Source organism: Megalobrama amblycephala, linkage group LG2 (genome assembly GCF_018812025.1).
Source record: "Megalobrama amblycephala isolate DHTTF-2021 linkage group LG2, ASM1881202v1, whole genome shotgun sequence".
Lineage (NCBI taxonomy): Eukaryota > Metazoa > Chordata > Actinopteri > Cypriniformes > Xenocyprididae > Megalobrama > Megalobrama amblycephala.
In genome coordinates, this window is record NC_063045.1 from 36,688,500 (window position 1) to 36,976,857 (window position 288,358).

A 288,358-nucleotide genomic window follows, 5' to 3' on the forward strand; every position below is an offset into this window, starting at 1 on the left:
ACAAATTGCAAACAACAGTGTGACGGCGGGAGGAAGGAAAAAATTTTGGCATACACAGAATTCCATTAAGAAAGTTCACACAGATCCATGCCAAGCCAACAAAGTTGCACAAAAACAAGCAGGAGTGAAACTGGGGTGAAAAGCACTTTGGATCTTCATTAATGATCTGTATCACTTTGTCCAACAAATTTCCTGAATTTCTACAGAATTATTACTTTGTCAAACAACAAGTGCTTGTTAATGCAGTGATACAGTGATTTTCCAATTAACTGTCATTAAATGAAATAGAACTTCACTGCTCAGTTTTAAAAGAACATCTGACTGTGTTTAAGTATTCACATACTGTTTACCAAAATAAAGTGCTACTGATGTTGCCTAATAACCGAGTGGGTGTGTATGGGGTAAGCCACAGAGACACCCAACTCCTGATCCCATACACAGTTCTACATTTTGAGAATTCTATAGAAAATGGTTGTTAAAAGAAAAGAACAGAACACAGTCTTTAAAAACAGATATCTGACTGCCCTGGACATGACAAATCAGATTATGTTGTTTTAAGAGGACTCATTGTGCTCCATCAAACATCTTTTCCCCCACATTAAGACATTTTATTATTTTAAACCAATCTGACAGGTATCTTCTGTAATAATGGCTCTTGTACGGCTGTCTGCTGAAAAGCAAATGACATCTTAAAAGCTTTTCTTTGGTACCAGGATAACTAATCAAGGTCATGCTGTGTCCAGAATAAACAGACTGGCCACAAAAGAAATTCTATTATTTTTTATTTATTTATTTATTTATTTATTTATTTTGCAGCCATAATCCCATTATGGCTGCAAATAAATTAATCCTTTTGTCAATAATGCATGCAAAATGACACACAGGCATATTTTTATTTGAGTCAAGTAATGATGTCCAAGATGATAAAAAGCAAAAATCTTTTTTTTTTTATTTTTTTTTTTATATTGTTTCAGAAGATGCTCTTTTAAATGCTCCCTTCAATGAGGAAGAAATTTGGTAAGCTATCCAATCAATGCCATCAGGTAAAACTCCAGACCCAGATGGGTTTCCGTTAGAATTTTATAAGCAGTTCTTGCCCAATTTTAATGCCAGCAATACAAAGTCTTTTAGAAACAAATTCAGTGGCATTGGCTGTTATTAGTCTGCTCCTGCAAAAAGACAAAGGCCCAGTAAAATGTTTCCCCTAATGTCCAATCAGCTTACTCAATGTAGACTATAAAATGAATGCAAATCTTTAGCCTGGCAGCTTGAAACCATTCTGCCTTACATTATTAACCTGGATCAGACTGGATTTGTGAAACCCAGATATGGCATTGACAATATTTGTAGAGTATTGATTATTATAGATCATTTACATGTGACTATAGGACCCTGCCATAGGGAATACATCTCTCGAAAAAAGGTGTTTGATAGGGTGGAATGGTCTATTCTGAAAGCAGAGCTGGGATTTGGTCAGTCTTCTATATTCTGAACCTATGGCCCTCGTTAATACCAGCGGGGTGTTGTGTAATAGATTCTTAGGAAGTAGAGGTTGCTGTTATCTCTTTGGTTATTGAACCACTGCCTGTAGCTGTGAGAACTAATGCTAACATTAAACTAATGCAGCATTATTATAAGTCTAGAGGAACATTGTTTCCCTATATGTCAGTCACTTCGACGTTGTGTTGAGACTGACACTAGCGGTTGTACTTGTGAGCCCCAAACACCTATGATACTTAATACGCAATAACGCAATAAGAATTGGCAAGTGGAATTTGCATGCGTCATTCCCCTGAACATACGGGTATAAAATGAGATGCCATGCATCCACTCATTCAGAGCCGAGCAGTGGCATTATTCGCTGCATAGTCATTTAACCTTTACTGAAGAAGCGATTATTGCTAAAGACATACAGTGCATCACAACAGTCTCGTGACCCTGTACGCCTGTATGTGGGTTTTAAAAATAATTAACCAATGAAAAAGATTTAAAAGAGCTTTTGACAAAACCTTGTAACTCCACTGGATTCTCAAACTGTCAGTCAAACCTCATAACCCCGCCATTCCCAGGTGGTCCAGCTGATTTGGAGTCAATTTGGTGAAATACATGTAGACAAGTTCGCTTCCCAAGAATCCTCCCACTGTCTGGTAGGGAGTCAGGTCCTGTTGGTTGTGCCATTCTGGCCCACATTAGGACTTTGTTCTCTGAGCTCATGCTCCTTGCGACAGCCCCTCCCTGGTGAATCCACCTGAGGAAGGGCCTCCTTTCTCAGGGATGGGGTACAATCTGGCACCCATGCTCAGACCTCTGGAACCTCCATGTCTGGCCCCTGGACGGGATGCCGAAGACTTAAGTGGACTATTACCAGTGGTGACAGACATTATCACTCAGGCTAGATCCCCTTCCATGAGGTGGGCCTAGGCTTTGAACTGGAGTCTGTTCTCTAACTGGTGTGCTTCCTGAGGAGAAGACCCACAGAGATAAGCAGTCAGGTCAGTGCTTTCCTTCCTGCAGGAGTGGTTGGAGCATCGGCTGTCCCCTTACACCTTGAAAGTGTATGCGGCTACCATAGCAACACATCATGACGCAGTGGATGGTAAGTCTTTAGTGAAGCACAACCGGATCCAGGTTCCTCAGAGGCGCCAGGAGGTTGAATCCCCCTAGGCCACAGAGTTGGGGACTTGCAGTTGTTCTCTGTCAGTGAAATGTGCCTTGAGTTTGGTCTGGCAGTTTGGTACTCTCACGTAATCCTGAGATCCCTGCTGGGCTATGTACCCATAGTTCCCACCACCCCTTTTTGGGATCATGTGGTGAACTTGCAGGTACTGCCTTGAGATGAGCCAGACCCAGCCTTATCATTGCTGTGTCCAGTATGCACCTTGCGCATTTACTTGGACCACACGCAGAGCTTTAGAAGCTCTGAGCAACTCTTTGTCTGTTTTGGGAGACAGCAGAAGGTGAAGGCTGTATTCAAACAGAGGTTGGACTGCTGGATCATGGATGCTATTGCCTTGGCATATCAGGCACAGGGGATAGAGTTATATAAATAAAGGTGACTTGACTTGACGTGCGCTTTTTTGTCCACATGAGTTCCCCAGACCAGCGAACCCTGGACGTGTCTTAACTTCAGCACCCTGGTCCAGTAATCATGATGCATGCCCTTTCAGGTCAGCCCATTTACTGGGGCTAGGCACTCCATATGTAGTGATTCTTTGATGGTATGATGTATTGTCTATGGTATGGTTTCCTGGGCGATACACCAGTATCTTCCCCTATAGGCAGAGCTTGTAGTAGTTCCTCCCTTTTTATGTAGGACCTACCGCAGGGACTTTTTTCCACTTGTGGTACTTCCTGGGAGCTAAGTTCATGTGATGCATTCTCCACATATGAACCTCCCCTAGGGCATGATGCGGTCTCCGTAGTATTCTTTCTCCCATCTAGGAGAGCGCTTCTTCAGTGCTCTGATTGTTTTCCTAAAAAAAGAGAAAAGGAAAAAGGAAGTCCTATTCCCGTTGTAAGTACTGTCCCTTCAGTCCTTGAGTGGGACGAAGAACTACACGGCATGCGTGGGTGCTGGGTAGGTTAGGATGTTGGCAGTGCACTTGTTACCCAACACACAGTAGCTTGCTAACATCTGCATCGCTAGAACCTTGAAACTCAGTTCAGCTGTTGTGGCACTTTTCATAGGGACCACTAGTTCCAGTCTTGATACAACGTTGAAGTGACTGAGCGATAGGGAACATCTTGGTTACCATCATAACCTTCTTTCCCTGAGAGTAGGAACAAGACATTGTGTCCCTCCTACCTGTTGGATGGCTGGGACATGCTCCCGGCTTCTCAAAACAAACCTGAATGAGTAGATGCACACTATCACCTTTTATACCTGTATGTCCAGGGGAATGTTGCAAGCGAATTCCACTTGCCAATTCTCATTGTTTTTTTCTGAGGGTGTTTGGGACTCCAGTATGACCTCTAGTGTCAGTATCGACACAACGTCTCATTCCCTCCTTCAGGCAATGGAGGTTACGATAGTAACCAAGACAATATCACTCTATACAATGATTTTCTGCTATATTTTAAAAATCTTGAGACTTCAACTGACATGATTCACACAGTAACTGAAAAATATAGATTTTTTTTAGGATATAAAACTAATTTGTGGCATGATCCTCTAAAGCCACTTTAAAACCCCTTTTTCATTTAGCACCCTCCGGATTTCAATATCTTGGAAGTAATGTTACACCTAATTTGGAAGATCTGTTTAAAGCCAATTTTCCCCATTTAATTACCAAAATTAAACAGAATCAGACTGGTCGAATCTGCAAACTTCTGGCAGAATTAATGTAATAAGAGTGTAATAAGTTCTTCCCAGGTTTTACTTTTTTATTTACAGGTTAAACACTAGTTCGCCTCCACAAAAATATTCCCCAATAATTTACAATTATGTTTCAAATGTAAAAATAAAATAAAATAAATAATGCTTTACTTCTTATTCAACAAATAAAAAAAATATAATTAATAAATAATAATAATAATATAAATAATGAATACAATGTATTATTATTATTATTATTATTATTATTTCTTTTGGGCCATTTTTCTCCCCAAGAATTTCAGGCTTTTTTGGTTTCAGTTCCGAGTTATATCATCACAGAACAGGTGTACTGAAGTCACGGTCTGCATTGAATTTTTAATAATAACTCAATAGATCTGTACAAACATTACTGCATTTACTAATTAGTAATTGAATGTATTTTCTTTACAAATCATTAGATATGTTTTGATCTGAAATGCCCCATACAAAACATTGTTTTATTATTATTTGACCTTTTGGCAAAATATTTGTCAGTCAAAACTACCTCATTTCCTTCAGTCTGGGGGATTTGTTTGGGATATACATATCTATAAACTGTTCATGGAATATGTCTTACACTCAAAAAAATAACTTGTTGGTCTAACTTAATTCAATTATGACACCTATTTCCACACAGTTGAACTGATTTATTTGAACTTAAGATAGGTTAATTGTACTGATGAGTAAAATTCATGCTAATTGAATGAGATCACACCAGTTTCATTTGACATATTCTGTGAATGTTTCCTGAACATAATTCATTCTTGTTGATCCAACCAGTGCTATTGCAATTCAGACTGGTGCCCTTGTGCAGTGTTGCTCAAGTTTTCTGCACTTTTAAGGAAATGGAAAGACCTGTTAGTGTTTAAGTGTTTAATGTTTAGTTATTTTGAACATTTAAAAGAGTTTGTAGCGTATATATATAAAACATTTTTTGTTACCATCATGGTGAAGATGTGCGCTTGTGCTTAGGTTGTGAATAGCTGTTGTACACAGACATACATGTTTCATGACCATTGAGAGGGATAAAGCTGATGACCATATGTAGACTGTGTAAATTATGTGCTGGTCCTCAAACTAATTTATTTATATTTCTATAAAAACTAAACTAAAATATCACTTTTTCATATGCTAAGTAACATTTATAGCATGCAAGTAATGATCAGGTAAAGAACTTCTCATCACTGGCTTTAGCACAGTTAAAGCTTGTTGAGAACAACATAGATTTATTTCATGCAGCCACCCATAGCCTAACCACAAGGTCTACACTTCAGCATAATGGTAACCTCAAAAAAATCGACATAACAAACTCTTTTAAATGTCAAATATAACTGAACATCAAACTTTAAAAGGTATTTCCCTTTACTAAAAACACATTAAACAGCACTTAAGTTCATCATTTACTGTCCTGATCTTTCCCTACGCAAAGCATGCTGGGAACTAGAAATCCACTGCCCAGTTTCAATCAATGCAACATAAATGATTCATGTCGTCCCAACACAAATGGTTTAGGTTAACCTAACATTTTGCAAATTTAATTTCATTTAACATAATACAATTGAGTGCAAATGCCAATTAAGTAAAAAACTAAAGATTTGTGTTGGTTCAGCTTATTTTATTTAAATAAACTGAACAAGCAGCTAGAATCATTTTTTTGAGTGTACATGCATAGGATATGTAAGGTTGCCTTCCAGACGGGTGTGTAGGAAATTGATTAAAGAAAGACAGACAAAAAAAACAAAAAAAAACACTAATCAGTGTTTTCCTGAAATGTGATTCTGGGAGGATCTAGTGAACAGAGGAAGCTGGAATAATGTAAACTGCCTGTTTCTCTAGAGATTCTTGAGATTCAATTTTTGATTAGTTTTTGTGTCAGAAATACACAGGGCACAAAGGAACTATGCACTTTGTATACTTTGAACTTTTAATTTTGTATGTGACCGCTTGCCATCTGAAAGTGTCATTATTGGAGGAAGAATTCTTCAGAATCCCTTTGGTGCTACTTCAGTCTTTGATGAAGAGCAGGTAGTGTATATGAAGCAGAATTATGGCCACACTTGTGTCAGAATAACTAATAACTATAGTGAGTTGTGCTTTGATAGTATCTAGCACAGATGACATTGTAGCAAGATAAAAACAGCATTTCTGAGAACAGAAGTGACTAAGCAAGATAAGGAACAGACACAACAACAGCAGAGTTTACTTTACACGCAAACAATGTACTAAAAACCAAAAAGTTTTTCCTTTGTGTTATATCTATAAAAGATCCTTTGTACCTACTGCAACTGGACTCCTTAATCGAAAAACGATGTGATCTAGTATCTAGAATGGTGTTTTTTTTTTCTTTTCATTTCTCCCTTGCTGATATGTGTGTGACGTGTTTGTACATGGTATTGCTGGTGTGGTCAAAGACAAATTTCAAACACTTTTTCTGCTAAAAACAAGAGCCAGATGGAAAAAAAATTGTACAAGGTTAAACAGGGTTTTTCATCAAAGACAAAACATAGGAATCATAGTCTACAAGAAAAATTTACAGTAGCGGGTTCTTAACCAAAAAATTGCATTTGTGAATAAAAAATTTGCCAAATAGACTATAATAAAAAAGATTAACAATATAGACGACTGAATACTAGAATTTGAGTTGTGATAAAGAAAAATAATACAAAAAGTATTAATTAATTTTCTGACATTGATAGGTAGGCCTACATAACACATTCGCTAATTTCAGCTACTTGAATCTGAATAAGGAAGAATCCTCCCCTTAAATGCCCAGCGAAGCCCTCCCTCATCGTCACCCCTCATGCTTTCAAATGTAAACTCAGTCAAGGAGTAAGTTTAGACATAAGGTGTGTGAGATCTGTAGACTTGCACTTGGACATTGACTTTGCTGAGGAAATGCCCTCTAGCTAACTCTGAGAGTAATTGAATCGAGTCTTTGCCCCCAGAGAGTCTGTCTGCTGCTCAGTTGAGGGTCCGCGCTTCCAAGGGAAGGAGCCTCGTATCCAGCCTCTGACAGGGAACGGGAAAGATGCTTTCTGGAGGCTATCATTTCACACTAGCGGCGCTTCTGGGTACGTTTTTTTATTTGGTCTGGTTTCGGTTACATGTGTACATGTCAAAAACCCGAGAGCGAAACTGTGCGTATTATTTATAAATGTCACTGTATATTCCGAAGACCATACATATACATTATAATGTATATAATGTATTATTGATGATCTGATGTTAGGCTATCCACTTTGCCCGAATGCGGTCTGTTAAGCAAGCTATTCTGAACATAAGTCATTGTTATTTATTTTGTTGACGTACAGAACATTACTTAACCGCTTATTTACGCGGGGATTTTTCGCACACTATGTCCATGCATGTAGCCTTTATAAAATGTTTCCCTGACAACGCACTTTTAGTCTTACGTTAAGAGCAAATAGATATTATATATCTCTTGATTACTGACATTTTGAGACTGCTTGATTATTACCATTACATTGACATTCTGCATTCTGAATTATAGCGAATTTTAAAGGTGCACTATAAAAGGTATAATTTTTTCCTAAAAAATTGTATACACTAAGAAATGAATATCATTTTTGAGCAAAATAACTGAAATAATATACACTTAGATAAAAACGGCTACAAGAAAGTCTACTAGAAAAAAACTGTTTTATTCTAGAGTGGGTCGCCCCATTATGGCAGCTGCCTTGTTGGGATCACATGACCAATTAAAGTTATTAGTTATTATAATAACAACAACAACAACAACAACAATATTATTATGTTTAATTTATATAGCAACTTTCATCCAGAGTGTAAACAAACTTCTTACATGCAAGCCAATAGGTGTCAGTATAAAATCCAAAACCACCTCTTTTGGGATGAATTATGCTGCCTACACATGCTCTTGGAATTATCGTAAATCCTAGGTAAAAATTGCACATGAACGCCCTCCCATTTCGAAACTTGAATGCGATGAGCTTGTAATCACTACTTCAGAAATGGGAATTATTACATTTCCGATAGCATGTGAAGGCAGCATTAGAGCCATATAAAACAAAAAATAAAAACTTACTGAGGGCACCTTTAACTATAAATCAACATTTTGGCTGTTGTCCGTGAAGCTGCATATTGACACATTTTTAATAACCTTTCATGTAAACATTTAATTCATGTTATTAAATGGGGCATAGGAAGAGCACTTTTAATGAGGAATAGCAATCAGTGTTCCCTCCCTGTTTAACCTAATGAAGAGAGCTCAGATGTCTCCTTGGGTTCAGAGTCTTAGGAATGCATGTGATACAGGCTCGTGACCTGCGTTAAGGAATTAAGTTGGATGCAGCTGCAGATAAAAGTTCACATTGACTTGCATTAGGTGCAGGGTCATCACACTGTTGCTTCATTCATGCACTTAACTCTGGTCCAGTACCAATTGGCTAGCACACTTGGTGGTCATTACCTGTATAAATATCATTAAATTTAGCAAGATACTGGATGAAATGCATATTCATGCTTATGTGGTACTGTGAAGCATTCCTTAATCAGCCATGATTCCTTTTGGTGGTTTTATGTTAGTGTAGGTCTTATCATTCACCTGCTTTTAGATCCTGATTTACAGATCAGCACCCTTATGGACAACAGAGAAAATCCTTGTTTGGCTATGAGAGTGTCTCCTTCACAGCCCCAAAGACTCAGATGTGGTTATTGTAGTGGTGACATTTAAGCTGAATTCCTAATGGAGATGAGCGTGCAAGAGTTTTTGGTTAGAGACTCAAAAGAAATGCATCTGTTTTCAGTCAGCTTGTGTCTATGGATGTGTGGGACATCACAGACATACATATTGACGTAAGGGTGTGGAACATGTTATAAAAAGCTCTGTTATATATATAGATTGGGTCATTTGGAGTCTTTGGAGATGTGGAATTATGATTATAATTGTTATAATCAGCTTGCTAACAGTACTGTTTTCTTAATTGAACAAGTACGTATTGAAACCAGGTTTCTGTTTGTATTTTTTGATGATGACATTTCTGAATCTGTATTATTGTGTTAATAAATGGTGCACACTCGCAAATTACTTAAAACTCCCACACTGTAAAACCGATCAGCTGAGAATACCCAAAATTTTTGTAGACACCAATTACCTCAAAAAATTTAAAGGGTTAGTTCACAAAATGAAAATTGTGTAATTTATTACTCACCCTCATGTCGTTCTATACCCCTAAGACTTTCGTTCATCTTTGGAACACAAATTAAGATATTTTTGATTAAATCTGATGGCTCAGCAAGGCCTGCATAGACAACAATGGTACTTCCTCTCTCAAGATCCATAAAGGTTTAAAAAATTGTATACACTAAGAAAAGAATATCATTTTTGAGCAAAATAACTGATTATAATATACACTTAGATAAAGACGACAGTTTTTATCTACAAGAAAGTCTACTAGAAAAAACTGTTTTATTCTACATAGAGCGGGTCGCCCCATTATGGTACTAAAAACATATTTAAAGGTGATCTTTTCGTCGACTGAGAAACCAAAGACTGTTACTGAGTTTTTGAAATGAGCGCATGCGTAAGAACAACCCCCCTCCTTCACAGCTCATTTCAAGGGAACGCCTCCCAAAACTCGTGCACGAGTATTGGAACACGAGTGTTTACCACCGGCATTCGCTGTGTCGTGTTAGTGGATTCATTATGTCGGACTCACCGCAGGTAACTCATAATCTGCAGTTGTTACTCCTGTCTCCTGACAAAAACATTGCATGCGGCGCCTGTGGAGTGTGGAAAGTTACTTGAGAGCGCAGCCGCGCACGTCTCTCACAAGGAACGTCACGGCAGTGATTGACAAGCCAGAGGGCCAATCGTTTACGTGATGATCGCGTAAACGATTGGCTGATGTTTTTAAGGCCCTTCCTCGTGCACAGATGATGTATATTAATATTATTCCTTTCACTGCACCTAATAAATAGTCTTTTATCAGTTAGTAAAGACAGTTTCAAGTAATATTGCAAAAATGTATAAAACAAAACATCCTCTTTAGCACCTTTAAATCAGTTCATGTGAGTTCAGTGGTTCTTCCTTAATATTATAAAGCGATGAGAATATTTTTTGTTTGCCAAAAAACCAAAATAACGATTTTTTAACAATATCTAATGATGGCTGATTTCTAAACACGTGAGTCACGTGATTTCAGCAGTTTGGCGGTTTGACACGCGATCCGAATCACTGATTCGTCTCAAAAGATTCATAACGCTCCAAAGCAGTGTTTTGAAATCGCCCGTCACTAGATATTGTTAAAAAGTCGTTATTTTGATTTTTTGGCGCACATAAAATATTCTTGTCACTTTATAATATTAAGGTAGAACCACTGTTCTCACATGAACATGATTTTTAGTACCTTTATGGATCTTGAGAGAGGAAGTACCATTGCTGTCTATGCAGGCCTCACTGAGCCATCAGATTTAATCAAAAATATCTTAATTTGTGTTTCAAAGATGAACGAAGGTCTTAGGTGTGTAGAACGACATGAGGGTGAGTAAAAAATAACATTGTTTTCATTTTTGGGTGAACTAACACTTTAAGTAAAACAACTAAATTTTTTAAAGTAAACAATAATTATAAATAACAATTAAGTCAAACTGAATTTTTAAAATTTTATTTAATGTTTAAATCCACTGTACTTAAAACTATTGTTTACCATACATAATGTTTCTCTTTTTTCACTTATTTTGATGCAGTGTTTGTAAAACACGATAAGTTCACAATACTCAAAACGTTTAAGTAAACAACTCAAAAATTATTTTAGTAGAACTTAAAAAATGTATTTTGTACTACACAAACTTGCTAATTACAATTTAATTGAAACATCAAATAAACTAATATTTACACTTAATATTTATGCTTAAGTGTTCGTTAGCAACAGCAACATGCATTATATAGTCTTTTGTTATATAAAGTTTTGCAGCCCATTTGCAGACCTAACCACAGACACTACTCTGCACCACTATGGTAACATCACAGAAACAAATTTAAATACCAAATAAATACACAAAATAACACTCAAATTCAACATTTTTTCTACTTACACAGTGTGACGCAAAGCATGCTGGAAACTTGAAATCTGCTGCAACTCATTTTAATTTTGAATGGATTCTTCAGATAATGTCGGTTAGAGAAAGGATGTCACACTGATGACGTCACTTTATGTCACTCAGTAAACTTAAAAATAATTATTTAAGTATAAGGGTTTGCTCAAAAATGTTGAGCTACACAAAATAAAACTAAACTCCTCATTCAGAAAATGTAATTGTTTTAAGTTGCATCAATGATTTAACAGACTTTAATTGCAGCATACTCAATCTTTATAAGTTAGTAGTACTGTTCGGGTTTACGGTGCATATAATTTTTTTTTCCATAAAATACTTTTTTTTTCTAATATTCATTACAATACTGTGTAATACTTTTATTTTACAATTATACTAATGTTTTCATATTTAACTAATATTACTAATATTTTACTATTTTGCACACTAATGCGTACATTAAAGTTAATTCTGTGAATGTTGAGAGTTTTTTTCCCTGGATAAACAGCGTGTCCGGTTTATCTCCAGGCTTTGATAGGAATGCATTCCTTCTGCGTGTGCTTTATGTACAAAACGCCTGCACTGTCTCCGATAAATAATAAATTCATCGAATGCTTAACAGATTCATAACAGCGGAACAGTTTGTGTACTTTGAATTCAAAGGCATAGTTCAACCCAAAATGAAAATGTCAACATTTACTCACCCTCTTTCCTTTCTTCTGTGGAACACAAAAACAAGTTTTTTTGAGGGTGAGGGTGAGTAAATCATAGCAGAATTTTAATTTTTGGGTCAGCTATCCCAGAAAGGCATCTTCAGAGTAGACTCATTAACCTTGTTTTACTTCATGGAGTGATTTGTTTTTATCCTGCGCATCTAAAATGGCTTACTGTAGATTAATTTCAACCCTTTCCGTCTAATTTAATAATGTGCACCAAAAATAGAGACATTAGGAGATGAATGGTCAAGTGCAGAGTGAGACGGGCTGAAGTTAGCCATCTGCCACTCCCCTCTCGCTGGCATGAAGATCTCCACAGTTATAAATCTAGAGCACTTACTGGCAAGGGTTTCAAATCTCCTAATAGACCTTGCTTTGAACCGTCTTCTTCCATACTTGGAAACTTCAAAATGGCATTCCATTACATGCAGACAAGCCCCAGTCCTCTCAAAGGAAACACTCTGACTCATAATTATAGCAGAAGATGGTTGTAGACAGTAGACATGGTTCATGTACTGTACTGCTCCTGAGAGAAACAATCTCCAGACCTGGCAAATTTGGAGTTGATGGTACTCAAAAGAGGTGTTCAAGTGCAGGTTGATCATGGAAAATGTCATAGTGGCATCAATTCAGTTTGACAAACCACTTATTTTTTCTGAGAATTGGCACAGAATGTGCAGTTCAGTTTAAATTATCATAATAGATATAATTACTGCATTGGTGAGCCTCCAACTTAAACAACTCTTCAACAAGCTACTGTGAAAACATTCACATTGAATATGATACATGACTACCATGCGATCTGGAATGTTTCTCATTAATTGTTGTGATAAGGCTAGTTTTCTTGCTATTATGCCATGATCACAGGAAGTATTCTGGGTTCCAGGCTATTTTAAACATTCTTGCTTGCTGGAAAACTGCTCCTGCAATCCGCTTTGTGCCAGGCTGTCAAGTTCTGGAAAAGTACTGTTTGAGCGAGTGAACCGGAGGCTGGCACATCTCTTGCTGCTGCTCCGTTCCTATGATCCATCAGATACACCATTGACTTAAGTTTCCATCCCATCTGCACATACTTAGCTTCCTGATGTTCAGAAACATCTCCAACTTTGATCTGCAAGTGACTTTGTAAGGAAAATCATGTCTTTTGTTTCCAGTCGCTCAAAAAAACTAATGCACTTATAGAATGACATTAGGTTTGTTATCCAGAATTAAGGGCAGTTTACATAAAAATACAAAGTCATGAAACTCTAGATGGCACAGGCTGATAGGTCCTTAACTCAATCTGCTTGCAATCACATCATTCTCTATAGGGCACAGCTGATTGGTTCCTGTTGTATCAGTAGCCAACCTTCAAATACTTGGTCAGCATTGGCTGTAGCAGTGCAGTGTGCTTGCAGTAACCCTCACCTTACCCAGCTCCACCTGTATAGTTACGCTATGGGTAATTCATATATGCTATTTTGTACAGCAGCAGCATATCTTGCTCACAGCAGTGTGTTGTGTATGTATTGGCAGTAGCAAGTCCCGTATATGGTATTGCAGCAGTAGCAGCAATAACAGCAGCAGCATAGCAGATCTATTCTGCCAAGACCAAACATATCGATATTGTCAAATCCATTTCCATGCTAAACACTCTGAGAGTTGTCATGACAGAAATAAAAATTTACTCACCCTTATGTCGTTTCAAAATTGTATGACTTTCTTTTTTTCTGTGGAACAGAAACAGATGTATTTTGAAGAATGTTTTAAGTGATTTTGTCTGTACAATGAAAGTCTCCAATTGACTTTTATTGTATGGACAAAAAATATTTTTCTTTTTTTTTTTCACTGAAGAAAGTAAGTAAATCTGAACTTTTGGTATGAATAGCACATCTAGCTTATCTTAGAATTTTTTTAAGATGGTCTCAGTTTCTTATCTAACAGTTTCTTGCACATTTGAAACAACCGTTAACTTACTTTGACTTCAAAAAAGATGCACAGGAAGTAACACCTCTGAAATCGGAAGCCTGACATTGTTAGTTTTAGCATTCAGATCTGTTGTATTCTTTGCACTTCTTTGAACTATACAGGGAAGCTCTGCAGTAAATCTCATTTTCCTGTCCTGCTTTCTGCTAGTGCAAAATTAGTGTATTTTACAGTTTTTCCTCAATTGCTTAGACACTGAAATCTATATAGTTTCTCTAACAACAAAATCATAAAAGTACATACCTCAAATGTTTATGACAAAAAACAGACAGTTCAAAACTTAGTTATCTTTAATATAAGTCAGACTTTGCCTTCAAAAACATAAAGCTGTCATAGATGCAGGGAACATTGCACGCTGTCAGATTTAATAAAAATAATATGACTATGGCCTCTTACTACAGTAAAAGAGATTTTACAGAGCAGCCTCTAAATATGTTAAACCTTGCAACATAATACTACAGTAATCTACATAAATTATAGTGATTGTGCTGTTAAATAAAAGAGATTAGATTTTAAACAATTCCTTAAAACACAGTTGTTGTTTTTTTGAGCTTACAGTACTGGGTAAAGTAAGCATCATTCAAGGACGTTTGTATAAGTTTGTATGTGCATGAACATCACAACTTCCTGAAAGTTACATTTACGTGATGAAAACTGTAGAAAAGCACATTTTAGAAACAAAATACTGTAAATTATATTTCTTAAATATTCAACCATAATATGAGACACAGTTGATATGGCAAATGTGCAATCACATTTATTCTGAATCAGCATATTGTCTCCTGCCAGGAGACAAGTTACTGTACTGTATCTCTCTTATTTCTGTCAGCTTTCCATAGAAAAGGTCAACTACAGAAGCACAGATCACATTAGAGACAAATGTTTTGGTGTTACATACCAGGAAGGAGCCAGGCAGTTAGAGGGTAGGGGTGAAAAGTGAGAGAGATTTGTGATGTCAGACGAAAAGCAAAAGCCGTTTCAGAAGTGCTTGTTCTTTTTAGCAGCATCCCTCAAAATGAGCACCGTAGAACTGAAACTTTACAGGGTAAATCCATTCTCCCATAAAATGTTCAACATAACCAGCTAGACATTTTGAAGCATCTAAAAAACATGACCCCAGGGGCACGACCTGGTGACCTCTCTCTCAAAGGCCATAAACCTCACAGCACAAAAATAATGAGAGCGAACAGATTCTTTACAGGTGCTATTTCACCCATGTGTCACTGTTAATGAGCTTGCTGGGACACTGGGAACAGTTGACAGAACTGTCAAATACCAAATCGTGTTTTTATGCAAATGTAAACTTTTGGTTTTCTGTTATGTTTTGAACATTATTTTTGCTGTAATGTAAAAAAATTCTGATGTAAATGTAACAAGGGAATCATTATTTAGCTGATATATGATTTTTCAGGGTCTCTTTCTGCAGGTTACATCGTTACACCAGTAGGTGGTGACAAGTCACTATGAGTGAGTCATTGAATCATTCATTCAACCGATTTGTTAAAAACTGCTGAGTCATTCAGGAATGAAACAAGTGGTTGGCTGCATCCGAATGTGCATACTTCTTTACTCTATGAAAGGCAGTTATTCATAGAATTCATAAAACAGTAGGTGAAAAGTAAATAACCTATTACTTCTATCCTATGAGGCCATGGGAGAGGACTTGCATGAATGGCAGTGAAGCAATGCAACTGACTTTGGAAGGTCAGATGACAATGACAACATTCATACTACATTCATACTACATACATTTATACCATATAGAATGTACTTTTTTAATGGTCATGAAGGAATCACTTTTACTGCTTATTTAAAAGAAGTACCTACTGAAAAGATACGGGATTTCGAACGGAGCCTCTGTTTTTAAGAATGAGCCATTGAAGCATTCATTCAACCGATTTGTTTAAAACTGCTGATTCATTTAGTAATGAATGAAGTGACTGTTTTTTAAGAAAAAGTCATTGAATCATTCATTCAACCAGTTTGTTCAAAACCACTGATTCATTCTGGATTCATTCGTTTGGAATTGTTTTCGTTGGCAGACAAAGACCGCTTTTCCACCGCAGGATCTTTTCCCAGGAACTAGGGAGTTTGGGGTGGTACTCTGTGTGTTTCGACCGCAGGGACCAGGGTCTTAATGAAGTTCTGGGTAAAAATTTCCCCCTCAGAAAGTCCCTGCTCACTAGGTAGTACTTTTTCAAAGTTCAGGAACTTTCGGGGGTGGGACTTGGGCGTTGAACATGCTGACTGAGTTTATGCAGCATTATGATTGGTTGACTCCAAGCATTTTATTTCCACCACCTTTTTTAAAAGTCTGTTGCGATGCGTGCAGTAAGAGTTGTTTGCTATATGAATCAACAATGGAAGTTAAAAATTACAATCAATGGAATGACGACAAGGTTCAGGCTTTGTTGCAGAGGAAGAAATCCAGTACTGGAAAGTTGCACGCAGTCCTATGTCACCGGACTAATCTTCACGGTTCTTTAGACCTCGATGGAAATGCAGACAGCAACAGGTCAGAAACAAGGCTCAAGTAACTCTCAATATTGTGTCTAAAATGTAACTCAATATAAACTTCTTGTTTATTGAACTATTGAATAAAAGACTGAATCCACCTACTTATTCCCTAATTACTTATTGTCACATGTACTTCCCTTTAAAAAAATATGACAACGTGTTCGATTTATATGTTCTTATTTATCTTTTTATATAAACATATGTTACTAAAATAAAATATAAAGGACTGTATTTAGGAGGACAGTGCAAGAGAAAGCTAAACAATGTTCGTCTTCATGAGCCTTTTTTTTATCTGTCATGTGATTGAACTTCACAGGGTATTTGCGAAGAAAAGGCAAGAAAGCCCCTAACATGATCGCATTATCTTCACTTAGGCGCAACAACAAATAACATTTCTTCCAGACACAGAAAAGTACATCTTTCAGCCTATTAATAATGCTGATGTGCTGTACAACACAGAGCTCTTGTTTTATCAAGCCTCTGAGGCACACTACATAGAAACATCATCATTTCTCTTGCCATATCAATAGTTTTTGCTACTGTATCTGTAGAATGATATCTGAAATGTGCGCGTATACCATATATTTGCATTTGCTGCCAGTCTATAAAATACTGCAGCTTTTTTCGTATCTCACCATAATATTTAGCTTGAACTTTGCCCTTTACAGAGACTTCATCCCCAAACTCACATGAATCAAGTACCATCCGGGACAACTAGGCAAGCTTTGACTTAAACTCCAGCTGAGAGACATAAGTCAGTCCATGTACATGATGTAGGAGTGTTAATTCCAGCAGCATGTAAAACGGCAGTCTCAGAGAATGTTGGCATTCAGCACAGCTCCAGGAAGTGAGCTGGATAATGTCTGCTGCAGAGAATCGAACTCCCCTCCAGCGGGACAGGCAGAACAGGCTAACTGTTTCCAGAGCCGCACTATACATGTGACATTCTGTGATTAGCTACGGGGGATGTTTCATTTTATTCTCATGATGCAGATAGACAGCATAACCTTTTCCATTTGGATGGAGGGCAGCAGTATTTATTTTACCTAATTTGCAATAATTGCTAAAACATCTAATTTATAGCTAATTTTTCTTTCTGACTGCGGAGATCACAGGATTTGAATATGTCAGTGTTCTGGATGATTGGCCTCTGCAGATCCTGAATATATATATATATATATATATATATATATATATATACATATATATCCCATTATTTGTATAATATATATTTTTTGTCAAATGGGATGTCATAACATCAATAGTTTACCCTCAGTTGTCTCCTTACTCTATGTGGTAGTGATTCTCTGGCCATTATTTTTCGGTTGAGATGTCGGAAGTGACCCGCTTTGCCCCGCGCTGTGTATTTTTAGTCTCAAAACATTTCTGTGTGATGTTTGAGCAAGCCTGGGTTCCTGGCCCATCTGTGCACCGTGTGGCTGGACACTTACAGAACTGCGTGGGAACCGCCGTTTTTGGGGAGTGTCTGGGTGTGTTTTTGTGTGAGTGTTTGTACAAGGTGGGCGTTTGACAGAACATGATCAGGGGTCTCTCTCCCTCTAGTGCGGAGGAAGCTGGAATAAAAGCTTCTGTAACCAGCAGGGAGCATTATGTCATTCTGTGGGCGTACTTTTCCATGGCCAATAAAATGCTGGTCCTCCAGAGGACACATCTGAAGGCAGCATATTCAGGAACAGGATATTGGGGATGTGTGGTGATTTCACTATAGAGTTTTGCCACTTTCACATGTGGCATTTCATGCTTATTTACTAATCACCCACAATACAACTTAATAAGGTGCTACATGTGTTCAAATAAAAATACTTTAATGTCATTATTTCCAAAGCAAATGCACCTCCTTTCTATGTGCAAATTGCAAATTGCGTTCAGCACTACATTTGTGGGAATGGTTGCATTTGAATACAATTTTTATGAATTGGGTGTAGGGCCTCAAGTAATGTTTATTTAATAACCAATTAATCTGTTGTTTTGTTTATTAGTTAATTGGGTAAAAAAAAAAACATTTTTATAGCATTTATAGCTACACCCTAACAACCACCCTGAGTAACCTAGCAACCCCATAGCAACACCCTAGCAACTAGCCTGAGTACCCCAGCAACCACATAGCAACACCCTAGCAACCACCCCAAATACGCTAACAGCCACATATCAAACAATTTGTCTGAGAGACTTAAAACCTTCAAACTTTGAGGGCCCTATAATACACCTGGCGCAATGCGACGCAAGGCGCAGCGCAAGTGTGTTTGCTAGTTTGCGTCCGGCGGCGTTCGCGTTTTCCCGTTCAGCGCCACGTCCTTAAATTAGTAAATGCATTTGCGCCAGTTAGTGCGCCCATGGGCGTGCTGGTCTAAAAAAGAGGTGTGTTCAGGCGCATTGCCGGCGCATTGCTATTTTAAGGAGCTGAAAATAGACTGCGCCATAGACCAACTCAAACCTGGTCTAAGGTCTAAAGTCAATGGCGCAATATTTTTTTGTTAGAGCGCGTTGGTAGAAACTGCGCCTCTGGGCGCGTCCACAGTGCGCGTTGACTTTGCTTATTACACACAGGGATGCGCATCACACAAACATGCCAAATATTAAAAACAAAAGGATTACAGTGTAAAAGAATATTATTGTGTTATTCCGCCAACAAATTCCGCCATGTAAATAGCAATCCGCCATGGCGCGAGCGCATCTCGCTCTTAAAGGGAATGGGAGATGACACTCTGATTGGTTTATTGAACGTTATGCCCATTACTCATTAAGAGAATAGGGACAACCCATTTCAAAACGGACCGTTTTTTCCGTCGTTAAAATAGCAAAAGTGGATTTGGACACGCCCTGAGTGCACCTGCGCCTTGCGCTTTACACTTTGCGTTTAGATCGTTAAAATAGGGCCCTATGTTTTTAAAACCGATTCAAACTCAAAACCTTCAAGCTTTAAAAACTCTCTCCCACTCTAAACTATTTCACACATTTCAAGTTTTTACAATCACTTCAAACTTTCAGACAAGGCATTCTCAGGCCAGCATCAAAGTTTGTTCACAAACTTTACTCCTGTAGTTACTATTATTATCATATTATTGATGAACTCTAATATAATATATCTAATATATTATTGTTGTAAATTATCTGTTGTAAATTGTCCTGTAAAATAAAAAAATCATTCAATAATTATAGGTCTAATAATTATTTTATTTTATGTTACAATACTAATATTTATGTCTTAAATTCTTCACAGGTGTTCACAAACACACATTTGGGAAACCCTGATTTGAACAAAATAGTATAAAATTGTAATATTAGCTCATTAATTAGCACATTTGTATTGGAAAGATTTTTTAATCTTGGTAGTACATACAACAATACAATTGGCTTATAATGTATTATTATATCTTCTTATTCTATCTTGTTATTTTAGTGCACCTATTAACCCAAAGAAGTGTATCCGACATTGTGTGCATGTCAGTACTCAAATTCATTCAGATATATCAGCCTCTTTGGCCAGGAAAGAAAGCGACAAGGAGAGTGTGTGCACAAGGACACATTTACGTGATTATCTTGAGATCTGCTTTGTCATGAAAGAGCATGTGTGAGCCAGACAAGGCCTCGACCCAGGCTTCGTTTCTCATAATCACGCAGCTCTCCCGTTGCCAAATGGGCTGATTTAAAAGTCTTAGCACAGATAAATCCAACACATTGCCGGCATCTACAGCTTCATACAATTAATCACATTTTGGCACTAACATATGACACATGATCAAACCTGAAGGGGGAAGACAGCGTCATTTAACACGTTTTGACCTTGACTGCAATATAAGCTTGGAGCTTTACCACTTTAAAGAGCTTGTAGAGATCCAAAACGTGTTCCCAGTTTTCTTTTCACATCTCCACGGATACCAAGGTTTGCACCATAAACATTTGGGCGTGATGATAATGTTTGATGATGTCACTATGATGTCATTGTGAGGTGTCATCCAGCTATGTTAGTTATTATAGTTTGGCAAAGATGTCAGAAATGAAAGCATTAAAGGTCATGCATGCTTTCTGAAAACTTTGGAACAAATAGAAAGATCAAAACATGCCTACAATTCTTTAGTATTGTCCGCATATTGTTTTTGTCCATTTTTGGATGGGAAATAGAAAATCTGCTGTGTGTAGGCTAATTTTATTTTTACACTTTAGTCCTGCATGTATTTGGAAATGATGTCCTGTTACACAGAAATGAACATGTAAACCGCACGTTTTACATTTGAGACATTTAGCAGATGCTCAGTTCTGACTGGCAGGAAGTGCTTTTGATAGTGCAAGACTAGAAAAGGAAGTGTGTTTCTACTGAGTTGTCCTCACAAGCGGCATGCAAAACATACAATACATTTACAAACAAATGACTTTTCTTAGCAAGTTATTTTTAATGGCATCAAAAATTTACAGTGCAACAAGTGGCAATTTGTAATTTTTTAAATTTATTTTATTTTTTTTTGGGCAAATTGGTGGTTTTGTACAATATGATGTTGCCCCTTTGAAGGTTTTAGTGGACCTTTTTTCTAAAAAATTTTACATTTTTGCATGAATCAAAATGTAAAATAGTTACATTTTCTCATGAGATTGCAAATAGTTAATCAGTCTGAAAAACCGCTCTGTATCTCTTACAGAAAATTTGGTTGAGTGGAAACTTCTTTTATATAAGCAATATATATATATATACCCAAATTAATTGGAATTGATATTGTGATATTGTGGAATTGATATTTATTCTGAGATATTTAATTCAGTTCAATTCATTGGTTAGGAGGGATTCTGCCATTCTTTTCAATCAGTCCATATTATGCACTTTTACAAAGTCTTGATTTTGTGTTTTTGGCTCTACTATTACTATTAGTTTTTCATACTTGAATGTTCAAAAACACCCAGTCTGTCAGTAACACTCTGTTTAGTTTCTATCTCCATGAAGTCCCTCCTTCTGAAAAGCTCACTGTGCTCTGATTGGTCGGCTGAACCAGTGTGTTGTGATTGGTCAACCACTTTGAGCGTGTTTGAGAAATGTCACACACCTAACCATAACCGCAAGTTTCAACACACTACTAACTCAACCATGCCATGTCCCTTTTTTGCCTATACCTTGGGTGGGAATTTAAATGAGGGATACTGTGACACGTTCATTCCCGGAAGAAAACTCAAGACTACAAACAAGACAATTCAGAGAGTTCAGAAACTGCTTACTGATAGAGAATAACTCACTTTGAATTGAATTTGTGCTTTGTAACTTGGCCGATCTTTTCCATGGTCAAACAGCAACATTACTTTACTAAAGAAAGCTGAACATGTAAAAAAGCATAACAGGCCCTCTTTAAGAGTTAGAAACCCCCTCTACGCCTGAATCTTGACTGTAAATAATACTCTTGTAGAGCTATGATCCACCGTCTAAGCATCTCTTCCCCATTTGTGATCAATGCAAAGGGCCTCTTTGGCTGGTGGCCATCTTGAATCACCTAATTGACTCAATACTGTTGAAATCAATCAAGTCTATTAAGAGAATGGACGATTTTTTTCCATTCTTCATTATCATGAATCCAGCAAAAATGACTGAAATCTAATGCAAGGGTGTTTTCCTGAGGTTTCAGAGTTATGTGTGTGTCATTGTGATTGCATAAGCGCTGTGTGTGTATGATTAGTAGCGTGTTTGCAAAGCACTAGCTCACTGTGTGCTGCGAGCGCGTCCTGCATTAAACCTTAGCAGGAAGTCTTGCCTTTTCCTCTCGCTACACATTACAAACACCCACTTCGTTAAGAGAGGAGACCGTTTAGAGGATGGTGTGTGTTTTTGTCTGTGAGGAGATAGACATGGTCGAGGAGGAAACCAGCTGTCCAGTTGCCTTTGGCTCTCTATGTCTTTGTTTACAGAGTCAGTAGATTGCAGAGGAAATTCATTTTGTTTATCTAACTTGCATATCCGACCCAAAACAAAACAGCTGCCCCTCAGGATGAGAAAGGCCCATGTGTTGGCACATCTCTTCTTCTTCTTCCTCTTCTGCTTCTTCTTCTTCAGTGTCATCTTTGTCTGTCTTCTTCTTCAGTCTCTTTGTCTTAAGTTGGCTTGAAAAAGCCAACTTACTGTTATGCTATTTTCTTCTGAGACTAAAATTTCCAACTCTAACTCCTCCTAGAGCTTTAACTCTACATACTCCAAACTCGGGTCAGACCTTCAGACTGTTCTGACTTAGTGTGCTATATCTTTTCTAACTGATCCGACTTACAGTTTTCCTAAAAATGACTATTAAAGCTCGGAAAAATCATTGACGGAATGTTCAAATGAGCCAAGACTTTCGAATTCCAACGGTCAAAATTCAAATTTAAACTACGGAAGCCCATTAGACTCAAACTCAATTAGACTCAAGTGCCATTCTATGTACTATTTCTAATCCATTGAAACTCATAAACCTATCTATCTATCTCTCTGTCTCTCTAATATGATCTATCTATCTCATAGCAACCACCCAAAACAACTTAGCAACTGCATAGCAACACCTTAGCAACCACTCAGAATACCCTAGAAACCACATAGCAACACCCTAGAAACCACCCCGAGTACCCTAGCAACTGCATAGCAACACCTTAGCAACCACCCGAGTTCTCTAGCAACCGCATAGCAACACCCTAGCAACGACCCTGCGTACCCTAGCAACCGTATAGCAACACCCTAGCAACCACCCTGAGTACCCTAGCCTTGAGACTCTCTATCTATCTATCTATCTATCTATCTATCTATCTATCTATCTATCTATCTATCTATCTATCTATCTATCTATCTATCTATCTATCTATCAAAACTACTAAACTAAAACTTTCAAACTTCAAACTTTTAAAACTACTTCAAACTTTCTAGCTTAAAAAAAGTTTCTAACTTAAAGTTTGTCTTCAAACTTTTTAATTTATTGCTTTTCCCAAACATTAAAACATGTTTTTTTATTGTGTGTTTGAATAAGATGGCAGAGGACATTTGTTTTTTATCTAAGTTTCAAATGTTCTACTTCATGTTCTTCATTGTGTTTTTTATCAGCTTGTCCATTGAGGATTCATCATCGTCATCATCATCATCATCATCATCTTCCAACTTCTTTTTCTTCTTCATTCAACTTCTTCCTCTTATTATTCTTTGTCTTCATGTTAATTGATTTTCTTTAGCATCTCCTTTGATAATTTTACAGCTTATCCTTTAAAATCATCTTCTTCTTCTTCTTCTTCTTTATTCAACTTCTTCCTCTTATTATTCTTTGTTGTCATCATCTTTTTCATTTTTCATTGTCTTCATCTACTTCAGCTTCTCTCTTCTTCTTTCTGTTCTTGTTTTTCCAAATGACTATTGTGCAAATGAAATTTGTTCTGTCGCACATGTTCTTAAGCATCTTCTTCAGATTCGTCATCTTCATCTTCATCAGTGTCTTTTTAATGTTCTTCTTCATTATCCACTTTGTCATTATCTTCATTTTCTCCAGATTCTTCTTGGCCTTCTTGAGCTTCAACAGCTTTTTTTAAGACTTCCATTTCAGATTCTACAGATTTTTTCATTTTCCATTATTTTTATCAGCTTTTATCAGCTCTATCTTCTTCATATTCAGATTTTTCTTAGTCTTCAGCTTCATCATGTTCATGCTTTAGTCTTCTTCTTCACCTTCATATTCTTTAGCATCTTCATGTTTATGTTCAGCTTTTACAAGACACATTGGTTAAATCTAGATTACAGAGGAAATTCGTTCTGCTTATCTAACTTGCAAATCTCACTAAAAACAAAGCAGCAGTTCCTCAGGCCAAGAAAGGCTCACGGGTCAGCATGTCTCAAATGAACATGTTTCTTCTTCTACAGCTTCTTTTACAGCTCTATTCATCCTATTTTATTCTGCTTGCTTTTCCAAAACACTTTGGTTGTGTGTCTTGCTCATCATAGTGGTGTGTGTATAAACAGTCTGGTTTTTCAGATGGTCACCCATCATGCACATCCTCCTCAGAAATAAGACTCAGTGGAAACCGGGTTTGGAGGCATAGCTGGAAATATTAATTACTGTTGAGTGGACATTTACATGAGGCCTGCCCAAGGACATACACTGCCTTTCTGTTTCCTCACGGAGCCATGACATTAGCAGTGAGCCCAAAGTGCCAAAGCCCTACATATTATTCTACATTCATTAGCTCAGAACATGACTGTTATCAACAACAGACATTAGGGAGTACAACTGGCTTTCTGTCTCTCTGTCTCTTCATGTTCTCACCCAGATTCAGAAACCTACTCAACACCACAGTGATTTGTTAATCTTCACAATTCCCTTCCAAATCCAGGAATTGAATAAATCATGACTGGAATGCCGTTGCACACAACATGTGAAAAGGCTCTCTGTGGCCTCTGCACAATGAAGCATTTAAACACTATATTTAGTTCTCCTTTTATATACAGTACTAAAAGACAGATTTTGGTGGTCTTCATGAAGAGGACATTGTCCAAGAGGTCAGGGCGGCTGCTCCACATTGCTCTGTGAAATTCCTCTGCCTACTATGCGTGTATTGCTCCCTGTAGAATTTGCATGTTTCATTCCCACACAACTGGGCATGCACAACTGGGACCATTTTCTCTCTCTCAAAACAAAAAAGGGAAATGGAAAGTTTTTTATTTATTGACGTAAATTATTATTCATTATAAATATTTAACAATTAATAAACAGCTAAAAAATTGCATTAACTTGTTCTGTTCATTCATCTTGTTTTGGCAACGGAACAAATTATGAATTGGAGTCAGACTTCCAAACAGTGATTGTGTTAGTTATCAAATATTAATCATTATTATGACCTTTATCTTCTCTTTGGAAACACCTCTTTAAATGGACAAATTGACCTTTGGTCTAGAAGATAAAGTGAGATACATTACTGTATGTTAAATGTTGTCTGTTTATTGCATCTTTTCTTGATAGTTCTGCTGCCATGGTTGTCATGTTTCAATGTGGATGAGAAGAACGGGATGTCATTCAGTGGACCAGTGGAGGACATGTTCGGATACACTGTCCAACAGTTTGAGAACAGTGAAGGAAAGTGGTAAGCTACATATTATTTCTATAAATACTTACACCATATCTACACAGGATGCGACCGTTGGCGTGCCGCATTGCGCTGCGCTGCAACAGCTAGAAGCTGTCTACACTGGACCATTGCAAATCCATTTGTCCTTCCTATGAGAAGTATCGCGAGTGCTTGGAGTATGTCATAAATAAAATGAGGCATCAGTTTACTGTCAGGGATTTGTTGTGTTGCATCGCGCCGCATCCAGTGTAGACAGCATCACTGATTATAAAAACAAAAACACATGCTTGAGTGTCATGACACTGGCAAATGGTTTTGATGCTAAATTTCATTTGCATCGTATTAAAAATATACTCAGAACAATTCCATAATAATGCTAGAATTGCATGGTAAACCTATGAGCACCACAGATGTAGTCTGCTTTTGTAATGGCTCTTGTTTTTTCTTATAAAGACATCAAGCTAATGTACTCAGGTCTGCTAACTCCATTAAGCATATAAATAAATGGAAAGGATTCCCTACTGTAGGAAACTGTTCCCCTCAGTGAAACCTTAGTGAATTCAGACATCTGTAGCCTCTTAAAAATTGGTCCAGCAGCACGTTTCAGGACTGCTTGTAAAGGTGAACCTTCTATCTCTAGAGAAACACCTCAGCTGGTGTGAAAACCCCAAGACCGCTTTATGTAAACCTCTCACAGGTGGCCTTGGCTGACGTGTAAACCTTGCCAGTGATCTGTTCAGGGTCGTTAGATGATTTAATAGACTTAGATAAGTTAATTTCTTTCTTTTTTTTTTGATGATCAAAATAACAGCAAAGTTAAAATTACAAAGTAAAATCACTGATTCTTGAATTTTTTGTGGCCACATGGATTCATGCACCATATTTTAATTCCACAAAAGATGTTTTGAAGTTACAGTGGAGAATTTTTTCTGTGAATATGACTTCGGAAGACATGTGGATAAACTCTATGGTGCTTTTTGGTGCCATTTTGGTTTGACAGCCTCTGTCCCCATTCACTTTCATTGTGTGGAATTAGAGCAGCCTGAACATTATGCAACATTTCTCCTTTTGTGTTCTATTTCATATATTCAAACGTACCACCACAGAACTTTTTTTTCTCTCACAATTGTGAGTTATATCTCACAATTCGGACTTTATAACTTTAAATAACAGGTTTATCTGTGTTGCAGTGACCTTTTTCATTTTTTCCCGTAGATTTGGAATAACATGATTTCTTTTGTGAAATATTTCTAAAAGATATTGTCTGTAGACTAGAAGATGACTGGTGCCTGTTGTAACCAGGGAAGATTGTGTTGTATCCACTGCTGTGTCAAGGCCCATTTGTGCACAGGAATGTTAATGACTTGGGTTGTTTACATGCTTACACAAGGATGTCTACTTTTAGCACTGTTGTCAAAAACCACCATTAGAAATCTGAGGAACACGGTGAATGTTCTTTATTAAGCTAAGTGCACTCAGATGTACCACAGAACATAACGAAACTTAAACAACCTTACGTTATCTCATTGTAAAGCACATAAATCACAGTGGGGTTCAAGGGTAAAACATCACATATCCCTCAATATCATAGTCAAACTTTCTAACTGTTATTGTGACGAAAAAAGAAACTCTTTGCTCCCCATCCTACTGACATTTCACATATGTTCCATTTTACTGTAATATTTAAAAATAAGCCTGTGCATATTTATGTTATGCTTTTCTTTCCCACTGGAAAACTGGCGAATCAATCAGCTGCACTTTGGCTCAGCGGGCTTCCACTTTCTCACAAATCCCAAAGGTTTTTTGTGGTCAAGGATTAATGACCCCACTCTCTACTTCCTGTTTTTTTTTCTGAAAGGGTTCTGATCGGTTCTCCTCTTACTGGACAGCCGGCTCACCGGACCGGAGATGTCTACAGGTGCCCTGTGGGACAAAAAAAAAACACTGGATGTGAAAAATTCAATTTGTCAGGTGAGAGGTGTCCTTCCTGTTAGTGTTTGTGTGCTCGGTTAGTGCCACTGTGTTTTCCACTGACTATTTTTGTTCATTGCTGTGTACCCTCTGTCTGTATTCACTGTGTTTACTGTGGTTATACAAGAAAACCTGTTACAGGAAGGGATAACAGACATTACCTCAGTTGCCCTGAAATAGTCATAGTTTCTAAATTGGTACTTTGACTGTCTCAAACATTTGCTGCATTACTCAAGGGTACTAGTGGATTTCAGATGAGAAGTATGCCATGCACCAACATGGCACTTTGGTACATGAATGTGTAATGGGGTGTGCAAAATCCTCTAGATTAGAAAAAGAGGTTGTGAAATCATCTTCAATCTTCTTCAATTTCCAAAATAACACCCCCAGGAAAGGAAAATGGTACACGCTTCCTCAATGCATTTTCTAAAGTCAACATGAAACACTGTTTATTTTCGTAATGCATATTCTTGGTCTTATTGCATCATTCATCATTACATCTTTTTGATCAACCCTGTAAATTTTATCATGTCATTGATTCATTTTAGTCAGTTTTACTTTTTATCAACCGTATGAACGCCAACTTTTTAGCATCCAATCAACTCCATGTGGATAAATTCTCAACCTGCCTTTTATTTTTCTCTTTGAATATTCTGTTTTACTTGGAAATACACTACTGTGTGAAAGTTTTACTGTGAAAATTTCATATTGTAGCAAGAGATGCCCTAAATTGATCAAAAAATCACAGTAAATATACAATTTATGACTTATTTTTCAAAAATAAATGCTGTGATTTTTCTATTAAGCAATGATCCTGAAAAGAAATTACTTGTTATGTGCCCCTTTTTTCAGTCTAGGGGTGAGAAGAGGAGTGTAACAAAAATAGTGTGGAGAGAATGAGAGAACTGCTGTCTCCAGGTCCCAGGACTGTTGTTTTTCTATGTTTTGTATATTACCTTGCCTGTAGTGTTCAGGTAAAGAGTTGTGAAGTGTCTCAGCTAACTCGTGTATATCTAATACTTTACAACAATTTGAGCTGTTAAGTGTGCTTCAGCTAACTTTGGCGTACCTGAGCTGTGTAGTGTTTCAGCTAACGTCTGTATTCCTGAGACTTTAGTTCAATCTGAGCAGTACAGAGTTTTCCACTTTAAATATTTTCTTTTTTGTTTTTGTTGGGAAGTGGGTGCCTTTGTTTTCTTAAGAACCATATATTTTCTCGTGTGTTTATGCAGAAAGGGAGTTAGGGAATTGTTTTTGTATTTTATTATGTTTTCTTTTGGTAGGCAAGTTATCCCTTAAAAACTTTATTAAGAATGCTCTTTTGTTTGTTGTTTTGGCCTCTCCCCTCCTAAAACCTTTTTAATTAACACAGTTTGTTTAATACATATTTTGTTATTTTGAAACTAGTTTTGTTGAGCATTTTGTATCTGCCCGGGGACCTGGAGAAGGCAGTTCTCTCATTCTCTCCACGCTATTTTTGTTGCACTCCTCTTCTCACCACTACACTTAAAAGAGGGGCACATAACAAGTGGGGGCTCGTCCGGGATGTATTGCAGTTTCCACAAAAATTTTAAGCAGCTCAAAACATTGATAATAATCAGAAATATTTCTTGAGCAGCAAATCAGCATATAAGAATGATTTCTGAAGGATCATGTGACACTGAAGACTGGAGTAATGAAGCTGAAAATTCAGCGTTAAATCAGAGGAATAAATTACATTTTAAAATATATTACTATAACAAACAGTTATTTTAAATTGTAATAATATTTCACAACATTACGGTTGTTACTGTATTTTTAATCCGTTAATGCAGCCTTGGTGAGCAGAAGAGACTTCCTACAAAAATATCAAAAATCTTACTGACCCCAAACTTTTGAACAGTTGTATACGTCACATTACAAAAGTACAATGGGTTGCAAATGAAATCTTATGTTGATAGTTTAGATAGTAGTTGCTTTGTCCTTGTTATCAGTCACCAAATTCAGAAAGCAATGAAAGTGCCATCCTTCTAATTGATGAACTAGTATGATAATTTAATTTAGGAAGCCATTACACACAGCTGAGTGATAATGACTTGACACTTAACACCACCTGACTGTAGCCTTTATCAGATGCACGGAGAAAACTCCACCTGAAACATCTGTGTACAGTTTCCCCTTTCTAGAGGTGTTATTCTGAGAATAGAAGAAGAGGAAAAGAAGAGTTCATACTGATACTGGCCAGAGAGGCATTTGACCTTCACTCATCGGTCATTTACATTTACATTTATTACATTTATTTAGCAGATGCTTTTATCTAAAGCTTCTTACAAATGAGCAATGATACAATTCAAATGATTCAATACAAGTGAAAAGAACTAGTACAGAGGACCTGAACAAAATTCCATTATTGAGTTGGTAAATAACAAAAATTAGTAAATGAGACTCAGTGTGCTCAACCCATTTTACTTCAGTAATGTGACATTTCGTAAAACACAATATTCATTGATGACAAAATGTCAGAATGGAATTAATTTTAGATGAAAGATTTGAAAACAATGCACAAATGTATTCAAAGAAAAATGTGGCTACATTCACACTGTCAGTTTTTGGGACTGACAACCGTATTTACTTACAGGTGTGAGTCTCAATGTCCTGTTCAAACAATATCTTACAGTAGCGTCTCAAATGCTGTCTGTATGAATGTGCAACGAGAGTCGAGCATGTATTCTCTTTTTAGTAAGCATAACGACAGTGACCAAAGTAATATCAAAGATTGCAACGTCACTTTTGATACGACAAGAGTCCAATCGAACTGCAAGTTCGTTGCGGTTCTGTTCACACAGCGCATGTTTTCAGAGAACGCTGTTGTGAGTCCTAAAAATGTACGGGCGTGAGTTTGTTTATAGAATACGGCTTTCACTCCCATAAATAACTGAACTGTGTGTGAACGTAACCGTATTAAGAACTCAAACAGAACTGACAGCCATATTCTGTTGCTGTGTGAACGTGGCCAAAAGACCAAGACTATACATTAAATATGATCTATTTTGATGAAAATGCTTATTTTAAGAGAGTATTTTGGTCAATGATAGAATTTTTGTATTGTTTGTAAGACTCATTAGTCTGTAGTGCTAGTTCTGTTTGTGCGCTTGAATGTTAACCTCTGCCTGAATGTCTGAGTCTCAGAGGAGGCCTAGACAGGAAGTGATCCAAAAAACATTTTAATGTCCAAACACATAATTACATAATCCTTCACCAGATAACTCAATGTTGCATGTCGACTTTCTTCAGGGATCTACCTTAATATGAGACACTTCCAAGAGGAACTTTGATGTCAGAACAGATATCACATGAATCTATGTCCTTAGTCATTTTACTATTTTATCTAAAATATGGAAAATGTTGATTTTATGGCTTGACAGTAAGGTTAATTTTCTTTTTAAGACAGACTCTGTGGCATTGTTTTCACATGATGTGTTTGTTAAGCACGATAGGACAAAAACACTGCAAAATGTGCCTTTTCCCCATATAAAGGACCCCAGCAATATCTTTTGTTTTTTAAAAGGCAAATAAAAGGACAAAAGCATCCGATCTGCCTATGGGAAAATGCAGTGGAATTTTTGTGTAGATATTCTTTTCATAGGATTTACACTGAGAGTGCACATTTGTCTATTTTTCTTACAGAAAACACAACAATTCCAAACATAAATGAAGTCAAGGAAAACATGACTATGGGGACGACGCTGGTGGTTAACCCAGACGGCAGTGGGTTTCTGGTAGGGAACATCTGCAGATGTGTGTTACTTTAGCCACTGCTAATTAAAAGTGTCTGATCACAGACTTTTTAAATCATTACAATAAAAAAGCTTTATGGAAACACTCTTTTTTCCAGTTAATGTTTATAATTATAGAACAGCCATGACATGCTGGCAATATGTCTGCATTTGGTTTTGTGACTGAACAAATTGTCAGCAATCTGTGATTGCAGTTCACAAAAACACTGCTTTTCCAGTAGTCAAACAATCCTCAAGAAATGAATAATTTTGACTCAAATGTAATGGGATCAAACAGGAATCCTCTACAAATCAAATGTTATCCAATTGGCTAAACTGACATGCTGGAAAAAAAGCAATAGAAAAGTAGGAATTTCAATTCATCCAGTAGGATTTTTTTTTATTCTATCAGGATTGGGTCCAAATTATGATAAACATTCCGGGAGCATTCCTTTAGGATTTTTGGACAAAATAGATACTAGAACTCTGTGTGAATCTCTTTATGAACTATTTGAGAAATAGTCATGGACTTCATGAACTTTATGTTTCTAAAGAAGAGTCATTTGAAAATGTTAAAAACTTTTTTTTTGAATACATTATATTTATATATAAAACTTTGCTGTACAGCTAAGTGAAAATATATATATATATAAAAAAAAAATAAGATAGTGATCCAAGATCAGTGGTCCAATCTCTCTCTCTCTCTCTCTCTCTCTCTCACTTCCCTCTGGACAGGCCTGTGGTCCTCAGTATGGCTACATGTGTGGAAAACAGCAGTACATCACTGGGATCTGCTCTAACGTCAGTTCCTCCTTCAAAGTCCTCAAGCCCATTGCTCCATCTGTACGAGGTACGACACACGTGTTGTGAGTGTACATTAGCGCATTCCAGCCGTGTAAACCACAGCCGGTCCCCCTTGCCCCGCATGTCCATGTTAGGACAGTGTTTAGGAGAGCTGACATCTACCAACGCAACATGGAGCCAGTGACTCATCATAAACACACACGCATTCATACTGTATGAAGTGTCATAGCAACAAGGAACTTCTCACTCATCTCCAAGCACACGAAAGACTGTTGCATCATTTCATTTGAATTATGCTTCATTAAATTCAAATTTGAATTCCCAATCTAATTCTGAATGGCAAACAGCTCTGGTTATCCTTAGGCTTTATTTGCATGGTATAAAGAGATGTACAAACTATATTGAGTTTCTGAGGAAAGGTCACATAAAATAAGCTGTAGTTAATCACCACTTTCCTATGTCACGATGAGGTCAATGTCACATCCAATTTCATTGCTCAATATGTTTCATAACATTTTTTTATGTAAGTATGCATAGTTTCAGTGAGCTATGTAATGTATTTCCTATGTAAACCTACTAGTGGCTGTTGGCATTCGGTTGGCTTTCTGTAATTTAAATGAAAGCAATATGAAGTTTATTTCTCTTTCTCGCTAGTATAATTGTAATGAAGGTGCTCATTAAGTTTATTTGCTTGTTTCAGAGTGCAAGCAAGATATGGACATTGTCATAGTGTTGGACGGTTCCAACAGCATCTACCCCTGGGATCCCATCACTGACTTTCTGAAAAAATTTCTCCAGAATATTGAAATCGGACCAGCCCGGGTGAGATTTTTTTGGATAATATTACTTTGTTGAACAGCCTTGTTGAAACACCAAAATAAAAATTAGATGTTTATCTGCTTACCCCCAGGGCATTCAAGATGTAGGTGACTTTGTTTCTTCAGTAGAACACAAATTATGATTTTTAACTCCAACCATTGCTGTCTGTCAGTCTTATAATGCAAGTGAATGGTAACACAATTTATAAGAGTCAAAAAAAATGCATAGACAAATCTAAATTAAACCCTGCGGTTCGTGACGACACATTGATGTCCTAAGACACGAAACGATCGGTTTGTGCAAGAAACCGAACAGTATTTATATAATTTTTTACCTCTAATACACCACTATGTCCAACTGCGTTCAGCATTCGCTTAGTGAGGTCTGATCATGATCTATAATTTCAAACCTTTATGACTGGCTTTCCTTCTTTGGAACACAAAAGAAAATAATTTTGTTTTTGTTCATATAATGAGTGTCAATGGGGTCCATAAAATAAATCACTGAGACATTTTTCGAAATATCTTCTTTTTGTTCCACGGGGATAAATAAATGCATACAGGTTTAGAGTAGTGTTATTCAAGTATTATTTATATACTATTATAGTAGTTTATATATATATATACATTTTACATTTTCAACTTTCATAAGTTTTAGAAATTTTGTGCTTTTGTCATTTTTTTATTAGTTTTTTTATATTTCTATTTAGCTTTTAGTAATTAATTTTGTTATCTTCCAATTAAACTTATTTGATTCCAGTTAGTTGCCAAAGCAACATTTCTCATTTTCATTTAGGTTTTTTTAAGTTTTTCATCTAATATTTATATTCTATTTCAGTTTTATTTCAATGATCAAAAACAATTTTTAATAGTTTAGTTTTAGTTAACAATAACAACATGTAACAAAATCAGGGTGAGTACATAATGGCAGATTTTCATTCTTGGGTGAACCCTACCATAGGATTTTAAATGTTTGGATTTGTTTTCTAAAGTGTGTACTTGATGAAAACTAAAGCAGTTTATTTAATCAAAGTTGTGTTCATCTAGTCGCACATAGGTGGAGCATCATCAGCTTATATTAACATCATTACAACAAGGAGTATTACATAAAGACTTTCCATGGAGAAGCTACTGGGTGGTTTAATTCTAGGGAAATAAAGGCTTTCTTGAGCACAGCGCTGGAAAATACGGCTCCAGAACTTTGAGCTGGGGGAAGACCACATATTCCATGGCAAAATAAATGTTTGTAGAGTTTTTTTGAGAGACTGACATCACATTTGAGTCAGCACAGACACAGACATTTAGCAGAGAGAGACGACCGTGTGTCTAGGGGCCACCCAAACTGTCCATGTTTGGTAGCGCCACCTGAACTTAAAGTGTGTGTTTTTTGTTTGGGCTTTTAATTTTCCAGGTGGGCATTGTGTCGTATGGTGATGATGTCGGTCATGTCTTCAATCTCAGCCAGTTCAGTAACACAGAAGAACTTGTTCGGGAAGCCGGCAAGATACCTCAAAAGACTGGCCACAAAACCATGACAGCTCTCGGCATTGATATAGCAAGGTGCTGTGCTTACCGTTCAGTCTGAGGCTACAATGAAAATATGATTTAAAATATACATTCAAAGTTGGAAGTAAACTAAAAATGTAAGACAGAAGTGTCCTGAATAACACGACCATCAAACTAGAGAACTAAGAAATAGAAATTCTGAAATTAATGTTCATTTTTAAAATATAGGTAATTACACTAATAATGTAATTTGTAATGAAAACAGTTGTATTAAATCATACTAATTAAACACATTTTCACTAGTTAGTCTCAGACTTTTGGACCCTGTTGTATTTCAGAAAAATCATCTAATAATAATAATCATTTTAAAAGTGTCTATTCAAACAAAGGAAGTCATAAACATTGTGCAGAATCTTGACCTGATGTTGTTTGTTTTCTAAAGGAAAGAGGCCTTTACAGTGGAGCGAGGAGCAAGACCAGGAGTCAAAAAAGTCATGGTGATTGTCACAGATGGGGAGTCACATGACCGCTACGATTTGAAACGTGTCATTGATCAGTGTGAAAAAGATGGTATTGAGAGGTTTGCCATTGCTGTAAGTAATAAAAAAAAAACAAATAATAAATAATGTGCTGCATGAATTCAGTGGTTTCAGTAGAGAAATTAGAACCAGATTGTTTCTTTTTAATGTGACACATGTAATTTGTCTTTCATAGGTCCTTGGCGACTATAATCGGCAGAATAAAACCAGTGAAGAGGTGAAGAAGTTTGTTGATGAAATTGAATCCATTGCCAGCGACCGCAAAAGCGATCATTTCTTCAATGTGTCGGATGAACTTGCTTTAGTGACCATCGTTGATGCCTTAGGAAGCAAGATCTTTGCCTTAGAGGGTAATGTACCTAATGCATCACAATAAAAATGTTTAGATCCCTAACCTTAAGTACTGGAATATATGACTGGACATACGATTTTCACATGGCAGACGATGAATCAGGCAAAAAAAAAAAAAATCCTCTAGACCGACATTAAAGGAAAGACCCGAGTCATATTTAACAGTTGCTTGTTGCATAAACTGCTGAGACTAGTCTTAAAAGTTAGTTATGTAATTTTTTCTTCTTAATCTTTTTAAAGTCAGTTACATAAAAAGGTAGACTGGTCTATTTTGAATCTGAAAAGTAAAAATGATTAGCCCTAACTAACTGCTAACTAACTAGCTAACTAGTTGTTCAGACAAGTTCTTAAGACACCGTCTTAAAGGGATAGTTCACCCAAAAATAAAAATTATCCAATAATTTACTCACCCTCAAGCTATCCAAGGTGTATATGACTTTCTTCTTTCAGCCAAACACAGTCGGAGTTAATATAAATTATCCTGGATCTTCCAAGCTTTATAATGGGAGTGAATGGTACCATTTTTTTTGAAGCCCAAAAAATCCATCATTACAAAGTAATCCATACAGCTCCAGGGGGTTAATATCTATAAATATTACTTTATAAACTGTAATCACTAGCTTCCGGTAATGGCCATCCGCATGTTCACGAGAGAGTCAAGTTCCGGTGAGGATGTAGGCGTAACGTAAGCTTAGGTGAGAGTAGACGCCTCTCACGGTTCAAACAAATAGGGCTGGGCAACAAACTCAAGCTCCTCTGATAGTTCTCTTTAAAAATTCTCATTTTAGACTTCTAAATCGTGACCAGTGTTTTGTTTTGCTCTATCCTCTGTGATTCCACATTCGTCAATACATCATGCGTCTAGTCAGAGGTCATGGGTCGGAACTCGACTTGTGTACAGTTGTTACCGGAAGCCAGTGATTACAGTTTATACAGCGCCCAGGAGGCTGATGTGGGGCTGGAGAAGGGGGTGGCCAAGGTGGATTAGGCAGGACAGGAAGCCTCCTGGGTGTTACCAGCAATGCAGTGTAAGGAACACACCCTAGGAAGTAAAATTAGCTCAAATGAAATAATTTATAGGGAATTATGAGTTGTTTACTTTACAACTGAGCAACTGAGTCATCCAGTGTTCATTTGCTCAAGCCGTAATAAGCTCTTGTAGCGGATATGAATATCCAACAATCGTGAAAACACTTATTAGAGCACGGTAACTTTAAGATCGACAGTTTAAGACATTACATTTTAGAAGCACATACTACAAGACACTTTCTTTTAAAAATCTACAAGAGACTTTATTTATTCTAACACAAACTAATCTAACACAAACACACACACATACATACATTCATTCATACGCGTTGCAGTAAGAAAGGAAATGAGAGAGAAAGAGTTTTAAGAGAGAGAGTGTGATATGATGAACATAATTGCTAGCAATGCACTTCAAGGACCTGAACGAACCATGAATCATTCATTTAAATGTACCAGTTCAGTTTTAATCTGGGGTACTTGCTTTAGTCGTCTTTAAATGTGAATTTCCCTCGTCGGCGTGGAGAGAGGGGTTTTCCAAGTCAATGATTTGTCACAGGATCTTAAAGATCCGTGTTGTGTTTGGTAGAACCCAATCACGTTTGAGCTTGCTGGAACAATGAAAGGAAGTCTCTTTGTCGCTGGAGTTAAAGTTGAAGCGGAAAAAGTCATTGGTTGAACTTTGCGGCGAAACTTAGAACATGAGACTTTCAGCGGAAAATAAATTAAGTAAAAGAAAAGAAAAGTGAGTGAAAGTTTGATGGACTGAATGAGCTGCTTGTCTGTTCTTCTTGTTACTCCATGGTTACGCGTTGTTCTGCTTACTCTGGTTATGGCTGACCGGTTCTTTCTTCTGTTTGTCTTGTCTACTCTTGTCTTGTCTATGACTTGACCAGTTCACTCTCTTGCGATATAACTATTTAAACTTAGTTGTTTGTCACACCTCAGAGGAGTTTTGGCCAATCAGATATCGTCCTGTTTCAAAATGGCTTTTCTCTGCCCCCAATCATGAATAGGTGTTACTTCCCATCTCTGCTTTAGCAGAGAGTACCATCTCAACCTCAATTTCTATTAAATGGAATATGATACATTTTTAAAAGATTTCATTCAAGCCAGGATTTAGGAAAGAGGAAAAGAATTAAATCAAGTCCAAATAAGGCATACTTTCAGTCAGTCATTCAAGAGTTATCACATTTACATGAATTGTGAGTGTTCTAAAGCAAAACTGTTTACAGGTAGTGTTTGTGGACACGATGTAAAATGTATGTAGTTAAAAGATGTTTGATAAGTCCATTTAAAATAGTTTGGAACAATGTTGATGCAGTTTTAGTTGCAGAACAGTCTTCATTGGGTTTTCTGTAAAGTTTTAGGTCCCTTAGAGAAACCAAAAGGGCCTGCATTGTTTCGCTTTTCTCTTTTGATCTGGTGATCAAAGACTCTTTATCTTCTATGTGACCATTTGGTGTCACAAATGGCTTAGTTCGTCACTTCTGCCAGGAAGGATGGGGTTATAAAAGTAATTAAGCAAGGATTTTCCTGTAGATGGCTGGAGCCGGAATTCCGATTCTGAATTAGAATTATGTTTTAAAAGAATCATCTGAATGATTAATTTTTCTGGTTCGTCCACGGTTCCTACAACAGGAAGCCTGGGAGGTGCCGGTAGCTCAGGGAGCCTGGGAGGTGCTGGTAGTTCAGGGAGCCTGGGAAATGGTGGTAGCTCAGGAAGCCTGAGAGGTGCTGGTAGTTCAGGGAGCCTGGGAGATGGTGGTAGCTCAGGGAGCCTGGGAGATGGTGGTAGCTCAGGGAGCCTGGGAGGTGCTGGTAGCTCAGGGAGCCAGGGAGGTGCTGGTAGTTCAGGGAGCCAGGGAGGTGCTGGCAGCTCAGGGAGCCTGGGAGGTGCTGGTAGTTCAGGGAGCCTGGGAAATGGTGGTAGCTCAGGAAGCCTGAGAGGTGCTGGTAGTTCAGGGAGCCTGGGAGATGGTGGTAGCTCAGGGAGCCTGGGAGATGGTGGTAGCTCAGGGAGCCTGGGAGGTGCTGGTAGCTCAGGGAGCCAGGGAGGTGCTGGTAGTTCAGGGAGCCAGGGAGGTGCTGGCAGCTCAGGGAGCCTTGGAGGTGCTGGTAGTTCAGGGAGCCAGAGAGGTGCCAGCAGTGCAGGAAGAGTGGGCGGCTCTGGGATGGCCTCCATGGCCGGATAGCCCTCCCTGGAGCTGACACTGGAGCAGACTCGGGCTGGAACTGACACTGGAGTGGACTCAGGGGCCTTCTCCTTTGGGCTGGGGTTAAAGCAAATCTGGGGCTGAGTGCTGAGGCTAGGGCAAACTCTGGACTGGACTTATAAATTGGAGCAGACTCTGGATGTGGGGACCAGAGAGGGGAACATTTCTTCAGAGCCACCCTGATGTTAAGGGATGTGGAGGGTTTGGTCGAAGGCTCTGGGTGAGCTGGAGTGCACAAATGATTCCGGAATGGGACTGGATGAAGGTTTATATTGTCCTCTTTGACTTCATCAACCACAAACTTGGAACCATTTAGCCAGAGGACGTAATTAATTAAATCACCTAAGGCCGGGTAAATAAATACAACCAGGATACAGGAACTGAAATAACTCATCATCCAGTCCCATCCAAAAGCAGGCATTGAGCATAGTATCGCTCCAACTCACCAGACGGGAATACTCCAAAAACTCCTCCACATAACGCTCCAGAGGACAACCATTTTGACAGATGGTATTCATGAGAAGATCCTCAGCCCTCTTTATTGTTGAGTCTTTGTTTGGGTCCTGCTTTCTGTCATGGGTAGTTGGCTGTAATGAAGCGCACAACGAAGGATATACCTCAAGCAGACTTTTAATTTAATACTCAACACACCAAACAGGAGAAAATCTAGGAGAATGTACAACCACATAACAACAATGCAGAGCAGGGAACTGACTGAAACAAAGGGCTTAAATACACAAAGCAAACAAAGGGAGAAACTAGCTAGACACATCTGAACAGAACACTTAATCAATTAGTAACCAAGGAAACAAACAGGGAACAGAGGAGAACTGAATTAACAAACTATAAAACTAACCAAGAAACTCAGGCATGAACAGAACAGTAAAACAGATAAAAAATAAAAAAAAAACTCAAAACGTGACACCACACTTATGAAGTTTGGAAGAGCCAGGATATTTTTGAATATAACTCTGATTATGTTTGGCTGAAAGAAGAAAGTCATACACACCTAGGATGGCTTGAGGGTGAGTACATTATGGGATAATTTAATTTTTTCCCCAAAACATATTAAAATCTAGTTATATTTTCGTATTGTGAATATTATTTTTTTTAAATGTTAAATGTTGTAGTTACCACAACATTCTTCATAAAATCTGTGTCAAAAATGTAAAATGGCCTTTATATCTAACAGCCACATCTGGGAACCACACCTCCTCCTTTGAGATGGAAATGTCTCAGTCGGGATTCAGCGCTCACATGTCTAAAGTAAGTGTTGAGTCGGTCTGCTCTCTTGAATATAGTGATATAGATCAGATCACATCAGATTCTGTTCTCTGATTTACCTCATTCTGACATCCTGCTGCTGGTGTCTCGTGCGTAATGACAGAGGAAACACGTACACGACTCAGTGTTTAGCTATGAATCAGAGAAGGAAGAGCTCTCTGAGTCTATCAGTGTGTCACATCCTTTCTCAATTTTACAGAGACAACACAGTGTTATTTTAGTAACAAATTTTCTAATGTATCCCTGGGGAATCTCTAAACACATTGCACCTCAGTCATAAAATGCGAACAGAACAAATTTTGTGTAAATTGTTTGAATGAACGTTTTATGTAAATTATCACATACAGTAAAAATGGCAATTTGAACAGTGTTGCATACTAAGGCCTACTGAATGATAAAGATTATTCCCAATGCAAAAATTAAAGTTTGGGGTGAGGCACTTACAATATGAATGGGGCAAAATGTTTAAGGATTTAAAAGCAGAAATGTGAAGCTGATCATTTTATAAAAGCACTCACATGAATAACCTCTACCGTTCTCATTATAACCAGATTTTTCTTTCTTTTTTTAAAGAAAAGGAAGAAATTTGGCTTAAAGGGATGTTCTGTCATTTACTCACCTCATATCGTTCCAAACCCATAAGACTTTCAACATCGTCAAATCACAAATAAAGATATTTTTAATAAAAGCTGAGAGATTTCTGTCCCTCCATTGAAAATCTATTAACAAAACTTTGATGCGGCAAACAGTTCATTGAGACACTGTAAAAAATAATCCACATGAATGGAGTGGTTTAATCCATGTTTTTTGTTGAGACATGATCACTTGAACACTTAAATGATGAACTGATTTAGCTTAGGTTTTTATTCGTATATAAACATTGATCAACACACATACGTAGAGCTGTTAAAATATGGTAAGCTGAAGCTCAAATGTGGTTGCTTGTCTCACATAGTGAACTTGTCATATTCCTTTAATATTATGACTCTTTCTGACAGGCAGGTATCATGCTGGGAGCCGTGGGTGCTTACGACTGGAATGGGACTGTATTGATGCAGGCTGGGAATGAGTTTGTCATTCCAAAAAAAAACAGCTTCCACAACCTTGAGGTGCAGAGATACGAAGGCATGGCAGGATACATAGGTAAGAAATCAACATTTAACCTATTCTTTTGGCTCTTTTGCCACTTTTATTGATAGTAAGAGAGTAGAGAGTGGACAGAAAATGATGCAGGGAGAGAGAACGGTAGCAGCAAATGTCACAATTGTCCATGCATGGGCGTAAATTTAATCTGTCAAAATAAATATTTGAAGGGGACACAAATAACACAGCCAAAATTGTACTTGTAAGGATATGTGTACAAAGAGGAAAGCCTTACTACTATTATTAGTGCTGCATGTAGACCGGGACTTTTAATTCGCTAATGTTTTATTTTCGCTTTCGAATTAGCGGCTGTTAGGGCCGGCAATTGCTTGAATGTGGGTTCATTGTTATTTAAAACTCTTATGAATGCCCATGCGGCTGTGCACAGTTTACATTCACTTTCGAATTAGTGGCTATTTAGGGCCGGCAATTGCTTGAATGGTGGGTTCATTATTATTCTCAATGAAAAACACAACAACAAAACAGTACAATGACAAACTCTCTTATATTAATACATACAACTTTTATTAACAGAACAAATAAGACTTATAAGGCTTGGAGGCACGGCAATCACTATGCTGATCTGTGCTGTGACTCGTTCGGCTCATGCTGAATTAAGCAATGCGTTGAGTTTTTAATTGTAGTGTCTGTTCTATAACCACTAAATTAATTTTATTTCTAAAACGGCGATGAGGGGCAGTGTGCAGCTGAACACTATGTATAACATTGGTAACATTGACTATCGCAGCAAGCTAGAGAGGGACTCAAAATGTTTCTAAACTTAAAACGCTTTTTTTTTTTGCCCCGTTTGCATTTGTATTGCTTTACTACTTACAGAGTTATTTAAGTGTGTTTTTTTAATGATATTTTTAGGGGGGAAAACCCTCAGATGGGGTAGGTCCTGACCCCTCCGACCCCATCTTGATTTCCGCCTATGCAATCATCACATTTTGAACTAATGTCACCTGCATGAGCACCACAGATCAGTGTGTTGGAGCTTGTGCCCCATCCCTGGAAACAACAGCTTAGACTTGGCTTTGTCACCAACAGCATTGTTAGATAAGGCCTAGAAGACTAGAAATGTGTTAAGCCAAGGCCATGAATGATTATACTTCTTCGGTACCAAACAATAAAAATGCTGTATATACAAATCAGGAATTTTATATCCTTCATGATATTCGCGTTAGAGAGACAGGGAGGCTTATTATAGAGGACAGTATTGTGGTAGTAGTCTAAACATATTGTCACAATCTTCTGCCATCCCATAAACATTCACACAGTAAGTGCAAATGCTCACACTCTCTGCTCATCCCCTTTTAAGGATGTTGCTTCAGAATGAAACAATGGGAGTGACTTGAAATGACTCTGCCTGATAAACGTGTTTGGAGAACGAGCTGCGCGGAAGCACCATTTCGCAAATGCTGGTTTGAGGAAAAAAAGATTTACAATCAGTCAAGTTGGTTTATTCTAACATTACTCCCAACGATGTCTGTGTCCTCGGTAATGAAACAGTTTATGATTTCAGCCCCAGCTGTTTCATATTAAACGTGCAGACTGTTAATGCTTTTTTGAGGTTGGGTTAGTTGTGTGGTAGTAAAGGTTGCAGTGTGGTTTTCCTTGCAGGTTATGATGTACAGTCAGCATACACACCCAATGGAGTGCTGTACATCACAGGAGCACCACGGTTTAACCACAGCGGACGTGTCATGGTGTACCGCTTCGATGGAGAAAATGTCACCATATCACAGACGTTGAAAGGAGAGCAGGTATATTCATAATCGCAACATCAAGCAATTTTGGGTGGTACTCACTAAAAACAGATGACATTTCACACCAAAATCAAAAGAAAATAATAAAATTATATGAAGAAATTAAATGTTATAAATAAATTTATGTAAAATGAATTTTAAAACATGTTCGGCTCACATATCACCCTATTACACTGGCTCTGGAAGATCCTCAAGTCATCTGGAGGAGAGGTAAAACAGCAAAGCAGTTGCGGTTTGCTGAAGGAGTGTAGATTCCTAAAGAGGAGGACTCAAAAAACATCCGCCTGTTTTTAATCATCATGTTGCTAAGTGTTGAAGGGAAGATTTTCTTCAGCATTTTAGCTAAGCGACTGGCTGACTTCTTCCTCAGGAATGGATATATTGACACTTCATTGCAGAAGGGTGGCATTTTGGGGGTAGCAAGCAACTTAGAACATACAGGCTTGGTCACACAGCTATTCAAAGAAGCTAAGGGGAACGGGATCTAATGGCATCGTGGTTAGACCAGGCTATCACTTATAGCTTGATTCCCCACAAGCTGGTGCGGGAAACACTGGAAAGGCACCATGTTCCAGCCTCAGTAAGAGACCTCATCCTGAATTACTACAGTGACTTCAGCCTGAATCTCTTCAGGATCCACAACATCAGAGTGGCACCGACTGGAGGTGGGAATCATCATGAGCTGTACCATCTCAGTGATACTGTTTGCTCTGGTGAAGGACATGCTAGTGAAATCTGCAGAACCAAAGTGCAAAGGCCCCAAGTCTTAGTCTGGGATCTGCCAACCACCAATTCGCACTTACGTGGATGACTTAACAGTGACCACTGAGTCAGTGCCTGGATGCAGAATGTCATTCAAGAAAAATCACAAACCATGGTGTTGAAGAAAGTTAGTGAATATATCTCATATCTCAGCATTATCAATCTCTAAACTCACAGAGAAGCCTGTGAGGAGTCTGAGGAAGATCTTTGACAGTAGCCATAAGGATACAGCATCCATTAAGAACACCTGTGAGGAGCTGGAGGGGTGGCTGAAAGAAGGTGATAAGTCAGGCCTTCCTGGAAAATTCAAAGTGTGGATTTAACAGCATCTACCAAGGATCCTGCTGCCATTGCCTCTCTATGAGTTCCTGATCTCCACCATTTCAGATCTGGAGAGGAGAATTAGTCGCTACATTAGGAGATGGCTAGGTCTGCCAAGGAGCTTGAGTAGCATTGCTCTCTACAGAAATACCTGCAAGCAAAGGCTCCCCATTAAATCCTTTGAGGAGGTCTTGCTTGCAAGGGAGGTGTTGCAGCTCCAAGAGTCAAGTGACTTAAAAGTCTCTAGGGAAGAGGTAGCAGTTAATACCGACAGGAAGTAGAGAGCAGAGGTGGCAATGGAGTAATCAAAGTCACAACTACGCCATGGAGCCATGGGAGCAGTGGTCAAAGGAAGGGCTGGGTTAATAACCGTTGCAACCCCCCTTTATGACAAGGCTCAGGGAAAAATCGGGGCAACTAGTCCGGAATAATTTGAGAACAGTTGCTGAGGAGTAGAGGTCCAGCAGAACAATGGGAATGAGACAGCAAGGTGCCTGGACTAGATGGGAGCAAGGTGTGGAGAGAAAGATATCATGGACAGACCTGTGGCGGTCGGAGCCACACCGCATCAGGTTCCTGGTTCAAGCGGTCTATGATGTTCTTCCCAGTCCATCCAACCTGCACTTCTGGGGCCTGGCCAACACACCAGCCAAGGGGATATTGGAGTATATCAGCATGTTGTCAAGACCACCTTTCAACCTGACATCATTCTGGTGTTAGTGGCAATGAAGAATTTTGTCATGCTGGAACTTACAGTGCCACATGGAGGAGGCCAGTGAGCGGAGAAATATGAGAGCCTGGTCAGTGACTGTCACACTCAAGGATGGCAGGCAAGATCCTTACTTGTGGAGGTAGGGTACAGAGGCTTTGCAGGACAGTCCCTCTTTAGGGCTTATACTGCACACGGCATCACAGGTGAAAGGAAGAGGAGGGCCATCAATAACAGCACAGAGGCCGCAAAGAAATCCTCCAGTTGCCTCTGGATTAAGAGAGCAGATCCATGAGAGTGCTGCTAGAGCACAATTTGCCCCAAAATCAAAAGAAAAAATAAAGTTGACATCACATTTCACCCCCAAATAGTTTCAATTTCAATGGTATTTTTTTCTTTCATGTTTTTCTTAGATTGGCTCCTATTTCGGCAGCGTCCTCCAGACGCATGACATCGACCGTGACAGTTACACTGACATCCTTCTGGTTGGCGCTCCCATGTATATGGGTCCAGAGAGAGACGAACAAGGTCAAGTCTACGTCTACAAACTCAATAAGGTGTGTATGTGTCTTTAATCTGTGTGTGATATGCCTCATTCCACATACTGAAAACATGTGTAGGGGAGTGTAGTACCTTCATTCCAACCCGAGAGCATGTGTGAGCAGTAAATCTGGATCTGTCTTCAGGGAGTGTGTGTTGTGTTGGTGTTCAGCCTGAGATAAGTGTTCCCAGAGCAGGGGAAGGGTTGGAATGAGAGCTTGGCATCATGGGAATGGAAATCTAATGAAACTGTAATATCTCCAGCAAAATACCAGCCTCTGTGGAGCATCTGCTGTCAAGAGCTTCCAAATAATGGCTTAAATTGAGCATTTTCTATCGGTTTTGAGGTTTTGCCTGTTGGTCAGTGTTTCTTTGTGAAGCATTTTAGTGTTTACAAGGCAGCACCGTATTGAGCCCAAATTTGTTTTGTTTGTTTTTTTCTCCAAAATTTTCAAATCAAATCACTTAACTTTTCAACTTTAGACATAAATGCAACACTTGAAACCTTTTAAAAACCTTTTACGTACATTCTTACATTTGCCATTCAAGAATACATGCCAACAATAAAAAAGGTCTAACCAACAACCAAAAAGGTATTTTTTCTTGTTTATTTGCATTTTGAATTGTGGTTTTTCTTTTCCTTACCGTTTGACTTAATCTTTTTAACCATCTTTAAAACAATTTTATATTTTCTCGAAAAAGGTCTCAGGGTTTTTGTTCATCATTAGTTGTTGTATTAATATGAGCTTTATTAATAAATAAATAAATATTGTATTTGTTTAATTCATAAAACGCAGAATTTATTGTTTACATAAACTATATTAAAATAAATATTGCATTTTGTCTAATATATGATGCAATATTTGTTCATGTAAACTTTATTAATATAATAAATGGTATAAATTTATTAATATAATAACTATATTTCTAAAAAGATTGTGTTTTTGTTAAATTCATATAATGCAGTGTTTATTATATTTATATTTATATTTATGATTTCTTTCCTGTTTAGCCATCTTTAAAACGGTTTCATCTTTTCTCCAAAAAGTCTAAAAAGTTTCAGGGCTTTTGTTCATTTTAAGAGCTTCATACGTTATCGCCCAATTCCAAGGAGCAACCTGGGGTAAAATTTCTTGTTCAGATGTCAAAAACACAATGACTGGCAGGATTCAAACCTACAATTTTTACCCATATCTTCAACCATGAGGTTGTAGGCCACACTGAGAGCTGCAGTATCTCAGGCATTTACTCTGTGTGTCTGACTGTTTCCCTCAGGATGGGCTGTTTGAACATGAGATGACGCTGAAGCCGGTCAATCAGACCTGTTGTACGGCTAACTCTCGGAGCAACTGTAAAAGCATCAGTAAGAACGAGCCCTGCGGCGCACGCTTCGGCACTGCAATCGCTGCTGTTCCTGACCTCAACCTGGATGGCTTCAATGACATAGTGATCGGATCACCTTTGGAGAACGACCACAGAGGGGCGGTGTATATTTACCACGGTTCTCAGAAATCAATAAAGGAGAAGTATGTACAGGTAAAGAATCTTGTAAGCAGAGCACCAAGTGGTCTTTAACATTTTTAAGGCCTTGGGGGTTAGAAAGATATGTAACATATTATTAATGTATTTAATGCTTACATTGTATTTGTGATACACTGCAAAGCTATTCATATATTCATTATTGATGTACAGAGTCACTTGTACATCCATTTATCCGTTCTTCAAACTACTTGTTTCATATGTAGGGTCGCATGGATGCTGGAGCCTATATACTTGTACATGTTTTAATTTTACATATAAAACGATTAGTTCCTGTCCTTGATTCTGATTCTGGTTTTATTCACAATAAAATGTGGCTATGACCGCTTCACCCAACCGTTCTGTGTATCACTACACAACATCCTTAGCAACATAAACTGTATGTTCTCAGTAGATATTGTTCATTGAAGCTTACAATACTCTTCTAGTTCTATATAATACAGTGAGAAAGAGATCAATTGAGCGAGTTTATTACCTGCGTTCAGATTTAGCATTTTCCTTCAGGTCAGTCCTATATTCATAAAAAAAATCTGTCCTATGTATCATCTTGTCCTTTTAACAGTTATGGGGTTTTCCCGTGACTGACAGCGCTAGTCAAAGCATTTGTCAGTTGTGTCTTGTTCTGAGTTCACACGCTCAAGACGGTCTTTGCCGCCATCTAATGGCGTAATAATGTAACTTCTGTTGCCGTTCACGGTCATGGACTAATTTTTCCGGGGGAAGGAAGGCTATTAGTGAAAGTTTACTTCATGAAAGTTGCATTGATACATATTTTATTCATATAATGGAGTATTATATTTATATAAACTTTAATAATATAATCAATATTGTGTTATTGTTTAATGCATATAATACCATATTTATATTAATATTTCACTTAACTTTACTTTCACTTATTTTGAATAAAATAAATGTTATTAATATATTAATATAACAACTATAATAATAAAGATATTTTTAATTCATAAAATGCCATATTTATTTTATTTATAATTCTTTATTAAACTTTATTAATATTATAAATATTGTGTTCTTTTTTTAATACATATAATTTAATATGTATTATAATAATAATACAAACTTTATTAATAAAATAAATGTTGAATTTCTTTTTAGTTCATATAATGTAATAATTATTATATTAATATATATTTTATTAATTAATAACTTATATTGATAAATTAATATAATGACTGTAATAATAAATATGGTATTTGTGTTTGTGTTTAGCGTATTGCTGCTGGAGGAGATGGAGTGAGCATGAAGTTCTTTGGCCAATCAATTCACGGCATCATGGATTTGAATGATGATGGCATCATTGACGTCACTATCGGAGGAATAGGAGGGGCCGCACTGTATTGGTGAGCGTGTTTGTATTAAAGCATCATTTTTATGTGAGTGGGTCAACAAAACTTTCATTTATTCTTTGTAATCTATTCTGTAGTGCAACATTTTAAATTTCCACTAATGTCTAGGGCTAAAAAAGCCATGGGTATGAAACTTGAACTCAGTACCCTCTGGATGTCTGTCTTCTTGGTTCCCACCCACAGCAGCTGTCTCAAATTTGGACCTGAGCCTAAACATCCCACATTGCAGAGGCTTGTCCGTCAGGGGTTATGTCCCTTCGCTACGACCCATTTCTGTTGGGCTCTGAAACTGTGTGAGAGTGCCTCCAACCACGAAATAAACTCTTGGCAGCATTTCCTTTCTTAGATCCCCCTGTAGAGATCACAGATTCCAGAACGGCCACACAATGACCCCTAATTCTGAGACTCTGCGACTGTAGAGCAAAGTCATGGAGTCTAGTGACCTCTGCCATCTCCACTCCCCAAGCTGCACCACCCAGCCTTTTAGGAGCTCTCCATTCGCCTGTAATTGACCACATATTAGGTTTTTGGAGACCATCTGACGTGTTTAGTTGGACTAAAAATCAGTCTATGATCTACGAACCAGCTGTTGTTGTACAGAATGAAATGAGACACCTATTAATCCTCCAAATGCTGCTCCGTTCCCATAAACATCTTGTTGAATTTGTTTAATCCAGGTCTCGGGATGTTGCAGAGCTTCTTGCCGAGATGACCTTCGACCCAAGCAAGATCAATCTGCAGCAGACCTGTCAGGTCCATGGGAGGACCACAGTATGTGTGAAGACCAAAGTGTGTTTCAAATATCGAATCAAGTCTGACAAAGACACAAACACAGGAACTGGTGAGTCACTGAAGCTCTTTCTTTATGTTTTGTCAATCAAGTCTTTCATTTCGGGTGTTTTTAAATGTCATTTCCCTCCAGTCATCAAGTACAGTTTAACTCTGGACTCACTGAGAGCGATTGCCAGAGGACGGTTTAACGAAACAGAGGACAGGACATTGCAAAAGAACGTGTCAATCGTTGACAAGCTTTGCAGAGAGCACATCTTCTACACGTCGGCAAGTAAATCAGTCTTCTCATACGCAAGTATAGACTTCAGTCTGGTTGGACGCCATATTGAATTTAACGCGGATGAAAATGAGGCTGTGAGGGATAAACTTACAGTCTTACAATTAGAAATGTACTGACTCTGGATTACATAATTTTCACAACTCACAATTTTAAAACTCATGGAGTTTTTGAATTTGTTTCGGAAAAACGTTTTGTCAGCTGAACAATGTACTGTATGTTGTTAAACAACAGTACAATCCATTGAACGCACTGTATTTTGTCCCTCACAGCCTCATTTTCATTCCTGTCATAGGACTGCACAAACTTCTGTCTTGTGATTTTTAGCTTGTCTTTGTGTCCAGTATATGGTGTTTGTGTGCATGTATTTATATAAAGAAGTGGCACTACTAACTTAAATACAGTTTCCAGTAGCATGACAGTAACTTAATAGTGTAGCTTTTCCAGTAGCAAGCTACTTTTTCGAACAATGTAGCGCATAAACAAGGCAATAATCAAAATACTCTCCTAGAATTAAAGGATTAGTCCACTTTCAAATAAAATTTTCATGACAATTTGAAGAGTTTGGTTCCAAAACACAATAACTCCATTTTGATTAATCTGAGTAAAAAGGTGTTCTTTACCAAGAAAGTGGCAAGATGAAAACCACCATTTTCTGTTTCAAACTTTCACATAGCATCTTTTGGTTATAAAAACATTAAAAATTCAAATCTACATTTTGATTTTAAAAAGTTTATTATAAAAACGTATTATTATTTTTTTCCAAAATGCAATAAATCCATGACACTTTTTTTTTTTTCAAAATGCAATTAATCCATCAATATAAAAGCTATTTTTTAGGGATGTCCAGATCCGATCACATGATCGGAAATCGGGCCCGATCACGTGATTTCAGACTCGATCGGAATCGGACGTTACCTCCCGATCAGGACTCGGATATATATGTATTAGGGGTGCAACGGTTCTCAGTAAAAAATCAAACCGTACGGTTCTCCACTTACGGTTCGGTACGCACTTGCACCGCGGTCCATCTCGAATGACGACGCATCTATTGGTTAATATGGTTTGTTTAAAATAGCAACGTGAAAAACAGACAGACAGAGTTCAAATAATGTATGTTTCAGTCGATGGATGCGCAAAACGTTACAACAACAATAATCAGAAAGCGTGGACAAAACAGTCACTCTTTGTAAACTGTTAACTGCGAGTGCCGTATGCTCTAATGTCCAGTCATTTACGCCGTCATCACCCGGGTGTTGATACAGGTGAGACCTGAACAGCACACGTTGCTGTCTGTGTTTAAACTAACTAATTTAAAACTTGCTGATTTAAACCTTCAAGAACAAGACGCGAAAGAGAACTCGCACGCGCTGTGAGAAGATTTGTGTGCGCTCATCCGAAGCGCGCACACGCTTATTTCAGTCAGCGCGCAAATACTGAGTTCTCTTTCAAGTCTTGCACTTCAGCGGACAAATTCATACAAAAATTATGTCAACATGCCCGTCTTAGCGAGTATCCTAGCAAACATAGTCGGTTATGTCTTAAGTGAACGTATATTAGTCGAGAAAGACAGCGCATGTGTAACAGTACTGGATCGTGCATGTCTTATAGGGAAAAAAATTATTCCTGCTGCCTGTTTTTAATGTTAAATCAAACAACAAATAACAAAGAAATCACTCACTGCTCTTGACTGAATAGTTTTTGTAACTTCAATAATGATTAATCTTTATTTATTTTATACAGTAAAGATAATATGCAGTGTTATTTTATATTTGATTACTTTATCCATTTTCTGTACTTGAAAACTACTGTTAGATACCTGAAAAACCTGAAAAGCACTGTTCCTGGATCCTGGATCTGTTTTTTCGCTCTTCTTTATTCTTTTTCATGTATTATAGAAGTATCGGATCGGGACTCGGTATCGGTAGATACTCAAAATCAAATGACTCGGACTCGGACTCGAGGGCAAAAAAACGTGATCGGGACATCCCTACTATTTTTCAAATTGAAAATACATAACAACATAAGTTGATTCACATAGAGTCTAAACTTTGCCAATATTTATCTAATATACAGGCATTTTAATAAAAATACATTCAGCCGTCGCTTCCAAAATGAATTCAACGGGTCATCTTGTTAATGTTATAAATTATTTGTCATTACCAATTAAAGAGTATCTGGCGCCACCGCAGGGTTAAATAAACACATTTGCCGAGTACATTGGTATTAAAAAACAGCTTTTTAAAAAGCCTTTAATGTTTACAGTGGGTGGAATGGTGCACTGTGATTGGTTGAGAGCGGATATATCGTGTTCTGCAGAAAAAGGAGACTGGCGTTTGTCGCGTTTTGGAAAGAAAGGAAGAAAACATGACAGAATAACACAACGGATAACGCATTTTGCGCAAAATTAATAAAGGACTTTTCAATACCGACCAGATACAATACTGATTTTGGCGGAAACTCGTGAAAATGCCATGTATGTAATCACCCCCATGTCATCCAAGATGTTCATGTCTTTCTTTCTTCAGTCAAAAAAAAAAGAAGGTTTTTGATGAAAATTTTTCTCCTTATAATGGACTTCAATGGCCTCCAAATGATTGAAGGTCAAAATTACAGTTTCAGTGCTGCTTCAAAGGGTTTTAAACGATACCAGACGAGGAATAAGGGTCTTATCTAGCGAAACGATCGGCCATTTTCTAAAAAAAAAAATGTAAATGTATATGCTTTACATTGTAAATGTAAATGTATATGCTTCTACTTACGTAAAAAATGTAACTGCCACTGCGTTCGTTCCGTAATTAGAATAGGGGAGGGCGTAGGACATGCAGCGTAAACTTTTTGAAGACTGCGAAAAATGTGGTTTTGGTGGAAGCACTTACAAAGGCGATCATTTGTTTATATAAAGCATATACATTAAAAAAATTTCGAAACGGCTGATGGTTTCGCTAGATAAGACCCTTATTCCTCACCTGGTATCAGTGCTTAAAGCCCTTTGAAGCTACACTGAAACTGTAATTTTGACCTTCAACCATTTGGAAAGACCATTGAAGTCCATTATAAGGAGAATAATTCTGGAATGTTTTCATTAAAAACTTTAATTTCTTTTCAACTGAAGAAAGAAAGACATGAACATCTTGGATGACATGGGGGTGAGTAAATTATCAAGAAAATTTTATTTAAGTGGACTAATCCTTTAAGATGTTTATAGTTATATTAGTTGTTCATTTACTTAAAATGATATTAATACATACAATTACTTGAATACACATATTCTGTGATGAATTTTGGAATTTTGGAATTAAAATGAATTTTGATATTTTTCAGGGGTGTGAAGTGAAAAATGTCAGGTTGGTACAACCGTCCTGATGTCATAATGAAGAAGAAAAAAAAAAAAAACTCATTAAAGGGTTAGTTCACCCCAAAAGGAAAATTCTGTCATTGATTACTCACCCTCATGTTGTTTTTTTATGAAATCTGACAGCATTCTGTCCCTCCATAGACTGCCTTTGCAACTTGATCTTTGACGCTTCAGAAAGTTCATAAAGAAAGTTTAGTCCAAATTTTCTGAAGGGACTTGATCGCTTTTTATGATGAACAGGTTTAATTTAGGCTTTTACTCACATATAAACCTTGATCAGTGAAGATAAATAGATGCTCAACCAAACATGAAGCACAAGAACAAACCTCTTCCTGAGGCTCAAACCTACTGCATAACTAATGAGGTTAATTCTCGTGTGTAATTAATTCAGCACGTTTGAGCCTCAGGAAGAGGTTTGTTTTTGTGTGTCATTCATGTTTGGATTAGTTTTCCGATCCCTTTATGAACTTTCTAAAGCGTCAAAGATCAAGTTGCAAAGGAGGGACAGAATGCTGTCAGATTTCATCAAAAAGATCTTCATTTGTGTTCCGAAGATGAACTAAAGTCGACATGAGGGTGAGAAATTAATGACAGAATTTTCATTTTGGGGTGAACAAATCCTTTAAGGGATGAAAATATTCAAAAGAAAATCTTATTAAGTTTGGCATAATCTTGAATTATTATTATTTCTTTGGAGAAAAAAAGCAATGAACCAGCATTGTTAAAATATTATACATGTTTGAAAAACTTTGTCCGCCATGTGGTGCCACCAACAGGGAAAAAAACACAAAACAGTATCAGATAATTTGTCATTTTCATGCGAAGGGGGCACAATTCATATGCACGTCATAGTTCAGAGTGTAAGATGTAATATGTTCAAATGACTTCTTGAATGTAATGTATGTTGCTTTGAAGATAGTGTCTGCCAAATCTGTAAAGCAGTACCTTCCAATGTAGACTGTAGACTCCCTCCTTGTGTGTGCAGACGGGCTTCTTATAAAACCAGCCCCCGCTCTTCTTTGAAACCATTAACTGTGTATCTTTTTGACTCTGATCTAGATTATGTTACATTTAACGTCTCTCAGTAGATAAAGAGCATCAAACTAAGCGTTTGAAAGTAGAGGACTTGAGTTTAATAAAAGCCAGAAGTTCTCTGATCAAAGGCCTGAGGCCAGTAAAGTCAGCCCCAGCCTCCATTGAGAGACCGCTGCATGTCCCGCTTCAGTGCATACTTGTCCTCTGAGCTCTTAGAGGAAGTATGCTGTCTGTGAACAAACAGAAAGTGCTGTAAAAGGCGACTCCCCCTTGTGGTAATGACAGACGCCTGCAATACTGCATGATCGATATAAGAATATGACCTTCAAATCAATAATACGTAGTTGCTAATAGCGACGGAATGAATTTGATACCATTTCTTAGGCTGTTTATAAGTTGTCTGACAGACATTAAGCTGGAAAAATTTGCAACATCCTATATTATCCCCCACAGGATAAACTGGATTTCAGAGACCCCATTATGGTCACGCTGGAATTCGGTTTAGCAGATGAAGACACGGGTCCAGTCCTAGACGGGGAATTACCGACGTCACTCAATAAGACCGTAAGATCTCATTCTCTCTCCTTCTGCCGAATCAGATCTGAGGTTTATATGTGTAGGTCATAGAGTGTAACATTCACTGCTCCAGTAACCGCTACTCTGGCTGCTGCAGTTATAACGCTCATTAAAAGAAGGAGTAAATGTGGGTGGCAGCGGTAAGTTAGTCCAATGAAGTCTCCCTAATTTTACAAGCGCTGAAAGACTTTCTCTCACACCAGGTTATAATGAGATTTTAATTAGCAGAAACGGGGATGGACTGACATACGGAATGCCAAGACATTTCCCAATGGGCTAGTTGATTAATTTAATTACAAAAACAAAAATACATTTTTTTCTCTCTTTTGAATAGTGAAGTACAGTCATTTGGATTTGAATGATTTGAATGAAAGCCAGATTTGTACTTTTCAACTAATTATACATTAGATGCTGTTGAAGTTTGTTTTATTTATTTTGTAATTTAGTTCTTCTGACTTATTTTGTGAGAAAAATGCCCAGTGTGATATTATAAAGACTTTTTTTTTTTCTTTTTTTTTTTTTTTTTACAAATTTTATATATAATGTATATATATATATATATATATATATATATATATATATATATATATATATATATATATATATAATGTATTTGAGATTCATTTAGAAATCAAAGAAATGAAGAACCGGCACATTGTTTTTTCTGCTCCCATGACGCTTTAATAAATTGCAATGTTTCGACCAAATAAAGACCATTTTTGGATTGAAAAGTTCAAGTTTATTAAAGTGTCATGGGAGCAAATAAAGCATTGTGCCTGTTTTTTTTTTTCTTTTCTTTATTTTAACTTTTTTTTTTAACCGAGCACCTGTCCGATTTTGGTTGTACATATACTTGTGATGGAAGAAACAAAGTTTTTTGAAGCTTTGAATCAGTTGAACCAGCTACTTAGCAAAATGCTACACGCTGGTTACCCCTGCTGGTCAGAACTGTGTAAATGCAGAGAAAGCTAATCTCTTTATATTAAGTGCTAATTATTTAATTATTTTTAAATTCACATGATAACTAACAGCTTTAAATATATATTAAATATATTTTGTGAAATTTTTATAAAAATTTTTTTGCAGAGCTCCTAGAGACTTCTTGTAGTCCACTAGTTTAAAAACCCTGCTTTAAACAATATGGCAAGCAACATTTGTAATATATGCCTAAGTGATAGAGTACATACAGTATAGTGGGGGATTAAACACGTTGGCATGTGATAGGCTGGAATAAGTTCTCTTTCTACTTCCAGTCCTCAAAAACTAGAGGTTTATTATATAATTATTTTTTCTTAATTTCAGTATCTCTTTGCATGCACTTGCACACACACGCACACATGCAAACACACACACACACACACACACACACACACACACACACACACACACACACATTAATACCCAAGGATTTTTTGCCAGCTCACAAGATAAGGTTATCAGGAGGAAGAGCCCCATTTCCTGGAGACATCACTGAGTAGTGAGCCAGTGCTACTCCCTGAAGCTTTGTTGTCCTCTCTTCAGTAAAAAAAAGGAAAACAATTCCTGACACAAATATTTGCGGATAACAGTTGACTTAATGCTTGTTGTAAATAAATGACATTGTTGGAAAAGTGTAAAACAAAAGCTGGCAGGGAAATGATTTACAGCAACATTTTTGGCAAACACTGTTTAGCAAACTCTAAGGGATGAAGATGTTTTGAAGTTTGTTTTTACGACCATTCAAGTGTGTCAGAATAAATCTTCCTTTATTACTTTTCTTTGTATTTTCTTTCACTTTAGATTGCATTAGTGGACTGCGGGAGTGACGACAAGTGTGTTGCTAATCTAGACCTTAAGGCCAAAGCAAACATCGCAAGGTATTAATAGTAACTTTTAAAATACGATCATTCTTCATGTTATTTTCCTAAAATGTCTTTCTGATTCTTCTGTCTTTGATATAATTATTGTTGTCGATTAACAATGCAGATAATTATGACAGGACTGTGTCATGGTGGCGGTATTATTCATATGGTAAATGTTTTCAGGTGTATTTCAATGTATTTTGTCAATTCCTGTTGTCTGCTGCCCCCTTCTGTTGACATTTGGAAAGAATAAATAGATTTGTCTACAAGGCATGAAACAGGATAACAGAAGCAAACTAGAACACTGGATGCAAACTGACTTTGTCCATCTCTTATTTCTGTATAATTATAGTCTTCTCATAAAAAACAACCAGGAGAAGTTCTTTGTCGAGATAGACATCCACAACAGTGGAGACAATGCCTACAATACCAGGGTTACACTGAGCCACACTGAAAATATCAACTATGTGAAAGTTGAGGTAAGTCATCTGTAATGGCATGTATACTAAAATGCACTTTATTTTTAGATAGATCTGTACATTTAAATGTATGTACAAATACATTTAAAAAAATTCTTTTGACAAAAACAGTTTGTTTTCATTTTTTTGCAGCCTAAAGAGAAGGACTGTGAAACTAATAATACCAGAATAGTATGTGCAGTTGGATATCCTTTCCTCAAAAATAATAAAATGGTGAGATTTGCCTCTGCTTTTAAATTTGCTTTATAATATTTCATGTCATTTATTTGTTTACATATATGTTTACACTCATATCGTGTCAATCCAACAGGAAAGCTTCAAAATCCAATTTGAGCCCAATCCCTCCCATATTCGTAAGGACATTGTGATTAATGTTACTGCAACAACGTAAGAATTACGTCAATGACTACTCTTCTTTTTACTGTTTGACTCACTTGATCGAATAGTGATATTTTGATGTATATAATTAACATTTTTACTACAGTGATAGTGAGGAGGTTGATTCAGCACTGAACTTTGTGAGCATCATCATCCCTGTGAAGCATGAAGCCAACCTGCGATTCTTTTTGTGAGTTCCTTATTTAAACCAACCAATCAGCTTTGCCAAAACCAGAAGAATTGAACTTAACTGAAGTTAAGAATTGATTTAAGATTTAACAAAAGTAATTTGCACTATTTGTATGGTGTTTTTTGTTTTTTATTAAATAGCATATTTTATACAAACTTTATACACCAGAACTACTGGTCAGATTGTCATTTCATGTTTTTATTGTAGAAACAAGTATATGAAGGAGGACCACATCATATTGAAAGAGAAGGCGACAATTCCCAGTGTTTTCAACCACACTAGTGTGATCGGCGACGAGGTGAAAATCAGCTACACGGTAAGACTTAAAATTTCAACCTGTAGTTTGAATCACTTCCTTTAGGCCCTCCAGACTATCATGTGGTCAACAGAGGGGAAAAACGAGGACCTGTGAAGGAGAACTATGTCTTTGTCATAGTAGCTAATAGAAAACATTGGAGTAAACTATGTCAGAACTAAAATACTGTGTGACCAATGAGTCATCTTGGAGTCAAATGGAGTCAATGTGAAATTGACTTGTTTTGGGTGTGCACATGATCCAGATTCATTTAAACTGGTTTGAGTGTGAATGCTCTGTTGATCCCAAAATTTAGTTCTGACTGATTTCTGATTATGTTCAACAGATTGAGAGAGATCTTGAAATGCCGAGTCCTCCACTGCAGCTCACGATAAAGTTCCCATATCAAACGTCTGCAAAAAACTTCCTGCTGTACCTTACAGATATCACCCATACACAAGTAGGTGCTCTGATTCCTCAAAGCTGTTGTGTGGCCTTATCTACGTGACTGGCAGAGAAATATCTCCACTGCCTCATTTTGTTCTTATAGAACATCAGCTGTGATGCCAGACAATGGATTAACCCTTTACGCATCAAGCCTGACAACCCTCATTCAGTGAATCCTAAAAAAGAGACCTTGAGCATCTATCTTTTGGTGAGTAAGCATAGCTTTTCTTATGAATATGTGAACGAACACATTTGAAATGGGTATCTGATCACATCTTTTTACTCTGTCTCCCAGAGTTGTAAAGAAGATCAAAATCCCTGTGTGTCATTTAGCTGCTCCATCCCTCCCGGAGACTTCAACCAGATCAACACCACTTTCAGAGTGTGGCGACCCACCTTCATAAAAGTACGCTCTTCTGCTTGATTGTTTACTTTCATGGTTCTGCTGTGTGTGACTGTCAGTATACATTGCTATCTGAAAAAATTAATCATCTATAGGGAGAATTTTCCAGCATTCACATGATTGTCGAAGCCAAACTGGAGAACAAGGACACGGACCTGTTCGTGTTGAATGAAAACGTCAAGACCAGAGAGGTATGAAAACAAACCAGTACTGGATTCTGCACTTATATCAATATGAGCAGCATTTTAAATTAAATTCATAACCACTAAGATTTAAAATTTCATCAGGTTCATCAGGTGTGCTATTTTTAAAAGTGCTGTAAGGGATTTACCACACATAAACTGTTCCTGGTACCAGCCTATTACTGTACCTGACCTGTAAATGTCATGTGAATAATCCCTCTGGAATCACCCTAAAATGATGTCATGACAGCACTGATAAACCCTTCACTAGTCACTATTCTAAACTGTAAGCAGCAGGCAGGGAAAAAAATAGGATTGCAGCTATATTTAAACCCTGTCAATAAGCTGATAGGTATTTTTATGTTATGGCTGATAACTTAAATCAAAACACTAAAAAAATCAATTGTTTTACATGCTACAAGTGAATTTATTACAAATAAAAATTTACAAGTGAATTTATTACAGATTTACTAAAAAATGTTGTGTAATTTATGTTTTTAAAGATTTACTTTAAGTGCACGTTAGATGAGAGTAAAAGTAATATAAATGGGGAAAAAATGAAATCAGCATGCACAATTAAATATACAATATCTGCTGATACAGATACATTTTTAAAAAAATCTATCAAATTTGGTACTAATGTATCTTGCATGCGTAAATAAGTTTATTTCCTTTTTTTACCTTGTAATTTCTCAATTTTTAATCAGAATGTAATAAGTCGATATTCAGGTAAAACAATAGACTTTTCTCAGGTGATGTACAGTACAGTCCAAAAGTTTGGAACCACTAAGATTTTTAATGTTTTTAAAAGAAGTTTCATCTACTCACCAAGGCTACATTTATTTACGTTTAAAATACAGTAAAAAACAGTAATATTGTGAAATATTATTACAATTTAAAATAACTGTGTACTATTTAAATATATTTGAAAAAGTAATTTATTCCTGTGATGCAAAGCTGAATTTTCAGCATCATTACTCCAGTCTTCAGTGTCACATGATCCTTCAGAAATCATTCTAATATGCTGATTTGCTGCTCAACAAACATTTATGATTATTTTCAATGTTGAAAACAGTTGTGTACTTTTTTTTCAGGATTCCTTGATGAATAGAAAGTTCAAAAGAACAGCATTTATCTGAAATACAAAGCTTCTGTAGCATTATACACTACTGTTCAAAAGTTTGGGGTCAGTAAGAATTTTTATTTTTATTTTTTTGAAAAGAAATTAAAGAAATGAATACTTTTATTCAGCAAGGATGCATTAAATCAATCAAGTTGATTGGCAGTAAAGACATTTATAATGTTACGAAAGATTAGATTTCAGATAAACACTGTTCTTTTGAACTTTCTATTCATCAAATAATCCTGAAAAAAAATATTGTACACAAATATTTTGTACAATTGTACACATTAAATGTTTCTTGAGCAGCAGATCAGCATATTAGAATGATTTCTGAAGGATCATGTGACACTGAAGACTGGAGTAATGATGCTGAAAATTCAGCTTTGCCATCACAGGAATAAATTACTTTGTGAAATATATTCAAATAGAAAACAGTTATTTTAAATTGTAATAATATTTCACAATATTACTGTTTTTTACTGTATTTTTAATTATAGAAATGTAGCCTTGGTGAGCAGACGAAACTTCTTTTAAAAACATTAAAAATCTTAGTGGTTCCAAACTTTTGGACTGTACTGTATACTGGACTTCTCCAATCATTTAGTATGCTTTAAACCCAGTCCCTTTCTTACAATAACTGAAAGCTCTTATTAAAGGTTCTCTAAGCGATCCTGGGTGGAGTAACTTCCTGTTGACGTTCGAAGTGTTGTCAAACAAAACAGAGGCTAGCTAGACCCTCCCTCCTCCTCCTCCTCCTCCCCTCCCCTCCATGCTTCCTGAAACAGTCATGAACGCGCATTTAAAATCATTCTTGTCGGTTATTGGCTGGAGCGTGTTTATTATGATTCGTGGTCTAGGCTGCACCAGTTTGTTTTTATTGCCGTTTTCGGAGCTTGTGGCGACTACAGAGACCGGGTTTTTTTACAGTGTGTTCAGGGGACAGGCAGCTAGCGGATAGTGAGGAGATGTTTGCTGTATGTGACAAAAAATTTTTTGGCCTAAAAATGCGTGACATCACTTAGAGCAACTTTAAGATATGCCTCATGGTTCTTTTGGACAGTTCGTTTCAATAAACTGGTTAAAAAAATGATTCACCTATTCATTTAAGTAATGTATGCGCAGTTCTTTTATTAAAGCACCCAGTAATCATGTGAAATGCAGAATTTTTACATGTCTGAAGCATATAAAGTCAGCAAACTAGTCTTTATTAACTCACCTTTTTACATTAGAAACCATTAAATCCTTTCATTTCGCCCCTTCATTCAAGTCAACTGCTCGGGTTACACATGCCCATATCAGCAGCTCACCGTTTGTTCATGGAGATGTCTCCTCAGTTCAATGTACTGGTGACTCGAGAACTGCTGTAACTATTAACCGACTCTTGACTCAAGAGAGAACTACTATCATTTTACTGCTGTTGACTCGAGAACTATCACCATTGGATCACTTTTATATTTCCAATATTTTTTATTTGCTATACTTTATGCTTTTCAGCAATAGACACCAGAAACATACATTTTGCCCCCTTTTATGAAACCCCCTGCAGATAGTTCTCACGTCAGACATGTCTGTACGGTTCTCAGTTCAGTGTGTACTGTTGGACTAACTGGATTGCTGAATGAGCAAACACCGCAATCATAGGATCATATACTCATGGATATTGGCTAAAAAGTACCGGTTAAAAAGAATGTTTCATTCGTGCACTGGACATCACTACATCCATTCAACAACCAATGGATTGAACCAAGTCCAGCCCTACATCGTTTTGTTTTATGATAATCAATTTCACTCAGATGTACTTAACAATATATGGAAGATCTGTCACTACTTCTGTTTCATTGCTACTTTAAGAGTCTTTAAAACAAATCAGACACTGATAAAACATCTATAATGGAAAAATTTAAATATTTACAATTGTCTTTTGTCAGGTAGTATGGTTATTTTTGAATGGCCATACTTTTAAAGGAGAAAGATTCACTTTGCCTCCAGAATGTAGTCACATCTACCATCAGGGGCTAACTAGCTGTTATCAAAATGGCTGAAATCACTTACAGCACCTTTAAGTTAGCACTTTACTCCATTTTAACTTTTAAAACGTTACTAGTGTCTACTATATTTACTGCAGGTGAAGATTCAAGTCACCAAAGACATACGAAGTGGAATCCCATATTGGATTATTATCCTCAGTATCCTCATCGGACTTTTAATACTGGCACTTGTTATCTTTGCTTTATGGAAGGTAAGCATCACTATTTTGCTTATTTTAGCAATCCAACGTTGCACATCTTTCAGTACAATCATGGTATGACTCAAAGTCGTGCAGTGATGTTGAATGTTGACTGTGTTGAATGTTCTCCTCCAGGCTGGATTCTTCAAGAGAAAATCCGTTGAAGATATGAAGGAAGATATGAAGGAATCTGATTGAAGCCTGCGGTTCTGTAGCCTCCACCCCTCAGGTCAACTCATACTACACCTCTAGCCAAGGTCATCGAGATCACATAGCAGAACCATCACTAGGAACATTCAGAAACATGAAGATCAGAGTCTGGTTTTACAAACAGTGTATTGTAGAGCATACCAAAGAGAACCCAGCGCTTTGCTTGACACTTTGATTTATCTTCATGTGCTCACTGCAAAATTCATCTGAATGTGAACTCAAATGAACCTCTGAGATGCCACAAGATTGGTAGACATTTTGCCAAACCATGAGAGTCAAGCTTTGAACAGCAAAGCATCAAAGGTTCATCTAGCCTGATCTCAACATCCCACCAGCCACGGACCCTCATCTGTAACCCCCCTACGCCATTCATCAACAGCATAGCAAGGCTCAGGAACCTGTCCTGGAAACATCTAGAGTTATCTACAGTCCTGTAATCAGAACCATACACTCTTATTGGCAACAGGTTAATATATGGAGGTCTATTCCAATAACTCACTTTTAGAGCTTGTTTCGATGGAGCACTGTACAGTGATGCTTTTCAGTTCAAAGCATTTGTTTTGATTCGTGTTATGAGCTATGAATATTGGCACATTCCTTTTTGTTCACAAAGCAACATTTTGGCACTGATGTTTTTCACACTTTTTGTCTTCAAGAATGAAGAGGAAAAGGCTTGTACTGTAAATGTAAAGCTCAAAGTGTATATAAAGTTATGTTTGCAATATTGCTTTAATGATGAAATAATGGCTTTATCAAAATAATCGCACCATCTTTATTCAGTGTGATACCTGTCTTGTTTTCTGAGGTAGAAAGCGTGTTGATGCCCGCAGCGTTTCTCAGGTATTCCAGATGGGTTGCAGACTCAGCCATAAAATTGGACTGCCATCAACTTTTCTTGTTCAGTTTTTGCCATATGTAAATATTAGAAAAACAATTACTTGACCAAAATAGAAATGTTAAAGCTAAAGTGTGTAATTTTAGCACCACCCAACTAAATAATGACTGTTTTCAAACAGGATTTCCAAACGCTCTCCTATTGGTCGACAGCCCTGCCTTAAACTCACACCATTGGTTGAGTCAATGTTGCTGTTGTCGGGCTGGTTGGGAAGATCCAAAAAACAGCAAAAAATTGGAGAATTTGTAATAAATGTATCAATGATGCATTAAGCCAATTCTGTTAAAGCAGGAAAAAAAATGTTAGCTACATTATTTCTGGTTCTGCAGTTATTGTTTTTTTCAGGGGTCTTTATGTTTTAGACATTTTAAATGTTTTGTTTTTGCAATATTATTCTTGCAACAACTAACTATAGTGTGCCACAACGTTCCTTCCCCTTTTCATTTTTCTTTGTAAAATCCATGTGCATGTTAATCTTACATTGCAAGCTTTTGTGCAGCACAAAACACCGCTATTTACATGTTCACAATTTACTGTTCGCATGTTCCTACTGAGTTCCATCAGTGAAAAGATGTTTTGTTTTCAATATACTTGATTTTTAAGTTTCCTGTTTTTGCCAAAAACATGAAAGCTCAGAATGTGGCAGAGATGCTAGAAATTTTGCTTGACCCTCAAGTGTGAATATCACATTCAGAGAGAAGGAGCAGTTTTCTCAACTCTGTTTTTTCTGTTTTTAGAATATGAGTGCTGAATATAATTAAATTATTTTTTATTTAATTTTGATTTAAATCGGTTGTTTAATTGAACACTCATTCATTGGCAAAGATGTGAATTGTGTTCTGCAGGAAGTTTTAGAAAAATCTTTCGTATTCATGTGGTACTGCCTTATGATCTGTAGTACGACTTATAATACAATTCTCATTTCAACACAATTTTTTTCTTTTAAGTCGGCATGAAAAGTTTTATTTCTATGTAGATTCAAAGGTGCTCACAGGCTCAATTTCATATTTGGCACTGCAACTTTAACATCCACTGTCATATCTTTGTATCATCCAGTCACATCATTTTTTTTTTTTCTTGTATGTTAAATGAGATGCCAACCATGATTCTATTGTATATAATATCACAATCAACAGTATTCATGTTTTAAACGTATAAAAAGTGTGTAAAAATAAGTTGTTTAAAACATGTAGGATAATCAAGCCTCACTCTCAGATGGAGACCATCGTCTTGGGCACATGTGAGACACTCTGCTGTGAAGTTTCTATGTAATGCACTGGTTTGTCATATTGTACATATTTTTTCAGCATGGATTTTAAAAGCCTTGCACTTATTGTTAAGAAAATGCGCAGCAAAAAAAATAAATGCTTATTTTGTAATTTAGACACTTAAAGAGACATTTGTGTTTTTATTTATACTGTAATGGCGCAACCTATTTCTGAAAAAAAGCATATGCATAATTACAAGTTACAACTAAAACTGTTTATTTTCTCTCCGCCAAGTGAAATAGTTCCAAACTAAGCAAAAGCAGAAACTTTCATCTCTGTGCAAACAAAGTTGTGTTTCGATCGTGAATGAATCTGTGTGTTTGAATGAATCACCTGAGATGATTCAGACTCACTCATAAAGACAGTCACCTGTCACCACCTACTGGCGCAAGGATGTAACGCTCAATCAAACAAATTGACTGGAACCTTGTTATTGTTGCGGTACACAGGAGGCAGACACAGATGTAAACAGGTAACTTGCGTTTATTGACACCAGTAGAGCATAGAGCATGAAACAGGTAAGCAGAGTAGAGTCAATGGATGATTTGATGATAATGATGGAGATAGTTACTGTCCTTTTCCTTTCTGATATGTACACGCTGGAGCTTGGAGATCGCTGGAGGTGACTGGAGCTGACTGGAGCACACCCACACGGAAGACGAGGCACACAGAGGGAAGGAGACACGCTGGAGACAGGTAGGTATGGAATGAGGAGTCCTTGAGGTAAGCATTTACAGAAGTATATGCGAACGAGACTGGACATGGAGTGCTGTGTGTGTGTGCTCTTTATAGTGCTGTTGATGAGTGCAATGATGAGGTGCAGGTGGCGGTGATCAGTACTCTGGGGATGGCGTGCGCTGTGATTGGTGGATGTTGGAACCTGACGTGTCTGTGACAGTACCCCCCCCCTCCACGGCCCGCTCCTGAGGGCCGAGGACCCCGACGCCGTGGTGGTCGTCCTCTTCCCCGCGGTGCCGGTCTGTCAGGGTGGTTGTCGTGGAAAGTTTGGAGTAAGTTGGGATCAAGGATGTCGTTTCTTGGGACCCATGAGCGTTCCTCTGGGCCGTATCCTTCCCAGTCGACTAAGTATTCCAGCTGACCACCACGTCGCCGGGAGTCCAAAATCTCATGAACCTCGTATGCTGCGCCGTCCTCCAGGATGAGTGGAAGGGGGGGTTCGGCGGGAGCCACGTCAGGTCCTGTGGAGAGAGCAGAAGGGTGGTAAGGTTTGAGGAGTGAGATGTGGAAAGTGGAGTGAATGCGGTACCCTTGTGGTAGCTGGAGTTGGTAAGTGACTGGGTTGACCTGCTTGATGATGGGAAATGGGCCAATGAACCTGGGACTCAGCTTTCTGCAGGGCAGACGCAGTCTGATGTCCCGGGTGGACAGCCAAACCTTCTGACCGGGCTGGAAGACAGGGGTGTCGGAACGTCGAAGGTCGGCTGTCATCCTGCGTCTGCGCAGGGCTCATTGCAGCTGATGGTGCACTGAGTCCCAGACCCTCTCGATCTCTCGGAACCAGTAATCCACTGCCGGAACGTTAGAGGGTTCCCCGGTCCAGGGGAACAGTGGGGGTTGGTAGCTGAGTACGCACTGGAATGGTGTGAGTCCTGTAGTCAACTGCCGGAGAGAGTTCTGTGTAGGTTCAATGAGTCCTGGTGGTCATGACAGAAGGTACGGAGGAAGCGGCCGATCTCCTGGACCTTCCTTTCCATCTGCCCGTTCGACTGCGGATGGTATCCCGAAGTTAGGCTGACGGCCACACCTAGGAGGGAATGGAATGCCTTCCACACTCTGGAGATGAACTGGGGTCCTCTGTCAGATACAATGTCCTCTGGTATTCCAAAATACCTGAACACGTGGTTGAAGAGCATTTCTGCGGTTTCCATGGCAGTGGGCAATCCTCGTAGTGGAATGAGACGACAAGATTTGGAGAACCGGTCTATGATGACTAGGATGCAGGTATTTCCATCTGAAACAGGGAGATCAGTTATGAAGTCCGCTCCTAGGTGTGACCATGGTCGGTTGGGGACGGGCAGAGGAAGGAGTTTCCCAGCTGGCAGATGACGAGGACTTTTGGAGATGGCGCACTCCCGACAGCCCTGCACATACCTTCTGACATCAGATGCCATCCCTGGCCACCAGAAGCGTTCTTTTATCAACGAGAGGGTTTCATTGACCCCCGGGTGACCAGTGCCTAGTGACGTGTGAGCTGAGTGGATGGTTGGAGTGCGTCGTGTCCGGGTGATGTAGAGCAAGCCAGGTGGACAGCCCAGCAGAGGGTTTGTGGAGGCATTGGAGGAGGGAATGGTCTCCTCTGACCAAGTAATGGGGCTTACAATGAGTGAGCTCGGGATGATAGGCTCGGGTTCTTCTGTCTTTTCTTCTGGAGCATGGAGATGGGAGAGAGCGTCGGCTTTGATGTTCTTTGAGCCTGGGCGATAGGAGATGGTGTAGTTGAATCGGGAGAAGAACATGGCCCAACGGGCTTGTCTTGGATTTAACCTTTTGGCAGAACGAAGATACTCTAGGTTTTTGTGGTCTGTTAGCACCAGGAACGCATGTTTGGCTCCCTCCAGCCAATGCCTCCACTCTTCCAAGGCAAGCTTAACAGCTAGGAGTTCCCTGTCACCGATGGAGTAGTTGACTTCCGCTGGGCTGAGCTTGCGGGAGAAGAAGGCGCATGGATGGAGTCTACTTGGCGTCCCCTGCTGCTGCGACAACACCGCTCCCACTCCAGTGGTAGAGGCGTCCACCTCTACGATGAAGGGTTGTTCTGGATCGGGGTGAACGAGTAAGGGAGCGGTGGTGAAGGCTTCCTTGAGGCGGTTAAAGGCGTTGGTGGCTGCTGGGTTCCAGGACAGAGACTTGGGCTTGTTTCGGAGAAGGATGGTGAGTGGATGGGTGATGGAGCTGTAGTCTTTGATGAATCGACGGTAGAAGTTTGAGAATCCAAGGAAGCGCTGTAACTCTTTGATGGTAGTGGGTTCTGGCCAGTTGGTGATGGACTCCACCTTCCTCTCGTCCATCCGGATGCCACTGTGGTCAATGATGTATCCGAGGAATGAGACGGTGGGTTGATGGAATGAACACTTTTCTGCTTTGAGGAATAGATGGAACTGGCGTAGACGGGTGAGGACCTCCGCAACGTGTCGGCGATGTTCGGCCTGGCTCCGGGAGTCGATGAGTATATCATCGATGTAGACTAGGACGAAGCGGTTGAGGAACTCCCGGAGCACCTCGTGTATGAAGTCCTGGAATACGGAGGGGGCGTTGACCAGGCCATACGGCATGACAAGGTACTCGTAGTGACCAGTAGGGGTGATGAAGGCGGTCTTCCACTCGTCCCCCTCACGTATCCGGATGAGGTTGTAAGCGCTGCGGAGGTCCAGCTTCGTGAACACAGTGGCACCACGGAGATGTTCCAGGGCCGCTGGGACGAGAGGAAGGGGATACCTGAATTTGACGGTGATTTTGTTGAGAGAGCAATAGTCAATACATGGCCGCAAGCCTCCGTCCTTTTTAGCCACAAAGAAGAAACTGGAAGCAGCAGGGGAAGTAGACAGCCTGATGTATCCTTGGGCTAGGGTCTCCTTGATGTAATCCTCCATGGCCTTCTTCTCCGGTATGGATAGTGGGTAAATCTTACCCTTCGGCACTGGTTCACCCGGAAGCAGGTCGATGGCACAGTCCCATGGCCGATGTGGAGGCAGCTTGGAAGCCCTCTGTGGGCAGAAGACATCGCTGAAGGGGGCGTAACACTTGGGGATGTCGATGGAGCGTTGTTCAACTGGACTCTCGATGAATGTAGCACAGAGGGAGAGATCAGAAGATGGAGAAGATGGCACAGGAAGTTCAGTTAGACAGCGAGAGAAACGGGTGTCGCCCCACTTCAGGATTTCGCCCGTCTTCCAAGAGATGGTCGGGTTGTGCTGCTCCAACCAGGGGCGCCCTAGAACAACGTCAGCGATGGAATCCTCCAGAACCAGCAGATGTAATTCCTCTTGATGGAGTAGACCGACTTGAAGCTTGAGGGGTCCTGCTACAGTGCGGACATGCTTACGGCTGAGAGGCTTGCCAGTTATGGAGTTGATCTGGTAGATCGTCGGAGACGGAGAGGTCTTGAGACGTAACTGCTGGCAGAGGGCGCCGGAGACGAAGTTGCCGGCTGACCCTGAGTCGAGGAGCGCGACCACTGTAAGGGAGATATCAGCGGCAGTAAGATTGACGACAGTGGTGAGTGGTTTCATCTTTTGAGTAGAAGGAATGATGGCACTCACCATGGGTCGAGGAGGTCGTGTGGGGCACGCTGTACACAGGAGGCAGACACAGATGTAAACAGGTAACTTGTGTTTATTGACACCAGTAGAGCATAGAGCATGAAACAGGTAAGCAGAGTAGAGTCAATGGATGATTTGATGATAATGATGGAGATAGTTACTGTCCTTTTCCTTTCTGATATGTACACGCTGGAGCTTGGAGATCGCTGGAGGTGACTGGAGCTGACTGGAGCACAACCACACGGAAGACGAGGCACACAGAGGGAAGGAGACACGCTGGAGACAGGTAGGTATGGAATGAGGAGTCCTTGAGGTAAGCATTTACAGAAGTATATGCGAACGAGACCGGACATGGAGTGCTGTGTGTGTGTGCTCTTTATAGTGCTGTTGATGAGTGCAATGATGAGGTGCATGTGGCGGTGATCAGTACTCTGGGGATGGCGTGCGCTGTGATTGGTGGATGTTGGAACCTGACGTGTCTGTGACAGTTATATAACTAAATATAGCTATAGTTCATTACATCTGAAACATATTTTTTTTAGCCATTATGTCAAGGTTGTGGCTACACATGGATCTTGACTAGGCCTACCTCAGTGGAACCGCAGACTTCAACAGAAATGGAGCCAGTGGTCTAGAATATTGCTTAAACATTTCCTGTTTGCCTGAGGTAAATTTTCTGTTTTTAGAATATGAGTGCTGAATATAATTAAATTATTTTTTATTTAATTTAGTTAAATCGGTGGTTTAATTGAACACTCATTCATTGGTAAAGATGTGAATTGTGTTCTGCAGGAAGTTTTAGAAAAAGGGCTTTCTTTTGTATTCATGTGGTACTGCCTTATGATCCGTAGTACTTCTTATAATACAATTGTCATTTCAACACAATTTTTTTCTTTTAAGTTGGCATGAAAAGATTTACTGCTGTGTAGGTTCAAAGGTGTTCACAGGCTCAATCATTGTCAAGAAAATGCGCAGGGAAAAAAATGCTTATTTTGTAATTTAGACACTTAAAGAGACATATTTGTGTTTTTATTTATACTGTAATAACGTAACCTATTTCTGAAGAAGAGCATATGCATAATTACAAGTTACAACTAAAACTGTTTATTTTCACTCAACCAAGTGAAATAGTTCCAAACGAGGCAAAACGAGAAAACTTTCATCTTTGTGCAAATAAAGTTGTGTTTCGATCATAAATGAATCTGTGTGTTTGAATGAATCGCCCGAGATGATTTAAAGACTCACTCACCTGTCGCCACCTACTGGCGCAAGGATGTAACGCTCAATCAAACAAATTGACTGGAACCAATTGTTATATAACTAAATATAGCTATAGTTCATTACATCTGAAACATACTAAGTTTTGAAAACATATTTTATTAGCCATTATGTCAAGGCTGTGGCTCACATGAATCTTGACTGCCTCAGTGGAACCACCGACTTCAACAGAAATGGAGCCAGTGGTCTAGAATATTGCTTAAACATTTCCTGTTTGCTTTGAAACTATGGCAGTGAGGTAAACTCCTCAATTACATCCCAGTCTGAGAGATAAAATCCCGTCAGGACTTTTGGGTTAATCATTGTTTGTATGTGTATGTGTGTGTGTGTGTGTGTCATGGTCTGCAGTAGGAACACTCATGAGAATGACTATGAGAATGCTGCGCTTCCCCTTCCTCAACTGTTTGACTCCGCCTCTCCTCCAACCTGTCCACACCCAGCCTAGTGGAGTTCAGCCAATAGGAATGCAAGAAAATAGCAGTGTAAAGGCACACCTGTGCCTAATGTTGTAAATCTATGACTCTTTAAGAACATAATTTCATGAGTAATTTGTGTTTTTGTCTTTATTGGCTTCTCCAGTTTATCCCTGTTATTTTTATCTTTCTTTTCTTCACTTTTCCATTTGGATTCTTATGAAGTGTGAAAAAATATGAATATGAACTGACTGCTCTTAAGACAGCCATGAGTTTCCTTATTTGGTCAATTTTTTGCATTTTGTCGGTTTATGTCAACATCAAAAGAAGATACAAATCTGTCTATGACATCATATCCTGCCATAGTAATTTTTATCCTGAGTCTGAGTTCAGGTTGTTTCATTATGACTGGAGACATTACTCTTGACTGGAGACATACTCTTTCTCCTTAACAACTTCTCCAGCAATGGACAGGATGGAAAATGTTGTGATACTACTGATATTATTGCAGAGTGAGTACTTGTGTTGGTTATTAAATTATGTTTAGTTATTATTATCCATAGTTTAACACTTTACAATAAGATTCATTATAGTTAAACATTAGTTAATGTATTATCTAACATGAACTAACCATGAGCAATACATTTATTACTGTATTTACTAATCTTTGTTAACGTTAGTTAATGAAAATACAGTTGTTCATTGTTTGTTCATGTTAGTTCACAGTGCATTAATGTTAACAAGATTTTAATAATGTATTAGTAAATGTTGAAATTAACATTAACAAAGATTAATAAATGCTGTATACGTGCAGTTCATTATTAGTTCATGTTAACTAATGTAGTTAACTATTGAACCTTATTGTAAAGTGTTACCAAATATCTAAACATCTTTAAAACAAGATCAACTTAAATTGTACAAGATAAGACTTTTTAGACAATAAACTGTATCTTGAAATAAGTTTATTTTCCTACCCCATGAAAAAAAAAAAAAGTTTTACTTAATTTAAGCATAAATCTAAATAAATTCAAAATATATATGTTCCAGTTGGGAAAGGAAAAAAAAAGATAAATTAAGATAATGTATTATATTAATTTAAGCAATTTTGCATCTCAGGTAAATTGATATATTTTAAGTATATTCAAATATTTTTACTGGAAAAGAAAATAAACTGATTTCATTTATTATTATTATTATTTGCGTCCCTACTCTTGGAAAAGAAATATACTTTTGTGCATGATAAATCAGAGTAAGTCCCATTATTTGTTTTGTGAGTGTGGGTTTGGTGTAAAGTCTATAAAAGGGTTGGGCTCTCACTTTGACTTATCAGTACTGTTTGAATTACCGACTGGTCAATAGAAAGGTTTACCAATGTAAGATGTCCTATATCATTGAGGTTATTATAGAACTAGAGCCATATTCAGTACTGTCTGACAGTTTATTAACAAGCAAAACATCCACAAATGGAATTAGTCTAAATTCACAGCTGAGAACTTTTCCTACAGGTTTCTGTATTGCTCGCATTCTGAGTTTTAATGTAGGAACTGCAGGTGCCAAAATCTTCTCATCTGGTCCTGGGGTACAAGAGTTTGGCTACACTGTACAACAGTTAAGCAATGATCAAGGAAAATGGTAAGACATGTCACTCACCATGTTTTTCTCCATAGCATGTTCAAACTGTATAAAAAATACACTGAAGTCTATTTGTGGAAGTGAAAAATGCATTGAGACACAGTCACAGATTATAGTGGGGAAAATGAGACAACAGGTTTGTTAATGAGTAATTCCTGGCAGAAACAGCATGAATTGTCATCTTTTTTTCTTCTTCTTATTTTGGAATGGAAATTTTGTGTTATTTTTTATTAGAAGAAAATCTCTGCCATTAATATCATAATCATTGGCAAAGTTCTATATGTGAAGTTTGTTTGCATTATTTCATTGATTGCATAGAGAAACTGTGTTATTTCTCCTCAGGCTGCTAGTAGGTTCTCCCTGGAGTGGATACCCTCAGAATAGAAAAGGAGACTTCTATAAGTGTGACACTGGTCTTCCCACAAACATCTGCCGGGAACTAAACCTTCAAGGTAAATTTCTCTTTATTTTAAATAATAATGAACTTACAAAAGGTATTGTGGTATTACCATGGGATTTGGACATGGTATGATGATAATACCATGGAGTACCATGTAAATGCATGGAATGTGAATTAGATGCACTGACATATCGGCCAATAATCGGTATCGGCCGACAAAAGCAATTATTTTCACTATCGATCATTGTCCGATTGTTTAAAAACAGCCGGTGATCAAGGGAGCGGAAAAAAATTGTTCAGACCACAAGTCATTCTGTGTGTGAAGAAAACGTCTCAGGTTACGCATGTAACCGTGGTTCCCTAAGAATAGTGAACGTAACGCTGTGTCCCCTAGGGGTCGCTATGGGAATGCCTCCAGCATGATTGGCAGCAGCCAATGACGTCATCACTAGTTACCGTGAGTATAAAAGGGCACCTGTGAAATGCTGTGTCCCCTAGGGGTCACTATGGGGAAAGGAATACCCACACCCATATTGGCTGAGCTAAGTCAAAGGACTCAAAGGAGTCCTCATCCCTGATGTGCACCAGCAACAATCATAGACCGAAGCTTCTCAGGAAAGGAGACCTCAACAGCATGACTATAATGAAAGAAGCCTAACTACGTTCCTATTCAGGCACAGGCCTAACAGGGAGCCTAACATTCAGAACTTCTGTTCAAGCAGCCCTGAAGAGTGAAGGCCTCAAACAAGAGGTCTAAGCAACAATCTAACCCAAGAGTAGTACAGAGAAAGTCTCAAAAAGAGCTAGGCTCAGTCTAACTGTCCCACAAAGCTCTGCAAAGTGGAGGCCTTTTTACTACGACTCTCATAATGAGAGTAGGCCTAGCAAAAAAATAATACCCTACCACCTAGCCAAGCGGAGGCCTCAGTATGACGACTGAGAGGAGACCTAACAATGGCCCACACTCAGAACATCTATCACCACTCACAATCGCTATCCCAGCAGAGCTCAAGGGAGCGGAGGCCTCAAGGGAGCGGAGGCCTCAATAATTATAACTCTCTTTAGTGAAAGGAGGCCTGACAATGCTCGCAATAGCCAAGGAGGCTCACAGAGGGCCTAACAACTTAACAAGCCTTAGCTAAGCTCTAGAAATGAAGGCCTCAGTATGACTACTCTCTAAATTGAGAGGAGACCTAACAACTCCCTATGCTCAGGTTATCTTGCTAGGAGGCTCACAGACAGCCTACCACTTGCAATCGTTACCCCAGAGGAGCTCTGGGGAGCGGTGGCCCCAATAAAGACAACTCTCTAAAGCGAGAGGAGGCTTAGCAATGTCCTAAGCAAAAATGCCACTCATAGCAAGAAGGAATAACATGCTCCATAAAAAGCAGTAATTAAGGAGGCCCACTGAGTGCGTACAATTTATATCTGGCATATCTGGTATATCTTTATATCTGAAAGCAGTGGCCAAGAAGGCTCACAAAGATCCCAAACTCTCGGGGAATGGGGGCCTGAATATGGTTATTGGCGTGCTACACTAAGAATAGCTTACCATGGAGGCTTTGCAAGGCCTAACTCGGACCTGCTATTCAGGCAGAGCTCTAAGGAGTGGAGGCCTGAAAGAGTGACTCTCTATAACGAGAGGAGGCCTAACAATGCTTTACTGCTGTAAAGACAGTAGTCAAGGAGGCTCACAGAGAGCCTAACATCCTAGCATACAGCCTAGCTGATCTCTGAGACAGCATGACGACTCTCTCTAGCGAGAGGCGGCTTACCAATGCCCTACGCTCAGAACAGCTTACCAAGGAGGCTTCTCAAAGCCTAAGAACTCAAAATCTCTGTCTAGGTGGAGCTCTAGGGAGCGGAAGCCTCAGAAGAATAACTTCTATAATGCCAGTATTGTAAAGGCAGTGGCCAAGGAGGCTCACAGAGAGCCTGACAACCTAGCATACTGCCTAGCTGAGCTCTGAGGATAGACCTCAGCATAACTCTCTAAAAAGAGATAGTCTAAAATGCCCAACGTTCAGGACAGCTTATGAAGGAGGCTTACAGAAAGCCTAATGACTTGATACTGCTCTCCAGGCAGAGCTCTGTTATTCACAGGAGCAGGGCAGTTGTGTCCAGACAAAAAAATGTTTTCCATAAAGTTTGTCTCATGCTGCCAAACCAGATCTAATCTGTCATTGGCACAGGCAAAACTTTCCAAAACTACTAATGGTTGTAATAATAACAACAATTACTACACTCTTCTCTCTGATTTGTAGGATTAGAAACATACATATTCATAATAGTAATATTTGAGCCAACAAGAGGAGCCAAAAAAGGAAACTTCCTGTTCAACAAGTCCCTGCTCTGCCAACAACCCCCGTGTTTAATCCTGCCTCACAGTAATGGCGGCCACGGGTCCCAAACCGCAGAGTGCAGGCGCTCAAATCTCATCCCTCAGGAGAGAGTCAAGCCCCAGTGGAACAATTACTGTGACCGCATCACGTAAAGCACATATTTATCCCCCTTGAGAGTCAAGCGCACTAGTCCACGTGTCAGATTCTGTCACTCTAAAATGAATACAAACAGACAGTTTCCTGAAGACAAGAAAGACGAGTACGTGTTTCACAGGTGCCCTTTTATACTTACAGCCTGCTTCTCAATGTGCACACTATCCATCCTAAATAGTATGTGACATTAGTAATATTCAATACTATTTAGGGCGAATAGGGTGAATAGCATGTACATTGGGATGCACCAGTGGTGACGTCATAGGCTGCCGTCTGCCAATGTAAAGTTCATTGTCATGTTTACACTCATGCTTCAGACACCAGTCATGCCAGAGGCATTCCCCATAGTGACTCCTAGGGGACTCAGCACGAGTTCCCTTTCGAAAATGGAATCTCACTTGTGTTTAATTTAGGGCAAGTTAACACATTAGCACTTTAAAAACAGCAACGTTAAAAGGTTAGTTCACCCAAGAATGAAATTTCTGTCATTAAGTAGTTACCCTCATGTCGTCCCAAACCTGTAAGACCTTCGTTCATCTTCAGAACACAAATTAAGATATTTTTGATGAAATCCAAGGGTTTCTGAACCACACATAGGCAGCAATGTCAATTGCACCTTTTGAGGTCCAGAAAGGTATTAAAGACATTGTCAAAAAAGTCCATGTGACTACAGTGGTTCAACCTTAATGAAGCAACAAGAATACTTTTTGTGCGCAAAAACAAAACAAAAATAACGACTTTATTTAACAATTTGAACTGTTGTCATAAGCAGCTGACGTAGTGAATGCAGTGCAGGTTTCTGTGTTTATGTCCCTATACCAAACTTTATTTGTAGCTCACTTCTCATCCAGTATTCACAAAGAGCTTTGTCATTTGTTACTTGTGATAAGAAACAAAGTCTCAGCTTTCAAATTCTGTCCATTTTATCACGAAATTCAAACAATAAATGGTGTTTGACACTCTTAAATATGGCGTGACAGATCGCTGTAGCGCCTCAGTTGCTGCAGCAGTGTGAGTGACCTCTTCCACTTTAATACAAGTTACAACACTTAACATCAGAAGGTCTTTCAACATAATCGGTTTCAACCATGGAAAGACAATATGTCACTTAACGTTGCATTTACCTCAGGAATGCACAGGTCGTATAAAAACTTTTTTCCCACTTGTCATGAAAACATGTCTGTGTGTTTGCAGACTCTATCAGCATAGATGGTGTGCAGAGCATCAATATGAACATGAGTCTGGGTCTGACTGTCACTCCAATAGCCAAACCTAACAGATTTATGGTATGTTGTAGTAGCCTTGTGTCACAGGGCGCAGTCACTAGAATCTTCTTTAACTCTTTCCCCACCAGCATTATTTATTTATTTATTTATTTAAAAGTTGCCAGCCAGCATTTTTGATCAATTAAAAAAAAATGTCATGGTACCCAGAATATTTTGTTGTATAAATATCTGAACATGCAATGTATCAAAAGAAAGAACAGAGCCTCCGCTTTTATTTTTACTCTAGTTTCATGCATTATTTTATTATCAATACTTGAATATGGGTAAGTTTCATAAAAAGAGCAATATTTTGAACAAAAAGCTGAAAAAAAAAGCATTTTTGTCAAAGATTATGTCTGGAACAGATTTAGAATGATGATCAAAACAAAGATGGAGTGGATCGAGTCCATCAACACCCCAAAAGCTTCACAGTCCTGTACCTCTTCATGGGTCGACATTTCATTCAGTAACTTTAGGCAATTTTTATTTAAATGCTGTTTAATTTTTAATGATTGGGGAAAGAGGGGAAAGAGTTAAAAACATTAATTCAGTCCTTGTCATACTGTAGACACTCTGTTATGGATTAAACTGTAGAAAGTTTATAGAATAAATGCTTGTGTTTCAGACATGTGGTCCTCTGTGGGCCCAGCGCTGTGGCAGTCAGTACTTCTACCCAGGAGTCTGTGCTGAATTGAGCCCACAGTTTACACTTGAGCCGGCCTTCTCTCCTGCCATTCAAAGTATGTCTTATTTTGTATTGTCAGAAAGTTACAAAATAAGTTTTTCAAAAATTAAGTCATTCTTAATCTGAATTTCTCATTCAGCTTGTGGTGGGCCAATGGATGTTGCCATTGTTTTGGATGGATCAAACAGTATATTTCCGTGGTCTGACGTTATAAACTTTCTCGTAAAGCTTTTGGAAAATCTTGATATCGGACCAGATCAAACTCGAGTAAGCACTGTTATGCAGCTTATCCTGATTCAATTTTGTCTTTGATTTATGTGATATGATTTAATTTGAATTTTGTTCATTTTTTTAGGTCAGTATTATGCAGTATTCAGAGGATTTGGCCTTTATTTATGATTTTAATTTTGACCAAAATAAAAAAAAAGTACTTTCAGCGGCTTCTGCTATTGGCCAAAAAACTGGAATAGAAACCAACACTTTTGCGGCACTTGATAATGCCAGGTACCTTGTCCCCTACACACTCTTACCTGTTATTTTATTTGCTTTATTGAAAAAAAAAAAAAAAAAATGTTATGTTTTTGTTTCAGACAAACAGCTTTCCTACCAGAAAATGGTGGCCGTCCAGGTGCCACTAAGGTGTTGGTAGTGGTGACGGATGGAGAATCTTCTGATGGTCATAGAGGTCAAGAGGTCATTGAGAGATTTGACAGAGAGGGCATCATTCGCTTTGGCATTGCTGTAAGTTAGAGATCTGCATTAAAAAAAAAGTAATAATATATATTTTATATATATATATATAAAACTTTATTTTAAGTATAAATATAACTATTTTAAGATAATATGTTAAGTGTAATTACACAAACAATTACTTAGTAATAATTATGTAACTACATGTAATTACTATAGAATTAAAATTAGGGTTTGGTTTAGGGTTAATTACTTGTAAATATGCATCATTCGTTTTGGCATTGCTGTAAGTTAGAGATCTGCATAAAAAAAGCATTGCATATATATACAGTATATATATATATATATATAACTTTATTTTAAGTATAACTATAATTATTTTAAGATAATATGTTAAGTGTAATTACACAAACAATTACTTAGTAATAATTATGCAACTACATGTAGTTACTATAGAATTAAAATTAGGGTTTGGTTTAGGGTTAATTACTTGTAAATATGCATCATTCATTGTTATTGCTATAGCAAGTACATGTAACGCCTTAAAATAAAGTGGTACTGAAACTTTTAATGCTGACAATTTCATTTTTATCTATATTTATAACATTAGGTAAAATGAAATGAGTAGTGAGATTCCTTACCAAAAATGAACAATTTTAGGAAATCATACTGAAATGGGCTCCAGCATGGTTTCAAATTTCATAATAAAGTACATAATTTTATACACTGCAGAAACAGTTTTTAATTTATAGAATATGTCTTGAATTAAATGAATTTCACATTGTTTTAAGGTTGTTTAGAGGAAAACAAGACAAAAGAAATATTTTCGAATTTGGTGTAAAAGTCTCATCAATGAATTCACACAGATTCTCAAGGAAAGTGCCAATATTCAAAAGTTCATCGAGGAGATTGAATTGATCGCTAGCACTCCAGCAGAGAACTACGTGTTCAATGTGTCATCAGAGGAAGCTCTAATCAATATCGCAGGAACTCTAGGGGACAGAATCTTTAACATTGAAGGTAAACTGTTCATCTTGCATTCACGTGTGCCAAATGCATAATGATTTTTTCATCCAGTGACAACAGAGGGCTGTTTCATAAAACAAGATTAGAATACATGCCAGGCTTATTTTAGTTAGTCAGACTTATTGTCAGTGAATTCTGTTTCATAAAGCAAACTTAAATTAGTTCAAACTCACCTGGTCCAGGGCAGGCTAACTGTCAGGCTAAGCTGAACACTTTTTAACCTAAAGTACAGCTGTAAATTAGGATAAGCATTTTGTCTTGTTTGATTTAAGGCACAAGTCAAGGTCAAGAATTCCAAATGGAGATGTCCCAAGTTGGATTCAGCGCACACCAGACCAATAAAAAGGTTGCAGTAATCTTTCAACAAATCTGATGAACTAGTCTAACTAATCTCTAATGTACTGATTCACAGAAAATTAAGGTCTGATGGGGTGCCATTTTATTCCACAGGATGAGATTATGCTGGGTGCTGTCGGAGCATATGGATGGACCGGGACCGTCGTCCATCAAACAGCTGGAAAATCACGCATTTTCCTCAAAAATGCTTTTGAGAAAACCCTTGATGACAGAAACCACAGCTCATTACTTGGTGAGCCAGCATTGTGTTAGAAACTGAATTGTAATGTATGTTTTCATTAGCAAAAGCTAATATAGATGTCATGTATGTTTATATTCACACCTAAGCTATTTTTTTTTACTTTTATTCAGCAAAAGCACATTAAATTGATTTCAGAAAATGACAGTATAGTAATAAGAAATGTTTCTTGAGCATCAAGTCATATTAGAATGAAATATATTCAAATAGAAAAAAAGTTAGTTTAAATGTAATAGTATTTCACAATATTACTGTCATTCTATTTTGATCAAATAAATGCAGTCTTTGTGGGCATAAGAGACTTATTTCAAAAATATTTTAAACTACCCCAAATGGTAGAATAGACATTTCAAACCCTGCAAAAATAAATTGATTCTTTCCCCCTGTCATATATTCAGGCTACTCTGTCAGCTCTGTGACTGATGGCTCGTCTGAGTTTTATGTGGCCGGAGCTCCTCGTGCCGTTCATAGAGGACAGGTTGTAGTTTACACTATTAACAGCCAGGGACAACCTGTCATCAAAGATTCGCAGAGAGGAGATCAGGTACATTCAACGCTTAATGATTTTGAGTTTCATTAGACAGTAAAGTCCTGTAATATGTAATTCTGGTGTCTGTGGTTTGCAGATCGGGTCTTACTTTGGCAGCGTTCTCTGTCCCGTTGATGTGGACGCTGATGGTGTGACTGATCTGCTGCTGGTTGGAGCTCCAATGTACATGAGCGAGGAGAAGTCTGAAACAGGACGAGTCTACCTGTTCACCATTACCAAGGTGACATAGATTTGCTCTCCATGCCCAGATAATCATCATTTTCATATAAAATGTATCTTCAGCATATCCTAAAAAGACTCTCCATTTCTTGCCTCATGTTATTCTTAGGGTATCTTGAGCAACCAGGGCAGCTTAGAGGGACCCTCCGCATTGGAGAATGCTCGGTTTGGGACGGCCATCACTGTTGTCCCAGATCTGAACCTGGACGGCTTCAGAGACGTGGTGGTTGGTGCCCCAATGGAAGGCAATGGCCAAGGTGCCATTTACATCTACTATGGAGACAGAAAAACCATCAGAAAGCAGAGCTCACAGGTAGAATGCACAATTTTTTATGTTAATATCCCTGATGAAAGCCAAGGCAAGGATATTTCAGATTACAAAATGTCAAAAATATGAATTAATTATTAATTTAGAACTTAAAATGTTCCTGTTATGCAATTTAAAGGTTCCTAATTTTATTGTTGAGGTCTCCTACAATAGATTTACATGCATCCGAGGTCAAAAACATTGCAGCATCAATTCTTTTCTAACAGTGTCTAAACGGTTCATTAAAGGATTTGGTCTCTCTAAACTCTCCTGTCTGCGAGCCCACTCTGCTCTGATTGGTCAGATGACCCAGACTGTTGTGATTTGTGGTTGTTTCTTATATATTTTTGTTGAGCCTTTGTCTGAAGACAATTTTCTACCCCTGTGGGGATAGACAATAAAACATTTTTAAATTTGAATTGAATTTTGGTCTCCTCTGCTCTTATTGGTCAGATGACCCAGTCTGTTGTGATTGGTCTACTCTGCTCTGATTGGTTGTTCAAGCTCAAACCGGTGCACAACATTTTGCTATGGATTCCAGGTTGAACGACATGTTTCCTGGAAATGATGTGCATTGGTGTGCAACAGGGTTTGAGATACTTTTTCTCTTGTTTAGTGGGTGTGTCAAAAATAGCAGCCCAATCAGCAACAACATGTATATAAACCACGCGGTATTAAAGAGACAGCTCGCACAATGGGTCCAAGTAAAGTCATTTACAAATGTGTCCTCTCAGTATATGCAACGATTCAAGATATTAGAAGACATGTTTTTTGTAAGAGTTTTATAGTAAAAATATAGCATATCAATTCTTCAAAAAGAACACAAAGAATGGCTTTCTCAGCTTCCATAGTTGCAACTCTTGCGTCATCAGAACAGGGTTTTCGATGCACCACCGTTTCCGTTTAAAAAATGTTTTGCAACGTTTTGTCAGGGCTGAATGCAGCCCAGTTGTGATTGCTCTACTCTGCTCTGATTGGTCAGATGACCAGGGGCACGTTCAAGCTCAAACCGGTGCACAACATTTTGCTATGGATTCCAGGTTGAACGGCATGTTTCCTGGAAATGATGTGCATTGGTGTGCAACGGGGTTTGAGATACTTTTTCTCTTGTTTAGTGGGTGTGTCAAAAATGTCAGCCCAATCAGCAACAAAATGTATATAAACCACGCGGTATTAAAGAGACAGCTCGCACAATGGGTCCAAGTAAAGTCGTTTACAAATGTGTCCTCTCAGTATACGCAACGATTCAAGATATTAGAAGACATGTTTTTTGTAAGAGTTTTTTAGTAAAAATATAGCATATCAATTCTTCAAAAAGAACACAAAGAATGGCTTTCTCAGCTTCCATAGTTGCAACTCTTGCGTCATCAGAACAGGGTTTTCGATGCACCACCGTTTCCGTTTAAAAAACGTGATGCAACATTTTGTCAGGGCTGAATGCAGCCCAGTTGTGATTGCTCTACTCTGCTCTGATTGGTAACATGACCCAGTCTGTTGTGATTGGTCTACTCTGCTCTGATTGGTCAGATGACCAGGAGAACGTTCAAGCTCAAACCGGTGCACAACATTTTGCTATGGATTCCAGGTTGAACGGCATGTTTCCTGGAAATGATGTGCATTGGTGTGCAACGGGGTTTGAGATACTTTTTCTCTTGTTTAGTGGGTGTGTCAAAAATGTCAGCCCAATCAGCAACAAAATGTATATAAACCACGCGGTATTAAAGAGACAGCTCGCACAATGGGTCCAAGTAAAGTCGTTTACAAATGTGTCCTCTCAGTATACACAATGATTCAAGATATTAGAAGACATGTTTTTGTAAGAGTTTTATAGTAAAAATATAGCATATCAATTCTTCAAAAAGAACACAAAGAATGGCTTTCTCAGCTTCCATATTTGCAACTCTTGCGTCATCAGAACAGGGTTTTCGTTGCACCACCGTTTCCGTTTAAAAAACGTTTTGCAACGTTTTGTCAGGGCTGAATGCAGCCCAGTTGTGATTGCTCTACTCTGCTCTGATTGGTAACATGATCCAGTATGATGTGATTGATCTACTGCTTACAGCATTTGATACACAGTTATACGAACCATAATGATGGTGTCAGTTTTACTAAATCAATCTCATCCTTTGGAAGTGCATGCAAAGAAGTATTCTTCCAGGCCTCAGCTACAACTACAGCCAAAGCAGATGTTGTTCAAGGGCAGCCAATAAAGGCGTAGGTTGGCATTATGCAAATACAAAGTTACGTAGGTTTGTGCGGGAAGTAAGACTGAAATTACTGACAGTTTGTTTCAGGCAGTTCAGAATTGCTTCTTTCTTTTGGAAGACAATAACTCCATATACCTTGCACTTTGATCTTTGAAACTTTGCTGATCTTTTTCATTCATAAACAGCTTTATTACACATAAAAGGTAATATCCAAAAAAAAAACATAATAGGGGCACTTTAATACTTTTTGAATAAAAAAATACAAAGATTACACTTCTAAGAACTAAGATACATTCAAAGATCCTCTTTTTTCCTTATTTTTTAAATCATGATTATTCTTATTTGTCATTTAACCTTTGTTGCGGCAAAAATTAGTTGGCTGACATCACTAGTAAGAGACAAACCTTGGAAAATTCTCTTTATAAAGATTTAATTTCTTGCAAGAAAGAGTCCACAGTCGACACAACCATACAATGTCTGCCCCGAGTGTGAACTGAGGACACAAAAGAACCCACAAACATTTATACCCCCAATGTTTGAGCAACTCTTGTCAGTACTTTTCCATACAAGGTAAAAGTAACAAGCACACACACACAAATGGCCTACACAAATGTCTGTCTTAGAACTAATTTAAATTAAAAGCAAGAAAACACAATGGTCCCCCTTCTGTCTTAGAACTTATTTAAATTATCCGACACCCTTTGTTCGGGAAAGCTCTCAGTTTGGGTGTCCCACCGTTACCCCCTGGGTTTCAGCTGAAACAGATATTGACTTCTGTGTGAACTCAAACATAAATCTTCTTCTGTGATTCAATTTTTCCCCAACACCTCATACTAAAAAATTGTATTTTTACAATTCTTATTTTGTTGTCTGTCTTCTTGTTTTCTGCAGAAAATACTTGGATCCAAACTGGACCCGGCGCTTCGATTCTTTGGACGCTCTTTAGATGGCCGTAGAGATATGAACGGTGACTCAATCCCTGATATTTCAGTCGGAGGAGACGGGAAAGTAGTGCAGCTCTGGTAAGGGTCTCAGTGTAGTTGTTGTAGATCTAGTAAATCATTTACTTAAATTGTGATGTTTAAAGAGTATTTCTGATCTCAGGTCAAGGGGAGTGTCCGCTGTCACAACAACAGTCTCCTTTAACCCGGAGAAGATCAGCATTCTAACTAAACCTTGTGAGTTGGGTGGAAGGATGGTGCCGTGTGTTACTGCCAAAGTCTGTTTCAGGTCAACATTCAAACCCATTACATTAGTGGGTAAAGTAGGTAAGGTCGTCTCATGTATTTTGTATCTCACCTACATTCATTGCTCTAAAAAATCTCCATGAAAGTGAATGGAAAACACTTTTCTTCAGATATCAAGTACAACCTGACCCTTGACGCTGACTTGCAGTCATCAAGAGCCACTTCCAGAGCCCAGTTTAAAATCTCAGATCGTGTTCTCCAGAATTCTGTTAGTGTCTCTGAAAAAGAAACCTGTGTAGATCATAAAGTGAATGTGCAGGTGAGTTTTTGGCAGTTAGCCATAAGCCTAATGCTGTTCATAATAACAGTTCTCACTGTACAACTTTGTTTTATTTATAAGTGCTTGAATGGTCATTTGACATGGTTGTTCTCATGGTGTAATAGGAGACTCCTGATTTTGTTAGTTCAGTTGCTCTGCGAGTTGACATCAGTCTCCAGAATCCAGAAACCGGCCCTGCCCTAGATGCATTTCAGCCCAAAGCATGGGAATTTTTTGTAAGATTCCCTCTGAATTTAATTAAGGGTGTCAGTAAGTCTAGTGTCAATTGTTTCAAAGTTATTAAACTTTGTCAAAAATGTATTTCTCTTTGCTCAGATCCCTTTTGTAAAGGATTGTGGCTCTGATGACAAATGTACTTGTGATCTGAAGCTGACTGTGAAAGCTGTTGATGTACCAAGGTAACCTTACATGTCCCGCTTAAAGGGACAGTTCACCTAAAAATGTGCATTCATTATAATATAACCTTTATTTTGTTCCAATCCGTTTATATAATATGTATATGGTGACTGGGTCTGTCAAATTCTTAAATGGGCCAGGGTTGTTATTGTTATAAAGCTAAAACTATTCAAAATCGTTTTTGTTAATTGGAACAAAATAAAATATAAATATTAACTCAAAAATTCAAACTTAAATGAAAATTAGAAATGGCGACTAACTGAAATAAGTTTAAGTTGAAGTACTAAAATAACTAACACCAAAACTTAAAAAAATAAAACCAAATTTTTTGTTAGGGTGAACTTTCCTTTTGGAGTAAATAATAAATTACTACCACCAGGGCTATGTGTAATGTGTTATTAAAGAACCAGAATCCTGAAATTCAGATTTTGTTTTGTTTTGCAGCTCATCTTCACTTCTAGTTAGCCCTGTCAGAAGAAGACTCTCCTTCATTGTTACAGTAACGAACATGAAAAATGCTGAAAATGCGTACAATACAAGAGTGTCTGCTAACTTCTCCAGTAACCTGTTCTACGCCTCCATTACACCCCCTGTATGGGCACCATTTTATGTTTTGACTTAAATCTTCTCTGCTTTGTGTATGAGAAATTGTATTTATGAACCTTCCTGCTTACGTTTGCAGGGAAATAACACTGAGGTGAAATGCACTTCAAAAACAGGCTCGCTCGACTGCCAAGTCGGATACCCAACCCTGACGCCTGGCCAGACGGTAAGAGAAAAGTGTGTGTGTGTGTGTGTGTGTGTGTGTTTGTGAGCATACACACTTTTTGTTTTCTTTAATAATTTCATTTTGTCTCATCAGGTAACATATGAGATCAACTTTGATTTCAACCAGAATCATCTAAAGAAAAATGCTGTTGTGAACTTTGAAGTGCAAAGGTAAAGATACTGTTTTAAGATACTTCTGTTTTAACTTTTGTGTATCTGTTTTGTTTTGCCTGTAAACAACCCTGCATAATGTTTTCCAGTGACAGTGAGGAGAAGGTGACATCTGATAACAAGGTCTCTCTAACCATCCCAGTCCAGTATGATGCCGAAATCATCCTCACCAGGTCAGGGGTCAGACTAATGCTAGTATAGTATATGTATGTATACATATTCTCCTTATGTAAAAAAAAAAAAACTTTTCAATTATTTTTCAAGAGACATAAGCTTGGATTATTGCGTCATTGGTGCTGAGGATAAAGTCAAACACACAGTCTCAGATTTCAATGACATCGGCCCAGAATTCAACATAATGTTAAGAGTGAGTCAAAATAAATAATAATAATAATATTCTTGTATCTCATTATGTCTTGAGTTTCCCCTAGTGTTTGCAATGTGAACTGTGCAATAGATATTTGAAGCATGTCTTTCTGCAGGTTTCGACTGGAACCTTCCCTATCAATCAGGCTCATCTGAACGTCTTGCTGCCCACTAACACCAAGGCTGGAAATCCTTTACTATATGTGACTTCAGTCAAAACAGTGCCTGTAAGTCTAAAGCTCAATTAAAAAGTATAGTTACTATAGTTTTGCTGAGCACTTCCTATACAAATAAAGTATTTCACTGCACATGTATTTATGTAATTATAGTGTAAATACCAGGCTGGGGTCAAAATGAACATCATTTAAAATCTGTTTCTGATGAGCAGGTTGTAAATGTGCAGTGTGACGACAACGCTCTGACTGACCCATTAAACATCAGAGAGAAAACCTACACTGCAAGCTTCACTAAACAGAGCTTTAGAGGCACAACAGAACTGGTCAGTATGTGTGTGTTTATGTGAAATTATACTGTAATGTGGGTGTTTTTGCACAATCAGCTCATACAGTACTAGTAATACAGTAATATTTTTATTAAGCAAGTATGCTTTTTTTATTCAAAAGAAACGTTCTATTCATCAAAAAATCCTGAAAAAAAAATTATCATGGCAGCACAACTGTTTAATACGGAAGAGGATAAGGGCCAAGCAATAATAAAAAATATAGCTGCAAGCAGCAATTCGGGGCCAAGCCCCAGAAGGGGCAGTAGCGCAATACGGAGCAGGAAGAGCAAAAACAGCAGAAATTGAATGTACATGCAAAACAGCTGGTTCAGAAGGACAGGTGGAAATGAAATGAAAATCAATAGAAGTTCAGAGAATGAACAGGGAATGAACTAAAAACACTTGTATCTCATTCAAGAGGAATAAAGATTAGTACAATGCTTATTTGGATAAAAAAGGTATCAAAATGACTCATTACACACAATTGTATAAAGGAACCCCACACGGGATTCGAACCCACGACCTCCGAATCCAGTGTCCATTTCTCATCTCATTGCACCACTGTGCAGGTGAATGTTGGCACACCTGCCGAAGTTCATTAGTTCATGTGAAAATGAACTCAAAATGAAGAATTTTTATAAAACTGCACTGAATGTTATATTTAATAACTACTTTAGATCATTCTGCAGCTCATCATGCTGTAGCGCAATACAGAGCAGGAAGAGGAAAAACAGCAGAAAATGAACAAACATGAAACAGCTGGTTCAGAATTACGGGCGAAAATGAACTCAGAATGTACATAAGCTTAGATGGAAATGAACACAGCATGAAACAAAAAGCATTTATTTCTAATCCAAGAGGCAGTAAAGGAATCAAAACACACTATTTCATAAAACCGCTCCACCTGGGATTCGAACCCACTATCTTGGGTGCAGAGCTCATCAGGTAACTGGCTTTACACATTGAGCTACTTGAGGATGCACATTCAACAATCTGTGGAAGAGAACTTTTAGTGTAAGAAAGAATTTACAAAAAAGCATTACTTAGCATGCTAACCATATTAGCATGCTAAGCTAACTTAATGCTAATGAAGCTCATGGTTAACTTGATAGCTGAAGAGCCACATTAAAGAGAATGACAACTGGTTAGCATGCTAAGCAATTAGCATGCTAAGCTAACTAGCATAAGACAACAAACACAAGCAAGGTCACATTCAGAGATGAATATCTTGGGAATGGTAGCGAATATCAAAAATCCATTCAGTCATTTCTGTGCGGCTCGGTCCAAAGATCACCTGAGCTGATTTTGGACAAAATTGGACAAAAATTGTAGGAGGAGTAGTGAAAAAATGGAATACTGTACTTTTCAAAATGGCCACTACTGTACTGGGTGGAGTCTTAATGTAAGATATTGAATGTGATCAGTATGAAGAGAGGAATCAGTTGTATTGACATTAATTTTTCTGGAACAAAGGGTTCAAAAGTTATAACCTTTACAAAAGTGAATATTTGAACTGGTGGTGGCGCTATAGACTTAGTCCTAGATACTCCAAAGTTGGTCAAATTACTTTTAATTACTATCACTACAAGCATGCCAAATTTGATAATTTTCCTTCTTATGGTTCATTGATTACCATACAGGGGGAAGAAGAATAACTACGAATTTGGACATAAAGGAATTGCATGTGATAGCTTCAGATTAGACCAGTTTTAGGCAGAATGCCTAGAACAGACACAAGTTCTGCATCTTTTCCTGCCACAGTACCTCATGCGGTCTGGGCATGTGTCACACTGAGTTTCGAACCCACGATGCAGAGCATTCGGGATCCGTGGCGTAACACATTGAGCTAATCAGCCATGCAAGTTCATCAGTATGCTAAGCAGAGGTTTCAGTGTGAGAAAGAGTTCACAAAAAAAAAGCTTCATAGCATGTTAACCATATTAGTATGCAAAGTTATTTAATGCCAACTAAGTTTTGGTTAACCTGTTGACTGAAGACCACATTAGAAAGAATAGCAATAGTTTAGCATGCTAAGCAATTACTGTGCTAAGCTAACTAGTATAAGACAACAAACACAAGCAAGGTCACATTCAGAGATGAATATCTTGGGAATGGTAGCGAATATCAAAAATCCGTTCAGTCATTTCTGTGCGGCTCGGTCCAAAGATCATCTGAGCTGATTTTGGACAAAATTGACCAAAATTTGTGGGAGGAGTAGCGAAAAAACTGTTTTTGATTTAATTCAATATGGCAGACAGGTACATTTAAGGAAAATGACAAATGACACATTGTCGGAATCGGCATAAGCCAGGGAATAAAATGACATAAAGCAGACAAATTTTGGATAATGTTTTCAAAAGTTATAAGCAATTTTGCAAAAATCATTATATCTGTGGAACACTAGGTGGCGCTGTGCTGAAACTTCTCATGTACCTTCAGGACACTCTGATGGTCATATGTACCAAATTTTGTGATGATATGTCAAATTGTTTAAAAGTTATTGCAATTTATGACAAAATTCAAAATGGCGGACACGTGGTTCATCCGATGTTGACGAATTCGATATCCTCGGATTCGGCATGGCACAGGGAATCCATAGACAGTTTTCTGACAAACTGTTCAAAAGTTATTGGCCAAAATAGCCATTTTTCATATCTCATGACCTGTAGGTGGCGCTGTTCCCAAATTTGGCATGGAACCTCAGCTCATGGTCTTGATCAATTGTACCAATTTTAGTTTTGATTGCTCAAAGTTTGGCCGAGATACAGCCTCTATAGCAATTTTGGGTCAACCTCGTTAACTTCGTGACATCATAACTTTTGAACAAAGATGAATAAAAAAAATCTGTTCAGTCATTTCTGTGCGGCTCAGACCAAAGATCACCTGATCAAAGTTTGGACAAAATTGGACAAATTTTGAAGGAGGAGTAGCGAAAAAACTGAATACTGTACTTTTCAAAATGGCCACTACTGTACTGGGTGGAGACTTAATGTAAGATATTGAATGTGATCAGTATGAAGAGAGGAATCAGTTGTATTGACATTCATTTTTCTGGAACAAAGGGTTCAAAAGTTATAACCTTTACAAAAGTGAATATTTGAACTGGTGGTGGCGCTATAGACTTAGTCCTAGATACTCCAAAGTTGGTCAAATTACTTTTAATTACTATCACTACAAGCATGCCAAATTTGATAATTTTCCTTCTTATGGTTCATTGATTACCATACAGGGGGAAGAAGAATAACTACGAATTTGGACATAAAGGAATTGCATGTGATAGCTTCAGATTAGACCAGTTTTAGGCAGAATGCCTAGAACAGACACAAGTTCTGCATCTTTTCCTGCCACAGTACCTCATGCGGTCTGGGCATGTGTCACACTGAGTTTCGAACCCACGATGCAGAGCATTCGGGATCCGTGGCGTAACACATTGAGCTAATCAGCCATGCAAGTTCATCAGTATGCTAAGCAGAGGTTTCAGTGTGAGAAAGAGTTCACAAAAAAAAAAGCTTCATAGCATGTTAACCATATTAGTATGCAAAGTTATTTAATGCCAACTAAGTTTTGGTTAACCTGTTGACTGAAGACCACATTAGAAAGAATAGCAATAGTTTATCATGCTAAGCAATTACTGTGCTAAGCTAACTAGCATAAGACAACAAACACAAGCAAGGTCACATTCAGAGATGAATATCTCGGAAATGGTAGTGAATATCAAAAATCTGTTCAGTCATTTCTGTGCGGCTCGGTCCAAAGATCATCTGAGCTGATTTTGGACAAAATTGACCAAAATTTGTAGGAGGAGTAGCGAAAAAACTGTTTTTCATTTACTTCAATATGGCAGACAGGTACATTTAAGGAAAATGACAAATGATACATTGTCGGAATCGGCATAAGCCAGGGAATAAAATGACATGAAGCATACACATTTTGGAAAGTGTTTTCAAAAGTTATAAGCGTTTTTGAAATAATCATTACATCTGTGGAACAGTAGGTGGCGCTGTGCTGAAACTTCTCAGGTACCTTCACGACCTTCTAAAGGTCATACATACCAATTTTTGTGAAGATATGTCAAATTGTTTAAAAGATATCGCAATTTATGACAAAATTCAAAATGGCGGACACGTGATTCATCCAATATTGACAGAATCGGTATCGTCGGATTCGGCATGATCCAAGGAATCCATAGACACCAAGATCTTGATTTTCTGACAAACTGTTCAAAAGTTATTGGCCAAAATAGCCATTTTTCATATCTCATGACCTGTAGGTGGCGCTGTTCCCAAGTTTGGCATAGACCCTCAGACCATGGTTCTGATGAAGCGTACCAATTTTTGTTTCGATTGCTCAAAGTTTGGCCGAGATACAGCCTCTATACTAATTTCGGGTCGACCTCGTTAACTTCGTGACATCATAACCTTTGAACAAAGATGAATAAAAAAAATCTGTTCAGTCATTTCTGTGCGGCTCAGTCCAAAGATAATCTGATCAAAGATTGGACAAAATTGGACAAATTTTGAAGGAGGAGAAGCGAAAAAAACAAATACTGTACTTTTCAAAATGGCCGCTACTGTAATGGGTGGAGACTTAATGTAAGAAGTTGAATAGCATCAGCATGAAGAGACGAATCAGATGAACTAAATTAAATTTTTCTATGACAAACAGTTCAAATGTTAAAACCGTTAGAATGTTGAAATTTTGAACTGGTGGTGGCGCTATAGAGTTGGTTCTAGAGACTCCAAATTTGGTCCAATCACTATTCATGAGCATCTCTACAACTGTGCCAAATTTCATCATTTTCTCATGTTCCGTTGATAGGGCTGCCATAGACTCCCATTCGGGAGGAAGAATAATAATAATAAAAGGGAAAACGTACAATTACAATAGGGGCTACAGCCCCTTCGGGGCTTGGCCCCTAAAAATAAAACCATCTCGAGATTAAAGTTGTTAAATTGCAAGAAAAAACTCGTTAAATTTCGAGAAAAAAGTCTAAATACAATGTTGAGAATAAACTCGTTAAATTACGAGAGAAAAATCATTAAATTTCGAGAAAAAGGTCGAGATAAAATGTTGATAATAAACTCATTAAATTACAAGAAAAAAACGACTTTTTTCTCTTAATTTAATGACTTTATTCTCAACATTTATCTCGACTTTTTTTCTCGAAATTTAACGACTTTTTTTCTCATAATTTAACGAATATGTTCTCATAATCTAACGACTTTTTTCTCATAATTTAATGATTTTATTCTCAACATTTTATCTCAACTTTTTTCTCGAAATTTAACTAGTTTTTTCTCGTAATTTAACAAGTTTATTCTCAACATTTTATCTCGACTTTTTTCTTGAAATTTAACGACTTTTTTCTCGTAATTTAATGATTTTATTCTCAACATTTTATCTCAACTTTTTTCTCGAAATTTAACGAGTTTTTTCTCGTAATTTAACTAATTTGTTCTCATAATCTAACGACTTTTTTCTCGTAATTTAATGACTTTATTCTCAACATTTTATCTCGACTTTTTTCTTGAAATTTAACGAGTTTTTTCTCGTAATTTAACAAGTTTATTCTCAACATTTTATCTCGACTTTTTTCTTGAAATTTAACGACTTTTTTCTCGTAATTTAATGATTTTATTCTCAACATTTTATCTCAACTTTTTTCTCGAAATTTAACACGTTTTTTCTCGTAATTTAACAAGTTTATTCTCAACATTTTATCTCGACTTTTTTCTTGAAATTTAACGACTTTTTTTTCGTAATTTAATGATTTTATTCTCAACATTTTATCTCAACTTTTTTCTCGAAATTTAACGAGTTTTTTCTCGTAATTTAACTAATTTGTTCTCATAATCTAACGACTTTTTTCTCGTAATTTAATGACTTTATTCTCAACATTTTATCTCGACTTTTTTCTTGAAATTTAACGAGTTTTTTCTCGTAATTTAATGAGTTTATTCTCAACATTTTATTTCGACTTTTTTCTCAAAATTTAACGCGTTTTTTCTCGTAATTTAATGAGTTTATTCTCAACATTATTTAGACTTTTTTCTCGAAAGTTAACAACTTTAATCTCGAGATGATTTTATTTTTTTATTATTGCTTGGCCCTAATCCTCTTCCGTAGTTTAAACATTAATAACAATCAGAAATATTTCTTTAAATCAGCATTTTAGAATGATTTCTGAAGGATCATGTGACACTAAAGACTGAAGTAATGATGCTGAAAATTCTGCTTTGACATCATAAGAATAAATTACATTTTAAAATATATTTAAATAGAAAACTGTTATTTTAAATTGTAATAAATTTTACATTGACAATAATACTGTTTTTACTATATTTTTGATCAAATAAATGCAGCATAAGATAACATAAGATAACATAAGAGACTTCTTTCAAAAACATTAAAATGTCTTACCGAACCCAAGCTTGTGTAACACATAATTGTTCATTTTCAGAATTGTAAGACAGCAAAATGTGAAGCCATGACTTGTGTCCTCAAAGATCTAGAGCTAAAGACCAGCTACTTTGTAAACATCACCACAAGGATCTGGAATGGGACTTTTGCCTTTGTAAGTGTCTCTTGAACTGTTTTCTCTGTATCTGCCATTTCTGATATCTGTCCTGAGCAGATGCTTCATTCCACACTCCATGTTTATCTCCTTCTAGGCAGATTTTCAGACCGTTTTAGTGGCTGGAAGCTCTGAAATAGAAACATCTCAGCCTGATCTCATAGTCGTCACACACAAACAACAACAGGTCAGTTCATGACCCTTTCTTTCAGTTGTGTATAATATTGCGAAAGCTATAATTTTGTCCTTAAATATTACTTTTAATATTTTTCACACTATTATATTTCTTGAAGAGGATTATTGTGTTTGGGGGTCTTTGACATCAAAAAGTTACAAAAAAAATTCTGTCTAGACTGTGCAGTGGCATTGCTTTATGTGTCATTGATATGCTTTATCTGATATATGACATGCTATATGTGTTTCCCGATTCTGCTGCAGATAAAAATTACAGTCAGTAAAGAAGGAGCGCTTGGAGATGTTCCTATTGGTGTTATCATAGGAAGTGTCATTGGCGGACTCCTCCTGTTTGTTCTAGCTACAGTGATTCTATGGAAGGTATGTGGTCTTTGTTTAAGCATGAACTACTCTACAACTACACTGTAATTTTACAAAGGAAAATTCTTTATTCTAATAATATAATATAATATATAATTAGGGCTGTCAAAATTATTTCAGTTTAACGCTTTAAAAATATTTAACGCAATTAATGCAGCATCCATTTTTTCTGTCATCCATTGGCTGTGCTATAGTATGTGATCACGCTATTATACATTAAAGTGCTTTTAAACCATGATAAGACAGCAAAAATAACTCAAATCTGTACTGGCGCGCTTCTGTGTAGCAGCTGTCTGTGAACAAACACCTGAAATAAGTGCACAGAATGGCGCTTCAGACAGCACACCAGTACCGCATTGAGTTCTCTTTCGAGGTTGAACGGACAAAAACACACAAAATTATGTCCAAATTCCAAATTTTGTCAAGTATTCTCAAAAGCATAGTCTTAAATGAGTTAAATAAAGTCTTAAATGACTGTAAAGAGTTGTGAGAAAATAGGATGTGTCAGATCCGTGTCATTTGTGTCAGGTCTTAAAGTGACAGCAGCCTAATAAACCTGCTGCTGTCTGTGTCAATGATGTTAATCAAAGAACAAAAGACAAAATGAAAATCACTCACTGCTCTTGACTGATTAACTTTTGTAGCTATCATTAATCTATATTCAATTTATAATTTATGAAGACTGTGCGGTGTTTGATTATTCAGTTTCTGTATATTTACATGTAAGGCCTAACTAAAAATCTTAAAGGGATAGTTCACCCAAAAATGAAAATTTGATGTTTATCTGCTTACCCCCAGCGCATCCAAGATGTAGGTGACTTTGTTTCTTCAGTAGAACACAAATGATGATTTTTAACTCCAACCGTTGCCGTCTGTCAGTCAAATAATGCTAGTGAAGTATATGCACGAGACATCACTGCCGCTGTCAGAGCGTGATCAGACCTCACTAAGCGAATGCTGAACGCGATTGGACATAGTGGTGTATTAAGAGTTAAAAAATGATATAAATACTGTTTGGTTTCTCGCACAAACCGATCGTTTCGTGTCTTAGGACATCAATGTGTCGTCACGAGCCGCAGTGTTTAATTTGGACTTGTCTATGCAAGTTTTATTTACTCTTATAGTAGAAGTTCCCATCCACTAGCATTATTTGACTGACAGACGGCAACGGTTGGAGTTAAAAATCATCATTTGTGTTCTACTGAAGAAACAAAGTCACCTACATCTTGGATGCACTGGGGGTAAACATCAAATTATCCCTTTAAAGCACTGTTACATGGGTCTAAAACAACGAAAACAATGACTTTTTTGTGCATTTTAGCAGGGCAAGTAAAAATCTGAACCGGTCTGACTTGACCAGCAGAAAAAAACTTGAGCATTATATATCAGCGTTGATCCCTGATAGCTAAATGGGACATTTATTACAATGGGTTTTATGTGAAGATTGTTTTGAGTTTGCTTAAATTAAAAGTTGTTTTTTTATAAAGTTATTTTTTTTTAAAGCCTATTAAATGTTAAAACTGGTAGCTCTCATTTATACTGCAATGTTGAATGGCTATAATTAATGGCTAAATTTGAGGGGGGGGGGAATTCATAGACACATCAGTATCAGTACTGATTCATTATGCTTCGTAAAAAGATGTCTTTAAACAAATATTTAAAATATACTTCCTTTATGTTGTTTCTACATTATTTTGAAGATTCAGTGTGAAAGTATTAAAAATATATATATTAAAAACTTTAATGTTAGGTGTGATTAATCACAATCAATTACAGAAAAAATGTGTGATTAATTAACTTTTTTAAATCGACTTACAGCACTAATACAATATAATATAATATTATACTGATTTCCCACCAGGTTGGCTTCTTCAAGAGAAAGTTGCCACAGAAGGGGAATGAACAGGACCAGGCAGAACAAGAGGGCCTGTGTGAGAATCCAGCATGAGCAGGACATACATGCTCTGCTCTGCTCTGTGACTAAAATGATTGATGTCACCTCGAAATGAAGAGATAAATAACTGATATTCAGTTTACAGTCATTCAGGTCCTGCTGGAGATCTTGGTTATGATATTACTGTATTTTAAATCATCTCACAACTGTTTAATCTAATGTACTTGATCTCTGTGTGCTCAGTTGTGTGCTGTTCTCAAGTATGGACAAATGAGTTTGTACATGTATGAGAGCTGTGATGTGTCAGACAGAGGGGGTGGGGTGAGATGCCTCTGTCAGTTCTTGCTTCAGGATTCTTGTTGCTTCAGTATGTACATGGTTCTCGGTTAAAGCATAACAGAAACAAATTTTGTAAATACATCATTTGAAGTTTGTCTATTGCAAGTTGTTAACGTCCTGCTGTTTTAGTTTCAGACTACTATAAGAGTAAAGTGTTTCTGAGACGTTTAACTCGCTCATGGCACAAACTCACAGTTCAGTGACACACTGTGGTTATAACTCCTTCTATGTGAAATACTTATTATGAATGACTCTTGCTGTTGTGATTGTTCAAGCCTCAGGGGCAGATTAAATTATGTTCTTTAAACCTTGTTTTTGTTGGCCAGATTTCCCCTTTTTTTCTCTTCCTTTGGGCTATTCTGGAATACTAAGCATATTTTAAAGTGTTTGATGGACATTTTTATGGTTTTATTAGGTTCGTGTTTACCAAAATACTTCTATAGTCTCTAATACTGTCTATGCACAACCTTACTTCACTTAATAAAACCGTAAAGTTGGGGTTAAACTTTAATGTGAAATTTGTCAAAAGCTTACTGATATCATCATATTATATTGCCATGCAATTCTGTTTCCAAACACCATGTCGCAATGGACAGGTTAACTTCTCACCTATTCAGTGTACTTTTACCTTAGATGGTTGCGTTTGAATGTGTGCACGTAGGTTTAGTTTGTGTGCCAACTGAGGTACGAGCATTCTCAAAAAGGGTGTGGTAGGCTAATTAAAAACAAAATTGCTATGGCTATTGTAACACATTGTGTGTAATGTTGTGTTGATTGTGTATTAAAATCAAAGATCAAAATTACTCAACAGCGTGTTAGGTTTTCCTTGACATTCTAGCTCACGTTACTCAGTATATACAGTACATAACAAATGAGTCTTTTTATTTGCTGTCGGTGACAGGTAGATAATGCATGAAGCTTACCTCATTTGTATGCACTAAAAAAAGTTAGAACTTAAGAATTTAGTGAATGTTAACTGTTTTTCTGTCAGGACCACTATCGTCAAATATGATAGATAATGCGTAGAGTTTGTATTGGCGGTATGGTTCTGCTCTGGGCAAGAACTCCCTGCACATCCATGCAGCCTAGCATGGATAAGAGCAGGGAGAGCAGCAATAAACCCCATAGGGTAAACAGAACAGGACCAACATGCAGATATCATTAAATGTCATGATTTAACGTACACATATTTCGAGAATTAGTCCGATTCAGGGGAAATAATAACAGCTGCATGGAGGAGGGTAATTTGCTCCTGAGAAATGCAATAGCTGCTGATAATACTGAGGAGCTTATATATAGATGCCGTAATAGGCGTCGTATTCCTATAGGTAGACATAAGTCACCTGGGAGTCAGCTGATGCAAGCTTGACTGACGTGACCTGCCAGAACTGACGCTAACATTAGATTAACATAAATCACAGTAACACTGAAGTTTTTAAAATAGCACATTACATTACTGACACAAATAGTGTGATTATAACACATAAGTGTGTCAAAGATCTAAACTCATTTGCAGTGTAACAGACTGGTGCACACACTCCACCCATTACACCCAAATTACAATTAGAGCGGGGGAGCAGATCACGCTCCACCCCTGGCTCTGCAGTGAGCAGCCTCTCATTCTAACACTGCTCCACTGTTACACATTCACGTTTACACTGAACTAAATGCAGAAACACTGGAGAGCTCATGTTGATGCTGGATTTCATTGTGGACTTAAAATGAATATCCTGCAGGTACTTCTCACTGTTCTGTGTAAGTAGCCAACGTATCCATGCTATACAGTTTCAAACAATTTGGCATTTCATCAAAGGTGTTAGTATGTTTTACACTTTGATAAACAAAAGGGTCATTTGGGTGACTTTTGTGTTTTAAATTAGTGATTTTTGAAGTGCATTTCTGTATGACTTTAAATTCTATTAGACAAAGAATGTCTTTTAAGTGTTAATAATTGAATCATGCCATCTCGGTCTAAATGTGTAATGCATATTGGGATACAGCTTTGCCTTAGGTAACAGGGTTGACAGTTTTATAATGAATTTAGACATGTTCTCCAGTTCTGGAAAGTACTAAATGTTAATTAGAAAGAAAATGAATGCAGTATTAATTATTCAGTTTTTTACAGAATAAATTTTAAAAATAGCAGAGTTGACTGTTTAAACCTTATCTTGTACATTCAAAAATGATTGAATGAAAAATGAAATGCTATTTGTTTAGTTTAGTTAAATATTTACTTTAGTATCTCTAGATGACACAGGATGATGGGTTCTTTACATGCAATCTGCAAGTTTTTCTGAAACCCTCCACCTCCCCCATATATCCACATTTGTGGTCTTTGCGTATGACCACTTGTCTTACATGACGTATTTCAATTGCCCAGTGTTCAATGAAGACTGCAAATGTGTGCAGAATTTTGGTTACCTAATGGGACACACTCATAGCCCCGGTTTCAAAGACAGGGCTTAGACTAAGCCAGGATTAGGCCATAGTTCAGTTAGGACATTTAAGTAGCTTTTACAAACATGCCTTAGATAAAAACATCACTGGTGTTCATCTTGAGAAAATCAATGACACTGACATATTTTAAGATATGTCTGTGCAAGTTGCTTTCAGTTAAAACAGCTCAAACATGCATTTTGGTCTAGGACTATCTTAAAGCGGAACTCAGTAAGATTTGCGAAGCTCCCCCTACAGTTTCCTTCAGTGAATCACACTGTCGTAAATACTCCAAGCGCAGCTCTGGACTACAACGACTACAATACTCACCAGCGCAGTAGTTTTGCAAATACAGTACAAGAAATCTCGACGGAGGTGGGTAATTTTAGAAATTGTCTTATAAAGTCATAATATATACATTGTTTTTGAATAGCCGTAAAGCATTTTGTCACTCTCGCGTGAACGTGAACATGAGGCGAGATTGTGTCGGGTCGGCGCAGCTCAACTTGCAAGTGCTGTTTTCTGGCGTAGACGTGCCAGAGGGGGTTAGTGCTCACCTCAAACACACCACTACAAGTCAATTAACCATCGTAAGGACTTAGAAAACTATTTATGAAGGTAAAAAAAGTTACTTAGTTCTGCTTTAAGCCTTGTCTGTGAAACCGGGGGATAGTGTTGAAAAAATGCAAGTGCTTAGAGCTTTATTTTGATTTTCAATACATTGCATTTTAAAATAAACTTCTAAATGTCTGTTCAGTAGTCCCATAACTGACAACACAATTTAGTATTTGTGGTGCTTCTAATTAAAGGTGCACTATGTAACTTTTTTGTTTGAAATTAATACAATTTATATAATGAGTCAATACACTATCAGTCCTTTTTCCAAAACATGTTTTTGTCTTACCCTGATTCAGTATGGTAAGCCAAAAAGTGTTTATATTTTAGACTGAGCGGGATGTTTTTCACAGGAAACTGCATACATATATCACTCTCCTGTGTGTCTCATCATACCCATAAATAATGAAAAGTTTGACACGTCGCGAATATAGTGTGGAAGTGGCATAGGCTAGTTATCACAATAAGTCAGAAAGTTGGACATGGAACAACTAAATCTCGAACCTTTTTAAAAAAAAACGGCGAACAGAGATTCTTCTGGCACAAAAAAAGAACAGACAGATCTCATAATCAACATTGGCTTGGCTTTTCGGAGATTGCGAGAACTGAGGGATTTGAATGAACCGAGGGATTTGTTGTAAAAGTGATGCGGATATGGCTTTTTATTACTCAACAGGTCAGTAAGGTATTATAAACAAATAAATTGCCATATATAGCTCTCTAAGAGAGTTCATTGTAAAGCATTATCTATTGTGAATGGTCATTTCAGTATAGATTGTTGTAGCACTGTGCTGGAATTTAAGGGGTAAAGCTACAGTAACGTCTTCAGCTAGTCTTCAGCTACAGATCCTTTCCATCTAAAATGGGTATATCTAATAGTAGTGAATGTTTTTTGAGCAGTAGGATAATCTTCTTTTGCTAAGTCACACAGAGCCACAGCACAACCAAAATAATGTTCTACTGCAAAGTGCATGTTTTTTAACTGCTAAAGAGGGCCAGAATTCACATGGTGTACCTTTAAGTGATTAAAAAGCACTTAAAAATGCTGTACAAAATACACACACATCTTTGCACCAATAAAATATGAAACACTTGGTTTTACTATACCAAATTATATGCAATATCTAATTAATTTAACTTACAGTGGAATATTTTCCTTGACATCTTTCAATTTTGGGGCACGTGAGTTCCTGAGCATGATGCATGATGGGATAAGCTTAGCCTTGAAAAGTGTTCCGAAGTGGTATTTGAGACGGTGTGGGTTAAAGGTTCGCCCAAAAATGAAAATTCTGTCATTAATTACACACCCTCATGTCGTTCAAAACCCGTAAGACCTTCGTTCATCTTCGGAAGACAAATTAATTATTATTTTTGATGAAATCTGAGAGCTCTCTGACTCCTCCATAGACAGCAATCTCTTCTCTTGCCTGTTTTTTTTTTTTGTTAAATTGTTTTGCGCACAAAAAAGAATTCTCGTTGCTTCATAAAATTAAAGTTGAAACACTGTAGTCACGTGGACTATTTTAACCATGTCTTTATTACCTTTCTGGCCTTTACTGTGGTAATGAAATTGCTGTCCATGGGCGAGTCAGGGAGCTCTTGGATTTCATCAAAAATAACTTAATTTGTGTTCCGAAGATGAACGAAGGTTACAGCTTTGGTACGACATGAGGGTGAGTAATTAATGACCGAATTTTCATTTTTGGGTGAACTAACCCTTTAAGGGCAATGGGCTTTGTGCCATGTCCAAATACCCACACTTGCGATCCTGGCCACTTGAGAGCTCGTGCACGCAACAGGAAGTGCACAGGACTGTCTCATGTCTTAAAAATGCCAAAGTGCAGTGCCCTTAATGCACACTAAACCCACGCTATCTTGAAAACTGCTTCCGAGGCTAAGCGTATCCCATTATGCATTATGTTCCAGAGCTCATGTTGAGGAAAACATTCCACTGTAAGTTAAATTAATTAGATATTACATATAATTTGGTAGTAAAACATAAAATGTTGCACATTTTATTGGTGCAAATATAGGGTATGTGTATTTTGTACAACATTTGCGACTGCTTTTTATCACGTAATTAGAAGAAACAAAAATTTTAAATTGTGTCTTCTGTTAGTTACATAGCGACTATTGAACAGACATTTAGAAGTTTATTTTAAAATACAATGTATTTAGCTCTGCAAACTTGCATTTTTTGCAAGACTATAAGTGTGTCCCATCAGGTAATCAAAAGTTCTATACACACTTGTGGTCTTTACACCTACTTGAACACTTGGGCCAAATACAGAAAATACGTCAAGTAGACAAGCAGTCAAGTGCAAAGACCGCATGTGTGGGTATCTGGACAGGGCATTTTTAAGGCCTGTGCAGTTACATCCTGTTGTGTTCACTTTCTCAAGCAGCAGAAACCACAAATTTGGGTATTTGGACAGGCCCTTTGTCTATTTCTCTGCTCACAATTTCCATATTCATTAAAGGTCCCATGGCATGAAAATTTCACTTTTTGAGGTTTTTTTAACATTAATATGAGTTCCCCTAGCCTGACTATGGTCCTCCAGTGGCTACCAAAAGCGATAGGTGTAAACCGAGCCCTGGGTATCCTGCTTCGCCTTTGAGAAAATGAAAGCTCTGACGGCCCAATCTGGAATCTTCCTTATATGTCATCATACGGGGAAAGGTTACCTCCCCTTTCTCTGCTTTGCCCGCCCATGAGAAAATGAGCTACTACAGTGTAAGGCGAGCACAATATTTTTTTTTCCTCGAGAGACATCATGGCTTCCAAACGAGCGAAGCATGGCAGTTGCTCAGTGTTTGCATATACAAAGCCTGAAAAGCACTGTTTATTTTATTAGAATATTTGCTCTATTGTATTTATTTGTGATGTTGCTTGTAGTTTTATTAATTGTTCTTATTTTCTTTCTTTTTTTTTGACAGTAGTCCTATTTTCCCTGAACATAGCACATACCGAACCGTACCGAAACCGTGACCCTAAAACCGTGATACGAACCAAACTGTGAGCAATTTGAACCATTGCACCCCTAGCTCGTAGTGGCTGAAATTCTGCACCAAGGCTGAATTTCGGGAAAGAGACTTCAGATACAGTACTAGGGACCACTTAGGCTTATATAAAAAGCATCCAAAAAGCAGCATGTCATGGGACCTTTAACATGCCAAAACTACTTTGAGAGTTGTCTTGATTGAAACAAAATGAGCTATAGCAACACAATTCATGAATATTATCAGAGGCCACTGTCACATGTCCCGAACGATGATATGATCTGGTTGGAGGCCCATATGGTCGGGATTGCTAGACCTTATATGATTTGGTGGAGGGTCACGCATTGGAAATCGATGGCGCGAAAGAAAAGTACCTCGGCGGAAAGAATAGACCGAATAACCAGGCACTTTAAAAACGGTCTGTTTCTGCACCTGTCACCGCGCTTCTGAAGCAATGAGCCTTCGTTCCAACACCTCCTGAGCTGCAGGTCCAAATATCTGACCTGGAACCAGAGGAAGGTAACGTAAAGTGGCTTTGCAAGATTCAGATAAAGGAGATTGCGCTATCTAAACTTGATGGCACACCTGGACCAACAACCCCATAAACTTACAACAGTGATCCTCTATTGAACCCACCAACTGAGCTACACTAACCAGTTCTGAGGCTGTAGTATCTGGCGAGCTGAACGAGGCATTAATTGCCAGCAGTAAGTGGGCAAGCATATTAACAGTTCTCCCTAAGCAGGCCAATGAATTATATATTTTGTCTATTAAGTTGTCTGTCTACATTCCATATTTGGCATCTTGGATCCTGTCTTAATGCTTCGTCGGGTGGCACAAACCTCCATTGCTGCTAACAGACGCAAAGCACGATCCAATCTGGTTGAATGAGCGGATTTAAATGCCTGCGAGAATATCTCTGTAAAATATGGAGATTGTGGAACAGCAAATACATTAGTGCATGGCAACCAATGGCAAAGGCAATTTGTATGCAGTTTCCACTGTTGGTCTGGGGTTCACTCCTAACTTTAAGCAGTATTTATTGTGTTCACTATATCGTCAGAGTCAGACATAAGTGAACCTTCACTATGATCATCCGCATTATGATCACTGTCAAACATTCCTGCTTCCTCTATCTGAAACGAATTGTTCTTCTGAGAACAGCGAGTCTGTGGCTGCAACTGAGACACAATCAATGTCATCTGCAAATAATGCAAGATCAGGCTGCGATAGAGACGGAATTCCAATCCCCTCGATGCCTGATTCCGAAATCTCAGAAGCAGGCTGGGGTTGCAGTTTTGCCAACAACTCCTGAATTATCCCTATTCCATCAGCCAATTCATCAACTTGGCAAGCAAGTTCTTTTTTTCCTTTCTTTTGTTCCGGGAGAGGAGGCCAATGCCTTTATTTTCATACCTCCTTCTATATTAATACTTAACCCTGCGAGGCGAGCTCATCGCATTGCTAGGGGCAACATGCTACAATGGATTCATGGATCTTCCAGAGCTTCCCGAAGATGCCCGATGCCCAGGCAGCTCGGACACTGGTCATGCTCATCATCAAGTCCCATCTGCACCTGGCAGGATGAACACTGTGCGGACATAATCTTTATAGAATCAGGTAGGTAAATGGAAATACCAGAACCCACACAATTTATTTTTTTATACAATTTACCTGATCCCTGTGGCCGGTTTGGAAAAACCACGCTCACCCGATAAGCCATGGCTGCCTCTAAAATCTTCAGAGGACGCATTCCAAGGTAGGAAGGCATCAAGGCACATCTGAATCCAATCACTTCCTGTCTCCTGAGATACCTTCACCTGATAGATTTTTGAAGGCAGCATAGATGTTTCCTTCGCTGCCTTTGATATCCCACAATCCTATGTGCTCCATTTGGTGACAGTTGAGCTAGAAAAAGAAAGATGGCATCTGAGAGTTGCGGTTTCAGGTCAGTTTGTGTGTAAATGTACATTCTGACCAACATTTTCCTCTTCTGATGACATTTCTAGCACGAAATTACTACTGTAGTAATTAAATATTTGTTTAGTTTTCAGCAAACCTTGCTATATTTTGCTGTAGATCATTAAACTGTTACTCTGCTTCAGAAGTCTGTCTGAAATGAATTTGGTGAGGTACCTGCAGAGTCACTACCTAAAAGAGAACGAGGCAACAAGTCAGCTGCCTTAAAGGTTCTCTAAGTGATCCTGAGCGGAGTAACTTCCTGTTGACGTTCGAAGTGTTGTTACTAGGCTAGCTAGACCCTCCCTCCGCCTCCTCCTCCCCTCCCATACGTGCTTCCTGAAACAGTCATGAACGCGCATTTAAAATCATTCTTGTCGGTTATTGGCTGGAGCGTGCTTATTATGATTCGTGGTCCAGGCTGCACCAGTTTGTTTTTGTTGCCGTTTTCGGAGCTTGTGGCGACTACAGAGAGCGTTTTTTTACAGTGTGTTCAGGGGACAGGCAGCTAGCGCATAGTGAGGAGATGTTTGCTGTATGTGACAAAAAATGTTTTGGCCTAAAAACGCGTGACATCACTTAGAGGACCTTTAAATTAGCTGCACTTCAAACCGCTGCATGTTCTCAATCTCTAGGTGAGAAAACAAAAGTGGAAGTGATGATGTGTAAGGAGGTATTTATAGATAGATATGTCATTAAGGCCATGAGGTGACCTTAGGAACCACAAACTGCCTGTAATTGGTATTGTTTTTTATTCAGATTATTATTAGTAATCATCCAACATAAACCCACACAATGGTCATGGTTAAAATGGTGCCGGATGCTTATCAAAGGTGTAGTAGTTATTGTCTGAATGGTGTCTAAACTACAGCTTACTCATCATAATGCAGGCACTGGACTGGAAAGACATTTCTCTCTCTCTCTCTCTCTCTCTCTCTCTCTCTCTCTTTTTAACCCCACAGTCTGACCTCTCCTTTTTTGTTTCCGCTCATGTTCACGCTTAATTCATCCTCTGTCTCATTTCATGTGTCTGCACATTACACTGTTTAAAGGCCCTCTTTGTGTGATGACTGTCTCTTTAAGTAATGAATGGAGAACTCTGTAAGAGGAGTTACTATATGTTCCTTTATTCATGGCTTTATGGATTGTGTTGCTCACACATATTTTTAGCACTTTATTACTTTTCTACTGAACTTTAAATTAAAATGAAGATGATGATAATATAAAGATAAGCAGAGAGACCAGATGGCCAGGATAGATTAAGTTGTGTAAAGATACACAGGGAGTTTTGAAGGCATAAATTGAGTCATCAGAGAGAAACCCTGCTCAGGCATGTTTCTTTCATGAGGCTCTAAATCAACTCAAAGTCTATATATATATATATATATATATATATATCCATGACCACAAACCCATCCTTTTATATATATATATATATATATATATACACTGTAAAAAATGAATGTGATTTTAACAGTAAAATATTGTAAAAACACTACGGAAAAAAATTGTAAATAGGTTAACAGTAAGTTCCCGTATTATATACAGTGAAAAACTGTAAAAGCTCTAACCAGACATTTATACAATTTTCACAGTAAAATGCTGTAAATTTTACAATTATTATAAGTAAAAAAGACAAAAATCAATGTATAATTTACAGTCAAAATCTGTAAACTGATGTTCCCACAATTCCCTGTGTGACACTCCACATTTGAAAGTATTTTGTTTAAATAATCATGTTTCTTAATAGTTTTTGTTATCAATCATGTACATTAGGGTTTTATGTTACATCTTCTGTTGTTTAGTGAATGTTTATTGCATTATTTAAGTGTTGTGGGTTACTATAATGGTGTTTTGCGTTTGCATGAATGACTCTTTGCACCTTCTTTATATTAGTATATATACTTCAGCTTGTGGAAAAGCTGCTTGTGATGAACTCTGATTCTTCATGTGGCTTTCTCTTTTACCATCTGCATTATTATGATGCTTGTCAGTATATGTTAAAGGTACAAAACATATTTTAGTAGTAATGTGCATTGTTGACTTTATTGGTTTACATTCAAATTTTCTTAAATTACAGATTTATACTGTAAAATTTACAGTTTGTTCTGTAAATGTTTACACAGTTTTTCTGTATTTTTTACAAAATTATTCTGGCAACCACAGCTGCCAAAATTATTTTGTAAAAACTACGGAATTATGTAATGTATGTATTCTATGTAAGCAATGACATCTCACAATATTTCTACAAAAGGACCTGCAATTAACATAAGATAACAATTGAAATGTTAATCAGAAATGGTATAAGGGTCAATGGCATGATGCTCTTTTCATCCTATCTGTAAAGTGCAATTCACACAATAAAAACATCCTCTTCTGAAAGGAACATGATTTAATTTCTGAATTAAAATTCATTTTGATATTTGTTTGGGGACAAAGTAAAATATTAAGCAAATAATGCCACATTAAAATAAATAAATTCTTATTATTATTTCCTATAATAATAATTATAAAATTATAAGATAATTTAAATGTTTTTATGCACAAAAATATAAAACAATATAATTTATTTTTATTTTTATTATTAACATACCAAGATAACAAAGACAACAAGAAGATAAGAGGACGAGTTATATTTCAGAATTATATTTGATTTAGAGGTGTATAATATTTAAAGATATTAATTGCTTTAGTATGTTTTTTCTCCTTTACTCCTCCTTCCCCACCCCCCTCCTCAAATTTCCCCGGTAACCACACTAATATCATTAATAGTTATGCTAATAATAAGAATATTATGGGGTTTGGCCCTTGACTAGGCTATCCACGATCATTCCTGAGAGCGGGAAGGGATCCTACCCACTCATGATCCGTCGCCCACCAGCAACCGCTCCCTCCTATTCCAGCATCCCAACCAGCCACACCAACCTCTAGAGGTTAAGATTCATTATAGTCATTATTCTGGGTCCTGCTTACCACCCACCCTGCAAGCCACAGAGTGCATGCTCAGCTCCTCAGTTTTCTTGTTCTTATTATTCCTTCCTTCCACCATTTTCCTGTCCTCTAGTCATCCTTTGTCACCAGTGGTGGCAATGAGATATGATGATGCTTTGGACAGTTTTGAGTTGTATACAGGAGAAATGTCTTGGTTAATATAAAGCGATTTATGCCAAGCGTGTTATTCCAACTATTTAAGGGGGTCTACTCATTGCAGGTACCCAGATATATAACAATAGAATTTTATAAATGACTAAGTAATTATATTTATAAAAAATACTTTGATTTAAACATTTTTAGAAAATAATAATTAACTTTTCTTGAAAAAAGTGTTTTTTTTTTTAAAGGTAACTTAAAAATGATAACATCTAAATTACAGTAACTGGTTTTGTTCATGTCAAAATTTTATTCAAGTTACCTCTTTTTACACTGTATATTTCTAAGAACTTGACACATAACAGATACACTCTTGTCACTGACTCATAAAGCTCTTGCAAAACACAGAGAGGAGGTTATCTCTGTTTTATGTTACTAAATATTGTTTACTCTCTCCAAGAATCCCCACATCAAAGTTTTACTGCACACAGTCACTCCATCCCTGGAGTCACATTCATGCTGTGGCTTGTCTACATATCACATACCTATTAAAAAATAACTCTGCCTATCAGACCATATATAGTTCTGCTTCCTTATTCTTGTGTTTCTGTCAGTGTTGTTGGTATAATATGTGTGTGCTGGTATATTTGTTAAGACAAAAGACTGATTTTTGCATATCTCAACAGGTTTAAGCATCGATAACTCTCAGGGTTTTAACGTGGGGACTTCTGGAGCTAGGATCTTCTCAGGGTCGGCAGAAGAACAGTTTGGTTACACTGTACAACAGTTTAGCAACAGTCAAGGAAAATGGTAAGATGTGTAAAATTAATGGAAATTGTGTGCTATTTATTTGTTTATTGTGACAATTGTGTTTGTCCCTATTATGAATTTAGTTTTATATGAGAATTGAGCAATACTCTTTATTCACCAAACACAATAAGGATCTTTTATCTACTAACATAACTTTTTTTTTTTACAACAATAGAGCCCTATGAATGAATATTTTATTAATTTTTATTAAACCCCCCCCAGAATTTTTTTTTTTTTTTTGTGTTTTAATTGTTCTGGATTTATGATTTAATTATCAACTGTGGTAATCAAATGAAGGCAAATGAAAATTAAACAATTCCTTTGGCAAGTAAAGTGCTGCCCAGGAGAGGTTTACTTCAAAAGCCCGACTTTTGATTATTCATCTAAAATTTGCCAAATTAATTCCGAGTTTTCTGCATTGCAGAAATGATAGGGCCCTTCATGCTGCCATGAGGCTTGCATGCACATTCTGATAGCTGATAGCTGTTTTCCCCCTGCACTGTCACTCCTCTCAATATACAGCACACACACACTTCCTGTGCTCATTAAATTTGCCTGCATCCGGGAGATCACAATAAAGGTTTCTTTAGAATCTATCCGCAGGAAAAAGAGGGTTTTCCCCTCATTCACATTATAGCTACGCTCATACATGTTTTAAAAGAACAGCAATAAGTCACACAGTTGTTGGTAATATACAACTTTTCCTCTAAAAGACAAAGAAAAGTTTAATCTACACTGTTCACAACTTCCCTAAACATCAGATATCGCTATAATTACTGCACAGAAGGAATGCTGGGGTCACTTCATTTAGCCTCATTTGTTGTGCCCATATAAAGCATGTTATTGTTCGCTTATGGACACCTTCACCGTCTAGACAAGCTTTATGTGAGTATTTCTTAACATTCTCCCTGTTGTGCAACAGGTCAGATGAGCCATTTCCTGCTCTAGCGTGGGCTGCACTGAATGGCTCTGGTGACATCATGTTTGTTGGTTCATGGTTTTGTGAATGTTGCTGATGTCATCATTCTCACTGTGAGTCCAGCATTAGCTCTGTCTCACTGATCTGGTTTGGCCTCCCACCACAAAACACATTAGAGACCCCCAAATAAAACATTTCCATAGACAATGAGTCATTATTACCCAAAATCCTTTCATCTTATTTACTCAGAAAAAAAATTATTTACATCATGTTTTCTAAAATCCCCAGAACTTTCCCTATGTACTTTAGTATCCTACTACTTCTCTTATTAGGATTTTTTGTTGTTGTGAGAACTGTTAAATATGGTAGATAAACTATCTACCAAATTATCTAACTAATTTTGACAACCAAAAATGAAATATTTAACATTACTGCATGATTTTCCCCATTACAACATTTTTTTTATTTTTTATTTTGCAACACACATTAAGTAACATGGCTTAAACAAAATTAAGTGTCATTCCATTTTCTTAATTTTTACACAAATTGTATTGAAGGTATTCGTCAAACTAAACCATTCAACTCTTTAATTTATGGTAAATTTTATCTTTAATTTATGGTAAACAAACATTTATCAATACCTAAAAAAACTCTCAAACTTCTCAAATTAGCTAACCCCTAGCTTAATTTAGTCTAAATTTGCAACCCTGTTGTCACGAAGGTTAAAGGGATAGTTCACCCAAAAATGAAAATTTGATGTTTATCTGCTTACCCCCAGAGCATCCAAGATGTATGTGACTTTGTTTCTTCAGTAGAACACAAATGATGATTTTTAACTGCAACCGTTGCCGTCTGTCAGTCGTATAATGCAAGTCAGCGGGAACTTGGACTATAAGAGTAAATAAAACACGACAGACAAATCCAAATTAAACCCCGCGGCTCGTGACGACACATTGATGTTTTAAGACACGAAACAATCGGTTTGTGCGAGAAACCGAACAGTATTTATATCATTTTTTACCTCTAATACACTATTATGTCCAATGGCATTCATCACTCGATTCGTGAGGTCTGATCGCGCTCTGACAACGGCAGTGATGTAACGCGCTCATTGAAGTCATATGCGCGGGATATGGCAGCATTATAATGCCATTAATAACCGAGCACACAACTGATGCTTGCGCGCAGTAAATCACTTCCGCGAGAGGAACAGATCTACACGCGAGGAAACGGGAGCCCGCGAGCTCATTTTAAACCCGCTCGCATGACATCTCCTCTGCGCGCAAATCAAGCCCTCGCGTGCTCGTACACGACTCGCAGCACGCGCGTCATCACTTCCCACACTCGCGCTCGACCTTCTATTTCGCTCGCTCGCTTTTAAACTGTATTTATTGACTGATTGATTGCATTATTATTATTATATGTCCTTACCAGATACTATATTAACTTGATTTATTATTATTTTTATGGAGCTGTAGCTGCTGGGGAAAAATGAGAACACACAGTTAATATTTGCTGTAATTCACCGCTATTACCACTTTACTTCCACTAAACAGTATCCATGTTTACCCAGCCAAAATTATTATCAGTTCTCAGAACTACAGAAATGTGAAAAGTGTGATTCTAAATCCAAAATTGCTTCATGTGGCTTTAGATGAAAGATAAATCACTTGTTCATATCAGTAAGCAAGAGTTGTTGTGTAAGCTTTTTGTTAACATTCTTTGTCAGTTTAGTTTTTTTTTTAAATAACATTGTTCAGATGTGGTCAGTTGTACTCATTTATACTGTGCACTGTACTTACTTTTAAAGGGTTAGTTCACTCAAAAATGAAAATAATGTCATTAATTACTCACCCTCATGCCATTCCACACCTGTAAGTCCTTCGTTAATCTTCAGAACACAAATTAAGATATTTTTGTTGAAATCCAATGGCTCAGTGAGGCCTCCATAGCCAGCAATGACATTTTCTCTCTCAAGATCCATTAATGTACTAAAAACATATTTAAATCAGTTCATGTGAGTTCAGTGGTTCAATATTAATATTATAAAGCCACGAGAATATTTTTGGTGCGCCACGTGACTTTGGCGCTCCGAACCGCTGATTCACACACAAGATTCATAACACTTCGAAGCTTCCTGAAGCAGTGTTTTGAAATCAGCCATCACTATATAAATCGCTGTTTTGTTTTTTTGGAGCACACAAAATATTCTCGAATATACTGTATTCTTCCTCTCGCGGAAGTGATTTACTGCACGCGCAAGTATCAGTTGTGTGCTCGGTTATTAATGGCATTATAATGCCGCCATAGGCGAGACATCACTGCCACTGTCAGAGCGCGATCAGACCAAACGAATCGAGCGATGATTGCCATTGGACATAGTGGTGTATTAGAGGTAAAAAATTATATAAATACTGTTCGGTTTCTCGCACAAACCGATCGTTTCGTGTCTTAAGACATCAATGTGTCGTCACGAGCCGCAGGGTTTAATTTGGATTTGTCTGTCGTGTTTTATTTACTCTTATAGTCCAAGTTCCCGCTGACTTGCATTATACGACTGACAGACGGCAGCGGTTGCAGTTAAAAATCATCAATTGTGTTCTACTGAAGAAACAAAGTCACTTACATCTTGGATGCGCTGGGGGTAAGTAAATAAACATCAAATTTTCATTTTTGGGTGAACTATCCCTTTAAACGTGGTGTAGGTAGAAGACAGACGATGATGAAGAGAAGAATTCACGAAATGACTTTATTAAAAGAAAGATAACCATAACCAAACCAGACAATGCATTAACGACAACCAGAACTGAAAACACAGGAACGAAAAACTCAGGCAGACAAGGTTAATTAATGACAAACAGCTGAAGAGAATGATTAATCATATCAGTTACCATAGAGACTAACAACTGGCAGGAACTAGAACAAAGGAGACAGGATACTGAATAGAAACAAACTAAAAGTCCATGAAAGTGGAATTAAGACAACAATGACAAAATATGTTATACCTATTACCCATTCTATAATACCCATTTAATTTAATTATTATTTCAAAACAACTAGCTTTTTATTTTATAAATACACTTAGGCTACATTTACACGATGTCATAAAAACTGAAAAGTTTTTCCTTTTGCATTTTTCACATACAGATGACAACGATGCCTAAATAATCCCTGTTCACACGGAACCTGCGAAAACGGCTAAAAAAAGCTGTATTATTTATGCCAGGCCAGTAGTTGGTGATGTCACTTTGTAAAGAAACACTATGCGCCTATAGACTGAACATGTATGCTCATGACATCACCTCTTTCACAAATTAGTGTTTTTGTAGTTTACATGTGTGTAAAAAATGTGTAAAAGGCCTCTTATATATTGTGCAATGTGTCTGTTTAACAAGGTTTGATTTTGTTTTGTTTTCTGTCACAGAATGGGAAGTGAGTGAGTTTGTGTGTTACTGTTTGAGGAGTGCCGTATTTAGTCTGTGCAAAGCACCTTATCACAGTGACCTAGTAGTGATATTCTGTGTAATTTAGTGGGTGTGTTTAGATTATATAATGGACGTTCAGTGCACCTACACACACGTAATGTTGGAAATGGTTTCAAATACACACTGCTCATTAAAATGTGTTTCTGCAATCCTGTCTTGTAGACTATCTTTAATAACTGCTATGTGCTCAGCAAACTCGCCTGAACCTGTACTTCAGGATAGCAGTACTGAACTAACACTACTGTTCCTCAGGCTCCTTGTGGGTTCTCCGTGGAAGGGATACAATCAAAATCGGAAGGGAGAAATCTATAAGTGTGAAGTTAACAAGCCTGGAACCAGCTGTCAGGCACTTAACCTTCAGAGTAAGCAAATATTTCCCATCATTCCCAGTAAGATACATCAAAAAGTGTTATCTGTTCATAGAGCAATGTCATAATCTCATGCTGTGAAGTTCAAAAGCAAATTCAAGAAGTATTATTTGGTAAAGCTGAAGCCTGAAGTGTTTAAACCATGTTTAATATGCCCTCAGATTCTGTCGATATGCCAAAAATCTCCAACAGCAACAACATCAACATGAGTCTAGGTCTTACTCTAACTCCAACAACCAAAAACAACGGGTTTATGGTAAGACTGTTGGGTGCCTCTACCTGTCCTACATTTCTGCAAAAATCCAAAAATGTACCTATACATACAATTCAATGCATTTTCCAGATGTAATGAACACTAGTAGCAGTAAAACACCAACAACTTTTATTCGTTCTCACACAAATTATGATTACAGCGGCAAATTATCAATTAATAAAGACTTGTTTTTTCTGCAGTTACTTGTACAATATTATATTATGACCTTAAAAACACTTTCACCGTAGTGCATGACTTGTAAAGTAATACATTTTGACATTTGCATCACATTAACAGGTCCATATGTGTGGCTTTTCTGATGTAGTAAACTTGCTTGGTAGCTCACCTGGTACATTACACTTGAGATATAGAGCACTCAGATGTAAATGGAATAGATGCTTCAACAAAATATGTTTTATAATCTCACGTCTGTTTTTGTTAACACTATCAATTAGGTTTGGAGTAGGGTTTAGTACAAACCCGATTCCAAAAAAGTTGGGACACTACAAATTGTGAATAAAAAGAGAATGCAATGATGTGGAAGTTTAGAATTTCAATATTTTATTCAGAATACAACATAGATGACATATCAAATGTTTAAACTGAGAAAATGTATCATTTTAAGGGAAAAATAAGTTGATTTTAAATTTCATGGCATCAACACATCTCAAAAAAGTTGTTACAAGGCCATGTTTACCACTGTGTGGCATCCCCTCTTCTTTTTATAACAGTCTGCAAACGTCTGAGGAGACAAGTTGCTCAAGTTTAGGAATAGGAATGTTCTTCTAGTTGCTCAACTGTCTTAGGTCTTCTTTGTCGCATCTTCCTCTTTATGATGCGCCAAATGTTTTCTATGGGTGAAAGATCTGGACTGAAGTCTGGCCATTTCAGTACCCAGATCCTTCTTCTACGCAGCCATGATGTTGTAATTGATGCAGTATGTGGAACTTGGATATACCTTTCAGCATTGATGGTGCCTTTCCAGATGTGTAAGCTGCCCGTGCCACACACACTCATGCAACCCCATACCATCAGAGATACAGGCTTCTGAACTGAGCGCTGATAACAACTTGAGTTGTCCATGTCCTCTTTAGTCCGGATGACATGGCGTCCCAGTTTTCCAAAAAGAACTTCGAATTTTGATTTGTCTGACCACAGAACAGTTTTCCACTTTGCCACAGTCCATTTTAAATGAGCCTTGGCCCAGAGAAAACGGCTGCGTTTCTGGATCATGTTTAGATATGGCTTCTTTTATGACCTATAGAGTTTTAGCCAGCAGCGGTGAATGGCACGGTGGATTGTGTTCACCGACAATGTTTTCTGGAAGTATTCCTGAGCCCATGTTGTGATTTCTATTACAGTAGCATTCCTGTATGTGATGCAGTGCCGTCTAAGGGCCCGAAGATCACGGGCATCCAGTATGGTTTTCCGGCCTTGACCCTTACGCACAGAGATTGCTCCAGATCCTCTGAATCTTTGGATGATATTATGCACTGTAGATGATGATAACTTCAAACTCCAATCACAATTCTTTTGTTAAAAACAGAGAGCACGATTCCCCCACGATTCTGAACAGACAACTAAACAAAATAACATCTAATTTTCTAGAGGTTGTGACAAAATCTTGATTGCTGCAGTCTATATTTAAAAAAATAAATAGGTTATATTTAATTAATCTGAATTAATTAAAAAACGTTTTGAATTAATAATTCAGTGACTTTCTCATAAAGACTTGTTTCATTACTGGAGGAATCAGTGTTTTTAAACTAATCTCTTGAATGAATGATTCAATGACAAATACATTTTTAACAGTCACTTGTCGCTACCTACTGGTGTAACGATATAGCTGATACAATCTTTATTTGAAGCTTCAAGTTACTCAAGTTGTCATTTAGGAATAAGATTGCATGGGTGTTGATTGAATCAAGATTGTGATCATTAATGATTAATTGTGCAACTAAGAAGTTCTACTTCTTCAAAAAGTAAGTTCTTCTACATGCGTTTATGTGGGATGTCATATGCTCAGTTATTACATTGTTATATTTGTGTTTCAGACATGTGGTCCTCTATGGGCTCAGCTCTGTGGAAGTCTGTACTTCTACCCAGGAATCTGTGCTGAAGTGAGCCCACAGTTTACGCTCCAGCCGCCCTTCTCCCCTGCCATTCAAAGTACAAACACACCTCCATGTTCTGTTTTTGAAAGTTTACTGTTCAGGTTAATCTTTATTGGGGATCTCCAGCAAAATATTAACATTTATGTTGTTTCATTTTTCTTCCAAACAGCTTGTGGTAGTTTTATGGACATTGCCATTGTTTTGGATGGATCCAACAGTATATACCCATGGGAACCGATCGTCGCTTTCCTCAAGAAACTTTTGGAAAACTTAGACATTGGACCTCAAAGCACTCAGGCCAGTCAAATCACTTGTGTACAGTTTGTTTAACCTGTTTTTCTTTTCTGTGTTGATTGTTTACATACATTTCTGATTTCGTTTGTAACAGGTCAGTGTGATGCAGTATGCTGTTGACACCTCGTTCGAGTTCTACCTGAATTCCTTTCAGACAAAACAGGCCATGATTAAAGCAGCTTCAAATATTCAGCAGAAACAAGGATTAGAGACTAATACTTTCAGAGCCATTGATTTTGCCAGGTATGCATGATTCTTTCTAAACAACTTCACATGAGTGAACTACTGTTATTGAAATATAGTAAAGAACATGGCCTCAAAGTCCAACAGTGGACATACGTACATCACATGAGATCGTTTTCGTCTCATTTTTCATTTTTTATGTCTCAAAAACGAACATTTCCTCCATGCCGCTTTCTCTACATCACAACTGTGATTCTAAAGTAGGTTTTACACTCTTGTTTTACAGAGTTTTTGCACTAAATGTTTTCTTTTCCCTTGGTGGGTTTGTGTGCATGTCTGTGGGTGATTGGATGTCACAGAAAGGAGGCGTTCCTAGCCAAAAATGGAGGTCGTCCTGGGGCCACTAAAGTGATGGTGGTGGTAACTGATGGAGAGTCGCATGATGCAAATCTAAGGAAAACAGTTATTACAGCATGCGAGAGCCAAAATATTACTCGCTTTGGCATTGCGGTTAGTGAAAATAAAAAGATATGCAGTCCTAAGTGAAGGCATATATGGATCTTAATATTTAGTATACATGAATGTTGTGAAGAGATGGATTTTTACACTTTTCTAGGTGCTTGGATATTATTTAAGGAATGACATTGACACAAGCAAACTCATCGCTGAGATTAAGTCAATAGCCAGTAATCCGAGCGAGAAATACTTTTTCAATGTGTCCGAGGAGGCGACGCTTATAGAGATTGTCGGAACTCTTGGAGATCGAATCTTCAACATTGAAGGTCCATGATTATGTCAGTTTGCAGTGTTTCATATAGATTAAAGCCTTTTAAAAGTAATGTAACGGACATGTGTTTCTTTACAAACATATATTACATGTATGTCAATAACAATTTTCTTTGTTTTTGTTTACTGATGTCTTTAGGTGTTGGAAAAGGTACTGCGGATAATTTCAAAATGGAAATGTCCCAAGTGGGGTTCAGTGCACACCAGACCAGAAATAAGGTGCCAGCTCTATATGTCTCTGTATTTCCATCAGTGGTTTTAGATGTTTTTTTTTTTCTCCTAGTGGTTTACATTGAGTCTTGGTTATAGGATTTGATCCTACTGGGAGCAGCTGGTGCATATAATTGGATCGGGACTGTTGTTCACCAAACTGCTCTGAAATCAGACATTTTGCCCAAAACTGCTTTTGAGAACGTCTTGGAAGATAGAAACCATAGTTCGTTACTTGGTAAGCACTGTACCAGCAGTATAGATAAGTTAGTTTTGTTGCATCTAATGAACTAAAATATTAAATATTTGTCATGCATTTTTACATTAACACTGTACTATTTCTCCAAAAGGTAGCATATTAGCTCATTTTTGTGTATAGATATTTTTTCTCAGTTTTTGATTCTTTCCCCCTGTCATATATTCAGGCTACTCTGTCAGCTCTGTGACTGATGGCTCGTCTGAGTTTTATGTGGCCGGAGCTCCTCGTGCCGTTCATAGAGGACAGGTTGTAGTTTATACTATTAACAGCCAGGGACAACCTGTCATCAAAGATTCACAGAGAGGAGATCAGGTACAATTAACACTTAAAGGATTAGTTCACTTTAAAATGAAAATGACCCCAAGCTTTACTCACCCTCAAGCCATCCTAGGTGTATATGACTTTCTTCTTTCTGATGAACACAATAGGAGTTATATTAATAAATATCCTGACGCATCCAAACTTTATAATGGTAGTAACGGGACCAACGAGTATAAAGCTCAAGAAAGTGCATCATCCATCATAAACGTACTCCACACGGCCCCAGGGGGTTAATAAAGGCCTCCTGAAGTGAAGCGATGCATTTGTGTAAAAATAAAATCCATACTTAACAAGTTATAAAGTAAAATATCTAGCTTCTGCCAGACTGCCTTCCATATTCAACTTACATAAAAAGCATAAACTGACATCACATTTTGAACTGCGAGAGGCATTACACTTATACGGAAGGTGATCTGGCTGAAGCTAGATATTTTACTTTCTAACTTGTTAAATATGGATATTTTTCTTCGCTTCAGAAGGCCTTTATTAACCCTCCACAGCCGTGTGGAGTATATTTATGATGGATGGATGCATTTTCTTTTCATTCACTCCCATTATAAAGCTTGGATGTGTCAGGATATTATAACTCTGGTTGTGTTCATTAGAAAGTCATATACACCTAGGATGGCTTGAGGGTGAGTAAAGCTTGGGGTCATTTTCATTTTAAAGTGAAATAATGCTTTAATGACCTTGAGTTTCATTAGACAGTAAAGTCCCGTAATATGTAATTCTGCTGTCTGTGGTTTGCAGATCGGGTCTTACTTTGGCAGCGTTCTCTGTCCCGTTGATGTGGACGCTGATGGTGTGACTGATCTGCTGCTGGTTGGAGCTCCAATGTACATGAGCGAGGAGAAGTCTGAAACAGGACGAGTCTACCTGTTCACCATTACCAAGGTGATTTTGTATACTGTGCTTTGTTTATTTTTCTTTCACTTCTTTTTCTGTTCCTTGTCCTTCTCTTTTTTCTGTAGCTAGCTACCCTACAACCTACTAATAAAGAGAAGGTTGTAAAAGAGATGTATATACATTAATGCTGCACACATACCAGAGTAGTACAACAACAGAGTAGTATGTCCGAATACATAGTCTTCGGAAAAACAGTAGGCAAAAAGTACCCGAATGGCCTACTATTTCTGAAGTGTGCATTCAGTGGACACTTTACTATCCCATGAGGCCACAGGAGAGAATTTGTGAATGGCGCTGAAGCAACACAACTGACACCACAGGTTACATGACAGTAGTGACAACATGGCGTCCAAATTTCATTATACACCCATTCATATTATATTGAACGTACTTTTTAATGGTCGTGAAGTAAGTTTCAAACCAAATGTGGCACCTACTATACAGTATGCGATTTCGGACACAGCATTGGAGTTGTTCACGTTTCTGTGGCAACACTGTCAACGGCAAAATGAATCTGCAGTGGTCAGGTGGTACAAGTTGGAGCTCTCAAAAAGAGTTTACAAGTTGTAATTATGAGTTCTACGAGGATGAGAGCGCTTTTTACAGGTTGGATAATACTGTCATATATCAGTTATTACACAGCTTTTTACTATATATTTTGAAGGGGACATGAAATATTGATTTGAGAAGAAACTATTTTAAAATTATCATATTATCCATTACAGTGGACAAAACAATCATTCTAGCAACAAGATGAACATTTCAACAATATTATCATAGGCCTACTATTTATACTGATTATCAGGGAAAAAACGACCTCGGAATGTTGCGACTGACCAATCAGAATCAAGCATTTCAGAGAGCCGTGTAATAAGACCCCTTTATTATTCATTTTATTTTTGAATAGGGTATCTTGAGTAACCAGGGTTTTTTGGAGGGTTCTCAAAAGAACGCTCGGTTTGGGACGGCCATCACTGTCATCCCAGATCTGAACATGGACGGCTTCAGAGACGTGGTGGTTGGTGCCCCAATGGAAGGCAATGGCCAAGGTGCCATTTACATCTACTATGGAGACGGAAAAACCATCAGAAAGCAGAGCTCACAGGTAGAACAAAACCCTTCATTGAGTTCTTAACACATATCAAATATAATTGCAAGTGTCAAAATTCAGAATATTCATTCAGAAAATTATTGGAACGAAACTGGACCCAGCGATGAAGTACTTCGGCCGTTCTCTAGACGGCAGAGGAGATATGAACGAAGACTCAATCCCAGATGTCACGGTGGGGGCTTTTGGGAAAGTCGTCCAACTCTGGTGAGAATTTGAACCAATTGATTTTCATACTTTGTGGGGGGTGTAAAACAGCTCGATTAGATCATCCCATGTAACGTGATACCATGCTAATTTGTACTACTTCATTAACGGCCTACCTTCAACAATTGAGTGAAGTGTGTAACAGCTGCATCGGCGGCCTCAGTCATGGTGGGATATTTAGATGTGTTTGTGGCCAGGGAAATGATCGCTCCAGCTGTCCTCTGGAATCCCATTTTTCACCTCAGCAATTCTCTAAGCATCAACTTTCTGTGGGACTCTTCTGTTTGTTCCAAAATGCATAAATCAATTGAACGGTTGAGTTTTAATTGATGCATTCTTGAACTTCCATTGTGGTTTTAGGAGTAGAGCAGTTGCAGTGGTCACAGCCAAGGTTTCCTTCACCCCTGATAAGATTAGTATCCTGAGTAAACCGTGTCGCTATAGTGGAAGGCAGGTGTCCTGCTTCAAGGCTAAAGTGTGTTTCAGTGCAACATTTAAACCAACAAATCCACTGGAGCCAGTGGGTAAGGATACTGATTCTGGTTTGGGTCATTTTTTTTAGGAGATGGACACATTTGGTCAGAGGAAGTAATGCATTTAAACATCTTTTTATAAAAACAGATATCAAGTACAGCCTGAACCTGGATGCTGACCTGCAGTCTTCTCGGGTCAGCCCTAGAGGTCATTTCAGCAACACGGATCGGGTCATCCAGAAAGACATTAGCGTCTCTGCACAGGACATATGTGAAGAGCATGATGTCTATGTGCAGGAGACTCCTGACCTCGTCAACTCAATTGCTTTGCGTGTGGATGTAGTTCTCAGCTATCCAGAAGCAAACCCTGTTCTAGACGTCTTCAGTCCTAATGCGTGGGAGTTTTTTGTGAGTGTTGCAAGAAGCAAATTCCGTGTTTTAAGTGCCTGTGGTTTACTGTGGTGGACATGTGTTAAGAACAAGGACAATCAACTAGGGGATTTCTAATCTTTTCATCTTAATGACCTCCAAATACGATTATCCTTTTTATGAGCATCCCCCTTCCTAGAGTATAAAGACTATGTTTATAAATTGTTGTTATCTATCAAATTTTCCATGTTTAAAAACCTCTGACTTAGGCTTTTCAGAATAGTAGAATTCATCATCTTTATTCAGGAAACTCTTCCTAAATTCTTGTGCTTATTCTGGGGTTTCTCTGGTCCAGATCCCATTCTCAAAGGACTGTGGCCAAGATGAACTTTGCTTCAGTGACTTGGTACTTAGTGTGGAGAGTGAACAGAAACTTGGGTAAGATTCCTTCAACCATATGACTTCATTGTAAACCCAAATAACTTGATCTAACTCAAAAAAAAATTAGGTAATCAGTTACATCAATTTTTTTTTAGTTATGATGTTCCCAATTTTAAGTAAGCAGAACTACCAAGTTTTGAGTTTGTAGTACTCATGCATGTTAATTGCTCCTAACTTTAAGTACTGAGTTAGCTAACTCATACATTTTTATTGTTCCTAACTTGAAATATTGAGTACACTAATTTATACATTTAACTTAAAATGATCAGGTTATCTCACTGTAAATATTTTGCTAGCTATATCAAACTAATTTAGAAAATGCCAATTTGCTAACATGTTAACAATAGCATGGTATAGCACTTACTGAATGAGTACAGCAACTTAAAACATTTAACTTACCTGCTCTCAAACCAAGCAGCATGCGCTACTTGTCAGCACGATGGTAACTCTCCAAAACAGAAACTCTTCTAAATTAGCATATCAAAACATTAATCACTACTTAATCTCCTTTAACATTAATCTTGCACAAAAAACACTTATTTTTTAGCATTTACTCTCCCTTTTGAGTGCCATGGGCAAAGCATTCTGGGAAATAGAAATCCCAGCCCAGTTCCAGTTAAATGCAAGTTAGTCTAAATTAAAAGAAATGAGTTCATACAACTCAAAACGATGAAACAGTTCAGTTTACATGAAATATGTCAGTGCAGTGAACTCAAAAAAGAAAGTTATAAATACTCATAACAGTTAATTTAAGTGAACTAATTTGTTTAATTTAAGTTTGTCTCAAACCAATTAAGTATTTTGAGCGTTAGGGTTACAGTGTTGAAAAGGACAGAAATGATAATAAATGATCTCTTATAAGGAAATTTGAAATTAGCACTTCATTTGCAAATATTTAATTAACTAGCACCCATTTTCTTATGTGAAACGTTTTGATAGCACATCCATATAAATCTCTTACACTCTCAGAAATATAGGTTCTTTATTAGCATTAATGGTTCCATAAAGAACCTTTAATATTTCATAGAAACTTTCCATTCCATTAAATGTTCTTTATAGTGAAAAAAAAGAATAAAGGTTCTTTAAATTATTAAAATGATCTTTTATACACAGAGAAAAAAAATGGTTATTTAAAGTTCTGTTCACTAAAAGGCTCTTTGGGGAATCCAAAATACAAAAGTTCTTCCATTGCATTGCTGTGGGGAAAAAAAAAAAAAAGTGTATGTAAATATACAAGTATGTATGTTTTTTTATTATTTCTAGCAAAACTCCACTGGTGGTCAGCCAGAACAAGAAAAGACTCTCCTTCACTGTGACAGTGATGAACAGGAAGGAAAATGCGTACAATGCACGTGTGTCAGTCAGCTACTCCAGAAACCTGTTCTACGCTTCTTTTACACAACTGGTACTTTACAACTAATCCGAACAATTCATCATATATTATATTCTACTTAACATCAGCAGTACAATATATGATTGTGAAAGTAATTTAAGTAAAACTGGGCAGGATTCGAGTGGTGCTGCGGTGGGCTACGGGCTCACCAAATTCCTGTTTCTCCCACAAATTTATCTCACCTACTTCCAGATACAAGATTCTAACCATAATTGAAGTATTTGTTTTACATACACAGCACACACATGTTCTTGAATTCAAAACAGCTGTTTTTGCTTTCTGATATTCCAGACTGATGGAACAGAGGTGAAGTGCACTCTGATAAAAGATTCAGACACACTCACCTGCCAAGTGAGTTATCCAGCCCTGAGGACAGACCAACTGGTGAGACAGACATCTGCAAGCATTCGTTTTTATATCTGACCGATATGATTTTAACGGTTTCGTTCTTTTTCCTCAGGTAACATTTGTGGTAAACTTTGACTTTAATATGAATCAGCTTCAAAAAGATGCCAATGTTGTCTTTGAAGCTTTAAGGTAAATATAAAAATTTAGAAAAGTGCAAATATGCGAGTCCCTCAGGTTGGTGCAAATAGGTGCCAATGAGACCACAGATCCACAGGTTTAGTAAAGCATATGGAGATTATCCTGTTAATCAATGTTTGATTGGTTTATTTCCACTGCAGTGACAGCACAGAGGAAACTCCAGCTGATAATATAATCTCTGTCTCCATTCCTGTCCAATACAACTCTGAGATCATCCTCAGCAGGTCAGACAACACACCCCTTTTACAACATTTCCTTTATTAAACATCAGAATGCCTGATTCTGATTGGTCAGTCATTGCATTATGCAGTCTACTTAGCTGTGCTAGTTTTATGCTTCTGGTACAGGGTTCCCTCATTTCTGGAAAACCTTAAATGATATCAGAGAACTTCAAATGTGTTGATTTCCACAAAAATTAGTACTATTAGTAGTTAAAATTAGTAGTAAATTATAGTAAAAAGTAACTTTTTTAGTTGATACGAGCATTACATTTACGTTCCGTGTAAGAAAGTTTCTAGTACATCACTTTTAAAACCACTTTTTAAATAATATATGTTGAGTAATTACACTATTTCTGCTTGATATCCAATTATTAAATAAAACATTTTAACCCTGTCATAATATTTGACTAAAAAATTCTCTCTTAATGCCTTTACTATATTTTAATTTCTTCAGAGAATCAAACTTAAATGTTTATTTACTGGAAAAAGAGGACAATTTTGCAACCACAGTGAAGGATTACAAGGACATCGGCCCAGATTTTAACTTTAATTTAAAGGTGAGTTCATGTCGTTGTGAAATAGATAAATACTTCAGGCTGTTCACTACCACCATCTGTTGGTTTACTTTGAAAAGGAAGTTCATGGCAGTGATTCAGCTTGCTAATGTGTATTTATTTCTACAGGTTTCTACAGGAACCGTCCCAGTCAGCCTCATTTACCTCACTGTCTCGCTGCCTAACAGCACTAGAGCAGGAAATCCCCTCCTGTATATAAACAGCATTAAACCTTCGCCTGTGAGGAACTATAATGAACAGTTTTTATTGCACACAACGTATTTAATCATCCATCATAAATATATGACCGAAAGCAGTGTGGATATTACTTGATGACAATATTTCCTGCAACAGGCTGAAAAAATCCATTGTGCAGACAGCCATCAGATTGACCCTTTTAAGAACGGGCAAAAAACTTATACAGCCCGATTCACAGAAGAGAGTTTTAGAGGAACAGAGGAACTGGTCAGTACTTGATTTTCCTGAAATCCAAGAATGAGAAAAAACATTCACTTTTGTCATTGTTATTGATTGTGACGCATAAGGAATAATGAATGAAGAGCGAAACCCAGTAATAGTTATTTGTGCAATAATGTTTTTAATTAGATCTAGATTAAGTTGTTGATTTGCGAGATGACTAATCCAGTCTCATGATTACAAATAACAGGATGTCTTGAAATTCCCATCCTCAAAGCCGTAACCGTCTTCATCATCTGTTCACCATCCACAGAACTGCAAAACGGCCACATGCTGGTCAATGAAATGCGTCCTGAAGGACCTGGAGGGGAAAAATGATTATTATGTGAATGTAACTACAAACATATGGAATGGCACCTTTGCAATGGTAAGTGAACTCATCTCATTGCTTTTCCCATTTCTTTGTTGCGGTTAAACGGTTAGTTTACCCAAAAATGAAAATTCTGTCATTAATTACTCACCCTCATGCCGTTCCACACCCGTAAGACCTTCGTTCATCTTCGGAACACAAATTAAGATATTTTTTATGAAAACCGAGAGGTATATGATCACCACTTTCAAGGTCCAGAAAGGTACAAAAGACATTGTTAAAATCGCCAACGTGGCTGCAGTGGTTCATCCTTAATTTTATGACGTGACGAGAATATTTTTTGTGCGCAAAAAACAAACAAAAATAACGACTTTATTCAACAATAACATACATCTATAATAAACATCTTCTCTTCTGTGTCATTTTCATACGTTGTTTACGTCCAGTGCTTCCAGGTTTTACGCCAGAACGCCGACTCATTATTGGCCGGCTCCTGCATCAGTGTCACACACATGCATCATACTGCTCACGTGATCAGCTTTGGCCAATACTGAGCCGGCATTCGGACATAAACACAGAAGCCTTCACTGTGCTTACTGCGTCAGCTGCGTAAGGATAATGACAGGGAAGAGAAGAGATTGTTGAATAAAGTCTTTTTTCTTTTTCTTTTTTAATTTGTGCACTGCAGTCACGTCAACTGTTTTAACGATGTCTTTAGTACCTTTCTGGACCTTGAAAGTGTTGATTATATTTCTGTCTATGGACGAGTCATATACCTCTCGGATTTCATCAAAAATATCTTAATTTGTGTTCCGAAGATGAACGAAGGTCTTACGGGTGTGGAACGACATGAGGGTGAGTAATTATTGACAGAATTTTCATTTTTGGGTGAACTAACCCTTTAACAATGTGTTTGTTTGCCCATTCAAGGCTGATTTCCTATACGTCGTGCTCTCTGTGAGAGCTGATATAGAGACGTCTCAACCAGACCTACTGTTCATCGAACAGAAAAACCTGAAGGTATGGTCAAAACATACAGCAGGATCATTTTGCTTCAAACATCTTCGACATACCGACAGTCATTACACATGTCGAGTAAATTTACATGAGTTCATTGCAGGTTGAAGTCAAAGTGAGCAAACCTGGAGCTAAAGGGGACGTTCCGGTGGGCGTAATTGCAGGGAGTGTTATCGGCGGTCTGTTATTATTGGCTCTAGCAGTCGCATTGCTTTGGAAGGTGCTTTATTTAGCTTTTTTTCCACAATGTCAGTTCAGTGTACATCTTGTGTCATTGTTTTCCTTCAAAAACCAATGTGTTTATGTTCAGCTTGGATTCTTCAAGAGGAAGTATCAACCGCTGATGAAGAACGACGAGAATGCAGCAGAACATCAGGAACTGCAGGAAAACAGTGAGGCGCCCTAAGAGATCTGCCGAGACTCATTTCGAGACTCACAGCTTTCTTCTCTGACACAAATGGCCAGAACAGGGCTAGAAAGAGTGAATGAGAGAACTGGAAATTGCCAGTTTGATTACAACGCATCAACTGACAACTGGCATTCCAATCCCATTCATTTCTCATGCTTTTTCTCTGCTAGCTGGTGTATCTTTTGGCACAGTCTTACCACTTCCACCCATTTCCTGGGTAGTTTACTAGATCTTTTTGACTATTGTGACATTTGATTATTGGTGTCATATGCTGGCATATGAGGAAACGGACCTTTGAGTTTTTATTTGAACACATCTGATCATTTATTTTTATAGTTGAGTACTAAAATTACCAATCGCACAAGGCCCCAATATAATTCAAACAAAATCAAAGAATGAACTGGTGTGACGTAATTTTGAACAAACTCAAAATTAAGTTCGTTTGGTGTTCATTTCGGGAGTTCGAAACAGCTTGCAATAGCAAACTTTTTGGAAAAATTAGTTCTGACTGGTAAACACCTTCGAAATACGATTATGCACTAGCTGTGGCTCCGTTACAATCTTCTCCTGATAATTTCTTCTGTTGTACAGTCCTTGGAGGTCAGACACGAATAAAAACATGAACACACCGGAGAGCTGCTGGAGAGTTGTAATCCTAATTAAAAAAGACATAACATTTTTCATGTTTAATACTGTAGCTGCTCTCTTTAAAGCAATTGTATAAAGTGCTATATAAATAAACGTGAATTGAAAAGTGCTGAATTGCAAACATCCACATCGCTATGATCAGATGCTTTCTTAACTGCTGTTTTCTCACCGCTGTCATTTTAGTCGTGTTTATTTCGTTGTTGAAAGGAAAGTGTGCAGCACACATTTACATATTCATCTACATGTGGGCAGTGTCGGATGTTTGCTAACAGTATAGCGCTCCAAACGTATTTCAATCTCCTTTTTACCCCTAAGCATAGAATAGGAAAATTTATTGGAGCCTTTATGTTATGTGCTATATTATATCAGTATTTTCAAAATCGTAGTGAATCCATTTCAGCAACAACATAAAATGAATACAACAGAGCTTAAATGTGTTATGCCCAAATCAACACACTGTCCATACTACGCAAGCACCATGAACAATTAATAAGTAATAAGCAGGGCTACTCTGCATAAAACATCAGGGAAACGTGCTAATACTGCATGAGAAAAAGATTGCACAAATGAATAAAGTTAGTAATAACAAACGATGCAGGCAACACTTTTAAAAACTTAACATTATATCTTATCTGCTTTTATTAATGTACACTGAAATACTTTGAAATGTCTTTAAACATTTTAATGTATAGGAATTACTGATAATGCTAACTTTTATATGTTTTGAAATGACAAAGTTAATATAAAGTGTTGCCAATAAATTGGTATGATTTTGTATTAATTCAGGGTTTAACTTCTACTGATAGTGTGACAGGAAAAGGGGCCTGTCTAAGATTTTCCTTAATGTTTACATAATGTTTTTGCACTGGTACCTTTGTAAGACTTTCTATTCTTTTACAAGAAGAGCAGAATATACTCTTTTGATTTGTATTTATGTTTCATCAGGTGTTACAGGAAAACTTTGGGCTTTGTATTTTTTCAATAAAAACATCTCAACACTTCATGAGATTTACTGAAGCTCATTTGCTCATTTAACAGCTCAACTTTCCTTGGAATCTTTTCCACCATCTGCCCACAAACACTCCTTGTTCTCTTTCCAGCAAGGCTCCCCAGACTCATATATTTCCTGAAAAGAACAAAATAATTACAAACATGTTGCAAACAATTGCACAATATAATATACAAAGAGAAATGATTACACTTCTATGGAAATAATTAACAAGTTACAAGTTATTATATAAATAAAATTTCTTATAAAGTCAGTGTTCCACAAACAGGGTAGACAGTGTTTTATAACTATTAACTATAACTATTACATTTTACTTTAATAATAAAGTTAATTATACTATAATTTTTTGTTGTGAGAACTATTTGATTACATACAATTAACCTATAGCATGAAAACTAGCTAGTTCTGTTTTCTGAGTTTGTTGCACCTTACAGATTTTGACCTTCTCAACTGTATCCAATAATTATAACCACAAGTCACAATGTCAATGTCATGATTTTGACAATATGCAGACTTTATATTCAAGTTGCTGTATCAAATTTTTCAATGAAATAATTCTAATGATTAAAATGTAATCTTTAATCAGTTAAAAATTCCTTTAAGTAACATTTCGTGTTGTAGTATCATTTAGAACTACAACATGGTGGAAAGACAAAACTCCAAAATTCCATTTTGTCATTATTTACACAAATTGTGTTGAGTGCATTTATCAACCCTATTTGCAAGGAAAAGTGATTAATTAAATATTATCCAAAATGTATTGTTAACCTAAAGGTGCTTTATGTTAGAATGACAGCTAGTGGTTGAAATTGGTACTGCAGTTCAAATTCAAAATATTGTTTGCCCCACCCCCTCCTCCTCAGACTCTATGCTCACGCGGGTTGCCAGTTTGAAGACACGCAACAGGAGCGAACTCAATTGACATTGGAAGGTGAGGAGACTTACACACTGTAAGATAATTAGTTGATTTATTGGTTTATGGTGAGTTGATATTGCATTTTAATATGCTCCCGTTCAAAGAGATTTTTAGATGGATGCTGAGGCTTTTTAGGTTGGATAGAATCTGCGATCTCTGACCCAATTTGTTCGCTGGCTTCCTTGGCTGCAATTCGCTGCATGTGTTTTCCATCAACTGCCAACCCGGGGAGGCGAAATACTGTTGGGTAAATTGGCAAAGTGCGGTCTTGCACAGACCAAAACAAAACCAGAAATTCCGACACGGAATGCAAATTTCAAAGTAAAATAACTGGCTGTAGCAATGGTTTTCAGAGAAATGAGTATGTGAACTCAGCATGTTTAATAAATATCTGCAAACATATTACGGTATTTTTATGCTTTAGTACAGTCAAAAACTTACATAGAGCACCTTTAAGTACCAAATAACTACCAAAATGCATTTGGCCTAAAACTAGCAAGTCTCTACTAAGAAACATTTGCCACCATGTTACCTATTCAGGCTTACTTTACTTCAATTTTATTTTATTTTAGTTATATCAGTTGTGTCTATTTAGTGTTTATTTAATGCTTATTATTAGAAAAAAATCATACAAATTGGTTTTATGTGCCACATTATGGTTTTTCATGAAATGTTTTATAGGGTTACACAGAAGTCACTACTAGGTACATTCATACCTTTTTCCAGATTGGTACAGTCGCTTTGAGTGTGTCGATGCAGTATCTCACCGCCTCCAGGGAATCATTTCTGTGTGGTGATGAGATCCCTATTATAACGCTTGCTTCTGTTATAGGAACCACACTGTGGACAGAGCGGGGAAGAACAAAAATAATCTTTAGATAGATAAGATAAGATAAGACTTTATTTATCTGCTGTTTAAATACAAGTAACATAATACATACATACAGTACATACACAGGCTGTCACCCATACACACGGTACAAAAAAGTGTGATAATAGAGTATCAAGTAATGAACTCTCATTATCTGAACAAACTCACCCAAGTCTATGTTGTATGCTAATATGTCTGACACTGGGCCACTTTGTCCTGATATCACTGCAGATCTTCCTCAGTTCTGACTCTGCCATTGGAATGTACGCCTCATATTCAAGCTGTATTACTTTTTTACCCTCAAAATTATCTCTGGTAGTACCTGAAAAAGGAGATTACATTTAAAATTTACAGACTTGTATGTTAGGTGCGATTAATCGTGATTGGTTGATTTGACAGCACTATTACAAATACAAGACTTATTTAGCAAATTTCAGTGTCATTCAGACCTAGGGATGAAGTATATCTCCAGGTTTTGGAATTTTATTGCCTTTGAAATCAGCACAATTCTTCATATAAAACTAAAAGGGATTCTTTTTCCTTTGGGGCTCCCCTCTAAAGCGCAAGCAGAGACACTGACGCTGCACTGTAAAAAATTAAAAGTTGAGAAAACTTGAAAGTTTAAGGCAACAAACAAAGATTTTTGAGTTTTCTCAACTTGTTTTTGTTGGAGATTTTTGAGTTTTCTCAACTTTTTGTTGTATAAACTGAATACAACAAGTTGAGAATACTCAAAAATCTACTGAAGTTTGTTGCCTTAAACTGTCAAATTTTCTCAACTTTTGATTTTTTACAGTGTGGATGCATCAGGTTATAAACAGTTCGACAAACTGTTGCTTGTGGCAAGGAAAAGCATTCTTATTAGATGGATAAAAGAGACACCACCTTCCGTGACTCAGTGGTATAAAGAGATTTTTGCTGTGCTTCCTCATGAGAGAATGGCTGCTGTGCTTAAGAGTAATGCTCAGAGTTTTCAGAGTGTATGGTCTCCGTTTATAGACCACTTGCCTCCAGAACTGAGAAAAATAGTTTTATGCATCGGTTAAGGTTTTCTGGGGTGCTATACCCTTCCTTTTGAAGTAGGACCTAGGAAAACTTGTAGAGAATGGTCTTTGTTCTTCTGGGGTCTATTGTTCAAAGCGACATGTGTCAGTATCCATAATAATATTTGTGTTAGTAGAGATAACCAAGTAATGGAAAGTATTTATTTATTTATATTTATTCCACTTGTGTGTACATACATGTGTTTGTATACATATATTTATATGTGTATGTATACAGTGCTCAGCGTAAATGAGTAACATTGAGAAGTAACATTTTAAACAATATCTCAATGAACTCAAAAACAATTTCCAAATTGTTGACAAGACTAAGTTTAATATAACATCTGTTTAACTTATATTATTAACCTTACTTTCATGTTATAACTTAGAGAACAAAAATTACTACATCAAGTACTTTGTATGGCCTCCATGATTTTTAATGACAGCACCAAGTCTTCTAGGCATGGAATGAACAAGTTGGCGACATTTTGCAACATCTATCTTTTTCCATTCTTCAAGAATGACCTCTTTTAGAGACTGGATGCTGGATGGAGAGTGATGCTCAACTAGTGATGTCTCTTCAGAATTCTCCATAGGTGTTCGATTGGGTTCAGATCAGGAGCCACTGAATCACTTTCACCCTGTTCTTCTTCAGAAATCCAACAGTGGCCTTAGATGTGTGTTTAGGATCATTGTCATGTTGGAAAAGTGCAAGACCAAGGGCACGGAGTGATGGTAGCATCTTCTCTTTCAGTATAGAGCAGTACATCTGTGAATTCATAATGCCATCAATGAAATGCAGCTCCCCGACACCAGCAGCACTCATGCAGCCCCACATAAGGACACTGCCACCACCATGTTTCACTGTTGGCACGATGCATTTTTCTTTGTATTCCTCACCTTTGCGACGCCATACAGTTTTGAAGCCATCAGTTCCAAAACCATTTATCTTGGTCTCATCACTCCAGAGTATAGAGTCCCTGTAGTCTTCATCTTTGTCAGCATGGGCCCTAGGCGGGCTTTTTTGTGCCTGGGCTTTAGGAAAGGCTTCTTTTGTGGACGGCACCCATGCATGCCATTCCTCTGCAGTGTATGCCGTATTGTGTCATAGGAAATAGTCACCCCAGTTCGGCTTTCTACTTCTTTAGATAACTGCAGTGAACTTGCATGCTGATTTTATTAAACCCTTCTCATCAGAAGACGCTCCTGTCGAGGTGTTAACTTCCATGGACGACCTGGACGTCTCTGTGAGATGGTTGCAGTTCCATCTTTTGAAAATTTTCGTACCACTTTTGCTACAGTATTCTGACTGATAAGTAAAGCTTTGCTGATCTTCTTGTAGCCTTCATCTTTCTGGTGTAAAGAAATTATTTTCTTTCTCAGATCGTGCCATTGCTGACAGTATGAAATAAGAAGGGGTTTTAACACCCTTTTATAGACACCTGTGTAATGAATAATTAGACTCACCTGGTTGAATTCTTGTTAAATTAGACATTTGAAGTCTAAAATTTAGCTTTGCTCCAGAGAATTTCAGTGGGGGGTACTCATTTTTGCATCACCCTAATTTGAGTAAAACTGAAAATTTATATTGAAAATATAAATAGAAAATATAAATTTTATATGAAAATTTAAATTTATATATTAAAAAGTTATATTATTAACCTTACTTTCATGTTATAAGTTAAACAGATGTTATATTAAACTTAGTCTTAGTCAACATTTTGGAAATTGTTTTTGTGTTCATTGAGATATTGTTTAAAGGTTTAATCCCTAGATTATGTTTTTAAAAGATGTAATATAAGTCTAAGGTGTCCCCTGAATGTGTCTGTGAAGTTTCAGATCAAAATACCCCATAGATTTTTTTTTATTAATTTTTTTAACTGCCTATTTTGGGGCATTATTATAAACGCGCCGATTTATGCTGCGGCCCCTTTAAATCCCGTGGTCCACGCCCACAGAGCTCGCGCTTGCCTTGAACAGTGCCTTAACAAAGTTTACACAGCTAATATAACCCTCAAAATGGATCTTTACAAAGTGTTCGTCATGCATGCGGCATGCATGCGTCGGATTATGTGAGTATTGTATACTGTTATATTGTTTACTTCTGATTTTGAATGAGTTTGTTAGTGCTCCATGGCTAACGGCTAATGCTACTCTGTTGGAGAGATTTATAAAGAATGGAGTTGTGTTTATGCATTATACAGACTGCACATGTTTAAAAATGAAAATAGCGACGGCTCTCTTGTCTCCGTGAATACAGTAATAACCGATGGTAACTTTAACCACATTTAACAGTACATCAACAACATGCTAACGAAACATTTAGAAAGACAGTTTACAAATATCACTAAAATATCATGTTATCATGGATCATGTCAGTTATTATTGCTCCATCTGCCTTTTTCGCTATTGTTCTTGCTTGCTTACCTAGTCTGATGATTCAGCTGTGCACATCCAGACGTTAATACTGGCTGCCCTTGTCTAATGCCTTTTATAATGTTGGAAACGTGGGCTGGCAATTGCAAATATTGGGGGTGTACACCCCGACTGTTACGTAACAGTCGGTGTTATGTTGAGATTCGCCTGTTCTTCGGAGGTCTTTTAAACAAATGAGATTTATATAAGAAGGAGGAAACAATGGAGTTTGAGACTCACTGTATGTCATTTCCATGTACTGAACTCTTGTTATTTAACAATGCCAAGATAAATTAAATTTTTCATTCGAGGGCACCTTTAAATGTTACTTTTCAAAGGGGGTGTACTCATTTACGCTGAGCACTGTATATAGTATTCTGATTTTGGTTTTTGAATTGATGTTCTTTGTTTTTTTTTAATTCATTTTATATCATCCTTGTTAAGAGACTTCAATTACTAAACCGGACAGAATGAGGGATTTATGTTTGTTATTAAGTGTTTTTAATCCCTCTAGAGGACAGAAAAGCCCTAGCAATATATATGCAACCCTATGCCTTGAAAAAAATGTTCTTTTAGCAAATTCCCCTAACGCTCAACCTTCTTCTCTGATTGATACAATCCTAGGTTTTGACCTTTTATGTTAAAGGCTTTGCCGTCTTTACCCTTTGATAATTTGTGTACCAGCTGAGCTTTAGATCTTAATATTGAAATAGACCAAGAATTATGGGAGGTAGTTCTGGACAGGGTTCTCTCCTCATCTGTTTGTGCACGTCTTGCTCTTATACACTGTAAGGTTGTATTGATCCAGAATATGATAGGCATAACTTGGGACCAGCCACACTAACTCATATGTTTGGACCTGCCCAGCTCTCTCCTCATTTTAGGGGTCAGTATTTGATTCTCTTCTAACTATTACCTCTGCAGATATTCCACCATCTCCTATTGTCAGCCTTTTTGGAGTGTTGCCCGTCGGTCCTTCGCTGCCCACTCACTTTACAAATGTTGTTGCTTTTGTAGTATTACTTGCAAGAAGTCTAATTTTACTGAACTGGAAGAGCCCTCACCCACCATCTCACCCACATTGGATAAAGAATGCCCTATATTTTATGAAATTACAGCAGCCTAACAATATTTTTATAAAAAATCTGGCAGTACTTTCTTGCACGTTAAAACTCCAGCTTGACCTAGAGTCTTTTGTTTGACTATTACCATTCCTCCCTCCCCCGCACCCATTAGAATGATTTTATGGATGCATATGTTTGTGAATATGTATGCATGTATATGTATATATATATATATATACAGTGGGTACGGAAAGTATTCAGACCCCCTTAAATTTTTCACTCTTTGTTATATTGCAGCCATTTGCTAAAATCATTTAAGTTCATTTTTTTTCCTCATTAATGTACACACAGCACCCCATATTGACAGAAAAACACAGAATTGTTGACATTTTTGCAGATTTATTAAAAAAGAAAAACTGAAATATCACATGGTCCTAAGTATTCAGACCCTTTGCTGTGACACTCATATATTTAACTCAGGTGCTGTCCATTTCTTCTGATCATCCGTGAGATGGTTCTACACCTTCATTTGAGTCCAGCTGTGTTTGATTATACTGATTGGACTTGATTAGGAAAGCCACACACCTTTCTATATAAGACCTTACAGCTCAGAGTGCATGTCAGAGCAAATGAGAATCATGAGGTCAAAGGAACTGCCTGAAGAGCTCAGAGACAGAATTGTGGCAAGGCACAGATCTGGCCAAGGTTACAAAAAATTTCTGCTGCACTTAAGGTTCCTAAGAGCACAGTGGCCTCCATAATCCTTAAATGGAAGACGTTTGGGATGACCAGAACCCTTCCTAGAGCTGGCCGTCCGGCCAAACTGAGCTATCGGGGGAGAAGAGCCTTGGTGAGAGAGGTAAAGAAGAACCCAAAGATCACTGTGGCTGAGCTCCAGAGATGCAGTCGGGAGATGGGAAAAAGTTGTAGAAAGTCAACCATCACTGCAGCCCTCCACCAGTCGGGGCTTTATGGCAGAGTGGCCCGACGGAAGCCTCTCCTCAGTGCAAGACACATGAAAGCCCGCATGGAGTTTGCTAAAAAACACTTGAAGGACTCCAAGATGGTGAGAAATAAGATTCTCTGGTCTGATGAGAACAAGATAGAACTTTTTGGCCTTAATTCTAAGCAGTATGTGTGGAGAAAACCAGGCGCTGCTCATCACCTGTCCAATACAGTCCCAACAGTGAAGCATGGTGGTGGCAGCATCATGCTGTGGGGGTGTTTTTCAGCTGCAGGGACAGGGCGACTGGTTGCAATCGAGGGAATGAATGCGGCCAAGTACAGGGATATCCTGGAAGAAAACCTTCTCCAGAGTGCTCAGGACCTCCAGACTGGGCCGAAGGTTTACCTTGCAACAGGACAATGACCCTAAGCACACAGCTAAAATAACGAAGGAGTGGCTTCACAACAACTCCGTGACTGTTCTTGAATGGCCCAGCCAGAGCCCTGACTTAAACCCAATTGAGCATCTTTGGAGAAACCTAAAAATGGCTGTCCACCAACGTTTACCATCCAACCTGACAGAACTGGAGAGGATCTGCAAGGAGGAATGGCAGAGGATCCCGAAATCCAGGTGTGAAAAACTTGTTGCATCTTTCCCAAAAAGACTCATGGCTGTATTAGATCAAAAGGGTGCTTTTACTAAATACTGAGCAAAGGGTCTGAATACTTAGGACCATGTGATATTTCAGTTTTTCTTTTTTAATAAATCTGCAAAAATGTCAACAATTCTGTATTTTTCTATCAATATGGGGTGCTGTGTGTACATTAATGAGGAAAAAAAATGAACTTAAATGAGATTAGCAAATGGCTGCAATATAACAAAGAGTAAAAAATTTAAGGGGGTCTGAATACTTTCCATACCCACTGTATATATATATATATATATATATATATATATATATATATATATATATATCACTAATATTATTATTATTAATATTATTTTGTTTTGTTTTATTTTATTTATTTTTTTCACTCTCTTACGCCTTTTTTTTAAATTTGTAATGATTTTGTGTTTCCAAAATGTTTAAATAAATCATAAACAAAAAAATAATAAAAATATGTATCTGTAAGAAGGCCAATGCTTAACAGAAGCAAAGATCCAACTAAGAAAGACTGACCAATAAATAGCGATATAGCACCACAGGAGGGACACGTCACAGATTCAGAGACGCCATCAGCAGAAAGTTTGTCAGTTGTGAGTGTAATTACATCTTGACCCTCATCTGCAGCCATACCTTTAAAAAAACAGAAAACATTATAAAACATTACCATTATATCATTTAAATATATTTTTTAATATAAATATAAAATATAAAACATGTATATATATATATATATATATATATATATATATATATATATATATATATATATATATATATATATATATAGACAGGTAGGCTGATTTGATGCCCACCTTGGTAATACCTTTACCCTCCACTAAGGGGTGGTATAATGGCCACCTCGTCTCCCTGTCTGAGGGTCAAGAGCTGCGCACCCAGAGGCACGTACTCCTGACGCACTGCAAGAATCACTTGATCTCGTAACACAGAGAGTCTGGCAAACAGGACAAACATTTTCAGAATAAAATGTGATCAGAACATATACAACGAATAGCAAATAAAATAAATATTTAGAGATGCTCAATCAGAAAATTATAGGCTGCAACAGATAATTTGTTATTCTAAGCATTATTTATATGATTTAGAGCATATATAGGACAATACAATTTAAATACGTTTTTAGAAGAAAAAAAAGAGAAATTGTTCTTATGCATGAAATATTTACACTGCAAATAATACCCAGCGTTATTGCATGGAATATATATCTTTTAATGACATGATTAAGTTAGTTAACAAAATATGCCAGAAAGTAATGTTCATACAAAGAACATTTTCAAAAAAATATTTATTACATTATTATTAATAATAATAATTATTATTATTATACTACACACATACATAAGCTACATACATAACAATTATTATGTCAAAATATGTCAAATATTTATTATTATAAGTAAAAGAATATTAATAATTATTATATGTAAATGTTAATAATGTGAAGTTGTACACTTCAAAAAAGCGCAACGCATAAACAAAGTCTCTGATTGGTGGACTGAATGGCAGCGTAGATCGCATCTGTTTGAATATAATGCGTCACTTGCAGTGTAAATATCACTGATTCAGAAAGGTCCTACAAAAGTATTAATGTAGTTATATAATGTAATAATAATTCACCTCGGATGTCTGTTCTCCAAATCCTGCCACAGCTGTAGAGATGTTATGTTTGACGGAACAGTAATGTTCTCCGCTTTAAGTCCCGTTAATTCGGCACTTTTTGCAAAGTACAGAACCGACACCTGCTTAAAACGTGTAGATATATAGGCTATTAGAACAATATGGACAATTTCGTGACAGTTACCAAAAGATTCAAGTTTATCGAATGCCATTAGTGATTACGTAAATGACATTCGTTTTGTATTTTTGCTCAGCATGTTATTGATCAGAAAATGTAACTGTATAAAAGGATTCAAAAGCAGACTTACCTCGGTATTCATGTATGTACACTGGCTGGACACGTAAAGTTCAGACACTCGCAGCGTGCTGCTTGTCTTCCTGAGAGCCGAAATCCAATTGGTTTTGCTTTAGGTCAGCTGACTCGTGGCCAGGAAACAGACCGATCATGCTTTGTTTATTCAGGAATTCAATCAAACTTATAACAGCTTAAAAATAAATTTTATAAATTCGCACTTTCCCTCCTCTATTATGTATTTTATAAGATTGTATCCTTGTATCTTTTCTTTTATCCTATTTAACCCGTTCCTGAAACTAGCTCGGCATTTCCATTATTCACCAGCAGATGTCTCCAAATTCAATGTCAAACTGAGCATTCACTAGCCTCAGAGAGTTAAATGTCCTTAAATATAATGTATAAAGCACTTTCTTTAATTGTTAATATATTTAGAGACTCGTGTAAAGCACTACACACATATATAGCCTATCATTTAGCTTCAAGTATACAAGAAAAAAATAAAAACAACGGATTAAACGCACGAGCCGATGGCTGTTTTTGTTCAGTAAAACGATTCTGTGTGGCATTCGATCAATCCAGTGACATCTCTAACCACAGACCACAGCTGTGCAACGTATGTCCCTGATAGTTATTAACAACGTGTAGCAATAGACACTTGCAGAGTCTTGCATTTCTCCCAATTTCCCGACAGAGGGACAGCAAGGCAGCGGCTTAACGTTACACCTCAGATAGGCTATATCTGGCAAGCCGATTTAACATTTATTTCTTAAAACTAGTATCTATTTTTAAGTTACCAGTAGGCCATATTCACCATGAAACCATTCTTATTTTTTATGGACTTCTTAATTCATATACCCTTATATTCTTTAATCAAAATAGCTTCCCCTTCCTCTTGCAATGATTTCTCTTCTCTGATGTTTACTAGTGTGAGGGCGGGACAACCTGTCACTCACATGAGATTCACCAATAGCAAACCACAACCATCCAATCGACTCCTCATGGTCAAAATCAAGTCCCACCCTACATTTTTTCATGTTCCAGAAGCTGTTTACATTCCTGAACCATAATCCTCTTTTTGAATTCAACGCCAAACATTTGCTAGGCTACTAATAGAAGTCACTTGTCAGTACTGTAATAGCCTAGTGACTAAGCAAATAAGGAATAAGTACTACACTTTTTTAAATAAAGGTTCCAAAAGAAGAAATGGGAGCTTTAGCCAAAGTTCTACCAGGAAGACTCTAATGTACGTCATTGCTCATTATCTAATCAATCGTTACACGTCACCTGAGTATATAAGTTCTGTTCCCACCCACTATTATGTTCTCAGATTCCGACGCTGGCATTCACCCCCATCCTCCCCACCACCACCAGGTCGGTCCCTGTCCTTTGCCTTCATCTTCAAGCAGGATCTGCAATCGTCTGCTACCCTCTAAATCGTACTATGGACGGGGACTACGCCAACGAATTTTATCATTCCATCTATTCAATATTTGCATACAAACTGTTAAATAAATCTTATTCAAATGTTTCCTTGCCTCCCGAGTCTTTCTGGTAGAACTATTTTTTTTTCTTCAAATAACCTTTCAGTTTTAAAAGAACCATTCTTAGTGTTTTGAACATTTTAATAATCTGAGGAGCCATTTGTGCAATGCAAGATTTCTAGGATGTTAAAGGTTCTTCATGGAACCACAGATGCCTATAGTGTGTATCTGATAAGAACTTATTTGTATTATGGATGTAACACCTCATCTACACTGCAAGTGCGCAACGTCAGCAACTTCACAGGAGTTTGCCGTGTCGCGTCACTAGTTGTGAAGATGGGGTGTAATGCAACACCCTGATTGCTTCCTTTTGAAGGAGGATTTGTTGTGCTATATTTACAGGTTTGACCCTGGGGAGAACCAAACAACTGTCTCAACTATTATTAGAATGACCGTATCCTTGAGTCTATTATTACCCATCAGAATTCACAGTAATAAACCACTTTAAAAGATTAACGCTCATTGTCCAACCTGAAATGGATGGAAAACTGTCTGGATCTATTCAAAGCAGAGGACTCATATGAATTCCCATGGCACAGAGATGCTGTTGCCTCTATTCATATTGTCTGATTTGCTGTACAGTAGCATTTATACAGCTATATTCACTGATAAAAAATTTACTGTTTTTTTTTTAAAGTGCCAGTTATAGTAATCCAACAGTTCATTACTGTTAGACAGGACAATATATATATATAAGACAATAGTGCCAGTCCATGAAAACGGTGCATTTTGTGTCCATCATTGACATGTGAAAAAACAGACTTTAACTTCTACTATATGTTGTTCTAGGCATTTTTTAACACATCAGCAAAATCCAGTAACTTTTAAAACATTTTTATGCATTCTTTCTTTACAAGTATGCTTTTGTGGCCAAGTATGCATTTTGAATGAACAAAAAACACATGAACACATGGCTATTTATTCTCTCATATGTAGACGTTTTTAATAAAAAGACATAAAATTACAAGTACAAGCCCTGTTAACCTTATAACTTTCCTTATATGTATAATAATGTAAAATTTCACAATTAAAAAAAAAAAATCTCATAACGACAGCATAATCCCCCTGTGAATTTTCTTTCATCATCTTGTATATTATTGTGTTTGTTGACTGGTACAATTCTAAATATTCAACCCTGTTACCAAGTTGCCACGATTTTGTCCAGTAAACTGGATATTTGCATAAATATCCACATAAATTTAAACATAAATTCGCTTTCTTATAGACCTTGAGCACAGGGCTAGTAATAGAAAGTATAAAACTGTCAGCCCTGTTACTTTGGGTACGGCTCTTGTCCAACATATATTACATTTTATTTAGCTTCAGATGGCACATCCCTATTTATTAACACTGAGCATTTGAATTTCCTGAGAATATTCACAATCCTATAACAATCAAATTAAAAAATAAATAAATAAATAAATAAATAAATGATCACATCAAAATAAACTATTTATTCAGCAATTTTGCAAAACCGGTTTCTGTTTCATACAGTTCAAACTCAAAGTTTGGCATATGTTGAAAGAAAAACAACTTATATCAAATATCTTTTGTAATAATCAGCCTTCTATCCACAATAAATGCAAACAGACCCCAAATCACTTTGCTGCTGTTATCCAACTCTTTGAACCCCCACAAACATAGCCCCAAATCATAATGTTCCTCTTGAGGGGAGAAAGTTTCTAGACTTAGGCTACAAATGTCACCTGATAAATGTCGGTGGGCAAACTATTGCTAATGCTCTCCCCACCCCCTATGAAGTATGAAGACCGCCCACCACATCCAACTCGAGACCCCATATAGATTTAAAAAGCGAGACGGATTCCGTGTGTATGACAGTCACTGAGTGCGAAGCATCGGGAGAACATCTGTCTGTCTGTAGTCAGTCTATCTCCAACACGCGTCTCCACTTTTTCTGAGGATGCTACAGTTACCGCAGCTCCGCCAGGGCGTGATCGCGCTTCTCATTTGGTTCGCGCACTTGATGGAACAGCAGAAAGTACAAGGTAAAGTGACATTTATGCTTTGCGTGCTTTCTTAAAGTCTGAAAGAGGAATATTATGCAGTGTTAAAGCCATTAATTCACTGACTTAGACTTGAGCAACTTGAATGGTGCGTTTGCGCCTCTCATGCGTAAAAACTAAAAAATGAACTTGTTTTCAAGACACCTAGCTATTAGAATTTACAGTAGCTATTCATTGCAAAGGAACCATATCTAGGCACCTTCCTGTCTGATCTTGAACTTTAAGTGATTCATATTTTCAGATGATATATTAAACTTTGTGCAGTAAGGGGGGAATGTATTAATTTATTATGTTTCTAATGGCATTATGTCTAAACGGTTGAGCATGTTTTCGTGCACTGAACAAAACGCTTACTCAACCACAATATAGTGTTTCTTAAGAGTTTGAGTGAATTCAGATGGCAGAAGGACTCTTTGAACATTTGGAATTTCAATCCAAGTTCCTTTAAAAATACCCCTAAAATCATTTTCAAATGTTTGTTTGATCCTTTACCTGGATCCAGCGAAATCTGTGGTTATTTTATCGTCATAAAGCAACTTGCCACTAAAGATGCAACCACTTATTTAATATCGAGGTGACCCATATTGACTGTTTTGAGTATCTGACATGCCCCCCTCAATGGCCGAGGTAGTTACGGCCCTGCTTGGCACTAATTGGCTGCAATTAGCTATATTCTATTACATGCCTGGTATGAGTGATAAAGGAGCAGAATAGTATTCAGCATGTATGAGGGGTAATAAAGTGACTTTTTCCAGCCGGCAACTGCTGGCTTCAGCAGGGCAAGAACGGGAGATGCCAGCTTCTGTACATGTCTGGGATGAGTCGAGAAGATTGTTGTAGAAGTGGTCGTCTAGGCACGGCGTGGACCGAGGAGGATGTACCCAATAACACGCTCTTCCGGTGGCTGATCTTCAATGGTGGCGCACCAAACTGCATACCTTGTAAAGGTACAGCATTAGAGTGTTTTCATCATTTGGATGTCTGGAAATAATCTGGAAGAGGTTAAACATTTTAAATTGAATTGTTAGTCTATATGAAGATTTCAGCTTGAATATGGTTTAAATGTCATGTCATTCAGAAATGACATGACATTTAAACCACAAACATTTATATATACAGAACTGATATTCAGCTCATTTGATCAGTTGTTCATAACTTTCTTTATTGATTCTACAGAGACTTGTGATAATGTGGACTGTGGTCCTGGGAAGAGGTGCAAAATGAACAAGCGGAATAAACCCCGCTGCGTGTGTGCCCCAGACTGCTCCAATGTCACCTTTAAAGGGCCTGTGTGTGGTTCCGATGGGAAAACGTACCGGAACGAGTGTGCGCTCCTTAGGGCCAAGTGCAAGAGACACCCTGACCTGACTGCGCAGTACCAGGGAAAATGCAAAAGTATGATCACTCGAGTCAAATCATAGGTGTACATTCTTCCAAAGAAAAAAGAACTTTTGTAATCTTTAATAAAAAAAAAATAATAATAACCTGCTCCGCCTTTTTTTCCTGGTGACATCACCTAGGCCGTGCAGTCTATTGGATAATTTAGGGAACTGTTTTAGCAAACTCGCATTTCAATTACAGTCTGTTATGTAACAACCACCCACTTTTAATGGTCCAATCAAGTTCCAATGGATATGGATATTTTAAGTCCCAACCTAAATTTTTCTCACAGAATATCCTGTACGTCACATTACAGAAATAAAATGTTGGCGAATGTCATTTCATGTTGACTTTTTAGAATCAAAACTATGCAAGGCTTAATTCTCAATCTCTAATTAAAATCTGCATTGATAGCTTGCTAGTAACAGACCAAACATGCATAACTTAATGTCTTTCTAATAAAAATATTATGCCCACCAAAATATATACAGTCAAACCAAAAATTAGACCTGACTACGTGTTATCTGACATAATTTTTTTTTTTCTGACACAGTTTAACTCTGAGATCTTATCATATTTTATTACCATTTTTTTTAAACTATAGTGAATAAACTGTATTAATGAATGAAATGTTCAAGGTGTCTGAATAAATTTTGCTTTGACTGTAGAGGAGAGGATAAATACGAAATACTTTTATGCATAAGCTAGTAATGGCATGTAACCAATTTTGACAGGCTATCATTTTTCTACAGAGTCATGCTATGACGTGCGTTGTCCTGGAAGCTCAACGTGTGTACTGGACCAGACCAACAACGCCTACTGCGTGACCTGCAACCGGTTTTGCCTCGAGGTGACATCACCGGAGCAGTACCTGTGCGGAAATGACGGGATCGTGTACGCCAGCGCCTGCCACCTCCGACGGGCCACGTGCATCATGGGACGGTCCATCGGAGTAGCCTACGAGGGGAAATGCATAGGTGAGAATAAGACAAAATCTTGTGCTTGCACAATCCTCCTTAAACATGTGGTTCTCATTACTCTGTTTTCTGTTGCAATAACACATTCATGTTTCACATGGGTAGCTTTGACTGTTGCTGCTTTTCTGCGTTATTTAATACCTCCTCAAACCACACTGAGTGAAACAAGGCTAAAATTAACATTCAATACGGCCGAATGTGGCTCAAAGAAGTGGTTTTACATTAAGTGAAATCATACTTTGGGAAAACTTCTCATTTCGTTTTTTCTTCAATCAGACGCCAGGTCCTGTGAAGACATCAACTGCCGGGAGGGACGAAAGTGTCTGTGGGATAAGCAGACGAAACGGGGACGCTGTGCGGTGTGTGAGGACACCTGTCCCGAGAGTCGTCCAGGCGACAGCATCTGCGCCAGCGACAACGTCACCTACCCGAGCGAGTGCGCCATGAAGCAGGCCGCCTGCTCCTTGGGTCTCGTCCTGGAAGTCAAACACTCAGGCTCCTGCAACTGTAAGTAGAGGATGCTAAGCCTTGTCCCGCATTCCCTCCCCCTGCCGAAAAACATCCATCTTTTTTTGCCCCTCCCATTGCCCCCAAAAGGAACACAAGGACTGTCGGTGAGCGTGTATCTGCCCTTGCCTTGGCTTCCTCTCGCAAAGACGTTGTGTTTTAATTCAGTGGCAATGAGATGTTCTGATGCATTAGAAGTGTCCAGGACAGTGCAGATGTTCTCTGCTCATCTATTGATGCCTTAAATGAGGTTAAGCCAAAATCTTTAAGGTCAAGCCAGGAAGGATTTCCGTTCGGGATTCGAGACAGTTCTGAAAATGCTGCTCCTCCGCATTGGTCTGCACGTCAGAGACAGAAACATGACTGACGGTGTTGACGAGTCATGTGGAAAGTATATAGGGACGTAAACTCACTTAGCGTGCTCTGTTTTTTGTTTTCTCTGCCTATGGCTGACCGGCTCAGTGATGATACATGATGATACAGATGAGCGTGTGTGTTATGGACAAAGAAAAGCAAACCTGTTGCCATTATGGTTGGGGCAAAAATACCATTGAAAGTGGAAAAAAAAAAAAAAAAAGCCCTAGAAATGTAAAATACGGGGGCAAAAAAGTTTTTTAACATGTATTTTAATATATAGATATATTTCTGACATATATTTTAATTGAAGTTTTTGAAATGGTTGGTATGCTGTGTGTTTTATATGGTTTAAAAAATATATGCCCAGAAAATCAATTCCAAGAGGCCAATGTTGTCTGCGGAATTTCATTTCTGACCCCAGCTAACATCTTTGTCTATCATCTTCATGTAATAAAGGGAAACTCAACCATTTTTTTCACTGTCGATTTGTTATGTCCATTTTGCGCAATGTGAAAATAATGCTGTTTCTCTTACCATATTCGAAGTATTTTTTTCATTAAAAATGCCACTTATTCCTCAAGAGAGGATGATTCTTCACGTAAAATGTTTCTAGACAATGTCACCTCTTTTGTTCTAACCCTATAATGGGTAAAATGTGGGACATAACAAATCTCATGTGGAAAAATGCGATTTTATGATTAGTATGAACATGTTTGGATGGTTCAGTGATAAGTTAGAACATTTGTTAATGCCTTAAAGTAGAACCATCTTTCACCAGCCTGAGTCTGTGTGTGGTATTGACAAATCATCTTCCACAAAGCGATATTTTTGTTTATAAGAAGGGATTACGTAATGTCTCTTTGCTTGATTTTATTTTGTACAATGACTTGACAAATACAAGAAATTGTCTCCGCTAATAAAAGACAGAGGTGAGGCGCCATTTCACGTAGAAATTCAATCCCACCCTCTCCCTCCACCCTGAGCTGTGATCCCACCACCTTGTGTGAATTGCAAAGCATCTTTAGAGATGCTTTGGGAGAAAGATGCAAGAAGTCATGCAGTAAGACTCTGTGCCAGAATGCTGGTGTGTTTTATACTAATGCAACAGCTACTATATTCCTCCGTAGCACTCTCAGAAGAGACGGATGAAGAGGAGGATGATGAAGATTACACGGATTATAGCCATGTATCTCTGTTACTGACTGGATAAACCACCTTCAACAGCAGGACTCCATTTAAGCACTGAGTCCTGTCATATTGTACATACATGTACTCTTATTTATTTTCCACAGACATGTGGAAGATGCTTATTGTTCTAGATGTTTATTTATACATTTTTGTCTTTTTATTTATACATTTATAGTCTGAATAAATGAACTGTCTACCGTCTTTACTTTGTCGTCTTTGGAAAAATATTATTTATTATAATGTGCAATGTAACTCTGTGTAATATAAAATGTTTTGAAAAGTGTATGTTACAGTGTAGTTTTCGTCATCCACCCAAATGCAATATCTGCAACAAAACTTGCATGTTTTTTATTTATTTGCAATCTAATGTTCACTAATAAATCTGCTTCAGTTTACAATCAAAGCTGACAAAAGCAGCTTTCTCAGTAAAATCTATGTATGAGTTTGACACATACACCAAAAAAGTGGTTTCATTTCACAGAAATAATGTTGGAATCAATGCATTGTGTTTTCTAAAATCAAAATTGATGCGGTTTTTTTTTTTTTTTTGCCAATATGTTTCCTGTTTTTATGTGTGTGCTTAGACAGAGGAATCTAGTTTACCATATATTGTATAAAATTAACAATATCAATCTTAGTATTGTTATATTGCCATATATTGTTTGTCTTTTTTATTTTAGAGATCCATCTATAAATTTATAGTTTTGTATTTGTTTGTAAATGTTTAATGTATATAAAGTTAATGATGCCATTCGAAAAGATGCAGTATAAAGAGAAAATCTTGGGGGGTACTGAGTATTATTCCAAAATCGTCACAGAAATGTAAACCATGTCATTTTAAATCTGTAATTCAATGTTGAGATTTTGATAAACCTTTAAGAACGTAATTGGCCTTGACCTTGAATCCTTTAAAGTGGGTATTTGTTATTTCTTGCTAGTCACAAACAGATTGCTTTGAACAGTCAGACACACACACACACACACACACACAAACCAATCCAAGTTCTGCAGAAGCCACCGGAACTGTCTGAGCTGCAGCGAGGAAACTAATTTGCCAGGAAGTTGCACAGACGGCTAATTGGAAAGGAGAGCGACACCACCTCTTTGCTTTGCAAGGCTTCATTAGACGCTTATCGTTAATTCAAACCCACAGAGATGTTTTTCAGACAGTGTGGGAACACTAATTTTTTTCTTCATCAGATATTGTGCACAAATGCCTTTGTATATCAGCATTTTTTTCTAGATTTTAAAGACCTGTTTACACCAAGGACGATAACATTAACGATAAAAATGTAGTTCTAAAAATCTTTCTAATTATAAAAGAATAGGAGAATCCACACCACAGCTATAAGGATAATGGATATCATTAAATATCAATTTCAGATATCATTGGAGTCAATTTCAGAATGATTTTTCCAGGTGATGAACAACAGCCAATGAGAATCCATCCTGCTTTAAGAACGTAAGGATTTAAAGCAGCAGTCTCAGACGACGATTTTGCAGTGCGCACTGGTGTTGACGTTAATATTACCATCATAATTATCGTTCTTGGTGTGAACGGGCCTTAAAGGGTTAGTTCACCCAAAAACTCATGACAAGCTCACCCTCATGTCATTCCAAACCAGTAAGACCTTCGTTCATCTTCGGAACACAAATTAAGATCGGCTATTTTTGATGAAATCCGAGGGTTTCTGAATAGGCAGTAACGTCGTTGGACCTTTTGTTAAGAAAAGGTACTAAAGACATCATTAAAATAGTCCATGTGACTACCGTGGTTCAACCTTAATGTTATGAAGCGACGAGAATATTTTTGTGAGCAAAAACAAAACAAAAATAATGACTTTATTCAACAATTTCTTCTCTTCCCTGTCAGTCTCCTATGCTGTTGACGTAGTGAACGCAGTGCAGCGCTTCCGTGTTCTACATTACTGCCTATGTGTGGTTCAGAAACTCTTGAATTTCATCAAAAAATATCTTAATTTGTGTTCAGAAGATGAATGAAGGTCTTACGGGTTTGGGACGACATGAGGGTGAGTACTTAATGACAGAAATTTCATTTTTGGGTGAACTAACCCTTTAAGTTGAGCTATTTACAAACATGCCCACTGGTAATTTTACTTTGGCTTCACTGAAACCGACGTGTTGGTGTGAGCCGAGGCTGTGTTCAGTAAGGTGAGGTCTGTCTGAGTGCTGGCAGGGATGATCTTTCTTCTTTCGTGGGGCAGCTGAATCAGCAGTGGGCACGGGTGAATACGGGCGCCCGGCCCCGCTGATGCCTGCTGGGCAGCATCTGTGATAGCGCAGATAGAGACAGGGAAGAGTAATCATATCTGAAATGAATGCATCGAGGAAGATCGTAAACAAGAATGAATACGGTGTCAGTGTCTCAAGCTTGTTTTGGAAAAAATATAGCAGGCAGCCACTATAACAATGTTAAGAAACAGCTGACATTACACAAGAGAGGAGAGGATTTTTCCCATGGTCATGCTGACAGAGTTAAAATCCCTTGACCTTCCTATGAGGTTCATATTTTAATTATTTTTTTGGAATATTACATCACTCTTGTATTTTTGTCATATTGGCTATTAAAAACATAAAATGTCAAAACTTGACTTGTTTTTATAAAATTTCTGCTTATTTGTTCCAAATTGTTATGCAACTCTTAAACGGCATAGGCTGTCAAGCTCCAAAAATTAGCATTTTAAAATTTTTTGAAGCATGCCAAGTGTAGTCACTATAATGAACTGTTGTTAAAAGACAAATGATTCTTCAAAAATTTCAACTTTTGTGTTCCACGAAAATAGAAAGGTATTTTGGTTTAAAATGTGTTTCATGCACAACAGCAGTGTTGAATCAAGCTTCTTCCGCTGCAGAATTTTTAGAAAAAGAAATCTTCATATCATATTTTACCAGTGTTGTGTGTTTGTATACTGAATTGATTGTGAAGACAAAAAGGGGAAGGAATTGTGGGAAGTATGTGTCAGTCTGCCTGTTTGCTTGTGTTTTCAAGAACTTTTAGCCTTTAGTTTGTATTTCTCTGTGTATTTAAAGGTTTAGTTCACCCAAAAAATTTAAATTCTGTCATTAATTACTCACCCTCATGTTGTTCCACACCCATAAGACCTTTGTTCATCTTTGGAACACAAATTTAGATATGCGCATGCGTCATGCTGCTCATGTGAACAGCGTCGGCCAATACTGAGCCAGAGTTCTGTCATGGAACATGAAAGCACTAGACGTAAACAGCATAGGAGAATGACACAGAAGAGAAGATATTGTTGAATAAAGTCATTATTTTTGTTTTGTTTTTGTGCACAAAAATTATTCTCGTCACTTCATAAAATTAAGTTTGAACCACTGCAGTCATCGATAAGGAGCAGGAGCCGACCACAGACCGAGAGACCCAGCTTACCTGACTTCATGCCGAGCTGTTGCCCATAACGGAGCCAGCATCCGTGTCCATCCTGGAACAAAAGCCTGACCAGGTGAGCAAGCCGGCCTTCACATCTGTGCCAATGGGAATTTTAGTGGAGCTGGACGAGGAGGAATGGCTAATAGACTGGAAGACAGAGGTAGCGCTTCTCACCCTAATTCCCACCTACGAACTTCTTCTGTCCCGTCTAGCACAGAGTTGTCTTCATCATCACTAGAAGCTCCATCCAGCACAATGTTGTCTTCGTCGCCACCATCCCTGTTTACCACCAAATCTGTCTCCGCACCCAACCTTTCTCACCTGCTTGCTCACCCAAAGCCAGCCATTTGTCAGCTCTGCTTCTGCTGGCTCCCTGCAACCCTTCGTCTCCACTATCAGCCCCACCATGCAGCCCTGATCTGCCTTGGGGCTTCCAGTCCCTAGATCTGGCCTGGCATGACGAGTCTCTGGCTCCACCTCATCCCTTGTGCCCTCAGTTCCACCTCGGCCCGACAACTAGTTGGCTCCACCTGGAACCATCGTTCTTCCAGCTCCACTGGGCTCCCTCATCCCACCAGCTCCGCCCTAGTCTGTCATCACTCCACCATAACCATGGACTTCCAGGCTGTCGGCTGTGCCTTATTCCTCCACCTCAGGCATCAATCACATCATCACCGCTTAAACATTACTTATATAAAGCTTGAATGATCGTTTTTTGATGAAAAAAAAATCGGTATAGGCTGCAAAATGCTGCAGAAGAATTGTTCATGTTAACTAATGAATTTAACAAATGAAACCTTATAAAGTGTTACAAAAAATAATAATGTAAAAAAAAATTAAGAATGATTTTTGCAGTGCAGTACAAACAGTCAACATTCATTTGTAAGGTCTATGATTTTCAGCCAAGTTCATGTGAGGACACCCTTTTTCTCTCTAGGTATAAACCAGTACCAAAAAAAGGACAGTGAGCAAAAAAAAAGCATAGTGTTGTGTGGCACAAACAAAATATTTGGAGAGAACAGAGCTCTGTGGGTCATTTCCTGAAAGTTCATTGGGGTCTCTCTAGCAACCAGTCCACCGGATCCCCGCTGGGTCTCTCATAGAAGTTCAATACAAGCGTGCGAGTCAGTCGATGTCTGCGAGACAGCCACTGGTCAGCTGAGGTTTAGCTCACTCTGTGTACAACTGATGCCTGGAAATAGCATGATAAATGTACTTGGGGGTGTAATCGAACAGTTCTGCTGCTCTGGACAGCAGTCAAAACAGTCTCTTCTGCCTGTCTCTGTCCACTTTTGATGAAGGCAAACTGGAGTGTTTCTGTTGCAGCTCATGCATGCCGTATACAGACCTGAATCTTGGTTTATACACTCAGTCTGTTGTCTTAAGTGTTTATAAAGCATTATTAAATCCAGAGATGCCTGTAGAGCCAGTGACTGATGGCCCTGTATGGAAAATCCACGCTTATTAATGTGCTGTTGACTGTTTTTGCCATTTCAGAAATGTTCTCTATTAACGGTCATATAAATTTGGTTTGAATTTTAACAAGGAAATGGAATGCACAGAGCCATCAAAACAAGCATACGCTTCCTCAAAGCTCAACTTCAATGAGCCGACAGCGAATCGTATTCGAATCAGAGGAAACCGAATCTGCCGTTAAAAACAATCAGCAATTAAAGTCTGGTATGAGGCTTTGAAACGAGATCACAGAGAGCCGCTATAAGAGACTATCATTGTTAGTCCTAACTTTACTAAGGAGAGTTTTTCTCACTCGCTGATGGAGAAAGTGTCCCAAATGAGCATGCATGCCTCGTTACCCCAGACGGGCCTGTTTTGATGTTCCAGTATTGTACAGAGGAGAATGTACATTTTGTCCTTACATTTGACCTTTGTGTTGCAAAACCATTCAAAATGGTATGTGCGCTACATTCACTAATGGAGGCAACACCAGTCGCAGCCCTAACTCATTATAATCATTCATGGGAACATGCTTGTGGAGGTACGGCGGAAGTAGGAATGGCACATTTCTCATGTGCATGAAGGAAAAAAGCAATGCAAAAGGGTCATTGCTTTTCAGATGCATGGTCCTTTTGCTTTGAGTAAATATGGTCTAGTTAAGTACATTTTCATTGGCAATTCTGGGATTCTTGAGTTTCATTGTGGCCGATTTGCTTCCCGCAGCAAGAACATAGTTAAGACAAAAACATAGTTTATTCATGCACTGGTCAATTTTGAGATTTTGGGCTTCAAAATGTATTTTTTCAGACTAGTGGAAAGAAAACACCCACAACATGCACTTGTGTTTACTTTAAAGCACTTTATTTCCACCTAAAAATTTCAATTATGATACATATCTTTAAAGATGTTTTCTCAAAACATGTTGATTTTTTCTTATGCACTCATCCTGCATTCACGTGCTATCGGAAATGTCCTACTTCCCACTGTAAGTTGTGATTATGAGCTTGTCACATTCAAGTGCTTTGTTGTCAGAAAGAACAGGAATCATGGAGGACACCAGGTTCATTTTTGCCTACTTTTTGGGAAAATCTTATTATAGCCAAAATGAGATTTAGCGTCCCATTCATTGACAATATAAAACATTCACTGTGCTATCTAGAGCGTCAGCTTGCTGACAATATACAATAAATATACAATACACTTCAAATGGTTATTCTTATATGTAAATATGCACTACTTTAATGACAAGACAAGGTGATAGCTGTTGTGGAAAAAACTAATAAACACTGCATGAAAAGAGGTGTATATGGACCAGTAAACTCCTGCATACAGTGCAGATTGGGCAAAACTGGGAGTATTGCTGACCAGATATGTGAAATTCCTCCGGTCCATACACTGCTGAAAATGTACCAATTTGGAAGTATGTTATTGCTGTATTCTTCCATGCAACAGCCTTTTGTTGCTATGGCATTTACACCTTTGGACCACTTTGCCCAGCACTTTGATCAATCATGTTAAACTGGATTGGTAGCTTTGAGGCTAAACCTGACCCCTAATTAGACAGCTATTGGGCCAGACTTGCCTCAAAAGTCATTTCATTGGTAAATTTATCTCACCCAACACTGTTACAGAAAAGTGACTTTATTGGTTACATTTAAAATACTGTATATCCCTTTCAAAACCCTTGCAGATGAATGAAAGTGCAGGTGGGGTCCAGTGCAGTTGTTTTGAATCCCATTGACTTTCATTGACATGAGTGGGCAAAAAACATTGAAATATTCCTCAGAATATCTTCTTTTGTGATCCGCAGAAGAAATTTAGTCTTACAGGTTTGAACTATTCTTTTAAGAGCTGCAAAACTCAAAATAACTTAAAAATAATAAGAAACTCTGAAACTCTCCCATTGCACCGGTGTGATAGAGAGCGAGAGACATTTTAAGAAGATTACTGTAAGGATGTCAGACAGATTGACACTGGGGAAAAGGAAGAAAATATTGAAAGTTTGTCTTGCAGACAGCTTTGTGAAGTTCTTCAGACATGGTTAAAGTTTAAAGATTAATCCCAAGTGTTCATCTGTCTGCATACTAATATTCGTCTGGGATAGCGTAAGCGAGCAACTTCAGGTTATGTTAGATTAAGTCTCTTCTCCAGACACAATACCATTACCAAAAGATGAAAGTTCTTTCTTTAACAACTTCATTTACATTTCATTCTGTCAAAACAGGTTTCGTCAAACAGATCTGAAAATTAGAGGAATAATTTTCTGTCTGCCCCCAGAAAGCAAAGTCACAGACAATTTTAATGTTGTACTTAGAGATTATTAACTGAGTTACAGTCAGAAGAACTGAGTGTCTGTGCTGCTTTGTACTGAAGTTGTCCTCTGGTCAAGGGGAAATGAGACAAAGGTAAAACTTTTTCTCTAAAAAAGGTCTTATTTCAGAATGTCTGCTGTCAGCTGAAACTAGAAGAAAGTTTCTTTAACATGCAGTCATTCGCTAAAAATATCCTGTTAAATTTATGGTAATAAAACAAAACAAAACAAAACAAAAACCTGGCAGCTGTGGTTGCCAGAAAAACACTGTAAAAAAAAATACAGAGACAATGTTTCCCATTTAACAGGATGCCTGTATATTTTACAACTTATAACCATATATTTTAAACATTTTTAACAATATTCATATAAATAACACTTTCTGCACTTGGAGGCAAAGTTGAGCCACAGCATACAATTCATTTTAGTTAATATTTGACATACATTTTAGAACAAAAAAACCCCACTAATTTTCCTCATTTACATCTCTCAAATACAGTCAGGTTTACAGTGGGGAATCGAAAGTTTGGGAACCCCTTTCAGAATCTGTGAAAATATGAAAATTTTTAACAAAACAAGAGAGATCATACAAAATACATGTTATTTTTTGTTTAGTACTGTCCTGAGTAAGATATTTTACATTACAGATTTATTAAAATAAGCCCGTTCAAAAGTTTAGGAACCCTTGGATCTTAATTCTGTGTGTGGTTACCTGATGATCCATGATTGTTTTTATGTTTTGTGATGGTTGTTCTTGAGTCTTGTTTCTTCTGAGCAGTTAAACTGAGCTCTGTTCTTCAGAAAAATCCTCCAGGTCCTGCAAATTCTTCAGTTTTCCAGCATCTTTTGCATATTTGAACCCTTTCCAGCAGTGACTGTATGATTTTGAGATCCATCTTTTCACACTGAGGACAATTGAGGGACTCAAACACAACTGTTAAAAAAAGGTTTAAACATTCACTGATGCTCCAGAAGGAAACACGATGCATTAAGAGCCGAGGGGTGAAAACTTTTGAATTCAAATATCAAGGTAAATTGTACTTAATTTTTCTTCTGGGAAACATGCAAGTATCTTCTGTTGTTTCCGATGGGTAGTACTAAATGAAAAAAAAATTATATTTCAACAAAATAAGAAAAATTGTGACATCTTCATCCTGTTCAAAAGTTTTCACCCCCCAGATCTTATTGCATCGTGTTTCCTTCTGGAGCATCAGTGAACGTTTAAACCTTTTTTTAACAGTTGTGTTTGAGTCCCTCAATTGTCCTCAGCGTGAAAAGATGAATCTCAAAATCATACAGTCACTGCTGGAAAGGGTTCAAATATGCAAAAGATGCTGGAAAACTGAAGAATTTGCAGGACCTGGAGGATTTTTCTGAAGAACAGAGCTCAGTTTAACTGCTCAGGACAAACAAGAGACTCATGAACAACCATCACAAAACATAAAAACAGTCATGGATCATCCAGGTAACCACACACAGTATTGAGAATCAATGGTTCACATACTTTTGAACGGGGTTTTTAATAAATTCAGCTATTTTTTTTTTTGTCTTGTGGACTATATGTAAACATCTTTTATGTAAAATATCTTACTCAGGACAGTACTAAACAAAAATAACATGCATTTTGTATGATCTCTCGTTTTGTTAAACATTTTCACATTTTCACAGATTCTGAAAGGGGTTCCCAAACTTTCGATCCCCACTGTACATAATGATACAATGTATGTATATTCTGTATATATATATATATATATATATATAAATGAATACATAATTTGATAGATGGAGCTGTAAAGGAACATTTACTCTTTCTCCATGATACCTGGGCCGAGAAATACACATTTTTTCTCACAAAAGTTCACACAAAGGTTTTTGTGTCAGACTTTTGACCAAGCACCAGGGCTTTCAAGAAAACTAAACTGTACTTCCGTGTTTTTCAATATCCCTGCACACAGACAGTTGGATCGACAGAGGGCTATTAATAAAACAGTATTGTAAGAGTAGGTTTATCACTGAAAATTGTATCATACTTTGTCTACTCTTTAAACAGCATTATTGTAAAAATACTATGGCAAAAGCTTTCTTACCTATATGTGATGACATTTTGCTTCGGGATTGGGTGGAACTGACAGAACAGTGGTTTACTTACAATAGTTTCCCCTCCTTTTGGGCTCAAAAACTGCATTCGTTGTCATCCCATTTGAAATGTTGACTACAAACAGAGAGTTTTTTCAGATTTTCCATCCCGGTGTTCTCTCAAAATTACAATTCTTTACAGCCTTATGCACTGGATCCTTTACTGGAAGCTGAAAATAACTCACTCCCGCTAAATGTTTACTCTTTAGGCCAGGACACACCAAGCTGACAGCCAGCCTGGGCCGTTTTTAAGCATCAGTCGGCTCTATTCTGACGCAGTCAGGGTTTTTTGGGCCAATTCAGCATGTTGAATCAGTGTGGGTGATAGAGAGAGATGGCTGTTCAGCTAAGGCCTGTGACACTTGATTTTCAAATCTTAACTGATTTTAAAACTGTGGGAGACCACAGACATAAGGGCAGTTTCAAGTGCAAATTGAGAATAAAAGTGAAAGTGATCAAAGCGAGCAAAGTCGTCAAGATGGTACAGACAGAGGGCTGTATTTTCATAATAATGTGAGCCAAATGGAATGAAGAAAGTTATCAGCATGATTGATATTCAAAATGCTTTGTTTACAGTTTGTATATCTGCAGTCCTAGTTTCGGTTGCACTTTTTGAATGACGAAAATGAAAATAGACTATTGACACCTGCTGATAAAGACTGATATTTAATTACATGCATGCACAGAACACACATGCTAGTTCACAGTCACCTGTAGTCCTTTTGGTGTGTTCAAGCACAGCTTTTTTTGGCCGAAACAACTGACGAGAGGTGACAAGACAGTCAGCTTTCATCACCATTAGTTCTTTGACGTCGACTTGGTGTGTCACAGGCTTTTGAATTCTTGTACCCAGGAACAATACAAGCCGACACCATTAGTGCTAAAAGTTTTCTAAGAAGTGTTTCCTACTCAAGCAAGGCAGTATTTGACTCTGGCCTTAGAAAGCTACATGCCCAGTGCATTATAGGTGTTGAAGTTTTCCTACCTATTAGGCAAAAGGCAAGACATTTGTCCTTGTTCTCTATTTTCTCAAAGCACCAATTTCAAAAAGTTTTACCTTTTTTTACCTCACAGGCAGCAATTTTTGAAAGCCCATTTTGCAACCAGTGAATTACCCATTTAAAGCAATTTTGTGATGTTTTTTTTTTTTCCCCATCTCTGTTTTGTTTATACAACCCCATCATCTATAAATGTGTCATCTGTCAATTAAGCTCTAGATCTTGTTTTGAGTCTGGTTTATGGAAATCCCAACAAGCCAATGAAATGAAACTGCCTAACAGTTTGTGGGTTATGAGGACAGCTGGAAATCACTGTAGATGACTAATCCATAGACAGGGAAACACTATGACTAATCACTTTTGTGCAGATGAGCCACAGAGATGCCGGCGTTCCTTGTGCCTTAGTCAGAAGAGAGCTCAAAGCCATCCAGATGACCAAAGCAAAAGAAAATATCAAAGAAGAACAGCTATACTTACTGTCAAATGGGTCAATGACATACAGTGACTTTAATTCACCTCTTATGTTGAGCATGTTTTTAATTTCTGAATTAAAATGAATAATTTTGAGGGGCAAAAATATCAGGATGGCTCTTGACATCATGAAGCAAAAAGCCCCATTAAAAGAATGAAATTCTTGAAAACAAAACCTTATTAGTTTCTATATCAATCTTAATAATCAATCTCTATTATTATTTCTTTGGAAAAAGGCAGTGAAGCGTTTTTGTTCAAATATTATAAATATTTTGCAAACTTTTGTTTGCCAAACACACACACACACCATAAGACAGGAAATTATATTATATAGTGAGAACCCCTGAAGAACCCAATTACAGTGTGTCAAGGTCAATAAGTCTAGATAATGTTCTCGTCCATTATTCATGAGACAAAAAAAGTGAGACACGGTTCCATCCTACAAGTAAATGACTAAGACAACACATTTGTCCTTCTTCTGCCTTTATTTTCCATGTTACTCAGTGGAAATTATGCATAAATACACATAAACACAGTCAAACATGTGAATGACTTGATGCCACCTTGGTAAACTGCTAAAAGCCCACCTAGACTTTGTTTTCCTTCCAGTACAAAGACAGGCACATGTCCTCTCCAGAGACTAATCTGTAACAAATGTACAAATATTTGAATTACAAAAAGGCAGCTGAATTGGTTCTGAGGGTATAAAATTGTAGTAGATATAAATAAAACACAAGATGATGCCCGAGTTTGGTGATGAATATGCATTTCAAGGTGTTTTTCAAAGTATAGTTGCTTTCGGAAGTGCGGCTGATGTGGCACATGAATAGTTTGGTTGCTCTTGCATTAGATTCCTCCTTTGTTCATGTGTCTGGAAACTCATCTAAATGGAAGGACTTTGAGAATAGAGGAGGTGTGCTTATGCAAAGAGAGTGTTTTACATTCAGGGCCAACAGAAATACAAAAAAATTCAAAAACAAATAATGTGATATCCAAACAAGCACATGGTCAATACATCATGCATACAAAATTGAAGGCTCTGTCATGGTTCACCTAGAGGGGCTGATTGTAGTTTTAGTGTCTATGGTGAAAAGACAAAGTCAAACCGGTTGTTATATTTTTCAGTAGGGCTTGGTCAACCATTACCATCCAAGATAAAGAGATAGATGAGCAAAATCCTGGATATGTTCAGCTTTGAAATAATACAAGACCAAGTTATAAAAACATCTTTGTGTCCTCAGTAATCTTAAATCAAAAATGTGCGTTTATAGGTCACTCTAAAGATCCAATCGAATGCGGCTCCATGCTGTTTAGAGACATTACATGACAAGAGAAGATTTTATTATTTTTTTACGACTCAGGAGTCACTCATAATTCCACTTTTCACTTCACAGCCACAAATATTTAAGACGGCATATTTGAATTACATCGAAAGACTGTCATTTGTGAGAACACATTGAAACGTTAACACTCACATTAAGGCTTTTAAGTACAAACTAGCATCTCTCACTCTCTCGCAAACACGCATTCACGCAATCACTCAAGAAAAGAAACCAGGGACTACATGACGTCCAGTTGCCCTACGTGACCAAGCATAAATCATCTATTTAGTAGCAATGTGCAACTAGTATTAAAAAGAACTGATATAACCATTTTACTGACAATGGTAATCGTGTGTTCTGGGTTAATACGTGTGGTTTGAGAGAAGGTATCAAACTTCAGGGCTGAAGTACCTTCTTTTTCTGCAGATATGAATCCTTACGTGAGGATTTACCAAAGTCCATTTTTCCATGGCTCAATAAGTTTCACCACAGTAACAGAGTTAAAGTAACAACGTAGTTTACACAACAGCCATGGCGACCTGGGATGTGCTGGCCTGTGGTGAGTTGGCGATCGGTAGTGTCTGAGGGATGCTGGGATGTCGTCCCTGGGTCATATCCTGCCTGTATCCTGATCCTTTTCCTCCAGCAGATGAATGAGCTGACCAAAGCTTTCCTTTACCACATCCATGTTGTCCACAGTGCTTCCCTCCAGAATCCAGCTCTTGCCTCGTGCCAGAGGCTCCAGTTCAAAGTATTTCTTTATCTGTGTGTGAAATAAAGAGATAGAGAAAGAACTGAGGCTCAATTAGTGCAAACTTCTTACACTATCCACCTTATTTTTAATGTAAGAGCAGCACGGCCATATGTAACTTGAATGTGTGAGGCTTCCGGTGTCATTTGCTTCCAGTTATTTTAGCTGTACAGTCTGTTTTGCTTCTTGATATTGGAAACTGGTATTTGCTATCATACTATTTTAATTAATTGTGGTATGTAGTGCAAATAGCTTCACTATTTATTGTACTGTGTTATTCTTTAAGTTATTTCCCTATAGCAAGTAATGAATTGGAAATCTCACATGGCTTACTTCCGCATTGCAAAAACGGTGGATAAACTGGGAGTAAAAGTGTTTTAATTCAGTTTAATTAAAAAAGAAAAAAAAAGTGTTCTGATGGATGTGGATGGAGACACTTTCTTCAGCTCATAATCACTGGTCCTGTTCACTGCCATTATAAAGCTCGGATGCGTCAGTATATTTATTAACATTTCTCCGATTGTGTTCATCAGAAAGAAGAAAGTCATATACACCTAGGATGGCTTGAGGGTGAGTAAAGCTTGGGGTAATTTTCATTTGAAAGTTAACTAATCCAAAATTGAATGCGAATAAAGCAGTGTTTCCACTTCCTGGGTAATTGGTGCAAAATATCAGTTGCTGCAATCGGGGAAGCCACTATATTGCTCTATTTTCCTCCACAATAAATGACTTGTATCTCAGAGCACACAGACAAAATGCATTAAACACTGTCATGTTATCTTGCATTCGAATACCTGGTGTTTGGGAACAGTCGTGTGAGACAGTTCTAGGAGGATCAGGCATTTCAGAATGATCGAATCAGCATTTGAGATGCTGTGCGATGAAATTGGATAACTGGTTAGTCCAGTTATCCAACTGCATCTGTGTCGGAATGTATCCGTTGAGGCAAAGTTTTTTTTTTTTTTTTTGCGCATCAAGGGATTTATTCGGTAAACGTGTTTTCATCTTAGTTTATGCGCATCACTTCTTATAGAATGTGTGCCCTTAATTGAGCACATATGTTTTTTATACACATTTTTAGAATATGCACAATTTTGTTTCCATCCAGCATTTTTGTATGCAATAACCCAAAATTTGCATAAAAATGGGTGGATGGCCAGTTGCATAAACTGCTTAGACCAGTTCTACAAGTTATCCAAGTCATCTAATTTAAGAGTGGCCATAACTTTTTATTTTATTTTTTTTAGTTAAGTTACCTAAACAGGTAGATTGGTCTAATTTCAATCAGAAAAGTAAGACTAATTACCCCTTGTCTAACTGGGATAATTGTTATGTCTACGCAGTTCATGGTAATTGTTAATTGATTTTAAGGACATTTTTGTTTGTTTGTTGAATAAACCATTTTTGTCCAGTGATGTCCAATATAACATCTTTTATCTTGAACCACTGCTGTAATTGACCTCATTTCATTCATGCCTCATTTGCATGTCTGCAAAGCATTATCGTACAGGCTAACAAATGCTAGGTGGATTTTAGTTAGCATGACTAGTTAACGACATTGCTAGGATGAGTTTTACCTGGGTAATTATCTAACTGATATACAGTACTAGCACTGTACTACAAATCAATCCTGAGATCAGACTGTTAGTCTGTAGATCAAAACAAGATTTTTCAACAACCTTTTGGCTGGGTTTATTATTTGGGAACAAGTTTCCCCTACTGACCAATAAGAACGCAGGATGAATTGTATCTGTAAATATTCATCTATAAATGAGTTCCAAAATAAAACAACAAGATCTTTATTCTACTGAAGTTAGAAAGAATGCAGTATCGGCCAAGAAATTCCAATGTATTAGCCAGGGGAATATGAGGACAAACTTGTAGTACTAGCGCCAGTCCTTTTCAACGGGGCAAAAATGGGAGTGGAGACAGGAATGTGATCAGTGTTCACTATGGTAGATAATGTGGAGGAAAACTTTAAGTAACAGGAGAGAAATATTATATTTTTATCACCCTATATGATAAGCGAACATGATGAGCACTTGACTTCACAGTACTTGTGTGATCACAGCATATATGTGATTAAGCATGTTTCTTCTGATTATAAGCAGCTCTGTGTTTTCAGAATTTCCAAGGCAACAATAGAAAGCAACAAACAGAAAAATTAAACAAGAGCTATTTCCAAGCTTGAAGCCCTTCAGGAAAGATCAGCCAGGTGTCATGTACAGTGGTCTCAAAAGGTATTTTTGTATACAAAACTATACTTAAAAATTACAAAATAGCATCTGCAAACATATTCTGCATTTCTATCAGAGTAACCAGAGGTGTTGTGCACTTTAACATGTGAAAATCTAAGTACTCATAATACTGAAAAGCAATTTTGCTTTTCTAAATAAATACCACATTGTATATTTTTGTTATATCTTCCAAAGAAATTCATAAATGTGGCTTAAATTTTAGGCTCACTGTATGCTTTACTATATATTCATCAGTAATAACCTAAGGGATAACAACACTGGACGCCATTTATGGACATATCACTGAGACAAATTAGCAAAATTTCTTTTCACTTTGGTTCGACAGAAAAAAAGAAAGTCATACAGGTTTCAAATGTCATGAGGTTGAATAAATGATGACAGAAAATTTAAATTTTAGGTTGAACCCTTTAAAGATCTGCAAGAAGAGCATGATGCCAGAAACCTTCGCTTGAACAACAACAGCACCTAAACATCCAAAAATGTCCCTGTCAAAGTGATTTCTCCCCTCCAGCTCCTAATTTATGCTTCCACCCAAATCGTTGACCTCTGACCTTGGGGGACTTAAAGAAGCCCAGAATAAATACAGAGTAAGCCACTAGCACAGGTGTGAAAGTGAAAGCTGAGAGACTTCATTTCAAATGCTACACTCACATTATTCCTGACACAAAAGAATCACACTTTTTTTCCCCTCTTGTTTTGGCGGTGTTTCTGGAAGCCAGCCTGTCTCGTCACCTGATTGGCTCAGTCCCAAACCTCCATGCTGTGGAGAGAGACCACCCCACTGGGAGCACTTCTTCAAGCCTGGCCTCTGATTTCACATTTAAACTCACTCACAGCACTGAAATATATGGCATCAGTGTCACATCTAGGCAAACACTGAGCTTAACTGACAGCCAAAGGGAACGAGCCAAAAAAGCCGTTGGAATTTTTTACTTCCCTTTGAGAGTGCAATGAAAGGAAAAAAATAAATTAAATAATCAAACAAAACATCCTTTGAGCCAAAGCTTTCCTATTATGCCAAGAATGTTGATTAAGATTTCCCTGTCTGGGACTTCATTGCTACAAAATTACCCAATCCTGCTGCTTCGAAGAGCAAGAACAAACTTGGAACGCAAAGCCATATTTGTCTATTGTTTCACAGTGACACATATCCAGACTTAAAGCAAGTGTAACATTTGCAAAAAAACAGGAGGTTTAGGGCGAACTGCCAGTGACGTTCATGAAAAGTACTTCAAAAAGATGATACAGACTGATACAGAGTGCTGGTATGTCTGATGGCAGCTGATGCAGCAGAATATGTATTATCTCTACCCTGAACAATTGCTAAAAAGACAATACAGAAGAGATGGGTCAGAACGGTCAACTTTTTTCGCAGTGCTCTGTACTTTGTTCACATCTATATGGAAATTTATGAAAAATTATTTTTAATTTTAATCCTGTCCACACCAACAGCATCCATGCAACAACACAAAAACATTTTAAATGCTGTTACACAACCATGCCAGGCCAGTAGTTGGCGATATTGTGCTATAAAGATTTTATGCAAAAAAAAATCACTGAAGAATGTTTTAGGAATACGCAATCAAAGCCACTTGAAGGCAAGCCTGCAACCTTAGCTGAAAAAAAGCATAACGCATGCTAATGCTGCTGTACGCAGGGAAAGAGACCAGAGGCCTTTTTTTTTTTTTTTATTGAAGTCAATGGAGGAGAGGCTTCACTATGCTTAATGAACTGCTTTTGAGAGGAAATAGCTTATCATTGAATTTGAATTGACATCCCATCGGCTAATCTTTAACATGTTTGCTCTTAAACATTTGTTTTGGATTCATCTATTTTTAGAGTTCACACTGAAAAAAATTATGTTTTATGAGAGAAGTCACAGACAATTGCACGACAGGTAGAATTCAGTTTACAACACTTCTCATTCATTTCACAGTGTATGGCTGTCGCACAACTCTAAATGAAATTTAATGACGTCAAGGCTGTATGTGATGTGATTGGTTATCAAGGTCCGCGTATCTCCCAACAATAAAACCATCTCTGGCGTAATAATTAACGGATGCGGTATATGCATACTCCTCCATATAGTGGTATAATAATTTAACAATTGTAGACTGACTTGTAAACGTTATCTATAACAAATGACCACATAAATACAAACCAGTGTTCCAGTATTGCTGTCAAAATTCCTTCCTGTCAAATTCCAGCACATTTTTATAAACAACTGTTGCCATGCGCAAATGATGCTCATGATGTATTCCAAAATCTGTTTCAACTGTTCATGCACATTAAGGACAGCATTTTGAAAAGTGTTTTCAAAAACCTGTTTTCAGAGATTTTAAAGCATTGTTTACATGTAATGGTAGGCCAAAAACGCAGTGAAAAGTTTTGAAAATCGGCCATTTGTTTAAAAGCAGCTGATGATCAGAGCCAATTATGTCCTGTCAATCAAAATTTGTTGACAAAATACAAACTCATGTGGTGAAGAAAATATCCCGAGTGGCTAAGGTGAAAATTAAATTGTGATTTGCAGGATGATCAAAAAACAAAAGAGTCAAATTCTGAATAAATTATAAAGAGACAGCACATAGCAATAAAATCATTTCTTTTTGAAGTTGCCAATTGAATTATACTTGTTTTAAAAAATGTGTCAGTAAAAATAAAAAGCGGTATTGGTAGATGTTGTTCTAAGGAATCAGATATCGGTCTCAGCACACAAATACGATTACACAAATTTTAGCGTGCATCCCTACTGAGAAACCTTGAGCAAGCCTAAGATGAATCTAACCTCAGGCCATTTGCAAGGCTCACATGGCGCCAACTAAATCTGCACGTTCTCCAAGCCCGATTGGCTTTTACACCTGGTTTACTGCAGATCTTTTTCTTTATGACATGTTTGGATATGAAGTCTTTCCGGTGTTAGTGGGATAAACCCTTACTGGAGACAAGCCGTGACTAAATCACTTTGTCAGAGACCTGACTACCGATGCCCCTGCACAAAGTCAGAAGCTCATAGGTTCCAGGTCAGGGGCCATGAACAAGCCTCTTGGCCTATGCGCTTTCATAGGGTGTTTGCCTGGTCATAGAGCAGATTTACAGTAACTCAATTTGCGTAAAGCTTGACGGTTCACATCTGGACTTGCAAAACGATAAAAAGGAGCTGGGATTGAGCTAATTAACTGCAGCATTGCAGGACCGCAAGTTCTCTCATTGGTGCAACTACCAACCGCCAACCAGTTGTCCTCTTGCCCTGTACGTTTGTGTGGACTGACCTTGACTTGAGGAACTCGCCCACAAAGAAAGAACATACACCCACAGATGCACCCCCTCAGGCACTGACAGGTCACCTGCTGGCAAACCCATATCAACAAAGCCGCTCAAACTATGATCAACAAATCCATCTGATATCCATCAGACTCTGAACTTTGAACACTTAATCACACACATACAGACCCACCTGCAGATCTGCTCCCCAAAAAGGGAGAAATTCCCCAATGAAAGTGCTAATTTCTTCAGCATACTGCAAACATTACCATTAGGAAAGTCATTTCAAGGATCATATCAGAATGAGTTTCTAAAGATAGGAATGTGTAAGCATTGTGATATTCATCAGTTTCGAAGAGAAAAACATGAAAAGCTTTTCAGGCCAAAGATGGAGCTGAAGCAAACGATGGAGAGTACACCTCCTCCCCCAATAGCTGAAACTCTGTCCAGTTGTTTTGCAGAGCTCTAGTTTCTGTTATTCATGTGTTAAATCAGGCTCATTCCACAGCAAACCACAGCAGTTCCATGGGCCCCCTCTATTCACATGCTGTAGGCTGCACTCCCTTTCTAAAGAGATTTCCTCATATTAATAAATGGAACAGTATTTCATGCAGGGCAACGAAGGCCCTGTCGCTGGGGATTCCTCAGTGAAGAAACATTCCTGACAAAGTAGCTCAGAACAAGAGCTTCAGCCAAAATCGTGTTCAAGTTTCAAAACAAAAAGTGCTGGCCAAGCAATACGGGTATACATGTGCATGTATTAGAGGTGTATACATGTGCGTTATGTATTGCTCAATCTCTCTTGACAGAAACGTCTTTGTAAATCTAGAACATGAGCAAAGAGACAAAGCTGCAATAGACAGATAGTTTACGCTGTCAAATGTGGTACAGAACAAAATATATTGCGATCACTGGATCTCTCCATACACCCAAGATGAAAAAGACCATCTGCTCCGATGCCATGACCCCCCCCAAACAAGCATAACTTCCCGTTGTCATGACTAGTGTTGGTTGGCTCTTATGTAAGCATGTGTTTGAGTTACGGTGATGACTGAAGTGAAGTTTGGCTCCAGAACATTGGGAACATATTAAAAGGAGCTGAACCTGCCCCACTGGATATCTTCAACAACACTTTACCTAAACTTAATTCCAACTGGGAGCCCCAGGCCATATCAGCAGTGATTCATAGACAAAAATCCAAACCTTGAGACTACCCCAGCTATTTCCTTTTCCTTTGCACTTGTTCACACCCATCTAGGGTAACACACTCAAACGCAAATGTTAGGCAAGGCTTGCTGTTCAGACTTGCAAGACTGCAAATCAAATTGGTTAAAAATACCTTATTGTAACTGTTGCTCAGGGGAGAAGTAATTCAATTAGAGTGGATGTTGCAGCCTATGGTCTGCAAAGGTAAAAATAAAGCAATGATGATGAGCAATCTGGTGCCCCTTTTTACATGATGCTGGTTCCTGGACAGGTGCCTATTCTTGAATCACTGCAGATCAGAAAAACTGGTTCTGCACTGGCCCTAAAAGCCCGAGGGTCTGGATCAAGGAGACTACTACATCAGGGAAATGGGTGCATGAAAATGTTTAGTCACCAGGTTAACCTTAAGTTTTCTGAACAACAACAGTTTGGCAAGAACAAGAACTTCAGTTCATGGAGCTCTCCTAACAAGCTGATGATATGAATCAGATGTGTTAAATAAGGTTGACATGCAAAATGTGCAAAGTGTTGGATCCCTAGTACCAGAATTGAAAACTCCACTCTGAGTTTAAAGAGAAATCAAAGAATAAAAAAGACTAATGAGAAGATATGCCAAAAATGCTGAATGCAATTGCAAACAAATGATAAACCTTCAGTCAGACATCAGCTTTTTGTGCACAAATCATTGGAAATGCGAACGGCTTGCAATAAGACTCCCAGATCGCACCAAACAACAACCAGCACCATCATGGAGGAAGATCGGTATGCGTTGACCACAGGGAACTGGGTTCTGGTCTGTGGTGTGTAGTGCTACTGTTGCTAGAATTTAAAATGTGTCACACACAAACCCTGGAGCTCTTCCGTCAATTCTTGGGTCTGACCTATTGCAGAAATGTCTTGCTTGTACAGTCTGTTCTATACAGACGGTGGGCATCAACTGCCAGACTGTAAGTGACACATCTGCTCAGAGTGAAGCGGAAACAACACTAATTGCCATCATGAAACCATAAAAGATATTCTAGTACATGATGTTCCCCTGTAATATGCTTTGTACACCATGCACAATAAATTATATATCATGATTTCAATGACAACATATTCTTTGGTTTGCGTGCTGTAATCTCGATACAGCACACTATCAAAAACGCACAATTGGACTGCAAGAATTTGGATACTTCAACTGCATCATCTATCCAGGATCCATGACCATATGGTCCGCAAGCAGACGGCTGCTGGTTGTTCAGACACTGGGCACTGCCACCAGACAGAAGTACTCCATGTGGCAGCACCAATGACCTCTCTCAACAGAATGCCCTGAGTCAGGCTGCTAGCCGAGCCACACAATAACGTCTGGCCAGCATGTTTCTTTCGAGACCAGACAGAATACAGAGTCCATCAAGCCAGACAGATCTACCACAGTTCAGCCTCCTTCGGGCACACAAGATAGCCTTTGTCTTCATGTCTCAAACACATCTTTCAGGACGAGGAAAAATTCCTCCCCCCAAAAAACATTCAATTGATGGCGCCTGATGTCAATGAGGACTTCTCTAAGATTTTCCTCGCCCCTTTTCTCCCATGTATTTTAGGGATTCACAACAAACTACTCAGGACCACTTACATAAAGTGCCATAAGGTATGCTGTACATCCTATTGCTCAATGTTGGTCAACATGTTGAGATTCAATTCTATTGTGTAGCTAAATTAATTTAGCGAGAAAGCAATGTCCAGGAATGAAAGTACCCTTAAGCAAGCATGGTCTGAATATCGAAAAGGTTTGAGAGGGTCAGTGAGGACATGAAGAGGGCCGATAAGCCAAAGACCAAATACATTTGCTTTCCAGCTCTCTCTGTAAGGAAAGCAATGTAAAACGGTACCTGCATGCATTAGTGGAAAGGGTTCAAAGAAATCCGTCATCTGAAACAGGTCCAGTTATGGAGCTTGGGGACCTGTGTATCTCCCACTCATGTTGGTTCTGTGTGCATCCATCTCTATCAGTCATAACTTTATTAGAGCCAGATGTTACGGGTGCCCTGTCTACTTCCAGAGCAGTGGTAATTTTATTATTACTCTAAATCACAACCCAGTGAGATCAGCCACAAGAGAAGGGGAGGGGGTGTGGGTCATGCAGGGGAAAACCAGGCAATTCTTTTAAAGGTAAGACATTGACCCCTTCCCTTACCACATGGGGGGAGCTGCTTCCAAAGAGCAGATGGGAAGACGGGGGCAGTAAATTACACCGGTGACTGTGACTCTGCTGGGTAGAGTTTCAACTGCCAAGCCCTTAGATTTGAGGACCATAGAGCTCCAGGGGTACCATATCAAAGACACAAGAGTCTTTCTCGTAAGTATGAGGAAGGGATTTAAAAAGTACACACACACCTGTAATGGTCAACACTAGAATGGTGGTTTGAAACAAAAATCAAATGCATAATCTAAGAATTGTAAGACTGGTTTAGAAAAGCGCCTTCATTTTATCTAAGTCTGTTATTTTGGTGGTAGAAGACAATATGGACAGGTTATGCGTCATTCCCTGATTCTCCAAAACCATGAGCAAATCTATGCAAAGATTTGTATCGTGACCTTAACATTTTTGCTCATGAATATTAATTACATGGCACGCTGTCTGCCTTAGGCAAACAGTCGATAGTCATAGGAGGATTACTGCCTCTGCATTTGGTCAGTCCACAGCCAATGTAAAAAACTAAGGCTTACAGTCATCATTTTACACTGTTGGCTACATGTTGTTTTCCTTTGCACTGTGGCCAAGCAAAACAGAACTCTTAAAGTCTTTGATTATCTCCCAAAATGTGGAGTGAAGGGATTCTTTTCCTGCTCAAAGTATAAAGAAAAGCTTGTTGAGTTTTTCTTGGTAATATTAATAAACTATCTTTAATAAATATAGGAATATATTGAAATGTTTGATTTTATATACATTTTTTGTTTACATTTGCACGATTTTGGTACTGTGCTGGATTGCCACTTCATGTCCAATATCAAACTGTGTCCTGAAGCGAAACCAGTGAAGAGCCTCTGGTCTGAATCATGGGGTTCATTAGGCACCAGCATCTTTGCATGATCAAAATGAGAGAGAGAGAGTGAGAGAGAGTGAGAGAGAGAAGGAGCAAAAATGGACAGCACTGATCTTTCCCACAGCAAGTAACATGAGAGACTAAGGAAGGGGTGTAAAGCCAGACAGACACCCAGACAGTGGAGTGAGTGTGTGCGTGTGGTATGAGGGAGAATGGTGTTTCTCCTGCTGATCCGACACTGGCCTTGGCACCCAGCACTGAAAACCATGCCAATGTCGGCTGAGCAAATTCCGAGCCCCCGAGGAAAACAACAAACGGGTCTGTTGTTCGGACCCAGATTGCTGTGTGACCACGAAGGACACAGATTCCAGTTTTGTACTGACTGAACTGAGCCGGTCTCTCACATCACTTCTTGATCTAGTCTTGTGTTAACGTACTAACTGAATGGTACTAAATGCCTAACTGGCTTTTCTCTTCTAGATCTTCATCAATTTTATGTTGTCACAACTTTTCCCTGTCCATTTGGCTCTGGACTGTCAACAGTCCAATGATATGATGACAGATTTCCATATCTGCAAGTAAAGAAATTCCCCATTCCCTTTTAAATCTCAATCATCAAAATACACTTTGAATGGCTACATTTGTCCCTTTAAGCAGCCTTAAATTGCAGCCTCTGGTCAACTTGGCACAATTTTGCACACAAGAAGGAGAGAATTATACATTATTTTTCATGTGGTTGCTGAGATAGTTGTGCACTGGTTTATTTAATTTCAATACAATAGGTCCCCACTGCCACTTTTTCAATCACTTGTATTATTCTCACACACAAACATCTCAACAGGTCCTAAATTTATTTATTTTTTGTCCCATCTTCACAAAGCACAGTGGAAAACAGTCGTAAATCTAGTAGTCAACGCAAATGGGTTCTCTTGAAATTCTCATTTTTCAGACATACAAATCACAAACCTTTCCTCCTGCACCATATTTAGAATTGTAATAAATTTAGTACTAAATTTTTACACTTGACCAATCCCAATCCAAACACAGAGGGCAAAACTGTGTCTCAAGCTAAGTGCTCGTAACCAGTAGAAGTAGCCTTTGCTGTTTCGCCCTTTTCACTTGAAACAGGTCTTGCAGCAGAAGGGGCCTCTGCCTGAGAAAATAATGGGGGCTTGAAGCAAAAATGTCACCATAATTATTAAAAATGCCCCCAAAATCCAAGATATGGTGCAAAAAATGTCTCTGTATAAGTTCTTGTTTTTAATATTTATAAGCAATACCACACAAGCAAGAGTGTTGTTTTCCTGAATATGAGCATGTTTGCAAATGTAATTTGGATTTTATACAACAGTTCAATAAACAATAAGTTTATATTAGGTGACTTACATTTTAGACACAATATTGTCAATTTTTGCTCTATTTTGCCAACAAAAATAGTTCCAAACAGTAGAACCATTGTGTACTCTGAGCAACACTGTTTCAGTTTTGTTACTGAATGAATCCACGTTTTTGAACGAATCTGTCCAGAATGACTCGTTGACTCACTCTTACTTGCTTTGTCCCTGAATGAATCAGCCATTTTGAAGCAAATCATTTGACTGAATGATTCAATTTACTCTAATTTCAACTATAAGCTACATCCGAAATCGCATACTGTATGAGTAGGCACTACATTTAAATTTGAAATTACTTTGCGAGTGTTAAAAAAAAGTAAGCTCTATATATAGCATGAATATGGGTAATATGAATGAAATTCAGAAGTACATGTTACTGTATCGTGACCTACGCTTCACTTCCATTCATAAATCCTCTCCCATGGCCTCAAGGGACAGTAAAGTGTCCATTGAATGCGCACTTGAGAATCTCTGCGATAGTAGTAGGTCATCAGACATACTACTCTTTTGCTGTACGTTTTTTTACATACTATATAGTAGGGAAGCATTTGATTTTGGACACAGAGAATGATTTGCCACAACCTACTAGGGGTTGAACGACCTCCAATTTTTCAAAGTCAACTGTTATGTGATTAAGTCGAGTGGACATCGACTAATCGCTGATGATATCACAAGAGATGGGAATGATTTGCAACGCAGAAAAAAAGAAGTGTGATGTCTGCACTAGTGTTGTCACGGTACCAAAATTCCAGTAGTCGGTACCGATACCATGAACATTTTACGGTTCTCGGTACCAATTTCGGTACCACAGTAAAATCTATTGGAACTATTTTACTATTTTATATACCCTATTTTAAAAACATTAAATATGATTTGGAGTGTGTGTGTTTGTGTGTGTATATATAGGCTACCTCAATGAAATCAATTTTGAACTATAAAAAAATAAATAATTAATTAAATGCTCAAACATCCATTGTGTACTGTTGAAAAAACCAGCATATGCTGGTAAGGTAGGTTTTGAAGCTGTATGCTGGTCCTAAACTGGTCCTGCTGGTCCATACTAGTCCTAAGATGGTCCTGGACCAGCATAAACCAGCTCAAACCAGCATACCAGCTTCAAAACCTACTTTACCAGCATATGCTCGTTTTTTCAACAGGGGTAACAGACGTGCGTGTTTATTTTAGGTATTCCGTCAGAGAAACCACACACTACAGCCTCTAAAACTATGAAATAAATATCGGTAAATAATGGTAACCTAAATAATAAGAAAGTTAAATATTATTTCAAAAAGCATTTGTTTTTTATTTCCACACAAAGACGCGTCATATAGGCTATAGCCAAAGTCCCGTTATTACTTTGATATAGCCGCTTTGCGCTTTGAGAGGGATGTGGGACACGAGCAGGAAAGAGACCATTTCTCTTTAATAATATCTTCGTTATCTCCTGATGTTACAAACAACTGACACTTGTTGTAAAAGGTCTGAAGAGCGAGTTTTATCCTCTGCAGGGGCAAGACGTTCAGGCTATGTTTGATTTAGCGCTGCCAGAGAAAACGAAAGTAAAAATCACTGGTGTGTGAAACGCACTATATACAAATAAACTTGACGCGCCTTATAAAGTCTAATAACAAGCACAAACTCTGTTAAATAGAAACTGACGTGCAAGCAAAAAGGTTTCTGTCTTACGGTGTTTGTTCTACTTTACCACTGTAAATAATGCGAATAGCCTAATAGGCCTAAATGCGAACGAAAGAAACGTTATAATCCCCTGCGTGAGTGAAGATTTGGGAAAAGAAACAGATTCCATGTTCAGTGGAATAACTAATGGAATATTGTTAAATTCTCTGCTAATCAGGTGACTAGATCGCGATTCGGAAAACAGAATACGAAGCTTAAATGTATGGACTCACGTACCTCTCTTTTTCGGCATGAATCAAAATGTTTCCATGGCTGCGATGTCACATTTAATTGCTAACCTGTTATTTCTTCTGTAAACAAAGCTTTGTGCTTCACTCGTGTCATATTCAAGTAAATACTAGCACAGCCCTATCAGTGGGTACCGAATATACCCGGATTCTCGGTACTACTGGTACTACAGAAATGCTGGTATCATCACATTTTCAAAATTTCAGTACCGACTTGGTACCGAAGTACCGGTACTTTTGACAACACTAGTCTGCACACTGAAAATAACAGCTGTATCACTGTCTGTATGTGTGCGCATTACAATGAAGCAGCGCATTAGTTTAGAACAGTGGTCACCAACCTTTTTAAACCCAAGATCACTGACCTCGACCTTTATGAAAGACAAGATCTAACTATTGAAGAAATGATAGAAAAAGACAGCCCAGATTGTATTGAGTATTTTTTCATGGCCAATTCAGATTCTGATTTATTTTGGCCTATTTATTTTTACAAGCAAATTGGCAGATTCCGACAATGGTTGCAGATATTTTTATTTTTATTATAAAAAAAATTATCTAGCTATTTTAAAATAGAGGTAGGCTAGCCACTGCATTTTAATCTCGATCCAAACAAAGATGCTGATTTGATTTGAATTAGATTTAATTTCAAGGTTTAAAGCAAAAAACAGAACGGTCTGACTTTATTTTTGTGAAATGCTACACACAAAAAAAGCATGAAACAAAAACAGGCTGAATGCGACGCAAATTCACTCTCTGACAGCAGGTGGCGCTTATGGAAGAGCGGTGATAAAGCGTTTCCTTGGTTACTGCTGTAAACAAAGCAGCACTGCGCTTATAAATAGCTACTTTATTCAGAGGTAAGAGGAAAATAAAATGCCACTGCCATCAAAACTTTTCTGAAGACAGTAAGTTCCTTTCAGAGATACATTCATATAACCCCTCACCCCTAAATCAATATCTATATTTTCTTTCTATATTTTGAGCATCGTGAACAGTGGGCTGCTCTGCCTGCGTCCATCTTCAGCATCTCTGGCCTCTTGTTAACGGCCGTTAATGGCCATCAGGCATGATGTGGGCTATTTACCTTTATCACTGTCCCAATAGCTCCCGAAAATAACAGAAAAATAAATATGCAGTACAGACAATGGAGAAATGTAATGTACTTTTGTACTCATATTTCTGTTACTTTCGGGAGCTACTGGAACAGTGATAAAGATCGACCAGTCGATCACAAACAAACAAACATAACTTGTGGAGCGCACTCGGAGTATGCATTTATATTGAAATTTTAACCGATGGAGAGTAAAAGTAGACTCAAAGATTTTGTATCCCGTGGCCCCCTCTATAGGACAGCATTAGTACTTTATACTTTATAAGAAAACCGTTTAGTCCAATCAGTTAGAAAAAATATAGAACATTAAGTCAGAACAGTATGAAGGTCTTCTGCAAGGTGGCCACGTTGTTTAGTGTCAAAATCACATGATCAGTGAGTCAGCGACTAATCGACGTCAAGCTTAAAACGTCATGGCAGAGCATTAAAGTGGACAAGTCAAATAGTCTGTGCCACCCCTACCACCTACTGGCAATTATCATTTCATAGCTAAGGGGCTGAGAGAGTTGCGAAGATTGAATTCTGTTTTTGTTTTCGTGATTGTGATTTTCGTGAAATATAAGATAGCATTGTTAAAAATAACAGAGGTAATAAAGTAATTGCAGGCGCATTGCCTACAATGTTTTGTCTGTCTTTTTTTCTCATTGTCTGATTCTTTGAAACAGGCCTCTGAATTGCAGAGGTGCAACAATATATGTTGTTTTGTGATGTGTAAAAATATTTTCAAATTTAACTAGTCATTGGGTTATCTAAATGATTAGTCAACTAGTTGGCCTTGTGCAATGTGGCTAAAAATGATTAAAGCTAAACATTATTTAAATCAAGATAAACTGGTCAATATTCCATATTCAAGTTAGGAAGAAAATGTAAATTGGCATCGTGTCAGTTGTAGGACATAGTGTAAGGTTTTTGAACTGCAAGAGTTTTACACTTTTTTCGTACGTTGAATACTGAAGGAAGCTAGATATTTTACTTCATAACTTGTTAAATATGGATATTTTTTCCACAAATGCATTGCTTCGCTTCAGAAGGCCTTTAAATGATTAATCATTCTGCTCAATCCAAATCAATGAATAAAATAAAATAAAATAAAATAAAAAACATGTCTGTGCTGCTTTTATACTGATGATTCACTTATGAGTTCATATTACTTCATGCTGAAGACCAGATGGTCACATCACTGCACATCTGCTGAACGTGTGTCCTTCTTTTTAACTTAATCTCATAACAATAACCTACTGTAAATCAAAGTATTTATGTGCAAGTGTCAACAGAAAGAATACAATACAAGCAAGCAAAAATCCCAATGAAGAACAAGACAAAGCTGTCTAATGTCCTGTCACCAGTCTGTAATCTCCTCATGCAAAGAAACATGATTGTGCTTGATATATAGGATTCAGAAGAAGACAATCAGGTGATTTAACCAGTCATGGGACAACTTACAGAAATTAGTCACACTAGATCTCCTCAATCTGTCCTTGCTTGACTGGTTTTGAAGCTGGGGTTCAGGGACTCCAAGGGGGTTGCAAGACAAATTTGAGATAAAACAAATGCAAAATGATTCTTACCAGCAAGAAATACAAAAACAAACATGCATATAGTTGCGAAATATATTTCCCTTTCAAGGGAACTCGCGCTGCGTAATCGTTATGGGAACGCCTCTGCGTGATGTCGTCGTGAAGCACGTATGAAATCTGTCCAATAGGGAGACGGTCATGGGGGGTGACGTCACTGACCAGGAACCATAAAGCCAGCCTGAAAACACTCTCATTCAGCTTCTGTGTCTTCAGCAAGTGCTACGTGAGATTTGTCCTGTCTATTTATTGTTGTCTGTTCTAATATATTGTGATTATGGCGAGCGAGCAACATTTCAGGAAGTGTGTTCATTCATCCCGCGTTTATCCCGGGAATTGATACACATGGAATGTGTGTTGTTTGTTTGGGAGTGCAGCATGCCCAGGCAGCTCTTGAGGAGGCTGCCTGTGTGCATTGCGATCAGCGCTGCGCTCCCGCCGAGCTCTCTTTGAGGAGGGTGGCTCGGCTCGCGTTTCTCAGGGCTTGGTCCCTCTTCTGCCGAGGCAGGGCGGCGTCTTAGGTCTTGGGATTCGCATATCAATGTAGCAGAGGGGTTTGAGATGGGCCATGCCCTATCTTTGCTTTCATCTGCTGCATCTAAAAAAAATAAATAAAAAAAAAGTGTCTATTTCGGAGGCAGGAAGCACGCTTTGCGGTTTCTTCCACTCCGGTGGATACAGTCATGTTAATGGCGTCTAGTTCTGAGGAGCTGGATGTTGTTAGCGTGGCTATGGGAGAATCTGAAGACTCGCCACTTCAATCTCCCGCGAGAGGTTTACAGTTTTTCCTACCTCCACACTGAGGTGTCGGGGTTGTGGAATAAACTTTTTCTCATACTATATATTTTACATCAAAAATGTGTGGGTATGAGAAAGCACGGTTATGGTGGCTGCTGGGGGGCAGCCGAGGCCATGTATGAACCTCTCGCATAGACAACACCAGACAGAGCTTTGCTTTCCGTATTTCCCCTCCGAGGAGTTGGAAGGCGGGGCAACACTCGCTGACGAAATTCTTTAGGCAAGACGGGTCTGAGGACCGTCGTTGCTGTAAGAACTTCGTCAGAACCAAAGCCTGACAGTGCTCACCTCATCATACGGTGCCTGTCTGTCCTTTGGTGCCCCTGCGGAGCATTGTGCTGGTTGCACAAAACTTACCAGGGCCCAACCTTGAGAGGCTGGTTCCCTGTGTAGTTTTCCCTCCAAAGCCAGACGGCGTTTACCTCTTTATATGGTACCCATCTGCCTTTGGTACCCTCAAGGGGCGCTCTGCCAACCCCGCCGCAATGCCGGGGTGCAGTAATCCCTCGCGAGTCACTCGAGGGTGGCTCGCATTCACTGTGGCAGCCAAGCCAATTGTTCCCTGCCGGTGCGCCGATTCAGGGCATTGTGCTGGCTGCACAATACATATTAGGGCCCAGCTTCGAGAGGCTGGTTCCCTGATTAGATTTGTAATGTTCCCAAGGGGCGCTCTGCTGACCCCGCCGCAACGCCGGGGCGCAGTAGCTCTCCGCGAGTCACCCAAGTGTGACTCACACTTTTCATGGTAGCCCAGTCAATTGTTCCCTGCCGGTGCGCCGATTCAGGGCATTGTGCTGGCTACTTAAGAATATATTAGGAGCCAGTCCCCCCCCTGAAGGTGTTCCTCTCCGGAGTTAGATGGTGTTCACCTCTCTAACGGTGCCCGTCTGTCTTCGGTGCCCTCAGGGGGTCTGGTTTTACAGACGTTATTTCATTGTGCCAAAGAAAGAAGGAGGATTGCGTCCGATTTTAGATCTACGTCAGTTATATCGAACAGTAGCAGAGCTCAAGTTCAAAATGCTGACAATAAAACATATTGTGTCACAAATCAGGTCCGAGGACTGGTTTGTGACGATAGATCTGAAAAGACGTATACTTTCATGTATCAATCCTTCCGCATCATAGGAAGTTCCTGAGGTTTGCTTTTGGGGGATGAAGCATTCCAATATCGGGTTCTTCCCTTCGGCCTAGCACTGTCACTCCATACCTTTACCAAATGTGTAGATGCGGCTTTGACGCCCTTGCGTATGCAGGGCATCCGCATTCTCAACTACATTACGGTTGGTTAATTCTAGCTCAATCAGAGCAAATGATGGTTCAACATCGAGATGTTGTTCTTGCTCACATGAGTAGGTTGGGGTTGAGACTAAATGCAAAGAAAGTGTGCTTTCTCCAGCTTGAGAACCACTTATCTGGGTGTGGTATGGGATTCGTTGACTATGCGAGCCCGTCTATCTCCGGCTCGTATATCATCAATTCTCACTACTGTCTCAGACATAAAGCAAGGCCAGTCACTCACTGTCAAACAGTTTTAGAAACTGTTAGGTCTGATGGCAGCAGCGTCCAACGGTATACCTTTTGGCCTGCTGAACATGAGACCACTGCAGTGTTGGCTTAGAACCAAGGGATTCTCACTGAGGGGGAATTCGTTTCGTATGATCAGAGTTACGCGGCGTTGCTTACGTACTCTAGACATATGGAAGCAACCTTGGTTCCTATCCCAAGGACCTGTGCTGGGGGCTCTCAGTCGTCGCGTCACGTTAACGACAGATGCATCCCTCACGGGTTGGGGGGCGATCATGAGTGGTCGCTCAATTCGAGGTCTATGGCAGGACCATCATTTCTCTTGGCACATAATTGCCTGGAAATGATGGCGGTATTTCTGGCATTGAAATACTTCCTTCCAAACCTCAGAGACCAACATGTGTTTGTCAGTATAGACAACACATCAGTAGTCTCTTATATAATTCATCAAGGGGGTCCGTTTTACAAACTGGCGAATCAGATTTTCCTGTGGTCCCAAGGGAAACTGCTGTTCCTTCAGAGCAGTCTATATCCCGGGGTACCTGAATGTGGGAGCAGACATCCTGTCGAGGCAGAGGCCGAGGCCTGGGGAATGAGACTTCACCACGAAGGAGAACTACGGCTAAGCCCAAGTGGATCTCTTTGCATCTCGAGAGACGATTCACTTCCACTGTGGTTCTCGATTTCAAACCCAGCACCTCTTGGGCTGGATGCTATGGTACGGCCGTGGTTGAGGCTACCGCTGTACACTTTTTCCCCGATTGCTCTGCTCCCCGGAGCTGTGGAGAGGGTTCGCCGGGACGGGGCCTGTCTCATATTGTAGCCCCGTACTGGCCGCCCCGAGTATGGTTCTCGGACCTGGTCTCTCTCCTAGACGGGTCTCCATTGGAGATTCCGGTCAGGAAGGACCTTCTCTCTCAGCCGGGCAGTCTAATACTGCATCCCCGCCCGGAGTTAGGGACTGTGGGCATGGCCTCTGAGGGGGCATGTCTCAGAGTTTCCGGTCTCTCAACTGAGGTTGTTGAGACCATACTCCATTCCAGAGCTCCCTCCACGAGGAAACTATATGCACTAAAAGTGGAGATTATTCACTTCTTGGTGTGAAAATCACTAGCAGGATACAGTCAACTGCCCGGTTAGCGCAGTACTGGAGTTCCTGCAAGTCAGATTTTCTTCAGGGTCATCCCCCTCCACGCTGAAGGTGTACGTGGCGGCCTTAGCTGCTTACCACGCTCCTTTAAGTGGGGTATCTTGGGGAGACACCCGCTTATTACTCATTTCCTCCGTGGTACCTTGAGGCTTAGACCTGCAGTACGCACAAGAGTTCCGACCTGGGATTCGGCCGTCATCCTTCAAGGCCTTTCTATAGCTCTCTTCGAACATATCGAAGGAGTGTCGGAAAAGTTTAACACTAGATATAGTGTTTCTTCCAACCATTTCGTCTCTCAAGAGATTTGGAGACATTTAAGCCCTGTCGGTTTCTCCATCGTGCCTCGAATGGTATACATTCCTAAGGTTCTCACTAATACTGCGAAACCTTTTGTACTGCAGGCCTTCTGTCCTCCTCCTTTACGTCATCGGACCAGTAAAAGCTTAATCTGCCGTGTCCAGTACGGGCACTGGATGTATATTTTTGGTGCACCTAGGTTAGGTCTCCTAGCATCTAAGCAGAGAATGAGCAAGTGGGTGGTCGAGGCCATCTCACTTGCTTATGAGTTGGTTGGACAGCCTTCACCATTGGCTGTTAGGGCTCACTCTACTCGGAGTATGGCTGCCTCTTAGGCTTTAATATCAGGTGTTTCCCTATCCGACATTTGTGATGCGGCAGGCTGGTCCTCACCGCACACATTTGTAAAGTTCCATGAACTTGACCTCAGCTCCACTCTAGGGGCGCAGGTGCTACTGTGAGTTGTGCGCTTCGGCTTCACACGATCGGTCACATATGGCGACGTTGGTATGGCGTTCCCATAGCGATTACGCAGCGCAAGTTCCCTTGAAAGGGAACGTCTCGGTTATGTATATAACCTTAGTTCCCTGAATAGGGAACGAGACGCTGCGTATCCTTGCCATACTCCCTGCATGCCCGAGAGCGACTTGCTTCAGACTTTGAGAAGCTGAATGAGAGTGTTTTCGGGCTGGCTTTATGGTTCCTGGTCAGTGACGTCACCCCCCTATGACTATTGGACAGATTTCATACGTGCTTCACAACGACATCACGCAGAGGCGTTCCCATAGCGATTACGCAGCGTCTCGTTCCCTATTCAGGGAACTAAGGTTATATACATAACCGAGACGTTCTTCATACTTCATTCCTTGCAACATTTTAACATTTTACTTGTTGTAAATAGAGATGTTGTTGTATTTTTCTAGAACTGATAGTTTTGAAATTACATAAATCATTAAAAGAGCTGAACAAATATTATTAATTTAATTTAAAAAAAAAATCTTTTCATTTAAATAGTTTTCCAGATAAAAAATTTATAATTTATTTGGGCTTTATTAAAAGAGAAAATAAAACAAATCATCATTTTTGCAAACAACGCGCTGTCTTTATAAATAGCAAGACATTTTAAACACAGTTTAAATGAGTCTACATACATGAAAATATACAGCTGCCTGCATATTTTAGGAAGGGGGTCCCTCACAAGGGGATCCTAATATTTGGGGGTCCCTGGCAATAAAATATGTGAAAGCTCTTGACATAGGTGGATTACTTGGTTTACTGGAATAAAACGCATTATGAAATGGTCATCCAGGGCAAGACAAACGATCCATCACAGTTCACACCCTGAAATATAAAACAAAACAGGTTGATGCTGGCTCAGAGGCCACTTCCATGCAAACCAGAATGCAAGGCAGACCACCATTTGAAACGTTTAGCAATTTATATCTGGCAAAAATGAAAAACTATCTGAAATACCTCCACAGACTTGCATGTGCAGATGATGAGGGATAGAGGGAGGATTGTATTTCAAGACATTTAACAGCAAGACTGCTTTGCAGTGCAGAGTAAATTTCTTTTAGCCTTATGGACTACATATCTGGCAAACATTGTCCCAAGTACACATACACTGCTCGTTTACGCAAATATCTAATCAGCCAATAACATGGTAGCAACTCAATGCATTTAGGCATGTAGGCACATTCATGTAGGCAATCTACTGAGCATCAAAATGGGGAAGATTTAAGTGACTTTGAATGTGGCATGTTTGCTGGTGTCAGACGGGCTGGTCTGAGTATTTCAGAAACTGTTGATCTACTGGAATTTTCACAAACAACCATCTCTAGAGTTTACAGAGAATAGTCCAAAAATGAGCAAGTGGGTGGTCGAGGCCATCTCACTTGCTTATGAGTCGGTTGGACAGCCTTCACCATTGGCTGTTAGGGCTCACTCTACTCGGAGTATGGCTGCCTCTTAGGCTTTAATATCAGGGGTTTCCCTATCTGACATTTGTGATGCGGCAGGCTGGTCCTCACCACACACATTTGTAAAGTTCCATGAACTTGACCTCAGCTCCACTCTAGGGGCGCAGGTGCTACTGTGAGTTGTGCGCTTCGGCTTCACACAATCGGTCACTTGCTCATATGGCGACGTTGGTATGGCGTTCCCATAGCGATTACGCAGCGCGAGTATATCCAAAAATATCCAGCAAACAAAAGTTCTGTGGGTGAAAATGCCTAGTTGTTGCCAGAGGTCAGAGGAGAATGGCCAGACAATATTCGCACAATAAAAACCGTTTTGTGGCTCTTTAAAGGTGCCCTAGAACGTCTTTTTAAAAGATGTAATATAAGTCTAAGGTGTCCCCTGAAAGTGTCTGTGAAGTTTCAGCTCAAAATACCCCATAGATTTTTTTTTTATTCTTTTTTTTTTAACTGCCTATTTTGGGACATCATTAACTATGCAAAGATATAAAGGTTGCGGCCCCTTTAATTCTCGTGCTCCCCCGCCCCCGGAGCTCACGCTTGCCTTGAACAGCATAAACAAAGTTCACACATTTAATATAACCCTCAAAATGGATCTTTACAAAGTGATCGTCATGCAGCATGTCTAATCGCGTAAGTATGGTATTTATTTGGATGTTAACATGTGCCATTTTTCGCTATTGTTCTTGCTTGCTTACCTAGTCTGATATTCAGCTGTGCACATCCAGATGTTCTGCCCTTGTCTAATGGCTTGAACATGAGCTGGCATATGCAAATATTGGGGGCGTACATATTAATGATCCCGACTGTTACATAACAGTCGGTGTTATGTTGAGATTCGCCTGTTCTTCGGAGGTCTTTTAAACAAATGAGATTTATATAAGAAGGAGGAAACTATGGAGTTTGAAACTTAGCAGGAAACTTTTCGTGTATGTCTTTTCCATGTACTGAACTCTTGTTATTCAACTATGCCAAGGTAAACTCAATATTTAATTCGAGGGCACCTTTAATGTGTCGTGACGGATCGCTGTAGCGCCTCAGCTCAAGCGGCTCATGAAGATTAACCTCGGTGGACTTCAAGTTCAAGTCCACCGAGGTTAATCTTCTAACTCCTGACTGCTTTGTCGCACAAAATGGCGGATTGGCGTTATGATTGGTTAGATCGTTTGTCAATCAAACTCCCGGCAAAGGGTCAATTAACATTAAAAAAGGGATTGGAAAATCAGCTTGATATAATTTGCCACATATCATGTAATTTAATTTAACAGCTGATTTGGTTTTTAAAAAGCTGGCAGGAACTTTATCCCTTATAATGACCAAAAAATATTTGACCAGCTTCTTTTCTGTTTTCTGCACTCTGGATCTTTTCTTCTTTCAAAAAATGCCCATAGGAGGTCCAAGAGATCTGATCCAGTTTGAAATCGATTGAGAGCAATTAAATGGAAAACAAGCTGGTCAGGTCCGATCTTGTGTAACCCAAGTTGCATCTCCAGCAAGGAGAGCGAGTGTCGCTGCCAACTGAAAAGCCCCGTTTTGACACACATCAGTGAACAGGGATGTGTTATTCTCCAAAGGCAGATATTTACTGCTCACTCAGGACCACTTCTCAGCCAGTTAATTAGCGCTCTGTGCATTGGGCGATACCCTGCAGCCCGCGGACCGATTGCTCCACTCGGAGCAGATGTGTGCACATGCACACTCACACACGAACACACAAACCAACACGCATGGTATCAGCCAAATAACACACAGACACCAAATCATTCAGGGAAAGACGCACAGGCTGAGTAACTCAATCCTCCAAACATAAAAGTGACAAGGGGACCATTAAAATAGAAATGTGACAGCAGAGACATGCCACACATTCCAACTGTTTGCTATTACTAACAGCGGTCAGCAATTCATCTTAATTTTGATGCCACTTGCTTTTGAAACAATGTTTGACAGAATCTCAAATAGAGCAATCGGTAAAATGAATACACTCTTATGAGATGGGACAACAGCTGTAGTGTTTCCCCACACCACCAGTATTTTGGGCTCCCAACAATACAAAGACTTATTGTCAGGAAAGCCTGAGAAAGTGGGTAAGCTGGGTGCTGCAGATCTGTGGGAGAATGTCTTGTGGCCTGTCAGTGTTTGCAAACAACAAGTGAATCCTGCGAGAATTAACTGCAGCAGAGCAATGACACCTCCCTAAATGGAGCAATGCCTAATGCGATTATCATTTAAAATGTACAATAAATATCTCCTAAGTCATATAAAGTTTTTGTATCTCAGTTGTATAAAGCTGTGTGATTGGGAGTTTTGCGCGAGGGTGAAAAGTTCCTTGCGCAGATTTTGCAAATTGGCCATGTGAATTTGCTTGGTTTGAAAGTGACTTTCATTTGAGCTGTGCTTCATATATCGCTACATAACTGACAATAAACAGCGGATCTTTTTTTGTCTGCGAAAATTTCTCTAATGTGCCCACACCTTACAGATTATTAAAAAGAATGGGAAAAATTGTAATACTCAATGTGCCGTCTATGGTTCTACCTTAACAGTTTTTATAGAGAAAATCAGTTTTTGTGTGATTTTGAGCTGAAAAACAAAACAAACAACAACAAAAAACACAGTTTATTATACTATTATTTAGGGAGTAACAATATATCGCAATACAAAAATGCAACATTATCGTATCATGTATAGTGACAATATGTGTTGTGCATAGTTCACCAAAAATGAAAATTACTGTGAGACAAAAATTCAAGTTTACAGAGTTTTAGTGTCAGTACTACATATAATGTTGAATATAATGCATAATAATGCAATGGGGGAATATTTGTGGGTCCTGATAATGCCAAATATCTTATATTACCATCTAAATGTGGCCTACTTTATTTTAAATATATCTAGTCAGTGACAGAGTGCAAACATATTCTTCTAAAATAAATCTCCTTTTACCTAATGTCTTGGAGTATAGCAATAATATTGTTCATTTTTAGAAGAACTATCCTTTTAAACTATCCCTCTTGTACGGAGTGTATGACCAGTTTATTATGATAGAAGTTATAAAGCTCTTATACACAGCAAACGGCAGGCTTGTCGTAGTGGTAATGGCCAGTATGACGATGGGAAGTATTAGGCGAGTATTAAGCGAGTGTAAAGTTACGGCTTGTACAGAGCGGACGGCAGGTTTGTTCTGGCGGTTAGCCAGGGTGAGGAAGGGAAGTGTTAAGCTGCTATCGGGTTACCTCTTGTACAGAGCGGGCAGCAGGTTTGTCCTGGTGGTTGGCCAGAATGAGGAAGGGAAGCGTGCAGAGCTGCGGATGCTGCAGGGCCGAGTGGAGCTCCGTACGCGCCACCTCCAGATCCTCCTCTGATGAAGCACTGTCCAAAACAAACACCACCCCCTGAGAGCCCTGGTAGTACCGGCTCCAGTACTTTTTAATTGAATCCGCTCCTGCAACACAAAACATAAATTCACACCGTCAGGATCGCAGAAAGGAAGTCATAACATTTAATACACACATTTACCCCTTCACAGAAAAAAGGTGGTTTTCCTGTCAGACATAAATCAGATGGTGTCCACGGTGAAAACAACGCAATGCTTTAAAAAACAGAAGAGAGAAGTTCAGGAAAACTTTTTGGCAGCCGAGCGGGAAATGGACTACAGCGTGTTTCGACACCGTATCAGTTTGAACATTGCTGGAATGCATTTGGTGAGGACCCTAACCTCCTTTCAAAAATCATTGCGGATATTGCATTATGTATTTTTATGACTTCAAAAACGCATGCCAACTCGCACTCTCACTCGGGGAGGCCTGTGGGAAAAGCCGTGTCCAAATGAAGAGCGCTCAACGCAACAGTGTTTCTTTAAAGTCGACCCTGAGAGCATATTAAAATGGTTTCTTCTGATGGCCAGTCTACAGCACAGTTCAAATGGGCCCACTTTTACAGTGAACATATGGTTTCTCTTGTGCACAGCAATTTGGGGGTACAAAAATGTGGCCACCAAGACACACAAGCGCAGCATGGCTTTGGTTAAAGTGAGTCACTGCGGGGCCTGTACCCTAACCATGAAAAAACAGAGACCAGTTAGTCTATACCTCTTGTCCTTGTGAGTTTTCTGATTGGAATGCGCCAGTATTAATTACTAGCATGCCTCGTGTGCATCATCTCCAGCCCTGAAAAGTAGCTTTATTTCTCTGTTTTCATCTTGAAATATGAAATAATAAACAGAATGCTATTTGAAAAGGTGGCGTCTTAAATCAATGCCAGACAGTAATCGACAGCTTTATTCAAAGCTCTTGAAGTTCGGCCAAGACGTATAAGCTGTTTGCTTGACACTAAGCAGCTGCGCAATCCTTTTTCCGCCCCCCCTCGCTAAACACACTGGACGCGAGTTTAACGGTTCCACTTCCAAACTTCTGAGCCTTTGTCACACCACAAATTGAGCTCTTAGTCATGCCTCGCCAAATTATCAGCACTAAAACTGTTCTAGAGGTCTCGGTTCACGTTTGGAAACAGACTCCACCTATCAGATTGAGTTTCAGAGCTCGACTCCCCGATATCATCGCTGTGTATGATGTACAATGTAATACTTCCAGTTCTCATTAGGTATTATCCACTGTGGTATTCAGCAACAGCTTTCCAACCGCTGACATGCAAGCCTGACAGCAATAGCAAACACACTCTGCGATAGCTGGCCAAAGAAATAATAATGTTTTCTGCAGATGTTTAGATAATTTGTGACTCACAATAAATATTTGGGATCCTCACAGACAGGCCATGTCCGAGGCTGACTCATCTAATTAAGAAGTGTTTGATCTGCTGTTGCCATTTTAGCAAGCACTATTAAATATTAATGCACAATTACTTAACATATACAGCCTGATATTTCTTTCCTATATGGCCTGGTTTTTCCAAAACACAACGTCCCATCAGTCACAAATGTGCATCAACATTGTCTTTGTGGTATAATTTTACTCAAAGTCTCCATCTACTGGCTGTGAAAATAAAATCAAAACACTGGGAGGTCTTGTGGAATCTTGGGCTTTGAAAAGCAGCGGTTTACTTTCATTTCAAATGCATAAACATGTGCATTAAGACGAAAACAATGTGACGGAACAAAGCAGCATTTATCAGTTACGGCCCGGTGCATTACAATCTCATGTGATAATGCAACTAAAGCACATTTTCGCAGAAATCATTACATCATGGCTGGGGTCCAGAGAAACAAAGAGAGAGAGCCTGCTAAGTGCTTTCAGATGGCCGCTGCAAGATGGTAAATGTGAGCATGTGGGGCTCCCTTCTTTGGTGCGCCTGTCAGCCTGGCAGATCGCACAGGGTGTCATCGTGACACTGATGGGAAATGTGCACAGACAGAGCGGTACTTTGAACGTCTCCTGGCTTCCTGACATCACTCATGCAGACCCAAAACACGGGCCAGACGGGCAGACCAACCAATAACATGAGAAAACGGTAAACCGTCTCGATGGCCACGGCGGAAACGACGGGAGAGCCAGCGTGTCAAGCAGGCACACAACCTCCATCAATAAAGTGTGACATGAGCCTTCCGCGTCAGGTTCAAGGTTAATGTCCCAGCCGTAACCCTACACTGATGTTTTTGGGGAAAAAGAGGTCGCGCTCTGCAGGCCCCTGACACTGAGCTGAACCCGTTGGAGGTCTGGAAGAAAGCTTTCCAAAATGAAAATAGGACATAGTTATACCGGTTTTCAAAGAGATTTCAGAGGTTCATCAATTTAAAGATGACTTTCCAAATGTGGTCTGTTTCTCACCAAAAAAATCTCCTATAATAATTCACTTTTAAAGGATTAGTTCACTCAAAAATCATTTACTTTCTTCTGAGGAACACAAAAGGAAGAATGTGCCAGTCGCTCTCCTCCATGCAGTTAAAACAAATTGGGGACTGAAGCCTTCATGCTCCAATACAGATGCAATAGCACCAGAAAAAAAAAACACGTGCACTCAAGTTTTTTGTAAGGAACAGACATTTAAAGCTGCGAAGAAATGAAAATAGCGACGGATCTTTCCTGCCATATTGTGGCGTACATCTCAGAAAAAAAGGTTGGATTGGGTTCATCCATTGAACTCAAAAATGAATGCGCACTTGCAGTCAACTGTGGAGGGGCGGGTTTAAGCGGACTAAATGATTGGAAAGTCCTGCATATGTCATAACAGAGAAGTCTTTCGTTTTTCACCGAAGATCGTGTCCTGACATTTTGATTAACCATTACGAGGTCAAAAAAGAAAAGAAAAGTGAAACATGCACAGATTAATCATTCACAATAAGATCTACAACATACATTCACAAAGTAGATACAGTGAACTTACTTGTCATGTAGACTTTAATCTTGATATCCACCCTGGCTTTTTTTCAATTGCATTAAAAAAAAATACAACTATTACATTCCTCAAAAATCCTTTTTGTGTTTTTGACGGAACTATGAACAAGTTTTTGGGTGAACTGTTCCTTTGAAAAGGTGACTTTTTTTTTCTAACTCTACAGGCTTCAATACACATGGCTCAGGTGAAAACGCCTCCCTTTAAGAATCTCAGTTCCAGCATTTATGTATCCTGCTTTTTTCTCCTCACCTATCCGTCCCTCCCTCTCCCCAGGGATCCGAGCATTCTCAACACCCTCTTATTCTTATCATCACTCATTTTCAAGACAGATTCAAAGCTGCAGCCCATCACTCATACGAAAAAGGAAACGCAGGCCAAGATGGCTCTGGGTTCAGTGAGCGAGTGACATCTGAAACATTTCCTTTGCGTGCTGCATCCAAGCACTGGTGCTTCCTGGGGTTCAATTTACCTTGAAGAGAAAACTATTAGTCATCAAAGAAATTAGTTTGTATCCTTTCTGGTTGGTTCCTCATGTAACATCTGTGTCAAATAACATTCATATTCCTCATACTGGGTCAGATGATGTTTAGCCAAAGATTACTTTTCAAAAGATCATATGTGAAATAATGATTTCAAATGTTGTTACAGATGTTTCTGTAGATATTATTCACTGTAGGTCAATGACATAATGCTCAATTTGTTTATCTGGATCTATTAATTTATTCATACTTACAATGACTTGAATGTACTTCTTACACTATCATTCAGAGATTTAGGTCCAGTAAGACTTTTCAGCAAGGACACATTAAGGTGACAAAGATATTTATAATGTTAAAAAATGTTTTAAATAAAATTTCTGTACTTTTGAATTTTTTATTCATCAAAGAATCCTGAAAAAAAAAATGTATCAGGGTTTCCACAAAAATATTAAGCAGCAATTGTTTTCAAGATTGATAATAATAAGAAATGTTTCTTAAATGCATCAAATCAGCATATTAGAATGATTTCAGGATCATGTAACACTGAAGACTGGAGTAATGATGCTGAAAATTCAGCTTTGTCATAACATGAATAAATAGCATTTTCAATCACAAACAGATCAGTTAAATTGCAGTATTTTTACTGTATTTTTCATCAAATAAATGCAGCCTTGGCGAGCATAACACAGTGTCTACATTGGAGCAGAGTGACGTGGCGCAACAAAAGACCATAGTACCTATTACAAACACTGATAACGCGATGCAACACAACAAATCCCCATCATGTCCCGTTCTATATCGGACATGATCCACACACCTGCACTATTTATGGCATGAAGGACAAACAGAATTGCAATGGTCGCTTTGTCGCATCCACAGCCACAAGCTGTTGCGGCGCAGTGCAATGCGTCTGGTGTATACATGGTATGAGAGATTTCTTAAAAATCCTACTGACACCAAACTTTTCAACAGTTATTGATGACTGCTTCACTGCTTATTAAACTTTTGTCCACCAACTTATTTCAAACATGTATGATAAAAACATAAAACAGGAAATGATATCATAGAGAGGAGCCCTGAAGACCCTCATGTCTGTGTGTCAAATCAACAAGTCTCTTAAGGCCCCGATACTCCTGGCAAAGTTCTTTTATATTCTTCGCTATAGGATAAAAAGAAGTTTTATATACGTGAGCAGCGGTATACTGTTAGCAAACATCCGATGCTGTCCACACTGCTAAGAGCGACATTAAGAAGAATATGTAAATATATATGCTGCCTGCTTTCCTTTTAATAACAAAATAAACAACAAATTCATAATGACACAAAATGACAGTGGTGAATAATACGTTTGCATGAGCTCTGCAATTCGACACTCCACTCATGTCATGTTTATTTATATACCATATAAATTCTGTGCCGAAACGCTGCATGCAAGTTTGGTCTGAATACAATGAAGCATTGTGGAGATACAGCCTTATGTCTATTTTCGCAAGTGTTGCGTAAAATTTGTTTCTCACATTTTTCGAAAACGGTTTGAGAAATCGAAACTTTTTGTCGACATGGTCTGAAGATGATCTGGTTAAATTTTTCGGAGCAACGGCCTAGGAGGAGTTCGAAAAAGTTGTTTTTTCAGAAAATTCAAAATGGCAGAAATATTTTCATGACAGAAAATATCATCATAGGGTGCAATCGAATTGTCTCGAGCCAAGGAATCACAGGAAAAAAGACTTTTGTTTCTAGCTCTTACAGGGCTTCAAAAGTTATTGGCATAATAAACATGAGTGAAATTTTGAACCGGTGGTGGCGCTAGAGGGATTGAGTTAGAGACTCCAAATTAGTGCTGGGCGGTATACCGGTTCATACCGAACACCGGTATTTATTTTTGTTATGATATGAATTTTGATAATACCGCAATACCGGTATGTGTTGCTTAACCAACGTTCGGAACGCGGCGCAGCGTCACTGTTTGAGAGTGTCCCGTTTCACTGTTGCACTGTAGTGAGAGCACAGCTGAGATCGCATCACAGCCTATGGTAAGTCCGAAATCACCCCCTAAAGCCTCATTCACTGTTCCCTACGTTATCCACTTATATTGTTCACTTGAAAGAGTTAATGAAAACAAGTGAGTGAATTCGGACAGCCGTTGTGTGTACATAAGTAACGTCCACTATGGTTTCGGACACCACTACAAATGGCTGTCCCCTCAAATAATGCCCTATTTGAGGATATAGGGGGCGATTTCGGATTCAGCCCTTGATTACAGCGGAAAATTCAAACTACACGCGGCACGCGAGATAGAGCGGTTTCTGCGCGGAGCGCACAACGTTCTCCACATGGATCATATTATATAGACCGGAGCGAGCGTTTTTAAGTTTTTTATGGACCTATTTCATATACTCTAGTGCTCTAAACATGAACCAGCAGCGTGTATGCGCACATATTTCATCACGAAATGATATGTAATGAAATGTAACGTTATGCAAAGGACACTGAACTGTACATCTGATCACGACCGCGATGACACGATAGACTGACAATTCAAAGAATGGCCAAAAAATTAACTGCTTTATTGTTTCTGTGTTAAACTTGCGTGTGTCATTTGTTCAGAGACTGTAGTGCTCTTAAATGTACTGAAAATATCCTTAGACAGTTTAAATGTTCTTCCGCGTTTCTCCCTCGTTTTGGCAGTTTGTTGTTATATAGGGTTAGATTTTTAAAATGCTTAAGGTGCCCTCAACTCTTTTTTTTTTCTATCTCCAAGGTCACATTTTAATTTTCATGTGTCTGTAATGAGTGTTGCAGGTCTGTGTTTTAATGGTTGTTGTCTCCCCACAGCATAATTTTGTGGGGCTTTGTAAAACTGTATTAACTCTAGTGTGGAATTTTTCTACAATATTCACTCATCATGACAGTAAAACAGGGCATTCTAGTCAATCTACTGCAGTATTTCCTCTCTCAATCAGTAGAAAATGTGGTTAACGCCCGGTCATGCATAGGGGAAAAAAATACCGTCATATACCGTGAAACCAATATAATTTTGAAAAATACCGTGATATAAATTTTTGGTCATACCGCCCAGCACTACTCCAAATTTGCTATGGTGACAGATCAGACTGTCCTCTGTGTGCCAAATTTCATAACTTTCCCGCAAGCTGTTCTATAGGCTGCCATACACTTCCGGAGCGGAAACGGAAGAATAAGAACGCCAGTGGATACAACAGGTGCCTAGTGCCTACACACCTTCGGTGCTTGGCTCCTAATAACAACTTTTTCTACTATAAAGCAGCTCTTCAGTGCAGGGCTCCAGACTGCGCCTAAAATGGTCGCATTTGCGACTAAAAATGCGAGTGATATTTTTGCTGAGGTCTCCATTGACGACCATACAAATTCATACGTTATGACTGTAAAATCTGCATGTTATCTGCGTGTTCTGTGACCAGTAGCCATAATTTGTTGTGTTGACATAATTAAATGAGATGCTGCGTGTGAAAGTTTCACTGTGTTAGAGCGCCAAAATATGAACGAACGGGTAGGGAAAAATATCACACACCAAACAGACGCCAAAGAACTAGCGCTGATAATAGCCGACTGTGTTGTCGTCTGCGTCGGTGCAAAACAGCTGCATTTGAACACACCGTTCTGCTCCTACGACAATTGCTTATTTCTTCATATAAATGCGTCTATATTCGTAATTTAAAAGGAGAAACCGGCTCTACAGACTGCAGATACACAGTTACTCTCGCAACAGAGCTTCAGAGCAGCTCGCAATCAATGATTAGCGCACATTTGTCAACCGATTGCTTCTAAACTAATGCCCGTCAATCATGACAAATTTTATATTATTTATATTATAATTTATTGTAAATGGTTGTAACAATGTAATTTTTTATCTTCCTCATCTGAACATGAATGAGCAGCAAAAGTAAAGCACAGACATTTCAATATAAGGTTTCCGCAGTATTTCGGCCTGTTCATTAATCAACAAAGTCAAGTAGTATGTATATCAATTTCCCCTGTTTGTTACTTGGTTACACAAACCAAATTTAATATATTTTTAAATTTATTTCCATATATTTATATTTATTTAATTTTATTCAAGGTAAACTGTTGTAGTTTCAGGAATGAATGTCTAAGAACATTATTTGACATATTATTTAATATAAAGATTTTACTAGCATCAGGGTTATTATAGTTAACTAAAACCATTAAAAAACATTTTTTCATTGCTTGAAATAAATGTTAATACTGAAATAATTTATACAAACTAAACAGACATGTTTAAAAACAACAAAAAATAAAACTAAAAACAAAAAAACTTGAAAGCAGAAAATATAAAATTCTAATCTGATTCAAAATATTAACAGAAACTATAATAGTATTAAGTGAAAATAGTGACATTCATTTCCCAGAAAAATCATAAGATGAAAATGCTGAAACTGTAAAGGGGATATACATAAACACAACAGGATGACTAAAAGTAAGTGATTTAAAAATTTAAGTTCATTGTTGTGTGGCTCCTGTTTTTTCCCCCCTATAGGAGCCAATGGCTGCTTAATGATTTTTTTTTGTCTGGAGCCCTGCAGTGTGTTCATGTTTTTACTCGCAGATGTCCAGCCTCGAGGGACTGAACAGAAGAAATGAACCAGAGAAGATTTCCATGTCAAAGAAGGCGGAGCCTCGGAGCCACACCTACCTATTACATAACCACCACAGACCAATGGCTGTTCAAAGGTGTTTACCAGCCACAGCAGAATTTTACTGAAAGTTCGATATTCAAAACCATGTGGAACAGCATAAATAAAAAGATACATTTTCTAAAAACTTGGCATCTGTGATTTAAACAAGTTTTTTTCCTTCTCTATATCGTGGACACTCTTATTTGTCATTGGCCCATATATTAATTGTGATTTAAAAAAATAAAAGTAGTATTCTCATGAACAACAGAGAGCATTTACCTCCGAGTTCCTTGACATTTAAAATGGCATTCTGGAACGGGACAGCTTTAATGCTAAAACCTGTAAATAAAAGTTGAACAAGATTAACAACCGAAGCAATGAGGATTTCACAAAAACACCTCCATTACTGATTACGCTACACTGATTACGCATTACTAATTATGCTACACTGACCGAGATTTAATCAAGTACTCTTTAAAAGACAATCACAAGGTAAAATCTGAATACAAGGGGGAGTGTTTTTAAAGTGTTTGGCAAAGTGGAAGTGAAAAGATCTGTGTTTGTGTTTGCAGGACGTGTCTGGTATTACTCTATGATGGTGGGCTGACCTGTGGTGGGGACGATGTTGTCTGTTGCCTCACTGCAAAGTCTGGAAAGCAGGCTGGTCTTCCCAGAACCCGTCAGACCGATGCAAACCACGTCATATTCTGGCCTGGGAGGGGGAGGTCCTTTACAGCAGAACGTCCTGAAACACTGAATCCAGGACAAAGACAGCAAGAAAGGGGAAAGGGGGAGGAAGGAAAGTTAGAAAGGTTACAACAATTTAGATAAAAACTTCCCACTCATGTTTGTGTTTATGCAATATTGGCAACTTGCGATACTCCAAGAGAAATGCTGTGGGTGTATGCGTGTGTCACTCTAGAAACAGAAACACATCTCAAAGCCATCTGACATCTGTTGACACCATCTGGTTGAGAAAAAGTTACTGCAAAAGAAAAAAACAAGTCTACCGCACAGTGCCTCCATTGAAATCATATGGGCCGAAAGTCACCACAGCATTCTGGGATAAGTAAGCACCCCAATATATTTCCGTCAAAAAAAGTCCTGTTTTCTGTAAGCTGCTGTCAGAGCCCTTTGGTTGACGTCATGACAGTGAGTGATAAAGAAAATAAAAAATTGGCCAATAAATTTCAACAGAGCAGAGTAGAAATAACCGCCAAAACACACAAACACACACACATAGAAAAGCCCATAATACTGCTTAAAACCGATCACATAACTTCACAGATCAAACGCTTCCTACTATATAGTCTACGCAAGGAAGATCAAAGCATGTTTGACATGCACATTGCACAAGGAGGAGGCATTGTGTTGTGTTGTGTTGCGATGGTATGGGTAATATGGCCCCTTTAGAGAAAAACAAAGCTATCTACAGTATACAATATAGTGTTTTGCATTTTTCTCTTCCTGTCTGTCTCTTTTTTGAGTTACAAAGTACATTTCACATCTGAAGGTCTTTATCTGGTTGGCAGCATGTAGCTGTATCTCTAAAAAGAGACTCAAAACCTCTGTTGCAAAACCCTTCTACTGCCTACACAGCATCCTGGCCCAGACGGACCCTCAAAAATTGACTGATTTGGAGCGCTCCACAAAGGCCGCAACTCTGTGCGACGAGACTTGATTTCGAGGGAGTTTAACGTTAGCATGTTGCTAAGCTAACAAAGTGATAGTCTAATAAGCATCGGAATAGCATTTTTGGCAATGCTTTTTCATATTAAATATTTCCAATCAACATTTCTTGTTTTTTTTCACTTAGCTTGTTGCAGTGCATTCAGGGATTGCCTGAATGGAACAGCTTTTTCATCACGTGTGTCTATGGTGTCTTAATGCTGCCTTCACATGCTACAGGAAATTAGATAATTCCCACTTCTGAAGTCGTGATTATGAGCTTATCGCATTCAAGTTTCGACATGAGAGGGTGTTCATGCGCAATTTTAGGAAACTGTATTATTCACAGAGCACTTGAAGGCAGCATTAAAGGTGCAATATTTTTGCAGTAAAATATCCAAAAACCACTAGGCCAGTGTTATATAATTTGTTCACTTGAGTACTTACAATATCTCAAATGTTTCCATCTATTTGTAAATCGCGAGAAAATTGCAATTTTAACCAAGGCTCCGGGACGTGTGAGGAGTCGCCTGTCAATGGCGTCGTACCTGCGTTACCCTCGGTCTGCCTCGGTTTCTGGTTTTATTTTGTAGAAACCATGGAAACACCAAAGATGCTTGAATATAATACACGTTTTAATATTCTACAAGGGGAACAACTGTTTTGATATTTTTATAGACAGAAAACTAATTATTGTTATATAGCTCAACACGTTTAGTCTTATTGTTTAAATCTAATTTTATTGATTTTTTTGTGGGTAGCATGCTTTACCATGCCTCAGAGAAAAACACTATTTTGTGAAGTAGCTAATATAGCATAGTCAGATGCAGCTTTATTTTTAGTAACAGTACTACAGAATTTTCTCCATCATACAATATGTTTTAAAATTAATTGCATGCCATTTATCAACACAAACCATCCAACATTTAATATGATATTCTAAAATCGATCTAGCTTACTACAGTGTGTCTCAAACAAGTGTCTCACAGCAGCTGCCGAGCAAACGCACAGAGTAACGTTATATCATCATTTTCAACACACTCAAATGTATCTAATATGATAAACAGAGCTGCGTTACCTCATACTCATGATCGGAAAAGCGGAAGCGGCGCCGGCGACTGTGACATAATAAAAGTTCCGCTGCTCGTGAGGCGTGTGTTGTGCAATTGCTCCAGCGGCCTCGTTCAGCTCCCACAACACTCGGTCCTGCTCTGCTTCATACTACAGTAACGTTAATAATGCATCCATGAACATGATTTCTTCCCGAGCCCTATCCCTATTCTTTTGCACCAACTGTTGAGGTGGAGACCACGTGTCCCAAGATTCCGCGCTCAAACTTGGCGTCATCAAGCTACGTCTTTGTTTTGAATAAGCCTCTAGCGGACAGAATTCTTACATACTGCACTTTTAATGGCTGTCTAGGTAGGTACACAACTAGGTCAAAAGAAAGTAGGTACACAAAGGGTCCCTTTGACTATTGGTTTTTAGAAAATATTTTTCAAGCATCCAATACTCTAGGGGGCAATACTTATTTTCAAATGCTTTTGTCAGAAAACTGCTAAAGAGTGCCCACCCACTTTTTAAGTCGACTTTGTTCCAGAATTATTTTTTCCATAGGGATTTGGTGAATCAACATTACAAACTTTGATTTGAAGTAAAATGTTTTTGAACACTTTTTCAAAAATTTGAGAAATAGCAAGAATTTTTTTTTTTACACAACTCTGTACAATCTCATGAAGCACTGTGAAAGAAAATTGAACTAAAAATGGAGAAATATAAAGCATAAAAATGATTTTTGATTTCATATATTATATATATATATATATATATATATATATATATATATATATATATATATATATATATATATATATATATACATATACATATATACATATATATATAGCATTATGAATTGCACTCTGACAGATTATAGGACACAATGTGTGAAATTAAGCCTGCAAGACATGTCTTAGATGCTACTGACATCAAAAGTTCTGGCTTAGAGGTAAATGAGCCTGAGAAATCTCTTAATGAGAGAGTGAGAACTGCCATTGGAACAGGGATTCCTCCATCACATAGGCTGGGAATATCTGTGCTAAATGCATTAAGTTGTCATGTGACACTCAGTCATGCTGAGCACAGATCACTTAAAAGAGGGTAGACTGTGACAAATACAGTGAGAAATCACAACAGCTTATGCATTAGTTCATTCATACATATAGCCTGAACATGTGACTGTGAGGGGGTGTGGTAGGTTTTCACTCTAAATTGAATACAGACTGAATTTGGGTGTATGGTTAGTAAATACTGCCCTCTAGTGAACAGACTGGGCTTTACATCAATCAAGGAGGAGGCATTGTGGTGTATGCTGTGATGGTATGGATAATATGGCCGCTTTAGAGAAAAACAAAGCTTTCTACAGTATATTGTATTGCATTTTTCTCTTCATGTCTGAAGGTAAAGAAGTACATTTCACATCTGAAGGTAAAGATCTAAAGGTAAATTAATACATTTATCTGGTTGGCAGCATGTAGCTTTATCTCTAAAAAGAGACTCAAAACCTCTGTTGCAAAACCCTTCTACTGCCTACACAGCATCCTGACCCAGACGGACCCTCAAAAGTGACTAATTTGGAGCGTTCTAAAGCCAATGACTTTCCAAACGTAGTCGAGGCTTTGCTTTCTTCTAACATTATGTGGTGAAAAAGCATCTGTCTCCACTGATGGTAACTGAAAAGAATTATGAATAACCGTTTTTGCAAGCAAATCCAAATATTATAAATGTACCAGGGTAGTATTCCTGGTTTTATTGGGCTTCAACAGTGCACATTATTCTAAAGAAAATGTTTTTTAAGTACTATGAATGTACTGTACTGACGATAGCTGATGTCACCCGACTTGTTTTCACAACTTCTCCTCTAACCACCTGATGTGTAGAGACCACTATTCACAATTCAATCAATTCCCAGATGGTAAAATCAAGTCTCGCCCTACATTGTTTTTCCCAATGAATATCCTGCTACCTTCGGAAATACTTCTCTGTTGACAAAACCAAGGCCAAGCAAGCAGGAAAAATAATATTACTAGATTTTTTGCATGTTCTGAAGAAATCTTCAGATCCTAGAACAAACAGTTCGAGTCTTATTGGCCTATTCAGAACTCATCACCATGATCCATGATATTTTGCGCATTGCTTTTTTTCAATGGCTAATAAATGACAATGTAAATTTAATATGGTAATTTAATGTGTTTAAAGAAAAAAAAATATAGATATTCTTACTTTTTACTTCAAGTAATATTTGATTTAAATTTGCTGCTCTCTTCAAGAAAAATTAACCAGGCATTGTCAAGTTCCAAAAAAGACACAAAAAAGCACGATAAATATAAATGTAGTCCATGACCTTTTATGAGTCTTCTGAAGCCACTGCTTTAGGTAAACTATTTATTTAATACTACCCATTATTTGTCACCTGAGTACAACAACTACTGATCCACTTTCTCTCAGAGAGAGGCAAAACCAAAATATATCCTGCAGGGTTCCATGAAAACATATCCTCAAAACTGATATGCTTTTTGAAACAGGAAGCTCCTCAGTGAGTAAATGCTAGAAGCACTTCAACATCCACAAGATGGCAGCACAAACAATGTTCCTGGCTAGTTCAAATCTTTTGATGATGTACCAAAATATAACAAATATTAAAATGATTTAGTCAAGGCTACAGCAAAAAGAACCTTTTTATGATTATACACATGTAGAAGTGCTCTATCACCAGACTTTCATCTTAGGAAGGAGAATAATAGGAGAGTAATACACTTTTATGTAAAACAGGTTGGACCTGTAATTGATGATTTAAGTTTCCAAACAAAGCCAGTAGGTCATACAGTGTTGTTTTGAAGTCTTCCATGTTCCATAACAATGGAAAGCTTCTCTGATTCATGTACAAGCTTGTCAGCATGCATGAGGATGACAGCACAGGTGCTTTAATTATTATTTATGAACCAATTAATAGATCTGAAAAATGGGCATCGTGCCATTGACCCATAAAATAAGTGGAAGTTGAACTTCAATGTCCAATGACATGTGAGTATCAAGTGGACTATCACAAGCATATAAACACACCCACTTTACCCAGTTAATCATGCATAGAGCAAATTACACAACAACAGCAATGGCCTAATCTTTACACACAGGTGACTGTCCTGATACATCACTGATAATCACCATCATGTAGGCTTCAACAACAGTACGAAGTAGGGATGTCAATTTTTCATAAAATTCCATAATCTATCGTTGTTTAAAGGTGCCATCGAATGAAAAATTGAATTTACCTCGGCATAGTTCAATAACAAGAGTTCAGTACATGGAAATGACATACAGTGAGTCTCAGACACCACTGTTTCTTCCTTCTTGTGTAAATCTCAATTGTTTAAAAGACCTTCGAAAAACAGGCGAATCTCAACATAACACAGACTGTTACGTAACAGTCGGGATCGTTAATATGTACACCCCCAATATTTGCATATGCTAGCCCATGTTCAAGGCATTACACAAGGTCAGCCAGTATTAACGTCTGGATCTGTGCACAGCTGAATCATCAGACTAGGTAAGCAAGCAAGAACAATAGCGAAAAATGGCAGATGGAGCAATAATAACTGACATGATCCATGATATCATGATAATTTTAGTGATATTTGTAAATTGTCTTTCTAAAGGTTTCGTTAGCATGTTGCTAATGTACTGTTAAATGTGGTTAAAGTTACCATCGTTTATTACTGTATTCACGGAGACAAAAGCCATCGTTATTTTCATTTTTTAAACACTTGCAGTCTGTATAATTCATAAACACAACTTCATTCTTTATAAATCTCTCCAACAGTGTGTAATGTTAGCTTAAGCTAAAGCCACTGAGCACAGCCTCAAACTTATTCAGAATCAAATGCAAACATCCAAATAAATACTGTACTCACTGGAATCGATGTATGCATGCAGCATGAATGACGAACACTTTGTAAAGATCCATTTTGAGGGTTATATTAGCTGTGTGAACTTTGTTTAAATGCTGTTTAAGGCAGTCGAGAGCTCGTGGGCGGGGGGAGCGCCAGAATTAAAGGGGCCGCGCGCTAAATCTGTGCATATGTAATATGTAATAATTATGGCTGAAAATAGGCAGTTAAAAAAATTTATAAAAAAAAACTATGGGGTATTTTGAGCTGAAACTTCACAGACACATTCAGGGGACACCTTAGACTTATATTACATCTTGTTAAAACTAGTTCTAGGGCACCTTTAAATTAACGATCGATTAATCGTTAAACTTAACCTCTCAAATCCAAAACGGGGCGCTACTAAGTTCAGGGATGCAAACAGGTAAGGGGAAAAAAAGGTGAGAACATTGCGTGGGGCGGGGGCATCCTCCGCACTGAAATTTTTTAAAAGATATTTGCTTTACATGCTCATTTGTAGTTACTTTAAGGGATATTTTAATTTAATTTGTATTACCTTATATGTCCAAAACTGTAATTTTTCATGAAAAAAATTAGCACATTGTTGCAACATTTTACCAAAATCAACATTTGGTCAAATTCTCATGTTATAAAAGATGAATTTCTATGCAGGATATTTAAGACAATATTGGCTGATTAGATGGCAATACTGAGCTAAACTGCAAAATTGTTCCCACATCTCGGACCTCAAATACATAAATTATTACCCTTTATAGACATAGTTTTTAAAGTAAAGAGTAAAGGAAACACTATACAGTGCTTATTGAATTGACCAGTTCTTACAGTGCTTATAAAAACACTTTCTCATTGGATCTATGCAAATCCCATAGGTGACCTATTTTGATCTCAAAAAGGTGAGTTGTCACTGAAAGGAGAGGAGTTTGCATCTATGTAAGTTATATCATGTTACTAAACCACTTGCTTAACCCGCACAATAGGTGTCGTTTCAAGCTTGGCTTTACAGTGAACATATAGGGAATATGACTATCACTTAACAAGTGCTTTTAAAGTTGCTAACATATTTGAAGTGCTCTATTTTCATAGCATGAAAAAATAACTGCTTTACATGAAAATGTGATCTGTAAACTCATCGTACATAATAGATAGACTTGTGTCATACATCGTTGAAAGGTCTCAGCTAGCAGAATACAAGCATATTTGTTTCAGTTAGAGAACAAACTATATCAAGTATTTGTATGAAAAAGCGAAAATGACGCACATGTAAACAGTAAACACATTATGCTATAATGCTACGTTTGGTTTGTAACATCGCAAAACTTTAGTAAACCATAGTAGATCGCATATCTTTATTTAGAGCTGTTTTTCTCAAACAAGCCCAAAACACAACATAAAACAATAGAGTACATCAGGGATGACGTGTTTTTGCAGGCAAAACCCGGAAGCGAGTTAGCATTTTAGGACTTCCGGTTCCATTGCTCCGAAGTCAATGGGTTTTTTGAATGGGTTTTTGCTAAATCGCCTGAAATAAGGTCTGTGGTTAACAAAGCCTCTAAATATTTTCACGTTTTGATCTATGACATAAAACACATCAGTTATAACCCGCTTGTGATTTATTGTGTCTTAAAAACGGCGGTTGCTAACAAATTGCTAAAAGGGACTACTTCCTTTGGGGACTTTTGGGACTTAGACATCATCATGACAAACAGGACATTTGGACAGCATTTCTCATGAAAAAGTGGATAAGTATTCATACACAGTGCAGATCATAATCAGCAAGCATGTTTTTAAATAAAGTTGTTTTCTAAATAAAGTTTGAGGAAGCTTGGTGGTGGTGATGTTGATCCGTGACCATGGTGTGCTGTAGTCCGTTTATAGCCTACTGTGAGCTTTTTATATCTGACGACTTTATTTAGGCTTCAAAATGTATAAATGTTGTGTTAACTTGTAAAGATTATCTTGATAGACAAAAAGTCTAAGTGCCATAACCCTTTGTTAAACACAGAGCTTATTTTTTTGCGATTTTCCAAAAGTCTATGGGAAAAATGCATAGGCTTTCGATCGAGGGAACCCGTGCGCCGCTAACGTCCAAGTTGGCCTACAAAAACACGTCATCCCTGAGGTACTCTATACGTAGATCACAGAGTTACATGATATGCTGCTTGGCTAAAGCTATCGCTCTTCCGGGATCTGATCACATCGCAATCATGACGCAGTGTTTTCCAATGTCGTTTGAAAGTTCAGCCAATGGAAACTGGATCTCGGGTATGGTGGGTAGGGACGATGTGTACTAGAAAACAACCGGACACTGTTTTACAGCTGGAACGCGCTTACCACGTGCCACAGAATAGGAGCGCACAGCTGAAACAGAGCTGAAAGATCATCACTCATCCTCCAGGATCTTATTATTTGTTTATGTATTTTTATTGTGTCGTTTACACAAGTAGTTCTTATGTTCAGTAAAATCACTTGTTTGGAGGGTTTTTTGGATAATTATGTTTGCTTAATTTTTTTAAGTTATGTTGGATAATTATGTTTGCTTAATTTTTCTTTGCGTGTCTGCTGCACGTGTTTTGCCCATGAGCTGCAAATACCTCCAAACTATGCGCTCGAATGGCGACCTTGCTTAAATGAACATCGACAAGTTTTATATCGATAAACTATTATCTTCAATTAATCGATCGTCGATTAATCGTTAGCATCTCTAGTACATAGGCCTAAATCCGTAAGCCAAAATGCAGACTAATTCTGGAGGCCCTGCCACAATGGGCTGGGGGTGGTTTCACAAGCTCCACAAGGCCCCAGAGGCATTTTCATCTATAGGGAAATGGCCACCAATGCCACATATGCCCATCATACTCCACACTGCTGTTATGATGGTGCTTCCAGGTAAATACAGGCTGGGCACACTGCCAGCTGGAAAGGGCCAACAACAGGAAACAGGAAGGGACCAAACTGTGATTGATGCCACAATCGGACGACTGGGGGAAGAGGTAGTCCCATGCCTGAAATGCACCAGAGACATGCTGGCGCACAATAAAAACAAATGGCACCTGTTTGTTCTAGGATAAAGGTAAAGGAAATTGGAAAAATCATATCACAGATGTAAGGTCTTAAAGACACAAAGCAACTTCAACAAGTTGACTTGCTTGGCAATTTTTACAGTTACATTTAATAATTTAGCAGACACTTTTATCCAAAGTGTTTTATCAAAAAATTTTCAGCCATTATAGATTTAAAATCTACATAAAACAGTTGCAATAGTCTTTTCTTCCCTATTGTCACATATAACTGAGTGAAACGGCTTCTGGAAGATTAAAAAAAAAATGTGTGCCAGAACTTGACTTTGATCATGAGGAATTGACTGGATGATTGGATGGTTTATGTTTGCTGTGATCTCATGTGAGTGACAGGTTGTCCCAAGTTTGTTTATTATTATTATTATTATTATTAATTTAAGTAAGTAATAAAAGCTGTTGCTCAACAGTAAACTGAGAACTTTCAGAACTACAGTACAGTCCAAAAGTTTGGAACCACTAAGATTTTTAATGTTTTTAAAAAGAAGTTTCGTCTGATCACCAAGGCTACATTTCTTTAATTAAAAATACAGTAAAAACAGTAATATTGTGAAATATTATTACAATTTTACAAAAATAACTGTTTTCTATTTGAATATATTTCACAAAGTAATTTATTCCTGTGATGGCAAAGCCGGAATTTCAGCATCATTACTCCAGTCTTCAGTGTCACATGATCCTTCAGAAATCATTCTAATATGCTGATCTGCTGCTCAAGAAACATTTAATGTGTACAATTGTACAAAATATTTGTGTACAATATTTTTTTCAGGATTATTTGATGAATAGAAAGTTCAAAAGAACAGTGTTTATCTGAAATCTAATCTTTTGTAACATTATAAATGTCTTTACTGCCACTTTTGATTGATTTAATGCATCCTTGCTGAATAAAAGTATTCATTTCTTTAATTTCTTTTCAAAAAAATAAAAATAAAAATTCTTACTGACCCCAAACTTTTGAACGGTAGTGTATAATGCTACAGAAGCTTTGTATTTCAGATAAATGCTGTTCTTTTGAACTTTCTATTCATCAAGGAATCCTGAAAAACAAAGTACACAACTGTTTTCAACATTGAAAATAATCATAAATGTTTATTGAGCAGCAAATCAGCATATTAGAATGATTTCTGAAGGATCATGTGACACTGAAGACTGGAGTAATGATGCTGAAAATTCAGCTTTGCATCACAGGAATAAATTACTTTGTCAAATATATTTAAATAGTACACAGTTATTTTAAATTGTAATAATATTTCACAATATTACTGTTTTTTACTGTATTTTAATTAAATAAATGTAGCCTTGGTGAGCAGACGAAACTTCTTTTAAAAACATTAAAAATCTTAGTGGTTCCAAACTTTTGGACTGTACTGTATCTCTAACATCACTGTAGTGGAGTGCTGAGTCAACAGAGCACATGGGGATTTGCACAGTATTCTGTAGCAGGGTCATTGAATGTCAAATCAACCAAATTTTGGAAACTTCCCCAGCTCAAATTTTTGATTTTTATATTTTTTTCTGAAGAAAGACAAACATAAATGGTGATGAAAGCCAAATTACTACATGTCATGGATGTATATTTACTGAGCAACCCACTATTTTGTAGAGGGGGATTAAAATGACAATTTTCACTTGAGATTTGGAGCTAATTTACAGAGGGTTAAAATGATTTCAGAAAGATGGCAGCATCATTATTTTATTTTTACACAGAGATTGGGATGTCTATTAGTTAAATCTGTTGACTTTAGCAATCTTTGTTGCCAACAGTGAAAGTTCAAAAATGGGAAAAAACACGTTTTGCCACAAGTTTGCATGATTGTAACTCAATATGTATTACATATATCTTAATATCCCTTTATATTTTGTTTTTTAACAAACATTTCTTTTGGTATCTTCATTTTAAAGGCCCTATATGGTTCAAACCCAGAGATAAGGAGATCTTAATGCTGCTCCATGAGTAAACTGGTAAATTGTACACATTTTCAGTGGCCAAAAACCAAATGTGGGTCAGTTTGCATACAACTGATAATTTTTTTCTTTTAAAGAGGAATATCTGAACAAATTATCTCATTTTTTTCTAACACAATTTGCATAGAATATACTTGAGTGCCATAAATATGTTTTTTTCCAAAGTCTGTGGACCTGTCACTCAAAAAGTATTAAAGATATTGGTAATACTTTATTTTAAGGTGACAGTTACACGCAACTACATGTACTTACTATAGTAATAACAGTAAATTATGCATAATTGCAAGTAAAAGTACAATTAAACCAAACCCTAACCATATCTCTAATAAGTACATGTAGGTAATTAATATTACTCAGTACTTATTTGAGTAAGTACAATGTAACTACATCACCTTAAAATAAAGTGTAACCAAGATATCTCAATATGATTTTATATGCTGGTGATTAACAAACTTTTCTTTTGAAATCTTAATTTTCAAGGCTCTATATGGTTCAATCCCATAGATAGGGATACGATCTCAATTTTACCCATTTTCAATGGTCGAAAACCTAATGTGGTTCACTTTGCACACAGCTGATGCTTATAGCATTTAAAGGAGAATGTCTGAAGAATAAATAATGTTGTAACTATGTTGAAACTTGCTCTCAAATGTTTATTTATAAGAATCTATATTTGAATCAGTATTAAGGATATTTGGAAGAAAGGATTTTGTTTATTTTAACAGCTTCTGAAGCTAGCAAGAGTTTAAATACACAGTATTATAACTATATGTTACCACATTGACATCCAATATCTCTGTGATTGAACCATATAAGGCCTTAAAATTGAAGATTCCAAAAGAAAAGTTTCACAGGAACAAGAATCTAAAATTATATTAAGATATCTTTAACACTGAGTTACAGACATGTAAGCTTAAGAAAAATATTTTTGGCATGTAGAGAGGGGATTGTTGTATGCAATTGTTTGCATAGAGGGAAACAAGATACATTTCTAGTTTCAGTATTATTTGTTCTTCAGAATTTTGACTATTGAAAATTTGAACATGGAGTCACATTGGGATGCCCATATGCAATTGAAACACAGATGGCCTAAAAATGAAGATTACAATAGAAAAGTTTAAGAACGAGAATCTTGAAGGATATAAGATATCTTAAATACTTTTTTAGTTAGGCATGCAAACTTTGGGAAAATAATATTTATGGCATTCAGACAGGTATGTTTTATGCAATCTGTGTTGATAGAAAAAAAAAACTAGAAACATTTCTTGTTTCAACATTATTTGTTGTTTCGATATTCCTTTTTAAAAGAGAAAAAATATCAAATATGCTTTATTGCACATGTACCACATTTGGTTTTTGACTACTGAAAATGTATACAATTTATTCATGGAGCTTCATTAAGATCTCAATATTTCTGGACACCATTTAGGGCCTTTAAAATTAAGATAACAAAAGAAAAGTTTGTTAAGAACCAGAATCTAAAAAGGATATTAAGATATCTTTAATACTTTTTTGAGTAAACTTGGGGCAAAAAAAAAAACAGTGCTTTTTTTCCATTTTTGAACTTTCACTGTTGGTATATAATGCAAAGTTTGCTAAAGTCAATGGATTTAACTAATACACCTACTAATCTCTGTGTAATAAAATGATGCTGCCATCCTTCTGAAGTAATTTTTACCCCCTGTAATTTGGCTACAAATCTCAAATGAAAATTGTAATTTTCACCCCCTCTACAAAATAGTCAATTACTCAGTAAATAGGCTATACATCCATGACATTTTATTATTTTGGCTTTCTTCTTCTTTCACCAGAAAAAAAATTATCAACATTTTTAGCAGGGGACCTCTGGTTTGGAGTTGACATGAATTGATCCTGCAGGATAAAAAAAAAAAAGGGGGCTCAACAATGCCCAGCTAAGCTATAGCTCCTCCCGCTGCTCTTGCAATAATGTTGTTGGGCTTTAAATCTCCATCATGACCCCTCCTTCAGCATTTAAACATGTTGAATAACAAGCTCTAATCAAATCCAAATATCCTAATATCAGATAGAGCACTTCAGATAACAATGCTATTCTAAGCCCTTAGGAACAATCAAACAATCACATCATCTACAAGGTCAAGCTGTGCCCTAAATAACCAGTATATGGGGATTTTATTCAGTCTTTCTCAACAGCAAGTGACTAGCTGTCTTGAGTTATGGTGCCAGATTCTGGAACGGCCGGGGAAAGCCTACAAACCCAGTGCACTGGGATCTCATACAGGAAGTATGTCTTTTTGTTTTCCTATTCTGTACTGATTTACACCCAGTTCCCACCTTTGATGGGTTGTATTTTGAGTGGTATCCTGTTTGGTCTGACAAGGATTCCAATTCCCAGCAGCTCCTAGGTCCCACTTGTCATACTGGACTGTGGGATATTTCCCCGCTCTAAAGGAACTCTGCGACCTAGCTGCCACATCCTGACTTATCAAAGCACGGAAGTGAAGCATGCAGAATAGATCGTTAGCGTCTCCATTCCAACACCAGCCAGTCTCCAACGTGGGCCGCCGTCTGCCAGAGATGTCGTCCACCCTCCTACTGTAACACTCTTGCACCTAAGCGCACTCGATAACAATGTAACTACTCTAGTACTGAAAAATACAGAACATATTGCTGGATGATTTCTTACACTATTCTCTGCAAGGATAAGTCATGATGGTTGAATAGTCATTCAACATCTGACTAGTTGACTGACTAGTAGATGTTTTAGTTTCATTAGAATGATGTTAAGATGAACGCAAGAAGATGTCTTATTTTAAACAGCCCAATTATGCTATTTTAAACACTTTTCACATAGTGGCTGAAACGGTTCAATAAAGGATTCTGTCTCACTAAATCTCTCCTTTCCGAGAGCCTGATCTGCTCTTACTGATCAGATGGCCCAGACTGTTGTGATTGTTCTACCTCTTACAGTGTCGTAAACTAAACGTCCATTACCATATTTGAATCTCCTGAAGTCCAGAGACTTCCTCAGCACTTCTATACAGTGATACAAACAGTAATGCAAAGTGGATTTGTTTTTGCAGAGCAGAAAACGGTGTGTTTTCAACATATCAACAACATGACATGTTGAGTGTCAAAGTAGTTGTTCGTAGACAGCCAATGAAGACAATTCGGGTGCATTATTCACATGTGTTACAAACATATGTAGGTTTATGCAGGAAGAAAGACTGTAATTAAAATAGATCATGAATCAGACTAGAGAATTTGTGGTCGTTGTCTTATTGGACTCAAAATCTTGTGGTCAAAGACCATATTTATATTCTCAGTCTTGCCAGAATTAAAGACCAAGGCCATAACCATATTTTCATGGCCTTGGTCTTGTCGACATCAAGGACCAAGATCATAACCATATTTTCATGGTCTTGGACTTGATAGCATATGGACTCGGTCATGACTCTGACTCGACCCTCTTCTGGTCTCGGTCTTGACTCTGACTTGAATGAGCTGGTCTTGACTATATCACTGTGGGCTTTTCACACTGCGCATAACCCCAGGTTATCGTCGTTCTAAACCGCTTTGAACCCCGGGTAAATGAGCGTTTCACACTTGTAATTTAGATGCCGGGGTTAGCACCACTTTTAACTCGGAGTTAAGAAACCCTGCTCTGGAGCAGGGTTAGCACCACTTTTGTGGGGTTAACTCCGTATTGCGGTGCCAAACTTTTAGAGTGTGAAACAATGCGGTGTTAGAATGTTACAACTAGATGCTTAGCAACCGACAACCAGTCGTGTGCCCTATTTTCATGCACTTCGGGCAGTCACGGAAACACAGCGCGATGTACAAACAGTTGTCTCTGCGTATTATAGAAAAAATGTGACAACTGGAGTGAAGAAGAGAACGTTATTCTTACCTTTATAGTTTGAAAATTTCACTCAGAAAAAAACTTGACATTACAGTCAGCAATCCCTAATATGAGGATGCGCAGTGCTAGAGCCTTTATGTAAACAGGTCATGTGCTGCATTTGTCCAGTCAGTGACACTGACACTGCAAATATGCAGATAAGGACTTTATCCCAGGGTTTAGGAATGTGCAGTGTGAAACAGTAGCTTATGAATACCCAGGATTAACTGTTAACCCCAGGTATTGTATGAGCAGTGTGAAACGTGAATAAAGATAAACCAGGATTTAGTTTACCAGGGGTTTAGAATGACCCAGGGTTAACTATTTCAAGTGTGAAAAGCCCTTGTGTGTATAAAGCCGAGTTCAGACTGCACGATTTTCAAAGTAGTCGGGTCACTGTTCTTTTCACACTGCATGACTATCTTGGCCAGCATTCAGTCGCTGCTGTGTTCAAACTGCACGACGGATCGGCGATAGAAGGTTTCACACTGCATGACTTTACAATAGGAAGAATCACCGACAACTCTGTCTGGCACGCAAACTACGTTTCACAACCAAACACACACGAGATGTGACAAGGAAACAACGCGATATCACCCGTGCAATACCGGAGTTATTATTATTATTATTAAAAACGGTAGCCCGCAAGAAGCTTGCAATACGAACTGCCTGTGCACTGATTTGCAGCGAAAACAAGAAAAAGAAAAGAAGAATATGGAGGAGGATATGGTTGGGGAGACTGTGGATTGTGTGTTCTGCAACGAGAGTTGGAGGTAAATAAATAACTTTTCAATGTGCTGCTGTTGCGGATGGTCAAGCAAATGTTTGTGCTTTGTTTCTGTTTGATAGTATTGTAATGTTTATCTGAAACGAAGCCATGCTTGCTGATATTGTGGTCTATAACTCCTCCCCGAACTCCCCGCTGCTCTGTATCTTGCTCTCTCATTGGCTGTTGGTCATCGCCGATGTAGTTTTCAGTCAGAACACTTTTCACACAGCAGGATTTTGAATCGCCGACAGGTCCAGATATTTAGCATGTCAAATATTTCACGGGTGTCGGCGACTCGTCTGCGATTCTCTCAGATCGTGTCTTTGCTCATTCACACTGTGTGATTGTCACTCGCGTGAACGAGCACCGATTCGCCTGTGATTTCGGGCATTTGTCTGCGATTTCTCAAAACCTGTCGGCGAGCCAAAATCGGGGCTAAAATCGTGCAGTCTGAACTCGGCTTTAGTCTATGTATATATTAGTCTATTGTATGTCACACCAGTATTTTCTAAGACATTAAAATAACCCTGTCTGCAACACAGCAATCTGTGTCACTTTTGATCACATTTCAAAAGTGAAAATCACATTTCTGGCCTGTTCTGATGTTTGAATGCTTGATGTTTGAAAAACTGACCTGCTTAACCATGTCTGCTTATTTTTGGTTTGCATGCATGCTTTCGGAAATATAAACCACTTTAACCTAGCCTATGAACTAAGGTCATTTAGTGTGCAAAAGTGACACTGAAAACACCACCTAACTGGTTTCACAAAGTAAACCACAGATAAACAAAGAGAAATCTAGCCTAAGGCTGGGTTCTCTACAAGGCTGCTTACATTCACTATCTTAGCAACATCAACTCCAACTTGCTAATTACCAGCAATATGTAATTTTTCTCCCTGGAGAAACCTGGGGCAAGTGTCTTGCTAAAGGGCACAATGACAATAATGTGTCGTTTGAACCTACAGGATCTTATCTTTTCCATCCTAGATCATAAAAAACTAGACAACACAAAATGGCTTACAAATGCTAAAAAAATTAGTATCTTTAATGTTTTGATGCAACTAACCTGGGCTGCGTTTCCCAAAAGCATCGTAAGCTTAAGTTGATCGTAGCTCCATTGAAACCAATGGAGCTACGATCAACTTAGGCTTACGATGCTTTTGGGAAACGCTACCCTGGGCTGAGTTCTCAAAGCCTACTATGGTTGCAAGTTCCGTCGTTACCAACACAGTTCAATGGAACTTGCGACCATAGTTGGCTAACCATGCTTTTGGGAAATGCACCCCTGGTTATCCCCCTCAAAGGAGATTATTGTATTAATCCGGGATCTTGTAAGAAACACTGTGATTCAAAAAACATACCCTTACCTACTGGATGTTGCATAAAGCCAACCAATCAAACTGAAACAACTGACCATTTTTATGTGCAATAAGCATCAGATGAAAGGACTGTGGGTGGTCGGTTGCCGGGCCTTCTGTGGGTAAAACAGAAGAACAGGTGCATAGCCTTTGGGCTTCTCAGGTTTGACTGAATGCTCTACTTTTCAAGCAGTGAGGTTTGTCATGGCCTTTAAATCAAAATGGACTTGAGCCTGTTGAATAAACATGAGAGTCACTGTGACTAGTGACCTAAGAGCATCCATTAAAAGATCAGTCTGATAAACCGACAATTTAACACACCATTAGCACTGAAACTAGATCACACAGGGCACAAATAACCCACATTACATAAGCTTAAAGACCTCTTTTAGGAGTTTTGTGGCTTTTAGTCCATGTCTCTGTGCTTTGAGACCAAAGCTTGTGTACAAAATTCAATGCAATTAGCAGATACATTCAAAAGTCTTTATATTTTGGGAAAACAGACCGAAAATACTGATGACACATCTTGGACTAATGGGCATATCCATATATTTTTGTCCAAACAAAAGCCTGGTTATTTAACAAAAAAAAGTTGAGCGTTTTGAGCGTTTCAATAGGAAATACTGTATATTTACACACAAAAGAATACTGCGATCACCAAACCATTTCATGCAGTGTTTAATAGATCTGGGTGAAGATCACCCAACCAGAATCTAAAATTTTCATCTATTTGATTACATTAATAAGATCATTACCATAGAGCTAACCATGCAGCCACATAATCATTTAAAATTGAGAACATAAAATAATTAAAATAAGAAAATTAAAACAGAGAACATAAACAAGTCCTGACTAAGGAGAGAGATGTTCTTCATGTTGATTTTATCAGTGGGTGATTTGGGGTCAGATCTTTGCAGGTCACCTCCTGACAAAACATGAAAGACAAAAACTGTCACTATTTAGTAAATTTATTTTAAAAAATCTACTGGAAACACAACGCACTACAGCTTTCTCCAGACTATAGATTTCTGTAAACTACCTAAGGATGTAGAGCAGAGATTGAGCTCCTATCAGCTACAGAGACACCAATGAGGGAGAACCTCCTTCTGTGGGAAGAGCCCAGAGGAACTGAACGCTAAGGGAAGGACTCTCTATCATATGTAACATGATAGAGAGAGCATGCCATGAAGTTTCCAAACGCTGCTAGGAAATCCAAAGACACATAGAGAAGAGGAAACTTGTGCCCCAGTGCCCAAATGACATACTGTGAGCAAAAGCCACAAGTCAGAACAGACAGATAATCGATCAGGGCGAGTCCACCTGAGAGCATAAGCCACCTCAAGAGCTTCTGTGTCAAACCTCTCAATTTTATCCAAGCTGTGATAGTTTGAAAACACAACAGGGAGAAGGCTGCTCTAATTTTGGAGTGCCTGAGAGTTTTGGAAACCTAACACACTGAAGCTAATTATAAAGCAATTAGGAAGAGCAGAAATTGGACTCTCTGGTGATAAACTTTTAGAGTTAAATTGTACCATGGAAGCACTGGTGCTGCAAATGAGTGAGATGCATGTGCTCGGATGGTCTCCTATGGTTTTAAGCAATTAAGAGATGGATACAGAGATGATTGTTTAAAAGCATCAGTGCATAATCCAGTCCAAAAGCACAGGGCAACAAGTTCAAGTGTAAGGTTAAAGTTACAAAAAAAGGAAACATACTTCCAATCTTCTTCTTTTTTTCCCCAAGAGAAATTTGACTTTAAAAACATTTCATCTCTGCTAAAAAAGACCAGTTAACAACCATTTTAAGGACATTGGCACACAGGAACTCATCCAAAACCCAACAGTGACCATGTTCGCAGGAAATCAAACGTAATTGCAACGGCCAATAAAGCGTCTTTATAGAAGTAAATCATTGGATCTTTACCTCGAGTAACTGACTTCCTCATTGCATTGCCTGACTTGCTCTCTCGCTTGAACAGACAGCCGAGCTCACAACTACTGCTGTTGCTTTTGGCAGTTAAATGCAAACCAAGGCTTTAATGCTCACCAGGGTGAAAGTTAAACAAACAATTTAAACACAATGTTCCAGGACACATATTTTTCCATGAGCCAATATGATTTTTCACATGAAAAATACAGCAGTCAACAATGAAACATAAAAACATAATAACTATAACTTTTTAGCTTAATAGCTTTAACAATTTCCATAAGAAGAGGGAATAGTCGTTGATTCAGTCATAAAATGCAATAGCACAGCACTAACCATTAACATAAAATCCATTTGCCATTGATCCAGTTTCACTTACAATATCTATGTCCATGAGATACGACAATAAAAGTCCATTAGTATAACCAGAAACTGCATTACTCTTTAGGATACTAAAGACACTTTATTTCAAATACTCTTTGAGGGGAGGTGGTACGATGGGTGGTAGAAATGGGCCTGGTAGAGATTAGAGCTGAGATTAGAAATTACAAACCATTTTAAATAAAATATACATGACTGTTCAAAAGTTTGTGGTTAGTAATATTTTAATTAGTAATATTTCAAGTATAAGTCTCTTATGCTCGCCATGGCTGAATTTATTAGTAAAAACAGTAAAACTGTTAAAATTGTAATATATTTTAATATTTTTTAAAATGTAATTTATTCATTATCTTATATGCTGATTTGGTGCTTAAAATAAGAACATTTCTTATTATTATCAATGTTGAAAACATTTTTTTTTTTTTTTTTGTGAAAACCATGATACATTTTTTTCAGGATTCTTTGATGAATAGAAAGTTTTTATTTAATACTTCATCATTTATTAGAAGTAAATCTTTTATAACAATGTGAAAGTCTTTACTGTCACTACTGATCAATTTAATCCATCCTGGCTGAATTATATAATTTCTTTTTTTTTTTAAAAATCTTACTGACAACAAACTTTTGAATGGTAGTATATATCAAAAATATAAAGCATCAGATGATGGTAAAGGTAATCTAAATGTAAAAATAGGGCAAATGAGCATGCAATAAATGAAAAAAAGGCCTACTGTGTTACATTATTTTACATATGATATGAGAGCAATGAAAAACATGTAAAATAAAATTGTGCTTAACTGCCCAGAAATTAGTAACCTGCTCCCTGCTCATGCCTGACCTCAGTTCTTCAGTAAACCATTACATAAAGCTTCCGGTTTGGCTGTAAATTAGCTTGGTTGCCCGTAAAATGAATAACATTCGAAGGGATTAAATGAATGCAGCAGCTGCTATACGCGATTGCGATCCGGCTTTATTTAATAAGAGAACCACCAAAACGGCTGTTGGACAAATGCTAAAATGCATTGAGATTCCACGCACAAATTTACCATACAGAGAGAGGGAACAAAACAGAACACAATAGGATCATTGTTGCACCCATTCGTTTCAAAATAAGCAGACCACAGACCAAATGAGGCCAGATCCATAATTAAACTGAGCTAAGATTCTGCACTGAATGCACAGTGTCCTTTAATAATGAAAAACCATGGGGATACCAAAAAGAATGAACTGAAACCTGAACAGTTAGAACAAACACTAAGACCATTGGCCCCGGACAGTGAGCACATAAAAAGCGTGAAGGAAACGCGCTGCTCTGGAAAAAACATACCAGAAACGTAGATACAATGATGTGGTTTCCATGCCAACTACAAAGGCAAAGGTTTAAGCTCCACCCATTTTGGGGAGAGGGAAGCCAACTATGCAAGCCATGAAATCCCAGGAGCTGACATTGATAAAGCTTTCACTGAGCTCGCTAAAACCTTTTTCTATGCCCCCTGTTGTTGAAAATGGCATAAAATCTGTTTACAGTTGTGTACAACCTGAAGATATGCTTGTATTGGTGTGCACATGTGGTTTGTTGTAGTCAAACCCACTTTCCACATTCTAGTGAAATAAAAATAGGTCATACCCAAGAAGTACAAGTTCAGGGGCCCTTCTATTTTATGATCTATCAAACATGAACCTAATGAGAAAAGGGGTCTGACTACATCCTCTCGTCCTTACTGACCCAAAGTCAAAAGTGGGATTTGTCAGGACAAAAATACATAATCAACTACGTTCCTAATCTACACCCCGCCAGCCCTTTCAGTCTCTTTTCAGCACTGTTTCTTGAGGAAATGGTTCTATTCTGAGAATCCTGACCGGAACATCCCAAAGGAAACACCCCTGTGACCTCAATGCATATGTCCAAGTATCAAAGCACCGAATGTGCGAGAAATTTGCTGGCACCGGAATTAAATTCTGTCACGCTGTGGAGCGGCACCAACATGACAATACAGTATATTCATTAAACTGTTATTATCAGACATTTGATATTGTAAGCTAATTATGTAACACGAAAGGTGCAAAAAAGGACTTTGAAAGAGTTCACTCCGAGGCCAAATAAGCTGATAATAAACAATGTTATATAAAAAAAAGATTAGATGTGATCTGTGACCAAACATCATCCAAGGTACATTCATTAATGGAGTTCAGTTGTGATAATCACAAGACATGTGACTAGAGCTGTCAAAAGGACCGACTTCGGTACCAAGTCAGTACTGAAATTTAAAAAATGTGACGCTTTGAGCGCTGTTGAGCAGATTCGTAAACACCTCTGATTGGCTATTGTGTTTCACGTGCTCATCGGATACGTCTGTGATTGGCTTCAATGATCAATGCTTCAAAAACATCAATAGTCATCAATGATAGTCATCAATGACGTTCTTCACTGAGCGCTTGCACAGATACACACGGGAGCGTTTGAAAGCAGATGTCTATCGCGGACCAGAGTTCCTGCTCCCGCTTTCAAATTCAAACACTTCCGTGTGCTTTCAAACACTCCTATGTGTGCGTTGATCATTGTAGCCAATCATAGACATATCAGATGAATGCGTGAACACAACGGCCAATCAGAGGTGTTTACGAATCTGCTCAACCGCGCTCAAAGCGCCATATTTTTAAAACTTCAGTACTGACTTTTGACAACTCTACATTTGATTGTTGGTGTCATTATGAAATGAAAATAAATCTCAAATGTACTGAACTGAATAGACAGTAAAAGATTATAAAAATATAAAAGATTGCAAGAATCACTTTAAAGGGTGTAAACATGTTTTGTTAAACTTAAGTTTGCTAAAAATGAATGAAAAATTACCAGAACACTTAATTAAATAGGCATGAAACGGAAGTTGCAATAGTCTTTTCTTCTCTATTGTGATGTACGTCAGAGTGAAACGACTTCTTGAGCATGAATAAATGTAATGATTTTGTCCATGGGGAGTTGATTGGATGATTTGATGGTCGTGGTTTGCTATTGGTGGATCTCATGTGAGTGACAGGAAGTCCCGCCCTCGCGCCAGTAAACACGTCATCAGAGAAGAGATGTCCAAGAGGGAGGAGGGGAAGTTAATTTGATTACAAGGGCACATTGATTTTTAAAAAATGATATGCGCGGATAAATCAGTTATAATAAATACTGCAATATTCCATTAAAAAAAACAACAATTGTCCAATTTGATTTTACGGTGGCATAGTTCATCCATATTTATGTCATCATTTACTCACCCTCATGTGAGTTTTCTTTAATACATGCACAAGTCTTGTTACCTGATTTGTGATCAGTGCAGCCAATAAAATTAGATTTGCAGACTAAATAAATTATCATATCTTGCAGCAAACTTCACATCTAAAGTGAAAACTGTATACTTATCTAACTACATAAATGTTTACATTTTTTCCCTAAAGAAACAGAACAAAAAGAGCTATAAAGCTAGCAGACATGACCAAAATTTGTTGATATAACAGGAAAGCTCAGTGCTCAGAACTGCTATCCTTTCTGGATGCCCTCCTCTATTGGCTTAGGTTTGTTTGTAAGCAAAATAAACAAGAAACTGTAAGTGACTTCACCCACACACTGAGTATATATTTGTAATAGTTCAAAACAGAACAGAACAACTGTTCAGAAACAAAACCGATGAAGACTGATAATTTGTGGGAGCAGCGATGAAAACAAAACACCTGATCCTACAGGCTCTGGCCATCTTCAAAAAGAATTAAAAGAATACTCTACCAGGTAATCCATGTAATTCCCCGATAGCTTCTTGCTGTTGTCTACGGAAAATAGAAGTCCTGAGTTAGGGCGACTATGAAATGAAACGCTGGTGTTAATTGAATGCATCCAAAAGTCGATTTTTTGACGGCTTTGGAATCCCCGCCTCTCAGATATGAAAAATAATATATTAATAAAGCGGCTAGCAGCGTTAGCTGTGCACTCCTCTTCCTCTATAAGTCCCACGCACGGTTATGAGAATAAAAGAAGTCCTGACGAGAAAAAAAAAAGATTCAGGCTTTTAATATATTCAAAAACATTCCTATATATATTTTTAAGTCGTAAAAATTCAGACTCAGACGTGATACAGCGAGTGCAATACAGTTTAATGGTGTGGGCGGAGAGAGGCGCTGTTTGTTGTGCGCTCGCGAGCCACAAGCATCACGACTTCGACGTGACGTCATTGTCACGCTGCGTGTTACGTTCATTCATCCAACGGGGATTGAAATTATTTCGGTTTCTTACGTCTTCTGAGTGTTTAAACCGATATCTATATAATCGACTGCCCTTACGACGCTCTTTCACGTTATGAAGGAGTTTGTTTAATATTAATGGCGAAGAATGCTAGTTTCGCGAACGTCTAAACGATCACGTGATAAGGAGATCGTATCTGTAAGGCTACTGGTTCTTTTACATCACGTGACAAGGAACTTACGGTGCCAGATATTTGTTTGATAGTGACCTCTGCTGGTTAAAGTAACACACTATTCTTCAAGGAGAGTGACAGCATACCCGTGTTGTGTGTAATCTGAGATCGTGTGTCCATAGAGAATGCTAGCTTCTTTTCAAATGCATAACCTTTTGTGTTTTTCTACTTATAATGTTATAGTAACATTGGCCTATTGCATCATGTTTCATGTATACAAAGTTTTGAAACAAATAATACTCATTTGGGTATACAAAGTTTTGAAACCAATAATACTCATTTGGGTGAACAGGCCATAGCACAGTGCAGTAATATGACAGTGGCACAATGCATTATGAAGCTTTCTTCGTGGTATAAACAGCCTTTAGTATGTTCTGTAAAAGTGCCCCAGGTGAAAAAATACTATAGTAAATACTATAGTGTTTGTGAACCATACTATAGTAAATTGTAGTATACTGTATTTACAACACTTTGTTAATGAATGCTACAGCGTACTGTAGTATTAACTATAGTGAACTGATAAACTGTAATAAATATACTTTAGTTTTTACTACAGTAAACTGTAGTCTACCTATTGTAGTATAATATACCCTATATTTGTAGAAAACGTTGTACATGTTAGACAAGTAGAAGCCTTTAGAAGTATTTTTCATGTACTTTTCATAGGTAGTGTGTCTATTTAAGATTAGACCTTGTTGGCTGTATTAAATTTGTCTGATAGCTGGACACGGTGACTTGTGTACGGGGGTACTGGGGTTTATTCTTTGCCCCAGGCTGATTATTCTGATTGGCTCCACCCTCGATTATTCTGCCCTGGACCGCAGAGCGCATTCAGCGAAGAGAGGCAGGCGTTCACAAAAACCACTTTTTCAATACCCTCTGAGAGGAGTTTTATACTGTTTTCATTGGATAATGTTTTTAAAAGTTTTCGACGTGTTTTGGTAGAAAGCAGAGAGCGTAAATTCCCGAAGAGGTTGGTTTAACGGAACGGCGCGGAGAGTGTATTGTAACTTTGGAAACTGAGTTTACCAAAAGCGTTTCCACACAACTATGGCGCTCAGAGCGAGAGCTTTATACGACTTTATCTCTGAAAATCCCGGCGAGATATCTGTGACAGAGAATGAACTTCTAACATTGTGTAGTGAAGAGGTTGTCGATGGTTGGTTGGAGGGCACGAACAGCAGAGGTGAGACAGGACTCTTCCCCGCATCATACGTGGAGATCATGAGGACTGACACATCACTACATGATAACGGGACATCCGCTAGTCAGGACTATTACTACCAAAGTCCTCAGAGGAGGGACACCTCAAACGAGTCGACACCCACTCATTCCGCTGTTTACCAGGGACATCTTCAGCAACAGCGACACAGTTTTCAGACGAGCCAAGGAAGCGACGAGGATTGGGACGATGACTGGGATGACAGTGTCACCTCGGAGGAACACGGAGGAACACCTGAAAAACGCGGGAATACTCAAACGGGATATACCAGCACAAGCACTTCTGCTTCTCGACGTGGTAGTGGGCAACAGTCCAAAAGCACAGGAACAGTTGGAAAAAATCTCAATAGGTTTTCAACCTTTGTAAAGTCAGGCGGTGAGGCTTTCGTTTTGGGTGAAGCTTCAGGTTTGGTCAGAGATGGAGACAAAATATTTGTGGTTATGGGTCAGTATGGTCCAGAATGGCAAGATAACCCATATCCATTCACTTGCATTATCGATGACCCTACAAAACAGACCAAATTCAAAGGCATGAAGAGCTATATGTCCTATGGACTCACACCTAGTCATACTCAAAGCCAGGTGAATAGAAGATACAAGCACTTTGACTGGCTTTATGCTCGACTTGTGGAAAAGTTCCCTGTCATTTCGGTCCCTCACTTGCCAGAAAAACAAGCCACAGGTCGATTTGAAGAGGATTTTATTTCTAAGAGGAGGAAAGGTTTAATATGGTGGATGAATCACATGACGAGTCATCCTATTTTATCCAAGTGTGATGTTTTCCAGCATTTCCTCACCTGCAGCAGCAACGATGAAAAAGCCTGGAAGCAAGGCAAGCGAAAAGCAGAGAAGGACGACTTGGTCGGCGCTAACTTCTTCCTCACTATCTGTCCTCCAGCTTTACCGCTTGACTTACAAGAGGTGGAAAGCAACATAGATGGTTTCAAAACGTTCACCAAAAAAATGGACGAAAACCTCATACAGGTCAACGTCACTATTAATGAATTTGCCAGAAAGCAGATCACTGGTTTTAAAAAGGAATATCAGAGAGTTGGACAGGCTTTCAGACTTCTAAGTCAGGCCTTTGAATTTGACCAGCAACTATACTCAAATCCATTAAACAAGGCCATGGCACACACTGGAGAAGTCTATGAGACCATTGGGGATTACTTTGCAGAGCAGCCTCGTCAGGATTTGGAGCCAATTTCCGATCTTTTAGCGATCTACCAGGGACACCTTGCAAACTTTCCAGACATTATCCATGTTCAGAAAGGTTTGGAATTTTTCTCATGTGTTTGCTCAAATACCACTTGTCAGAATGGCATGCCATAAAATGTGGATATAGGTCAGTAGGTCATTAGTTTATGTGCATGCCATCAGCTTTAAGACACTATCTATCCAGTGTCAGGTTATTATTTGAATGAAAACTTAAAGGGATAGTTCACCCAAAAATGAAAATTCTGTCATCATTTACTCACTCTCAAGTTGTTCCAAACCTGTATCCATTTCTTTCTTCTGCTGAACATAAAGGAAGATATTTTGAAGAATATGGGAAACTGAACAGTTCTGAGGCACCATTGACTTCCATAGTATTTTTTTTCCTACAATGGTGCCCCAAAGCAGCCTGGTTACATACTTTCTTTAAAATATCTTCCTTTATGTTCAGCAGAAGAAAGAAACTCATACAGGTTTGGAACTACTTGAGGGTGAGTAAATGATGACAGAATTTTCATTTTTGGGTGAACTATCCTTTTTAATCAGTATGGTAAATCGCTATTTGATGAAACTAAAAAAAGCATCTTATTTATACTTAAATGGATGGATGGTGTTTGAGCGAAGGCAAGCTGCTCATGTAAAATGGTGTGCTTTTTTAGTTTATTAACTTTTTATACCTAATAGCAAATGGCACATAGTAACAGGCTCTCGGCAGTATTTCAAATGACATGTCCTGATTTCTCTCTCTCTCTGGTGCAAGAGAGAGAGCATATGGGGCCTGCTAGTTCTTGCAGCTTGAGATGTGTGTTGGTATGGTGTTGTAATTCTCATATCCCTTTAGTGGGGGAAGTGTATACCTCTTACTGATCTATTTTGTCTTTGTTGTGAAATGAAATAGACTTGTGTCATTCTTTTCTGTAGTATCATATGTCTGGGTTTTTATGACGTAAATTGTTGATGCGGTTTTGTATGAGAAATTGCTTGTCTTCATAAAACAACTGATACTGGGAAAGCTTTTGTGTTGAAGGCTCTAATCCTAAGCTTAGGGCCCCAGCACAGGGTAGCACTGAATGCTTACACCACAGTGACTCACAGTTTAACTCACAGATGTAGTTATTCTGATTCCTTGGATGTAATAACACATCCCCTAACTAAACTTTTGATCTAATATATGTGATTGTGTAAGTAAAGTCAATGTGAAACGACGTTCACAACTTATTCTACTTCCGTGATCAGACACTTCAGAGTAAAACTATGGAAGCTTGTTTCCGCCACTGAATAAAAAATAAAAAGGGTAATTGCACCTTTTTATCTCACAATTCTGACTTTTTTTCCTCACAATTGCATGATATAAAGTCACAATTGCATGATATAAGGTTGCAATTGCGCAATTCTGACTTTTTCCTCAGAATTGTGAGCTAATTTTTAGCAATTCTGACTATATAACTCACAATTTTGACTATATCATGCAATCAGAATTGCGAGATATAAACTCTCAATTGTGATTTATAGTAACAATTGTGAGATATAAACTTGCAATTATGAGAAAAAGTCAGAGTTGTATCTCGCAATTCTAACTTTATAACACAATTCTGATTTATAACTCGCAATTGCGACTTCATATCACGCAATTCTGAATTTATAACACGCAATTGCAACTTTATCACGCAATTCTGATTTTATAACTCACAATTGCGACGTCATATCACGCAATTCTGACTTTATTTTACACAATTGTGAGAATAAAAGTCTAAATTGTGAGATAAAAAGCCACAATTATCTTTTTTTTTAATTCTGTGGCAGAAACAAGCTTCCATATGAAACAAGAAAAAAAAAAACGTATGTCAGGATATTATCCATCTGGAATTGATTGGATTATGAAAAATATGGGTTACATACCAAAATGGAGCCAGGTTAGAGGGGAGGGGGGATAAAAAGTAAAAGGTATTCATGAAGTCAGCGGAAAAAGGAAAATTGTTTTGAAGAAAAAGTTAATACATTTTGATACAAGATTCCAATGACAAACATTTGTAATACTAATGCACTGATGAATCGTGTGCAATAAGACCAGGAACATGAATTTAAGAAAAGTAAGAGGTACTAATATGTAATAATACTACTAATATTAATTTCAAGATGACATATAGTGCACAGGGAATATTGATTTCTTCTTAAGAAATTCCAAAGAGAGCCGTAAGCCTTAAATCCCAAAAGCCATGACTGGTCTGATCTTGCATTTTAATGTGTTCAAAATTGAAAACTCTCAGAGTGCATGTGTGTTTTTGCAGATGTGATTGCGTGTTATTGACTTTTAACTGAACCATTGTTTTCCTTGTTCTTTTCCGTCCTCTGTCTTTCTTCAGGTGCCCTCACCAAGGCCAAGGAGAGCCAGAAACACGGAGAGGAAAAAGATGGCACTGCAGGTGGAGGCATCAATGACCGCTGCAACATCATCTCCTGCGCTACGCTAGCCGAGATCCAGCACTTTCATCGCATACGTGTACGTGATTTCAAGGCACAGATGCAACATTTCTTACAGCAGCAGATCATTTTCTTTCAGAAAATCACAGGCAAGTTGGAGGAAGCCCTGGACATGTATGATCAGGCTTAGGAAATCAACTGGCCAGAACTGAAATGAAACAAATAAGCATCCTTTTTATTATAGATTCATGAAAAATATAGTTAATGTCTTGTAAGAGTGTTTGGGGTGGCTTTGAGTTACAAACAAAAATAATGATGAAAACGTGTGCCAGAAATTGACAATGGTCCTTAAAATGTAGACTTCATTATTGAGTAAAATCATATAATCTGATTATACATAACGGTCGAAATTGGTTTCAGTTGTCCTGAAACCCTCGCAACATAACCACAATTTTAAGTTTACATTTTAATTGGCTTAGTCGAAATAAAACCACATAGATTACTAACTTGTAATTGTGTGCCTGTACTGATATGCTCTCTGTTCTGGTATGGACTCATTCCATGGACTATGACCTGTGGTGATGCTAAATAAGAGTAGATTTGAAGGCATTTGTGTCTTTTGAACAGTATTCTGAATCTGCTGAATTCCATTACAGATATAAAGATACATTATACATTTGAATGTCTTAGTGTGTTGGTCTGTCAATTATGGTTGTTTATGATCCTTCACAGTCTGTGCAAGTTTTTCTCTCACTTCGTTATTAACCTTTATCTAATCTGATCTGAGGGAGAGGCCTGTGTCTGTTTTACATTAAGAGCTTGCAAGAGAAAGACGAGACACAGTTTCTCAGCCCTGGAGGAGAAGTGCAAAGGAACAATGACCTAGAAAACATGGGCTGAAACCCTCTTTATCTAAAGGACATTCCAGACAAGACAGAGAGGATCACTCACTGTACTAGTTTACCAGCACTTCCATTATTCAAGACCTTTTCTCCCATGTTACAACAGGATTTTAGTTAGTTTAAATACAGTAACTGAGAGCTTAGTGGACATATAAGATCTCTGATCAAGACCGTTTACCAGGTGTATGAGCAAGAAAAATTGAAGTGAAACTTTAAAAATAGAGCTGATCTCAAACTCTGGACCACTGGTGGTCCGTGAAAGGTTCCCAGTGGTTATTGCATGGTTTAAAATACAACAACAAAAAAACAGTCCTTAATAAAAAATATATTGGCCAAAAAGCACCAACACTGAATTAATCATCAGTTAATAACAGTTAATTGTGTAATAAAACAATTAACTTGTGTAAACAAATTTTATTACAAATTGTTTCTGTTTTCTCACTTCAATAATATAACATAAGTGATAAGCGTCAATATAAGTAGATGTTCATTCCAAATTCTTAGCTTGCGAATGGTTGGCTTATGTAGATTTAGTATCAGTAGCAGTCTTAGTTCATTTCAGAGAAGAACAAAAGCAAACTGTCTAAAGACAGGGTTGGTTAAAAAGATGACCAAGAAGACCCCAACATAAGATTTGAATAATTATGTATTCCACAATTTTTGTTTTACTTATTAGGTGGTCCATCCCCTAAATGGGTTAAGAACCACTTGAAATGAAAGAAATGTGGGAAAATAAACAACCATCTAGAAAGATTAGCATGTTCAGGCCTCAGAGCTCCAATCAAATGACCTCTTGAAGGAGATCGAACCACCATTAGTTTCTGTGCTTACTAGGAGGAAAAACCAGAGCTGTCCGGAGCAGTCAATCTCTCACTGCATTTGAATTATTTATAAGAGCTAAAGTTAGGCTTCTCTTTCCACACACTGCCTGCTTCTCTGTTCACATACTTGGGTCCTTAATCATGAAGAATTCATTTCCACACCCCGATCACCCCGCATATACTGTGCATAAAACAACACAAAGGAGAAAAGGAAGGACTACACTGCTCAATTCTGTTTTTATGAATGTTTCTATAAAGAAATTGAGTAATGTGATGCATTGCTACACTAATATGTTATATATGAATCATAAATATTCCATTGTTACAGTTCAAAACTCTCCAACTGATTATAGAAAAAGCAATGATTTTATTAGAATATATACAATAAGAACAATCATTTTTACATTAGTGTAACTAACTCAGAGATACTTTCTCTTTCTCTCAGTCACACAGACATAAATACACACATAAACATTCATAAACCTGAAGCCCATAGAAAGTTCTAGGCATTACAAAACATCAAACACAGATGGTCATCTTTATATATATACATATATATATGTACAGTGCCCTCCACAATTATTGGCACCCTTAGTAATTATGAGCAAAGGTGGCTGTGAAAATAAATCTGCATTGTTTATCCTTTTGATCTTTCATTCAAAAAAGTAACTATTCCACTTCTTACAATAGCATCACTTTCCTGTTGTATAGCCTGCTAATATTATCTTGCTTATCAGTAATGTAAAATTTGTGGTGCAATATTACTGAGGGTGGATCTGTTTTTGTGGTCAGCTAAGTATTCTAAATTTAGACACTTCTTTAAAATGTAACTTTGAATAGTTTCATTTCTCTCCTCAGTTTCATGCAATTCTGACAGACTGTCTACAGCAATTATACATAAGGCATTAAGGTACAGCATAATACTATAGTTCTGTAGTGTTTATTTTTTTGAAAACCATTTAGAGGAAATGTAAGGAAAAAATAATTGGTTATTGTAGAAGTAGTAGTCATCCTATATCTTGCACTTTATAATAATTTAAAAATTGCTAAGTATACAGTAATAAAGTACTTACAAATCATTTGAAGTATAAGCACGAGACATCACTTCCGCTGTCAGAGCGCGATCAGACCTCACTAACCGAGTGCTGAACGCAGTTGGACATAGTAGTGTTTTAGAGGTAAAAAATGATATAAATACTGTTCAGTTTCTCACACAAACCAATCGTTTCATGTCTTAGGACAACACGGTTTAATTTGGATTTGTCTATGCATGTTTTTTGACTCTTATAAATTGTATTATCATTGACACGCATTATAAGACTGACAGACGCCAACGGTTCAAGTTAAAAATCATCATTTGTGTTCTACTGAAGAAACAAAGTCACCTACATCTTGGATGCCCTGGGGGTAAGCAGATAAACATCAAATTTTCATTTTTGGGTGAACTATCCCTTTAAGTAGACTAGTTACCTGTCAGTATTTAATGAAACCAAGAACACTGAATGTAAAAAGCTTGTGTTGTTTCTCCTCTAAAATGTGGCAAAGGATCTAAATTTATAACATTCGATTTATACTGCAGTCACTGAACTGAATTAACCATGTTCATCTGTTCTATCTGTAGCTTGAAAAATGTGCAAATACCCATAGCTTGTCACTGGGGTAGTACCCTCAAAGGTGCACTTTGTATCTTATGTACCCCTAAAGGATGCATATTAGTACCTCAAGGTGCTAATAGTGTTAGAGAAGGTTCAAAATTGTGAGGGTATTGTACAGAAGTACAAAGAGGGTACCACCCCAGTGACAAGCTAAAGGTACAATTTTTCCTCTTTTTTTCTGGCAGCGTATAATGGTAAATATAACTGCAAAATATTCTGACCTTGTAATAACAAAGGTTTGGTGCCATCTGTGTTTTTTAAGTTAGAAAACATCAAAACTACAAAAAGATCTAAGCTGTGGCAGGACAAAAATTGGACTAACGTCAAAAATGGACTTATTAAGGCTGCGAATTAATATGTACAAGGAGATGAGGAACTGCTGCGTGCTTTTACTGACGGAAACATGGCTTAAAGGTGATAAAGAGGATCTTTTCGTCGACTGAGAAACCAAAGACTGTTACTGAGTTTTTGAAATAAGCGCATGCGTAAGAACAACCCCCCCTCCTTTCGAGGGAACGCCTCCCAAAACTCGTAAACACTCGTATTGGAACACGAGTGTTTACCACCGGCATTCGCTGTATCGTGTTAGTGGATTCATTATGTCGGACTCACCGCAGGTAACTCATAATCTGCAGTTGTTACTCCTGTCTCCGGACAAAAACATCGCATGCGGCGCCTGTGGAGTGTGGAAAGTTACTGGAGCGCGCAGCCGCGATCGTCTCTCACAAGGAACGTCATGGCAGTGAGTGACAAGCCAGAGGGCCAATTCGCGCACGTCTCTCACAAGGAATGTCACGGCAGTGATTGACAAGCCAGAGGGTGATCGCGTAAACGATTGGCTGATGTTTTTAAGGCCCTACCTCGTGCACAGATGATGTATATTAATATTATTCCTTTTAGTGCACCTAATAAATAGTCTTTTATCAGTTAGTAAAGACAGTTTGAAGTAATATTGCAAAAATGTATAAAACAAAACATCCTCTTTAGCACCTTTAATGACAACATACCAGATTCGGTACTCCAGATCAGTGGCATGCTACTCCACCGACCGGAGTCAGTTGTCGGGGAAGACTCGAGGAGGTGAACTTTGCGTGTATATCAACGAAGGTTGGTGCACTAACTGTTCCATTATTAGCACTCACTGCTCTGGAAATGTTGAATACATGACCATCAAATGCCGGCCGTATTATCTACCGCAAGAGCTCACAGCGGTGTTCATTGTTGTTGTTTATATTCCTCCGAGCGCAAAAGCTAATGAGGCGCTAGCAGAACTACATGAAAACATAGTCTCTCTCCAAAACAAGTACCCTGGCGCATTTTATGTGATTGCTGGAGATTTTAACCATGTAAATTTGACGGACATTACACCAAGGTTTTACCAACATGTTACTATCGCGACCCAGGGGAATAACACCCTCGATCGTGTGTACACAAACAGACGCGGAGCCTACAAAGCATTTCCTCTTCCTAACCTTGGACTGTCTGATCATATCTCTGTTATGCTTGCTCCCTCCTATAGCCCTGTTGTGAAGACAATGAAACCAACACAAAAGTCAATTACAGTGTGGCCCATTAATGCTGCCTCTGTGTTGCAACACTGCTTTGAAAGTACTGACTGGCAGGTCTTCAGGGAGGCAGCAACAGATGCTGGAGAGGTGGATCTGGAGGAGTATGCATTCTCTGTCACCTGTTACATAAGTAAGTGTGTGGATGATGTTACTACTACTAGGACAATAACTATCCACCCTAACCAGAAGCCCTGGCTAACTGCTGAGGTCAGATCACTTCTGAGAGCACGAGATTCAGCATTCAGGAAGGGCGACACAGAGGCGCTTCGAGTGGCAAGGAGGAATTTGAGTACTGGCATTAAAGGAGCTAAGGCTGATTATGCTCTCAAGATACAGGACATTTTTAATATCTCACTGTCAAAAGCAGTTGTACCATCATGCTTTAAATCTGCTACTATCATTCCTGTGCCTAAGACTAATACAGTGTCATGTTTGAATGACTATCGCCCGGTAGCACTCACCCCAATAGTGATGAAGTGCTTTGAGCGGCTGGTCATGACTCAAATCAGTGAGAAAATTGATGCCAGCATTGACCAGAATCAGTACGCTTATAGAAAGAACAGGTCTACTGCAGATGCCGTCTCATCAGTCTTACATCTGGCTCTCACCCATCTGGACACCAAAGACACCTATGTGAGATTGCTTTTTATGGATTTTAGTTCGGCTTTTAATACAATCATTCCACAGACATTGATACACAAACTGGAAATCCTAGGACTGAGTCACTCATTGTGTAACTGGGTACTGGACTTTTTAACAAACAGAAAACAGTCTGTAAAAATCCATAATACATTTTCTTCCACCATTGTTCTTAACACCGGCTCACCGCAGGGCTGTGTCCTGAGCCCAATGTTGTACACACTGCTGACATATGATTGTTCAGCCAGACACCCGAGTAATCATGTTGTCAAGTTTGCAGACGATACTGTTGTGATGGGACTCATTTCTCAGAATGACGAGTCAGCCTATAGAACGGAGGTGGAACAAATGGTGGCCTGGTGCAAGGATAACAACCTTTGCATCAACGTGGAAAAGACTAATGAAATTATTGTGGACTTCAGAAAAACCAAAGGGAGGCACCCCCTTCCCATTTTATTGGGGGGGTTGAGGTGGAAGTTGTCTCCAGCTACAAATATCTAGGAGTACATATCAATGATGACTTAAAGTGGAAATCCAACTGTAATGGTCTGGTAAAAAAGGCTCATCAAAGGCTGTATTTTCTGAGGAGGCTTAAAAAGGCTGGTTTGGGAACTACAGTTCTCACATCTTTTTATAGGTGTGTGGTGGACAGCATTTTAACATCCTGTATAACAGTGTGGTTTGGAAACTGCTCTGTAACAGATAGGAAGGCCCTAGAGAGTGTGGTTAAGACGGCAGAGAAAGTCATCGGTTGTAGTCTCCCTGCAATTGGAGATATATACATCAACAGATGTAAGACTAGGGCTGCAAGTATCATGAAAGACTTCTCTCACCCTGCCAATAGACTATTTGACCCTCTTCCCTCAGGCAGGAGGCTGTGCAGTATCAGAACTAGAACATCAAGGTTAAAAAACAGCTTCTATCCAGAAGCTGTGAGACTTCTTAACACTGCCAACTGCAGAATGGACAAACTGAACTTGCTGTCCTAAATTAGATTGCACTAACTTTATTACTATGCTGCTAATTTTTAAGGGTTTTTAGTGTGTGGAAAGACTGTACCCATATATTAATATGGGCTTGTATTATCTGTTGCTAACCGGACCTCAGTACATATTTCCTTCCAGCTCATGTACCATGCTTTGGAATGACAATAAAAATCCTTTACCTTACCTTTACCTTTAAATGAACATGTTAAAATGAGTTATTTGGCAAATTTTCCCTTGACACTAAGCCAAGAGACCTTCAGTCTACAAGGTTAAAATCCAAATGGTGACAATAGTATGAGTAGATATTTAAGTTTCTCAGTTTATGGTATGAAACTTGCAAACATACTTTCTTCTGCCAGTAATGCTAAGAGTTGGCTCTGATGATGGTCATGCACAATGATAGTTCACAAAATTTGTTCAAGCAACATCTGGAAGTGATAAAAAGAGTTGAGTCAAACCCAGTACTGGTTTTGTTTAAGGGGTGGTGTTGCTGGTGAACACTGCTGGGCAGAATCGGGGTCAAGTGGACTCCATGTGCAAAGGAGAAATGGAGACACAGCTGGCACCAATGCTCCATCATGCACTTCCCCTAAAACAGGGCTGCCAGGGCAGCTTGGAGTGAGTGGGGTTACTATGACCGAAGGAACAGCAAGACTTCTCTCAGGCTGACCCATATATGGGCCTCTGGCTAAAATATCTTCACTAGGGTTCCCAGTCAGATCCTGTATCATTGCCGGGTGGGCCCGCTTTTCCCTGCGGTGCCTGAAGACAAGAATGAGAACCACAAGAATGATAATCAGCAGGAGACAGGCAAGAAGTGGCAGGATGATGAGCAGGGGATCAGATGCAGGTCTTGGTAAAGACTCCATCCTCACTAAAGTATTTTTTGGGGAGGGGTCCATCTTGCCCATCGTGGTACGGGGCACATGAGGAACCGTTGATCTGCTTCGTGTGTGGTTCCCCCAGCGGTTTCGGGGTTTCAGCTTTGAAGCAGTCCTGTGTGGTCTTGTTGTTGGATCTAAGTGAGATGGAGGGTACATGGGTGACATAGCATTTGTTGTTCTGTTGTAAGTCGGCAACTTGGTCGGATCTAAAAGCATATGCTTTCCTGTAATGGGGTCAAAAGGTAATACTAAATACACAAATTCACCCATGGCAGGCTGAACATTGGCTGCCTTCAAAAGGAAAACAAATGAGTCATTAAGTGGATGGACTGCTGTGACATTGTACCTGGCCGCTGTTGCGTTTCCATAAATGGTTTGGAAATAGATGTTTTCCTCTATGGCAACTCTACCCTGTTCCACATCCCTGAACGTGAAGGACTCCACCGAGTGAGAGGCTCCTCCAAGGTCAAATGTGACTTTGACTAGCTTGCCATGTTTCGGCGGCTCAAGAATTTCAAAGATGGGATCGCTAGCACTAAGGGAGGCCAATTCTGTTGCATCAAGGACATCCTTTCTTAGCTTCACTGGGATGCCATCTGGGATCCTGACATGCTCTCCAAGGTGGATCAGTGGCCTGACTGTGATGTTTACTACCTGGTTGGTCAGGTTACTCTCAGATGTGAAGACTGTGAACTCAAAGCTGTCTTGAGAGGATGACAGGTCAGTCATGTTATAAAATAATCTGCCAGTGTGCAGGTCCTCTTGGTCAAAGTGTGTGACCGGCTTTTCCATAACCATGACACTCCCATGCCTTGGTGGGCCTGTAACTAAATACTTAATGAATGCATCTTTCTCATTGGTCACTGCAGCCAGATGTTCGAATGTCAGAGTCACTGTGGTCTGACCTTGCAACAGAGTCAGTCCAGTGTTGTTGACCACACTGATGGTGATATTCTCTACCTCTATGCTGAAGAGCTTGTAGAGTGGTCTGTGGAATCCATCAGTTATACTGAAGTAGATGACCCCTGATGAAGGTTCCCCGTTTTGTACAAAGTGCACCCTTCCATGATTTACATCAGCCTGGGTGAAAGTGATAACAGACTTATTGAGTTGACCCTCCAAAGCAAGGAAGCCATTTTTGGGCTTGCTGATTACTGTATAATAAAGCTCCTCAGGTGGAGTGTCTTGGTCCTCCACATAAAGGTTCTCAGGGTCCAAAGTCACAGTGTCCCCTTTGACCACTTTGAGTCTAGGGGATCCCGTCTTGAGCACAGGAGGCCGGTCATTAACAGGGGTCACAGTAATATTAAATATTTCTGATACTATATAGTCTGCATTCTGGGGTCGTTGAGCAAGCTTTCCTTTGGGGTTTAGCCACACGTCAAATGTGAAGTTATCATGAGTGGTCTCAGAGTCATCATGTACATAAATAATTCCATGCTTATGGAAGTTGAATTGGGAGAACTTTAGTCTTTCATGTGTCTGGTTCTTTTCACCTACAACAATTGTACCGTAGAGGGGTGGAGTTGTGATTTCGTACCAGACTTCATAGAAATGACGTTCCGCTTCATCTAATTTTCCCAAAAGGTTGGAGGCATCCAATTTTGATTTATCTATGAGAACACTACTACCCTCAGCGACAACAGCCCCTGAATAATGAATATGAAGTAGTTAGTGTAAAGATAATATATTAATTGTGTTCAATTTGTTTTTCAAATAAACATCATGAGAAGTCAGAAAGCATTACCAGTATTTGTACAGAGTGCACTCCTATGCTCCGGGCCAATATTTTCATAAGAGATGTGGATATTAAAGATGTAAGCTTGGAGGGATGCTGGGGGGCATGACGCATTGAAGGTGAAGGAATCTGTAGCACTCCAGGCAACAGGTTTAGTCTGTGCATACAGCACAGCACGTTCTTTCACCTAAAATATTAGAGGTTATTAAGCTTATTTTTAAGTTAGAATGATCACAGAAATGCCATTTAATATCACAATTCACATATTTGTTATCACATATTTGCATTATTTTCTTCTTAAGTATATTAATATTTACATTTTGAATATTTAGATAAAGCTAATTATGTTGAAGAGCCATATTTTTAATAAGTGTTTTAGAATTTCTTTTTTTTTTTTTTTTTTTTTTTTTGAATTTCCCTAATATGGTTGGCTTAGGTAACATGCAAGAGAGTGAAATTAAATTCTAAATTTGTTACAGCCCACACAAACATTGTGATGCCAAAAAAATAAATGTGTGGAAGCAGATATAGGCTGGTGGTGATGTCATGACAGTGACTACGTTTACATGGACAGCAGTAATCCGATATTAACACGATTAAGACAATACTCTGATTAAGAAAGGACCATGTAAACAGCAATGTTTTATTACCTTAATCCGACTAAAGTCATACTCGAAGTAAACACAAATCGAATTAAGACAGGTGGAGTATTCCTATTTTAGTCGCATTATTGGAGTGCATTGTAGACATGTACACACCTTAATCACACTATTAACGTCATGTGGCAGTTTTCGCCGCACTTTGCTACAGGACACATACCGTTTTGACGGCAAACGAGAGCAAGCTTCAAGCAAGAAGCCACAAATCAAATTCCTCTCACCTCATCTCTCATCCAGAACCTCTGAGTTTGTCGTGGTGGCATGAATGAAAGTTGCCAAATTAAAGTACAGGAGGCCTGTTGCTGGAGAATTTGTATCCACCGTTGTATTTACAGAGCCCCTCACATGAGAGGGAAAATAAATAGTAGCCTAGGCTAAATCGTGCAAACGGTTTACTAATTTGTTCCCTCAATTTATAAATCATGCGCGTATCATTTATAAATCGAGGGAATTTAATTAGTAAATCGTGCGCACAATTTATTTATTTTTTCTTGCATGTCATGTGCAGGGCTCCGTATCTATTTGCACATATATTGCATGTCAAATAATTAACTGCACTTGAAGCTTTTGTAAGATTCAAAATGAAACACCCAAAACTGTATATGGCACAAACTGTGTGGTGATACGTGAAATTCTGTAGAGAACGTCGGACGGCGTGCCGTGGGGACGTAATGACGTTTGTCCTTAATCGATCTATGTTATATAACATGTAAAACAGGAACATGAAAGGAATATTTTAAAGGCAACTCATGTAAACACCTTAATCATAATATTGTCTTAATCAGAATAAGGTCAGTAATTAGATTACTGCTGTCCATGTAAACGTAGTCAGTGACATGAGGCAGTCAGGTGTAGACTTGCTTAAGTTGTTTGCCCATGTTTCAAACTTGCAATACCACAATATATTACCAAATTACAACTTTATATGCTGTTACATATATATGTGTGAAAAAATAATATGCATTACATTAACTGTGCTTGCATTTTGATGCATTGTATTTTTAAAGCTGCTGTAGGGAGTTTTTAGAAAACGTTGACTTAGCCTGAAAATTTGAACAAGCACAACTAACAGGTCACTCCCCCTTGCTCTATGTTGCGCTACAGCCCTCCCTCCACAGCTCCTCCCCCATCACAATGGAGCCTGCCGTGAACGCGCAGGCTAGTAGCAGGCAGATAAACAGTTATGGCACATTCACTGGTACAGACGAAACATCAACAATATGATTTTCACTATGGCCTACCCATACTTTGACTAAAATCTTGGTCCTCAAAACATTACGTATTTTGCAATACATGTAATGTAACTATATGACGTTGCACTATTTCTATAAGTAATAAAGAGCTAGTATGATAATATAACGGTAACTAACGTATCGTTACAGTATGCAAGTAATTATTCTATCGATATGTAATGCTAAATAAGGTTTGCTAGTACATTATTTCAGCAACATGACAAGCCAGTGAATTAGTATGTTTCAATAGTTGCTTTGCACAGTGCGTGACATTTTATCTGTATGTTATGCGGCTAGAGTTTTGACACCGAGTCAATGGGCTCCGACGAGGAATTCACACCCACAGCGCCTTCGAGGAGCCAACGGGCAGAGAGAAGAGGAAGCATCAGGCAGTAAAAAAATACATTTTTACAAAAGTTACCTACTGCAGCTTTAAGGCTTGCATTTTTATGGGCTGAAATTCAACATGGTTGTATATTTAAGCTGTGAATATTTAAATTCAAAACATTTCACACACATTTTCATTATTAAAAATTCAATAATTTATATTCACCTTTCAGATTTCACTTCCAAAATATTAATTCTGTTTAAATATACAACCTATAATATTCGACTGGCAATTTTCGGTCCATTTTATTTTGCTTTACAAATTCGCTTCTACAAATTCACTTCCACAAATTCAGTGGTTCAAATTCGGTAGAAAATTCAACATTTCACATCCGGGAACTGCTGGAAAAGCAGTAGAGTGCCGATGCATGATCTCCATCTGCTGTTAGTCAGCTTCAGCAGCCGGTGCTGCTAGCGTCTGTTTACGAAGTCCAAAGCAACCGTTAGAAACAGGTCATTCATTCATAAAAATGGATTTACAGAAATAGAGCAAGCTCTAAGTGAATGTGTGATGATTATCAGGGACAGTATAAATGCAGAAAAGCTGATAAAGACACAAAAGCTGCATTTATGTTTAATTCAGTGTCTTTACAGTTACTTTCCCTGTGTAGGCTACATAAGTAGCTTTCTCTTCAGTGAACGAGATTATAACGTTATTCCCCGATGCTGATGTACAGATTAAACGCTTAATCTGAGGAGACATATATTTCTCTCTGTCGTTTAGTTTCCTGAACTTTATATCGCGCCGCTGTGTTGTAATACTAGGGTTTTCCCCTGCCATCAGGACATATGAAACACTTAACACAGCTTAATGGACTAGTACAGTGATATAAAAGACAAACTCGCACCTTATTGGTAATGTAGGTTATACTATACAGACTCCAAGAAAGCAGATACTGGCATAAAGTTGGTTTGACGTTGAACGTTTGATATTCGCAAATTTAGGGACCGTCTCTAAAGTTACAACATTGGTATTCACGTTTCTACCTTCAATAGTATTTGAAGAGAATGATTTACAGTCACAAAACCAACTCTAAAGTGTTCATCTAGGTGTCAGGTCGAAAAGTGATGTGCCCTATTCTCTCTCTCTCACACACACACAAACACACACATGAACTCACACAAATTCTTGCATGCACATGCACACACATATTCAAACACACCCAACTCAAAGTACATACACATATCCTTTTTCTTTTTTTACACGTTCATCACACAGTTCGTTCTACTTTGTTAATTTTATTTTTCCTGCTCATATAAATGCTTTGGCAACACAAAGTAAAATTTGTATGAGCAGCAGGATAATATATGAGCAGGAAAAATAAAAATGAACAAAGTAGAACGAATTGTGTGATGAATGTGTAAAAAAAAAAAAAAAAAGTATGTGTATGTACTTTGAGTGGGGTGTGTTTGAATATGTGTGTGCATGTGCGTGTAGAAGAGTTTGTGTGAGTTCACGTGTTCGTGTGTGTGAGAGAGAGAGAGAGAGAGAGAGAGAGAGAGTAGGGCGCATCACTGTTCGACCTGACACCTAGATGAACACTTTACAGTTGGTTTTGTGACTGTAAATCATTCTCTTTAAATGCTATTGAAGGTAGAAATGTGAATACCAATGTCGTAACTTTAGAGATGGTCCCTAAATTTGCGAATATCAAACGTTCAATCAAACCAACCTTATGCCAGTATATGCTTGCTTGGAGCCTATATAGTATAACTTACTTCACAAAAGGTGCGAGTTTGGTCTTTTATATCACTGTACGAGTCCATTAAGCTATGTTAAGCGTTTTATATGTCCTGATGGCAGGGGAATCCTATGACAGAGGAGGAAAACCCTAGTATTACAACACAGCACCGCCATATAAAGTTCAGAAAACTTAACAACAGAGAGAAATATATGTCTCCTCAGATTTAACGTTTGATCTGTACATCAGCATCGGAAAATAACGTTATAATCTCGTTCACTGAAGAGAAAGCTACTTATGTAGCCTACACAGGGAAAGTAACCGTAAAGACACTGAATTAAACATAAATGCAGCTTTTGTGTCTTTATCGGCTTTTCTGCATTTATACTTTCCCTGATAATCATCACACATTCACTTACCGCTTGCTCTATTTCTGCAAATCCATTTTTATGAATGAATGATGACTTACTAGCAGATGCTCTGGTGTTTGTAAACAGCCGCTAGCGGCACCTGCTGGTGAAGTCGACTAACAGCAGATGGAGATCATGCATCGGCACTCTACTGCTTTTCCTGCAGTTCCCGGATGTGAAATGTTGAATTTTCTGCCGAATTTGAACCACTGAATTTGTGGAAGCGAATTCATAAGGCGAAATAAAATGGACCGAAAATCGCCAGTCGGATATTATAGGTTGTATATTTAAACAGAATGAATATTTTGGAAGTGAAACCTGAAAGGTGAAAATAAATTATTGAGTTTTTAATAATGATGTGTGAAATGTTTTGAATTGAAATATTCACAGCTTAAATATACAACCATGTTGAATTTCAGCCTATAAAAATGCAAGCCTTAAAAATACAATACATCAAAATGCAAGCACAGTTAATGTAATGCTTTTTTTTTCAATTAGTGCAATTCAACAAGCTTTTTATTTCAAAAACATTTGGCATTAATTTACTTCCATACAAACCTTGGCAGAATACACTTGCTGAAAAATAGTTTGCTTTTGTCTTGGCTATGCACCTAACCTGCACCAATTCCTCTCTGGAACTAAAAAACACTTCCACACATATTTCTTAAAGAAAGCATTTTAAATAAACTCAGAAGCAGATTTAATAAATACCATGTTTTGGGTGAAGGAGGAGATTTCTTGTGTGGAATTTTCTGCTTGTTTCCACATTATGCTTCCAAATTTTGGAGGCGAGGTCACGGTGTAGGTGATGGTGCGATTCCCATAAATATCATCATAGTCATTTGTGATTATCAGCAGCTCATCTTCAGAAATTATCTTTGAAGAACCTGTGGAAAGGATACAAAGAATAAATTCTTTCTGCATCATTACTTTTTCAATAAATAGGCTAGTCTGAGCTTCACTTCCTACAACCCAGTCCAGCTGCTGCAGTCTGCTACAGCATATTGTCCTTTGGCTACCCTATCTCTTCATGTGAAAGGCACCCTTACTAACCTCTTCATACTAAAAAGTGTAAGCACAGTTTGCACTAGTATGAGTTCGAGTGACATGAAAGAAATGCTGAAAATGGTTTCTTTAAAGCACAATAAAATCGAACCTGGGAAAACTTTGAGTTCTTGATTTTTCTCTAAGCTGATGACCAGAGATTGGGCCGTGACACTGAAGATTTTCCTTGGAGCAAAGTTCACTCCATCATTGACTTGAAAGTGAAATCCTCCTGACAAGGCACCTGTCGAAACATACATACCACAAACCTACTGAGAGATCAAGCAAAATGGCGTATCAAATCTTATGGGCAGTTCTGAAATTCTTTAAAATGTAAACATACCACTATGTACAAACACCAGCTGGCCATGATTGATGTGCTCTTGGGTGAAGTTCAGAACAGGCCTGGAGGGAGCACTCTTCAGGGCTAGATGCCCATTACTTGGTGGAGTGATGATAAACTCTAGGCTCTCAGGAGGAGAATCTGGATCCTCAGCACTGAGGTCTTCAGTGGTTATCTCTGTCACAGAACCTTCCCACACCTAATAAAAGAAATATGATGTTGTCAGTTTTGGTCATGTTTTGTCAAGTAAGGTTTAACATTTTTCAGTAGAAACAATATTTATATATTTCATATCAGAAACCATTTCCGAATGTGATTACTGAGCCTCCTGCTGGTGAAAGTGGGCATCTGAAGACTAGTCCTCCTCACAGTTTATGCTGGTTTAACCAATGTTCTTTAAAATAATCATTCCATGATGGAAATGGGAAAAGATGTGCCAGATTTCCTAGACTAATATTAGTCAAATTTTAGTGCTAGTGCACAAATTGGTTGGGAAGGAGATGAAATCACCCAGGTTGCAGTCATGCTTTACTTTGTGTATGTGTGCATTTTATTTTTGTTTTATATAATTTAATTAAACCATTTAAGTAAACTATTTAAGTTCACAAATACTGTCACATATATGAGAAAGGGCTAATGAGTGCAACACAGTTATCTTTATAGTATTTAATACAAATTAGTTTCAGGGGGGAAAAACTCACCTTGAGGATCCTGTTGACAGTCACAACTGGAGCTTCATCATTTATGGGAGTTATATTGACATAAATCACAAAAGGCAAGCTTTGCTTCCGGATATCTGTATCATTGGCCACCACTGTAAAATTATCAGCCATGGTCTCACTTCCGTCATGAACATAGAATATGAACCCCTGTTCAGCCTGTGGCAAAAAATTATACAATTCTGTTCTTTAACAACATTTATAATAAAGATTAGTACATATACAACATTTTTAAATCTGAAAAATATATTTCCTAAAACAGTGCTGAAGTGCAGAGAGGAACAAATTAAACAAGTGAAGAGAGTGAAAAGAACTCACTTGAGCCCTTGTGAAAGAAGGAATAGGAACACCAGGGATCCTTGAGTGTTCAATCCGGCCATGATGAGGCCCATCGGTTACAAGATAGAAGATTTGGAGTCCATGAAAGTGTTGGTTGACAACTTTGATGATATCCTGAGTGAGAGCTTTAGAAGAACCCTCTATCAGGGTCATATTGGACACCTCTAGTGGGATGTGCAAGGGGATAATATCCACAACGACTACAAGATCACGGATTGTTAGAACGCCATTAGTTACGTCAAGTGAGAAAGAGTCATTAACATATCCATGCTCTGTTTGAACATACTGAATATGCCCTTTATTGATATTTTCCTGTGAAAAGCTTTGGATGGGATTCTCCTGACTGCCACGGTAATAATCTTCTTCTACCATAGATATCCGCAGAAAACCATGAGCGGGTGCCACCTTCACAGTATACACAATCTCATAAGGTTTGTTATCCTCGTGAATAACCTGAAACAGACCACATGAGCATATGAAATAGTCTACATTTCATAACCACGTTATCTGAACATGAGTTTAATAAAGAAAAACTAACCTGGAGAACTTCCTTGTTGATTTTGACAGGTTTTACTTCCTCCACCAAGATTGGGTTATTGTGAATGACACTTGGGGGCTGCTGATGACTCTCAAGGTACACCCTAACTGCCACACTCACATCCAGATGCAGGCCTTTCACCTTACTGGTGAAGTTAAAAAAGTCCTCTAGTGTTTCACTGTCATCATGATGATACATTATATGACCCATCTTCAAGTCATGTTGTGTGAAAGTATTTGCCTTAATACCATTGCATTGAAGAGTCCCATGGCTTGGTGGTAGAAAAACCTCAAAGACCACTTCTTCATCATGCCTGACATCCATATTAGTGGAGATACTGAAATTAGCAACTCTTAAAATGGCTGCCTGGCCTTTCTGGACCAAAATACCTGTGTTGTTGGCCACCTTAACATATGGATCCTGGGCCGACACTTCAAGTAGTGTTGATGTATAGTGCTTGCCATCTGATATGAAGAGGACAAAGCGGCCAAAACTCACCCCTTTGTGAATGAACAGCACTCTCTTCTCTTCCAAGTCCTTCTGATGGAATTGATAAAGCTTGTGTGTGGTGTCATTTACCAGGACTAGCTCACCCATGGGGATCTTTCGTCTGGTATAAAGCAGATCTTTGTCATCAAAGTCTGTGTCAGCATCATGGTAGCACAAGTCTTCCAGTGTAAGTAACCGCTGGCTATCACGCACCACATGGAAAACTTTATCCACAACGCGGACGGGTTTCTCGTCATTAACAAGACGGATGGAAATATTAAATATGGCCTTCATGCCTGAGGTTTTATTTTTCAGAGAGCCAAAAGAGGCTAGGAATGTAAATGCATCATGTGTGGTTTCACTATCATCATGGACATACAAGATGCGTTCCTCCAAAATCTCCTGATTGGTGAACTCTATTATGCTGTCATTGCTGGAAGAGGAATTAGAGAGGTTTATTTTCTTCAGTATCCCAAATTTAGGGCCGCTGATTACAGTGTAGTGTACTACTCTGGAGCTGGGTGTCTCTGAGAAAAGCATTGTCTTAGTAATGACCTTGCTCTCCCCTTCCAAGAGAGAAAGTCCATGATTTCTTAAAATTATATGATGAATATCTGCTTTAATACTGATTCTGAACTCATGAATCCCTGACATGGCAAATTTTGAGAATACTTGAAAGTGAAACATGTCCCTTGTATCATCCTTTGGCCTTTCTAAGAGCTCATATTGCAATTTGTGCTTAGTAATGTAATCTTGGCTAAAGGTAGAGTTCTTTTTTAAAATCTTATTATCGAGAAGAAGATGTCCTCTCCTTGGTAATGTCAACAAACGAATGTAAAGGTCATTTTCCAAAAGTCTTGCACCCTTGGTGACAACATGGAATTCTTGAGGTGTCAATGTGACTTTCTGTTCGCCATCTATCTCTACCTTATTTCTAGTGATTCTGTAACGTATCCAGCGTACTCTAATCAAAAACAACAACTCATCTGTAATGACTGAGCCCACTGTGACTTTGCATTTTAAACTGTCAGTGACATTACTTTGCTGCGTACCATGGAAAGTGCTGAGATATCGAAGACGCTCCTTTTCCAGAAGTTTCTGTGTAAATGTGCCTGTTTGCTTCCACTGCCCACTTGAATGCAGCCTTTGCAGCTCACCATAGATTGGTGGCACTGTGACGTCATAGCGAATGTCCACTGCTTGTTTAGGGACATTCACTTGTACAGCAAGATGTTTGTTACTAATAAAGGTTGCTTCACCTTGGGTTACCTCTACTCCGGTGTTGTTGGCAATCTTGTATTCTAGGGGAACAGCGATGATCCTGAATACCACAGTGTTGCTTACCTTGTCCCCATCACTCACCCTAATAGCCATTCTGGAGTTCTTGATACCTTTGTGGACATAATTCACTTTACCCTGCTCTAGATCGCTTAGGGAAAATGAGGTCACTGCTCGGCCTGGGTGTTCTTCTATTTCTAGAAAACCTGAGTCAGCATTTAGGTTCCCAAGCACTGTGAATATCAGGTCTGTGGAGTTAGTGTCAGGGTCAATGGCTCTGAGGACATCTGTGCTCAGACGACGTCTTGAGTGCTCCAGCAGAATGAAGTTACTGCCCTCAGGGAGGCTAAGTTCAGGAGCATCATTGACAGGTGTGATACTGATGTTGAATCTGTGTAGACGGTTCCCTCTGAGATAGCTAGGCACTTCCTTTTTGCTGCTGGTGAAGATGGAAAACATGAAAAAATCATGTAGGTCCTCAGATCCTCCATGGACATACATGACCCTTTGAAGCCAGAGGTCCAGCATACTGAAGGTGTTCTCACCCAGATCAGGGTCAACATCCAGTCGGAGTTGCCCATGGACCGGCTGCTCTTCAATGCGAAACATAATCTGCGAATGTCGGATCCCAAGCTTACGGAACTCTAGGTTAATCTTTATGTGTTTAGACTCAAGTGGTGCTCGTCCTCCTTCAAGAACCTCCAAATCCTTAAGTAAAAGGACATTTTTCTTGTCCAGCTCAGGTAGGACATCAGTCAAATTTTCATAATCTATAGTAATAATTGATGGACTTGTGGTACTGGGTCCAAGCTGTTTGTCTGTTTCACAACCAACAGAAATATCCTTGGTGACCAATGCTTTTGGAAGGCCCATCCTTTGGTAATTAACTCTGATATTTCGAAGACAACCTTTAAACGACCCTCCTCCTATCCGCTTGCCTACCATAGATAGCAAACCATTCTTGCGGACTTCTGTGTAAGTGCCGATATCCACCCCACCTAGGTACAGAGGCCCAGTAAACTGTAGCGCACTGGCATTTATCCCAAAGCTAGAATTGTGCATCTCCAAACCCAAAGTAAACTGAAGATTCAAAGACGACAAATACAGCCGCAAAATGTGCCATGCCCCATCATTGATGACCATCAAGGAACGCAATACTGTCTTAGTTGCACCTATTTTAAGGATAGAAACCAGGTGACCCTTTTGGATCTCCAGGGCAATATAGTTACTTTGGCCTGCAGAGCTGTATAAAAGGATCCCCTCTGAATTTACTGTATTCAGTTCACATTCAAATACGCCCTCTTGGGGTACATCCCATGCTGGCAGCGACATGTATGCTTTGGAGCTGAAAAAACTTATGGAATTGTTGACAGTGGCTGAAAACTGTGGGCTGCAACCAAGTGACACTTCATGAATCATTTTGTATCCAGAGTAAGGCCTAAGGGAGGATAAAAGGTTATGCTCATTGAACAGAACCTCATCCACGCATCCCCGAAAGCCAGAAGATGTTTTATTTGCTGAGAGGTAGGGTTTTTCCAGATCCCCAACACCACCAACAAAAAGTCCATTGTGGATTTCCAGTTCAAGGTCAGGTCCTGGCATCTTAACAGTTGCTATAGAGTTTTTGTCCACAGTCAGAGTGATGTTGTCATGGTCATGTTGAAGCTCTACTGTATGCCAGATCAGATCATTTAAGGGGATACCCTTCTCAGAACGAACAGTCCGTTCCCCAGATCCAAGCTCAATCCGCACCTGACAGGGATGGACAGAAGATCTTAACAGTGATGTAGGAAATCTTTAAAAAGCTAATTATTACATTAACTGCAGGTAACAGAGTCACCATGTTAGTTTTCCTCAGCATGAAAAGACTTGTCAGCACAGCATGCAAGTGGAAGCAAACAGACTTTTTCTGTCTGGAAGCAACAAGAAATCACTTGCCTTTTGTTTTTGCCCGTGGGTAAAAACATATCTGTTAAGCAGTACTAATTTGCAAGATTCCAACATAGTTTAGCTGATTCATTTAAAATAATCGCAATGTTTCACCATGTAATCTCAGTCTCTTACAGCAATTAAAAACCGCAATGATCTCTTAGCATTCTTACGATAAAACATTCTTTCTGTTTTGCACATGAATCTACATTAGTTAAACTCTATTCTAGCGAATGCATATGAGTAGCGTAAGGATATTAATAAGCAATTAAGTGTTACAAAAAACATCAAATTACATGGTTACAATAAATTGGATATACAGTGTTGTATATGAAGACCTCTTTTCAGTGACATGAATTTGATGCATTTTAATTACTTACCTGTACTCTGCCAGAATGCAGCCCGACCCAGAGGAAGTCCGTCTCTCCAGCTGCCAAGAAAAGCAGGCCACTGGCTCCAGAGGTTCGAAACCGTACATGGAAAGATGTCTGACTAGACAACTCAACTGTTTTCAAATGCACAAAACCATCTCCATAGAAAGAAGCTGCAAAGTAATTTGAACTTGCATCAATAGGCATATACATAAACATTACATGATTTTCACATTTTGCATTTTACAACAGTAAGGGCAAAGGACACATTCCTTAAAACAAAATGTCAGAGGGTAAGATGTTCTGAAAACAAGGTCCAAATAGCTTATAACTTTCAGTGTGAAACATGTCTTGCTTTTTGAGAGATAAAACATAAATTATCACACAATTTCTTCCCCCTAATTCCATCCACTTTTGTCTGTCCTCATATGTGCGGGAATTATTCCTATATACTGTATGTATCTGAGTTAGATGCTGCTTTTGTCCCCAAAAAATTAAGAGTTGTATCGGCCTCAACAGCTCTGTGACAGCTGCTGCTGCTCTATGCCTAAAGCAGTTTTGACTAAGTGCTGTTGTGTCTGCAGCTCTCTAATGCGTTATCAGAATTCAATTAATGCCTTTTAATGTGCTGAATGCCTTTTAAGAGCACAATAGTAAAGCTTAATTTCTAGAGCACTGTGTCAGAGGAGTCAATAGGGATTGGAACAGTGGCTGAGGATATGCTTTTCAAAATGCTAACCATACTAAGTTAGTAGGGGCGGGAAATTATACGTAATTATTTGATTTTTCCACCTGTGTGGAACAGATTGCAAAAGTATGTCCAAGTTACTGTATAAACTAGTCCTGAAACACACAGTAGCAGCAAACAATAAACACCTATTTTAGAAAAAAGAGTCTGTGGCATCCACACTAATGCACTTTTTTTGCTTTAGCATTTTCTTAAAGAAACTGGGATGAAGAAAACATCACAGAAAAGTTGTGCTTGTTACATAACTATGAAATATTTTTACACAAATGAAATATTTGTAACTTGAATAGAGAAGAAATACACCCATAAAAGAATTTAAGAAGCCATGAATATATATCATATTGTTAAACGTTTAAACATTCTTATCTTTCTATTAACGTTAAGACGTTTTTAAAATGCATTTCATTGCAGATTAGGCTACTATCTCTATTTGGCTTTGGACTAGGAGAGGTCGCTTCCATTCATGTTGCAGGAAAACAAAATGAATTTGGACAGATCGGATTAAATCTAATCCCATTTCAGACATGTGCAGAAGTGTCTTTGTACAGTGAGGTATTAATTACTGCTTACATATCACTACATCTAACGTGCCAACGGAATATTTACATTTTTCTGTAGTTTTCATAAATAAAAATCGTTCAATCTGAACGGAATTAAGTCAAATTGAAATTTTACTAAAATAAAACTACAAATTACTGAAAACCACAACAAAATGATATACGACAAAAGTGTTGTTTTAGAGATTAATGACCCATATTATTATATTATATTATATTATATTATATTATATTATATTATATTATTTTATATTATAAATTTCATGGGTTTGCTGACACTCACCTCCGAAAGCTTGTCCGCCAGTCAAAGAGAGCAGTACAAAAACGCTCCACAAAAACTTCTGCTCTAAGGCAATGTGAATCCACATGTTTCATAGCACTTCAGTTCAAATGTGATGTCTAATTTAATATTGCCCAAAGTACGTCCATTGTGCGACCTTAAATCATGGTTAACTTTAAATCACTGTACCTGCAAGTCTGTCCACTAAACAACGTCACGGGCGTGTGACGTGTTACCCCTCCCTTTATGTATTTTCATATAGTAGCCTACTGGTGACACAATTACGAGAGAAAGGTCTCAATAATTGACCAGACTCCTAATACAAATTATTCATTATGTAATGAAACGCAGTGAAATATTAAAACTACAAAATCTGTTTTGGCACGTTTTTGTCATACTTATTTGATCGGTTAGGATAGTGAAACATCATAATCATGTTAAAGCCGATTTTCGAGAGTCACATATTTTGTCATTCGGTTTTTAGTATGTTTTACATATTTATATTGTTGTTTTATAATTAGAGCATACATTTATAAACATTAGCATTTATAATCATACCTTTATAAATAGCCTACAAGAATATGAATCTTATTAGCATATTTACATTTATAAGATCATTAGAAAATAGACATCAATTCAATATTTGCGTTTATTGGTGTGTTTGATATTAGTTTGGTCATAGCACATGCAGAAGTCAAAGTCGTCGAATTATTTTGACAATGACCACTAGAGGGAGCAATCACACAACAGTATCAAAATATCCCTTAAAGGGTTAGTTCACCCAAAAATGAAAATAATGTCATTTATTACTCACCCTCAGGGCCGTAAGATCTTCGTTCATCTTCAGAACACAAATTAAGATATTGTTGATGAAATCTGATGGCTCAGTGAGGCCTCCATATAGATGCCATTCAAACTCTCAAGGTCCATAAAGGTACTAAAACATATTTGAAACAGTTCATGTGAGTTCAGTGGTTCAATATTAATATTATAAAGCGACAAGAATACTTTTTGTGCGCCAAAAAAACAAAATATAGGCTTTTCAACAATATTGGCCAATTTTAAAACACTGCTTCAGAGCTTTAAGAATCGAATCAGTGAATCGGAGCGCCAAAGTCACGTGATTTCAGCAGTTTAGCCGTTTGATAGGAGATCCGAACCACTGATTCGAAACAAAAGATTCATAAAGCTCAGAAGCTTCATGAAGCAGTGTTTTGAAATCGGCCCATATTGTTTAAAAGTAGGCTAGTTATTTTGTTTTTTTGGCGTACAAAAAGTATTCTCGTATCTTTATAATAGGCTATTAACCCTCTATAGCACAGCGTTGCCCTTAGGCAACGGAAAGATTTCTTAAGCCCTATGTTTAGTAATTTTTTCTTTAAATGATTACAATCAATTAGAAAGCTCGAGAAAGTACCAAAGAACAGTCCAGTAAGGTGTTGGAGTTACTATCAAGCACCATTTATAGGTGGGACATCCTGCTCTGACACAGGAACACATGGTGTGGGAAGAAGGCAAGATTATTTGCTTTAGTAATATTATTTAAAATGACATGAACTGTACATAAAAAAAATGTGTGTGTGTGTGTGTGTGTGTGTGTGTGTGTGTGAAGGTGTAGAGAAGACATTTGTCAGGTTTTATGATTTTTTTTATTATTTTGCATGTTCAGAAATTCACTTTCTCTTTTTGTTGCCTCAGGGCAACGTTGTGCGAAAAGGGGTACTTTTCGGGGATGTTTTGGACAATACCTCACATTGGCCATAATGTGTTATAAGAAGGGAAGATGTAGTGATGTGCAAAAATTATAACATACACCTCTATTTCACAGCAGAGAAGTGCTTTTTGAAGTTTCGTATTGAGTGAAATCTTTTTACATGAAGTACATTATATGACATGACACACTACATGATACAGACCTATGCATGTATCAAATTCAATCAATGTCTTTCAAGTGTTTTTTCCTTTGTATTTAATGATTTCTTGACATTTTCTTAAAAAAAATTGTGATTTTGATGATAATTTTCTCTATGATTCTGTACCATTGTTGCAAAACGTTGCCCTGAGGCAATGAAAAAATATTTTGGGGTGCAGGGTCAAAAAAATATCAGTAAAATGTTCCCAAATGAACCAAAAAATTATGTTGAATATTTTTTTTTTCATGTGACATCAACATGTGTGCAATATAGGGTTAAGATAGAACCACTGAACTCACATGAACTGTTTCAAATATGTTTTATTAGGCTACCATTATGGACCTTGAGAGTTTGAATGGCTTTGCTCTCAATAGAGGCCTCACTAAGCCATCGGATTTCATCAGCAATATCTTAATTTGTGTTCCGAAGATGAACGAAGGTCTTACGGGTGTAGAACGTCATGAGATGAGTAATAAATTACATTATTTTCATTTTTGGGTGAACTAACCCTTTAACACTGTTTTATCATGATGAGTTACATATCTTCCCTTAGTAACATGTTGTGTCTTTATGGAGTTAATAACGAAAGCATTCATTTTTAAAAGACTGTTTTCTTAATCTGAAATCAATGATTATCCCCTACCTTTCAAACACAGATCAGGTTATAGATATATTAGAAACTCTCCCTCACAGGATTGTGCTATTTTATTTTTTCCTCAGGCCTGTTTTATGTTCAGACCAGTGTTGTAAAATAACATTTTTATTTGTATTTGTCTTTGCTCCTGGAATTGACTTTTACCAATACATTTTTATTTTCCTTTTAACCATACAAAAGCATACATACATTGTGTATTTCTATTTATACTTCTATTGAATCAGTTAATTGAAATAAATACATAGGATAAAAAGTGTTCTACGAGTTTAGAATAATTCCACAGTATATGAATATCATATTACTCAGTAGCTTGATATATGAAAGTACCAAACTACAACAGTTTTGTGTAATGCAACATAGACAAGATTGAGTAGCTGTAGCACTAGCAGGCAATAAACCCATAATGAACCCAGCCATATGCAGATATGCCAAGAAAAGCAAATGTTAGATAACGCATTAAAAAAGGATGAATTTATGAAAGGAGCTTTTTTCTCCCACATTTTAACTATCTGGGGCATATTTTCTCATAGTCACTGGTTAATTTCTGACTCACATCCAACTGCTGCCTTACACTTCTAATAACCAATAACGACTCTCTATTTTCTCTGTTCCCCACTGTCTTTTAATATGACTGGGTTTTGCCTTGTTCTTTAACACGAAAAAACATAAAAGTTCTGTTTTTTTTTTCTGTTCCACTACTGAATCATCTTAACACTCTTATAAATAGCATACAGGGAAACATGTTTGTTATTGCCAAAGCTTTAAAAACCTGTTGTTTTTGAGTGCCAGTGACGTGGCCGGGATCCAAATGAAGGGGAAGAGAACATAGCTTGGTCAGCACTGGGGCAGTTTGGAGAAACTGTTGACTGATTCACTTAATTTTGAATGTCCGTAATTGTTCAAAACGAACACAAGCCAGGCCTGTATCCTGTGATATAGAGCAGTGTGTTCTGGGCCATGTGTTTACTGCCATTAATTTGGCTGTGGTAGGTGGAGAATGGCTGTTAAGTCAGGAAAAAAACATATGGATCATTTTGATTAATGTAAATAATGTGTCCAGTGAAACATTCTCAACAACAAAAGTTTTACAATTAACAAACCGTATGATTAGTTAAAGGGGTCATGACATGAGAAATCAAATTTGCCTTGATCTTATGACTTATAACAAAGACTATAGAATAACACAAGACGCGTCACTCGTATTGTTTGAATGGGAGAAAGTGAAACGCGCAATATGGCGGAATAAGTCCCGCCTTCCAAATAAGAGCCAATCGCTGACTGGTAAAATCATCGCGTCACTGCAGCAGCAGTCAGACGCGCGCCTCCGAAGAGACGCGCCTTTAGGTCTGCGGCTGCGCATGCGCATTAGCTTGAGCCAGCCTGAAAAATATAGTTTTTTTTTTGTCATGATTCGAGCGTTTGGGGAAAAAAATTATGAGGCAGTTGTTGTCAGATTTCATTGGTGATTTCAAATATGAAATTTAATCCAAAGCTTGGCAAACAGCTTTGGAGAATTTGATGTTTCCCCATTCAAAAGAGATAGGAGCTGCACTTTGATGCCCGAGAGGCGTTTCAAAGATGGCCGCCGAGTGAAATGACTTTTCTTAAAGGGACTTTGCTTATAAGAGGTATTTGTTCCATTAAAACATTCCGCAAGTTTCATAGCTTAAAACGTCAATTATAAACAAATCATTTATTTAATCATACTCCAAAAATGGCTTGTTTTGTTACTGAGGAAACTGTGACGTCATATGGGCAAATACACGTGCATATGACTGCCTCCAGAACAAGACATCAATGAATAGTTATACATCATCACACCATAGGCCCCGCCCACTGGCGTTCAATTGCTTAAAGGTCCCGTTCTTCGTGATCCCATGTTTCAAACTTTAGTTAGTGTGTAATGTTGTTGTTAGAGTATAAATAAAATCTGTAAAATTTTAAAGCTCAAAGTTCAATGCCAAGCGAGATATTTTATTTAACAGAAGTCGCCTACATCGAACGGCCAGTTTGGACTACATCCCTCTACTTCCTTCTTTAATGACGTCACTAAAACAGTTTTTTGACTAACCTCCGCCCACAGGAATACACAAAAAAAGGGGGCGTGGTCTTGTTGCGCTCCCACGGAGAAGAGCAAGAGTTGCGTTTGTAGAGTGTGTTTGTCGCCATGTCGTCGAAACGCTGTTATTTTCATCCCGCAGTCCAATCACCTTTGTTTGCCCTTCCCAGGGACGCTGTACTTAGAGATCAATGGTTACAATTAATGTTTAACTCGGTTCCCGAAAATTATAATCCACATGTAAAACTATGTGCAGCACTTTCCGGGCAAGGTGCTCTAAGCTGCTGTCGAATCACAACACAGGAACCGCTGGCACAATCAGAACTCGTTACGTATTTCTGAAGGAGGGACTTCATAGAACAAGGAAGTCATCAGCCCGTTTTTATGACAGTGAAAACAGCGGTATACAGATAAGTAAATTATGTGAAAAATACTGTGTTTTTTTACACGCGAAACATGAACACATGTTATATTGCACACTATAAACACAATCAAAGCTTCAAAAAAACACGAAAAACGGGACCTTTAACAGCTAACACTTGCCTACACTGAATGTGAGTGTCACGCCATAATCAAATGAAGCCATTATAATCACTGACGCTGTCTACACTACAGTATACAGATGCATGTTCAGTTTTAGACGTACTCCACGCACTTGAGTCTGTTGACAACAGAACAAATGGAAGAGTGAAAGTGTTCACTTTGAATCGTCCAGTTTAAACAGCTCGTTGTGTCTCTGTACAGACTTCAGAAGGATCCCAGCATCGGAAATGGATGGTTTGTTTTAATTGTGTCCCGGATCGATTGTGTGCAATAGCGAGTGGGCGTTGATACTGTTTCCTATGCAATGACATTAGCCAATCATAACAGTGGCCGTTTACTGACAATCCTTAAAGGAGCCGTCCCTTAAAGGGGTGGTTGATGATTTCGCTTTTTTAACTTTAGTCAGTGTGTAATGTTGCTGTTTGAGCATAAACAACATCTGCAAAGTTACAACACTCAAAGTTCAAAGCAAAGGGAGATATTTTCTTTTAAAGTATTCTCTGTTTAAGGACTACAACGAGCTTCTTCTCAGGTTAGTGACATCAGTAACCCTAAAATTTACATAAACCCTGTCTGAGAAGGCGAGTCCATGTTGGGCTGCTTTAGAGAAAAGGAAGAGTTGTAGTAGAGCGTTGTTACCATGCTGTGATTTTACGTTGGACTGCTTCACAAACGAGTGTCAATTCAACGCTGGATTTGCACAAAAGATTAACGTGACGGCACATGCTAGTTGATGAGCTGAATCAACTCCACAGCAACTACATAAATTTATCCACTAAACCATTCAGAAACGTCCAGGTGCATTCTATAAGTTGTATAAGTTCTCTCCATCAGTGTCCGACTCCAGTTTGAACAATGTAAGGCTGAGCACCGTTACTGACAATCGTCATTTTGGCTGAGTGAGATTCTCCAGCTTTGTTGTTGAGCAGCTGAAGCGAATGCTGTTAAAGCTCCGCCCTCTTCTGGAAAGCGGCAGGGAGCAGCAGCTCATTTGCATTTATAGGGACACACACAAAAACGGCGTGTTTTTGCTCACACCCAAATAGGGGCAAATTTGACAAGCTATAATAAATTATCTGTGGGGTATTTTGAGCTGAGACTTCACAGACACATCTTGTAAAAGGGACATTATAAGTCCCCTTTAAACAGATAATTTCATAAAGAGGGTCAGAATGAGGGTTGAAAATATAAATTTTTCCGCATATATGTTTTTGTTTTTTGTGCAAAAACCTTATCAACATTATAAATGAACCTCATGGAACATGTTAAAATAACAATTAAGAAAACGTCATGACACCTTTAATGTAATAAAATCTAAATATTTACACTAAGTAACACTAAGATTTAAGAGCATGGTTGTTTCAAACACATTATTGAGCCAGAAATGGTTGCATAACGAGAAGGAAGAGTACATGATATTAAGTAGTGCACATTTTTCTTCCCAAAAAGCCTACTTTTTCAGCAATTACCAAATATGCAGTATCCCTGAGACTGCTCCAAAACCCACAAGTTTTGATTTGACAGATCAGTGTCGGCCCTCCAAACACTCCTAATTATTCCAATATGTAGCGGATGGAAAAAGTCAGCATTGGACCAAGTAACTGGGCTACATGCATACTTCATTCGTGGATCATGGTGTAGGCTGACACCAGATTGCATAACAATCCACTTTTTTTTGAGCTCTGACTGCCATGAGACAGGCCGTATCCGGAGTGTACGTAGACAGCAGGACTCTGGAAAAGTCTGGGATTGTGCAATGGCAAAACAATTGAAACCAGACAGCAAATGCTCCTGCTAATACTGATATGTTCTCTTTGATGTACATTTAAAGAGGAAATTTAACCATTTATGAACACAGTGTTGTCACTTAACATTTGGTTGCCCTAAAGCTGTGGTGTCCTTAAAATTAAACTTTAAAATTCCTTAATATTACCACAAACACCTAGCAAAAATATTGTGACATTGACTGGATTTTTTCTGCAACAACAGAAGTGTGTTTTACTTTTTTTAATGGTTTGCTATGCTGTGCTCAGATCCCATCATATTATTATGACTAAAACTATCAGGCTTGTTGATTTGAGCATTTCTTGAATTGTAATGGTTTCATGCTCTTGGCATCCAATAATTCACAGAATAATATGTGTTGTGGTTAGCTATGTTTATACTTGTTGCAAGGGAAGCAGTATTAAAAATTTGTTTTACATTTTTTAAAATAAATGAATCATTTTATTCAGCAAGGATGCATTCATTGCTGACAGTAAATACTTGCAAAAGAAATCTATTACAAATAAATGCTTTCTTCTGAACTTAACTGCCCCACCAAGAAAAAGGCATTTGAAATGTTTTTTGTTTTCATTTTTTATCTCATTATGTCACTAGTTACCACACTCACTGTATTTTTTTTCAACACATCCCATATTTTTTAAAACATCACCCTCTACCAAATGGTTGATATGTCACTTAAAAGTAAATAATGAAATTCATACATATATTATGAAAATCAGAAAATATGAACTATAATACTAAATTATTTAAAGCATAATCAAAATAAAATAGTTTTATATATTGAATCTTGTTTATTTATTGAAGTATTCCATAAAATATTTCAGATTTTCATTTTAACACAGGAAATTACATGTTTTCTTGTTTTTTTTAACAATAAACAAAAATAACACAAATATCTAAAAGTAACAAAACTAAAGACATTACATTCTTTCTGCATTCAAAAACTAAAAACAAAATAGCAAAATATAGTATTATAATGGCATTTTAGGCTTTTCTGATTCAGGAAACACGCCATCAAGTGTGGTAGTGCAACAGGATTTTTCTTTTTCTTTTTTTAGACATATGAGCATTTCTCTTCTCGGACGGGGTGATAATCCGGATCCTCTATTGGGTCATCAATATCACTGAGATTAGCATCAGAATCTTGGGGTTTTCTGGGACAAGGGGCTGAAGAGTGCACGTTCTTTTACCACAGAAACTGTTGACATCCATCTAGTAATTGTAAAAAAAAAAAAGCAACAAACAAATAAATAACAATCTCTTACAATTTTAGTAATGTTAGTGCACCAGCATTTGACATTTAAGAAGTAATTGCCTCTGATAATTATGATTTCCACACATTAATTCTATGAATTTATTATATTTACTTAAAAAAATATGCAAAAGTGGCAAAAAAATACATATTTAAGAAATTATCTCAGCATATTCATGAAGAAATAACAATAGCTGTCATATTCATAGCTAAGAATGATCAGAAGTTTATATTTCTCAGCAAATAGTCCATTTTTGACTGCAGAAATGGATGATCTGAAAAGATTACCTTAGCTTTTCTGCATTTACCATAAAGTGACAAATCAACCGTTTGGTTGAGCATGTTTTTGAAAAATTATTAAATATATACTAAACATACTAAAGTTTTTTCATGGCACCAAGTAACATAATTTTGTAAAGTTATGGCTCTTACAGTGTAATATTTAAAAAAAAAAATTTGCTTACCCTGCTTAGTTCACATGGCAGGAGAGATTTCTTTGTTTCTGACATCCATGTTAGAGGAAGTGTTGGGACAAGTGCTGTTGATTGACACTCTGACATCTAGTGGATTTTTTTGGCATAACATACCTCAACCAGATGGTAGAGATGGCTCAATCAGCTTGAGTTAAAGGGTTATTTCACCCAAAAATGAAAATTCTGTCATTTATTACTATTATTACTTACCCTCATGCCGTTCCACACCCGTAAGACCTTCGTTAATCTTCAGAACACAAATTAAGATATTTTAGTTGAAATCCGATGGCTCAGTGAGGCCTCCATAGGGAGCAATGACATTTCCTCTCTCAAGATCCATTAATGTACTAAAAACACATTTAAATCAGTTCATGTGAGTACAGTGGTTCAATATTAATATTATAAAGCGACGAGAATATTTTTGGTGACCAAAAAAACAAAATAACGACTTATTTAGTGATGGCCGATTTCATAACACTGCTTTATGAAGCATCGGAGCATAAATGAATCAGTGTGTCGAATCATGATTCAGATCGCGTGTCAAACTGCCAACGGCTGAAATCACGTGACTTTGGTGCTCCGAACAGCAGATTCGATACACTGATTCATTTGTGCTCCGATGCTTCATGAAGCAGTGTTTTGAAATCGGCCATCACTAAATAAGTCATTATTTTGTTTTTTTTGGCGCACCAAAAATATTCTCATCGCTTTATAATATTAATATTGAACCACTGTACTCACATTAACCAATTTAAATATGTTTTTAGTACATTAATGGATCTTGAGAGAGGAAATGTCATTGCTCCCTATGGAGGCCTCACGGAGCCATCGGATTTCAACTAAAATATCTTAATTTGTGTTCTGAAGATTAACGAAGGTCTTACAGGTGTGGAACGGCATGAGGGTGAGTAATAAATGACAGAATTTTCATTTTTGGGTGAACTAGTCAAAGGATCCTGAAAAAAGTACCATGGTTTCCACAAAAAATATTAAGCAGCATAACTGCTGTCAACAATGATAATCATAAGAAATGTTTCTTAAGCATCAAATCAGCCTATTAGAATGATTTCTGAAGGATCATGTGACACTGAAGACGAGTAATGATCCTGAAAATTCAGCTTTGACACAGGAATAAATTACAGTTTAAAATATATTCAAATAGAAAACAGTTATTTTAAATTTTAATAATATGTAATAATATTTCACTAATATTTTCTATTTTTATTGTATTTCTGATCAAATAAATGCAGCCTTTGTGAGCATAAGAGACTAAGACACTAAAAAAAATCATACTGACCCCAAACTTTGGAACGGTAGTGTATATTTTTGGTAAGTAAAATAATACATTTTAAGTATTTTAATGTTCAGTATGCTGGGTTTATGGTTAGAAAATGGCTTCATAGATGCCCCTGAAATGTATTTAGTATTGCAGACTTGCTGTCTGCAATCCACTCAGAACAGACCTGCGATCCATTTATGAGAACCACTGCCATCTAGCAATGGTATGTGTATAAACACAAACAAACATGTAAGCACAATCTGACTTATATTCTAGATTGCATTCAAATTCATTCATTATGGATCTGCATGCCTGCAAAACAGTGCAGATGAGGGCACTACACTATTAGACAGAGGCCTCAGAGCTCAGGGGAATTCCTCTGACATCTGATCTTCTGAATCTAGATGCTTGATGGAGGGGAGGGACAGCTGGTGGCCCTCAAACACTGCTGAGGATGAAGAACTGCATTGTGCATCCATGACACAGTGGTTGTAAGACATGCGTATACACATACTGAAAAGGGAGAGGCACTTGTGAAAGAGGGTAACAGCAAAAAGCATTGAAGATCATAATTTTCAGAAGTTGACATACACTCTCAGAAAAAAAGGTACAGTGCTGTCACTGGGGCGGTACCCTAAGGTACAAAGGTAAAAAGGTACATCTTTGTACCTTACTTACCCCTAAATGGTGCATATTAGTACCTTAAAGGTACATATTAGTACTTTTAAAGTGCATATTTGTACCTTAAAGGGTACATATTAGTACCTTTTTACCTTTACCCAGTGACAGCACTGTACCTTTTTTTTCTGACAGTGTATGTTATAAGCACAAACTTACATATGTTGATTCAACCAGGATAACAACATTAGCTGAGAAACTGGATATTTAGTGGAATATCAAACAAATCCCCCATGAAATGGGCTGTTTTGTGGGGGGGTTTTTTCGTTTGTCGTCTGCGAGTAGAATGGATATGTCTGTGACTGAGAAGGGAAAAGCTGATCTCTCTGCAGATACTAAAAGGATCTGATGTAAAGAAGATTAATGAAAACCCCCATACCCGCCCACAAGGTGAGTCTCCCCCCAGCAGAAGCCAGTGGAGGATTACAAGTTTTAATCCCAGGGGCAGAGGCAATTACACTGTTTAGACTGAAAGAACTGCACAAGATGGAGGCAATAACAGGTTTTAGATCCTGAGGCATATTCATGGTGCAGAGGCACTATTGTGATTCCCATTAAGTATTAAACTTCAGCTCATAATTTGCCTCAGCATGTAAAGTAGAAGTACTACTTTTCAAAACTTTTACCATTTTTATATAAAAATGTAATGTAGTCTTCCATATCTAGATCCATATCTAGTATATTTTGGATATTTGGGGGGTAGGATCTTTTGAGGTGCATCCGAATTTGCGCACTTATGCACTATTCTATGCCATTTTGTAGTATAAATAGTGCGAGTAGTGTGTTCACACTGAAAATTCCAAAAAGAAAAAATGCACTTTAAATACCCGGACGATGCACTTAATTAACCGAAAAAAACGAAGTGTGGAATGTTGGACACTTCACGCACTCAACTGTTTAAGCTTTAATTACGTGGGGGTTAGACACCGATGTTGAATGACAAAATAACCTTATAAAGTTCATACACTGCACGGCTGAGTGTATAGTGCATTAGTACATAGTGTATAAGTGCATAGTGTATGGTGCGTCATTTGGGACTCAACTTTGTTCTGTACCTAACCTTAGTAACACCAAAAACACCCTAGTAACTACCTAGCCACAGAATAACAACCACTAAGAATTTCCTAGCAACGAACCAGAACATCCTGTCAACAAGTAGCAACTTATTAAAGGATTAGTTCACTTTCAAATGAAAATTACCCCGAGCTTTACTTACCCTCAAGCCATCCTAGGTGTATACGACTTTCTTCTTTCTGATGAACACAGTCGGAGATATATTAATAAATATCCTGATGCATCCGAGCTTTATAATGGCAGTGAACAGGGTTCACGAGTATGAGCTGAAGAAAGAGCTTCCATCCACATCCATCCATCATAAACGTGTACTCCACACGGCTCTGGGGGGTTAATAAAATAATATCCATATTTAACAAGTTATGAAGTAAAATATCTAGCTTCCACCAGACTGCCTTCCGTATTCAAGTTACGAAGAAAGTGTAAACTGGCATCGCATCAGTTACACTTTTTCCTAAGTTGAATAGGGAAGGTGTAGGACGTAGCGTAAAGGCCCCGATATACAAACCCGATTCCAAAAAAGTTGGGACACTGTACAAATTGTGAATAAAAAAGGAATGCAATAATTTACAAATCTCATAAACTTATATTTTATTCACAATAGAATATAGATAACATATCAAATATTGAAAGTGAGACATTTTGAAATGTCATGCCAAATATTGGCTCATTTTGGATTTCATGAGAGCTACACATTCCAAAAAAGTTGGGACAGGTAGCAATAAGAGGCCGGAAAAGTTAAATGTACATATAAGGAACAGCCGGAGGACCAATTTGCAACTTATTAGGTCAACTGGCAACATGATTGTGTATAAAAAGAGCCTCTCAGAGTGGCAGTGTCTCTCAGAAGTCAAGATGGGCAGAGGATCACCAATTCCCCCAATGCTGCAGCGAAAAATAGTGGAGCAATATCAGAAAGGAGTTTCTCAGAGAAAATTGCAAAGAGTTTGAAGTTATCATCATCTACAGTGCATAATATCATCCAAAGATTCAGAGAATCTGGAACAATCTCTGTGCGTAAGGGTCAAGGCCGGAAAACCATACTGGATGCCAATGATCTTCGGGCCCTTAGACGGCACTGCATCACATACAGGAATGCTACTGTAATGGAAATCACAACATGGGCTCAGGAATACTTCCAGAAAACATTGTCGGTGAACACAATCCACCGTGCCATTCGCCGTTGCCGGCTAAAACTCTATAGGTCAAAAAAGAAGCCATTTCTAAACATGATCCAGAAGCGCAGGCGTTTTCTCTGGGCCAAGGCTCATTTAAAATGGACTGTGGCAAAGTGGAAAACTGGGACGCCATGTCATCCGGACTAAAGAGGACAAGGACCTACCCCAACCCAAGTTGTTATCAATGCTCAGTTCAGAAGCCTGCTTCTCTGATGGCATGGGGTTGCATGAGTGCGTGTGGCATGGGCAGCTTACACATCTGGAAAGGCACCATCAATGCTGAAAGGTATATCCAAGTTCTAGAACAACATATGCTCCCATCCAGACGTCGTCTCTTTCAGGGAAGACCTTGCATTTTCCAACATGACAATGCCAGACCACATACTGCATCAATTACAACATCATGGCTGCGTAGAAGAAGGATCCGGGTACTGAAATGGCCAGCCTGCAGTCCAGATCTTTCACCCATAGAAAACATTTGGCGCATCATAAAGAGGAAGATGCGACAAAGAAGACCTAAGACAGTTGAGCAACTAGAAACCTGTATTAGACAAGAATGGGACAACATTCCTATTCCTAAACTTGAGCGACTTGTCTCCTCAGTCCACAGATGTTTGCAGACTGTTATAAAAAGAAGAGGGGATGCCACACAGTGGTAAACACGGCCTTGTCCCAACTTTTTTGAGATGTGTTGATGCCATGAAATTTAAGATCAATTTATTTTCCCCTTAAAATGATACATTTTCTCAGTTTAAACATTTGATATGTCAACTATGTTGTATTCTGAATAAAATATTGAAATTTGAAACTTCCACATCATTGCATTCTGTTTTTATTCACAATTTGTACAGTGTCCCAACTTTTTTGGAATCGGGTTTGTACTTCAAACTGAGTTCTTTTTCGTTCTTCGTTTAGGAGTAAAATGAAGTTCGAAATATGTGAGGAGCGATATACTGTAATCGAACATCTGAGTCAACGAACTTCGTTTTGGCCTGATTTTGTTCGAAATGACGTCACATCAGTTCGTTCTTCGATTTCGTTTGAAGTAGATCAGTGCCTTAAGCGTTTTGAACTGCAAGAGTTATACACTTTCTTCGTTCGTTGAATATGGAAGGCGGTCTGGCGGAAGCTAGATATTTTACTTCATAACTTGTTAAATATGGATTATTTTTTTACACAAACGCATCACTTCGCTTCAGAAGGCCTTTATTATCCTCCCAGAGCCGTGTGGAATATGTTTATGATGGATGAATGTGGATGGAGACACTTTCTTCAGCTCATACTTGTGAACCCATGTTCACTTCCATTATAAAGCTCGAATTTGTCAGGATATTTATTAATATATTTCAGATTGTGTTCATCAGAAAGGAGAAAGTCATATACACCTAGGATGGCTTGAGGGTGAATAAAACTAGGTAATTTTGATTTGAAAGTGAACTAATCCTTTAACCACCCATAACTCGAGCAATCCCTTAGTGAGGACCAAAAATACCCTACCAGCAGCATAACCACTCAAAACCCCACATAGCAACATTTTTTGCATTTTTCTGAGCAATTTCATTCTTCTGGGTTGAAAAGCAAAGTCGAAGCAACGTCACAGAATCTGACGTAGAATTGTGTTTCTCCAGCCCCAACAGCCAATCACACACTCCGGAGGCACTACGTCAGATTTCATGACGTTGCTTAGACTTTGTTTTTCAATCCTGAAGAACGAAATTGCTCAGAAAAATGCAAAAATAACAAATTTCTCCTTGTTGATTCACATCTCAAAAATGTGTTTTGGGGTTTTATGACCCTTTAAGGAACCCAAGAGGAAGCTTCACCTTTAACACAACTAACCATATAACTCAACTCATGAACCCTAAACAGAATAAATTGCTGAACCTACAGTAAGTAGCAGCAAAACTGTGTAAACAGCACAATATGCAACACCATATATTATAGAATACTAACAATTATAAATGATTTGCTGATATTATAAGCAGTTTAGCCAAGCTGAGAGGATGTGGAAGGATATTTAGTGAACATAATCTCTGCTGTGCTGATTTTGGACTTGGACATAGACACACAGCAAAACAGTCAGTCTGTCTGGAACATTGAGCAAGAGATGATCCAAGCTCTTTATCTCATCAAATGTGTGTGTGTGTGAGTGAGTGAGTGAGTCTTTTGTCATCCAAAATCAGGTCATACACTGATTGATGCCCGGGGTCTTCCTAGATCGAGAACCAGGCAGACTTTAGTGAAGCAGAAAACAGAAAGGGAAGACAGGAAGGGAGTGTTTGACCACCATATGGGAACAAACGCCATATTGTGATAACCACCACCTGGAAACTGCACTTCCTGAAACATGTTCAACATCCTTTTTTTTCTAGAAAATTTGCAATCAAATCTTTTTAACCGTAACTAGGATTATCTTGCATCAAATTGACACTCTAGTTAGTGTTTGTGTTTTCTTTTTTCTGTGCTTCTTGTGAAGCCCTGTATGAGCGGCTGAGACAATAGAGGTCTGTCACAGCTGTGTTTACCACTTTGGCCCCATTTCCACCTCTCAAGGCGGGCTGCTTTTAACAAGCCTTTTCAAAAACATACAGAGCCCCTAACGCACACAGAGACACTCACCAGGGTAAGCTAACGCACCTTTATCAGCACAAACTTCTATTAATGAAGTAGTACATTGCCATAACAAAGCCATTAGCATTGCTTTATGTTGCATTACAGCAGTGAACAGTGCTGTGGCTGAATAAGCAAAAAGGAAATTTAGCTATTCTCTGCCATGTGAGGTCATCTGCTGTTTTTTTTTCTGTGTAAGGTTGAGGCCATCTTAGGAGATTGTTTGTTTTTCTGGTGACTTGGCTGGCAGGAGCGCTCTACGGTAGACGCTCTCACAGCTTCTGTGATTGTACTGCTGAGGCCCACATAAGGCTACCAGACTGTTTGTCTTGATGAGAGGACAAGATTTCAAAGTACTCAGAAAGCAAAGAGCTCAAATCTTGATAAACTATATAAAATTATGTAAGTTTTATCCTTTTTTTCAAATTTCCTAATTTCACAAAAATATGTTAAAGGATATTAGTTCACTTTGAAATGAAAATTAGCCTAAGCTTTACTCACCCTCAAGCCATCCTAGGTGTATATGACTTTCTTCTTTCTGATGAACATAATCTGAGAAATATTAATAAATATTAAGCTTGGATGCATCAGGATATTTATTAATATATCTCTGATTGTGTTCATCAGAAAGAGGAAAGTCATTTACACCTAGGATGGCTTGAGGATGAAATTTTCATTTTAAAGTGAACTAATCCTTTAAGCTCAATCCTCAAAATAAACCCTGCTAAAATAAAATATCATATTTTATATATGTGTGTGTCTGTGTATGTTTTATTAAGGATAACATTCTTAAAAGTTTTTTGTCATTTAATTTTTTTCTCAGTGGTGACTCTCATTGCTGTAGTAAAGTATTTTTACAGTATTTATCTGTACAGTAAAAGTAATTTTTTTTATTTTAATTAATATAATTCAAAAGCAGTCAAGAGAAACTATAAGGATTTACAAATGCTTTACAATTTAAAGCTGAAGTGTGTAATTTCTGTACCTCACCAAATTTAACTGCAAATTCTCACAAACACTGCCTATAGGTCAACAAACAGATAGTCCCGCCCCAAACTCACGCTATTGGTTGAGCAGCAGGTTGGGCTGGTTCAGGATGCTTAAACAGAATAATGTTTTTATAGTGCCACAGGCACAGTGTTACACTTTTATTGGGAATCAATAAATGGTTAACTTATAATTCATAATATTAAATTAAATAGTTTCTGTACATTAAGCAATAATTATATTATAATATTTCAATTATTCAATATTTACATATTTAAAATAATTACTTTTTTGCATTAAAGTATAAAGTATTTTTTTTTTTTAAAAAGTACTATTTTATTTGAAATGAGGGGGGTGCTTATTCATGAGAAAAGGTCAAGGTACTCACAATCAAAATATCTTGGCCAGGTGCAAGATCAAAAAAAATGCTTATTCACCCATAGGTTATTTGTGGGGAATGTTTGTTTATGCTTTTTGGGCCACAATATGAGGCGACCACAATACACAAGGGAGCAATTTTATCACTAATTTGGAAGATAAAATTAGCTATGATAAAGTACACAGATGACACTAGTGTAAACAAACAGCGATGGTGTCTTCTGTGACTGTTCATTGTGACTTGGTTTGTTTTTACATGCTATGATGCAGGGGCACTGTACTGTTTTTTACTTTTATCACTTTGGATTGGAAAGAGATGGAGAGAATGAGACAGAGAGAAAGAGAGCAAACTGTGGGAATGAGATCCTGTCTGGTTGAGGTTGTTCTCCTTCAGTTTCCCTCTCTTCCTGAAAGTCCCTCCCTCTCCCCTGTTGTTTTTCCTGGCCAGCTGTACTTACTGTTCCCACTTTGTGTGTGAGTGTGTGTGTGTGTGCATGTGAGTTTGAAGAGTTTGCACTCTTATCCACTCCCTTTCCCTTGAGCTTGACACACACACACACACACACACACACACACACACACACACACACACACATTCATAATGAACAGATCTGTCTACATGCACAATGAGGCACTGTTGGAATGTTACTACACTCTAACTATGCACTCTTCAAAGTAAACGGTAAACAAATTTGGATCATGAAGGAGATGGAGGAGGAGATTCTCAACGGCCATGAAACGTAAAGGACACAACCATGTTGCAGCACATCCTGTTTGTATCATTTTTTTACCTTCCCCTCTAAAGACTCTTCCAAGCACCTGCAGCTCTGAATATAAATAATAAACACACGCTAAGTTCATTACAATATCCATTCATTTTAATCTATTAACATCTTAAAATTTAATACATTAAAACAAATTATAAAATATTTATAAAATAGCCTATAATTTATAATTATTTACACTATTTAATCAGCAGGATTAAAAAAAAAAAAAAAAGATCACGAAAAGATAAAAAATCTGTCATTAATTACACTCACTCATTTTATTTCAAATCCATACAACATTCTTGTTCCCATGAAACACAAATGGAGATATTAGGGATTGTGTAATATTCATAATCATCCAACCTGGCACAACATGCAAATGAGATTTGAAATAAATATATTTTCAGTCAATAATGACTTCAGTCTGTTCATCACACAAAGTTATTGCATGGCTTCAAAATACTACTTTTATGTTTTTTTGTTTACCTTGACAGTACCTGGTCACTAATTATGAACAAGAGCTGCATGAACATTCTTCAAAATATCTCCTTTTATGTTTCATGGAAAAAATAGTTACTTTACAGCATTGTGAAGCCAACCCAATCTCACGGCAATTCATACGTATTTTAAGAGGTGGCTAATTCGTACAAATTCGTATGACCTCACTTTTTTTGCTAAATCATAGGTATTTTACGAGTTGCCAAATTCGTATGAATTCATACGAATGACCTACCCCTAACCTCGACCTAAACCTACCCGTCACTTGGGTTTAGACAAATCGTTTGAATTTGTACGAGTGAGGTTGTACGAATTTGCCACCTCGTAACATACATATGAATTGGTCGTGAGATAGCGTTAGTGAAGCCGTAGTGAATTTACAAAAATTAAGGGCTGTTGTTAGGCACGATGTCTAAATTCGCTGTAAACCATGGCTTCACAGGGCTTATTGCTTTTATTAAACAATTAGTCCATAAAAACATTAATTTTAATATTTATGTAATGAGGTCACAGGTGTAGGCTATGTAGAGTAATTTACAGTGGATTCAAACGTGGCTCAGCCAATCAGAATCGAGGACCGGAACTGTCCATTTTATAATTTCGGTTTTAAGTGATTTACAGGAATTGGTGCTATTAAAATATGTGTTCTTTATAAGCCATTAGTTTTGGGAATGTAAATAAATCAGGAATTTAGCTGCAGAGTAGAAGGGGTGGCTAGAAATGTTAAAATCATAAACAATTATCAGTTAGTAGACAAAGCAGATATAAAATGGATCAGTTGTACCAACAGAGTGGCACTTGTTGTGAATAAAAGGTTTGGACTGATCACACACATTGTGATTAGTCATCATTAAAATTACCACAGGCCTCAAATCGTGTCTACTGTAGCGGACAATGATGCATTATTTATTATTTTTCTCGATAATTCACACACATGTACATTTACAGGAAACTCCTACTGAAAATGGGGGAGGGGCATTTTAGAATTGAGTTCATTGGAAAACTATTCAGCGGCCAGCACAGACATGAATAGTGCACAGTTCACCTTCATGAGCGCTTGCATGTGAGATGAGGGTCATTAACACTTGCGGTGATGACGTCACCATGCACATGGGGACCGCTGAGAGAGCTACTGAACTATTCTGTCGCACACAGTGGGCACCGTGTTTGAAGGTCAGTGAACCAGGGGGCTGAATCACTTTCTTACTGGAAAGCAGTGAGTCACACTCCCACCCCCATTATTCAAGCGTATCCATTGTCGACCCAACAGATGTTATTGCACTCATCCTTAATGGCTTGCAGGTTTCATTTCCATTGTCAGATGGAATTTCCCTTAAGTGAATGTTTAGCATTTTTTCATGTTCTGATTGTGTTTTGGTATAGTAGTACAAGCAGATGGCACCATATTCATAAGCTTTATTTATTTATATTTTATTTAACTCTATAAATTACTCATACAGATGCTTGGACTGTATTGCTGTGAAAGTTTTAGTAAGCTAAAGAATATCGCCAAAGAGAGTGCAGCAAAAATGCCTATTTAACAGGAAACTTAATATGCCGTTAAAAGGTCACATCATTTTTTTGCAGAAAAAATAGCGAAGGAAACTTTCTTGTGAATTGTGTGTGCTGACGTGGATCCGGTTATGTAATCCCAGGCGATAAAGAGCAACATCATCACAGCTAGCTTGGAGATATAAAAGACTGGAGTTCCCAAAGGGTTCTGCTCTGTTGGTTGAGTCTTTGTGGGTGTAAGCTGAAGCTGTGTGTTTACCATATGTGATAACACCGTCCTTCTGTAGCTGAAGCCCTGCAGGGGCCAGAAGGTTTCAGGGCTTCAGCGCCGTGGGTGGAATCCAACACAGGCTTCAGCCTGAAGCACTATTACTGAGCTCAAGTCAAACTCTCACCATTAGGTGCCTCTTAACGGTGTGGGCGAAGTACATCATTCAGTAAGGCCTCGCAGGGGTGAATTATTCTTACAGACACTTTGTTGAGTGGAGCTGGAGAGGTATGGGCTCAAAATGAAATCCACCTACTTATAAAATGAGACTTGCCTACCTCTGCATTGATGTAATACAAGGTTTATATAACACAAAACTCCCACTTAGTCGACCACACCCACAGAAATAAAAAATATGCTGTTCTGGAAAGAGTGGGATGGCAGTGTTTACCATGGGAATACTGCACACAGCAACATTTGTCTAACCAATAATGTAAATTTTAGGGTGGAACTATCTTTTTGACTGACCAGTGGCAGAACAGGAGGGGAAACCTGTTTTAAACTAATAGCTGCATTCAAATAGAGTGTTTAGCATTTTAGCACTGCCGCTTCCCTTGTCCTGAAGTCAATTCTTTTTTTTTTGAATGGGTTTTAGGTGAAATGCCTGAAATAAGGTCTGTGGGAAAAGGTGGTTGCTAACAAGATAACAAGTGGCTAAAATGGACCACATAAGTTGTTGAGGACATTAAAGGTGCCCTAGAACCAGTTTTTACAAGATGTAATATAAGTCTAAGGTGTCCCCTGAATGTGTCTGTGAAGTTTCAGCTCAAAATACCCCACAGATTATTTTTAATTAATTTTTTTAACTGCCTATTTTGGGGCATCATTAACTATGCACCGATTCGGGCTGCGGCCCCTTTAAATCGCGCACTCCCTGCTCCCCCGAGCTCTTGACTATAATACAATGCATTTACAAAGTTCACACAGCTAATATAACCCTCAAATGGATCTTTACAAGATGTCCATCATGCATACTGCATGGATGCATCGGATCATGTAAGTACAGTATTTATTTGGATGTTTACATTTGATTCTGTATGAGTTTGATAGTGCTCCGTGGCTAAAGCTAACATTACACACTGTTGGAGAGATTTATAAAGAATGAAGTTGTGTTTGTGCATTAAACAGACTGCAAGTGTTTAAAAATGAAAATAGTGACGACTCTTGTCTCCGTGAATACAGTAATAAACGATGGTAACTTTAACCACATTTAACAGTACATTAGCAACATGCTAACGAAACATTTAGAAAGACAATTCACAAATATCACTAAAAATATCATGTAATCATGGATCATGTCAGTTATTATCGTGCAATCTGCCATTTTTCTTACCTAGTCTGATGATTCAGCTGTGCACAGATCCAGACGTTAATACTGGCTGTCCTTGTCTAATACGTTGAACATGGGCTGGCATATTCAAATATTGGGGGTGTACATATTAATGATCCCGGCGGTTACGTAACAGTCGGTGTTATGTTGAGATTCGCCTGTTCTTCGGAGGTCTTTTAAACAAATGAGATTTACACAAGAAGGATTAAGCAATGGTGTTTGAGACTCACTGTATGTCATTTCAATGTACTGAACTCTTGTTATTTAACTATGCCAAGGTAAATTCAATTTTTGATTCTAGGGCACCTTTAAACATCAAGAAAAACCCATCTACTCATTAGTCTGCTTTCATAGCCTCATTGTGTTTACTCATGCTCTTGCAAACTATTCCAACTTATACTTTAATAGAAAATGTGTTTTAGAGAAAGACTGAAAGAGGTGGAGCTTAGTGATGGTGACATTAAAGTCATGAGACTGTGGTGTAATTCGTTTATATGCTGTGTAATTCGTTTATAGCCTACATTTAGCTTTTTACTAGCGATAGTATTTAGGCTTCAACAGTTAATTTGTGAAGATTATCATGATGAACAAAACGTGTAAGAATCATAAACTTTTGTTGGTCACAAAGCTTATTTTTCAAGCTAACTTTTGCCTACAAAAATGCTTCTTCCCCGCAGCACTCTATTCTCATAATTTCAAAATACACTGATATCAAATAAGGAATTAATATAATATATTATAAATACATTCTCAGGCATAGTACATCCACCATGCTGTCAAACAATTTACTCTTTCTTGGTAGCTAACACTTACCTTTTTCAGTTTTTGAACTCTTCATTAGAGTGCAAAGATTACACACTTCAAAATCTCAGTACATGCAGTAGGCTTTCCAGGTATTGTTTACATCTTGTTTCATGAATACTGCGTGTATTTGTATATCCTCATTTGATGACACTAGAAGCGCAGAAATCGCTTCACCCATAATTTTGAATATCACTTGTCTTAGTTTATGCTCTAAACGATATAATATTGCACCCTGTACATCGTTTATAACGATTCACAAAACCCAAATGAACTATTATGTATTTTTGAAAATAAAAACAAGTGAAGGGTGTGTACAGGCAGCATTTGCAAACTTGAACCTTCAAAACAACCAACTGTTTTTATTTGTCAGTGGTTTGTGCGCGTCTAGGAAGTTGATGGACATCGTCCTGGCCAATAAGATCTCTCGAAAATTTCAATTTGTTGCTTCCTGCCTCTGATTGGCTCGTCTTTCCTTGTGGGCGACACCGCATTTTCCGGTTTTCCTTCTTAATGCTTTCGGTGTTACAGGAATTCGATATTAGTTTCTCATGTTCGCGATCTGGATTATTAGTAAAACAATGGAGACCATCGATCATCACGAAGCATCCGTTTGTGTTACGTTAACAATGAACTGATTATTTGTATCGCACGCAAAAGAAAGATAAGAAGACCTTAATCTGCGACCTTTCATTGTAAGAAAGCAACTTGATCTGGGGTGTGCACGCTTTTGGAGGCTTTTTGTTGGACTTCCTTGGATATCCCTACCGTCAACATTCTTTTACATTTACTGTTTTAATTCTGTGGTGAGTTTACAGCCTTCTGCAAATCACTACCTTTCAAAAACTTTTAAAAAGACTGTGCCATGCTGCCTTTTTGCTTAATAACTATTGTTTTCTAACTTATTGAATGCAACCACGAATGCAACAATACACGTATCTAAAAACGATTAGTTAACCTCTTAAAACACATTTAGTTTGCTGCACGTTTGTTCATATATAATTCAACTGTTCCCTAATAACACTTTTTTTCAGTTGTCAGTTTTTTTTTTCTTCTTCTTCTTCTGATCGGTGTGTTTGAACTTGTTTTCGTTTCGCTTGTGTTGCTCATACATGTGTAAGAGTGATTGCACACACAGTCCATCTGTGATTTTCAGTCTGGTCTGATGAGTCAGTCAGTTAGTGAAGGGCAGATTCGTGAAATTACACTGACTGCACCGTCTGTTTACCATCTCCTTCCTCCTGTTTTGATGAACTACTTGTATTTAATGTATTTCTGATGTTCCGTTTCTTCAGTTCTGTTACTGAATGTGTTTCAGAGAAGCTTAATGACGCTGTTTACTACGCTTCTCTTGGGAAGTATCACATTTAAAGGAGTATTTCATTCAAAAATATAATTTCAGTCAGTACTTCTCCTTCGTTCTCATGTTGTTCCAAACATGTATGATTTTCTTTGAACAAAAAAAGATTTTGTTCGGAATGTTAGGTTCTGAAAACCTCAGTCAGCATTCACTTTCCATACAATAAAAGTGAATGGTCTCTGAAAATGTCATTCTGCCTGTCATCTCTGTTAATCGTCCAACATAAGACACAAAAGTCATACAGGTTTCGAACAGCATGAGGATGAGTAAATGATGACAGTTGTAATTTTTGGGTCAACTATCCCTTTAATGATCGATGAATAAGCAACAAGGAAAAGCACGAGGCTCGTTCAACAGGGAAGATTCGCACGTTACGTGGTTGGTCAGTGAGTCACTGTTGTCATAGAAATATCAGTCAAATTAGATATTTTTAGAATTTAGAACGTTTTCTTTTAATCACAAGCATGTCAGATCATTTTACTTTTAATCTTATAAACAAACAATTCTTCCCTCTGTTTTTTGTTTTCTAATCTAGTAGAAAAGAACAGAGTCGGTCTGTCATATAGGATGCGTTGTAAACGTTGAAGTCAATGAAGGAGATCAGTGGTTCAAGAAAAGACTCCTGCCATTAAACCTGCTTGACCACAGGACTCTTCCTTAATCCAATAACAGTGTTTAGAGTTAAGAGTACACCTAGTACACAGGAGCTTTAGAGATTGCAGAGCAGGATGGGAAATTAACTTTTTAGACCACCATCCACTGTGGCTGGTAAATGCCTTTTTGCTTGTTAGTTTGCTTGTTTTCTCCCAATTCAAATATATAAAATAACTTCAGAAATTAACTTTTGCATAACTATTCCTGATTGAAAATAAAGTGCAAGATATCATAACTAAATAAAGTGTTAGAATATATAATAATTGCCAGTCTTTATGTTGGATTATTTTGTAGGTTTTTGTGAGTCATAGAGGGGCTTTTTTTTTTATTTTTACATTGTACATTTTGCATTTCACTTTTATAACTTTTAGTGACATTTTTGACTCTTGAAAATCTGATCACACTAAAATCTTTTAGCGTGGGCCAGCCTTAAACAGTTAGTTCATCAAAAAATGAAAATTCTGTCAATAATTACTCGCCCTCATGTCGTTTTAAACCCATAAGACTTTTGTTCATCTTCGTAACATGGATTACTTTTATGATGCATTTACTACCTTTCTGGGGCTTGAAAGTGGTAGTTGTGTATGCTGTCAATGGAGGGACAGAGAGCTCAGATTTCATTAAAAAGATCTTAATTTGTGTTTCGAAGATGAACAAAAGTCTTATGGTTGTGGAACGACATGAGGGTGAGTACTTAATGACAGAATTGTAATTTTTGGGTGAACTAACTGTTTAGGGCTGGTCCACACTAAAAGTTTTTTAAAATCTTACCAAAATGTGAGAGACCACAAACATGACGGTTAAAAACAATCCTAGGTTTAACAGTTTTGTTCCTATAGTTTGTGGAGTGCTGCAATGTGACCTAGACAGCACACCACACATTAACAGATTCCATTCACAAACAACCAGATTCCCGACTGTGAACATGGGAGATCTTGCGAAATCTCTCATGATTAAATGTGACTTTGGACTAGAGTAAACAAACATGGCAGACGACTGGCAAAAAGAAACTGTGATAATAGTGTTTGGACTGCTTTTTACAGAAACTTTCACGGGGGGGAAAGGAGGAGGTTTGGATGAAGTCATGTTATGCTTCCGTCACCTCGCTTTCTGATTGGGTATCGTTTTGTTCCATGTGACAATCTACAGAGAGCGTGCATGTTTGTTCTCTGAGCTTCCTGGTCGTAAATATTCAACACGTTGGATATTTACAATTTGAGATCGGTGCGGCCCCGATGGATAAATCACTCTTAACACATCATCAAGACAATCAGTCGGAAGGGGAGAACTGGGCCCAAAATCAGCCCGATTATCTTGTAGTGTTTTGGGTGCCTTAACTTATGTTGACCAAGCACATGTTTATATGGAAGCTCCAAATCCAAATTAAACCCTGCGGCTCGAGACGACACATTGATGTCCTAAGACACGAAATGATCGGTTTGTGTGAGAAACCGAACAGTATTTATATCACTTTTTAACTCTAAAACACCACTATGTCCAACTGCCCTCCACATCCAGTTGGTGAGGTCAGAATACACGTTCTGATGACGGAAGTGATGTCTCGCACTTTGCTTCAATGAGTGCGAGACATCATTTAATATTTTTGCAGTCTTGTATACGTACGATTTAGATTGAATAACAAAGAGAATGTTGAAAATTGGGAGTTTGTATCTCACAATCATGACCAATTCTCACAATTCTGAGAAAAAGTCAGAATTTGTTTTTGTTTGTTTGTCACCACGGTGACGTTATCTAGCTGAATGACATGCATGACGATTCGCTAATATAGAAGATGAAATTTCATAAGTATCAGTTAAAATGGGTTGGAAAAGCAAAAAGAAATTCCGTAAAGTTCCAAAAAAAGCGTTTTTACGAGTCTACCTGTAATGTCATGTCTTTACGTTTTTGGTTTTATTATTTGTTTAAAGCAGAGTGAAATGTTTAATAATAAAAAAAAAAAAAAGTCACATAAAAATGTTTGCTGTTGTTGTGTTGGTGGAAACTAGCTAGTAGATAAACTGCTTGCCTGTACCCGCATTCATCTGGTGGTGGGTGTTCATTTCACACCTTTCAGAGAGATGCTGCCTGCATTGCAACTTTCTTACTGACTGACTAATGTTTTCATCCACAGGTCCAACATGCCACAGACAACTCCATATTCAAGCAAATTCAACCCTAGTACTTACAGTCACCGGCAACCTGTGGAAGAGAACTATGGGGGTTTGCACTATCGTGATAATAAGCTTGTGGCTGGGTCTCTTGAAGCCCTGATACAGCTTTTGGTCCCTACTGTGGACTATTACCCTGACGTAAGCATAAACAGCCTTTATACTTTCCTATGATAATTTTTATAATCTCTCCTTGCACAGTAAATGTCAAGTTTGATTGACGCTTGAGATTTTCTTGTGTTTCAGAGGTCATACATTTTTACCTTCCTACTAAGCTCCCGTCTCTTCCTGCATCCGTTTGAGCTCATGTCTCGTGTTTGTTACCTTTGTGTGGACCATCACAGGGTTGGCGACCCACAGACCGATAAGGTACGTGCTGTAATCTTATGAGTGGGAAGTATGACCAAGATGTTATATCACCACATGAGTGTTTTTACATCACAATATTGTTATCCTTGCTGGAAATAGCATGACCATGTATTGCATAACCATGTGGTAATGTCTGTTTTTGGATAATCCAGTGAATCAAACATATTTCACAAGTGAAAGGTACTTGATGGACGAAAACCAAATGAATGAATAAGTCTGGCATCAGTGCAAAAACATCTTCACATTATGTAACACTTAAAAGATTCAAAAGAGTCTTACATAATAAAAAATATTGTAGCCACGTTTCATCCATTTTTACTGTGTGACAACTCATGAATCAGTTCTATATTAATATGCCAAATTGTTTTTGTTGCTTTATCTACTAAAATGACTAAAACAAACATGAATTAAAAACTATAGTAGAGCTGCTCGATTGATCATTAAAAGATCTCAATCTCGATTCACACACCCACATGATCTTATTCCTAAATTAAAACCATTTGTGTATGTCTATTATTAACCCTTTGACAAGTATGATCACGACAAACATTCAAATGTGTTGGCGCTGCCGCTGATCCAAAAAGGTAGGTGTGTGTATATGTGTATATATGTATATATATATATATATATATATATATATATATATATATATATATATATATATATATATATATATATATATATATATATATATATATATATATATATATATACACACACATATACACACACACACACACACACACACACACACACACACACACACACACACACCTACCACCTCCCACCACACCTATACATATAGGTATGAAACGCCTACACAAACAGAAAAAATGATACTGTGTGGTTGAAAATACTTTTAGAATAATTCAAATTATCACAGAAGTACTGGGATAAGTTTATAGTTTGGATATAAACACTGATGTCTATGATAGTAATCAAAATCACCTTTTGTAACTTGGCGAATAAAGTTTGTATTGATTACATCACGATTACCTCCATTCATTCATTCATTCATTCATTCATTCATTCATTCATTCAAAGCTGATTTAAAAAAAATAATTCAAATGAACTATTTTTAAATATACTCCAGCAATTAACATTTTGTCAGAACACCTCTCTTAAATTAGATTATTTTTGTATAGTTGTGTATTCAGAATCTTTTAAACAAAAAATTTATCCAGAATCATGCAGCTCTACTAATAGATGTTTTTTTTTTTTAAACACAAACTTATAAAAATCACAAAAACACACAACAAAATTACTAAAACTTTATCTAAAATTAAAATGAAAACAGAAAATCTAATTTAAAATATTAAGAAAAGCTATAATAGTATTTCAGTGGTAATAAAAAAGTTCTCTGGTCTTCAATTCACTATAAAATTTTCCCATAATGATCCCATAGTGTTTATTCATTATTTCACTTACTTCACGACTCCCCCATCCACCCCCCCGAGGCAAGCTAAAAGCATTGACGCACTATATATATTTTTAAAGAATCGTGATATATATTCAAGGGTTTTTTTGTTTGTTTTTTTTGTGCATTTCAAAACATGATTATTAAACAGTTCAAATGATTTACAAAAGTCATATTTCAAGATTGATGCATATCAGTCTTCAAATTTAATCGTTAAAAAAAGCTCTCCTCATGTAGTCCTCATGCAGTTTTTATATATACATTTATATGTTACATATACATACACAAATCTAATTACCTCATGGATAGTATAGTATAAATGCTAAGCAGAATCTCTACTGATTAACACACTAACTAACACTACTGATTAACACATTTCTACTGTTGTACGCTATATGCAGTCATGCCACCCAGCCCTACTGTGACACACACACCTGTACATGTGCACTTTACTAAAATAAACAGCGCTCGATCATTATTGATGAGTATTTATAGCTATTACCAGCAAACTGTAGATGACTCAGTGCTAATTGTCCTGCTTTACTCAACAGAAAAGAATACGGGAAATAGCACCGAAAATCGTGCAGCTGCTCACAGAATGGACGGAGACCTTTCCGTACGACTTCAGGGATGAGCGTATGATGCGCAGCCTCAAAGAGATGACCCACCGGCTTGCCTTCGGAGATGAGGTCAGTCGAGATGACATCACCTTGATGAACATCATGATTGCATCATGTTATTGTTTGTCTGTGAACTGAATAATAAATGAATAATGAAGTATGACTAAATTCTACATGGCTTTTGTGTGAATATATCAATATATTGGACAACGTGACATGGGTTTGGAGCCAAATGCAAGTGCGTTTGTGCATCATATTGGATTTGCATGTACGTAGTTTGGCTCCAAAACCTCTAACGTATTTCCTTTTCGCACAAGCTGGGATATCAACAACACTGCTTACAGTTACCAAATGTTATTTTTGGCTACAGACATGAATAGATATTATAATGCTGACATTGGAAATGGTTCTGTTGTTTTTGACTAGCTCTCACGGAGGGCCATGCAGAGACTCATTCAGCGCCTCTTACGCAAGCTGACCACCCTCGGACAGTACGAAGAGTCGCTGGCGACATCCAGCGCCGCTGCTGCCGCCACCGCCATGGACCGACCGGTCGCCCTGAAGTCCAAACAGCAGTTAGTACGCAGAGACGAGTGCGTTTTGAACCTATGCGATGACCCTTTCATTTTCGCCCAACAGCTGACACACATCGAGATGGTGAGTGACGGCAAGCTTCAATCTGATCGGCTGTCAGTATTGATGTTTTACGATATCCACATGTAATATCTGTTTCTGTACTTTATGGATTCAGTCTTCAAGCTGCTCTCATGTTTTCCACACGTAGGAGAGACTCAGCTTTATTGGCCCTGAAGAATTCGTTCGAGCGTTTGCTCAGAAAAGGCCCTCAGACAACCATAAGGTAAGCTGGTCACACATCTGTAGTTGAAGATTACGTAAAACGCAGTAAATAGATGGAAACAGAATGGCCACAGATAAGGAAGACAGTTCATTACTTTCAATGACAATTGAACTTTTGTTCTTCAGAGTTTCTTCAGCAAAAGAAAAGCAAGTAACCTGGAGGCCTATGTTGAATGGTTCAACAGACTGAGCTACCTGATAGCCACAGAAATTTGCATGGTGAGCACACTCTTCATCTATTTTGGGAATAAAGCCAAGCAGTGCTAGCAGGCGAATATCTTATCTTTTGTTGACGTCAAAGGTTGTGCAACTACTGTCACATTAATAATTCTGCATATCTTGAGCCTGTGCAGTTCATTTTGTTACTTTTGAATGATCCAGTTGTGTTGGATTGCTACTTGATTTTCAATGTAAAATCTGCATTCTCATGCAAAACCAGCTCAGAACCACTGCTATATGTTGTTGATTGTATGGTTGGCAATCTTTGACATTATGCTGCCCTCTGCTGGTTCGTCTTCAGCCGGTGAAGAAGAAACACCGGGCAAGAGTGCTGGAGTTCTTCATAGATGTGGCACAGGAATGCTTCAACATCGGCAACTTCAACTCATTAATGGCCATTATTAGTGAGTACATATATTGAATTATATTGTTAATCATTTTTAATTTTTTAATTTAATTTTTTTAACCATTTTATAACCACAGTTTGATTTGCATTGAAGTGACTTAACATGTTTAACAATGTTTTACTGTGTAGCTGGGATGAACATGAACCCTGTATCCAGACTGAAGAAAACCTGGAATAAAGTCAACACGGACAAGTTTGACATCCTGGTGGTAAGGAAGCTGCTTTGAGGAAGAGAGAAAGATATGCACTAGAGTCCCAACAGTCTGAGACCATCTAATTTAACCTAGAAATACACAGAACATTTTGAGATGTTGACATTTTTAGAACAAAAAAACATTAAGATAAAAAGAAAAAGATGGACCTTTTATGCTTTTTTTACATGTTCAACTTTTTTAGTGTGTAATGTTGTTTGACCATGGAAAAGATCTGCAAAGTTATAAAGCACAAAGTCTCTCCAAAGGGAGTTATTCTCTATACTAGTAAGCAGTTTCTGAACTCCCTGATACGCCTCCAGTGTAGTCTTAAGTTTTCTTCTGGGAACAAACATCACAATAAATCCCACCCAAGGCATATGCAAAAAAGAAGCAAGGCCTGGTTGAGTTAGTAGTGTGTTGAAACTCAGTTATGGTAAGGGGCGTGAAGTTTCCCAAACACGCACAAAGCGGTTGACCAATCACAACACACTGGTCCAGCTGACCAATCAGAGCACAGTGAGCTTTTCAGATGGAGGAGCTTCATGGAGACTAAACAGAGCGTTACTGACAGAATAAGGAATAGAAGTTCTGCAACATATATGAACATTCAAACATGAAATCCTATTATAGTAGACCTCAAAAACAACCTTTAAGAAACTACACTCATTCTTGGTCTCTAATCAAATAAGCAAAGGCAAACTTGACCGTGTAATTTGAATTCCATAAGAAAAATTGAAGCCTTTTCATAAGTGGTTTCAGACTTTTGGACTTTAAACTATACAGATTTGTGTATATACATAGTTGATTTTACTGTTTGATTTGTTGTCTTAGCACCAAATGGACCCATCTAGCAACTTCTACAGCTACCGCACTGCCCTGCGTGGAGCAACTCAGAGGTCTAGTACAGCACACACAAGCCAAGAAATGGTAATTTTTTTTTTTTTTTTTGTTAAAAATTTACGTTTTCATACAAAACTAATTGTATTACATTTGAATTAAATGTGAATTTAATGTGAACTCACCCTTCTTGTCTTTCAGATTGTTATTCCTTTCTTCAGCTTGTTCATAAAGGATATCCACTTCCTTAATGAAGGCTGTGTCAATAGATTACCTAATGGCCACATCAATTTTGAGGCAAGTTGGCATGTAAAGCTAATACTACAGTGTTTCCCACAGGATTTTGTGAAACTGGATTTTTGTGTGTGTGTGTGTGTGCGTGTGTGTGTGAGTGAGAGAGAGAGAGAGAGAGAGAGAGAGAGAGAGAGAAGAAAAAAAAACAACCCGTATGAAAATTTTGTACATTTTAAAGTTAAATTCATCAATCTTGTGTGCTTTCAGAGTTCAAAATTAAGAGCTCCAACCCATTTTCAGTGTGCAAATTGAACAAAGAAAAAGTCAGTGCAATGACTTGTACCTGAACTTTAAAGTGGACTCAGCCGTCTTTTTAGTTGTGATATAGTGTCTCAGTCTACATTACACTACATAATAATAATAATGTTATAATATTATTCCTATGATGGTAATAGTCATATATTGTCAAATAAATGCACTGAAAAATAAATGAAACTTTGATCATTATTTTTGTTCCAATTTCTATACATGCAAGTGATAAACCCGTGAGCTTTGATTTTGACAAACTATAGTCGAGCTTTTATTTCGTCGGAAAACAAGTTTACAAACGCGTCTCATTACTCACAACTATGCAAATGTGAAAATAATGCATAGCTGGTGCCCGCTACATTCACAAAGGCACGTTAAACTGAGCACATGGAGAGATAGAGTTCACTGGCGCAAAACCACGTTTTATGTTATTATGAGAAGTTTAAATATATTTTCGGGCTGCCACAGTCTAGTTAATGAATGGGAAGCACTGAAATTATTTGTGGCGGTCATTGTTAGGGATGTAACGATGCATTCGGAAATGGTTGAAAATTGATTCAAATATGTGATGATTCAAGTTGGTTGAGATGCTAAATGAATCGCGATACATTTGAGGGTGACGGTTTATATGAATATATATCTGAGGAGAGCTGACTGGGTTCAGAAAAGTTTAGTATTTTCTCTTCATCTTACTTCCGTACAATGCATTTTAAAGGGATAGTTCACCCAAAAATGAAAATTTGATGTTTATCTGCTTACCCCCAGAGCATCCAAGATGTAGATGACTTTTGTTTCTTCAGTAGAACACAAATGATGATTTTTAACTCCAACCGCTGCCGTCTGTCAGTCAAATAATGGGAGTGAATGGGAACTCGAACAATAAGAGTCGAAAAAAACTACCATAGACAAATCCAAATTAAACCCTGCGGCTCGTAACGACACATTGATGTCCTAAGATACGAAATGATTGGTTTGTGCGAGAAACCGAACAGTATTTATATCATTTTTTTACCACTAATACACCACTATTTCCAACTGCATTCAGCACTCGTTTAGTGAGGTCTGATCATGCTCTGACAACGGCAGTGATGTCTAGCACTCATTGAAGTATATGCGCGAGACATCACTGCCGTTGTCAGAGCACGATCAGACCTCACTAAGCGAGTGCTGAATGCAGTTGGACATAGTGGTGTATTAGAGTAAAAAAATTATATAAATACTGTTCGGTTTCTCGCACAAACCGATCGTTTCGTGTCTTAAGACATCAATGTGTCGTCACGAGCCGCAGGGTTTAATTTGGATTTGTCTAAGCAAGTTTTATTTACTCTTATAGTAGAAGTTCCCATTGACACGCATTATACGACTGACAGACGGCAACGGTTCGAGTTAAAAATCATCATTTGTGTTCTACTGAAGAAACAAAGTCGCATACATCTTGGATGCCCTAGGGGTAAGCAGATAAACATCAAATTTTCATTTTTGGGTGAACTATCCCTTTAAAGTAGTATTTATAAGCACACAGCACTGCTTTGTTTACAGCGGTAACCAAGGAAGCGCTGTATTGCCGCTGTTCCATAAGCACAACCTGCTGTCAAGACAGTAAATTTGCTTTCTCATGCAGCCCGTCTGCTGATATGAAGTTTTATGTAGTATAATTTCACAAAGCTAAAGTCTGAATTTTTTTTTTTCTTCAAATGTTAAAAAGTATACAATCTAATTTAAATTAAAAACTGCTAATTTGCATGTATGTAGCATATTTGTTGGGATCGTGATTAAATTGCCTCTAATTTTAAATGGCTACAGATAGTTCAGTCTGCAAATAAACATCTCGTTCATGAATTCATATGAAGAGATTTCTTTTATTTGTATTATTCATTTATTTGATTTAGGATTTGTTTCAAAATTTCATTTTTGTTATAAAAATATTTAAATTTCACAAAGAAATATGCTGCATTTTGTCTGAAAAATGATAGACACTTTCTCATTTAAATCTCATTTTATTGAAAAAAAAAAAAAAAACTGTGAGAAAATCGTATTGTGAAACCATTATCGTGAATCGTATCGAATCGTGGTTAGTTGTTAGTTAGTTGTTACCTTGTTGCTTTTAATATAATAAAACTTTCTCTTTACTAATTTTTCAGAAATTTTGGGAGTTGGCCAAGCAAGTGAGTGAGTTTCTGTCCTGGAGGCAGGTGATCTGCCCTTTTGAGAGGGACAGGAAAACACTGCAGTATCTCATCAGCGCACCAGTATTCAATGAAGATGGTGAGCAGTCACACTTTCCTACTTGCACTTAAAGGTGCAGTAAGCAATTTCTGAGAAATGCTGTTGAAAGTGGATCGGACCAAGCAGCATAATACACTTATAGCCAGTCAGCAGTAAGGGGCGTATCCACTCATGATGGGGGACGAGAGAGAGAGAGAGAGTGAGATTTGAAAAAAGAGAGATGGCTGAGAGAAAAGGTCAGAGGAATGTCACTGGAAAAAGAAGAGTTATGATCAGGCAAGAGCTTTACGACCCACCTTAATATTAGAAAAGCTTTCCAGCACTTAAGAGACCTAAGCAGGAAGGCCTGAAAATGGTCGCTGAGTTTGTTTCTTTTCCATACGTGAGTAACATTGGTTTTGCTGTTTCACAGACCCAAGATATGCTGATATTGTGATGTTAGCTATAGTAACATGAGTGCCATTGTTTTGTTTTTTTGGAGCTGGTGTGCTGCTGTTGGCTAACAACCAACTCTTGCTTGTATGTTCATTTTTCTTGTTCTTCCTTGTTGTTTGTTTGTCAAATTCACTTTATTTTTAGCGAAGCATTATTTTGCTTCTCTTCAGCGATGATGGAGATATCCACTTTGTGCATTTTTGGGGCGGATTAATGAAGGGAGCGGTGTGTTTGTTTGGATTGATTTCATGTATGAGCAGTGTTTCTCGAAAATCGCTTACTGCACCTTTAAGAGAACTAGATGATGAATTGGCTGTAGGTGTTTTGCAAAAAGAAAAATGGAAAGTCCAATCACACACCACTGCAAATAAATACAAGAGGACCAATCACTATTCAGTATGCAAATATTACAATGTCACATATTTCTGTAATAAAAATTTGGGTGAATTAATTGTGGAATAAATGTATTTGTGTTGTGTTACAGAGCTCCAGCTAGCTTCGTATGAGAGTGAAGGTCCTGAAAACAACCTGGAGAGGGACACTCGCCGTTCGCTCAGGTCTGAAGTCTTTTCCGAAAACCCTTGTTCCACACTTTCAGCTGTCATTTTTAAACAACAATGACCTGTCACTAGTGTATGTGAAGGCTCAATTTAATTTGTTTTTTGTTTTCCATTGCCCTAGGTCATCCCTTAGTAGAATGTGAACGGTGAATTTGGGATCGTGTCCTAACACAAGGACTGATGGCACTGAAGACTTTGAAGGACTTTTATAATCATTACACTTTTCTGTGGTTTCATCGCTGAAATTGAGGCTGGATTCTCATTGTAACAGTAACATTATGCTAAAGGAAACATATTCATCTCATTTACCTCAAGTACCTTAATGAAATGTGTTCTAAACATGCTATAAATCTCCTGGGTGAATTAAGAGCATGTCGCTGGCTGACCTGTTCTATTATTACATTGTTTTTGTTTGTTTTTGGTAAGTGGTATTAATAGTTTGTGAACATATTTGTTACAATATTAAAATATATTTTTGTGTGTATTATAGTTTCATGTGATCAGTGTACATGTTTCCCTATAAAGGATCTCTGAATTAAGCTGATTCTTGGGTGGTCACTATTTTCACTTTTCATTCATAAAGCTTTTCTTTTTTATTATTATTATTATTTTTGATTATTTTTATTTTTCAACTAATTTCTTTATTTTTAGTTCATGCATACATTTGGCATTATTCATTTGTTACTGTAGAGATGAAAAGCAAGTAAACAAGTACTCGTACGCCACCTAGTGTCCAAACTAGTATTGCTGCTACAACTTGCAGTGGTAACCAACAATTTAGATGATAAACTTCTAAAGTTTAAACCATTTAAATACATGAATACAATAAGAATCTGTTAGTGCCTTTTAGTATTCTTTCACAAAAAAAAAAAAAAAAAAATCAAGATTAATGCTGGTGTATGATACAGAAAGCAAAACATTTTATTTACAAGTACAATAAAACAGTGATGACATTGGATTGTTTTCTGATAGCATGTATTTATGGTACCATTGATGCTTTTATTTATGGCATTTATGTAGCTTCTTTCAATAAATAAATTAGTTAACAACACAAAATACACCAAATGTAAAATAAAGTGTGTTATTAAAAATTTTCTTTTATTATTTACCGAACAAAGTCGCTCAATTTGACCACATTTACATAAATAAGCATTTTATAAAATATATCAAACATGTATTTAATTTAAATAGAAAATCCTATAAAATCTAATAACAAGATCTTGTGTAGCCCCGCCCCTTTTCAGTGCTGCGCCTCGTTGTGCTCTGTCTTCCGGTTTGTATTTCCACTGCATTAAGGTAAGATCTTACGGATTTATGAATGAATCATTCGTTTTAAAATCTTCCCAGTCTACTAACATTTGTTATGACATCTGCTTCAAAAATTACAATGCTCATGATAACTTTAGTTAACTCTACAATAAGTAAATCCACTTCAACGACTAATTACTCTTCGACAGCGATGCCTTAGAAATATACCGCAAAAACAGGTTCTAAAAACTCATCTTAATGTGAGTGATGCCCCTAGGTAAGTACCAATTAATGTTTTCACTGAAATTCATTGGCATTGACAATACATTTAAATTTGACAATGACATTTACTATACATTTTTTAAAAATATTTAAAAACTTTTACTAAATCAATTTTCAAAATGCTTCTTTAGGTAGGAGGAACAGAATAAGCTTGTTCGACTATATGCTGCACCACCAAGATTGTCTGCCGCCTGACAAAAGCAATGCATTCTGGTTAGAAAATTTGTCCAACTTTGATCGGCGCTGCAGCCGCCTTACGATCACATGTGCCATCAAAGTATTGCAAGAGCAAAACGAGACCAGTCGCCAAGGTCAGGAGCTGCAGTTGCTCAAAATCGGCTGCGAAAGCCTTGATGATGACAAGGACGACGTGTGCTGCTTTTTCTTAGACGAGTTCCTGTATTTAACCAATCTTGATATTGAATATCTGATTTTCAAAACATGAGAATTTCATCCACTTCTTCAGCTACAATCAACACAAAAATCGTGTGGTCTTCCATGGATAACATTGGTTCTACGACCTGATGGCCGTCTCTGTACTCCTCCCCCTCTTGCAACCGGCAGATCTCGCCAGCCGGTGGCAGGCTAGTGTAGTTAATCTCAAAAAACCTAATATTTTTTTTTAGCATCAACTTAGATATGAGAGGTCATGTGACGTGACAGGTGATGACGCTCTCTGAACGCTTCGTTACATATGGGACACTTCAGCTTCTCGTCCCTGTGCCTCTGCTGCTCATCTGACACCGCCTTCTTGTGGTGGGACCTCATGTGTTGCACCAGGTCTGATGTCATATGGAAAGAAATATTACATTTAGCGCACCAGTTCTGCATAGGTAGACCAAGAGAAGATGGAGAGGGAGGCAGTAGCGACTGCAAAGGTGTAGTGTGCAGTTTCTGCAGCCGGGAGGTCTTGGGCCAAAGGTTTGTGCTGGGAAGAAGAGACAACTGTTTGGGAAGGTCCTTGTATAGCAAAGCAGAGCTCTGGAAGTTGAGTGGTAGAAAGCTGGGGAGGAAAGCTGACCAGTTAGGGGTGTTGTCATTGGTAAGACTGGCTGACATCAGTGGGATATGGGGCGTGATGCGTGGAGGTTGTGTGAACGCGCTCTTCCTGTCCTTGTCATCTGGAACATCATACGACCCTCTAGTGGTGAACGCAGGCTTGGTCGCTACTGTAATAGGTTTCAAATCCTGCTTGTCGGGGTCTGTCGTGCAGTTATCATGGCTTTGTAGTGAGCTGCACTGAGAATTTTGGCCCTTGCTGAAAGATTTTTTGCTGGCAGACGACCAGGAGGGTCTATTCACGGCATTAACACAAAACCTTTTCACAGATACCTTTTCATCTCCGTGGGTGTCAAAAGATGATGGTTCGCCATCACTCTCATCTGTGTCTGATTCAAGAGAATGTCTTCTTTTAGTGCTCTTTGCATCTGCGGGTCGATTTTTCCTGCAATTCTCCAGCTCTCGTGCCAAATTATGGAAGTCTGTGGTTGGTTTGCTACTGAGTGAATGAATTTCTGGGATGGTAAGTTTCTTCGAAAAACATATAGGCTTTTTTATGCAGAAAAATCTCTGGTGTGCCAGTAAAGGGAATTCAAAGAGAAAACTTTGTTTGCATTCAGAGCAAATGAAACCTTAAAAAGAGAAAGACCGATAAAAAATCAATTTACATTCATTTCAATTAAACATTTAGGAATTAACAGTGTGTGGTGACAAGTCATTGAATCGTTCATTTAACCATCTCTTTCAAAAACACTGATATATTCAAAAATTAAAAAAGTAGCTTATGAGTGAGTCATTCATGATTCATTCATGAACAAAACAAGTGACTGTCTTTATGAGTTAGTCACTGAATCATTCACTTAATCGATTTGTTCAAAAACACTGAAACACTACATTCAATATAATGCAGTTATATAAAATATAATGTATTCAAACCTTTTGTGTTCTTTTGCTCGGTGCTGAGACCAACCAGTTTGGCTATATCTCTCCCATACCAAGCTAAAAGCTCAGTGTTTTCAGGAATATCCTTTATGGCTCTGAAACATAGATGTCCTTTATTCATATATGCCTCTAGATTTTGTTCCTCTGCGTTCCTAGCCGACTGAATCATCTGCAGATATTCGCTGGGTGCTGATGGGTCAATCTGAACAATGCAAAAGAACATGTCCTTAAGATCTGATAAATTCATGCATTTATTATTTGTAATACCAATAAATTACATTCAATTTATTTGCATAATTTATAATAGCCTATAGGGCAGATCAGTGTCACACAGTGAAGTGGCCACAAGGGCTATATCTCAGTAACTTTAAGGTTTTCTTTCCAAATTGCAATTATACAAATCCTGATTTTCTCTATCAGTGGCTTTGTGCATTGGTTTAAAACTTAAGGGTAAACTTTTTTTGTTCAAAATTAACAAAATATAAATAATGAGTATCAATTCTTCTTCCAAAACGTGTTTTTGTCTTACCCTGATTCATGGTATTCTTATTATAAGTGTTTATACTTTAGACCTGACATTATGGTTTTCTTGGGAAATAGTGTATGTCACTTGTCTGTGTGTGTCTCATCATATTCGTTAATAGACAACATGTTCGACTTGAAGCTGTGCAGACCAACCGGTGTATGACATCAAAGTACCTCAAGAGCAATTAGAGAGCAGATGGCTCCATATTCTTTTGAATCACCCACACAGTCTGCTATTTTAAGTCAAAATCTATAAAAAAAAATAAAAAAATTCAAAAACGCCTAATGCTACAACAGAAACTAACCCCTAACCCAACCCCACACCCTAACAGGCAGCTTTCGTTGACCAATTGTAAATATCATTCGACATGTCCACTACCTTTCGGAATGCCCCTACCTTTCAGCACGCCCAAAAGTACCCACACTTGAAGAATGCAAAACCTCGAATCACCCGTTAAAAAAAAAAGGTCAAAGAGAGGCCAAAAACAAAACACAACAGAGCTTGTAATAAAACAAGAATCAACATTGTCTTGGCTTTTTAGAGATGGTGAGAAAAGAGTGATTTGTTATGTTATAAAAACAACAATACTCTTAATCAGAATGTTTAAAACTAAACTTTCATATGATCATACATTTTTATAATAGCTTGGAAAACACTGCACTGACATACAGTACATTCAGACAAGAGCCAACTATATAACAAAAGAAATTTTTAACTTAATGGTTGGTATTTTAATAGTGTTTTTTTTTCTTTTTTCAATTAATATCAGGTCAGAGGAAGTTGTCATGTGCTTTGTGGGGTTTTTTTTATTAAAATGTTTTATATGTAATCATTCCAAAAATTCTTGTTTCATTGTTGTTTCTACTTGTTCGTTTTCACTGTTTAACAAAATATATAAAGTTCTCAAATGCAAAACAAGATGTTGAATGAACGGTATCTTTTTTCTAGGCAATAATGGTGGAAATTTCATTAGATAACCAAGACCTTAGGGTATGTCCTATATATATATCCTACTGAAATAATTTTTCATCCTAAGAAATTTTCTCTGTGTAAAAGCGTGACAAAGAGTGATGTCATGGTAAGTCGTTAATTAAAGCGCGCAATATTACCTGGAGCACGTAGGCAGTAGCTCGTCTGTCCGAGCACTTAGAGGCGATGAACGCGATGCTGTCACTCAGGGAGGTGTGTGTTACAGCACAAGGACCCAGCACAGCTCCTGCAGGGATGGCTCGAGAGGTGATGATGCTGCTCAGCGTGTTTTTAATCCAGCGCTTAGCAGCCGCTGCGTCCAGCAGAAAACGCGCACTTTCCTCTGGACCCTGAGACAAGACTTTTAAACTCAAACTTTCTGTAGGCTATGTTTTTATAGAGTTTTTATTATTATTATTATTATAAACGCATCTTACCATTTTAATCCACAGCACAGATAAAATCCTACTTTGAGTGTCTTAGAGTGAGTCCTGGTCCCACTGGAAGCTCTGACCGTTGATTCTTAAATTACAAGCGCAATCATTTTTATCTGCGGAAAACAATGACAAGACTCCGCCCCGATCACTTCTGACCTCTGGTCCCTCTGATCTGTGCTCTTATCCCTAATACGAGTCGTTCTGGGTCAGTGTGTGTGCCTGATCTTTTGCTCAAACGTCTAACATGACATCGCTGAGACGAGCTCATTATACTGGCATATTAACAGCAGTGCGCTCAAGCGTTAATGATAACTTATGACTGCAGGCTATTATTCGCATTCAGATACAGGCCGAGGTGCTCACTTTCTTTCTTTCTTTCTTTCTTTCTTTCTTTCTTTCTTTCTTTCTTTCTTTCCATTGAAAGCGTCATGTATCTGCAGCAACACACATGCAGGCCTACACCATCCGCAAAATGATCCACAACTGTTTATTATTTGAGTCCAGCAAAACCACAGAATTTTTTTATCTGTAGTATTTGACAGGACTTAAAGATATTGTACCAAATAGTTCCCTCATGAAGAGAAGCAGCTCCATAATCAGTTAATCTCAGTGACGTCACACTGACAAGATGACGTCACGCCGTGTTGAGTTCTGGGTAACTTGTTTAGACGCCATACTGAGAGGAATATCAGATTTGTGCTGCCTTTCTGCTAGTGAGTTTAAGGCAGTATTTTGATTTTCTGTCATGATTGTGAAAAATGCCGCCACTGTAGGTCATTCCTGCTGCATCGAGAATAGCCACAGAATTCACATCATTGTTCAGGGAAAAAAATGGATAATGTAATGTAGTTTTTTCATCTTTTCTATGGAACATGTATAAACATGTAAAAACATCAAGGGAAGCAGGTTGAGGATGTGACGTGAAAACGCCAGGTAGCAAATCTATTAATAATGTCACTGATTAAACCCACTGCCTATCACTCGATAAAATAATCACATTGCTAAGTGTTTTTGAAAGCTTTGTATTTTGTTTGGTTTAATAATTAACATTACCTCTGTGAGTATGACTCTCACTCGGCTTGTGAATTAGCAGAATTTGCATGCAGGCACTATAGAATTGTTCACAAGCTTCTAGAAATCTGATTTTGGTTGTGTTGGTGTCTGTCCACTGAATGTGTGTCCACCGTGGCCATGGGAAAGTAAATATTTACAATGACAACAATAAAACCTCAGTGACATTTAAACATTTCCAACAAAGAAATGGATCGAGTTCTATAATGTCAGGTCTTTTTAGAGATGGTGAGAAATGAGGGATTTGTTATGTTATAAAAACAACAATACTCTTAATCAGAATGTTTAAAACTAAACTTTCATATGATCATACATTTTTATAATAGCTTGGAAAACACTGCACTGACATACAGTACATTCAGACAAGAGCCAACTATATAACAAAATAAATTTTTAACTTAATGGTTGGTATTTTAATAGTGTTTTTTTTCTTTTTTCAATTAATATCAGGTCAGAGGAAGTTGTCATGTGCTTTGTGGGTTTTTTTTTTATTAAAATGTTTTATATGTAATCATTCCAAAAACTCTTGTTTCATTGTTGTTTCTACTTGTTCGTTTTCACTGTTTATAACATGTATAAACATGTAAAAACATCAAGGGAAGCAGGTTGAGGATGTGACGTGAAAACGCCAGGTAGCAAATCTATTAATAATGTCACTGATTAAACCCACTGCCTATCACTCGATAAAAGGTCTTTTTAGAGATGGTGAGAAATGAGGGATTTGTTATGTTATAAAAACAACAATACTCTTAATCAGAATGTTTAAAACTAAACTTTCATATGATCATACATTTTTATAATAGCTTGGAAAACACTGCACTGACATACAGTACATTCAGACAAGAGCCAACTATATAACAAAATAAATTTTTAACTTAATGGTTGGTATTTTAATAGTGTTTTTTTTCTTTTTTCAATTAATATCAGGTCAGAGGAAGTTGTCATGTGCTTTGTGGGGTTTTTAATAATTAAGTTGGCTTGAAAAAGCCAACTTACTGATCTACGTCTTAAGCTTATTATTATTATTATTATTATTATTATTATTATTCTTCTTAGACTAAATTTCTAAATGCATCTCCTCCTAGACTGTTCAAGCTACAACCACCAAACTCGGACTAGACCTTCAGACTGTTCTGACTTAGTGTGCTATATCTTTTCAGACTGATCCGACTTACGGTTTTCCTAAAAATGCTGATTAAACCTGGAAAAAACTCCCATTGACTTTCATTGAACTGCCTTGACTGATCTGAACATTCCGTCCAACTGTCAAAATTCAAATTCAAACACACAGACTCAATTAAACTGCCATTCCTATTTCTAAGCCATTTAAACTCATTCAAACGCATTCAAACTCATTCTATCTATCTATCTAAATCTAACTCTATCAAACTCATTATATCTATCTATCTAAATCTAACTCTATCAAACTAAATCTATCTATCTATCTAAATCTAACTCTATCAAACTAAATCTATCTATCTATCTAAATCTAACTCTATCAAACTAAATCTATCTATCAAACTAAATCTATCTATCTATCTAAATCTAAATCTATCAAACTAAATCTATCTATCTATCTAATCTATCTATCTATCTAAATCTAACTCTATCTATCTATTTGTCTGTCTGTCTGTCAAGCTATAATTTAATTTTAATTTTAATTTTGGTGCATCCCTAATAGAATATTCATGCATGTCTGATAAATTTTTATAATTGAATGGATCAATTTAGCATGAGAGAGAGATGGCGGTTGGCTCTTTTGACTCATGCTAGCAATCTGGACTTCCAACATGCTACACATGCTAGCAGTGAATAGCTACATGCTAATAGTGATTAGCTAAGTGCTAAACTGGGCTAAGAACATGCTAAATACTCTATAAAAACTTGATAGTAACCATCTGTGACAACTACTAACCACTTAGCAACATCATAGCAACCAACCAGGTTACCATAGCAACCGCCTAGCAACCACCCAGAACACCCTAGCAACTGCCTAGCAACACCTTAGCAACCACCCAGGTTACCATAGCAACTGCCTAGCAACCACCCCGAGTACCCTAGCAACCGCATAGCAACACCCTAGCAACCACCCCAAGTACCCTAGCAACCACATAGCAACACCATAGCAACCACCCAGAACACCTTAGCAACTGCCTAGCAACACCTTAGCAACCACCCAGGTTACCATAGCAACTGCCTAGCAACCACCCCGAGTAGCCTAGCAACCGCATAGCAACACCCTAGCAACCACCCCAAGTACCCTAGCAACCACATAGCAACACCATAGCAACCACCCAGAACACCTTAGCAACTGCCTAGCAACACCTTAGCAACCACCCAGGTTACCATAGCAACTGCCTAGCAACCACCCCGAGTAGCCTAGCAACCGCATAGCATCATCTTAGCAACCACCCCGAGTACCCTAGCAACCGCATAGCAACACCTTAGCAACCACCCTGAGTACCCTAGCAACTGCATAGCAACACCCTAGCAACCATGCAGATTACCCTAGCAACCACATAGCAACACCCTAGCAACCACACAGAACACCTTAGCAACCGCATAGCAACCACTCTGAGAACCCTAGCAACCACATAGCAACACCCTAGCAACCACCCTGAGTACCCTAGCAACCGCATAGCAACACCCTAGCAACCACCCTGAGTACCCTAGCAACCGCATAGCAACACCCTAGCAACCACCCCAAATACCCTAGCAACCCCATAGCAACACCTTAGCAACCACCCGAGTACCTTAGCAACCGCATAGCAACACCTTAGCAACCACCCCGAGTACCCTAGCAACCGCATAGCAACACCCTAGCAACCACCCCAATACCCTAGGAACCGCATAGCAACACCCTTGCAACCACCCTGAGTACCCTAGCAACCACTTAACACCCTAGCAACCGCCTTAAGTACCCTGACTCTATCTATCTATCTATCTATCTATCTATCTATCTATCTATCTATCTATCAAACTAAATCTATCAAACTAAGTCTATCTAGTGAACTAAATCTATCTAATAAAACTTAAACTTTCAAACTTCAAACTTTTAAAACTACTTCAAACTTTCTGGACCGGCTTTTTCAAGCCAACTTAAAGTTTGTCTTCAAACTTTTTTATCTAGTTATTATTATTATTATTATTATTATTCTTCTTAGACTAAATTTCTAAATGCATCTCCTCCTAGACTGTTCAAGCTACAACCACCAAACTCGGACTAGACCTTCAGACTGTTCTGACTTAGTGTGCTATATCTTTTCAGACTGATCCGACTTACGGTTTTCCTAAAAAAGCTGATCAAAACTTGGAAAACTCCCATTGACTTTCATTGATCTGCCTTGGCTGATCTGAACATTCCGTCCAACTGTCAAAATTCAAATTCAAACACACAGACTCAATTTAACTGCCATTCCTATTTCCAAGCCATTTAAACTCATTCAAACTCATTCAAACTCATCTATCTATCTATCTATCTATCTATCTATCTATCTATCTATCAAACTAAATCTATCTATCTATCTATCTATCTATCTATCAAACTAAATCTATCTATCTATCTATCAAACTTAATCTATCTATCTATCTATCTATCTATCTATCTAACTCATTCAAACTCATCTATCTATCTATCTATCTATCTATCAAACTAAATCTATCTATCTATCTATCTATCTATCTATCTATCTATCTATCACTGGTAGCTGCCAAGTCACTCCCTAGCAACCAAACAGAGTACCCTAGCAACCATATTGGAAAATCTATATCTCTGCATCAGAACATCGTACAGACATGGGGGTTGGTTTGTATTGTCAAGCAGCCTTTGGAGTATCATCATTGGTAGCTGCCAAGCCACTCCCTAGCAACCAAACAGAGTACCCTAGCAACCGTTTTGCAAGATCTATATCTCTGAATCAGAACATCGTACAGACATGGGGGTTGTTTTATATTGTCAAGCAGCCTTTGGAGTATCATCATTGGTAGTTGCCAAGCCACTCCCTAGCAACCAAACAGAGTACCCTAGCAACCGTTTTGCAAGATCTATATCTCTGCATCAGAACATCGTACAAACATGGGGGTTATTTTATATTGTCAAGCAGCCTTTGGAGTATCATCATTGGTAGCTGCCAAGCCACTCCCTAGCAACTAAACAGAGTACCCTAGCAACCGTTTTGCAAGATCTATATCTCTGCATCAGAACATCGTACAAACATGGGGGTTATTTTATATTGTCAAGCAGCCTTTGGAGTATCATCATTGGTAGCTGCCATGCCACTCCCTAGCAACTAAACAGAGTACCCTAGCAACCGTTTTGCAAAATCTATATCTCTGCATCAGAACATCGTACAGACATGGGGGTTGGCTCTTTTGACTCATGCTAGCAATCTGGACATCCAACATCCTAGCAGTGAATAGCTACATGCTAATAGTGATTAGCTAAGTGCTAAAGTGGGCTAAGAACATGCTAATAACTCAATAAAAACTCCATAGTATCCATTGTGACAATTACCAATCTATCTATCTATCTATCTATCTATCTAAACTACTAAACTTAAACTTTCAAACTGAAAACTTTCAAACTGAAAACTTTTAAAACTGCTTCAAACTTTATGGACCGGCTTTTTCAAGCCAACTTAAAGTTTGTCTTCAAACTTTTTTATCTAGTTAACATTACCTCTGTGAGTATGACTCTCACTCGGCTTGTGAATTAGCAGAATTTGCATGCAGGCACTATAGAATTGTTCACAAGCTTCTAGAAATCTGATTTTGGTTGTGTTGGTGTCTGTCCACTGAATGTGTGTCCACCGTGGCCATGGGAAAGTAAATATTTACAATGACAACAATAAAACCTCAGTGACATTTAAACATTTCCAACAAAGAAATGGATCGAGTTCTGCCAGCTTGTTGAACACATTTTTTTATTTGGACATTTCTACCATATGATGGCTGAAGCAGCAGCGAGTGCCCAGCGTGTGATACTGTTTTCATGGTAATCTGGTACATTTGGCATAGAATTCTAAAAAAAAACATCAAATGCAAACATCAAGAAAACATCAAATATTGCAGTGCGATAAAATAGCTTCTCTTCCCTGCAAATGATACATGAAGAATATGAACATTTACTTTCAAGGCAAAAAACAAAAGGAAAGCAGGTATCAGTATTAATTTCAGTATGACTAGCAGCGGGCGATCCTCCCAAAATGGTGGCGCCACCCCAGCATGCAATGCAGCGTGATAGCTTCACATTCTCTATAGAGCTGGAATTTTCTCTTGAGCTCTGAGTGTAACTGCAGGAGGCAAAGGAAAGACTCAATACCGACGGCTGAGTGAAGTTTCTTCGCTCGGCAAGTCTGTGTCCAATTCTTTGCGG

General features: G+C 37.9%; 11 protein-coding genes across 18 annotated transcripts; 6 read left to right on the plus strand and 5 right to left on the minus strand.

Annotated features, from left to right (window-relative positions):
* The first annotated feature begins 7,170 nt into the window (after positions 1–7,170).
* On the plus strand, positions 7,171–64,203 carry itga1 (integrin, alpha 1). The gene is made up of 30 exons (XM_048173731.1): positions 7,171–7,425; positions 25,587–25,707; positions 27,551–27,663; positions 31,330–31,421; positions 32,154–32,268; positions 32,923–33,044; positions 34,452–34,600; positions 34,989–35,139; positions 35,261–35,435; positions 39,871–39,944; positions 40,961–41,105; positions 42,729–42,871; positions 45,080–45,223; positions 46,482–46,742; positions 47,976–48,106; positions 48,790–48,953; positions 49,035–49,171; positions 54,028–54,138; positions 55,930–56,006; positions 56,344–56,470; positions 56,603–56,683; positions 56,781–56,857; positions 56,955–57,038; positions 57,246–57,354; positions 57,680–57,793; positions 57,884–57,988; positions 58,076–58,186; positions 58,279–58,374; positions 61,614–61,727; positions 61,851–64,203. The coding sequence occupies exons 1-30, from the start codon at positions 7,383–7,385 to the stop codon at positions 61,911–61,913; spliced, it is 3,549 nt and encodes a 1,182-aa protein (XP_048029688.1). The 5' UTR covers positions 7,171–7,382; the 3' UTR covers positions 61,914–64,203.
* Positions 64,204–70,416: 6,213 nt separating this feature from the next.
* On the plus strand, positions 70,417–96,025 carry LOC125257316 (integrin alpha-2). Its single transcript, XM_048173732.1, has 30 exons — positions 70,417–70,571; positions 71,565–71,691; positions 72,034–72,143; positions 75,781–75,872; positions 76,477–76,591; positions 76,676–76,803; positions 76,892–77,040; positions 77,127–77,277; positions 78,093–78,246; positions 78,525–78,598; positions 78,703–78,841; positions 79,246–79,391; positions 79,474–79,617; positions 79,726–79,929; positions 83,022–83,152; positions 83,235–83,398; positions 83,488–83,636; positions 83,762–83,872; positions 83,973–84,055; positions 84,498–84,645; positions 84,736–84,822; positions 84,916–84,992; positions 85,082–85,165; positions 85,257–85,359; positions 85,475–85,585; positions 85,747–85,857; positions 92,321–92,434; positions 92,532–92,621; positions 92,873–92,989; positions 94,851–96,025. The coding sequence occupies exons 1-30, from the start codon at positions 70,526–70,528 to the stop codon at positions 94,935–94,937; spliced, it is 3,546 nt and encodes a 1,181-aa protein (XP_048029689.1). The 5' UTR covers positions 70,417–70,525; the 3' UTR covers positions 94,938–96,025.
* Positions 96,026–96,823: 798 nt separating this feature from the next.
* itga2.2 (integrin, alpha 2 (CD49B, alpha 2 subunit of VLA-2 receptor), tandem duplicate 2) lies at positions 96,824–126,404 on the plus strand. 2 transcript variants are annotated; one of them, XM_048173735.1, is made up of 29 exons: positions 96,824–96,977; positions 107,009–107,132; positions 111,789–111,898; positions 112,066–112,160; positions 114,212–114,326; positions 114,441–114,568; positions 114,660–114,808; positions 115,108–115,258; positions 115,365–115,530; positions 115,674–115,753; positions 115,844–115,982; positions 116,170–116,315; positions 117,075–117,218; positions 118,138–118,335; positions 118,415–118,545; positions 118,906–119,069; positions 119,167–119,426; positions 119,743–119,825; positions 121,092–121,233; positions 121,513–121,605; positions 121,682–121,758; positions 121,908–121,991; positions 122,443–122,545; positions 122,672–122,782; positions 122,897–123,007; positions 123,273–123,386; positions 124,260–124,349; positions 124,450–124,566; positions 124,657–126,404. In XM_048173735.1, exons 1-29 carry the CDS (start codon positions 96,890–96,892, stop codon positions 124,750–124,752), a joined length of 3,609 nt encoding a protein of 1,202 aa, XP_048029692.1. In that variant the 5' UTR covers positions 96,824–96,889; the 3' UTR covers positions 124,753–126,404. The 2 variants fall into 2 exon arrangements, with proteins under 2 accessions (XP_048029692.1, XP_048029691.1); XM_048173734.1 differs by having other exon boundaries at positions 124,450–126,404.
* On the minus strand, positions 123,121–134,962 carry LOC125257358 (molybdopterin synthase catalytic subunit). Its single transcript, XM_048173736.1, has 5 exons — positions 134,848–134,962; positions 128,368–128,521; positions 128,045–128,168; positions 126,452–126,529; positions 123,121–123,320 (listed from the first exon to the last, which is right to left on the minus strand). The coding sequence occupies exons 1-5, from the start codon at positions 134,960–134,962 to the stop codon at positions 123,297–123,299; spliced, it is 495 nt and encodes a 164-aa protein (XP_048029693.1). The 3' UTR covers positions 123,121–123,296.
* Positions 126,399–136,418, minus strand: LOC125257374 (molybdopterin synthase sulfur carrier subunit). Of its 4 annotated transcripts, none has more exons than XM_048173737.1 (6): positions 136,278–136,418; positions 135,970–136,094; positions 135,147–135,286; positions 128,368–128,521; positions 128,045–128,168; positions 126,399–126,529 (listed from the first exon to the last, which is right to left on the minus strand). In XM_048173737.1, the coding sequence occupies exons 1-3, from the start codon at positions 136,287–136,289 to the stop codon at positions 135,160–135,162; spliced, it is 264 nt and encodes an 87-aa protein (XP_048029694.1). In that variant the 5' UTR covers positions 136,290–136,418; the 3' UTR covers positions 126,399–126,529; positions 128,045–128,168; positions 128,368–128,521; positions 135,147–135,159. The 4 variants fall into 4 exon arrangements, with proteins under 4 accessions (XP_048029694.1, XP_048029696.1, XP_048029695.1 ...); XM_048173739.1 differs by having other exon boundaries at positions 135,970–136,091; positions 136,278–136,417; XM_048173738.1 differs by lacking the exon at positions 126,399–126,529 and adding an exon at positions 134,848–134,964 and having other exon boundaries at positions 128,118–128,168.
* A 2,877-nt stretch (positions 136,419–139,295) lies between these two features.
* Positions 139,296–144,439, plus strand: fstb (follistatin b). Its single transcript, XM_048173741.1, has 6 exons — positions 139,296–139,811; positions 140,585–140,776; positions 141,006–141,224; positions 141,962–142,186; positions 142,463–142,693; positions 144,178–144,439. Exons 1-6 carry the CDS (start codon positions 139,727–139,729, stop codon positions 144,258–144,260), a joined length of 1,035 nt encoding a protein of 344 aa, XP_048029698.1. The 5' UTR covers positions 139,296–139,726; the 3' UTR covers positions 144,261–144,439.
* Positions 144,440–155,487: 11,048 nt separating this feature from the next.
* Positions 155,488–214,412, minus strand: arl15b (ADP-ribosylation factor-like 15b). Of its 4 annotated transcripts, XR_007182394.1 has the most exons (6): positions 213,865–214,372; positions 190,712–190,856; positions 190,383–190,442; positions 181,834–182,042; positions 156,883–157,106; positions 155,488–155,666 (listed from the first exon to the last, which is right to left on the minus strand). XR_007182394.1 is itself a non-coding variant. In XM_048173768.1 (5 exons), the coding sequence occupies exons 1-5, from the start codon at positions 213,970–213,972 to the stop codon at positions 156,954–156,956; spliced, it is 675 nt and encodes a 224-aa protein (XP_048029725.1). In that variant the 5' UTR covers positions 213,973–214,327; the 3' UTR covers positions 155,488–156,953. The 4 variants fall into 4 exon arrangements, 3 of the variants coding, with proteins under 3 accessions (XP_048029725.1, XP_048029741.1, XP_048029751.1); XM_048173768.1 differs by having other exon boundaries at positions 155,488–157,106; positions 213,865–214,327; XM_048173794.1 differs by lacking the exons at positions 155,488–155,666; positions 156,883–157,106 and adding an exon at positions 177,580–177,965 and having other exon boundaries at positions 213,865–214,412.
* Positions 214,413–215,344: 932 nt separating this feature from the next.
* Positions 215,345–220,085, plus strand: snx18b (sorting nexin 18b). The gene is made up of 2 exons (XM_048173755.1): positions 215,345–217,043; positions 219,349–220,085. The coding sequence occupies exons 1-2, from the start codon at positions 215,600–215,602 to the stop codon at positions 219,594–219,596; spliced, it is 1,692 nt and encodes a 563-aa protein (XP_048029712.1). The 5' UTR covers positions 215,345–215,599; the 3' UTR covers positions 219,597–220,085.
* A 5,447-nt stretch (positions 220,086–225,532) lies between these two features.
* Positions 225,533–241,798, minus strand: LOC125257445 (chondroitin sulfate proteoglycan 4). The gene is made up of 10 exons (XM_048173809.1): positions 241,608–241,798; positions 240,029–240,192; positions 235,953–239,471; positions 235,394–235,867; positions 235,058–235,234; positions 234,357–234,555; positions 234,126–234,257; positions 233,681–233,856; positions 228,609–228,786; positions 225,533–228,510 (listed from the first exon to the last, which is right to left on the minus strand). Exons 1-10 carry the CDS (start codon positions 241,690–241,692, stop codon positions 226,430–226,432), a joined length of 7,185 nt encoding a protein of 2,394 aa, XP_048029766.1. The 5' UTR covers positions 241,693–241,798; the 3' UTR covers positions 225,533–226,429.
* A 22,332-nt stretch (positions 241,799–264,130) lies between these two features.
* rasgef1bb (RasGEF domain family, member 1Bb) lies at positions 264,131–277,049 on the plus strand. Its single transcript, XM_048173824.1, has 14 exons — positions 264,131–264,450; positions 267,790–267,967; positions 268,073–268,195; positions 270,164–270,301; positions 270,659–270,889; positions 271,017–271,091; positions 271,217–271,309; positions 271,611–271,713; positions 271,845–271,924; positions 272,741–272,836; positions 272,948–273,043; positions 275,431–275,554; positions 276,435–276,507; positions 276,632–277,049. The coding sequence occupies exons 2-14, from the start codon at positions 267,797–267,799 to the stop codon at positions 276,651–276,653; spliced, it is 1,425 nt and encodes a 474-aa protein (XP_048029781.1). The 5' UTR covers positions 264,131–264,450; positions 267,790–267,796; the 3' UTR covers positions 276,654–277,049.
* A 181-nt stretch (positions 277,050–277,230) lies between these two features.
* Positions 277,231–281,284, minus strand: si:dkeyp-41f9.4. Its single transcript, XM_048173838.1, has 2 exons — positions 279,976–281,284; positions 277,231–279,671 (listed from the first exon to the last, which is right to left on the minus strand). Exons 1-2 carry the CDS (start codon positions 280,226–280,228, stop codon positions 278,674–278,676), a joined length of 1,251 nt encoding a protein of 416 aa, XP_048029795.1. The 5' UTR covers positions 280,229–281,284; the 3' UTR covers positions 277,231–278,673.
* Positions 281,285–288,358: the final 7,074 nt, after the last annotated feature.

Excerpts from the sequence above, each read along its gene's own strand:
- arl15b (XM_048173768.1), bottom strand. The coding sequence starts at position 213,972 with ATGCATTCAATTAACACCAGCGTTTCATTTCATAGTCGCCCTAACTCA. Across the intron at positions 190,857-213,864 it reads GGAATTACATGGATTACCTG|TGTTTCAGGACGTTCTGCTG; the intron begins GTAGAGTATTCT and ends TCCTGGATTCAG. Across the intron at positions 190,443-190,711 it reads CAACATCGTCCCCACCACAG|GTTTTAGCATTAAAGCTGTC; the intron begins GTCAGCCCACCA and ends TTTTATTTACAG.
- snx18b (XM_048173755.1), top strand. The coding sequence starts at position 215,600 with ATGGCGCTCAGAGCGAGAGCTTTATACGACTTTATCTCTGAAAATCCC. Across the intron at positions 217,044-219,348 it reads CATTATCCATGTTCAGAAAG|GTGCCCTCACCAAGGCCAAG; the intron begins GTTTGGAATTTT and ends GTCTTTCTTCAG.
- LOC125257445 (XM_048173809.1), bottom strand. The coding sequence starts at position 241,692 with ATGTGGATTCACATTGCCTTAGAGCAGAAGTTTTTGTGGAGCGTTTTT. Across the intron at positions 234,258-234,356 it reads GCTGGTGTTTGTACATAGTG|GTGCCTTGTCAGGAGGATTT; the intron begins GTATGTTTACAT and ends ATGTTTCGACAG. Across the intron at positions 228,511-228,608 it reads TGCACTCTGTACAAATACTG|GGGCTGTTGTCGCTGAGGGT; the intron begins GTAATGCTTTCT and ends TTCATTATTCAG.
- itga2.2 (XM_048173734.1), top strand. The coding sequence starts at position 96,890 with ATGCAGAAACACTGGAGAGCTCATGTTGATGCTGGATTTCATTGTGGA. Across the intron at positions 112,161-114,211 it reads CCAAAAACAACGGGTTTATG|ACATGTGGTCCTCTATGGGC; the intron begins GTAAGACTGTTG and ends TTTGTGTTTCAG. Across the intron at positions 119,826-121,091 it reads GAGAGTGAACAGAAACTTGG|CAAAACTCCACTGGTGGTCA; the intron begins GTAAGATTCCTT and ends TATTATTTCTAG.
- rasgef1bb (XM_048173824.1), top strand. The coding sequence starts at position 267,797 with ATGCCACAGACAACTCCATATTCAAGCAAATTCAACCCTAGTACTTAC. Across the intron at positions 271,714-271,844 it reads CTCATTAATGGCCATTATTA|CTGGGATGAACATGAACCCT; the intron begins GTGAGTACATAT and ends TTTACTGTGTAG. Across the intron at positions 273,044-275,430 it reads ATGGCCACATCAATTTTGAG|AAATTTTGGGAGTTGGCCAA; the intron begins GCAAGTTGGCAT and ends CTAATTTTTCAG.
- itga1 (XM_048173731.1), top strand. The coding sequence starts at position 7,383 with ATGCTTTCTGGAGGCTATCATTTCACACTAGCGGCGCTTCTGG. Across the intron at positions 56,007-56,343 it reads GCCAAAGCAAACATCGCAAG|TCTTCTCATAAAAAACAACC; the intron begins GTATTAATAGTA and ends GTATAATTATAG. Across the intron at positions 57,989-58,075 it reads CCTTGAGCATCTATCTTTTG|AGTTGTAAAGAAGATCAAAA; the intron begins GTGAGTAAGCAT and ends TCTGTCTCCCAG.
- LOC125257374 (XM_048173737.1), bottom strand. Across the intron at positions 135,287-135,969 it reads TTGGAGAACAGACATCCGAG|ACTCTCTGTGTTACGAGATC; the intron begins GTGAATTATTAT and ends CCTGTTTGCCAG.
- fstb (XM_048173741.1), top strand. The coding sequence starts at position 139,727 with ATGCTACAGTTACCGCAGCTCCGCCAGGGCGTGATCGCGCTTCTCATT. Across the intron at positions 141,225-141,961 it reads GTACCAGGGAAAATGCAAAA|AGTCATGCTATGACGTGCGT; the intron begins GTATGATCACTC and ends ATTTTTCTACAG. Across the intron at positions 142,187-142,462 it reads CTACGAGGGGAAATGCATAG|ACGCCAGGTCCTGTGAAGAC; the intron begins GTGAGAATAAGA and ends TTCTTCAATCAG.
- LOC125257316 (XM_048173732.1), top strand. The coding sequence starts at position 70,526 with ATGGACAGGATGGAAAATGTTGTGATACTACTGATATTATTGCAGA. Across the intron at positions 70,572-71,564 it reads ACTACTGATATTATTGCAGA|GTTTCTGTATTGCTCGCATT; the intron begins GTGAGTACTTGT and ends CTTTTCCTACAG. Across the intron at positions 77,041-77,126 it reads GCGGCACTTGATAATGCCAG|ACAAACAGCTTTCCTACCAG; the intron begins GTACCTTGTCCC and ends TTTTTGTTTCAG.
- LOC125257358 (XM_048173736.1), bottom strand. The coding sequence starts at position 134,962 with ATGGCTGCAGATGAGGGTCAAGATGTAATTACACTCACAACTGACAAA. Across the intron at positions 128,169-128,367 it reads AGCATACAACATAGACTTGG|TGTGGTTCCTATAACAGAAG; the intron begins GTGAGTTTGTTC and ends CTCTGTCCACAG. Across the intron at positions 126,530-128,044 it reads CTGTACCAATCTGGAAAAAG|GAAATATATGAGTCTGGGGA; the intron begins GTATGAATGTAC and ends TGTTCTTTTCAG.
- si:dkeyp-41f9.4 (XM_048173838.1), bottom strand. The coding sequence starts at position 280,228 with ATGAATTTATCAGATCTTAAGGACATGTTCTTTTGCATTGTTCAGATT. Across the intron at positions 279,672-279,975 it reads CGAGCAAAAGAACACAAAAG|GTTTCATTTGCTCTGAATGC; the intron begins GTTTGAATACAT and ends TCTCTTTTTAAG.